The sequence below is a fragment of the Sturnira hondurensis genome, unplaced genomic scaffold (genome assembly GCF_014824575.4).
Source record: "Sturnira hondurensis isolate 20B ecotype Veracruz unplaced genomic scaffold, ASM1482457v3 Scaffold0003090, whole genome shotgun sequence".
Taxonomy (NCBI): Eukaryota; Metazoa; Chordata; class Mammalia; order Chiroptera; family Phyllostomidae; genus Sturnira; species Sturnira hondurensis.
The window spans coordinates 4,074,358-4,362,715 of NW_028075721.1; the positions used below are offsets into that span (position 1 = coordinate 4,074,358).

The 288,358-nt window shown below is 41.9% G+C and overlaps 1 non-coding gene and 1 pseudogene across 1 annotated transcript; one reads left to right on the top strand and one right to left on the bottom strand.

Annotated features, from left to right (window-relative positions):
* Positions 1-103,238: 103,238 nt before the first annotated feature.
* Positions 103,239-104,192, bottom strand: LOC118983785 (40S ribosomal protein S3a-like; annotated as a pseudogene).
* Positions 104,193-287,866: 183,674 nt separating this feature from the next.
* LOC118983981 (U6 spliceosomal RNA) lies at positions 287,867-287,973 on the top strand. Its single transcript, XR_005065835.1, has one exon. It is a non-coding gene; the product is annotated as a U6 spliceosomal RNA (small nuclear RNA).
* The last annotated feature ends 385 nt before the right edge of the window (positions 287,974-288,358 follow it).

Below are 288,358 nucleotides of genomic sequence, written 5' to 3' on the forward strand. Positions count from 1 at the left end.
TGGACCGCTGTTTGTAGTTCAAAGTGAATTCCCTCCTGTCTTCTTTTCCTCCCCTGTGAACAGAGGATCCTGGTTCCAGCAGAATATTATTTGACAATAAAACCTTCGAGATGAACAAATAAAAATCACACACATTTAACCTTCCTTTCGGAAAGCAAGTTTGCAGTCTAGAACACTTATTCTTCGGAGCCATAGACTTTAAAAACTGCTGAATGGGTACCAACAGGTCACTTTCGAAGTAAAAAATCAAAGACAGAGGTAGTGAAAAAGGACAGTCAACCATACGCTAAAGTGAATATAAACTTGAAAGTAACACACCATTATACTTAACAAAAACCACTTCCACCCTGTTACCTTGCTATAGTCTCACATGGCCCTTGCACAGCCTGTCTGCTTAGGAGGAAGCTGAGACTCCGAGGGCATCAGCAACTTGCTTAAGATCACGCAGAGTGAGGTCAGGGCAGGCTTGTGTCTTGGGTGGGGGACAGATTCAAGACAGCGAGGCTTTTGCATTTTGCAGAACAAAAGAGTTTTAATGATGCGCTACTTTGCATTAATCACCAGAGACTCCTTGGTTGTCTGTTACTAACTCATTAGCTAATAACGTCACCAACTCCATAAACTCTGAGTCCCAGCCACGAGCTGGATGCTTCTGCGCCCTTCAGGAGCTCACAGTGAACAGGTATGAACAGAGTCACATCAAGCCAAGATGATGCAGTGGTGAGGAAAAGGGACAGTGTGGTGGCGGGGGAGGGTGCTGAGAGTCGAGGTGATCTCCCCATGCCTGGGGGTTGAAGCAGGGGGGCGGTTTAGGAAGAGGTTATGTTTTCATTACATTCAGGGGGATGAGCTGCCAACCAAGGGGCCGCAGAAGCCATGGACTCCCCCTTATCCCCCCACAGAGACCCAGCCACTTAATAGCCTCGGGAATGGAAAGTTCTATGGAAAGCTATTAATCACCTCCTTTACACGGGGAAGTTTGGGGAAGTTAATGGCATTTCTTTTTCCGAATAAAATATGTGTTTGTTTTGTGGTGGAAAATTTAGAAAACAGACCTGTCCTGATTCCATTTTCTAGTAATAGTCCCTGGGAACATTCTGGTGTTTCTCCCTCTCAGATTGTATTGCATGTGTATCTGTTTACGTGTCTGGATGCACTACCTGGTACCCACTTCGTGCACACTTAGACCTGTTTGCTACCTCACTTCGCCCACACTGTTTTTCCCCACAGATTTCCAATCATTATTATTTAGCTGTTCTCCAAAACCATGCTCTGGGATGTCCTCATCATAATGTTATCGCCATAGTTATTGATTAACATTCCCACTGTGGATTTATCAGGATGCACTTCGTCACCCCCATGAGGGGTGGGGCTGCACTCCAGGGAGGTGAGGACCGCATCCCCTCTGTTCGTGCACCGCCACCTCCCCAGCCCCTCGGCCAGGGTCCTGCCTGGTGCACTCGCCCAGTGAGTCAAGTAACTGACTTTGGCTAGATACGTACATCGTAATCATCGTGTTATTTTGACACACACACACACACACACACACACACACACACACACACACCCTCAGTCTTACAGTGAAACCTTTTCAGCCTACATCTTACATCTGGTTCTTTACTTTTTAAAAGTTAATTTATGAAAAGTGGATTTTTGAAAACCGAAGGCCAAGGTAAACTTGCGACCCTTTGACACGTGTTGCCAAAGCTGCATGGCGCCGAGGCCGTAAACACGCTCCTCCTCTCACCGCCAACGTGTGGCAGAGCCTTTTCTCTGTTCTCCTGCCAACGGTGGGCATTATTTGTTTTGAAATCCTCACTAATTAGAGAGGTAGGAAACGGAATCTCATTTCATTAATGAGTAGAAGGCTGAACATTCGCTGATGAGTTTATAGTCATTTTAGCTCCTCCGTGAATTGTGTGTTTCCTAATTTTAATGTGACTTTGAGTCCTATATTATGAATATTAATGNGCCAAGGTAAACTTGCGACCCTTTGACACGTGTTGCCAAAGCTGCATGGCGCCGAGGCCGTAAACACGCTCCTCCTCTCACCGCCAACGTGTGGCAGAGCCTTTTCTCTGTTCTCCTGCCAACGGTGGGCATTATTTGTTTTGAAATCCTCACTAATTAGAGAGGTAGGAAACGGAATCTCATTTCATTAATGAGTAGAAGGCTGAACATTCGCCGATGAGTTTATAGTCATTTTAGCTCCTCTGTAAATTGTGTGTTTCCTAATTTTAATGTGACTTTGAGTCCTATATTATGAATATTAATGTCAGTAGAACTGTCCATGATATGTAATTGGCTACATGTTTATATATAACCGTATAGTTATATGTGGATGGATATATATATATATATATGTATATATATGTATGTATATGTAGCTATACATTAGTAGATGTATACTAGCTACTGGGAAAAGCCAACTTTGGGAATCATTATGTGTGTGCATAGGTTTTTTCTGCTTTTATATTTTCATTCCATTTTATCTTTTATTCTTATTCAAATGTGTGTGTGGGTTTTAAAGGAGGATACAATGAAATAATGCAAGCGAGAACACTAGTCCTTGAACTTGTTCTTTGCATTTGTGAGAGATAAATAATATACAGGCTGGGAAGCATATAGGATTGCCATTAAGAGCACAGAGTCTGGATAAAGGCTTTCTGAGTTCAAATCCTGGCCTCTCTACTTACTGGTTACTGGGTAAGTAAAATAACTTTAGTAAATCTCAGGTTTTCAGCCTATAAAAGGGGGGAGGTTAATTATGCTACATGCTTCTTGCTGGTGTAACGATGATCAATGTTTTTACTCACTGTGTATACCTAGAAATTGGCCAACACATAATACATTTAATTAACTGTAGCTAGTCGACAAAGTAAGCAAGCAGATTCATTAAGTGCAGCCCATGATAATTACACAGAGGGGGTGCCCAGAGCTGTGTGATAGAAAATGATTGTCAGGGAGGGAGGTGGGGAGAAAGGTGGTGATTCAGAGAAGACGGCCGTGGAAGGTGTCTTTGCGTCAGTGGCTGGATGGGGAGAAAGCCGGGCAAACAGCGGGGAAAGGAAGGTTTGGGCACAGAAACCAACATGCACAAAGGGAAAGAGGGAAAGGAGGTCAGTGCGGCTGAGGGGCAGCAAAGGAGCGGGAAAGTGGGACCACTGTGTGTAGAACAAGTGGGCTGAGGCCTTATGGACCATTAGGGAAGCCCTTTGACCCAACTTAATCTCTACAGGGGATGTCCACCCTTGAAACAAGGAAGTTGAGATTTTAGGGGAAATACATAGGGGATGCTTGAATTCAATTTATGATACACATTTATAGAAAGACCAAAGACTACAGTTTTTAATACCAACACTCACGAATGTCTTTCAAGTCCTAATAGAGCTATAATTTGGTTATGAACTCTCTGCACAGAGAAAAAAATGCCCATTTTTCAAGCAAGATGCAAGTGGGAGGCCCCTGAACCCCTCATCTTCTTGCGGGTGTAATGGTCCCTCCCTCCTCCCAGTGTCCCCCACATTAGAGGTGTCATCGCCCTCCTTCCCGGTGGCACTAAGACACTGACCACATTTTCATACCCTGTCCTAAAACTGGCCCAGCTTATTCTCCTGTCCCTTCTCGTACTTTAGACTTTGGGGTTACATCTATTTTATGGTTGTGGTTTCACATGGTTAGAACCCAAAAGGCAGTGGCAAGAATGCTCACCATGAAGGTTAATAACAATAGAAGATGGACTGAAATATAAACATTGTTTGGTGACAGATGTCTGTATGAGGTGGCTCATCTCAAACCTGCTTCCACTGCTGAACTCCTGTTGCATTAAGCCTGGACGGATGGCTTCTCATTTCTTCTTTAATCTAACGTACCTCACTGGCCTGTTGTTGGAGACTGTTCTGCGTGTCATGGGCCCAGCTCCCACTGGAAGATGCACAGGACCCACGCCCACGGATAGGTTCTTCCATGGGGGATCAGGCCTGCAATGTACCTAAGCCGTTTTGAGTCTTGCTTTTTGCTAAAAACTCCCTCACCCGGATTTGTGGCAAACGTTTACTATAAAATAACTTCCTAAAATCCATGCTAAACCTTCCAAGGATGAGTGTAACCAGTTCAACCACTTTTGCCTTTTCATTTGCAAATATCCCTCTTCTGTGATGTGATTAACAGCATTGGCTCCTTTGTTTTCTGTAAAAGGTAATCACCTAAAGCAACCTGTGCATAGTATATGAGGACCATCATGTAATGTGCCAAGAAACCCAATAAAGGCCGGTCACTGCAAGGGCCCTGGCTTTTGCTCCCCTTGAGAGAAAAGCCATGCTGTCCTTTTTCCTCCACCAGACTCGGTAGTGCGTGTGAATGTCTCATTTCACCCATAATGACACGGACACTGTGGGCCGGTGCCCGCATCAGCCTGTAAGCGGATGATAAAATACTTTCATCTTTATCCCAGGATTTGAGGGAGGTATATTAATCATTGTATTTCTTCTTTAATCCTGGAACATCTGTATAGCAATGATGTTAACAGCCACCCACTGAAAAGTTGCTATTCCAGTAATACGTCCATCAAGGTAATCAAAAAATAATATTGCTAATGCTTTTTTTCTTATTAAAAAAAAAACCATGCTGTTAAATCCAGAGACCAGAGTAACAGCTGTCAGAGGGGTGGAGATTTAAGGGGCTGGTTGAAAAAGGTGAAGGGATTAAGCAGAAACAAAACAAAACTCAGACACAGGCACGGTGATGTGGACGGGAGGGAAAGGAGGAGGGGGTAGGAGAGGATAAAAGGGAGATAAATGGTGATGGGAGGAGACTTGACTTTGGGTGGTGAACACACAGTACAATAGACAGACGATGTGTTATAGAACTGTACACCTGAAGCCTATATAATTTTATTAACCAATGTCACACTAATGAATTCAATAAAAATTTTAAAAAATAAAATTTGTCTCTTATTGCACTGCCTGAATTGAAAAATAAAACCAATTTACCTTCAAAAATAAAACAAAACAAGATCATCAGCTGGCTTGCCCATCTCACTGTGTGTTGTAAGGAATAAATTCAGGATGACTGTACATAAAATACATACAAAATTGTATGTAAAAATGCAATTCCAAGTGTGAAGTGACATGAATTAGGCAAATGGCAGTGATGAATAGCATGGGATTGGTAGAAAGATTAAATTGACTCAATATCAGGATTGCCTCTTATTTCCTATGTTTTCTGAGGAATTTATTAAACTCTGACTTTCAATATCTTTACAAAAGTGTAAAAACAAAACCAGAAAACCTGAGGGGCCTAAGAGATAGGTAGAATACTACCTGAGGGGCCTAAGAGATAGGTAGAATACTTAATTCTCTGACCACACACTGATATCATATGTTAATTTGTTAAGTGGCAATTTATAGTCATCTGTAAAAGTTTAACAAGTCAATACTCCAAGAGCAACAAAAAGCTTTTCACTCAGATCCATGTGGGTCTGAACCCTAGGTTTGCCATTTGCTGGCTAAAAATTCGCATCAATCTCATTTCCTTTTCCTCTCATTCTCCCTCACCAGTCCCTGTACATGATATAAAATGAAGGCATTACCAGTGCCTCATTCTGCTACTGCTCTAAGAATGAAATTATACCGAGCTAATACATTTGAGCGGGAACTGCTTATGCGCTTCTCATTTGAACTTCACAATAATCCCAGGATGCTGGTTTTACAAGACCCATTTTCAAGGCAGGAAACTGGTATCAGATGACTGGCCTAAAAGAACTGGGGTTTTCAACTCAGGCCTCACTAGCTCCAAATTTCATGAACCTTCTCATGCAAAGCCTTGACCTGCTTGTGTAACAGCCCTTTCGTGATGCCTGGAAATTTCCTCTTGCCTTCCTCCTTGACCGAAACCATCTCAAACAGCCGGGAAACCTGGTCCTGAAGAACAGGCATTCACTCTCATGCCCTGCTCTTGAGAGGGTACCACTCAGAGGGCCCTGCTTCTTGCAGTCATAAAAGATGGAGATTGAGCCCAAATTTCACCCGTTTTGTCCAGCGCTGCCCAGCCCTAAGGAACTGCTAGGTCTTGTCACATCTGTCTCTGATGTCATATCTGTAACCGTTTCCCCATTTATGTCTGCCTCAGCTGTTAAATTCATGCTCACATCATTTCCACGATGGGCTATTAACCCCCTCCACTCTCAGTGTGCTCCGCTCAAAACCATCCCTGTCACTATTACCAGGGTGACTTTAGGGCTGGTGTGTCCCTGGTCGTAAAGACTGACTTATTGCACAATGACTCCAAAACCTGGACACTGAGGCCTGACATCCAGTGCTCTGGTCCTTCCCCATCAGGTTTTCCTCCTTCCCCACACTGCCCCCTGCAGGTGCCAGGTGTCACAGCCTCTTGCTCCTCGCCCCACCTGCCAACCCATGTGGATATGTCTGCCCATAACATTCAAACCCTACATGGGCTGAAAGGCATGGCTTGAATTTTTATGGCCTGTCTTTCATAATTTCCCTCAGATAGAAGAATATTAGGGTACCTTTTCTTTTTCCTCATTAAATTTAAGTTACTGATGATGTATGCAAATTTTTCTTTGATATTAAGACTACAAGTTCCCTTTTGAAGAAGTCTTGCCGTTTCTCCAGAGACCTTTCATCTCTCCCTGTGCTCAGCACCCGAACCTGCGCACAGATGGAAAACACACACACACATGCAGAGTAACAGCTGGGTGACTGGCCCATGAATGTGAACCCTTCAAGGTCCAGCGCTCCTGGCGAAGGCCTGGATTTTTGCCACTTAGGATCCCTTGAAGCCTGGTAACTGCATCCTAACATGTCTTTGGGGTGCAGGTGGGATTATGTCCTTGAGTCACTCTCATCTCTTTAGGCAGAGTCCCATCACTCAACATATCATGTGCACAGTGACAGTGATTCTTGTGGTCGGTTCAGAAATGAACAGTCACTCACCCGACATCAGGGATGCCCGGTGAGAGTCAAAGATCCTCCAGCTTTCACCGGGGGTGTAACTGCAACCCTCTGGTAACCATGAGGGGAGCTAATTCCCCAGAGTGGGGTCAACACCAGCAGCTGAGCTGAAACGTAGAGGGAGAGAAACCCCAACCTAGTTATATCATCAGTGCCCACTCAGATCCAAACGGAATCTAGCCAGCTCGCCCCCGCACGCTTGATTTACTTGAAAAAAAATAGTTTCCCCTACTTAAACCCGTCTGAGTCTAGCGTTTCTGTCACCTGCCACCAACCGAGGCTTATGTGTTAAATAGGTACCGGTGAATTTTTTGAAGAGATTCTTAAGGCAGTAAACAAAGCTGCCATTGATGGCCCGAGGAGGAACCCTTAACAAGGAGCCTTTGACATGGGAGAGGGGATTGGAATATTAATACCCGTTCTCCAGGGAGGCCAATGAATCTGGGTTCTGACCTTCGGTGAAAGCTAAACAAACAAGACTCTATCAACTCCTCACAAGCTCCCATCGAACGGCATTAAAGGCAAACACTGCATAGCAATTAGTGTGCGCATCTTTCCCCATGCAGAGCTGCTGAGCAGGGATGTATCTGGGACACCACAGGGTAAAGGCCAGGATGAGGAGTGCAAGGTTAGAGGTCAGGCTGTTCAAATACCACAGTGAAATGATGACTAAGGCCCTATGACAGTGAGGCAATGTTTCTCTTCTCCCTGGTCCTGTGGTCCTCATACTTTTCAATCTTGACTTTACTAGTGTATCTCATCCTTGGCATTCCCGTCTGTGAAATGGTACTGATAAGTAAATATGTGTGAACTTGAAGCAGATGGTCGGGCACTCTGGGCTCCCCAGTCTAAAGAATCTTGGACTTTTTCTCTTTACTACAGCCCATTGTAAGAAACACACAGAATCACTCAACTCAGGCTACATGCACACACACCCACACTTCTAACAGAAGATTCAGAAAACAGTCTTTTCTGACAATGCACAATTCAAAATGGAATATTCTATTACCAAATAAATATTCAAAACAAAATACTCTACTATGACATCTCTATTTTAAGATGGCCATGATCTACTAGAGTGATTGCATGCCCACCAGTGGGTCTTGACCTCCATACTGGAAAACACGACCTTAGACAAACATATGGTGCAAAATGCACTCCAGGTAAATGCCCACGACATCTAGGCAGAGCTTCGTTCCTGGATTTCACCAGAGCCCTCTACCCTAGTGAGTAGGCTGTGTCACAGCTGCCTTTTACGTCCTCCTGTGGTCCCAGGCTTAGACCAAGCGTCAACGGAAGCAGCCTGGTCCACACCCCCGTTTTCTCCCGGACACACCTCTTATTCTCTCACTCTGCTTCCATGCTGTTTCTTCCCACCTACTTGGCTATGGGAGAGGACTCACCTAAAAGGAAGGAACTGCAGGGGACTGAGAGTCTAAGGTTCTCACAGTTTTGTTTGTTTAAGAATCTCTCAGGGAGCCTTAAAACATTCTCAGATGCTCCAACAGAGATCATAATTCACTAGGTTTGGCAGAGCCCTGGAGTCTGAATGTTTACAAAGCACCCAGGGGGGTTTCTGATGAAAGGGAAGGGGCTTAGTAAACTTGGAGAAACACGCCCCTTAATGGAGAACACAAGATGACCCTGAGTTCTGTTTGAGGCTGGAGCTGTGGAATCATGCCATTCGTAGCCAGCAACAAAAGTGTAAAGGTCCCCTTAAAACTGAGGGGTGAGGAAGGAAAGGGAGCAGGAGCAGGTAGCCTCTGGCTTTGGCATAATCCAAGAGTAGAATGGGAAAGACCACACACAGAGCCATTCCCTGTCTGCCCATGACCTTGTTCCCCTCCAGACTCGCTGGCTCACTTTGGTGAGCCAAACAGGTGGCTGTCTTTATTAAATGACAAGGAGATTTAGGATGTGCAGAGGTGGCTGGGACGGGGTCGGTGAAAGCGATATGGCGGTCATCAATCTTGTCATTTTTACATGTGGGTGTTCCATGTGTTAAATCCTGGGGGGGTGGCAGCTCTGCTGCCCCTGGGGGAACTGTGCTTCCTTATTTGCACGAGGGGGCGAGGCCTGATGTTTCTATATTATCTCTCTGAACTCCCCCCCCCCCCCAACGACTCCCTTTTCAAGTGAGAGCCTGTAGAGCATTTGTTAGAGTCAGGTCAAGGAAACCACTGGAATAGTCAGGGCAGGAACGCAGTCACTGGGAAATGGAGAAGGGAGGACCCGGACCCCCCTCTTCATTCTCTGACAGGAACGGCCTCTTGGCTGCAGTTTACTGTGAGATGTCCTTCAGACTAGATTGCTTCCCAAGTTCCCTCCAAGGCTAAAGTGTCTAGAAGTGTGTGAGTTAACGGGGTTACACATGTAATTTAGTTCAAAGCCTTAGGAAGGGGTAGAAGAACAGCCCTGACTGGTGTGGCTCAGGGGGTTGTGCGTCATCCCACTGACCGAAGGGTCGCTGGTTCCATGCCTGGTCAGGGCACAGGCCTGGGCTGTGGGCCAGGTCGCTAGCTGGGGGTGTGCCAGAGGTGACCGATCAATATTTCTCTTGCACACTGATGTTTCTCTTCCTTTCTCCCTCCCTTTTTCTCTCTGGAGATAAATAAATGAAATCTAAAAAAAGAGGTAGAAGAACAAGAGAAATATGTTGGGAATGAAATTGGGCCAGTGAGTCCAAGGGCTCATGTTTCTGTGAATCAGCCCAGAGAATAGCAATAGTTTGAAGAGGAGGGAGGGTGACCAACAAGCTCAGCTTGGAGCCGGGGTTAACTGAGGTAAAAACCAATTCTCTAACCCCTTAGCTCCAGAGAGTCCAGCAAAGCACTACACTTCTCCACGTCAGTTTTATTGTCTGTAAAATGGGGGTAACACAATTAAGTTGAAAGTGCACCTATTCCTTCAGCCATCTGTCTGTTCGCTTATTCACTTATGGAGCAAAATCAAGTGTCTGCGATGGCTGGTTTTTGAAGTCAGTATTATCTGATCAGATGAGGGAAGGTCTGTGTGTTTGGTTCAGCAGAACACACGAGATTATTGGCTGCTGTCCCAATGCCAAGTTTTCTTTCCTCAGTAGCTTTCCTTGTAACGCTCCCTCATACATCCTGCCTGGATCTCTACACGTCCCATAGCAGCCTTAGCAGTACAAATCTATCATGCGGCATTTCTCATCTTATGCTTTTTCTCCTCCTCCTTTTTCTTCTTCCACAAACCCCACCTTTCTTTGAGAAACCATTCTGCCATCAACTGAGGGGGCCCTGGTGCGTCAACCAGTCACAGCATCCAACCGCTCACCACAGAGCTGGGAAAATGACCCGGGCTGTCCAATCAGAGTATTCCATCTTTCCTGGCCACAGAAGTTGGTCCAGGCAGGACATCTGACCCAAACAAAGCCAATAATAGTCTTCTCTAAGACTCACCGTATGAAGTATGCAAGAGGAAGGCTCTCTTTTCTTTTGGACACTGAGCTATAAAGGTTTAGGCTTAAGTACAGCACACAGAAGGATTTAGAACCCAGACACAAAAATGTGAAAGCCCTTAAAACTCTATTTGACCATCTGGATCCAATTGTGTCTGAAGCCAGATCCTAGACATCCCAGTTCTATGAGTCAATATATTCCCTCTTTCGCCTTCACTTAGTCAGAGGTCAGCTTCTCTCACTTGCAAATCAAAGAGCCCTGAATACTCCATCCTTCAAGGTCTGCCTCAGTCTATACTTCCTTGCCTCACCTCCTTTGATCTTCTGTGCCAGAGGTCACCGGCACGGTACATTTCCTTCCCTCGTAGGGAGATTTTTCTCTCTCCACCTGGTCCTCTGGTTAATGGTGTGCATGTCTGTGTAGCCTATGACCCAGTATTCAATCATCTATCTTCAAAGGAAGCTGTCTTAAATATTTATCATTAATTTGTTATAATTAATATTAATTTAATATTATTACCCAAGAGTAACTATTATATGCTAGAACCTATATGTGCTATCTTACTTAATTCTTTAAACACTGCTATGAGGCAAGATTTATTATTTCCTTCTCTGTATTAGACAGGAAGCAGATTCAAATAGACTATGTTACTTGGCCAACTTTTTTTCAGTACGCAGAGAGTGGGGTTAGAATACAAGTCTGTCTTACTCAATGAGTCGTGTTCTCAATCGTGTGTGTGTGTATTTTTGCCAATATTACAGTCATCTATATTCTGCAATGTCATCCTGTACCTCACACCCTCTTTCAGTTTGGACAGCTTGTAGAAATGTCCAACACAATTAAATCACTGTGTGAATGGATCGCGATATACAACTGATAGCCAGAGAGACTAAGTTCACACACAGGGTATCATATGGGCCATTCGTGGCAAAACACAGAGACAAATGTAGATGGCATCATGAACTTCCTAGTCTCATGACAGTGCTTGGCAAAAACCCTATAAGGCTCCAAGATTCTGAAAGATAAGGCCACTTGAGAGAAACTAGCCATGATGGATGTGCAATCCCAGCAAATGCAAGATAAAGGATAGAAACATGGTTATGTGTGATTTTTTAATAACCACAAAAAAATCTCATGTATGGGATTTCTGCAAGTGAAAATTGATAGCATCGCTAATGCTGCTCATCTCCTTCAACAACCAAACTCATCTTTCCCGGTGCTGTTATATCGGTAATAAATTGGCTCCTCAGACAGATTTGCTTGCAAGTTAGAACTGAGATTGAATAGATAATAACTTTGGGGGCAGCAATGTCTGCCATAGCAAATAATAAAGAAATTCATGACCTGCAAAGTGCAGGGTGATTGTCTTCCCAAAATATATGTCACGTGGCCTCAAAGGAGGTTCATTAGGTATCCAGGAAGCTGCAAAAAAGTATTTGGTACATATAGGCAGGTGACTGAAAAAGAATGACCTCAAATGTAGACGAGCCAGTAGTTATGAAAACATGTAGATCAATGAGGAACTTGTTGCTAAATGGGTTACAAAATCAAGACCACAGAGGGAGAGCAGATGACAACTAGTGACAGGAGAGGTTAGGGGGTGGAGGGATTGAGCAGGATGGAGGAAGGATTCCTGGACGTGGACAGCAGGGTGGTGATTGCTGGGGAGGGTGGGGGTGTAAGGGGATTAAAAGGTAATGGAAAAAAATACAATGAAGATTAAATAAAAAGAAGAGACCCAAGGGCTAGGCATTTGGTTGGGGCAGGCCCATCTTTCTCCAGAGACCTCCTATCATGTGCAGCTTTTGCAAACACCACACTGGGTGCAGATCACTTTGATGGGGCTTCAGTTACAGTAGTGGGTTCTCTATTTGGGATTATCATTTCTCTAAGAGAATAATTAGATGTCAACAGGGAACTAAGTCTACCGACACTATCACACCTAATTTAGCTGAACAAAGGAGGTGGTAGACAAGAGACAGAAAGGTGATAATGTGGAGTGCAGGAAAGTTTGCTTTGAGAGCTGAGGTCTGTCTGTATTCAGGGTTTGGGTTTAGCATCATGGGCTGAATGGACAAGACCACACCACGTAGCTGCTCTGGACTTTAGTTATTTATTTTTAACATTGGAATTATACCACCTAGTGTCTCCGAGTCTCTGCAAAATGGCGATGAAGATCTTGCAGGCTGGGCAGGATGGTAAAGTGAGAGAGGTGTGGGGCGCTCCACTACCACATCACGGAATCCACTGAGTTGTATTTTTATTACCAACCAGGCTAATGGCTTTCCCAGGGAATATTAGAGTACTAAGGCAATAGCAGATGTTATATCTATCCAAGACATATTAGATGCCTCCCCAAGGCTGGTCGTCAGTTTTTCCATTGAGTGCCCACTTTGGGACCCACCAGCAAGCCCTGTCCCCTGCCAGTTATTAGAATGTTATTGATCAGGACAGGAGATACAGGAGCAACTTCTATCCCATCTCTAATTGGCTCTTGGCATCCATATTTTTTGTTGCTTTGATTTGTTTCTCCCATGGACCTGAGATAAGCTGAATAATGGTGAGCCCAGGCCACTGTCATGGCTCCCAAGCTGGGGACTCCTGTGCTTATTGTCCATGTCAGGACGGCCATGTGCATCAACGGGTCTTATCCTCTGCCTTTGTTTTGCCGGAACCTGGACCCTTCACCCACTTCCTGTGAGCTCCTCCACCCTAGACTAGACCCTCTTCTTACACAACTTAATCAGAGCTCTCCTTTTCCCAGTTGACCTTGGAAGGCATCCAGGGTATCTGTAATGAGCTTATTGATGAGCCTTCTTCTGTGTTGTGCATCTACTACATATCCGTGACCGTTGCAGTTGGGATGGGATGATGGATGTCTCAGGGGCTCTATCCAGACTCCATTCTTGGGGAGAAGTGGGTCTGCGTCCCCACTCCTGACCCTCAATTTCATATCTCCTCTTGTAAATCCCATCGGCCGTGTTGCTCAGTCATAGAACCGCTCTGGTTTGAGTCTCCTTGATTGTGTACTGGGACATCATTTTAAAAAACGACACTAGAGCGCCTATTTCAACAAAGGAGTTAAAATTCTACTAAGAAACACAAACAAAGAAGACTCTTATGTGACTAGATGTCTATGTGCATGTAGAATTTCATACAAGAAAAAAATTTAAATTGTTATATCCAACGTCTTGTGAAAATGGAAGATTATGGACATAGAGGATCTCTTATTTGCTAACCAAAATATGTTGATATTTTCATCCATAGGAGAATTCCTATACACATCTTCTCTCAACAAACATACACAGTAAGCAACAAAATAGATGTAACACCCTCATTATTTGGAAGAGTTATTAAAAGGTTATTTTAAAAGTACTTTAATATTAAAATGACAGAAGCACCTTATGGGTCTTTGTGCCAAATGGCACAAAAAAGCACCCTGCCATTGGCCTTACTTTGATGAAAAATTTAAAATGTTCAAGCTTTAGGTTTTATTATTTATCCGTGTCCACACTGTTGAAATTAAAAAAATACCATCTCAGCAGACACAGAATTGAGAGTAACTTAATATTCTCTTCGGGTCCCTTATTTGAGCACGCTGAGCTGAGACCTCATCACCAGGAGACCTCACTCTGGGCACATACCGGCAGTGTGGGTGGGGGGCAGGACGGCGCAACGCGCTGGAACCAAACGCCAGGCGGGCTTAGGGTTTGCTTCCTTAAATTGCTTTGAAAATATTTTTGGTGCATTTAATTACAACCATGAAAGAAATAAATTTGTAAGTCATCCCTTTAAACCTTTCCTTACCATTCTAACCCTTTCCCAAGAAGTAACTTCTATTTTCAATCTGATATGTCTTTTCAATCTACTTATATGCATTTTATAAGTAAAAACATATATTTATAAAGTTTTATGTGTGTACTGAAACTTTTGTTTAACAAGCTCAGACATACACACGTACATACACACATCATGTGTGTGAGCTAGGTATTATAGTATTTATATGCATATGAAATAAGATACATACTGAATTGTACTTATGTGCAAATATACACAAAATTAAATGTGTGTATATTATATATTAATACATTATAACATGCATATATTAACACATATACATATAATTCCTATGGTATATGATACACTACAGCAGTAAAAGAAAATATGATAGCTACTATATAGAAAATTCCACAATTCTCTTTACAGCTATATTGTTGACAACAGAAAGTAAATACCAGAATTTGTATGACCAGTCCACTAATGATGGCCAGGTAAGTTGCTTCCAAACAATGTTACAAATAGTTCTGCAATCAGCACATCAGTAGATAATTTACCAGGTTATTTTGCTTATAAGAAACTGAAATCCAGTCAAATGATTAATATGCATGCTGAGGAACCCAGTAATTGCTAAACAGTTAGAATATGTAGGGACTCTTCTACAGGACCATTAATTAGGGAGAAACCTGCTCACAAGACCTGGAAGGGAGCAGGTGCAGACATTTCCCTTTGGCTCCTCCTTCCGCCCAGGCTTTCCTCTCTCCACCCAATCAGTGCCTTCCTTGCTGTCAGGCTCCCCTTTCCAGCCCGCTGCTCTCTGGCCTCACTGTCCACAGCCTGGTCTTTCTCAGTTGGCTCTCGCCAACAACTACTTTCTGTGTTTCTTAGGCTGGATTTTCCCTGGCAGTGGTTGGGTGTCCTGTTGTGTGCGCGTGTGTGTTCCCCCTGAATTTGGCCAGGCCACGTGCCTCTGGCCCAGGCTATCTTTCGGTCAGCTGTTCACCATAAAGGAGAGGAAGGACAGACTAAGGAACATGGCTTCCATAAGGTGGTTCTAACTTAGCAGGCAGTGAGAAGGGGCATTTCCCTGGTGAAAGCAGAAATTCGCCTCTTCAACTACTTCATCCCCAGGGCCTGGGGCAGTGCCTGGCTCTTCGTGGCTCCCCAGGACACTGTCTGTTCACTCGGTCTCCAGAGGCTTGGAGGGTAGAGTAAACCATCTCAACATGGGCTTCTCTGGTGTGAGGATTATTCTGAGAAACTGTAGATTTAAGAGTAGTTCTAAAAACAGAGTAGGAGTTACCCTTCTGTAGGAGAAATTGACATCAGCATGGCGGTGGGGGGGGGGAGCTGCACCAGGAAGAGAGCTATTACCAAAGATAACCTGTTCACCAGAGAGACTCATCTGTTTGGCCGTGCAATCTTTGTTCACCAAACCTTTCCTCTTCTCACATCTCCACGGATTGCCTTGCCCCTTGGAGGGTCCAGACCCTCAGCTCTTTCCTTAACTCAGAAAGGTGTACAGACTTCCGTCACCCGGCTGACTTTTGCGTCTCCTATCTTTGTGGGGCTCCTCTATGTACATATACATGTAATTAAAATGGTTTATTTTCTCCCATTAGCCTGTCTTTTATTATGGGGGATGGGGAAGGAGGGTGGTCCCAGCTAAGAACGCAGAAGGGAAGAAGATGTTTTCTCTCCCCCTACAGGTTCGCAGCACCCTACTCCCCCGTATACACGGTATGGAAGTCACCACTGGTGCCAGCCCACAATTCAGAGACCCGATTCAGTTGTTTGCATGCGCTTCGTACTTTCCATTATAATGTGTAATATGAATCCAATAACACACATTCCACAAGGTGAAGATTAAACGGAATAATGTCTAACGTATTCTTTGTAAACCATAAGGCACTATTTCACCAACATGTGAAGCTAGCTTGAAGAAAAACAAAGTAAATCAATAGCCGGGCGCATCTGCACTGTCTTCAGCCCTATGGTTACAGCAGGTTCCACCAACCATGCCGTTTGACCGTTGTTCTTCTCAGCTGGGCAGGGAGTTCCAGGAGGTGGGTTGAAGAAGCTCAATTTCTGTTTGGCGGCCATCCTGGTTCAGAAGATCCTATCTGGTCATCAATTAAGCATACGCGGCTTTATCCCAGTGATGGCAAATGCCAAGAAGGACACAGTGAGGGTGGCGTAAATGTTCTCTGTCTCAAGTGTGCCACAGCACAGCCCCTTCTCTGCTTGTCCAAGTCTGACCCTTCCTCTGAGACTTAGATTTCAGCTGACCTCATGGGGTACCCGGCCTAATGTCTATTAGGAGGTGAGTGAGGTTAAGAAAAACTTCTTCTTTGTGTCTGACAGCCTTGGAAGGCTGAGGTTCCCTAGAAAAATCTCAGCACCACCTCTATGAAACCTACTGATATTACCTTTATGTCATAGTTTAAGGGGCTTTTGTGTGTTTATTAAGCAATTTAACTTTTGCCAAAAGTTTTACTGTGTGCATTAGATATGCTCAGGAACATCAGGAAATGTGGACAAAGCCATAAATAAATAGCCTCGGAAATTCATTTAATTTTACCCACAGTCCTGATTGCATGATGTCCTCGTAGAAGGATGAAGGATTCGTATTTCCATTTGGTAGCTGTGAAGTTAAGCTTTGGAAAGGCTAAACAACTTACCCAAGGTCACAGAACGAACACTAACTGGTTACCTGTACTCAGGGCCAGGTGTCTCGTCCTGCCCCCATTGCCTCTGCGTAGGTTGGGACCCGTGCCTTGATTAATGATCCCTGCACTAGGTAAGCGGAAATAGTGCAGGCATCAGCTGCTCAGTAGCACCTGAGCTTTTAGAAGCCCTTTCTGTTCACTAAGCAGTGCCATTTATAACCTTCCATTAGAGGGGACCAGGACAGAACTGTTTAAATGGCGTTCCGAAAGCGATACAGGGGCATTCATCTGGCTGAGCCTCCTTTGTAGGCAAAATTAAGAAGTCCATGTCTTAAAAGTGAAGAGCTGAAAATAACCTAAATGTTCACCAATAGGGGATCGAGTATACAAGTCGGGTTGTATCCATGCCATGAAATATCATGTAATCAATGAAAGTGACAAGGTAGACTTCTATCACCTGGCTGAGAAAATTATAGGTGATATTAATTATATGCAAAAGTAGGTCCCCACATACCTTACACAGTATAATCCCATAAGCATAATACAAATGCACATTGAATATTAAATGTTAAGTATGGCTATGCATGGTTGGGTGATAAAGTTATACGTGATTTCTTTGTTTATGAAAATGAACTATTTATATAAAAAAACAAAAATCTTCTGCCTATCCTAAGAACAAAGGAAGATCTAGCAGAGCTTGAACTTAGCGTGTGTACACGTTCTCTTAGGTCTATTAGTTGCATAAAGGATAATTAAGTTTCATAACACCTGTTCACAGAGGAGGCTTGCATGCTTGCTTGTCATGGGTATCACATACTTTTATAATCAACGTTAATTAATACATTTTGTACTTGCCGATCTGCAGACCAAGCATATGGAAGGCTTATCTGATTATCCCCATGCTCCCACCCAGTCTGGTTTAGATGCCTCTGTTCTTATTTCCAACCAGATCTCTATCGCAGTATCACTTTATGCCTCTCCCAACATGGCCTGCTCTAGGAATTGCCATGTATGATTTCCTCTGTCTCCTGACCCCTAGCTTAAGGATTCATCATGCAGGAAGAGCTCAATAAATGCTGTGAAATATAAATTGCTGTAACCTCGTTGGTTCCTGGGACAGAGATGAACAAGGACCCTCTAAAAGCACTGCTGGAAATTAGCCTGGGTGTTTCAGGTCGATGAACGAAGGCGTTCGGTGAAGCTCTGAGACAAGAAGAGGGTGGAGGTGTTGCCTCGAGGGTTTCAGATCGGAGAATCGTGAGGTACGGTCACCCCAGAGAGCTCGCACACCAGAGCAGGATGGATGCCTTAGATCCCGTCATCCTACTTAGCTCTTCATTTCCTCATCCTACAACTGTTGAGCACTGTGAGGCAGAACCCAGAAGCTGGGTCAAAAGCGGGAAGGCATCTCTTGCTTTCATGCAACGGAACAAAAGCTTTTCTACCCAAAGTAGGTCAGGTTTTAACTAATTAATTAATTAAAAACGGGTTAGATTTTTGTCCTTCTCAAGAACTTCATTTAAATGGAATTAGAGGCTATATATAGTCTTTTGTGTCCAACTTCTTCTACTGAGTAGAATACTGGGTTGGCCAAAAAGTTCATTTGGTTTTCTCCTGTACGACGGCTCTAGTAGTGCTTAGTTGTCTTTCACTTCATTCAAAATAATTTTGTTAGACTGTATTGTGACAACTGTCATATCAGCGTGTACTTAAAAATCCGTCAGAAATTGGCCCTGGCTGGAGTAGCTCAGTGGATTGAGCAGTGACCGGAGGGTCACTGGGTCCCAGTCTGGGCACATTCCTGGGTTGTGGGCCAGGTTCCCTGGAGTGGGCAGTGCGAGAGGCAACCAAACATTGATGTTTCTCTCTCTTTCTCCCTCCCTTCCCCTCAGTATAAAAATAGATAAATTATTAAAAAACCCATCAAAATTGGTGAATTTTGGGGTAGCCATTTTAATATTGGAGAGAGAAGAAAATATGCAATGTTTTTGGCATATTATATTTTATTATTTCAAGAAAAGTAAAAATGCAACTGAAATGCAAAAAAAAAAAAAACAAAAAACCAACCCCAAGCAAAACGATTTGTGCTGTATATGGGGAAGGAAGGTGCTGTGACTGATTGAACAAGTCAAAACTGGTTTGTGAAGTTTTGTGCTGGAAATTTCTCGCTGGACAACACTCCACAGTCAGGTCGATCAGTTGAAGTTGATTGTGATAAAATCAAAACATTAATTGAGAACAGTCATTGTTATAACATGGGAGATAGCCTTCATACTCAAAACATCCCAATTAATAAGGTTATTGAGGAAAATGAAAAAAAAATGTGTCTTTTATTTCACACATTAAAAAAACAAACAAACAAAACCCAAACAGACTTTTTGGCCAACCCGATACATTTGACATTTACCCACATTATTCTGTGATGTAATAGTTGCTTTTTAAGGCAATGAGCATACCATTTTTAATATCCCATGGCTTTATTTTATTGACTTATCTGTTGATGGACAACTGGGATGTTTCCAGTTTGGAGTATTATCGATAGAGCTGCTATAAACTTACTTGAACAACTCTCTGTCCAACTCTGTCTTTATTTCCCCTACATAAACACCTAGCATTAGAACTACTGTATACAGGTTGCTTCTAAAAGTAGGTGGGGCACTCACACAGCTCAATAGAGAAAAATAAATGACCCAGTTGAAAAATGGGCAGAGAACTGAGACTGATATTTCCCAAGGAAACATATAAATGGCCAGCAGTACCTGAAAAGGTGCTCACCATCACTAATCATTAGGGAAATAAAAATTGAAACCATCATGTGGTATCACCTCAAGCCTGTGAGGATGGTTATTATCAAAAAGATGAAAGATTAATGTTGGTGAGGATGCAGAGAAAAGGAACGCTTTCACACGGTTGGTGGGAATGTAAACTGATACAGCAACCAAGAAAAACAGTACAGAGGTTACTCGAGAAATTAAAATAGAGAACTACCATATGGTCCAGTAATCCCACTTCTGGGTATATATCCAATGGAAATGAAATCATTATCTCAAAGATATATGCACTCCTATGATCACAGCAGCGTGACTCACAACAGTCAGGGTGTAGAAAAGACCTACGTTTTTAATGGTGGATGAATGGGTAAAGAAAATTGATACACACACACACACACACACACACACAAATGCCACAACTAAATATTATTTGGCTTTAAAAAAGAAGAAATTCTGGCTATTTGTGACAATAGGGATAAACCTGGAAGGCATTATTGAAAGTGAAATAAACCAGAGAAAAGACACATACCATATCATATTACTTATATATAGAATTAAAAAAAAAGAAAAGTCCAATTGGTAGAAAGACTAGACATGGTTGGGGTAAATAGGAAGAGGTTGGTAAAGGGCACAAACTTTTCAGGTATAAGATGGATAAGGTCTGAGGATTTAATGTGTAACATAATGACTATACTGTATCGTATGACTGAAATTTGCTGATAGAGTAGAAGCGTTCTCAAAAATAACAGAAACAGGTAAACATGTAAAGCAATGGATGTGCTAATTAACTTGATGGGGCAAATTCTTTCTCAATGTATCCATCTACCATATCATCACAGCCTACACTTTACATATCTGGCAAACATATCTGTCAATTATACCTCAATAAAACTGAAAACAGTAGTGGCTGGGTATGAAAATGGACTGGGATGGGACTTGAGTTAAGTTTTGGGGGTGATGTAATATTCTGTATTTTAACAGGGGTTGGACTACACAGGTGTACACATTTGTCAAAACTCATGGAATGGATACACTTAAGGTCTGTATACTCCAACATATGTAACTTTTATAAAAATATAAAGAATCATACACTAATATTGAACTTTAGTTAAGGACACTATGCTGAAGTGTTTGGGAAGAATTACACTGATGTCTGAGACAATTTGAAGTACATCAAAAATGAGATTGACAGATAAGTGAACAGACAGATAAGTGCTAAAACAACTGTAGCAAAACAGTTATAGAATCTAAGTGATGGGTACATATGTATTCACTGTAAAATTTATTCAACTTTTCGGTATGATTGACATTTTTTATAGTAAAACGTTGGGAATTGAAAATATTTCTCTCTCCAGCACAAATCCTCCAGGGGCCTCCTGGCACACTGAGAATAAAATCCAAAGTAATTATTTTTGACTCGGAGGCCCTGCACAATAGAGAGTCTGATCCCCTCTCTGACTTCCTGGCTTCCAGTCCGACCCCTCTGGCTTTTCCCCAGGGACAGGGGGTTCCTCGCTGTGCCAAGTTCTCTCCGAGCCCATGGTGGTCTCAGAGCTGCCACGGGCACTGTTGTCTCTGCGCAGGATGCTCTCATCCCACGTGTTGTTTGCGTGGCCACCGACCTCTCTTTATCACCCTTGGATCCCTGGCTGTGCAGTGGCTCCTCCCCCGAGAGGCCTCCCCCGCCCCCTTGTCAATCTCTCACGCCTTCGCTTTGATGCTTTTTTCATAGCACTTAGCACCACGTGATGTGATTTTAAATACATTTACGTTAAACTTGCTTCTCTCCCCGACCACTGTACAAAGTCTTGGAGGGAGGGCGAGGACTCCACTGTGTTTGTTGCTCTATCACCGGCTCCGGCTCCCAGAGCGCTGCGTTCGGCACGCGAGCCACCCAGTACATAGTTGTTGGCTAAATCAACAAATGGGATTTTCCACAATGCTATTAAAAATTAAAGAACGACAGTGACCAGAGGGTACAGGGGAGGGAATTTCAGGGGAAATAAGGGAGGTATTTAGAGGAACCTATATAAAGGATACATGGACAACAACTGAGAAGGGTGGAAATGGGAGGGAGGGGGGAGGATGGGGGGTGGGATGGGATGGGAGTAATAGACAGAAAACTGTACTTGAAAAATAATTAAATAAAAAATTTGGAAAAAAATAAAATAAAATAAAATTAAAGAACCTTTAGACCTGTTTTCAGATTTTCGGAAAAACCGTGAAGATATAGGTAGTTTGTATATATTCCCCAACCAGTCCCCGCTTTTACTAAAATCTTATGTGATGGTATATATGCTAAAACGGAATGAACCGCCATTGACACCGTATTAGCTAACACCCACACTTAGATTTCCTTAGTTTTCATCTCCTGTCCGTTTTCTGCTTCAGGATCCCATCCACCATGCTGCATAACCATAGACTCTTCTTGGCTGTGACAACTTGTCAGACTTTTCTTGTTTTTCACGACCTTGACAATTTTGAGGAATACTGGTTAGGCAGTTTGCAGAATGGCCTTGGTTGGGAGTTGCCCATAATGCAATTTAATAGGACAATGAATTAGCTTGGAAAACTCTGCTCCACCAGGAACCCTGACTTGTACCCAATGATCCCAAATGTTTGTATTACTTTTAGAGCATGTATACAGTTTACAGATCTTGTCATGTCTGGTAAACCCTATGACAAGGAAGGTCTCTCCATGTCCCTCTGACAAATGAGACAACTGAACTTCCGTATGATATCTGGGCAGGAATGCAGAGAGGGCACAGGTACAGCTCACGCAGTCTGACCACACGTCCAGCTCTCTCTCTACTGCCCACATCTGCCTATTGACCTCATCACAACTGGCCTTTACTACCCAAACCTGACACTATGCAAAGGCATGCAGTATTAGCATCCTTTTCTCTGTTGCTTTTGTGCCCCCACCAAAATACTGGCACTAAGCCTAACGATCCTGCTTAGCCAGAAAAATGAGTGTGCTGAGATAATATTTAAGAGAATATACCTCAACAAAATCTCGTGTTCTGGGCTTGCCAGCAGGTAAACGTTTATTTGAGACACTCTCGTTTGGAAAGAACCAGTGGCTGTGAGGCTGCGGCACCTGTACCTGCACTGCACCCTTGCTGTGTGTGGGCTTGACACTGAACACCAAGCACTTCCTCCATCACTGTTCACCTGAAGCACCGGGTGATGGGAGGCCCAGCAGCTCCACCTCTCCGTCCCTCACTCCCCGCTCCGGCACACTCTTTCTGACCCCGTACCACTGTCTGAGTCTCAAAAATCCTGCTTCACTTACAAATATAGACTCTAAATTGATTTGTTTTGTTCCATTATAAAATGCTTCATTCTGCAATTTAAGGGTATTATTATGCTGAGTCCAGAAGAAAGATATGTCAACTTGACTAAATGTTATTTTACTCTTTGGAAAGCCTTCCTTTATTTGGCCATATGGCATCTCCTAGCCTTGGGCTTTGGCTATCACACCATTTATAAGACATTATCATTGCCCATATTCTTTAATTGTCTGACTTAAGGGTGAGGCTGCGTCCATCTTGCTCATCATTGTATCCACAGGGCAGAGTCCTTCGATTGTGCATGGCCAATTAATACATTTAAATCAAATGGATTTATATAAACTCTAGGCATCATTTATAACTGTTATTCTTTGTATACAGCTGAAACATTTCATCATTTCAAACTATTTGAAACAACTTTTAAAAACTCGCTTGGCACACAGGATTAGAAATCACCCATACTGGTGACAAAGAAGCACTTTTGAGGGAATGGATCACTGTTACACTATGAAGAGTAAGGAGTTTGAAGCCTAGACGAAGACAAAGCAACATTCGGGGCCACCTTAGTGGGTCAACAACTTCTCATAAGCCTAACAGATGAATCTGGGGGCGCCTTTCAAATGCTCGCCTTCCATTAGAGAAGAAACAGGATCATGTGCTCTGACTCAGTAACGGGTACCTTTGTCAGCAGCCTCCCCTGCTTCTGAGTAGGAAATAAAGCCAATTTTATGGGACCATAACATGTATGCTCACGGCGAGGCTGGTTGAAGGCCGCAAATCAGGGACTCCGAATCTTTAGATCTTCTTCTTCCTGGGAGAATATCTTCCCTGGATTTGCTTCTAAGGCAGGACCCAGAGGAGCCGCACGGAATCGGCCGAACGGGGGTACTTGCGAAGGTCAAAATGGACAGAAATCGGGGCGGGGCTTGCCTTTCACTGACAGAGGTTGACCTTGTCCTTCATGTGTCCTTTTGGTTATAAGTCCTGTTTCCTTTTCTTGTAAATGACAAACATCATCTCTTGGTTGTTGCATAGTGACAAAAGCACTGAAGATACGACTGAGCTCTTCAGCGTGTGCAGACAAACTCAGAGAAGACCCATTTACAGAGCTGTTTTCCACATCTAATGCACTGGTCGTGCTTTTTCGGAGTTAGGACTTTTTTCTTCTCTGTAGCTACAACTTCCATGGAAACTCACTCGTGTGTAAACTCTCCTGAGTTCAATTTGACTATAACATTCTATCTTGATCTCTATTTTCCTATAGCATCTATACACTGTCTTGTGCAATATCTATCAAATTTCATTTCTACTTTCTTCCTATTTTATACGGCTTGTTGTTTTCTCTGTTTAACTCTTTCTTCCATCTGGATCATAAGCACATTAGAATTTTACTATTCTTGTATGCAATAAATTATACATTAATAGGATAGTTATAGCTTGGGAGAAGAAGTTATTTGTGATTTGCACTTAGAGAGATTTTAATCAAGTTTACCATTCTGAAAAAGTCTGTTTTGCATATAAATAAGGACCCCTAAAAATCGATCTGTTTTTCTCAATTATAAAATGCTTTATTTAGAAGCCTATGGGTAATTTATTATACTGAATAGGGTGGAAAGGAAGATGTATTGCATTATGCTTAATCTTATCAAATGGCTGCTATATTTAATGACAATGTCTGTTTATCATAATTATTATAAGTTGTCTAGGTTAATCAGAAGACCTATGCAGGATTTTCAAATGCTAAATTTATTATTTATGTACTGCCGCAGACACCAGCTGTTCCCGATGGACGTGCAGTCATATCCTGTGTGCTTGATTTTTGCTGAGGCTGCCTGAGAACTTCGTGTCTGTTACACAAAAGCTACAAAATCAGATCCCTTGAAACGTCTACAGTTAAGTATGTGGAAGATAAAACATACAGAAGAGGAAGTAAATAGCTTGTCTATTTTCAGGTATTTGATAAATGTGTGACAAATGTATTTCTTCCATCATTGAAGATGTCATTTCTAGACAAAGCAGATTCAACGGGCACCAAGCAAAATCCTTGCTTTCTCACAGTTTTGTAAGTGAGGGAGTGGGGTATGTGAGGAGGGAGGGTATTACATTAGATATCTCATCCCACCTCTGAAAGGGTCCTGTGACATGTGTAATTTAAACGGAGGCATGGAGAACTCAAGGTCGAACCAGTGGAGGAGCTGTGCTTTAAACTCATCGCTGATTCCAAAGCTGAACCTTTCCCGCAGTGGCTTACGCCATGGTCTGACTATTTGCATCTCCCCAGATTGGTGTCAGGGATCCCAATGCCCAAGATGACCCGTGTTAGAAGGTAGGGTGTTGGGGATGTGATTAGAACATGAGTGTGGAGACCTTGTGAATGAGAAAGTGTTTTTATAAAAGAGACTGTGGAGAGCACCCTTGTCCCTTCCGCCATAGAAACATAGGGTAAGAAGTCAGAAGTCCTTTACCCGACCATGTTGGCACCTTGCTCCGGATTTCCAGCCTCCAGAAGCGTGGGACAGACATGTCTACTGCATGCCTGGCATGCTGTTGTAGCAGCCTGAACGGGCTAAGACAGACCACTGGTCACTACTGCAGAGGTGACGGGGCAGGTGAGCGGAGGTTTTAGGACATGGAATCTGGAACCTGTGGTTTGGTTCTCGGCTTCCCAGCCACGCGATGCTGGACAAGCCAAAGGGCTTTCAAATGCGAATGGATGACGACCCTTCTGTGTGTACCTAATCGGTTTGCGGTTGTGAGGGTGAAAGTTAACAGAATTAACACAACCTCAGAATCAAACCCACGTGTCCCCTAAACTCACTGCTTCTGGAAAACAGTCAATAACGGCATCATCCATAAAAAACGAGAAAAACACAGGCCATTTTTTTTTTTGCAATGTCACGGTGGCAATGACAAGACAACAGGGACCCACCCTGGTTTTTCCTGTACCTGTGCTTTGACGGACATCGATTTAGAGAGGAAAAATTTGTTCACTCTTGGATACTTAAAACTCCCGTCAGAGACAATCTTCTGAGCTGGCAAGCTCCTCGCTCCCTGGAAACAGCACTGGCCTGTGATGAGCGTTTGGCAGCTGACGTTTTGAAAAACGGAGGGATATTAAACCATGCAGCAAATTTCCGTAAGAACTTTACCTGCCATTTCCCCCAGATGTAGATGCACTTTAAAATAGAAAGGAAAAAAAATCAGAGTAGCTTCACTTTTCTTGAACTGTTCTATTTGCCAAAAGGGCTTGGTTATTTGCCATAAAAATACGACTGGTTTGAAAATGGAAGGAAAATTCCATGGTGTGCTGCTTAGGACCTTGGCATCGGGATGATTGCTCAGGGAGGTGACCCGGCCTGGAATACAAAAAAGCAACATCTTACTCCGTCTGTATCTGCTCTGTAGGACTTGTCCAGGGAACCCCTATGAGACTGAGAAGAGAAAGCTAAATGAGCCTAAGGCCCCAGCAGAGACTCCGGGAGCCTGTTACTCTCCTCCTGGTCCCTTGCCCAACACTTTCAATCAGAAATCTCATTCTATAAACCCTACTTTGTTGACATTCCTCTTAGAGTCCATTTTTCTCCATTTCTACTGACACCACCCCAGTCAGCGTTTGCCACCTCTCCGGGACTCTTGCAAAACCCTGCTAACTGCCCTCCCTGCGTTCAGTTTTTCTACTTTAATCCACCCTTGAACCTGGATGCCAGACCATGAACAAATGAGCTCATGAGCAAATGAGCTCATTGTATTTGACTATGAGCAAATACAATGCTGGAATACACCAGTTCTCACACACTGCTAAATACTAGAATCGCCGGGAACGCTTTATAAAATACTGATGACCAGGGCTAGTCTCTCGAAGTTCCAATTCCATTCACTTAAAGGAGGGCCTAGGTGTTGTTGGAGTTGTTACAGCTCACCAGTCGCCCTTGACATTAGGGCTAAGCCCCACTGATGTAACTCCCTGCAAATGATCCTTCAGGATCTGCCCATCACCTTGGCCCGGGCCACAAGAACCTCCAAGACATGGCTCCTGCCTAGTGTTCTCTCATCTTCTTTTTCCTCATAGGTAAGCATCAGTCTTTGCTGCTTGGCCACACGTGTATCTTTATTCTGTGCATTTATTTCTGCAGCTACCGCTTCTGGCACCATTCCTTTCATCTGACATATTAACTTAGAAGGCTCTCGGTACTCAAGTATTTGAAAGTTTCTCTGACCTGCCCCCACCCCTGATGTTACCCTTCACTATCGCCCACTCATTTACTAATACCTCAATGTACTGGTATATAAACACGTGTGTATACTGCCTCATGTGTATTTCCATATAGGAAATAAGGAAATACTCATATAGATGTATTCATATAGGTGTATTTATCTAGGTGTATTTATATAGGTGATATAGCCTTTAAAAACACGTCTCATTTATTTTTCTGTTGGTCTCCTTGGTGTCCAGCAAAGTGCACAATCGGCATTTACAACATTTTGATAAATGAGTCATTAATGAATGATTAATGATAATAGATATTCATAATTGGGTGATTTGGGATAAGTTAATGAACGTCCACTGAGACGAAAGAAACTCTCAATGCACATTTGAAAAGACGTGGTATTTTGAATGCCCCAGAGCACTGCTTGTCTCTTAGGAAGTTGTAGGATTGTGTCCTGGGACCCATTTCAAGAGAAATGCGCCCAGTGTTAGCAACACCAGCCACGCCAGGGCAGTTTAAGGCGTGCTGGATCAGGAAGACTGGGCTCAGTACTGCCTCACCGTCGCAGTGAAATGGTATTTTTGGCATTCACGAGCCAGTTTCTTTTTCCCTGACCTTGCTCCTTGCTCCTCTGAAGCAGCTCTCCATCACTGTCTTCCTCTCAGAATCACTGCAGGAACTTGACTTCAGAAGCCTTTTGCCATCCCATTCTGTAAAAGAGTGTGGTTCTTTCTTCAGGGTACGACTCTCCAAATGTGGCTCCTGCACCGGCAGCACCAGCATCACTAGCCTCAACAGGGGACGTACTAGAAATGCAAATTCTCAGGCCTGAACTCAGACCCACTGAATCGGAAACGCTGACAGCGGGGCCCGGCAATCTGGGTTTTCACAAGCCCTCTGGGTTATTCTGATGCGTGCTCAAATTGAAGAGCCACTGGCCTAGAGCCTTCGGTCAAGGATCTGGTCCTCTGAATTCCAGGTGAAGTAGAGGTGTGTCTACATGAGGAAAATCTGACGAGTCTTAAAAGTACAGGCTCTATATTCACTCATCCAGTGGGTTTGGAATGAGGCTTTGCAATCTGGACGTTAAAATAGGTTCCCCTGGTTGATCTAGCCTGCACTCAAGTACGGCAACAAGGGGGCCAGATGGTTTCTGAGTTTTGGGTTAGTTAAGAAACGTCTTCTTTCAATCCTGACTCTCTTCTCCCCCTAATTTCTGCTGGAGGCAGAAACCTCATAGAAATTCGCAGGGCCCAGTCCTACCCAGAGTAAATAAGTCAGTGTCTGGGACAGGGCCTCAGTGTGAGTGCAACGTACCAGGGAGTCTGCTCTGACTTCCAGCGACCCTATGAAAGAGTGATGTCCACAATGTCCTGTCTTCAGCAATTCTGCTCTGACCCTACAGATTCATGCCTACGGCTTCTTTCGCGGAGTCAACCCATGTCATAATTTCCTGCCTTCCTGCTGCCTTCTGCTTTTCCCGGCACTCTGTCTTTTCCAACGAATCCTTCCTTCTCACGAAGGACCTGGACTAGGGCAGCGACAGCTGTATCACTTTCTGCCTCTGGTGACGTTTCAGGCTTCATTTGCTCAAGGACCCACTTGTTCATCTTCCTGGCAGTCTGGGGCATTCACAGACATTTCCACCAACAGGATCTTTCCAATGATTAATTTTTTCCCATCAGCCTTTCCCCCCTTATATTGGGAATATACGTCTGTGAACGGTCACGGCCTTGGTCTCCCATGGCACATCTCTGCTCTTGGTGACCTCTCCTAATTGTTCCATTGCTGAACCTAAGGATGGGCATTTACAAATTTTTTTCTTTTATATTTTTCACCTTTCCAACAGTACTTATTATTCGTTGGGCCATAACTCAGGATCCTAGAATGGGATGTACCCAGGTTCCCCTTCACCTCGTTGGGAGAAAGATGGACAGAGGACAGGTGGGGTGCAGCCCATTCAGGTCTTCGCAGGAGACGTGCTCTCCGCCTGGTGGTCATCCCAGGCCAACACTCAGAACACGGGCCAAAGGGACTAGTACACACACCAGTGCCATTTGCATGCGGAGACGCCACCCCCTCTCGAGGTCACTGCCTTCTCACAGCGGTGGAAGTCCAGGTAGTCCTGCTGACAGCTCCTGGTCTGGCTCCAGTTGGGGAAGCGGCTGTCAAAAGGAGCGGTCTTACAGTTCTTGACTTTGGTCTTGATGTCTTCTGCCATGTTGCGGACTCCTAAAGGCACCCCCGAAGCCGCACACAGCTCAGCATAAGGACAAGTATTTTTTAAAGGCTCCCCAGGTGATGCTAAGGTCGGCAAAGACAATGCAGGGAGAGAACCAGGCAATGTGGACACTGTGCCAAAGGTGAGCCACAGCTGAGTGAGACTTAAAAGAGCTTGGCCATAGGCCAGGCTCTGCTAACCTTACACTGTAGTTTTTAGAGGAAGGGGTAGATCCCTTGCCAGGCAGGTCAAGCTCGGCCAATCCGATTTTTCCCTGTGGGCATGAGAAACTTAAGCAGAGAGCTGACCCCATACTGCGGGGGTAGCAGAGTGTCCTTGTGGCCGAGTGTTGGAGAGATCTGCCATGTAGCTGTGCAGGTTTCTTCGTCTGAGTTTCTGTTGTTCAGCTTTGCTTTGGTTCCGTGGACTAGTGTCCTCCCAGGGAGTTGTCACCTTTTTTTCTTGAGTAAGTAAAGTGGGTTTCTTCAGCTTGCGGTCCCAAGAACTTTTATTACTACATGGGCCACTAGTTGGCGATGAGACCCTGGGCCAGTCATTTCACATCGTTAGGCTGAAGTGCCGGTAGTGACGCCGACCCTGTTCTTCAAAAACCACGTGTAAAACAAGACTCCTTCTTTAAAAACACGAGTCTTCAAGCACGAGTCTCCTGTAACAGGAGTTACTTGAGTTACTAAAACAGGAGAAAGTAATGAATGGTTTTGCCAGCTTAAGTCTCTACTGTTTGATAAAACTTAATTTTGCTCTGACTAGAGCCTCAGCAAACCTCTGAGGAGAGCGACGTGTCCCTGTGGCACAAAGGACCTGGAAGTGCCATTTTTCTACAGAGTTCGGCGGCTCTTCGTTCAGAGCCTTGAGCCCACGAACAGCTGGGGTTTTCCGTTTCACAGCCGTTCGCTGCCACATGAAAAGGGCATGTAACAGGCATGTAATGATACTTAATGGAACGCCCAAAGCGGTAAATGTCACGCACACTCCAACATAAAACAGCTTCCCCAAGAAGGCCTTTTAAATGATAACTGATTGAATAATCTGTTTTTTAGTTATAGATCCTTCTGTCTAAAAATAGGAATCCTATTATTCTGCAATATTTGGTCGCCTGTCGAGTGTTGTCTCTGAAGATCTCAGGATACAGAGTTAAAGCCCATGAAAAGGTCAAGACAGCTCTCAATTTCCAAATTCAATTGCTTGGAAACACACTTCAGCAGGAAGTTGGGTTTTGGGAGGCCTGCTGTGAAAGCTAGCAAATGAAATGTAAGACGTGTGAAGTTTTCAGTTTTAGAAAAAGTACCACTTTTAAAAGATTGTGGCATTTTTGTTTTACCAAATGAAAGTCTTCGGGTGGACTTAAATATAACTCTTGAATATTCTGAGGATTACGTAAAGAATCTTCAATGTACCATTCCATTAAAATCTGCCCCCTCTGCTAAAAACTTAGAGGTCACAGTCTTGGTTATTTCTAGCAGCCTCCTTGCACTCAGTTCCTGTACGGTGTTCTAGGCACAGGCTCCACTGCCAGGGAAGAATATGCATCAACATAATAATGTTTATGGTGATTCCACCCTAACTATGATGCAAAATGTATGGCGATCACACCGTGGTATAAAAGCTTCTGCTAGGTGTCCTTATAGTCCTCGCCCACGAAAACCCCACAATTCTTCCCCACTCTTGGTGTAGGTGGGAGATGGTTTTCTGAGTCTCCACCTGATGGACCTGAAGTTCCTTTCCTTTTTTTTTAAAGATTTTATTTATATATCTTTAGAGGGGAAGGGAAGGAAAGTGGGAGAGAAACATCAACGTATGGTTGCCTCTCATGAGTCCCCTGCTGGGAACTGGCCTGCAACCCAGGCATGTGCCCTGACTGGGAATCGAACCACGATCTTTTGGTTCACGGGCCCACACTCAATGCACTGAGCTGCACCAGCCAGGGCTGAAGTTCCTTTCTGACAGTGGGCATTTCTGCTGGGTACCGCACTGTGCACTGATGTTGGCCATTACTTCCGCAAACCATCTACCACCGTTGACATCAGTCTGCCTTCCTATTGCCCTCTGTCAATGTGATTTCTCCGTCTCACTATTGCATTACCTCTCCTCGGCCCTTCCTGCAAATGTTGGTACTTTCTACCATTCTCTCTGGGGGCCCCTGCTTTAAACATGCTCTTGCCCCAGCAACATCCCCCCCACCACCGCAAATTTGGGTTAACTCTAGAATATGCCAACCCCCATTCCTCTGAAGTTTCAGAATCCCACATCCAATATTTGGTTGGACATCTCCACCTGGATGAGTATTAGCAACTCAAGCCCAGCAAGCCAAAAGGTGAAGTTCATGAACACAATGGTCTCTGGTACCAGACTCTCTGGCCATGAATCCTCACTCAGCACTTATTATTATAGATACAAATCTTTAGCAAGTTTCTTCACCTCCTTGCATCTCAGTTTCCTTATCTCTAAAAAGGGTTTGAGGATTAAATGGAACAGCATATAAGAAAGAATTTAGCACAGTCAATGGCACATACTAATCCTGAAATAAAACTTAGCTATATTTAACCACATTTCCTTTGAACCTGCTAAATCTTCTATATTACCAATCACTGACTTCTCACTTTTGCTTGCCTCCACAACAATTGGCCATTCAATTCCATTAATTTTAAATTTAAAACAGTTTTCAAGTCTGTTCTCTTTTCTATGTCACTACTAGCATTGCCCCAGTGCATGTCTTTTTATGCTTCCATCTCTCCTATCTGCCATCTCTCTCTCTCTCCCCCTGAATGTGGTTTATCCTCAGAAAATAGGGGGTCAAGGGTGAAGGAAGAAATGGAATAAAGATGGGAGAAAGAGAGAGAGAGAGAAGGAATCACTAACCTGAAAAATCTAGGACATGTTCTTACTCGAGTTTTATGATATTGGGTAAAATGTAGAAAAAGAAAAACCTATTAAGAAGCGCCACTGGACATGGCGCCAGTACTTAAGGAGGTTGACAAGCCAATGCTAATTGAATACACGCATAGAACTATACTGTTGAGATGACTGTTAAAATAACCTTTCCTTCCTCTAGGGCTGTTTAATAAAAACACAGTATTTTTATATACATCCTAAATGCTGCTTTATTGAGGAACTTAAAAGCAAGTTAATAACAGCATTCTTAGGTTTTAGGTGGAAGTCTACAATGGTAGTATATTTGAAAAGAAAAATTACACAGTAAACCCAGTCACACACCGCAGGTGATTTTACAGATCAGATTTGAAATTCTAAGCAATCAAATGCAGACAGCGCTCAAGGTTACACTATCCAGTAAAGATTAATGAACACAAGGAAACATTCAAAGTGGATAATATCTTCAATATTTTAACTAGTACAGGGCTATTGTCTTGTGTTTTCCTAATACATGTACAAATTGAAAATAGATACCTTTTTTTAAAGAGTAAGAAGATTTAAAATTGTACTTTAAAAATGGGTTGAAAAATAAAAGAAAATATACTTATTCTCATATAGGTTGTTTTTTCTAATGAAAATTAGAAACTTTGCTCACATTTTGCAGCTTATTTGCACTTTTTCTTTCTCAAATAACCAATCCAATTAGGATTATGGAAGGTGTTTCTAGATTTCTAACGTAGTATCTTTACCTGAGTTGTATTAGTATAAAATATTGTTGGTAACTTTCAGTAATGCCATGAAGTTGCTCTCTAGGAATACCAGTAAGTGTACCTTAAAAAAGCAAATATCTTGCCCTGGCTGGTGTGGCTCAGTGGATTGAGTATCAGCCTGAGAACCAACAGGTCGCAGGTCCGATTCCCAGCACAGGGCACATGCCTGGGTTGCAGGCCCAGTTCCCAGTAGGGGGCATGTGAGAGGCAACCACACATTGATGTTTCTCCTCCTCTCTTTAACCCTCATTTCCCTTTTCTTTAAAAATAAATAAATAAAATCTTTAAAAACAAGTAAACATCTTGCAACATTTGTCACAATTTTTTAGTACTCACAGGTAGATTTTCTGATCAGTCCCTTTACGGCTATGAGAAATGCAGAATGCAGCTTCCAAACTGTGACTTGCCTATAACAAAATGAGAGTAAATACTAAGCCTAATATGGAACTCACCAGCAATTGACTAAATTTTATCTTATTTTTGCTCCCTTGGAGTTTAAATAATTTCTCTGCCTCACTCTCTCCCTTTTTGTTGCTGTTGTCTAGACTCAGTACTTTTCCCCACCTGTGGAGCACTAAAATTATTTTCCTAATTTTCAGCCAAATTATTCTTTTGTCTAGATGAAGGATACATTAAATCAGAGTTGTTTTAATTGTCTTCCATGTTAATTTACAACTTAATGTAATGTTGCTTTACATTTTAAGGAAGGCAGAATTAAACAGGGTATTATCCTGAAGTAACAATACAGGATATTATCAGATTTTATGTTTTATCCTTCTTCATTTGTTTTTAAAATTTTTATGGAACTTTTTGGCATGACATTGATTAATAAGATCATAGAGGTTTCAGGTGTATGGCACTATAATTTATCATCTGTGTATTGCACTGTGTGTTTGCCACCCAAAGTCAAATCTCTTTCTATCACTTTATCTCACCTTTATCCTCTTCTACTTCCTGTTACCCCTCTTTCCTTCTGGTAGTCACCATACTGTTGTCTGTGTCTATGAGGGTTTTTTGGTTTTTTTTGCTTATTCCCTTTGCCTTTTTCACCCAGACCCCAAACCTCTCCCCTCTGACAGCTGTCAGTCTGTTCTCTATATCTGTGAGTTTGTTTCTATTTTGTTTGTTAGTTAATTTTGTTGCTTGGATTCCACATATAAGTGAGATCACGTGGTACTTGTCTTTCTCTGATTGGCTTATCTTACTTAGCACAATGCTCTCCAGGTCCATTCGTGCTGTCTCAAAAGGTAAGATTTCCTTCTTGTGGAATAAGGAACAGGACTAACGGAAGATTTTAAATAAACTATACAACAATTCTTAAAGCCAAGAATTTATGAAACGAATGGATAAAGAGACATGTGAATACTGTCACATCTGGCATGAATTTTAATTGGGTTAGGAAAGAAACCTACCACAGAGAGCTGTTTCTGAGTGTGTAACAGGTAGGGATACGAAGCAATTTACAACTGACAATGGGCCCTGGAAACATAAGCAATTAATGCAATTTGAAATATTTTCCATGAATGAGTATGATCATCATATACAAAATCATTACAAACAGTTGCAACCTGGTGAAAAACGGGCAGCTTCCTCATTAGGTCAGAAACCAGGCAAGGACGTCCTCTCTCAGTCTTCTTACTGGAAGTCCTCACTAACGCAATTTTTAAAAAGATGTAAGAGGTATACAGATTGGGAAGGAATACGGAAAACTCTTCGTTTACCAGTGGCATAACTGTCTACGTGGCAAATCCAAATGAGTCCACAGCAACAACAACAACAAAACCCTAGAACTGATAAGCCATAAATGGAAGATTGCAGGGCACCAGGTTAATGCACACAAGCCAATTGTCTTCCTGTGCACCAGTGATGAGTGAGTCGAATTTGAAATAAACACACAGTGCTGTTTGTATCAGCACCCTACCAAATGAAATGCTCATGTGTACATTTAACAAAAACCTTTAATATTGATACAAGGAATACTATGAAGTTCTGATAAAAGGAGTCAAAGGGGAACCAAATAAATGGAGAGAGAGTCCATGTGCATGAAAAACATCCCATATTGCCAAGATGTCATTCCTTCCCAATCTGACTCATATAGATTCAATGCCATCTCAACCAAAGTCCCAGCAAGACTGTTTGTTTCTTCATTTGTTTTTGTGGATATTATTAAACTAAAGTTCAAACAAAGTGGTAAAAGGGCCCAAGCAGCTGACACAATACTGATGGAGGACTGACATTACTCAACTTTAAGACTTACTGTAAAGCCACAGAAGGCAAGACAGGATGATACTGGCAAAAGAATATATAATCCAGATCAGCAGAACAGAAGAGAGAATTCAGAAATAGATGCACATGAATATCGTCAGCCGATCTCTGACAAAGGAGCAAAGGCGATGCAATGAAGAAAAAGACAGTCTTTTCAACCAATGGTTCTGGAACAACTAAACGTCCACATCTAGATTCATTCAAAAAGTGAATCTAGAAATAGACCTTGCGACCTGTATCAGTCAGCTGGGGCTGCTGTAACTAAATCATGCACACTAGGTGGCTGCAAGTTCAACATCAAGGTGTTGGCAAATTTAGTCTTTAGACAAAGACTTTGTTCTCTGTTGTCCTACTAAAGAATCAGACCAGGAATACCAGTTCTCAATAACATAAACTGTCACAGAACAGGGTAAACATTCCGAAATGAAAGCTATTCATCAAGATGTCTTCAGTTGCTGAGAAATGAACAGAAGTGTTAGGAAATGGTTATCTACGCTGCAGAAACAAAAATAAACTTAATGTTTTAACAAATTGTGACTGGACGTCAGCAGCTAGCTAAATGACAAGTTGTAAAAATCATTGCATCTCACAACACTTTGCACACTTTTCTCCCTTTAAATTAAATGGTATCTTTGGTGATCATATAGGCAAAGAATGTCGTTTCTTTATCACAAAACTGGTTGTGAAGCATCCCTCCCTTTTCAGATAGAAGTACGTTTAAAAAAAAAAAAGCACCATTCCTGTTTCTCACATAGCAGGAAAACAGACCAAACTCTCTAGGTTCAAACAAAAAGCATGGGTTGAACTTGTGAAGGTAATTTTCTTGCAGTGATTGATTTAGTATTGTCAAGGATAATATGGTTTTTATGGCCACAAGCAGGCTGTAATCTAATTTTGCAGAAATTCTTATCTCACTGGCACTGTGTTATCACTTTTAATCTTAGCTTTTTCATTTGAATTGAGGGCTTCTTCACCGACAGCTCAGCCCTGAGATTGGTCTTCTGCACTAAATTTTCTGGTCCTAACATTGTGTTTTAAATCTTGTTATCATTACTCTCAACAGTCAATTAAGGAGTTATTTTTGCAGACTATTATAGGCTGGAGTGGCTGGGCATAATATCTTGCACACAGTAAAAACTGTTGCTTCTAACAACAGACATTGTAAGCTTAATTAGAACAGTGTGGCTGGTTCTACGATGAACTCCAGTAAGGGACAGTTTTCAAATATCTGGATCTTTGAAAAAGAAGACATGACTTTTCTTGCTCTCTGTTGCATTTGCCACATGGCCAAGCAGGCTCCTATTTATAAACCAATTTCCCCAAATCCTGTGACTGATGAGTCTTAAATTTTGAGGTCTGAAATACCTTTAACACAATGGAAACCAGCAAGAGGCTGCAGGCTGGCTTGTATAGTGATAGCCACAGAGTACGGTCTGGATAATACATCATGCACCCTCTTTCTCTTTCAAAGTCACGGCCAGCTTTTGCCAGTTGCAAACACTTCCACTGGTACGAGAACAGATCTATGGCCATCAGCCCTTTTCATTCTTGATTCCACTCCACCTACTTTTCAGACCAGAACACGTTGGCAGCAGTTTAGAACAGGAAGCGAGGAATCAGGCTGTCTTCTACGAATTCCACTGAATTTTCAGCTACCTGCCTTTTTTCAGTGGGCTCACTCAAGGATTATTTTTCCTCCTGCCTTTGGTGATTCAGATAATGTGCTGCCTACCAGCCCACAGTTCCTGGAATCAACCTGTGAGCACCTGACAGTCGGTTTCCGTGAAACCGTCCTTGGAATCCCTGCTCACTGCACAATTCCAGGAAACTGAAGGACGGTCGGTGCCGATTCTGCACCTTGAGGTCATATTCTTCCTCATACACAGGTGTATACCACTGACAAACTTTAGCCAAGAGAGCATGACACCCCCAACGCTGCTCAAACCAGCCCTGATGAGTGAATTCATTATTTGTGGAAAATGCTGTAAAAAGAAACACTGACTCAACTCTCACCTAATGGGTTGCATTCATATCTCAATAAGGGATGTGACAAGATTATCAGTGCAGAAAATATAGAAATGCGTGCTAATACACGCAGAATGGGAATGCTCTTTCTCCTCCAGGTGAGAGAAGGCCACCTCTATGAAAATGGGTCCATGAGTACAAGAGGGTTTTGCAGATGAGAAGTCAGCTAACTGCCCTTCCCCTGCGTGACTGTAAAGCATATGGTTCATTAGGTCGTGCGCCGGTCTACCCACTGCACACAGGCAACTTCACGAATATTTCCTCATCTGCTCTTCCACTAGTCTGTAGATCTCTGTAGGACAAGGACCAAGGGCAATATGTATTTTTTTTGCTAAAATTGCATCCTGAGCCCATACCTCAGTGTTGAATAAATGAATGAATAAAAAAATGTACCTTCCTGTCATTTATTATTTGGAAGAATTACCATAATCAGAGAATTTCCTGACCCCAAACTTGCACTGAAGACCTTTGGGCAGGTATAATTCTCACTTTTAGTTAATACAATTGAATGTTTTTATTTGTCAGTGTTTTAGGGGCTTGGTTAATGAGAGATAGCCCCCCAGCATCTGATTATATTTGAGAGCACTGCAAAGGTGGGGTTTCACCAAATTCAGAGTGAGAGTTGACCTTGGACTTGCGATGACTTCACCAATACCCCTCCCTGGGGTCCTGTCTTATTAGTAGGCCATCTTATCTCTCAGATGGTTTTTATATCATTCCCTGTTTTAATGGAAACATCATGAATACTGTCAACCTTTCAGAATGAAAGTTAACACTATTCAAATCACATGCATACATCTATAAATATCTCTCCTGGATTTCCCATGGTGAACATAAAATTAAATACACAATACTTCCAATACTTTCCTCTGTAAGTGAGTCAATAGGAATTCTACCCAATGTTCTTACATAATTCAATAAGAAGAAATACTTTCCCACACTTAAAGTGCATACTTCAGTAAATATGTATCTATTATTAAGATATTGCTAGTAAAATAAAGATATTGCAAAGTATAATGCAAAATTTCTCAAGAAACACACACAAGAAAAATGTATTTAGATTTAGCTGGATATAAAGGACACACACCAAAGAGTCTGAGTGTCTCCTTTTTCTTTTTTCCTGCCAAATCCAACTTCAGATTAGATTAACTAACATTTACTCCCAGTCTGCCATGGATTTGGCTCTAAGTGACACAGCTGTACAGCCACCGCACAAGGGTGGTGATCTAGGCCCAGAAACTGACTGTCAAAGGTCAGAACGTAAGTGAAAGAGAGAGGATTTGAAGCCAGGAACTTAACCCAGGTTAGGCAATGCCTTAGTTTCCTTATCTTTAAGTGAATTGGTATTAGTATCTATTCCACTGATACTCCAGAAGGGTTTGAGAGATTAAGTGATAGTTAATAAACGCTTCACAAACGCTTAATAAAGCAGGGAGAACAGTGCCTGACACATAATTCATGTGAAATAACCAGAAGCTATTTATTTATTTATTTATATTATTACAGCCCCCATAAAATAAATGGATTACTTTCCATGTAGAAATTTATAAACTGCTGGGAGAATGTGTGCATGAGGCTTAGTGTAAGCCTGTTCGTCTTCCTTTAATTTTATGGAGCGTTTCAGTCGCATACCCCCAAACCCAAATCCTACTTGGACCAGGTGTGACATTATATTTTCATTTGAGCTTTGCGTTCTTAATCTTATTACTTCCTGTTTTCCTAAAACTGGAGTGAATAAGCTACTTAGGAGAGCATAAGCCGAATCTGTTCAAAGCTGTTTAACTGTATTTACTCTGCTCTCTGGTTGCTCCTGCTTCTCCAGCTCCTCCTCTTGTAAAAATTTCAAGGAATTTACAAAGTCCCAAAACACAGCCCTGATTGAGGCAGGGCTTTGCTGGGCCATCCTACTCACTGTCACTCAACTTGATTTGTCTTCTCTGAATGACAGTCACACACACACACACACACACACACACAGTCATCAGTTTGTTAGTTCAGCTTGGTGCTTTGTCATTATTCTCATTAATACTTGCAAAGAGAGAAAGTGCAACATTGTTGACTCCATTTTAGAGAAAGGATGCCTTAGGCGGAGAGGAATTAAACTATTTGTCCAAAAGCACAGCGCTAGTAAGTGGAAGACACTGGACAGAAGTCAGATCTGGTTGAGGCCAAAGTTCATCTTTTTGGCCAGCAGTCACACTGCTTCCTGCTTCCACAAGCTCATCCTTGCCCATTCACAAGATGCAAGTGCGTGCTATGTGCTTGCAAAGAAAACTTTGGGCTTGGTCCAGGTGGTATCACCTTTGCTAGGCTACCAGGTTCAGGGTGCAGGTTCCAGGGAATCACATAGCCTTGGAGGTGGAGTGTGGTGGGGGCTACGTCCAAGGAACGCTCTCTGTCCTTTCTTTGACAGCTGTCCTGAAGGCGTGGGCATTCCCTGAGGGCTTTCTCAGCTGCCCAACCCCCAATGCCGAGTTCTTTATTGCAAAGGCCTTGAAGCCAATGAACTGCTTTAGAAATTTCTTTTCTAAAGAAACCGCACTAATGTAATCCTCTGTTTTGCAATTGCTCATTCAGCAAGCCATTGTTCATTAGACTCCGGGGAGTTAACAACCCTGGAACAATTGTTTCTCTGCTGATCGGGTCCCATTTGTCATGTTGCAGACAGGCGAGTTTATTTGCTTATAATACAGCCAAAATAATTAGCTGTTTACCTGGCAGGTTGGCCATGATTATGTACGACTAATGACCATAAATGAATAAATTCAGGCTTTGTGGAAAGAGAAGGACTGGCCCATTAGGCATGGCTCTGATCATTGGTTTCCTTCCCTGGGACTGGCAGTCTTAAACTAAGCGTATCTATCTATTGGCCCGATTTCTCAGGTAGTGGCTTGGCAGCATCAGACAGACAAGGATCTGATTCCTCTGCCATTTGTCACTGTGATTTGGGGCAAGTTTCTCAAACTCTCTGGAAGTCAACTTCCTAATGTGCAAAATGGATGTGATGCCCGTTGAATCACGGGTTCTTCTGAGGACCACGTGAAACGATGCCTACAGAATTAACACCCTAGCTTCTCAATAGACATCAAACGCTCTCCATGCCTTCACATTCCAACCAGCAGCGCAGGAAGGTGGGCACTCATTTCCGAGACTCCTTTCTCTGGAGCACGTGAATCATATGCAGCTTACCAGGTTCTCCTGAAGATTAAATAGACACGTTGGCAGTGTCTAACACACAGAAAGTACTTGCTAATTGTCATTTGGGTGGTTTTATATATTTGGGAAGAAATCAATGGGCGATTCCTGCTGATGCTGACAACAATAATAGCAGTGTCGACGATAAAATATTCCCTTAGATTATCCATTAACTTGTCCACCGTCTGTTTCGGGAAACTTTACACAACGTCTCTATCCTCTTCTCCTTATTAAATTATCCCGCTGAAGGGACCACAGGGTGGTGTTCACATTCTCTCCCCTCTCTCCCAGTCTGCTCAAACCCTGACCCAAACCTCCTTCTCACTCTTCCTTTCAGGAGAACTGTGCTGTAATTCATCATCTCTGACTGTGGTTGCAGTCGATTCTTAATATCCATAATTGCCTTGTTTTCTGCTCTACTGCAAACATGGAAATGTTCTGTGCTCACATCCAAATGAGATTTTTTTTTTAAAAAAGGAAAATAGCTTTCGATGGCACCGCTTCATTTCTATTCTCTACAACTGCCTATAATAATCATTATCCTGCTTTAACAACAACAAAAAAGGAGAACATTTATAAAGGTCCTACTATGTGCCAGGCAATTTACTGAGGTGTTTAGGAATATTGCTGCATTATTCTACAACAGGCCTGGGATGTATGTATTATCATCTCTTTCACTTATTATATTTCTATGTCAACTTCTCAGACTGTAAGTTCACTACAGTGATCGCTGTACCCCACTGCCTCTCCGAAGAGGATCTGACAGAGAAAAGACAACTTAATCACGCCTCAGATGTCTGAAAATAACAGAACCACACTTTGTATGCCAGGACACGGACAACTGCCTATTCAACACAGACAGAAGAAAAATTCTACCCAAACCCAGTTAAAAGTTACCTCCCCCTGCCCCACTTTTTTTTATTAAGGGATAGAAAGACAAACCGAAACCTGCAAGTCCAGCGAACACTAAACTGAACCCAGGGTGAAGTCGCAGAAGGGGTGTGCGGATCCTCACACGTTTCATGCTGGGATTTCCAAGCGGGCTCTGACCAGCCCTGAAGCCTGACAACTTGCAGGAGAATCTGAGTCAGTAGAAAATTTAAAGTGTGACTTGCAAGATCTGGGGACCCGAATACGAATTCTGTCTTTGCCTTTTACTCTCTGTGTCCTCTGGAGCTACCCCCTTTCCAAATGTGTGCCCTCACTTCCGCACCTGAAAAAGAGGGACCTTTATATCTACCTCCTCTGGGTAAGGATTTAGGGAACAAAACCCACACATGCTCAGCACGGTGCTCATGTGTGTAAGCATCACACACCTGGTATTACCTCTCAACAGCAGCTGAACAGGCCTGTGCTATTTTTCTGCCTCCTCAGCCCGTTGTAACTGAATGTTCCTTATTCCTCCCTTCCCAATGGCCTTTCTCTTTCTCTTATTAAAACAGAGGCAATGCAAAGGATGGTTCATAACTAGAAATGGTATTATTTCTTTTCTAAAATTTGTGTTGAATTTATGGGGGTGACATTGGTTAATAACATTATACGGGTTTCAGGTGCACAATTCTATAATATTTCTAAATGTCAGTCAGTGATATTTTTCAAGAGAAACAATTTTTCCAAATAGAAATGAATTTTCCAAATACTGCCGATACAATATTATTTGAGAGAAAAAATGAATGAAAAAGTGAATTCAGAGTTCTGAGTTGATATTTCCGAAGATGACATGGGCCCTGTCTCTCTGTATAGCTCTGGGGAGCCTTGAAGCCAGGCAGGCTTTCTTATGAGCAGAGAGCGCTCTCCCTGATAATCGGGGGTGCTCTGGGGTTCACACACTTTCTAATTCTTATCTTTAGGAAGGGGTCTTCTGAGCAGTTATGAAAACATTACAGATATATTTGCAGCATTTTTACATCTTCACTGGAGACAGTTTTTGACGTGGGCTGTACTGTCACTTGTCTCTGGAGGCCCAGAGCTAGGAAGCGTTCACTGAGTGTGGCCAGCGGAGCTGGTGGGGGGTTGGAGGGTGCATGCCTGTTGGGAAGGTCACAGTTCCTCCAAGCACAGGATGAGAAGTTCCCTTCCCCGTGAGGACTCTAAATAGTTACTAAATTAAAAAGTAGCATTTTTTGGTTATTTGGAAGAAGGAAAAACAATGTGCTTATTAACACAGTTTTTGAAATTTTCGGGTCGTAAAATATGACAAGTGTAGAGTAAGAAAGGACAATGTTGAGTGTGACCAATGCTCAGTCCAAATAATTAAATAGAAACTAATGGAAACAAAGTACAATAAAGATTAACTTTTTTAAAGAAAGGAACTACTGAAGGACATTAACAGCAGGTCTAATTTTTTAAAAAAATCTGAAATTGAAACGAGTCTAACTATCATGTGTCAATTTAATATGGTTATATTCTAAGTTGTTAATGAATCGATGGTGCATCTTGTAATAAAAGCTACCTTAGGTTTCAGTCAAATGTCAGTCAAATCAGTACATGTTTATTATTTTGGCTAAAATATAAATACAATCAACTGACTTTTTGTGAAGAGCAGTGATCTGTTAGATGATGAAAACAAAAGTTAGGTCTCCTTTTCAATACTAACAACAAAGTACTTTGACAGTAAACAAACACAAAGTATTCATCATCTGTGTTTGGGAATAAAATATATAACAGGCCTGCGCATACCAGAAACGCTCTATGTTTCTGAATGAGAAAACTGAACAACGCACAGATTGCTTTCCCAGTTTAATTCTGAGATATAAATGTGGCTTACTGAAATGTACTGGTTTATTTCTCAACTCGTAACATGTTTTTGAGTAGGTGCCACAGTCTAGGCTCAGTGCTGGGGATCCAGTGGGAATAATCCAGGTGAGCCCACACCGAGTTCAAAATTTACAATCCTTAGTATGAAATAGATGAAAAAATACATATATATATATAATTTTCAAACATGTATACCTTTAACTAAATACTAACCAAACACTCATGAAGCTTGTTCTTTTGGAAGATTCAACAAGCCTGCTGATCAAATGTGACTTCGATAAAAATCTCCAGTGGAAAGTCTTTGCTGATAGCAATACCCACGGTGCTTCCCCCTCCCGTGAACACTGAGATTCAGGTGACAAGGACAGAAGTCCAAGGAAAGGAGCTGATGGCACACATGGCACCTAACGCTAGGTGGAGGAGGATTCCATCGGAATGGGGAAGAGTATGATCATTTAACCAATGATGCAGGAAAAACTGGTCGGTTATTGAAGAACAAAAATTAATTGCTACAGCACATGTCAAAAAAACAACAATTGGGTTCGTTAGGTATATGTGTGTGCATATGTGTATAGATGCCTATGTATATAATAAAATAAAAAAAACTAGTCAGATGTTATGAAGCACAACTTCCTAAGCTTTCAATCAATAGGAAAAATGAGAAAGGAAGAAAGAAATTCAATATTGTACACATCTGAAATATAGTAAAATAGAAAATTCAAAGCAATAAAAGACTTGGATACCCAACAGAACTGACACGATGACTTTTCTATCTGGTGAGCATCCTCTATCTTACAGAACTTGATAAAAAGATCAAATCCCTCAAATCCCCCACAGAAATAGGAAGGGATAGCAAAATTCACGTGAGAGGAAAGACATTTAGGTTTAACAGGTCTATTCTGTTCAGATACCTATAGAGATGTATAATAAAGCCATTAAATGCATAATCTATATATATTAATAAACAATAAGGACAATGTTACTCTGAAGCATCTATACTTAAAATGTGATGGTTTCAGTGTAATTGAAAAGCCATTTGATAAGACCAGTTAATCATTATCTTGTTTCATCTGACCTGTGGCTTACGTTCTTAAGTGCTGTTAATTCTGCTTCCAAAATACAGCATGGATCTGATCGACTCTCGCCACAGCTACTTCTACCACCTCAGCTGAAGCCACGTCAGCTTTGTGTGAAAGAGCATCGTGACATCGTCTCTCACCACCCCACTTGGACTTCCTTACTCTGTACCCAGAAGACAGTGGGGATCCTTATGACCACAAGCTGCACTGTTACTCTTCTGAGCAATGGGCTCCGCTGGCTTCCTACTGCTATCTGGAATAAATTCTACACTCTCAATCATGGCCCAGTGCTGCGGCCCTCGCTGGTCTTGAACCATCCTTTGTGCCAGGCCACCTCTCTCGGAAGGCCCTGGCCACTCTGTCTTCTTTCTGATGCCTTTCCAGCTTCAAGGCCTCCTCTGAGCATGCCGTTCCCTTTGCCAGCAATGCCATGCCTTCCTTGCTCCCCAGACTGGCTTCTTCTCATCTGGGGGTCTTGGCTACGTGTGCTCCCTTTAGCAAGGACCCTCCAACACCAGGCTTACAGTGAATCATCACTCCCTACTCCTACCCATCACCATTCCTTCTCTTCTTTGCTGTGTCCACAGTTTGTCATCATTCATTTGTTCTTTTCCTTTTCACTCCCTCTAATTAATTCCAAATTTCCTGAGGGTAGACTCTGCTTTGTTCCCTATTCTTAGAGCCATGGACGGCACCATGAACGTAGTTAGTTGGCACACCAGCTTTCCATCCAGAGTTCTGTCTGATTTTAAGCATGTCGGTGGTTGCTTATTGCACTCATGATAAAGTGCAAACCCCTTCACAGGCGTATTAGCCTCCTATGGCTGATGTAACAAAGTACATGGCCAGGCTGAACATATTCATGACATACTGTAGGCCAAAAAAATTAGAATTCCACCCACATTATACAAGTAACTATGCAAAATGTTCATGATACAGAGAAGGGCTCAAATGCGATATGCCGAAGTGAGTAAATTAGGATAATATTGGGGGTGTTCCCCTCCTATTTCTTTTAGTGTTGTCCAAGTGTTATTTGCATAATAGAAGCTTTTGGAGACAAAACCTTCATGAGATGAGGATTCACCAATTTGAATTTTACAAAAATCCGAATAGCAGCTCTTACATGTTTCTTAGCTACTAGAAGTGGACACTCCTGGCTTTGGCTTGGCCATGATGATGACGATGACGATGACGATGATGGCGATGATGACGATGTGTGAGAGAAAAGAGCACAAAGTAATCTAGGTGATCTTAATTTTGAAAGACCTTGTCCAAGTTCATTTACTCAACCATGGCCTTAATTTTATCTTCTTTATGATACAGAGACTTGGAAGAGGAAATTGTTTTTTTAAATTTTCTCCCCACAGAACCCCATATACATATCTATTATTCTATAGATGACTCTTTACTCATCGATTTGTTTACTGTCTTAAGAGCTCCACTGGCAGGTGAATTTCTGTAGAAGTGCTCCTCAACTCTCCACGCATTTTAGCTTTATCTGGAGAACTTTGGAAGCTGCTGATACCCAGCCCCTTCCTACCAGGTTTTCTGATATAATTGACAAGAGCCTGAGACCAGATGCCAATATTTTGAAGTTCCCTGGTGGTCAAGGTGGAGACCCAGCCTCCTGGGAAGGCAGGACCTGCCTTCTGAGCCGCAAGTGACCCCAGCACACTTCTCAAGAGGGAGTGGGTTACGTTCAGGTCTGTCTTTGCTTGGTTGAAAGATGCAAGAGGAATGTTCCTTCCACGGTGGTCAAGAGTCTGCATTTGGGGGGGCACACTCTGAGTCATCTTTCAGGTCTCAGTTATCATTTACTAACTGTAAGATAAATACCCCCGACCATCTCCTCTAAAGTCAACCCCCATTTCCTTCTTTCGCAGCATCCTTCCTGTCGCCCACCCCACAGCGTCCTGTAAGGGGGGCTGCCCACAGAGCTGGAGTCAGCAGCATGAAGACGTTCCAGGGCACTTCCCCCTCGAGCGTGGAAATCAAGCAGGCTGTCCACTCACACTGTCTAAGTGGCCCCGGGGTCACTCAGGAAGGGGCAGATTAGTGTGATACTACAATTTCCACCAAGTTGTTTATTATTTTTTCTCCATCAATTAAAATTTGTAACTAGCAGAGGGGTCTAAGATATTCAAATGACAGATATATAACAGAAACATGTTAGAGATAGGAATGTTGTTTCTAATTAAAGAGAGTTATTTTTCTTTCTTCATAGCTTGTAGGTGTTTTCTCTACTGAGTAAATGTTACTTTAACAAATGGCAGAGTAATGTTAGTAATAATACTATATTTTCCTCCAGAAAAAAATGGGTTGGGTTTAAAAGCAGCTTTGAAGGTTGCCTGAGGGGGGCTTCTGCTCCCACCCTCTCACTCAAGTTCAAAATTCAACATCAGTAATCTAACACTCCTAAATATTTGCACTTTGCAATTTTATTGCTTTCACCCAATAAACTCTGTTTCTATAATTTCTTGGTTCTGCAGAATTTAAAGTGCATCTCTCTCATTTAGCCAAAACCAGGTCAATTTTATTGGCTCTTAAAAATAGGTAGTTAGTTGGTTAGCAAGGCCATGAAAAGGTATCAAATGACTTCAAGTTCATGGAAATCCCTTTAAATAGATTCCAAGTTCATGGGAAGATTGAACCACAACCCTGCTGACTGCAGCAGAAAGTGGAAATGAAGTCTTCCCTGAGGATGGTAGGCTGTTTAATGTAATTTTTAATGATGAAACATCTCTAAAGTAGGAGGACTGTGGCTATTTTGACCACGGAGAGAAATACAAAATGTAAAACCCCTGAAAGAAGGAAGAACGAAACTGAACTGAATAAGGAAAGATGAGAAGCAAAGCAGCATACCAAATCCTAAGATGATAAAAGTCTGTCCCCTGGGAACCCATTTGCAAAAGGGGCCTCCACAGAACCCTCCCCCCAACCCCGAGACAGCACTGGTGTTTGCAAATCGGCCCCCACTGCACGACCTGATGACAGATTCCACCCAGGGTCTGGTGCACCGACCAGACTTGGTGTTCCTTCCTCTGCCTCTTTGCACGTCCAGCAGTGGAGAAAGGGCAGCGTCACAGAACCGCAAACACATTTCTCTCGGGCAGAAAAGTAGGGGAAACACATCTGCACAGTGATGAATGTTACAGGAAGCATCTAGGGGAGGGAGGTGGGCTGCCTCCTTGTCGGGCTCAGGTGACACGGTACTTGACAATGAGGACTGTGCGAGCACATGTCTGTGTGTGTGTTTGGCTTAGTTTCTGCAGTTTCATGGGGATTCGTTTGCATCCCCAAAGCATTATGTGCGTATTATTTGTAGGACACGGTGAAAGGCCGGCATTTGCTTCTATTCTTTCGGATCATATCTGACCTTTCCAGCAACAGATGAAAACACATGCCTTTTACAGAACAGAAAACAGAATCATAAAATTTACAGTCCTTGCTTGTCTGTAGGAAAAAAACAAACTAGAAGTCCAATCTCCTGACGCCTAAATGAGTGCCCTTTCCACTAAACAGTGCTTCTCAGACGTCAACATGCATAGGAATCACGCGGGGCCCGGTTTAAATGCTGATTCTGGGGGTGCAGGACTGCAGTCGGGCCTGTGGTCCCGTGATTTCTAATAAGCCGCAGGGCTGCTGGGCCAAGCGCCTCACGTTGAGAAGCTAAGCATTAAATCACAGTAGCCGAACAGAGCACATTACTTAATCACACTTTGGCTTGAACATGCTGAAGTGAACTAGTTTTTCCCAGGATAATTTTTCTTTTTTCTAGTGAGAGGGTCCCAATTAAGGGAAGGAGAGAACGAGGCAGTGGGAGAAAGTTAAGGTTTCTAAAGTACTTCACAGGTGCCCAGTACGGTGCTAGGTACTGTGGTTTATATCTGTTTATCCACTTTATCATTCAGTTCTCCCTGAAATGATGTATTGCTTTTTCTTTTCTATCCACCAGGAAATGTCCTCAGAGAGATCAGAGAGATCAGACCTTTCCCCAAGGTAATGGGGGCAAAATGACGGGGTCTGAACCAGTTCTTCTGACCTGGAATCCTACCCGAGGTTCATATTACAGGACAGTTACTGTGGCATCTTTGAACTAATTAATGCGCGCCTGTGGGTCCTTGTTTATTTTTTAATGGGTTTTAATGTTTCCGAGGCAGAAGGCATGCAGAGCTCAGAGCAGCTGCTTTACTGGTGGCTGCTCATCTGGACACAGTTGTCAGCTTGCAGGAGGTGCCGGAGTTCGCCATGCTGCCCTGCGATGTAATTTTGGACAGATCCTAAAATAACTTTCCCTTTCATCCCTCCAATGTGGAAGATGAAAATCTTTTAAAAGCTGGAGCCCAGAGAAATGTAAATACAGCTCACTCAGCCCTGACATTTTGAAAGAGGTCACCCCCACCAGCTGCACCAGCCCTGGGCTATTATCAGGTTTTCTGTCACTCATGTTGATTGAGGTTGATAAACAGTGCGAAGCACTTGGGGTAGGTCAGAGGGCACACGAGAGATGTGGGTGACGTGAAAAGCACCATTTCCTGAGAGGAGAAAAGTCCACCCTCCCTCTATACCTCTGTTTCCAAATAGAAAACATCGTTCTCCCAGAGAAAGAGCAAGTGTGTGGCAAAGCTGTGAGAGAATGTCAGCTAGGGGGACGGTTACCCAGCTCTGAGCCTGCTCGGTGGGACAGCAGCCACCAGAATCATCGGTCTCCAAGGTGACCCCCAGTCCATTCTCCCCAACTGGCCTTGGGTGGGCTTTGCAGTTAGTGCAAAAGGCAATGGGATGCATGGAAGCTCCCGTGGGGTAAAGGGACTGTGTTTGCCAGTGATGTCTCACCTCTATTCCTCCCAGTTCCCGGTCATATCCAGGTATGATTCTGACACCAGTTCCAATGTGTGGTGGGTTTTCCCCCCCAACAACAAGCAATTCTGACACCATCTGTGAGTCCCACAATTCAACCCAATCTGACACCCCAGGTGTCAGACATGTTGATAGAGTCTGACCCCCCAGGTTCAGGGCTCTTTCCTACATGACTGAAAATTCCAGCCATCTAATCACGGGGCTGTTGGTTTTACCAGCAACCAGACCCCCTTTATAGGTGGAGTCCAAATGTTACCTCATTATAAGAAAAAACACCCTTTTTGTGTTCATGGATTAGGACATTCCAAGGGTTTTAGGAACCCTTGGAAATGGAGATGAAGATTGAATCTACATTTCTTATAATAAATCAAGCATCATGCCAAGCATTAGAGAGAATGCCCTGCCTGAAAGTGCACTGTGGTAGTTCTGGGCCCAGTGTTCTGTGGCCGCCTTATCCACTATGAGCAAGTATGGCTCACAGCCCAGGCCCCTGGGTGTCCGGGGCTGGTCCTCTCTGCTTCCGACTTTGGTAATCTCCACTCTCTTTCCTTCCTATGTCCCTTTGCAAGCAGGGCATTTTCATTTTAGGATTTAGGATTAAACTCTGGGTTCAAGCAACTGTTTCTTTGTTTTAAAAAATCTCCAAGGTAAGAAACTAAGATAAAAAGGAAAGACAATCAATAGGAAAAATATAGTAAAATGTATATATTAAGAAATTATAAAAGTAGTTCATTTTCCTTTCCTTTACTTGTTTTCCCCTAAGAAGCAACTGTATGTAATGTGGTAAAGGCATTAGACACAAACAGGTTGAGATTCAATGCCCTGAAATGTGATTTTGGGCAAAACTTAGCTAGTGCAAAACAAGGCTAACAATACTTCATTATATTGGCATAAGGGTATATCAAAACTTCTAATACTGTACTTACTGTATAATAGTGCCCAATAAATTGAATCTTCACTGCTTAGGGCATATTTAATCAAACCAGAGGAGTGAAATATTGCAGAGAAATAAGAGTATTTATATCTACCACATTCAGGGAGGTTTGAAAGGAAATTTTATACCAATTTGAAATAATTCCCAAACTATGACACTCTAAAGTGAGATTAACCCTCAGACGAATACCCATCAATTCTAGTGGTTGAGAGAAAGAAAGAGAGAGAGAAAGAAAGATAGAAAATTCTAGTGCAGAATTTACAGTTAAATTAAGTTTTGAGTTTTTTTAATGTCAAAGTTCAACTCTATTACATAAAGTATAGACATCATTTTCCAGTCATTTTTCCATTATGGGAAATAGAGAACATGATCAAGTTTGCACAATACTCTGAATTAAGTGGATGGGGTTTCTTGCAATGACAAGCAATGGACTTGGGGGCCCACAGGGGCCCCCAAGGGCCCCAAAGTCCCATCTGACAGCCCCTAATGCTGACAGACTCAATCTTTTAGCCCACACGCAGCCCTTTCAGGAATGCCAGAGGCCCAAAGTTGGGGAACTCTCAGCCAGGACACAGAAAATGTTTTTCACATAAGTGTGGAATCCGAAGCATGATTAGCTGTATTGGGGGGGTGGAATATTGGAGTGGATAATATATTAGTTAACCAACTTATCCATGAATTCATTTAATCACCAGCCAGAAGCTCTTCCTGATCTACTCATTGGTTCCCATAGGAAGGAGGAAGACCCACTTCCTGCTTGTACAGGTCTCAGGGTCTAGAATAATGGTGTCCAACGGAAGTTACATGCAAGCCTCACATGAGAGCCATATATGTAATTCAAAAATTTCCAGGAAGGTAAAAAGAAACAGACATGAATTCTAATATATTTTAATGAACCAAGTCTACCCAAAATAGTATCACTTCAACACGTAATAATAGGAGTCATCAAGACATTTTGCATTCTGTTTTTTTGTACTAAGTCTAAGAAATCCATTATCCATACCTCAGTTTGGGCTAGCCATAATTCTCACGATCAGTTGCCAGGTGTAGCTAACAGCTACCTTATTAAACAGTTCAGCTCCAGAAGATGAGACAAACCCATAAACACCTAAGAGCAAGGTGCTCAGAGCTGAGGAAATGAAGAAAAAGAGTCAAACTCACCTTTCAAGAGCACTCAGAAGCAAAATACGCATATTTTTATCTTCTGTGATTCTGAATGGGCCCACTTTCCTTATTTGTTTACATATGAAAATATTGAGACAAAGCTTTCTTGTACTTGCCCTAGAAATTATGAAAAAAATCATTCTGAGCATGATGTAACTAAGACCCTATCTTTATTTGCTCTTTTTTTTAAAAAAAAAAATACTTTATTTATTTATTTCTAGAGAGAGGGGAAGGGAGGGAGAAAGAGAGGGAATGAAACATCAATGTGTGGTTGCCTCTTGAGTGCCCCCAACTGGGGACCTGGCCCACAACCCAGGCATGTGCCCTGACTGGGAATCGAACCAGTGACCCTTTGGTTCACAGGCTGGGACTCAATCCACTGAGCCACACCAGTCAGGGCTATTTGTCATTTCTTAGTGCTACTTTTCAGCACTAAATCAGGGCTTTGGGGGTCGTTTATAGATTGTCAAGTGCATTTTACTAAGTCCATGTATATGAAAGATAAAGTGTTTTACACCACGGAGACTTCTGTGCCCCTCACTTTCCCTCCCTCTACTCAATCAGTGGGGCTGTGGCCGCAGCCGTGTGTAACCTTGATCCAATCGTGTCAATCAGGCAACAAAGATACGGGGCCTGGTGAGCAGGGTAAGGAGGGGTTTGGGGAGAGACAAAGAGAAGAAAGAAGGAAGAAATCTACTTTGACAAGACCTTCCATTTTAATAAGTAGAATCATGGTGGCTTTAAAACCACCAAGCCCCAAATTCCACAGTCATTCAACTTTCACATGGTTTGGGGCCATTGCCTAGTCCGGGAAAAAGCATCTCACTCGTGGTCTCTGAGAAAGGGCGCCCTTCAGAACCAGACTCAGCGGTCAGGTGAAGTGTAATTGACTAAGTGGTGCAGAAAAGGTGAGACATAATTCAATAAGCACTAAAGAGATATGCAAAATTCATGGGTTTCTTACGCCTGGCATTTTAGGATAAGACGCCCTTATTTAAAAACTAGACTCTTTAGCAGGATTATTGAATATCAGCAGCATTGAAGTTGACTCTGGAAACGTAATTTAAGGTGTAAATTAAGGTGACCTCAACTAGGATGCAATACCTTTAAAGAAACTGAGGTATAAAATATGAGAGCTATTTTCAGGAAATGGAAAACCACTGGGAGCTATTGACGAAGGGCCAACAAAAGCAAAAAGAAGAAATAAACAGATGACAGGACAAAAGCCCAAGTACGTAGTTTAAAACAAAAATGGTTTTCTATGGGTTAGGATGGGTGATAAACAGAGTCCACTGTGTCACCATAAAATATATATCTTGAACTCAGAAACTATGAGTCTCACTGTCAGCTTAATGAAGTGATTTAGGTTCATAGCCTTTCTCCTTGAAAGAGTTACAAGGCTGAAGTTACCAATCATTCTAAATGAAGTGCACTTGGAAATTATAAACTATGCCCAAGAGGCATTCGTTTTTAATGTAACGTAATCATGAATTTGCCTATTTTAAGTTATTGTTTAGTTATATATTTACTCAAGCAGCTAGAGTGGTGGAGTATTAAAAGCTTTAAAATGTCATTAAACCAACATTAGACTTTTGAGAAAAAAACATAAAACTCAAAAGAAAGTCCAGCTCCAGAATGCTCCCTGCTCTGGCTGCAAGTCAGATTTGTCACAATGCAGTCCTTCAAAAAATTCAATGAGGAGCTAAGAGGGTCTGTTCAGAAATCTCTGATTTGCCCAGAAGACTAATAAGCATAAAAATCATGGGAACTTCTCAGATAAAACTTCTTAAGAAACATTAAAATGACAAATGGCGATGTTGACTCTATTGGCTTATGAAGGCAGAGGAAAGAAAGCAAGAAAAGAAAAGAAAAAGAGAAAGAGAAAGAAAAGGAAGGAAGGGTGAGAGAAGAAGAAGGAAGGGAGGGAGGGAGGGAGGGAAGGAGGGAGGAAAAAAGAAAGCAATAGAAATAAAGAAAACAGGCGGATAAAATGGTTGTTCCCAGTTCTTCCACAGCAAGCCTGCTCCCTGTGTCTGGGCAGCAGAATCTCCAATCCCAAGGTCATCATCTTATAAACACGCTCAGGAAAGAGGAGAACCACAAATCACGGATTGTCAAACAGAGTTAAACAAAGTGCAGGAGCCACAATATTTTAAATGAAGAGCACAACTGAGATCCATCACACTGGAGATGGGGAGCAAATACAAAAATCCATTCTTGTCTCCTGGAGATTTCTCAGGGGAAGACAGAGGGCGTGGAGACCGGGAACCAACACTTTGGAGTGTGTAACATGAGACGTGCAGCCTTGTCATTCAAGCTGCCCTCCTGTGGGCTTGCGGGATCTGCCTCACCTCATTTTTAACAGGGAGCCTGTTAAAAATGCAGAATCACAGGCCCTCCTCCTTCAGATCTCAGCCCTTTCTACTAGAATTCCAGTGACTTTTTGGACAACGATAGATTGACTGAGTAGTAAACCTTCGCATCATTTTTTGCCATTTCACGGTTCTACCAGTTGATACTCTCACTTCGGAGCCAGGAAGAACAGAAGCTCTAAAAAACGTCCATGTTGCCCTGCCTGCCAGACAGGCCAGTTCCAATTGGAATCACTCAAAATCCTCTAAAACGAAGCCAAGTCTTTGCTTTTTTTTGCTTTGAGGTATATGCATATATTTATGTTTATACATATATGTTATAGGTACATAAACATAAATATATAAATATATATACTTTTTATACTCATCAGTAGACTACACCCAACAACAGGAGGTTCTTGGGATTGTGATTCATTTGTTCTCATCTACACAGAGTGCCTAAGAGTCGCTTAATAAAGGGCTGGTAGACAAACAGGGCAGCTGTAGAATATCTGTTCCGTGACTGGTGCTCCACGAAATATAGTCCCATTTCCTAAAGTGATGGACAGACAGATGGCTAACTATCTAAAATCAAAGTGAGACTAACACTTTGAACAGGAGATTGTCTTCAAAACTAGTAAAAGCCAGCAAAATTATATTCTGTTTACACAGATAAGGGGAAAATAGTCATTTTTCCAAAGCAAGCTCTTAGTCTACAAGGGGGAGTGGGTGTGAAGGGGGAAAAATAACTTTGATAAAATCCTGCCTCCACTGAAAGTTTCTAATGTCTGTTTCTGGCCAGGAAATCACTTGCCGACACCCCTAAGGTGCGTGATTGCTGAGAGCTAAGCAAATGCACGATCCCATTGTGGGCTATCAATCACCTTCTCTCTCTGCCCACTGCCCACCTTGCCGGAAATTCTAACACATATCGTAGAAGCTTGTGAGCTGATGGCAGTAACACGGTTTGTAATGGAGCCTGCAGAGAATCCCAATGTGCTGGTGTGGCAGATTAAAGGTGGGTGTAGACACGTTGTTTTTTCTCCCTCTTTGAGGTCAAGTCTTGTTTTTTTCACCTTGAGTTTGAAGTGACCTTAGCTGTTTGCTTGACTAATAGCAAGTGATGTTCTGGAGCTTGGAGTACCCGGTTAAAAGGACCCTTTCAGATGCCAACAGGGCCTTTCGGAACTCTCTGAGAGCAGCCAAGGAAGAAATCTCGGCTGCCTGAGACTGCCTGCTGGACACGCTGTGGTTGACGGTCCCAGCTGAGCCCAGCCTTCTTGTCACCCCTCCTTCCATCCCACCCAAAGCACCAGGGACACAAGTGAAGGTGTACTGGACCCCGCAGTCCATCTGCTAGCTGAATTCCACTCGGTGACCTTTGCCATTCCTAATTCCTGATCCACAAATATATGAAATATTATATAAGCATATAGCTGCCGTTTTAACCCAATTAATCTGGGAGCAGTTTCTATGCAGCAGTAGATAACCAGAACAGGTGGTACAAGCAAGTGGATTCCTGAGAAAGCTTTTATTCTCCATCCAGTTCCATCCTTATGTTCATAGCCAAAAAAAAACCACAAAAAAAAACCCCATCAAATAAATTTATGAAGGAATAGACTTGCTTTGCAAACATCAGGAAATTTCAGAAATGTGTGAATTGATTACTCAGTCAACAACGAGTCAAGAATCCCCACCTGTGTTCATTACCAAAAATGCATTTAAAAGTGACAGATTAGGACTCTCCCTACCCCCAAATGGGGCAAGGAACGGTCCTACCCAAGAAGCTCCAAGTCTCTGCGGATGATTTAAAGGCTTCCAACACTTCCTCGTGCAAAGAGCACCTGGAGTGCTCCAAACCAATTCCTGCAGAGACAACTGCAGAGGAAATGAAGCGGAGTGTTGGATTTATCTTCATGTACCGTTCCCCACGTAGTAAAATGCCGCCCATTTGTCTCTGCTCCTTTGACATTAGATTGATCAGTGAACTAGCTTTTGCAGCAACAGATCACCCAGCTGACAAATGGTTCCCCTTGACTTCACAGCACTGCGAGGCCTTCATTTGGGGCCTAATGATTTTAAATCACCCTTCTGGTTACAACAAAATGCAGGACGCGACTTAATCAAATCTCTAAGCAGTTTGTAAAACATGGTTTGTTTGTGTATGTCAGAGGCGTTAGGGTAACGAATGGATGTGGAGTGGGTGGGGGTCGTAGCGCTGGCTGCACGGACCATGGGTAGAAATCTATTGAATTAAACAGACATCCCTGTTAATGAAGAGACCACGTAAATGGAGCCAGCTATAAATTAAGCAGGCCTCGTTAGCCTGCCTTTCTAGGGAACATGAGTTCTTCTTGTGGACAACAGTGAAATAAGATCTCAAGGGCTCATGTAATAGGAGAGATTGGAACAGTCTAATTGGTAGAAGCAATGCACCCAATGAATCAAATGCGACTTGCCCACCATTTTGGCTCATCTTCAAGGAAGTGAGTACTAATAATCATAATAATACTCTTTGTTTGCAGTGAACTATTAGTAATGTTATTGTGGTTATAATTATTATGATCAGCATCACCAATTACAGCTTCTGTAGTTTAAGGTAGGGTTCTTAAAATAATAGGGAACAGAGACAAACTTGAGAATCTAATAAAGGTTGGGGAATTTTTCCCCAAGAAAAGAATGTTTATGTACCGAAAAACCCTCAGAGTATCAAAGGTTTGTTGCATGGCTCCTGTTCATTTAAGGACCCCTGAAGCTCCTCCAAGGGGGGTTTTGGTTTCTAGGTTAAGAGTCTCAAGATGAGAGCGTAAACTGAACCTTTAGTGCACATCTGTTTCATTAACGAGCTCAACATTTATCACTAACGAGCTCACATGATAAATGGTGCTACACTCATTTTAGTGCTGGAGAAACTGAGTGTCCAGGAGTACATGAAGTAAGGAGCTGGGTTTGCATGCCCTGTGTGTCTTCAAAGGCCTATGGCCGATTAATTTGAGGCAGGCATCTTTCTCTGAATAACTGCATTAGAGAAATTCAAACCCTTCCTAAAGTTGAGACTGAAGAAAGGACAGAGAGGGGCGACGCACCGCCCCCTAATGCCCAGATACTGGAACACAGCCACGCATTTCAAGTTTCAATCAGTAGAATGTATAGGTATATATCTATGTGCAATATATATACACACACACACTCCTATCTTAAACTATTAATACATATATGTCATCTGTAAGCACTTGATAGATTTCTATGAACTATCAATTACTTGTTTGGACTAGCTAAGTTGTTTCCTTTTCTATAGATCTTATTTTTTTATCTATAAAAATGGTGCTAAATATATCAAGCCCTGTGCAGTTGTAAAGCTGCCAGAGTTTTAAGATATAAATTGGGGCATAGCTGTAGGGGTAAGTGAGAAGGAGCAAAGGAGAAGGGGGAAGGAGGAGCAGGGGAAGGAAGGGAGGTGGGAGGAGGGGAGAGAGAGAGAGGGAGGGAGGGAGGGAGGGAGGGAGGGATAGGGAGAGAGAGAGAGGATTCAAAAGAAAGGACTTAAACAGGGAAGACAGTGAGGTTTATCCCAGGTTCCTGCTGTCTCCTTTTGTTGAGACAAAATGCCCATTTTTAGGTGTTTTTAGCATCGTTGCAAGCATCTGTCCTTCACTGACAAGGCTGCGTTCACTTCAAAAAACAGAAAATATAGTTGGTCTTTTTGTAAAAATGTTTTCTCCCTTATGCTATTGTGCCTACTGTCTGGACCAGGGTAAACATACCTTTTTCTTTATTTTTATTACCCCATATAAATCTATATGTCAGTCACTCTCATGATGAATCGGCTCTTTCTACTTTGTACTTTGTTGAAAGTGTGATATGATATAGATCCTTTTGTTGTTTTAGAGTACATTTGATGTGTATAAGCTTTTTTCTAAAACTACTTTTTGTTATTATTAGAATTATAGGTATTTACAGAAAATATTAATTTTTTTTCAGACTGGAAATCAGTTAAATACTAAAAGTCACTCTGTGAATGCCTTGTACTAGTTCCAATTTCCAAAACACCACTATCAAGAGTATCTTGCATGTGTAAGTCCATCAGTCTGTCTATCATTTACACATCTAGCTACAAACAATGTTTTATTATGAGTAAAGATAAAGTAACCATGCATTTTGCAATATTTTAAGTTATATGAGTTCTGTCCAGCAGATGTCTAGCCATGTAATATGAAAAAGAGAGACATTTATTGAAGAAGGTACAAGATACAAGAAACATTGCACATAGGACAATGACACCTTAGTCCCCTTTAAAGTAGGCAGGCACCTTGGGACCTCACGCAGTTCTAATTATCATCAGCTGCCCTGTTGTATTTTCTGAGTCTCATCAACAGTCTGAAATCCCTTCCCTTTCAAAGGTGATTTTAGTTTTGGGAAAAGCCAGAAGTCTTAGGATGCCAATCTGGGCTGGAGGGAGATGGAGTGACCTGGGTAATTTGATGTGTCACCATAAGAGGCGATGCGTGAATGGGCGTGTTGTTGTGATGAAGCTGCCAATCACCAGCTGCCCAGAGCTGCAGCCTTCTGAATCATTGGGATAGTTTTTGTGGAGGAATTTTCAGGCTTAATGCAAAATCTGATGCAGATGTGTTGCTGTACTCGGTCATTTTGAATGTGATGGCCACACAGTACACATGCTCCCTCAATGGTGTCTACTGCCCCCACTGACAAGTACTGTGAAGTCATCATTGTCCATCCATGTGTACGCCAGTCCACTCTGCTTGGCTGCCAGGCTACATCGATGTCTGCACAAACTGTTCTCATCATATTAACAATGGCTGGACGTTTTTCCGGACAGACCTCGTATACTTGATACAATTTCCCATATTTATACACAAAGGGCTGCTTCATTATTTTTTAAAAATATTTTACTTATTTATTTTTAGAGAGAGGGGAAGGGAAGGAGAAAAAGTGGGAGAGAAACACCAATGTGTGGTTGCCTCTCATGTGTCCCCTGCTGGGGACCTGGCCTACAACCCCGGCATGTGCTCTGACTGGGAATCGAACCAGTGACCTTTTGCTTCACAGGCCCGTGCTCAATCCACTGAGCTACACCAGCCAGGGCACCACTTCATTATTTTGACTGTCTGAATATAATTCCATTATACACATTGCCATTATTTATTTGGCTCGCTGTTGATGAATGCCTTAATTTTCCCCCCTAGAATGTTATTATTACAATGAATGCTTCAACAAACATTTTTATATGAATACCTTTGCACACTTAAGTAAATGAATGTAGTGTACAGATTTCTAAACGCAGCTGGGTCAAAAATGTGTACATTTGAAGTGTTGACAGAAATTGCCAAAATGCCCTGCAAACTAGTTGCGCCAACTTTCCTTCCATCGAGCCATGTAGAGTGGTGTGCGCTTCCCCCCTCGGTCGAAATGCAGCCTAGCCAGTGATGACTGCTAATCGCGGCACCTCCTCGACTTCATGTTTCATCACATAAATTATGAATGCACTGGCCATTCTCCTCACCTCTTACTAACAGTCAAATATCTCTGTGTCTATTTTCAAATCATTGTTTTAGGACAATGCCTTCTTCTGGGGCACCCGCTATATTTGCTGATTGTAATTTGCACAGGAAGAATTACCCTTTCGGATCTTACAATTTCCATGTCACTCTCTCTCTCGGCTCCCATTTAGTTATGCTGTCGCTTGCTAATATATTCATTTATATGCCATCCTTTTCCAAGGCTGATTTGAAGTGGCCTATGATAAAATAGCAGGCACATTACAAAAAACAGCATTGAAATGGGAAAAAAATCCTTAAAAAATTAATATTGTGGCTTTAGTGGTAAATCTAGTTCTGGGCTTCCTAGATACGAAGGCCTCTCACAAAAAGGGCAGTCATTGTTTTTTTTATCCAGCCTACAGAGAGCAACACTATATAGTTCACATGGCTGTAAACCTTTTTCCTGATGCTTTTTCATTTAATGAATGTTCAGACAGACATTAACAATAGAACATACTTTGTCCTCAAAAATTATTAGGCACATAAAGCAGAGGTTTCTTCATAGGACTGCTTAAAAGAGAGAGAGATTCACAAAATACTACCCACAAAAGACTTTTCTTATAAGACTGAAGATTGGCTATTACTATGCAGTATTAACTTGAATACCAATTATTTTTATTGTGTTAAATGCATTCCCTAAATGCATAGGCTCATTGTTCTTCTATTAGATTTCAGGCCTAATGAGAACAAAAGTGAAATATGATTAATTATCGGAGCAAAGGAATGAGATGATAATTATGATAAAGGTAATTGTGATTTATCCTCATACAAATTGTAGCTGTCCTTTTTGCCACTTGCATCGAGGATCAATTTATTTTCTTCACAACAGCACTAGAACGTCAGGCAAACCACCTGAGAGAGATCGGGGCGCATAAATAACAGTTCCCAGCATTAACTCAGCCCAGTCCCATCCACCAATCGCAGGACTCCTCAGTCCCTTTCTTTGTGTTGCCTGAGACAGAGCTCATGTCTCTGGACTGTATGGGTCTCCGTGTTTTCTGATGAATGCCCTGTCCCCCCGCCCCAATGTATTTATCCTATGATACTTTTCCACGTGCTGGTGGAAGAGAAGCGTTGTCTTCAGACTCAATGGCAACTGCAGAAAAAACTGGGGGAGAAAGCCCACGTAACTGGAATTCAGCCACGTGACAAACTACCTCCTCTAAAAGCTGTATCGACAGGCACCCATGGTGCCCACCCACCAGAGTACAAAGCCCCTGCATTTATTTATCTTCTGCCCCCGGCACTTCCAACCATGCTGAACGACCTGTCTTCAGAAAACACATGGCAGTCCCTGCCCTCTGGATTTTCCTCCGGCTAGAATTTCCACTGAATAAATTACATATGCCTAAATCCCGTCTCTGCTCAAACCACTCTTTCTACGTTTCACAGTATGCATTCTGCGAAACTCCATGGACTTGACCATGTCTTCCAGTCGGCGAATACGTGTATGTATGGATGTATTTGTTACGGGTTCCTGTGACTAAATAAACCTGTGTTAAAGGATGAACTAATACATTGACATTTCCCAGATAAATAATCAAACCATTTCAGGCACTCAGGAGGTGTCTGTTTTGAACTCTGTCATGCCACAAACGGTGAGGGGCTCTGCAGGTGCATGAAGGCCACGCCCCGCCCCTACCTCCAGAAACCCACCATGCAGCGAGGTTTCTCCACATTTCTGGAACCACACAAGGAAGGTGGGAAGGTTGCAAGAGAGACCCGCTCAGACCTCTCTGAAATCACCCAGGAGGGAACTCCTGTGTTCGTACACGTTTAGGCAGGGTTTCACAGAGAAAGGGACCCTGAAGGGCGATGATGGATGGGCGTCTGACGGCTGCGCACAGACAGAGGTTCACCCCGGACAGAAGTGATGGAGCGCTCCGAAGGAGGCTTCCAGCCCGTTCATGTCTCCACTTCTCATGTACAAAAAAGAGATACACCCATCCTCTTAAGCTATGAGTGGCAGATGTGCACGTTACCACACTGGGCAACTTGTGCAAACATGGGAAACACAACCAGACAATCTGAAATAGAAACATATTAGACCTCGGGTAAACATATTAGACCCCGTGTAACAGTCAGTAATCGGAGACTAAGGTACTAATTTAGTAATTTCCATGTGAACTATTAACTCAAAAACGAGTTGAGAAGGGAGCCAACTGGGAAGGTGGCCAATGTCAAACAAACTCACGAGCCTCCACACTGTATGGAATTAAACACCTTTCTCACTGGAGCGTGAAGTGCTTTCAGAGTCCACCTACTTCTCCTTGCCTTCACCACTGCACATGCAGCCCAAACTCCAGTCACGTCACATCTGGAGAAGCCCAGTAACTTCTGGAAAAATCTGTCTCCCTGCAATATGCAACCCGCAGAAAGTAATCCTTCTAAAAGAGGCCTCCAAAACATTAGCCATGTTCTGTCACCCCTCCTCAGAGCTTCCAGAAGAATAAATTCTGACCATGTTTAACCGCATCTATGTAACAGTAGATAATCTGGCCTCTTGCTACCTTGCTGGTCTCCCCGCCCCTGCCGTGTACCTGATTGCCCACCTAGCTCTACACATACAGGTTTGTTCTGTCTTAAGCCTACACATCATGCTCCCATTTCAAGACTGCTGTTTTGCTCCTTTTTAACCTCCATACAGTGCTCCTTCTTTTCATTTAAGCTTTTGTTTAAATATAAATTTTCAGAGATGTTTTCTCTGACTGCATGCAAGAGCATGCTCCCTAGTGTTTTAGCTCCTTGCCTGTTTTGTCTTTTTTCTTTAAATATCTTTTTAAAAATTTTTATTTATTTATCTTTAGAGGGGAAGGGAAGGAGAGAGGAAGAGAAACATCAATGTATGATTGCCTCTCGTGAGTCCCCTGCCGGGAACTGGCCTGCAACCCAGGTATGTGCCCTGACTGGGAATCGAACCGCGATCATCTGGTTCGCAGGTCCGAGCTCAATCCACTGAGCTACACCAGCCAGGGCCTGTTTTGTCTTTGCAGCACTTATTTACTGTTTGTTTACCCCCAATTAAAATACAGGAGTGGGTAAAAGTATGTTTACACTCGTGAACATGCTGAATAGAGTTTATTCTTATATTATTCTTTATGAACTGTTGTATTGTTTATGATTATCATTATGAACCCACTTTTACCCGCTCCTGTATAAGCTCCATGAGAGCAGGGAACGTTTCATGCATCACTGTCTCCACTGTGCTCACAACAGTGCCTGACACATGGTGGACACTCCATAGACACTCCATAGATAGATAAAGAAATATATGCATCCTCTTATTTACATATGAATCATCTATGGATGTACATATGTCTGTCTGTCCATCTATCTATCACCTATCTAGCCTATTGGTTTTGTTGCTCTAGAAAACCTACATTAGCACAGAAGTAGAGCAGAGGAGAAACACGGCAACATGTAATCTGGACAATGGTCGAATCTACGTTTCTAAGTAAAAACTTTATGTAGATCTGCAACCAGTGAGACATTGGGAATTTTCATAAAAACTCGGGAGCCCACCGCTTCTCTAGCCAGAGAGAANGGCCTGTTTTGTCTTTGCAGCACTTATTTACTGTTTGTTTACCCCCAATTAAAATACAGGAGTGGGTAAAAGTATGTTTACACTCGTGAACATGCTGAATAGAGTTTATTCTTATATTATTCTTTATGAACTGTTGTATTGTTTATGATTATCATTATGAACCCACTTTTACCCGCTCCTGTATAAGCTCCATGAGAGCAGGGAACGTTTCATGCATCACTGTCTCCACTGTGCTCACGACAGTGCCTGACACATGGTGGACACTCCATAGACACTCCATAGATAGATAAAGAAATATATGCATCCTCTTATTTACATATGAATCATCAGAGAAGTTCTTATGAGAGAAGGAAGCCCAGGAAGTGGGAAGGAGGAGGGAGGAGGAGGAAGGAGGAGGAAGGAAGGGAGGAGAATAAAAAGGGAGAAAGAAAGAAGAGAGGGAGGGAAGATCCAGCAAGTGCCAAGAATTTTCTCCTGGCAACTAATGAGCTTACGTCTCCACAAGAACTGGCTAGTCTCAAAATTCTGTGTTCCACTCCCCTTTCCCTCAGGAGACTCAAATAAAACTGCAGGGTTGGGAAGAGAGGTCTGCCACTTGGTTTCCACGGAAACAACTCGGATTCCACCATGGTACCTCTACTGTATCTTAATCAGCATGTTGTTAATAAGATAATTTGATGCTGAATTATAAATACGCGCGACGAGAGAAAAGCCAGGCCTGGTGGTGGCAGAGACGCTCACTCAGCCTCGGAGGGGACCGGCAGCCAGATGGGCCTGCATGGATGGTGCCCCACGCTCATCACTGTCCCGCTGATCTGAGGAGCGCGCTGCCCACGGCGGGGTCTCCAATTGCAACAGATCAGGGTTTGGATCGGGGCGCTGCCAAAAAGACCTGTGACCTTGAGACTTTCCTTGCACTTGCTGGGCCTCATATTTTATTGAAGCTTTGAGATGAGGATAATCACGCCCACCGTTTACAGCGTGCCAGGACTACTAAATGGCCCATGAGTGGCGAGGCGCCTGGCATGTGGACGCAGCAGGATTGATACTCACAACATGTTTATTCATTTCTCCTTTCCTGGGAGAAAGTTTTCTTTCACTTGTTCCATTATTAATTTATTCAACAAATATTTACTGACTGACTTTAGGATGTCAGGCACTGTCATCCTAAGAATGAAAAATAAAATAATGAGAGAGAAACAAAGGCAAAATCTAGTTGTGGACAACACAGTTATTCTTATTCTTGGAGTTACGGTCTCCATTTCTGGAGCTGTTAAGCCCTCGAATGCCCTGAAGTTAGAAGACGGTCATTTCATTTTGATGACAAGAGTTGGCTCCATACCATCAAATCGGTGCTTCTTGCATGTAAAATACCTTCTCCACTGTTGCTTTCTCTAAAGGTTCTCCGGAGTTCTTTTGAAGCCCATTATATGGACCAGTGCATTGAGATTATAGCATAGAACTAAAAAAAGATGGTCTTTGTACAACGCCTATGTACAACCCTGGCCTAGCACCAGTAACTAACACAGGGCCTAGTGAGTAGTGCGTGGTTCTTGAGATAGCTAAAGAATGAATGGGGACCATCCAGGAACTGACAGTGTCCAAGTAACCTCACGTTGCACCATCGTAACACCAGGGCTGAACCTGCAGGTTCACGAAGCTGCAGAGAGATAGAGAAAGGTAGTTGTTTCCAGGCCTGAGCACACTGGCATGACCTGGGGAGCATTGAAAGTTATTGCTTCAATAGCCAGGGGTTTGAGAAACTCACCAGAGGATTCTTAGGGGTGGCCTAAGAGGAGAATGGCTGTGCTAAGGAAGGCGAGTGTTAAGTCACCTCAGTTTTCTCTGGGCTCCTTCGGAACCCAGAGGGCCTGCTCCCATGGGGTAGGCTTTGAATGATGGCCCCTTAGGCCCCACACAGGGGAGTTGAGGCCATTCCACCAGGCAGCAGGGGCTATGAACCTTACCATCCAACATGGGACACTACGGAAAATAATTCAAGTATTGAACACATATTCAAGAATGCACCTAACTATGCGGTTCACTGAATGTCAGGAAACAAGTATACTTATGGCAGCACCAACCCAAAGGCGAAAGAAAACATTGTAACAAGCCAGAATCTCCCTCAGATTCCCTCCCAGGCTCCGTCTCCCTTAAGGGTAAATTCTAGTTGGATTTGTAGCACTGTGAACTGGTTTTGCCTATTTTTATGCTTCTGTCAGTGAAACTACAGAGCATATGCTCATTTGCCTGGCTGCTTTTACTCAGTATTATGTGTGAGATTCATCCACACCATTCTGTTTAGTTGAGGACTGTCCATTACTTTTTCTGTATAATATTTCATTGTTGTGAATAGATACAATTTAATTAGCTCATCCTATTGTTGGGCAGTTAGGCAGGCTCCAGTTTGGGTCTATTATTTATATTACTATGAGAAATTTACTTTTATTTTTTTAAAGATTTTATTTATTTATCTTTAGAGAGGAAGGGAAGGAGAGAAGGAGAGAAACATCAATGTATGGTTGCCTCTCGTGAGTCCCCTGCTGGGAACTGGCCTGCAACCCAGGCATGTGCCCTGACTGGGAATCGAACCACGATCGTGTGGTTCGCAGGCCCGCGCTCAATCCACTGAGCTACATCAGCCAGAGCTTACTTACCATGAGAAATTTAATACATGGATTCAGTGAGCATATGTATGTATTTGTTTGGGGCATATATCTAGGAGTAGAAATATCAATCGTGGATATGCACATGAGGTCTGTCCAGAAGGTATCCAGCCATGTAGTAGGAAAAACAGAGACATTTACTGAAGGAGATACAAGAGACACTGTACATAGGACAATGACGCCTCAGTCCCCTTCAAAGTGAGCACCTTGGGACCTCACACAGTTCTCCCAAACACCATCAGCTGCCCTGTGATACTTTCCTGAATCTCATGGATGGTCTGAAATGTCTTCCCTTCCAAAGGTGATTTTAGTTTTGGGATAAGCCAGAAGTCTCAGGGTGCCAAGTGTGGGTGGCAGCAGGGCGGAGTCCCCTGGGTGATCTGATGTTTCACCAAAAACTCTGCACCAGACTTGACGCCTAGTGAGCGTGCTGTCTTGATGAAGCTGCCAATCACCAGTTGCCCGCAGCTGTGGACTTCCAAGTTATTACAGCAATTTCCACACAGGGATGTTCAAGCTTAATGCAAAATTTGGTGCAGATTCGTTGCTCTGCTTGTTCATTTTGCATGTGACAGCCACACAGGACACACACACACTCAACTGTGTTTACTGCCCCCACTGACTAGTAGAGTGAAGTTGTCACTGTTCACACAAGTGCTCTCCAGTTCACGTTCCTTGGCTGCCAGGTTACACTGATGTCATGCAAACCGTTCTCATTATATTAAAAACAGCCAGACTTTTTCTGGACAGACTTCGTATGTTGAACTTCTGAAGACAACGGCCAGCACATTTATTATAGTGATTTTCTCAATTTACTTCTCCATTAGCAAGACAAGAGGGTTCTGCTTAATCCAAGTCCCACCAATGATGAGTGTCATCAGTCTTTATTATTTTAATCATTGTGACTGGTTCGTACTGATAGCCTATTTCTGTTACAATTTGCATTCCCATGATGATGGCTAAAGTTGAGCACATTTTCACATAATCTGTAGAGTTCAAGTCTTTGGCACCAGCCAGTCACCTTGTCATTTTTCTCAGTGCCTTGGAGTTATTTATATTCCCAGGATACACAAATTATTTGTTGGTTTTATGCATCAAAAATATAGTTTTCCCACTCTGTAGAAGGCCTTTCACAGTTTTAATGGTATCTTTTGATATGACAGAAGTTCTTAATTTTCATAAGATTTCATTTATCTTGTGCTATCCCTATGGTTATCCCGTTTTTGTGTGTGTTTAAGAAACTGTTGCTCACTATAAGCTCAGGACACATTTGAGAGTGAAAGTGGTGTTATAATATTCTGGAACAAAAGAGATACACCACACTATCCCAAGCACACCAACAACGTGCTCACTAAGCGCATTCCAACCACCCCCAGGTGTACCAGACCACCGAGTCTCAACCCTGGTCGTGCACTGAATTCCCTAAGAAGCTTTTAAAAGCCCTTTCTCCCAGGGATACCACCTCAATCTCATGAATCAGGATTTCCAAGCATGTGGTAAGGTGTTGGTGATTTTTACTTTTATTTATGAGCTATCCAGGTGACCCTGTGTGTGTGAAGAACCAACAGTCTAGCCTAGTGCTTCTCAAACTATGAGCACATACATCCTTTGGAGTCTTGTCCAAATACAAATTTTGACGCAGCCTTGGACACGAGGTGAAATACTGTGCTCCTATTTAGCTTCTGGGTGATGCTAATGCTGGTGTTCCAGGGACCACCATGTGAGTAGAAACACGCTAGACCATATTTTTCTACCTGCACAGTATTAACACTTTGAATCAGATGATCCTTTTTTTGGGGGGGGGTCAGGGGTTATCATTGTAAGATGCTTACCAGCATTCCTGGTCTCTACCCACTGGATGCAAACTGCATCCCCCAAAGGGTGACCATCAAAAATGCTTCCAGGAATTCCCAAAAATCACTCGCTGGGGAAATCCATCTTGGTTAACAGCCACCTGTTTAAACCTTTTAGAAACAGCTCCAAATGACTGACGGCCCAGGAGACCATCATGCTGGACCTCAGGTCACATCACTCAATATTCAATTTCAGCAAACATGATACACATATTGCATAGCACTTCCTTGTCTGAATATCCCACCATCTTGCACCAAAAAGCCAAATCAAGTGTGCCACACCTGGACTGGTTGAACTGCTCAGACATTAGTTTATTTTCTCCATGTAAGATGACAACACATGCCACCCGCTCTGTGGGTTCTCCCCACTTGAGCCCAAAGTCCAGGAAGTACCCCTGAGGACTGGGGTGGAGGAAGAAAGGTGAGGGTGAGAACCAACATCCCTTTGCAGAGGCTTCACGAACAAGCCGACACTCCTCACCACCAGAAAAACAAAACCTCTGAGTGACTGTTCAGAAAATACATAATGCCTGTCTTACACGCCTCCCCTGACACATATTCACTGCAAGGTATTAGATCTCGAGGCCACAGAATGCAACGTTACATGTACGTAGTGAAGTCCTGTGATTAAAAACAAAACACGTCACTGTTCCGTTACACGGGGCTATGGGAGGATGTGCGTACACACACTTTGCCTAACACTGAAATTGTGCAATTGGTGGATCATAAAATGACTGTTTTCTTAGTCACTCTTTGTCCTCTGCCTCCCCGTGGCATCGTCGCTGGCTTCTGGTTCAACCCACATGCATGTGAAAAAGGGATTCTCTGGTGCACAGGGGAGTACCAACTCACCCTCCTTGCTCTCCTGTGCTTTAATTCTCTAGGGATCAAAATTCAAGAAAGTTCCAAATAATGCCATACCACGGACATTATAACGGCCACAATTATTATCATTAGATATCCACTGTCTTTTTTTTTCTTACAAGAGCACTTCTTGCTACATTTATTTCGCCTTTTTTTAAAGAAAGAAATAGTGCGGCGGACTAGAAATAATCAGAATTCTGTATGCCAAATGGGATTTAAAATACCTATGAATAATCTCTGCTTAATATGCTCTTTGCTTTGGCTTAGATAAGAGATCCCAGCCATAAAATAGGACGAGAAAATTGATGTAAAGTGATTGTTCAAAATGTAAAGCCTACATCTTTCGCATTTGCAAGCCTTCAATTACCCTTGGCCCGGTGGTTTCCAAAGATACGATCTATTTTTGAAAGGAGGAGAAAAGGTCTAAAGAAAAGTCATTGTAATGAAAGCAACTCTGAAGTTTCAGACACCAAATACACCAAGAACATCACTTTCTTTGAGTTTTCTCTGTGCGTTACTCAGTCCGATTCAACCAAAATTGCTTGGGCACTCATTATATGACATTCGACATACTCAAGGAGCAGAAACAGTAAGATATTCGGAACAGACATCACCTTTTAATGTTCAAAAGAAGACATGCACCTAAACTGTCATGATTATCATCAACACCACCACCATCATATCCTCATCGTTACTATCATCTCCGTAGTAATAATATGCAGTAGCGTGGGTTGTGCTATGAGAAATGGGTATAAGTCTCCATGCTTTATTTTGGTTTGCTTTTATATTGTTATGATTATGATTATGATTTATTGTTCAAATACAGTCGTCTCCATTTTCCCACCACCTCTGTTTTTAAATTTTAGGATTGCATGGAGTACCACATTCAGGGAAAGCCTTTTGAGGAAATGCTATTCTGGAATGACGTGCAGGGATTATAAAGTGCAAAATAAAGGGAGGAAAAACATCTGGCCACTTGGGGAATGGCAAGGAAACCTGGAACTTATTTGTGGGGGTGGCAGTGTAAGGCGGGGAGATGGCGAGAAAGTAGGTGTGGCCAACGCACAGCATTGGATAAGGGCCTGGGAGCTGGAGGTAGGGGTGGGGCAAAAAGATGCTAAAGTAGCTTTGGATGCCAGCACAGATGGAGACCTTTACATAATATTCCCCATGAATGGTGCTGAGTTTGAAGTGTTCAGATGCTCACGGGTATGTGTAGCAAGTGGTTAACTTGAAGCCCCATCCGTCAGTCACTGAGGTTTTCAGAACTGCCGTGGTCTCAGCAGAGCTCCCCCTAATAAGCTCTTGTCAGAAAGCCTCTCTTGCCAATTCTCTGAAAAGCAGTGAATTAGACTCTCACATCTGACAGGCAGGGATGCTGGGGCATAAAAGGACATCAAGCAGGAGAGAGCAGAAGCCTGCCAGGAGCTGAGCGTCCCACTAGCATGTGCAAACTCTTGGGGGTGTCTAGGTGATGCAGGCAGGTGAGCCTAATTGAGAGGGCATTTCCCTTGGAGAAGGTCTTTGGTCCTGCTGGATGGAAGGGAGAACGGTCATCATTTCTGTTCTCTCTTTCCTTCGATTTTGTTTTTCCTTTTCAAACAAACAATGGAAGCCAGAGGCTGTGTTGAGTCCCGTGGCTCCGGGTGAGTGATAAACTGCATTAGTGCCCTGGTGGGGCTGGAGGTGACCGTAAGTGGGAGCCCTGATGGTGTAGCCCCACAGAGCTGGCAGGGGGCGGGAGACGGGCAGCAACACTGCAGCAACAAATAAGACCCGATCAGAAGCCTTGGTGGCCGGAATTTCAAGGGCTTCAGCTAGCAGCCTCTATATGAATGGAGGGAGGGAGCCAAGCTCTAGGGCTGATTCCTTTCAGATTTGGATGCACGTGTTCAAGGGGACAACATGAACTTGAAGTCAATGAACTTCAAGGCAGGAAAGGTCCCAAACGGTGGGCCCATGCAGTCTTGGAGTTGGTGAGCTACTTTGTGAGCTGAACTTGTATATATGAGTCTCAAGAATTTTTAAAATTCTATCTATCTATCTATCTATTTTTTAAATATTTTAACATAAGCTAACAAGTCTGTCTTAAACCTAAATCACATTAACTTCTGGCCCAAGGACATCTCCTTTTCTGCAGTGAGGAATAATGACAACTACTTCGTTCACTAGGTATGCACTGGGGATTCAACATACACACAATATAACTTAGTGACGTGTGTGAGTGTATATGTGTGTGTGTGTGTGTCCAGAAAGTATCCAGCCACGTACTGGGTAAGAATAGAGACATTTATTGAAGCAGATACAACATACACAAATATTGTACATAGGACAATGACACCTCAGACCCCTTCAAAGTAGGTGCCTGGGGACCTCCCCCAGTTCTCTCGGCATCTCTCTCACTGCTCCAAATACTCTGCAAAATCCTTGTTTGGAATCGCTACCGGATTCCCCATTGTACTTTCCTGAATCTCACCAACAGTCTGAAATCTCTTCCCTTTCAAAGGTGATTTCAGTTTGGGGAAACAGCAGAAGTCACAGGGCACCGAATCTGGGCTGCAGGGGAACGGAGTTCAACTGAGCTCAAGCAGGTGCTCTGCTGTGGCAGGCCCCCCAGAACATGGATCACTGTCAACAGATTCTCATCCACCTTTGAAGCGTTTGTACCACACTCCTGTTTGTGCTGCACTTATTGCGTTGTCCCTGAAAGCCTGAATCATCCAAAGAGTTTCCATGGAGGATTGTTCAAGATTAACAGAAAATCTGACGGCAATTCGTTGCTCTACTCACTCAGTCATTTTGAATGCAACGGCCACACAGTGCACATGCTCATTCAACGGCGTCTACCACCCCCACTGACTAGTATAGTGACATCATCATTGTTCACGCCTCTGCTTTCCAGTCCACTCTCCTTGGCTGCCAGGTTACATCGATGTCTGCACAAACTGTTCTCACCATATTAACAGTGGCTGGCCTTTTTCTGAATAGACTTTATAGATTTATACACACACACACACCCATGAATACATATACACACACAGTGGCACCTTGGTACTTGTCGATAATTTGTTCCAATGAGTGGTGAGCAAGTAATAATTGATGAAGCCTTTTCTCTTCCAGGGCGCAGTCGTGACTCATAAAAGTTCTGGCAGGTACAGCTGGCGGCAAGTAAGCGCTGAGTGCTGAGGGATTCTTTCTCTTCCAAATGCAACGAGTACCATGTTTGGCAAGTTCTGAAGCCAATGAGTGCTGAGGTACCACACACACACACACACACACACACACACACACACATGATATAGTTTGATATTTGGTGAAACCCTGGAATGTAGACAATATCCCTAATGTACAGATGAGCGACATGTGACTCCCAGAAATTTCGAGACTTGCCTCAGTACCCACAGCTGATAAGGGAGCAAACTGGAATTTGAACCCAGCTGTGTTTGCCTACACGTGCTGCCCTGCCCACTCACTGCATGCGAGGGGGTCGTCCGTAACAGGGCTGCGGATGTATCGAAGTTCAGAGAGAAGATGGGAGGGGATCCCGCTGAGGAGTCGTGCTTTGGTAAACAAAACGGAGAACAAATCCTTGTAAACGGTTTGCACAAAAGCTGTTAAACGATAAGCACATCGTATTTTTAAAAATGCGCCAGCCCTGAATGAAAGTGGGTTATGGAAAGTGAAAATAGGTGGAATTCGATCAATTAACTCAACAGACATCCACTATACTTAGCTAACAGCCTTCTGGGCACGAGCTCAAGAGGAAGCTCGTGCATCCAGTAGGCCAGTAATTATGGAACAATATGATTCCTTTAATTAGGAAACCAAATTGTTCTACAGAAATTTATACAGGGGAGGAGGGGGAGAGAAGCAGCAGGAACCAAGCCTCTCGCTGGTCAGGGGAGGATTTTTAAACACACAGTTCTAGAGACAGATAACTGCAAACTGGTCCCTGACTTACACTTAATTAGGTTGCGGGCGGGTGTGGGCGGGGGGGAGCCAGTAAAAATTAAGTGGGGCTGGAGTGAGACCCTATGCTTCTTAGAGAAGCATTTGACGCCGAACTCAGGGATGGGTTGTTAGTCAAAGTCTCAGGAGGAAGACCAGATGTCCATCAGAGGGGCAAGAGTGAAATTCAAGAAAGCAGCAGTGCCCACCTTCAGGTGACTCAGCTAAACCCAGCTAAACCTGGCCCAAGCTGGAGGTGGAAAAGGTTTGGGAATAGTTAGAAAGACTGATGTTTTCGGAAGGTGTTTGCAGAGCTCTCCTCCGCCTGAAAGTCTGATGCTCTGTCCTGGGGGGCAGGCTTTCAAATGCTTTCACATCCCTTACATCACTTGGCTTTGTAGCAATTCCCCCAGCTGAAAAACAGTCCTCTAGCCATTACATCCCATGAATAACCGCCCCCCCCCAACATACACACAACATGCACCTCAAATATATTAAAAATTGTCTTCCTATAGATTCCACAGACTGCAGCCAAGGCAACCTTGAGATATAGCACAGACTCATTGTATGCAAATAAACATTTGTGGAAGGAATGCATACATGACAGAGGAAGAAAAAGCCACAGGTCTGCAGCTGTGTGTGTGTGTGTGGGTGGGTGTGTGTGTCTCAGAGAGGAAGAGGAGAGGGAGAGTGAAAGAAAAGAAATAAGGGCTTGTGTGTGCCTTTGCACCTCACTGAACCAATGTCCTAAAACCTACAGAGACCCCTTTAGCTGGATGAATACCTGAAGGCTGAAATAAACAAGCTCACATTTCTTGAAGGAAAAGAAGAAAAATATAAATATTCAAGGAAATCCTCAATTTAAATTAATTCACAGTTATAATGAACCAGTCCCTCTTCTGGAAACAGAACAAAAGTAGTAACCCCACTACCAACACTGAAAGCAGTGATAAAACTGAGTTACTCTGTACCAAGCACTGCGCGATACATTGAATAGAAAATACCTTCTTTGACGCAAAACTACTACAGAGCAGTTACTATTATACTCTTTTCTTACTGACGATGTGGTTAAGGTACAATCAGGTTAAGTGATTCACACAATGTCACCAACTAAGGACGTGAAGCTGGATTTTCAACCCCTTGTCTGATGCCAGAGCCCAAACGAACTGGGGACGAAATAGAACAAATATCAAGGGCATTTTTCTGATTTCTCTATGCAAGAACGAGATAGGCAGGATTTTTTAAGGAAATTCTGCCCTGTGGTTGTCTATTCTCTCTCCATCCTCATATCTGTGGGGCACGTCTGTCTGTTCTCGCTGAACAACACTCCGAGTGTCTTTGGCACATTTGGGTGTGAGCAGACTGTTGAATTACATTAATGCTTATGACCTCGGGATACCCCCATGTCATTTTCGATCGCTGTCCCTACTTCCTTTCTGAGATTTACCTGCATAACCCAAGGTGGAGTTCCACCCATTCCCCAGTGGTAATGAAGTTCGCCTCTGCTTTGTGAAGTAACTTGAAGGCTGTTGAGGGTGTTACGAGTTGAGAATGGAACATTAGGCTTGGACCCTCCCTCCATGGTCCTAATGTGCTTTCCCAATCACATGGAACCCTACAGGGGTGTAGGTGAACCGGGCTGTCTAATTTGTAGAGACCCTGTGAATCCGGTAAAGCAGACCTGGTTTCTGTTCCTGCCACCTTCATCCCGGCATTATGGACCCCTTCTGTTGTTAGTGGGGATGATTGAGAATATTTGGAGCCAATGGGAATAAATTCTAAATGTAGACTGCCGCGGTCATTCCGATCTCTCTTTAGAACTGAGGAGTTAATATCACAGAAATGTCTGAGTATGTGCTGAAATGAAAGCATGTGCCCTGGATGAATTTCAGTTCTAGAAATTTGGACTGCGGCCTTCTTTGGTTGCATGGGGAGGGTTACAGATGCTCCCCAGAAGCAGCCACGAAATAGTGTTCTACTTTGACCCTGAAAATTACAAGGAATTCTTTTGCATTTTATCTTACTAAGGAAGAAAAAATGCCCTCAAGTTTATATTTCTTCCATATCCATCTGCCACAGAGACTCATAAATGCCTGCTAATGAAAATACAGAGAAGTGTGTGCTCAGGCACTGTTAGCCCAGAGCAAAGAAAATAATTAAATTAAAAACTTAATGAGAGGCATTCTTTTTTTTCTCTTTTTTAAAACTTGGCTCTAAAATGTTTAGGTGATGGGAACATTTGGACTATACTGTATCTGCTTAATTTAGGCTGATTTTTTTTGCATGATACTTGCTTAATAAGTACTTGATCGTGATGAAAACCAAATAGTTTTAAATATTTTAACAACAAAATACTTGAGGTACACATTCTATTTTTTTAATTGTTGATGCCCTTGAACATTTATCCCACAAAAATCAGCACCAAATGAGAAAACAATCTCGTCCTTTGTCTTACAAATAGGAAACAATGACTTCTTGGAAACTTTTGGAGCCAGGGTAAATGTGGGGACTATTAAAATCAATTGATATATATTTTCCAGTTGCATCAATGTTTTACTAACATCTCTGTAAACTTGGGAGGAAAACATTTAAGGCTTTTCATGTGAAGTCCTCCACAACCAAATTTCAGTCTTCAGTTCCAATGTCCTCACTATAAGCGATGGCTATTTCACGAGCAGGAGGTGGTTCCATCAATACCCCGCAGTCTGAAGTTGGTGAGAAGTGTTTTGTTCGACCTATTTGGTGTTTGAGAATTGGGGTATTTTCATTAAACAGCTAACATTTTGGCAGCACTGTAAAAAATAAATAGGTCTGAACATAATGAGTTCACGTCCTTGCACAGCAATAATTAGCTAGAACCCCGAGATGTCTGAACTGTGAAGGTGAGGAAGGAATCGTCCAGTTTGCCACCATCCTTACCCCTTCCTATCGTCTTATCACTAGGTCATTTTGTTCAGTTACAATACATACTTGGCCATTTTAGACGTTTGAATTTGTCCACTGTGTTTTTTCCTGGTCTTTATTTATAATACCCCTTTGAGCTTCTTTCCTGATTGTCTCCCTTTTTCCCCCACCTCGGACAGATGCTTTCTCAGCCTTCTTTGAAGCTTATCTCCTTTTTTGCTTTCTTTTTCTGATACACCCTGTGCACAGATTCATTACACCTTCAGCTGTCCTCATTCATCCCACAGACGTCCAGGGCGCACCAGCCACATGCCAAGCTCTCTGTCAAGCCCTGGAACATTAATGGAAGGTGATCGCATTTGACCCACATGTATCTGGGATGAGTTCCCAGCGTCATCTGATCACACTGCCGGGAAAGTGCCCTGATCAGGCTTATAGAATCGGGAACTAATTGATGTGACATGAGAGCTAATTGAAAAGTTTGTGCCGTTTTCTACGAGACATAGAGTATGACAGGTCCCTCCCTCACTGGTGTCAGCTACGGCCGTTTGGTTTACTTTGGGGAATGCAGTGTGAGAGGCACTGATGGGTACCACTTTTCTAGGGGGAAACACTGAAACCTGATGAAGGATATCTCACACTCTCCCTGCACCTCTACCTCAGTGACCGGCAGCGCCGGTGGCTCCTCCCATGGCCTAGGCCCCGGAACAAGATGATGTAGAACAGAGTCATCTGATGACCTGGTGACGGACATGAGCTCTAGAGGAAAAAGAACACTTGTTATTTTAACTTCTTGAGCATTTTAGTTTTCCACAGTATGTCCTAGTCTCTTTCGATTGCCACATTTAGTGCTTCTAAAACTAGAAACCAAAAGATTCAAAGACTAAAAAAAAAGGCGATAACTTAGGATGATACAATTTATTATTTGTTGTGACTATAGCAACTGAAAACAGGTTTATTACACCAAGATTTTATTTTCTTCAATGAAATATCATTTACACTATTTTCTCTGGACAAAACGAGTCCTCGGACTTTTATTTAGATAAACACACACACACATAATACCTAAACTCAAGAAATAGTCTTCTGGGCAAAAAGGTACTCTTTGATAATCTTCCATTTTTGAGGTGAATTTCAATAAAATATAAAATATATGCAGAAAATGGCAGAAATCATAAAGGTCAATGATGTTTTATAAAATGAGCACAACTGAGTTGTTCACACTAAGATCAGCATCTCATTTCCTTAAATGCTCAGCTTTTATCCCATTCCCACCAACACCCTTCTGCCTACAGTCAACACTAACCCTCACCAGGACCTCCAACCCCAGAAGTTAGCTTTGCTCATTTTTGAACTTCTTATAAATGGCATTGTACTGTGTCTGCTCTTTGGTGTTGAAGTACTTTCGCTTAATTTTTGTAAGATGCATTCAACAAGTGTTGTAGAATAGGAATTCCTTCATCCTTGTTTTCACAGTGTAATCCATTACGTGGACATACCACAATTAACTTATCTACTGTACTGCAGATGGGCATTTAGATTATTTTCAGCTTTTTATTATTAAAAGTCATACGGCTCCAAACACTTTTGAAAGTATACATTTTGTACATAACTTTTGGTGAGCATGTGTATGCTCTTACAATACACACATCTGAGCTTGGTGTAGCTCTGTTGGGTGTAAGAAGTTCAGCTTGAGAAACTAGCATCAAGCAATTGGTTGTACCATATTCCATTTCCACCAGAAAGTGTAAGATTTCTAGTTATTCCAAATCCTTGTCAATACTTGAAATTGCCTGCCCGCCCTCCCCCGCATTGTTTTTTCTCCTCCCCCCTTCCCTTCCTTCCTTCTTTCCTTTTTTCCTATTATTTTGGGCATGTTCTGGCATTACGTTGTTTTAATTTGTCTTTCCATGATTACTAGTCAATTCAACTATCTGCTCATATGTTTTTGCCAGTTTAAAAATATCATTTGCTTTTTAAAAATTGATTTGTAGGCCATCTTCATATATTATACACGAGTCTTTTGTTAGATATATGCACTTAAAGCACTAAAGAAAAAAATCTTACTGGGGATTCTACACTCAGATTCCTCAAAATATTAATGTTTTACTACATATACTCATTCCTCCCACCCTCTCTTATCTGGACAGATAGTGTTAAAATAAAATGGAACTGCTCCTGCCAGGGGTGCCATGTGGGCCCACTGAAACTTAGGTAACTGTCATCCCCCGTGAGTGTTCTGCTTGACCAGAAAACACATTGTATTCAGTCGACCAACCTGCAAACACCACGCCAGCTCTGGGCTTTATCACCCCAAAGAAGGTTAACTCTGTGGTCCCAGCCCATCTGATGTTTTATATTTCTCTTCCTGGTTCTTTATTACTCATCCTATAAAAGTTCCTTGCCATCTGCCCCACTTTGCAGCTCCTTGAAAGGAGATGCAGCAGTTCATGAATAATTAAATACAGTTTGTTTATGTCACCTAAATTATATTCTTTAACCTTCTTTTAATGATAGAGATTTTTTATGCATGTGCATTTTTATCTTCAATATAGTCTAGTTCATCTTCTTTTCTTCTTGTTGTCAATATGGTTTTACAGCCTATGTGGTGCTATTTCTAAAAAACTTTGCCCTCAAAGCCACAGACAGTCTCTCTATTTTTCTCCTGATGCTGTTTGAAGGAAGAAGGGTACTGACCTTGCTGTTTAAATCCCTGGGCATTTGTTACGTGACTATGGGATATTAGGGAAATATGTGCATAGAATCATGGGCATATTCATTATTCCCGTAGGTTTTAAACATCTCTCTTTGCTTCTATTCTTTGTCTGTATGCTTTTGTTTTCTTTGATTTTGTTTATACTTTTTGTTCTGGTAGTTCAATATTGGTATTAGTTAGACTTATTAAAGTGGTCAGTTCCAAGAGTGAAATTGGGGTTTAAAGAAAGGTACCAGTTAAAATGTCAAATCATAGCAAAAGAATTCTCCATAACCCAGCGCAGCTTGCTAAGTTTAAGGCCAATGTCAACCATGTGCAAAGTAGCATTTCGCTTGTCTTTGCCCACTTTGTGTCTCTATCTCCCTTTAAACAATGGGGAGGAATTATGTCCCAACAACTATAGGGTTTAGGCCTCCCTAAATCCTGGGGACTATGTACTCCACAACAGCCTCTCACCCTGAAGTCCCCACAAAAATAGATCTTGTTGATGTAATGAGTTTTTGGATAAATAAGGCAAAACTAGTAGGAAGGTAGAAAATTATGATTCGTTTGACTTATTTGGGAATGAACTTTTTAGGGAAACTAGACAGATTTAAACAAAAAAGAGGAAGTAAGAACTCTACCTTTCTGGCATGATTGTTTATTAATAAAACATATGGAAATGCATTGAGTTAGACCAAACAATCTTTTCTTTATAACATATCCCATGAAGAACTCTATTATCTACGCTGGGATAAAGCCTTCCCACAGCATGCCCAAATATTTACTTTCACATTATGAACATTTGAACTCTTTTGACATTTTCTACAAACCTCAGAGCATCCACGTAAACCCAACTGCTCGCTTCTGCCTTTTAATTTCTTCATGCCGTAATTTAACACTGGAGTTACTTTTCTGATGCATTTGGTTTGAATAAATTACATTCGACAAACGTTTGAAACGTTCAATAGGCTCAGACCTGTCGTAATTTATCTCTGAGTACCCTTTAGATAAGAACAAAATGGTCTTCCTTTAAAAAAAAAATCGTACAACTGAAATCTTTAAAAAATGTGCAGTTATGTAAGTGTAGGATTAAGGACTTCTCTAATTGCAAATTTCTTATCCTCATGCTGGGGGATTATACACTCCTATGCTGTTATAAAGTTGCTCTGTATATCAGGGTCTTTATAACCTACTAGAAGACTAAAGGATTTTTTCAAAATTTAAATATCTTTGAATCATGGGAGTCCATTAGGAAAATACAGCTTCACTGGAATTAGGAGAAAAATACCGTTGGTTCAACATTTAATATTGCATTTCGAGTTCACCTATAATTGTTTATACAGTTTCCAGTCTCCCACAGCCCAAATAAAGAAGGTTTTATATACTATAGCTATAAATTTCAAAAGACAACGTCAAAACATTCAGTAGAACAGAACTTTCTTATCGCCCCTGGCAGACTCTCAGCTCCAGTGTGGCGTGGGGAGAACAGGGCTTAATTGCAGCAGTTTCCTATTGCAGTCACCTATTTGCTTACCACATGTTGCAAAGTTAGCAGACATGAAAAATGTGGATCTTATTTCTCTCTCTGTTTATTTTTCTAAGGTGCTAGGGGAGGGGAGTTCCACCAGGGGAGCAGAGTCATTGCCTTTGGGGCACCCCTTAGTGATTACTAACTTGACACTAAAATGAACTATAGTAAGATTTAAACAGTCTCCATCTTGTGTATGCCTGTACTTAGTGGGTTATTCAGTAGATCTCAAGTCTTAGCCTAAATCAAGACAAATGAACCTATGTGTGTGAGGGGCGGGGGGCGGGGGGCGGGCGAAGGGTGGGGGTATTCTGAGCCTGAGCTTAAATGTGATGGTGTAAAGAGGAAGAGTGAAGGAGCAGCTTTCTCTTCTTGCTGACTTAATGGAAGGGGAGCGGTCTGAGAAGAGTAAAAGAAATGTATAACGAGGGCCTGGATATTTGGGCTTGTCTCTGTTCTATAATGTGTAAGAACGAAGGAAAGGAGGGAAGAAGGAAGGGAGGCTGGGAGGGAGGGAAGAAGGAAGGAAGGTAACGGAGAAGAGAGGAGAGGAAAGGAAAAGGAAAAGGAAAAGGAAAAGAAAAAAGAAAAGAAAAGAAAAGAAAAGAAAAGAAAAGAAAAGAAAAGAAAAGAAAAGAAAAGAAAAGAAAAGAGTTCTCTTCCCACAATGGTAAGGGCTCAGATCAAGGATGCCAAAGTCCATAGTATCTCATAAGGTAAAACCTTAGTCAGGCCACTTTTCCAAAACGAAGAGGAGGGATGATGACTTTGTCTCAGAAGTTCCTTCCAGAAGTGTCCCAGGAACTAATGTAAATGTCTACACAAAGCTGGGCCCCTGATAACCAGAGGAGAGGGCTGAACCAGGGTGGCAGACTGAACCATGTCAATAATGTGACCCTGAGAAAGTGGTGGGTGAAAAAAGATGTCACTTGAGCAGGACTCACTGCTAGAGGTAATTTCATTCCCAAAGGTCTGCAAAGGTGTGCCTGGTCCAGGAACCAAAAATGAGAAGATTGACACCTGAGCCCAGGGGAGGGTCAAGATAACCCATGACTGAAGCAGACCCAGAGGCAAGGAGGGCTACTGGTTAAAGGCACTCACTCCCACTCTTAAAGCCATGTTCCCTGTCTAACCTCACCCAGGTGACTGACACCGATCACTGGCAAGCTAACCGCCTTCATCCTCCAGCTGTGCCTTTTTTAAAGCATTGCCAACCATCAAGATAGGCTTCCCCAGACCTTCTGAGATGCAAATCGAGCACCCAGCCACAGAACAATCTGAATTATATTTTCAAATGAAATGTAAAAGAGGAAAGGGGAAGAGAAGAAAGGAGTCTGGAACATTGAAGGGAAAAGCTCTGAACTTGATTTCGGAAGATGTGAATCAAATACCAGCATCCATTCTTTCTCCTACATTTCTGTCTCTTCCCTCCTTTCTTTTGTTTTCCTTCCTCGCATGCTCATGTTTATTCTCCTATTATTGCATCTGCTACTTGTGGGTGGTAGGTCCCATCACAGGCAACGTGAGGACAGGCAGTAAACCTGAGTGACACGTCCTTGCTCCCAGAGAGGTCTGACCCTTTGATGGTGGAGTCAGGAAGTAAAGAAGCCATTAGAAATGATCACATAATAACTAAGATGATAATGATTTGAGAGAGAAGTATGGGTCTTAGAAATCCTCATAATGAGAGGACTAGCCTAGCCGAGGAGCTCAGCAAGGCTTCTCTGAAGCAGCAGCTTTGGAAGGGAGACGCACCGGCTAAGGAGGAGTTAGTATCAGGCTTCCTAGCCCATCGGAATCAGAGACAAAATTTCAACCAGTTTCCCTTCACTTTTCTTCTTCTCATTCACCTGTTTGTGTTTATTTGCGTAGCCAGCACATATGTAACTGGATATTATTATCCCGGAAACATTTCAAACGCTTTGCTTTCTTCTCTCACAGGTGAGGGTTGAGGCTTCTAGCACTCCAACACTCTTAGAGGCTCTGTCCTTTCTTAAATTCATGGCCAAGAGGAAGCTAATAGTATTCTCACTCCATGTGACTGAAAGCGCCCATGTGGGCAGAGCATCCAAAGGTCCACAGTGTTCCCCTTGTGGCTGACTGCTGCGTGGCCCTGTTCTGAGCATTCCAAACACATGATCACCTCTAATGTTTATACACCTACATATGATATTTACCACTGCTTTCCTGTTGTACAGATGATAAAACTAAGTGACAGAGAAATGAATTTGCAACCAGAACATTCTGAAGCTGACATCTGCATATTTAATTTCATTCATTACACGCCTCTTTAGTTTAATCAGCTTTCGCTTTTCTGAAGTCCAAGGAAAAGAAATTGAGTAGCCTAATATAGCAGAAAATACAGCAGAACTTTGTGAGAATAGTGTCCTTATATCACCCGTATCCAGTATGAGGAGAAAAATACCTAACTTAAGGTGAAAATTCCATTTCTCCTCCATTTCCACACCTTTCCTCCCTCCCTCCTTCTTTCTCTCTCTTTTTCTTTCTCTGTCTCTCTCATATCTAGGTAAAGAGATATAGAGATGACAAATAGATCGTTTGCATATATTTATCATTTAAATAGGTCTATATGTAGTTTTAACAATGTCTTATATGAATATTCATTTTTTATTTTGTTATAGTAAAATTATTATTTTTTCCCTTTATAGTTAGAGATTTGATTCCAGGATTGGAATCCAAACTCCAGTCCTTTTCTATCTGTGTGACTCTTGGCAAAGGGTATTAACATCTGTACATTGCATCTTTCCTTCTGAAAACAGAGTTAATTTTATTATGTTGGCTGGTGGTCGATGGAATATATACATATCTCAGGGAGTCCTTAGTGGTTAGCAGACAGTAGGTATGAATAAATGAGAACTTAAGTCATTAACACATAAGGTAGGCTTGAAAGAAAAAAGAGATGACACTCAAGGGCAGTTTGAGGTAGATGTGTGAGTGGAGGGAAGAGAGAGAGGAGTAACATCTTTTAAAAAAATTTTTTTTTAATCAGCTGCTCTGTAATTTTTCACAGCTTCCAAAGATGGACCATTGTATAAGCTCTAGCAAATTATGAACAGATTTCCTTCCAGTTAAGTAGGCTAAAGATGATTGATCGTCTATGGATTCTGTTTGTCCTCTACTCCCAATACTATCTATCCACACTGCGCTTCCAAAATGTATCTCTTCCAATCTTTGTGACTGAGGCCTCTCTCCCATGATAGAACCTGAGTGCCTTAAACACATGGTCAATGTCATCATTCAGCCCCTCATTGCCCTTAGCACCGAAGTTATGTGTTTACATGGACGAATTAACTAATAAATGCCAGCTAAATGAACACAGAGTGATTTCTTCTTTGCCAACTTCACTTTCCCATCTCTGCCTTTGGCTTAGAACCATCACAAACTCTTTTCTTCCAACTTTCTTTGCCTCCAGCTCATCGTGGCTTTGTTTACGGCTGATACATCCAGGTCTCCAGGCACTTGGCTGATCATGATGTGAGATCTGCAATAACCTTCCTTTGGGTTTAGACTTTGGAATCGAACTGCACAGCCTTAGACAAGCCGCCGCCCTCTCTGGATGGACCGCAGCTTTTCCATATGCAAAATAAGACAGCGGGGTTCCTGGTTTTCAATACCCTCAAATGATCTAAACTCCATTTCTTTGGGCAGTTACCCTCATTCCAGAAGTAGGTGAACTCTGAAATAAATTGTCAAATAGAGAGTTCTCCTGTGAGCGGGTGACTGTTGGGAGCTTTATCACCAAGCCTGAGGGTGCGGGGCAGGGTGCCGCCCTGAATCTGTCCCGGTGTCTGGGCATTGTCAGGCTTTGACGTGCACGGTCATCTTTCTCGAAGTGATAACCACGTCAGCTGAGTGCTGCAATGTGCCAAACTCCCTCTTCTCTTTCCTTTCAAAAAATGAAACCACGTTCTCAGATACATTTTAAGGTGTGAAATGTACATGCCATGTAGACATTATTTTCTATGGAAAACAAAAGTTTGGAAGGATAAAAAAATGTCTTTCAGACTGTACTCATTCTATTCTTAAGTCCATATGATATTAGTTTCAACACAGAAAACAATGGTTGATTTAGTTAGGAAAAATAATCTCTTTTCATTGGGAGTTTTGTTATAGTTGGTTCCAGCTCAGTCACTGACTTAATGGTGATGTAAGCTAAAGGTAACAAGTTTTAAACAGCTTGTTTAACTTCCCTTTGCCACCCTGTCCTTATGTAAAATGGGGATAGTGATACTTGTTCCGGAGAAGACTCTTACGCAGGGGCCCTCGATGGGAAGGACCTGACTAGGAATCCTGTCTTTATCGCTTACTAATTACAGCAATACATCACCAACCATACCGGAACAAATCACTTAACTTTCCTAAATCTCCTGAAAATGATGGCCCCTGACTCACAGGATTTTTGCAAGAATCGCAGAATTGGAGCTCAGTTCCTGGCACTCAGTAGGGTGTACAACAAATGATACAGTAGTAGTAAATGCCTTGAGGCAATGCCCAGCTTAACGGTCTCTGTGTTAAGTCCTAGACGCAGAGCAACGTGACTGTGACCACAGAACACAGGGTAGAGGACATGTGGAGGGGCCCAGCTGTTCCTCATTCTGAAGTCTGGAAGAAATCAGACAATAAACACATGTGTCCAGGCTCTAACTGCTTTGTGGCCTTTTGAAAATCACTTTCTGTTCTCTTGACCTCTCTTTTTCTTGCCTGTAATTTAAACATTTTAATTCAGTACTTCTCCATGTTTCTTTGGGCTTTACGGTGTTAGGGGTGAGGGTGAGCTTTGCGTCCTGTTCACGGAGCGGCAGCCAGTTGGTGGGGATCTGACGGTTTCAACATTCAAATCAGTTGTAGCTCTGCCCTGGAGGCAAAATCCAGGTGTGTTCAGTCCATCGTACAGGGAGGGGGCTTAGTTCCAAGGATGGCAGCCAGTGCCCTATTTGTAATTTTAGTAGCTCATGCATTTCCTGGAGAGTGTATTCACCAAGCCTCAGAGATATTTATGCCATTATTTGTTTTACTCAAAGACCAAAAGACTTGGCCTCTCAGAATTACATGCGTATTCTTTTCATACCAAGTCTTGATAAACAACAGGGTATGCTAATAATAAACATTATGAGGATTCTTTATGATAAAAGTACATCTATGCAAAATTCTCTAGGCACCTAAGAACGCCAAAGTGAATATATTGTCTAATAAAAGGGCAGCCCAGCTCTATAAATCTCAAGCATAGTAAAGAAAAATTCCCCATAACCACCACCAACTGCATAATAAATAAAACAACTATTCACCCATGTAAAACAAAAGAAATAAGGAGCCTGAAAAATCACCAGAACTTTGTACTGGGGACTTTCAAATGGAAGTTAAAATCCCAGAAAGGTGTGATATGCTGAAATGGTCTATAAGGCACTTCATGTTAAACCAAGCCTCCTCTAAGGTACTGGGCAAGCCAGCTACCCATTGGCAGCTGCACTGCAGGTGAATTAATCAGCCTAGGATGTGCGTGCTGGAGTCACACACACACTCCCAACATTTCGGTGGCTTTGCCTATCAGGTTTAACTTCATACTCATGTTAAATCCAATGCAGGCTTGAGGTTTGTAGCTCTCAATCATTCCAATTTGGGGATCCAGGTTGTATCTTGGCTACTTTTCTCTCAGCAACTTTGATGTCTTGGTGATTTTCATTCTCATCAGATACAGAACAGAGATAAGACCGCAGGAAAGAGTGACACCTTTTCCTAACTACTTGGACTAAGAACAGTGCATGCGAATCTGCTCATTGTCCACGGCCCAGAACTAGCCATGCAGCCCTGGCTTTCCAGGAGAGGGACAAACAGGGAAGCGGCGTGGTGAGCGCTACTGTTCTGAGACAGCAGACCCCTTTTAGGGTGGATGGTGAGTCCACTTCTTATCTTGCTGCGTGACTGAACAGCCTGCATGCCTCCTTAGTCTATAGCACACTCAAGGGGGAACATTGAAAACTGTACTTCAAGTGGTAGGGTATGTCAAAGGTCAAGTGGCAGAATGATATTGACATAATGGGCCTGCCTCAAAGCAGAATCCAAAGATGAATTTATGAACAGCACTAAAAAAACATGCGTCCAGGGACCACCGTATCTTTGTTCAAATTCTGACACCAATAATTATTTAAACTACTTTTTGGTCAAGTTGCTTAATATTTTTTAAGTTTCAGATTTCCCATTATTTAAATAGAATAATACCTATTTGCCCTAGAACTATCAGATGTGCGTTATGAGGGTTTTTTTTTTGGATGAGAGGTATGGGAGTATGGTGAAAATCATGACATCTTTTGTCGGTGCGCCATGCTGATAGGCTGAGTGGGTAGGTCCGCTTGCAGTCCCATAGGATGTTTTCGGCAGCCAGTGACAGATGACCTGACTTAATACAGGCTTCAACAATGAGGACACTCTTTGTCTTTCACAATGGCAAGTCAGAGGAAGGTTACCGTGACAGGTCTTTAATGACTGAAGTCTGTGTCATGTCTCCACGTTGATATCCCCCATGCTAACTTCATCCCAAGTCCATTTCCAAGGGAACGGTGGCAGTGCCATACCCAGACACAGCGGCTAAGGTCAGGAAGAGGGGTCATTACCCACTGGTAACCTTCCTTCCACCTGAAGAAACATTTACACAAATTCCACCCTTCCCTCCACTCTCTTGTAGAAATTCCCCGAAGCTTATTGCCGGAATTGGGTTACATGACCATTTCTAAATTAATCATTGGCAAAGGGACTAGGATCAATATGACTGGCCAGGACTCATCTTCATGTTGCATGGAATTTAGGATGTTAAGGAATCAACCAGAGTAACACCTAAGTTCTTTCCGATTCCTGGAGCAACGTTTCCTCTCTAATGGAAAGCTTCCTTACTCTGAGAGCATCTGCACAGTGTTCTGGTGGAACCCCGCAGTGACTCTTAGCTCTGCTATTGCTGTCAAGGGACTCATACCGGACACCTGAGCCAGAATCTCAGGTAGACCTAGATCGGGCTAGCCACCTGGACTTGTGATCAAATGAGCACATTTGAGATTTAGATTCAAACCTTGACTCAGCCACTAGCCGTGAACTTGGCAAGATGCTTATGTCTCTTGTGTTTCATTTTCTCTCTATGAAACAGGATATTAAAAGCTAACTCATGAGTCTTTTGAGATGATTGAATTAAATAATGTAGTATTTGTGGCACACAGTAGGCACTTGATAAGAGTTATTACTGGTAATAGTGTTAGTATCAGTATAATGAAGAATTAGAAGAAGAAAACACATTCTCACTATCTTACCCTGTATCTTTTTTCTCCTGCTCATGTTAGGCATTTATTATCCTATTTCCTTTCCAACAAACCCTGTGTAAACATGGATAATTTTCATGTTTTATGCAAATATGCCTTGAAAAATATATTTGTCCACAACGTTAAAAAAAAGGGCATTGTTAGGTAAATTTGGGTAAGACCAAATGATGGAAAGTTAACCAACCATTAAAAACGATGTCTGTGTAGCATTTTTAATAACATGGAAAATGACTTATGTTGCAATATTTAAAATGTGTTTCCAAAGTGTATGTGTGTATGTGTATATAATCTCAACTATATGAAGAAAAGTATTCAGAGGAAAAAAGGTTGAAGGAAAAAGCACCAAATGCAACAAATTTTGGCCCTCACCAGTCAGATGCTGCATGATTTAATTTGTTCTACAATTTCATTTTATCTAAACTTTCTTTCTAGAGCTTATATTATATATTTAAATAAAACCATGTTGGATATAGAGTTAATATACATGCACAGAGAGATTTAGACATGTAGATATTGTCACTTATCAAGCTCTTACCACACATACCTGGTTGTGCATTAAACTCACTATAGAGGCATCACCTCATAAACTTTCTGCCAGAACCTAGGGGAGTAGGTACAATGAATGAGGAAAGTGGATTTTACGGGAGGAGGTAAATTACCAATACCACCCACTTCTATGAGGGGCCTGGTATTGGAAACCCTATGTGTTAGGCCCCCACACTCATGCTTTGGATCACTCCAAACACCTCACCGTCAGAAAGCAGAGGCTCAGAGGTAAGTTACTCACTGGGGGCAGTTACAGAGGCAAGCTAAGTAGAGAGTCTGGTGCTCTCAAGATCCCATTCAATGAAGAGACGCTTTGATTCCATGGATGAGTAAAATGGCAGGCACGTTTTGGATCTGAGAGTGCCCCGCAGAAACTGATGTGCAAAGAGGTAAGAAACACCTGGTCTTAGTAGAGAGGGAATGGGGGAAAGTGGTAGGAATACCATGAGAATCCCAAACTGGCATTTTGATCTTTCTGTTATACTGCTGCAGAGCCACGATAATCGTTGGCCAGTTCTGAGGGAGACTGCTGCACACGCGGCTTCTCAGTCCGTGGCTTCCTTTTCACACAGCCAGGGAGCATCAGTCCACTTGCATTTCCGCCTATGGAACAACACTTGGCAACTACGGATGGAAGCTGCCTTTTCTCGGGATGTAAGACACATGTGATCTGTTGAACAGTCAAAGCATGAAAAATACAAATGAAACTGAAACAGCAAACATGAGACACACAACTGACCAGGGCCAGCTCATGCCAAAATGCAGTGGAGCTGGGGCACCTTTAGTATGTTGGAGACGCCATGAAGGATTGATGACGAGCTAGGTGAGGGGCGGTGCCTGAGTTAAATTATATAGTCAGAGTTAAGTCCAGTCTTCTACAGTTTTATGTGCAGCAGTATGGTGATCGGGCTGTACAAAGTCCTCCTTTGAATTTAAAAAGGCCTTAACCGTGGTGTTGGCAAGAGAGAACTCCCACAAAAATGCCCCATGTCATTTCTGCTAATATCTATAGATTTTTGTGTGCCATGCTGGAGAAATACAAATGTAAGGACTATATTTGTTTAGAGTAGATGCATTTCGGTGACATAAAAAGGACAGAGCTCAGTGACTGTGATGTACATTGTGCAACACATTATTTTTCAATGTCAATCTCAAACAATAGATGCTGCCCGGAGCGAAATGTGACAAGGCAGTGAAGTTGGACGTGACATTGACACACTGAAGTCTCCCAGCTCCTGATATGATGACGGCAGAACCTTGAAGACATTTGGGACTTGGTCACGAGGGAAGTCCTCGGGAATCCTACGGTGAATACTACACAGAATATGTATTGTTTCTACTTGTTATGCACTCAGCTCTCTTTCCACTAGCAAAAATACTCAGATTCTGGAGACACTGCCTTTAGTCTACCTGGGTGTGTTCAAGCCAACTCTGTAGTTAGTGCCAGGAGTTAAGTATTAACCAGGTTTTGTCAACTAGAGTCTCACGTCTCTCAGGCCTCAAGGCTTGATGTGGGGACAGCGAGATGACTCAGACAGGGCCAGTCTAGGTGGTGCCAAGTAATGTTTCTTTTAAAATGGTAAGGGAAGATACAATTTTCTACTAAACTCGGAATTCCAAAGATACAGGCCTAGTTACTGTGGGACGGGGAGATAGTCCCTATGTAAAAATCACTTCTTTCAGGCCCAAAACAGCAAAGGAGCACACAGAAAGTAAAACGATGAAGAAAAGCCTTACTCCAAATACTTGGAGTGAGCTCCTCATTCCAGCCAATTCTGAAATCACAATCTGGATTTACTAATTATATGAATCAATAGTTACTTTTTGTTTATTCCTGTTTATGTTGGGCTCCTTTCATACAAACATAAGAATTTGCATTAGTACCAATGTGTGTATATTGAAGTCTGTCCGAAGGAAGTGCAGCCACTGTTAGTATAACAAGAACAGTTTGTGCGACATCAGTGTGATGTGGCAGCCCAGGAGAGCAGACTGGAATGAGCATGCGTGAACAACGTCGCCTTCACTGTACGAGTCAGTGGGGGTGGTAGGTGCCACCTAGTGAGTTGTGTACTATGGCTATTGTATTCCAAATGAGCAAGTGGAGAACAAATCTGCATCAAATTTTGTAATAAACCTGAATATTCCTCTGTGAAAACTATTTGGATGATTCAGAAGGCCAAAGCCATGGGCAACCGGTGATTGGCAGCTTCATCATGACAATGCGTCCACTCATGCATCACATCTTGTGCAAAGTTTTTTGGGGAAACATCAAGTCACCCAGGTGACTCAGTCTCCTTACAGCCCTCTGCGACTTCTGGCTTTTCCCAAAACTAAAATCACCTTTGAAAAGAAAGATATTCAGACCACCAATGAGATTCAGGAAAATATGACAGGGCAGCTGATGGTGATCGGGAGGACTGCATGAGATCCCTAAGTACCCACTTTGAAGGAGACTGAGGTGTCACTGTCCTATGTACAATATTTCTTGTATCTTCTTCAATATATATCTATTTTTCATATCACATGGCTGGATACCCTCTGGACAGACCTCATATAAAGATGATACGATATGTAATGTATTATATATTATGTTATAATCTCAGAAAACAAATAATCCAGTGAAAATGTAGACAGAAAACCTAAATAGACACTTTTGCAACAAGACATACAGATGGCAAATAGACATGTGAAAAGTTGTTCAGCACCACTAGTCAGAGAAATGCAAATCGAAACCACAATGAGATCCCTTCGCACCTGTCAGAATGGCTTTCATCAACAAATCAACAAAGAGCAAGTGCTGACCAGGATGTGGAGAAAAGGGAACCCTTCTGAGACATAGAAAATAGAGTCTAGAAAGTTGTAATAGCTCTGTATAGGGCCAGGTGGGTAGTATTGGGGAGGACCATCTGTTCAAGTGCATGATTGTTTGGACACTACGCTGTACATCTGAAACTAGCAAAGAAATGTTTTTAATGTAGACTGTAACTGAAAAAATAAATTTCATTTAAATGATCACATATCATACATCTTATATATGATATATCTATTTTTAATCTATATATCTATTTATGTATTAGATCTATATTGATATAGCTCTAAATATATATCTTAAGATATAAACTATATCTAAACTAGTTATCTATAGATAGATAGATATAGGCATACATGTCATACATCATATTTATATAGATATCGACATAGGTATATATCTTACCCCTACTCAGGTGTACGGATGTAGGAGCAGTATGAAGGAGGGCTTTACAACAGTAAAAAATACTAAGCTGGTAAACTGGTAAATGGCAAAACAGTGTTGTAATGTGCACATTAAAGACAAACACAAATATCGCCACAGTTTCATTGTCAAGTAGACCCTTCCACTTTAGAATTAATAAAAGGAGCCAGGATCTCTTGTAACAGGTTCTAGAAGAAACCGAGATTCGCTCCCTAGAAAGTGGGTGGGCATCCAACCTGGTGAGCAAACAGCCGATAACGGCATTCAGCTGTCAGTGTTTTGTACTTTATAAAAGAGACAGTGATCACAGACAAAAGCTCGTGATATGAACCACTGCACTGAAACAGAAAAGACAACGATGTGCTCAAGCTTATCAGAGATTTCTATTAGTAGCATAAAAACAGCGCTGCACGCGGACTGACCTACGCTGAGCGTGTCCCTGCTAAGCTGGGGTAAACTCCAGAATTGTTGGCTAAGGAAGGAGCACCTCGCAGCTTCATCACAGGCTGTATGTTGCACAACCATGAAAGGCTGTAAAACCCATTCATCATAATTAATTCTTTGCTTACTGCCATGAACAGTCAACTTCTGAGAACAGTGTGCTCTCAGTTACCATTGATTCTATTCATTTCTTTTGTTAATAAATTGATAGAGAGCCCTGCTTTTCTCGTCCTTCAGGAAGTGAAGTGACTTCCTTATAGACAATTGATCGTATTTTTTTTCAAATGTGCAAAATGAAAAGAAAATCTGTTTCCTTGTAAGTGAAACAAAAGTTTAGTTGACTTAAAAGTAAGTGTATGTCAGATAAACTTAAGCACTTAAAGGTCCTAAGGACACGTTAGTCAAAACCAAAATGAACACAATGGTTAGAGTGAAGGTGCATCTTTTTATCAGGAAACTCAGTGTGACTCAGAAGACTTGGATGTTTTCATTATTTCACTGCCACTTTTTTAAAAGAAAGAAGAGTTACAGAAAAACAAGGAATGAACTCCTCATGTGAAGTGACAATGCATTTGCAACACCTGGTATTTTCTTTCCATGGATGTTTTCACGCTGGAGATAGCAGTTGGGGGGGGGGACGTAAGTGTGGAACCCTTTGCCAATACTGATGGGGCAGAACAACATACCATGTGTGAGCTTTTACCCTGCTGTGTCCCAAGTACTGGCATCTGGAACAGTGCCTGGCACATAGTAGGAACCCAAAAATATTTTGTGAGAGAAAGGACGGAGGAAGAGCCCACTGATACAACAGAAGAGAATGATACTGAATCCGAGACTGTCTAATAACGCCAAAGTATCATCCTTCCCCACCACCTGCAGAAACAGTGCTGCAGACCACAGTGCCAGACAGAATCATCGTCACTTGGCGCATCAGAGCAAGACCTGGAACCACGTAAATGTGAGTAACGATGTGCATGCGTCTATCTCAACAAGGTTCCTCGTGTTTCCCAAAGTCACAGGCAAAAGTCATAGACAACAGAAAAAAGTTCTAAGAGAAGAAACCTAGCACAAAATAAAATAAAGAATAGATAAGAAGTAGTAAGTTTGACAATGTTTCATACATTATTGGAATTCTCTTGAATATAAAAATATAATGCTCAGTCTTTCCTTGCTTATTCATGATATATCTAAAAATGATAATTAACCCCTCAAGTGGATTTTAGGAAGAGGTGAAGACCTATTTTGAGAGCCAAAGGCAGTGGGGTGTGGGGAAGGCCGTGGCACTGAGGTTATGATGTGGAACAGGGGAGCACCGGGGTCTAAAGTCCTCTGTCAGAAAGTAGAGACCGGCCACTTGCAGGTTATGTCGCACGGTCCTTTCGTGCAACCCCTGACTCTGCAGGAGCACTCCGAAGGAGGTGGCAGACTCTCCATGTAGCCTGTGCTCTGCTCGTCGCCCTCTGCTTCCTGCGGTGCCAAGACCTCAGTAAACCTTGGGCTCTCATTCTCAGGGTTCATTTGGGGCACATCACAGGGGTCTGCGTCTATGAGGAAGCCAGGCAGCTGCCACTGGCTGGGCATCTGCCTCTGAGAGTGAGCCCTCAGAGAGACCTGGAGAGCCCAAAGTCAGGGCAAGGGGAGCGTGCACGTGCAGGGGAAGACAAAGATTCTAAGTATTTGCTAACTCCAACCTCATGAACTGGCCGTAGCCCCACAGAAGAATAAATACAACCCCATCGCCAGAGCTCACAAAAATAAACGATCACTCTTTGACTACTCTTGACTTGATTTCCTCACCCAGGCATAGCTGGAGGAGAAATCCTATGTATACCCAAGCTGTTTCTTCATCCTTCTTGTGGACCATACAAAAGCTCATGCACAGAGGTAGGGCTTGGCTTTGCCCACGGAAACTTCATGCTGGGGCACAGACAAAGGGTACTCTGGACCCCCTGAGTCTCAGCTTCTTCCCTTGTGAGACCTCCGGAGCCACTGGTTTGGCTTCGCTGCGCGAGGATTTAATCTTCTTTCCCACTTCCTTCTGTCATGCTCTGCATTCTCCATGGTTTTCTCTTCTTACCTGCCAACCCGCTCACTTTTAATTGTTCCCTATTAAGCATAATTGATGGCTAGCTCATGGTTGGTCAAACAGTAGCTTTGTGAATGCCGCTGAGAGAAGAATAATGGCCGAAGTGAGGCAGATGAAGTTTCTACCCTAGGACAGGGGCTGTGGCACCCTGGGAGTGTCGGTTTTCACGCCGGGTGCCACACAGAACGAGCTTGAACAAACAGTCGGTGTTCAGAAGGAATCGGCAAGCATGGGGAAGGAAATAAAAATATAGGGCATGGAGGCTGGAGAAGAAAACAAACCAAAGACAGGACGGTAAGACTGAGGTATGTGAAGAAGCAGCCTATGGAAGAAAGATCCTTTTTTTCTCAGTGATTAAAAAAAGTGTAATATATATTTCAACAAATGAAGATTACCTTGTGAAGATCGCATTGACGCCCCCTCGCCAAAATAAAGGGAAAATAAGCTTTATAGGATAAGAGTGAAATCCTACTGATTTGAACATCTAAAGAAATCTTGCAAAGGCCTCTGAATCGCGTGGCGTGGGAGGGAAGGAGGAATGAAGGCCCCTGGGCCAAGTGCAGCCCACTGGCCGGGCCTCGGGACTTCCCTCATCCTTCACGCGCATACTGTCTGTGCTGTAGCTCGGCCAAGCAGGCCTGAGTGGTCCCAACAGGGGCTATACAGCCACCCCCGAAAGCTGCAATATTTATTATCTCTCTATTCAAAGGAAAATTGCGTTCATCTCCTCTGTATAAAAATACCCCAGTGTGCAGACTGAGACCCTCAGAGAGGTTCAATTTTCTGACTTTGTCTTGCTGACTTTTGAAAAGGGAGTGATCTCTATTTGGAAGCAATGGAGAAGAAAATGATTCAATTTCTAAAAATATTTTGTAGAAACACACCCTCATGAATAAGTACGGTAAAGAGAATTATAGCTTGGTGGAGAATTTATGGATTACCTTATTAAAATAATCATGAGTAGGAGGCATTAATATTCCAAGTTTAACCGTTCATAATAGCTACTGCAAAGTCATTTTCATGATCATCAACAAAATATTATTACCTAGTTCTTTTGGCAATACATGGAAGAATTTCAGATTTCATCTCTCTAATGTATGCACACAAAGCACACTGAAGGAGGAAACAAGTCACTGGAAGTTGCAATTTTTAAGAAATAAATGACAGATCTCTATATCATAAAGCACACTCCAATTTTTGTAGAACCTTATTCATAATCTTGGAATATGCTTGAAAGGTTCAGACGTGTTTTTACTGTACCTGAAGCCAAGTAAGCCTTTTAATTGCAAACATTATGTTCATTTCCATATGCTCATAACTTCCAAGATGGTGAAGAACAGACATTTTGCAAGATTTATTGCGGTGTTATTTCCTGTAGGCATTCCTTTGTGGAGTTTTTATGTGATGAATGCATTTCTAATTGGGACTATTTACATAGGCCTCTGGGCCCAGTTAGGGGTGGAAGAGAGGGACAGGGAGTCTTGGGTCCTAGTGGATGTTGCATTTGACTGAACAGTTTCTGCAGCGGCGCAGAGTTCACATCACGTCATTTCTGCCACAGTTTGGGTGTAATGCAGGGAGCCTTTACGGTTCCTGCCAGCTCTTAGCGTTTAAAATTTCACATCGCAACAAAATCCACCTTTAGAACCCCTCAGTGTACGTTAAAGCACAACGACAAAAAATATAAAGAGTTCACAGACCACTAGTTTAGATGGAAGATTTGTTGACTTTGTCCATTAGATCAGAATGAGAAGGCAAGAACAAACCTAAAGAAATGAAATTTTTTTTTCAAAAGCAGATGGTGTGCATCCCAGGGAGGGCCTTCGTAAAATGAAGATTTCAAGGGAAAAAAAGTTCATAAAGAGATTTTTTTCTGGAACCTATTTTTGTACATTTATAATGTGGGCATTCCTTCTCTAAGACAGCCATTATTTTTTGAATGCCCCTGTCAGTTTGGATATCTGTATTGCATAACATAGTCTGGCAATTCAGACTTAACAACAAAATCAAGAATAGCAACACGAAAATGGTCTAAGTCTGCAGTGGGCTGGAGAGTTCTCACTCTGGGGTCTTTATGGGCAAATAGCTCACATAAAAGTCACGGAAACATCGGACAGGAGGGGTGGGGGACAGGCTGGGAAGGGACGAGTGAAGAAGGGAAGGACGGCCTGCAGACACTGGAGCCATCCACCCTGGGGAACGTGCACCCAGCAGAAGTCATGGCTAAGGCAGAAGGTTGTTTCACGATGGCAGAGAGCAAGCACAGGACCGAATGTGGTGAATGTTGTGTGGACCGGCTAAGGAAAGAGGCGTTTCCTCTCACGACTGCATGTTTTAACCCTGAGGCCACCTAGTTTTTCGACGTCCTTGTGCAGTCTATGCTAAAACGCCGTGGAAAGTTACAAGTGCAGGGCCTGCCCTGGAGTCTTCCCCTGTTGTGTGAGATACTGTGTTTTGTTTGGCAATTGTTATGTCACAATAGACAACAACAAAAGTACTGGCTTACAGCCCCAATAATCCATGAATTCTTATGATGCTGAGTTTGGCTGATTGGTTCTTCTCCATGCAGCGCTGGCTGAGGCTACCCATATGGTTCATTTAGCTGGGAGCTTACTGGGCTGGAACATTCTAGATGTCCCTCCAAGGTCTGGGTCCTTGGCTCTGGCGGTTGGCTGGAAAGGCTCAGTCATTCCCCATGGGCCCTCTTGCGGTCTTCCTGGTCCATTCTTACTCAGTAGCCTGGATCCACATTGTTTTATATTAAAGCAAATGTGGACACTGAACACATCCCTTACAAGGCCAGTCCCCGCTCTGGCACGATGCTATTTCTGCCCCATCTGTTCGTTATGCACAGCCGGGGTGAATACACTCAGTCACTTGGCAGGGGGACCTACAACTTTCCGTGGGGTCTGAGCTTTCTTTGGGGATACTCTACTGCATCCTGATTAATGGAAGAATTCAGAAAATAGCAAGTTATAATTATACAAAACTATTTTCCATGTTTATGTTTTACTTGGGGAGTGGGAAACAGATGAGTAGGCGTACTGGTGGAATAAAGAACGGCAATGGGGAAACGAGAAAAGCTCCCTGCACTCACGGGAGTTTGGAACACGCTTGGGTGGACTTCTGCAAACAGCTTTCTTTACTTCTCAGACTTGCAGAATTTCTCAGGACTTTTCAGAGTTTTTAATGTGCTAGTATACATTGTTTTCAAAAGAATAAATACCTTGTGTATGAGGAAGCATTCCTAAATAGATTTGACTATAGATCTCTTTTTTTACATGGAACATTTAAAGGATGCCCAAATTATGAAGCGTTCAATGACACGCATTTGGGGAAATGCTGAAGAAACAGGAGAGACAGCCAGAAAGATGGGACATGTGGCGTGTCCTCTGAAACCTTAGGGAATGAGGAAAGTAAAGGGAAAGACTGCAAAGCACAATGGGACATGGAGGAAAATGCCCCAGATTTGGAGTCAGAACACCTGACTTTCACTTCTAAGCCCTGTTGAGTGTAACTGAGTAACTGACTTCATTTTTCCAATCCCCGGGCCAAAAGAAGTGAAATAACGGTGCTGTTTTTACACCGATGGCTCAAGGGTTCAGCTGGGATAGAAATTACGATTTTGTGTGAGGTATAGTTTCCAAGATTTTCATCGTGAAAGTACTATTTATATTATTTTTCTACTCACTCTATAATCTATGTTTGCTTAAACTTGGTCCACTGTATTTATGCACATACCAGTTAGTTTCATTTTTATTAACATCTTTTAAGACAAATTCCATTTTTGGTCTCCCTGGTGGCAGCATTATTGCAGGATTTTACGATGGGAATTTGGAAGAGGGTAATCAGATCTGTTGACCATTATCTCTTAGCTTTCTTCCCACTGCTTTCCACAAAAGAGCACAATGAGGAAGGGAAGAGAACAGTCACTTCAAGCCACGATGATCATGAGGTCTGCTTTAAAAATGATGTAAAGAAACTTTTAAGAGCTGCAAATTACTGGCACCCAGGCAACTATACCCATCACTAGTTGCCTGTAGTGGTTTTACCTTCCACATTTCCACCAGGATGCATGAATATTTTCTTTCCTTCTTTTCCTCCTTTCCTTCCTCCCTTCCTCATCTCTCCCTCCCTTCTTCCTTTCCCTTCCTATCACACCATTGTTAATCTTTTTTTAAAATTTTCATTGTTCAAGTACAGTTTTCTACCCTTTACACCCACCCCAGCCCACCCCCAGCCCTCCCCACCTCCCCCTGTCTCCACTCCATCTTGTTATTGTCCATGTGTCCCTTATACTAGTTCCTTCAAACCCTTCCCCCTTCCCCTGAAATTCCCTCTAATCAACAAAATAAACAAAAAAGCAAAATATAACCAAAGACACTGAAATTGAGAACAGGTTGACACCTCTGTTAATCTTAAAGAATATAGTCATGCAATTCCACTCCTTAAGACTGAATGCCTTAATGTCTTGAAGTAAGCTGCTTCAAGACTTTGAATAGGGATATTAACATCCTCTGCTATAACAGAATCTGTCAATTTGCTGTTAGTTAATAGTCCCTTCTGTTGGGAAATCGAAAAGTTAATGTCATGTTAAAGCAGGATTCAGATCCTGAGATAGTTCAAACACAGCCTTGTCCAGAAAAAGTCGGCCATCATTAAAATAACAAGAATGGTTTGTGTGACACCCATGTAACCTGGCAACCAAGGAGAGTGGACTGGAATGCACGTGTGTGAACAATGAAGACTTCACTGTACTAGTCAGTGGGGGTGGTAGATGCCATTGAGTGAGCACGTGTCCTGTGTGACCATCACATTCAAAATGACTGAGTGAGTAGAGCCATGAATCTGCATCAAATTTTGTGTTAAGCTTGAACATTCATCCACAGAAACTCTTCGGATGATTCAGAAGGCTTTTGTGGATGACGCAATGAGTATAGCACAAATAAAAGTGGTGCAAATGTTTCAAAGATGGACAAGAATCTGTTAAAAGTAATCCATGTTCTGGAAGGCCTGCAACAAGCAGAACACCTGAGAATGTGCAATCAGCAAAGATCAGGGACTGGCAGTGTGAGAACCAGCAGCTGAACTGGGGGTCCCCAAAACTACTGTGTTCAAGATTTTGATGCAGGATCCTGGCATGAAACATGTGGCAAAATTCATTCTGTGGCTTCTGCTACCAGAGCAGAAGGAACATTGTGCTGCAGTTGCTAATGACTTGATTCAAACCGCTACCAATGAACCAGATTTTCTCAAGAAGGTCATAACAGGAGATGAATCGTGGGTCTATGGCTATGATCCAGAAACAAGGCCCAGTCATCCCCATGGAAGTTGCCTGGTTCTCCACACCTGAAGAAGGTGGGGCAAAGTCGCAGCAAGATCAAGACCATGTTAACTGTGTTTATTGATTGGAAAGGTGTTGTCCATCACAAGTATGCCCGTCCAGACTGAACAATTAATAACAAGTACTATCTCAATGTTATTCATTGGTTGAGAGATGCAATACAACCCAAACAGCTGCTGTTATAGGCAACAAGTGATTGGCAGCTTCATCATGACAACACGCCTGCTCACACATCATGTCTTGTGTAGAGTTTTTTGGCCAAACACCAAATCACCCAGGTGACTGAGCCCTCAACAGCCCAGATTTGGCACTGTATGACTTGTGGCTTTTCCCAAAACTAAAGTCACCTTTGAAAGGGAAGATATTTCAGACTGTCCATGAGATTCAGGAACACGTGATGGGGTATCCGATGGCGATTCCAGCAAAGGATTTTTCAGAGTGTTTTGAACAGTGAACCAGAGGCTGGAAGAACTGTGTGAGGTCCCAAGTGATCTCGTTTTGCTCAGCAAATAAACTGCATTTATTAATAGCTCATTTGTTTTCTTACGATTATTAATTGGATACATGCTTTTAAATCAGAGTATCTTACCAACCTGAGCTAACTAACCACAGTGACTACATGTAATTTCAATGACAACAAACAAGACACTTGTTATTGTTTTACTATTTAAACTGTGAAGTCTAATTAGGAATATACGTATTTTAAACATGAAGTATAGTTCACAAACCCAATTCTTGTTCTTGAAATAGCCAAGCACGAGGAACAGTGGTTCTCCATCTTGCGTGTTGGAATCACTGAGGGCGGCTCAGAAGAGAAAGCGTCAGTACCTATGCCGAGTCCCAAAGCATTTAATTCTGAATCTCTCCAGTATTTTTATAAGGCCCTTCAGGTTATTCTCAGTCGAAATGAAGATTAACACTCTCAGACCCTGGTAACACTGATTATTTAAACCGTATGGATGAGACTCATATTTTCAGAAAGATGGAGTTGCCTGTGTTGAACCAGGAAGTAAAGGCACTGCCTAATAATGGGTCAGATGCTCATTCTGGGTCATCGTTCTCTTTGAAAACAGGGGTTCTTTGGTTTTGTCTCCTCTCTTATGTTGTTTTATAATCTTTGCCATAATTTACACTTTCCCGAAGCAATCATGGGTAATATAAGTGTATATTAAAGTTTAGAATTTGGATAAGAATCCAGAAACAAATTCTTCTTAGCAATATCACTCAGGGCAACTTATTTAACCTCATCTAACATTTAGTTTCTTTATTTACATTCCAATCAAAATACCCACATTATGGGCTTCTGTAAGAATTGAAAAATAAAATAGAAGTCAAAACAGCTAGGACAGTTTTAGGCACATAGTCAGTGTTCAGTAAATGGTAGTTGATACTGAATTACTAATTCCAAAATTGCTTTTTATTTTTAGGATAAATGTCAATGCTAAACTTCACATTGAAGCAGAAAGAAAGTGGAAAGTTGCCCTGGCTGGCATAGCTCAGTGGATTGAGCGCAGGCTGCGAACCAAAGGGTCGCAAGTTCCATTCCCAGTCAGAGCACATGCCTGAGTTGGGAGCCAGGTCCCGAGTAGGGGCCACACGAGAGACAACCACACATTGATGTTCCTCTCTCTCTCTTTCGCCCTCCCTTCCCCTCTCTAAAAGTAAATAAATACAAATATTTTTTAAAGTCTGACTTTATTAGAAAAAAAAAAGAAAGTGGAAAATTAACTTTTAATTAGAATCCTGAAGTTGTGACAATATATTTTGATAAATATGTAACATCTCATTCTACCCTGCCAAATATTATCAGAGAAATTCACTGATTATTTATGTGGGTTTTTTTAATGGAAATTTGCATCATTCAGTCTTAGAAACTAACAGTTGCTTTGATGGCTTCTTGAATTAGTAGGAGTGATATTAATGATCTTCCTCTCTATATTTAGTACAGATTTGAAGGACACAATGTTGACTAAATATATGCAATGTCTAGAAAGGTTAAACAAAAGAGTTCCTTAGTCATGTATTAATTCATGTAGAGCTGTAATTTTTTAATTCAGTTTGGTTTCGACTTAATTTTTATTTTTGCAGTATTTGAAAAATATTCAGCTTTCTGGAGTTAAATCTTTTAATCTTTTCTCATGTCATTTTATTGCTTAGTAAGTAGAAAAGTCCTATTTCTCCATGATTTATTATTTAACTACATTTGCTTCTTACTTAAAATATTTCTTTCTGAATTTTACATTTAATAATTTAATTCAGTTGGAATTAATTTTAACATACGTTCTGATACAAGGGACTATTTTGATTTTTAATATTGGTATTCAGAAATCATCTGACACATGAAAGTAATTTTGAGTTCTTTTCATGGTATTTGTGTCATTTTATTACTGTAATTAAAGTAGGTTAATGGATGTAATAGGAAAAGTCAGCATGGCTCATGAGGTTCTTCAAAATTCAGAGGTAATTCCCTTCTCTGACCTATGACCCTCACCACAGGGACCGCCCCGCTGATCCTTGATTCTGCTACGGCCCTTCATTCACAACTTGCTGCACCTACATCCGCTGATGCCTCCTCCTCAACTGGCAAATTTATAAACAAGAGGAAAGAACAAATAATGTCTCTGGCAATATTCATAATAACTTCTGCATTGTTTTATTCTTGCAATTTTTTTGAGTGGAACTTTCTTCCTAATTTCACACCAGACATTCCAAAGTTCTGAGATACAAAGAATTTGGCCAAAATCACCTAGCAAGTCGCCAAAAGATGCTAATACTGGGATTCTATCATGCAGATCTGTCTTAAGCAAAAGTCTGCTTCCATATAGTCAATATTAGTTTGCTTCTCATCTTAGCAAATTTACTCTGCTTGTGCCAGCTTGGACTTCTCTCTCTATTCATTCACACTTCTATATACACATATCAGTAGGCATCACTTATTTACCATGCATTATACTGTGGGTGCTGATACTCAGGATTTTCTGAGTTTCATCATAAAATGTGCTTTCAGTCATCAACACAGGGCTGGACACACAGTAGATGTGATAACAATGTATGTTGGATGGATGGATGGATGGAAAAGTGAAATTTGACCACACAGTGCTGTCTATTCTATTATTTTACTTTCTATTTTAGTTATATTACACCTATCAGAAAAAAAACCCCATTATAATGTGTTTATAATATATTATCCAAAATAATTTAGAAGGGCTTTTATTTTAATCAAAGTATAGTGTTACAGTTGCGTGATATCATACCTTTGTAAGAGACAAATTCTGTTCTTTTTAGTGTATCCTGAAAAGTTTGCATAGGGGTTGTTTCTAAGCTATAAGATTATTTACTGCTGCAGCAAAGAGGAAACAAAATCAATTTCCCTCCAAGAATTTATGAGTGGTCTAGATAGGGCTTTAAGCTAATATATCTCTCAAGGAGATCTTTCTATAGACCCTTGCTGCTGCTGTATTTCTTTTAAATTACAGTCTACATTTCCTAATCAGCTATATCCAGACATTAAAGTAAAATTTATGATAAAAACAGAAAAGCCTAAAGTCCTTGAATTCCGTTGGTTTGAATAAAACACTTGATGACAAAATTGTCCGACAGTTGATTTTCCCCATTAATCGTGTTATCTCAATATATTTGTTAGTCAGAGAAAGAAAAGGGAATTTTCCACATTTTATCCTGTCCAGTTTAAGGGAAGGAGAGCTTTCTGCAGGACTAGCATCAGAAACATGTTTTTAAACATCTCATTACCAGTAGCCTTCTTTTAAGGTGCACTCCTTTTGGTGTATTTGATATCAGGAAAGAGGAGCAAGAACTTACGTGACCATCACCCATGCTCTAACACGGTGCATTTGGTCTAGATGACACTTTGACACTGACAGGTGAGGTGCAGGAGAGCAAAGTACTCCCGTTTTTTATTGTGAATATGAAAAGTGCACTGAAAGGAGTTTGACTCAGCATCACTATGTTTAACAGTTAAAAATATTCAATGGCATTGCCATTTTGTGCTGGATAAAATCAGCATTTGACTTGAGGGACTTCGCAAAGCAATCTTCCCGCTTTAACCCTTTGAGGGCCAGAGGGGGCAAAAAGTTGGGGGAGCAAGGAAGAACGCGCCTGTCCTCGAGCTACAACATTCATCTCATCTTTCCCGCCCTGACTGCCCTTGGTTCTCAGGCTTTGGGGCTTGGACTGAATTACACCACTGGCTTCCTGGGTCTCACTGGTGGACAGCAAGTTGGGGGCACTTCTCAGCAGCCTCTATAATTATGTGATCCAGCTCCTTACAATACATCTGTGTAATAAATCTGCTATTGTTTCTATTTCTCTAGAGAACTCTGACCCAAACAGGATGCATTCTCATGTGGAAGACCACTGTGCAAACCAGATGAATGCAAAACCGCCCAGACTGAACAAGGGCGGGGGCTGGAGACGTGTCCAATTCCTTCTCTCCCAAATCTGACCCTAGTAGCCCCTCAGCGGCACAGACCACAGTTTAAACCCCATCACGTCCTTCTACAGTGCTGGAGATGGAGACCGGGAGAAGCTAAGGGACCAGCATGAAAGGGGGGGCTTATGTAACAGCCAAATCAAGCTTCTGTAATTGAGTTTCTGTTCTGAGAACTTCGAAAATAAAGTTAAAGTATCTTTTGCAATGGGAAGAAACTGGAAACATGAGAACTGTGTCACTGTGCAGTAACAGAAGAACTTGGGGAAGGGAAAGAGGGGTTGCATTTGTTTTAACCTTCTGGTTCTCGGGACAGAGAGTTCAAAGAGGGGAATAAAGAAAATCTCATGTTTCCTTCCCTGCCACAAAACATAGAATAATTTAATATGCTCTAAGTCATGTGTAAATGTGGCCAAGGGGACAAGAAGTATTATATTTTAAAATTATATGAGTGAGACTAATCCTGCTTCTGTCCATTGCTGGTCTCACTGTAAATGGGTACATAGTATTTGCTTCAGTCAGTTATTTTATGAAGGGAAGGCCTGTTTGTCCTCTCATTGGCTCTTTAGGATAATATTCTAGTTTATTTTTTAAAATCAAAATAAGATATTTTATTTTTCATCATTAAACATCTGAATTTTCAGCAGATTCTTGAACTGGGAGCTCATATCTACCAGCTCATTCAACTTGAGCACCTGTTTCGTCCCCAGTAGCTTTTCACCATGAAGCTCCATGAGTTTTCCCAATTCAAACACGGGCTTCTTCAGCATTTTGACTTTTCTAACAAAGACATTGTGGAGCAGATAAATAGACTGGCAGGCCTTTTTAATGTCTTTTCCCATGTTATCTAGAATCAGTCATTGACCACTGTTTTCAAGTCATTTGCACCTCGTGGGTTGTGATTTCCATCATTTTCTTCTGGAATTCAGGGAACTTGTTGAGGGACTTGTTGCACTGAGCAAAAGAGGCCTTCCTGAATTTTTTTAGTGACATTGACACAGGATAGGTGAAGTCAATAACCATCAGTCTTTACATCAACACGAGCTTCCACTGTGGTCTGCCACTTGACCATGGAGTACATTTTGTCATGGGGAAGTTCCATGCCACAGACATTAGTCAGACCATTTATGCCCTGAACATCCTCAGGAATTAACCTAATTTTTTAAAATGCAACTTCATCATTCTGCAGATCAGTGAGGCTCACTTCAAAAACTCCTCCACCCTTGGGACCATCAGATGCAATTTTGTTCCTTGAGTCCTCGTGACTATTCTTGTTCCAATATTTCTGACATTGAACACAGCCAAGCATTTCCCTTCATACCAATCTTTCTTAGAAAATGGATCCACCACTTTTTTCTTGGCTCCCTCTCTGCTGCCTTTCACAAGGCAATTGTTCTTGCTGACCCCATGGTGCTGCCCAGGGAGCCAAAAGGGCCCGTTTTCTTCATCTATGTGCAGATGGCCCAGAGTGTTTCTCGTTTGGTCGCATTGCTTTTGTTTCTGGTATCTGACAATAAACAGAGTATGTGGATTTATTCTGGCCTTGCCATTCACTTCGGCCTCTCTTTCAAAGTCCATGGGATGCCCCCTGCTGTAAGGCTCAATTTTGCCATAAAAGAAAGGACTGTGTGCGCTCTCAGCCCTGGTTCTCTGATGCTGTGAATGACCAGAGAGGATGAAAATGCACAGCTGGATGAACCCTTGCAAAAGCTCTTTGTCACCAAGACCCCGGCACAACTTTCACCAAGGACTTGTTTCCATCTCCAGGAATACCGTTGCCTGCCATCTTCTTTTGCTTCCTGCCCAATAGTCTTCTTGAAGTTCCACACTTCCTTCAAAAAGGAACATTTCTAGGAGGGAGCAGTATTAAAAGCAGCAGCCTTTGGGATACCCGTCCCCACCTGACACACGATCAAATGGCAAGTTGGCATTCAATGTTAGGGGTGACGTAGGTAACAGCTTGTTAAATATTTAGCACATTACGGAGTATGGACACGTGACATAAGGGCCAGAGAATGGGAGGGTCAATGAGGAATCATGCCACTGTGACCTTTTTACTCTAAGTCTAGTGGTTTTCCGTTTACTGCCTTCAGAACTGGGGCACACAGAAATTCCTCCGAAATTGTGAGAGTAGACAATTATGTCTACTTTTCAGAGATGTGATTTCTCACCTGGGTCAGTGTCTTCACGGGTATTTTGGCAGACAGGTGGGAAGGATGCCACCGAGAACTGCTTTCTGAATGCCCTACTATTAGAACGCCATCGTCACAACTATCTTTTGGTAAAGGATGGGTAGGACAGAAATGTTCTGTGCTCAGCTCCCGAGGATTTTGTTTCCCTTCTACACAAACTGCTTTATGTCAGAACACAAGTTTACACAAAATTAATGTGTTACATATACACCAAGCCTAAATGACCTAATTTTGGATATAGAGACATTTTCAGTGATTAGATATTAGTGTGTAGACATTGACGGGCCTCTCAGGAATGTCAGAGCTCCCAACCCTCCTCCATGTTTTGTCTAAAGCAGGATTTAGAGATTTTTAATAGACTTTAGAAGGTCTAGAAATCTCCATATATACAGCCTCGCCCGACCTGATTTATTAGTGGATTTCCTGTGGAATTTTTATGCGACACTTGATTTCTCCCATGGGGCTTGTTAACTCCTGATTGGGTAAAGTAAATTTCCAGCCAAGATTAAGCACAAACAAAACCAAAATTCATTTATTTTAATAAGGTGAAATGAGGTTCTGAAGGTCTGGTGTTTCTTTTTTTAAATAAACTAGTCTGTCAGGAGATTCTTTGTAAAATATTTGGTGGGAATTAAAGACAAAGTAAATTTAATGCTCTAATTTCTGGGCTATTCATTAAAGGTTTCAAATGAAAACCGGTCCTGTGTGCAAGTATTATGTTTGAGTTTCCCCCTTCCTCCTCTTTTTAATGACTCACAGGGTAAACTGCTAGAAGTATTTCTACTTTTCCTTCGGCCTGTCGACTCACCATCTCAGAAGCTATACTCAGCCTCCATACAGAGATGGCAATTCTGCTGATGTTTAACAGATGAATATACATTCTCTAGCCAGAGAAACACTAATGATATACTTATATTAGAAACTGTGTAAGCTCCTTATACATTTTTTTCATCATTTATTTCACACACACACACACACACACACACACAAAATGCCTGTTCTAATGGAATAAGAGACTTTTCTTAGGGAAGTGACAGCATGTGACAAGGAGGAGAGAACTGCCCAAAGAGACATCTAGGAGACAGACCGGGTGGTGGGAGAAGGTTGTCTGGGAATGGAATAGGAGAAGGAAGAAATTAACAGTCCACTTTCTGGCTTGAGGGAAGTGATGACAGATTTACATGTGGGAAAGACACAACGAAGGGTAGATGCTTGGTTAAAAGGTGAGAAAGTTAATAAACTAATATCTGGATATGTTGAATTCAAGATACCTCTGGGACATCCAAGAGGTTATGTTGACATTTTAAAATATATATCTGGAGTACGACAGACAGCTGAAGATGTACTTATACATCTGGGAAGAGTCTGCATGAAAATGCATTAGAAAGTTTGGATATCAAAGTTGTAATGTATACTTTCTCTAGTTTTCTTTTTATAATCTTGACAGCAGTCACTCAATTGGTATTTTTGAATGACTGAGTGAATATGTAAGTAAATCAGCGAGTGAATTAAAAATATTACTAGAGAGAGGAGTTACACTGCAGTGAATGAAAACGATCAATATTACAAAAAGAAAACAATATTTTTAACGAAGAAATCTTTCACTACTCAATCATTAATTATCTACTTGTAATGTTCTATGCTCACTTATTCGGCAAGTTTCATGCTTTAACAGTTCGGAGTTCTTAACTTTTCCGACAATTCCCCATCAACCAGAAATTGCCACAATGCTGCTTAACAAACCACTCCAAAATTATTGCCTTAAAACGATAATTACTTATTTTTTCTCACACAGCTTCTTTCACATTGGTTGGGGTTCAGGTGGCCTGGTCCCGGGTCACCAGGCTTCGGGCTGCAGACTGGACGCAGCAGGCTGTTCCCCTGTGTCCTTTATCCTCCTTCAGGACAGCAGCTAAGTTTCTCACGGCAGAGGCATGAGTGCAAAGACCTACCCTTCAAGCACATTCCAGAGCTCCTTGCAGCCTGTCTCACATTATCTGAAGACGTCAAATAAAAGGGCTCAAACCTAGGGGGAAAGAAGTTCATTCCCTACACAGAATCACGGAAAAGGGCTGACTAGTTTTCAACAACAGTCCTATTGACCACATTTGCCAGAATCAGTCCCTGGAGTTTATGGTCTTCCCAATATGTCAGGTCAGTCAATTCCCTGCTGGGTATTCTTCCTGGAATGTAATGTCATTTCTAAGGGGCATCACTTCTCATATTCCTGTCAAAGGACTCTCTCTACCTTACAGTTTTCATATAGTACATGAGCTCCGAGACTAGGAAGCAGAAAACTTTATATATTTTCAGAGCAATTAGTCATTAAATATTTCCAAATTTCCCTATGATATTGCTCTTCAGGTTCTCCTTTTGTGCTCCATTCCAGCTGTTCCCTGTGTACTGAGTCTCTCATTCCCAATTCTTGGATTATACACCCAAACTATATTTAGATTCAAGTCATCTCCTACTCAATTAAGACTGCATATCATTCAACTTGCCTACTAATGTCTATTTTCATGATGTCAACCATCTACTTGGACACTGGTTGACTATTCCATTAACGCGGCAAGTACCTACTGAGCCATCCGCAAGGCCACATACATTGGCACCCATGTAAAAGGTGAACCAGGAGAGAAGGACTTTTGGCCTTCATACTAATGAGGTCAGAGAGAAAAGAATCATAAAACTAATCTGAGAAATAGCTAAGAAAAACTTAGATAACAGTGAGTACCATGCAGCAAACTGTAGGGAATGATTTGACAGACCATAAGTGAATGTCCTGTTTTGAATGGAGGCTTGGAAGGGCTATTTGAAGAGGTGACATACAAGTTAATACTTGAATGGCAAAGTGAATACTTGGATACCTAACAAACATGCAAAGATTGCTGAGAAGAACATTCTAGGCAGTGAGCAATAGATGCAGAGATCTTAGGGTGAAAAGAATGCCTTTGGCAAGGCTGAGAAACAAGCAAGACCGTTGTGGCTGGACCATTAAGAGGGAAAAAATGGCTCATTTCATGACATTGGAGAAAAGCAGGGAGAAACCCATTTAAGGGCTTGTGGCCAAGGGAATAAGATTTAGATTCCATTCTAAGAGTTATGGAAAGACACTGGAGACTTCTAAAGATAGGACTTTTTTTTTTTAAAGTACACTTTGGCTATGTTTGGAGAATTGATTGCACAAAAGTTGCTGGGTGTGGAAGAAGAAACCAAAATTAGGAGGCCAAGGTAGCATTGTAAGGGGAAAAAAAGATCAAGTTTTATAGTTTGTGTTGTTTTGTTTACTGAAATCAAGAGTTGTATTTAGACATATTAAGTTAGAATATTCTGGTTAGACATCTGATTGGAGCTGCCAAGTAGGCACATGAATTCAAAGGTCTGGAAATCTGTCAAGAGATGGCTATCGATTCTAGTTTTAGCAATCAGAGAAACACTGTGCTGTGGTTTAACTCCAAGGTACAAGGACACTTGGGATTGAGACCCAGGTTGGTGCTGATGCTGAAAGGACTCCCTAGACAATTAACTTCCAATGAGCACAGAGCTCTTCACTTGCTCTTCTGTGTGCAGAGGAGGTTCGAACATCCATTAAGAAACAACACCCAAAACAAGGCAACGGACAGCGGTCTGCTGAGGTCTAACAGTCCTTGAGTTGGCCCGTACACTACTTAACTAAATGGATTTCCTGCTACTGCTCTACCTGAACTGGCCACTCAAGGCATTCAGACCTCCCTGGGACCGTGGCGTCCTTTCTCATATCCAACTAAATTCTCCTATCCTTTTATTTAAAATCCTATTTCGGTCCTTCTCAGTGTCTTCCAGTTTTACTCATTCTTCAGGGTGTTAAGTATGTTAGTTTACAAACCCTTTTATCTCCCCTGTCCCACATTGAGACCTCACCTTATTTTTTCCTTTACCATAAAATGCAACCCTCTTTTATTGTCTTAGATCTATTTAACTGTCCTTGAGTTCTCGGGTGGTTTTTCCCTTCCAGTCAGACCATATGTGGGTTTCTCATATCCTCTTTATGAAAACATATTAATGAGAAAAATACAAGCTTTGAAATTAGAGAGCTATAAGCTAAGCTTCCAGCTCCATGCTTTATCAGCTTTGGAAGTTGAGCTAATTATTCAGTGTCTCTAAGCCCCCAGTTTCCTTTCATATTGGTTCTACCTCATAAGGATAGAAATGTAATATTCAAAAACCTCTCCTACAATGCTCTGCACATGGAAAGTTCTCAATAAACATGAGATGCCCTTATTTTCTTCTCCTCTACACCTTAGCATCTACCTAAATATTGGGATCACCGTAGGAGTCATCGCCTGCCATGTGAACAAAAGAAGAAAAAACCTAATTGGTTATAAATTTCTATACCCCCAATTGTTTGTGTGTTTGTTTTTCTATCCTTAATACCCCACTGTGACTCACTTGATTTTCTGAAACGCCCTTCTGAATCAAAGGGCTGTGTGGCCTGCAATTTCGCAAATTGAAGTGGATTGAAATTAGTTCTGTCAGAGAATTTCATGACCCCCTCAACCCCCTCCTGGAAATAATTGGAGACGCCCTGGGGTACTGCAGACCAGGGCTCAGGAATCACTGCTCCGTGTGGCCTCACGTGTGCCGTTAGGAGGACTAAACTGGCAGCAGCGGTTCATTAGTGGAGCGTGATTGAATGTGCCTGGCTTGCTGATCAACTTGTAAGCACTTGGAGAACCGCGAAAAATGCTTTCCTCGTCTCCAAAAAGGTTGAGCAGAAAAGGTCAAAGTGCAGGGATGTGTGTGGGGGGCGTTTAATAAAAACTGATTAGAAATAAGATCCTTGAGACATCCAATTCTAATAAGGAATTAGCATCAGGACAGCCATTTAGAAATTGCCTCAGTATTTTTTTTTTTTTTTTGCTGCTTCTTGTACTTACTAAAGGTTAGAAAAAATGATCACACCCCCTACCTCCTCTTTGGTGTCTATAGACGTCACATAATTCAGAGAAGAAAGGAATTTTTTTTTAAAAAGAAGAAGGGGAAGGTGAAGAAAGTACCATGAAGTATTTACTCCCATGAGCTGAGGAGGACGCTCCTCAGTATTAGACTATTGTGCTGGGTCAAAAAAAGGATGTGATTTAGCTCTGACTTGCATCTGCCCACCCCCGGTTTCTGAGGAAGAGCTAGTAAAGCCCAGCGGCACACACAAAGGGTGGAGCCTCACGGTGTTTACTAATGATAGCTGTCTTAGAGTTGCTCATTAGGGTTTGCATTTAGTCCTCTTGCCTGTTCCGGGAGGTGCACTTTGAAATAGGTCATCTCGTTTCTCAGCACATCCAGTCAGGAAAGGCACAGGGCAGGGTTACTCTGCATTCTTTGAGCATTTAAAGGTTATTCTATAGCCGTGGCCATGCTTATTCGCACCCAATCTGCCCACTAATTCCTGAACCCAGAGGGCTCGCAACCAGGAGAGATCTCATTAGGAAGTCCTCTGACATTCCCTTCTTTTCTCCTTTCATCTGTTCACTTCATCCTGAGAAAAGCATGTGCCCCACCCCACTGATCTGCACCCTTTGGCCAGCAGCCTAAACTCCTGGAAGCCAGCCACACAGGAAATGTGGATTCAGGGGAAGAAGCTCCTTTCAAGCCCCAGGGAGCCTTTCAGCACTAATTAGCACAGCCAAGGTCTCAGGCAGGCTGCAAGTCCTGGAGCAGGAATGGCAGGTCAAGGGCCAACGCTGTAGGGGGCCCCCCTCCTGTGCTCCCTGAAATATTTTTGATCTCAATATTTTCTCTCCAGTCTTCCCCATGAGGACTCTCACACAAGTCAGAACATGAGAATAAAATATGCATTGAAAAATTTTAGTTGTAACAAATGCACATACCATAACATCTTATGTAATGTGACTAATAGCAAATATTTATGGATTGCCAAGTCAGAGGAAAGCATTCGTACACTACCTGTACTCTCTAATTTGATTTTTGTGGCAAATCATAGATGCTGTTGGTGCCATTTTAACTTAAGGAAACAGTGGCTCATGATAATAAGTAACTTGTTCAAAGCCAGGGAGTGGTAGAGTCAGGTCTTACATCTCCATCTGTAGTATGTCATAGTCTGTGCCCTTTCTACCATTCTAGGCTGCAGATAGATAGATAGGTATGTAGACAGATAGAGATGTCTATATGTTTAGAAGGACAAGAGCATTACCAAGGTCAGCTTTAAAAGATCCCTGTCACCCAGGGGAAGAGCTCTTATGCGGAGACCCTTCCCAGAAATCAGAACGCGTGACTTTTGGGGGGGGATGTTCTCACCCTGGTCATTCCCACTGCGGATCAGCTCTCCACCTGCCCCTGAGGATAAATCTCATTGATAATGCTGACACCAGCAATGAGCTCTGTATTGATTCCCATCTGCTATGCATCCTTTGATAGTGATTGGTTCCTTCGTTTGCTCTGCTTTCCTTTTAGCAAGCAAAATGTAATTAAATTTGGGAGCACGACTCTAATGACATTCCCCAGTGCCCCAATCTTTCCTTTCCAAATCAATCTAACCACAGAAAACATCCAAATGAAATAGATCTGGGAGGGGGAAAACAAGCATAGGGCCAGAAGGTAGGGTTCTAAGGCTCTGGGTAGTCTTTTGCAACGTCGAAGAGCATATGGTGAGTAAGAGGTTAGGGTGCGGCTACAATAGAATGGACTGAATAAAATCTGAGTGTGTGGCTCTGTCCAAAACAGGAGCGTGGGGAATCAGGCTAAAGAAACCACAGGGCACAGACCGCTCCCAGCCCTACCACTGGAAAAGTCGAAGTGCCTCCCAGGTTCCGGTTCTGTCCTTCAGTGAATATTTACTGGCTATTTTTGGTCAATGTTGCCTTCTCAGTGGCTCCATTCTCCTCCCAAGACACCACGCCAGTCTTGTGACCACAGGTACCCGTGCTCACTCACATGAATTTTAGTGTTTGTGGTGATTCTCTGCCGCCCACTTTTGTTCTAAACGTTATCTATCAACTTTGGTTGTGTGATCTAGTTATTCTCTCTTTATGTGGTATTTGGAGAGTTTGAAACTTACATTCTTTCACCCCGTGATTTCCACGGGGCCTTTAACTGGCGTGGGGCTCCTTGTGTTTCTATTGCTGATCCACATCATTTGCTTTCTTCTCTTCTCTCCTATCCCCTGTTTCTTTAAAACACATAAACCCAGATCATTCTATGCCCTCCCCCCTCATTATCTCTCTGGTCACTTCTCTTTACTCATTAAATATTTTAACCATTCGATCTCTATCTATTATTTACCACTGTTAGATATTATTCTTAGAAAGTGCAACACCCACATTAGCCATTTACTCAACAACCTGGTCTCATGCATCCCTGAACTCATTCTTCTATTAGCCTACTAGTTCCCGCCTCAGGGATGCATTCTAAGTGTCACATCTGAGATGTGAATAATACCTGTCTCATTCGCAAAATCTTTGTTTCAAGTACAGTCTTTTCCTCTACACACTTTCTTTCTACTTCACTATTCTATTATCACTAGCCCCAAAACCCTTTGATCTTATTGAGACTTGCGATTCATTTACAACAATATTATTTTTATAGAACATACCCTTTCAGTTTTCATTCTCATCATTAATTAAATTATATGCCATAGCCCATCATTAGTTGCTCCTTTGAATATTCCACTGCTGGAATATAGTAAGAATTGTATGAAGGTTACATGATCTATTGTCCAGCATTTCTAGAGGGAGTTCCATCCTCAGAGGCCGGAGGTAGAAGAAGGAGGCACTTTTAGGAGAATAAAGAATGTGTTAAAGGCCAAACAGTAGAGAAGAAGGGTTAGGCTGAACAAGTACACAGAAGCCAGGTGACAAAAACTCTTTAAAAGCCATGGCGGTGTTTAGTTTGTGTGCTTCTGTCTTAGGCAACAAGGTACCACTGAAAGCTAGTGACTTGTCTGTGGTATTCCGGTTTTCTTTGCTAGGGCTGCTGTAACGAACTACCATGAACTTGAACGACAGACACCCATTGTCTTACTGTGCTAGAGGCTAGAAGTCTGAGGTGAAGGTGTTGGCAGGACCATACTCCCTCTGGAGCCACTAGGGAAGGATCTGTTCAAAGACTGCCTCCTACTTTCTGGGATTTCCCTAATTTACGGCAGCACAACTTCGATTTTCCACAACATTTTTTTAGTGAGTGTGGCTCTGTGTCCAGATTTCCCCTTTTTATAAGGATACCAGTTATAGCAGATTAGGGGCCTACCCTACTTCATTATGAACTCATCCACACTCAATTAATCACATCTGCAATGATCCTATTTCAATATAAGGACATGTTCTGGGGCCCTGGGGGTGATGACTTCAATCTTTGAATTTGGGGGTATATCATTCAACCCATTACATGGGTGTGCACCAAAAATATTTTTGACGTAAATATGAATTCAAATGCCACCTCACTAGGAAATGTCGGCGTGGAATGGATGAAACAACAAACAAAAAAACCCCAATAACCAGGGGCCCTGTGTAGATTCTCTCTTTCTGCCAATGGCCTGGTTAGGAGAGGGAGCAAGGCTTCCAGCACAGTAGGCAGCCCACAGCCCCTGCGCCCATGGGAGACCCACCTCGCCTGAGAGGAAGATCACACAGGACAGAGGAAGAGGCGGCACCGCCATATTTCCACGGGCGAGACTCACCAGGGCTCCACTTTCCTGTCTGGTAGCACTCACAAAGTTAGGCCAAGGGAAGTCAAAGTAATTTAGATTCAATCTTCTCGCAGAAATGAAATGAACAGAAGTTTTATTAAAAGGAAATGAAGAGGAAATTGAACTTTCATATTTCATTGTGCAATTGCGATGACACGAAACAATATTCGTGAACGGAAGTTTGAAAGATTGTTATTTATATGCCTTTCCTCCCCCAACCCCCTTCCCCTACACATTCTACTTGCTTCTTATCAAAATAGGGTGCAAGGCATTTTTTTTTCACCCTTAAGGGCTGAGTCACAGTAACAGCATGACTGTCCTAAGCTAATGTGCTCTGTGTTATTTAAATGTTTTTACACATTTTGTATAGAACAAATTTAGTGGAAGCTGAAATAAAAGTCATAATTTATTTTTCATATTACTATTAGGTGCAACTTAGATAACAATTTTTTTTTAGCTTTTTTAATCTTTTGGGGGAAGAGTGGGTAAGGCAAGTAAAATCATAAAGGGATTAGAAATGGCTTCAGCACGTTTTCCTATTGAGAAGTCAGAACGTCTATTTTTAGGATTTCATTCCTATTTAGTTGTTTAATTCTACACCAAGATAGTATGGCTGAAATAAGGCTTGTTATGATGGAATTATTTAAGGGAAAGGAAGTGTTGCTCTCCTTATCTGAGCCACTCAGGGCACCAAAATGTTGGCTTGGATGGTCAGGTGGGCCCTCTAGGTGAGGAATCTGTAATGCAATCTTTAGGATTCCTTAATACAGGACGTCATGCATATGCAATGCATCTGTTGAGAACAGCTAAAGGCATATTTACAAATGGGCACTGAAAACTGCTTTTTCTCTATACCTGAAGATCAGTCCCGTTTCTCGCGGTATTTATTTTGTCCAGAGATCCGTCTCCTGCCCCTGGTCACCATGGAGCTGGTGATAATTCTTAACCAGTGGCCGCTGAAGGAAGGATGTATCACCAGGCTGGGCTGTGATAACAAAAACTCAGCCTCGATGGCTTAACACAAACAATATTTCTCATTTGTCCTACCTGCCCCACATGGGTGAGGAGGCGGCTTTGCTGCAGGAAGTGTTTTAGGGACCCAGGTGGACAGACGCGCCTCCGTTCTGCAGCTGGACCTTGTCACAACAGCAAAGGATGAGAGACACTGGAGATTTGTGCCTGGCATTTTGATGTCACAGCTCCCAAACGACACACATCAGTTCTGATTACACGGATGGGCCAGAATTAGTCAAGAAGCTGAGAGATCTGAGGAATGTTTGGTGAATCCTAACAGGGGTCCACGTTTTCTTTGTTATACACAAAGGCCCAGTGCCCATTGCCCTTAATTTCTAGAACCTGCAGTTGGTGAGCTATAACGCTGCTGGGGGCTGTATTTGCTCTTAGTGGTTGGCAATGCTGGGGAGGGGTGAAAAGAGGCCGACCACCACGTAGGGTGAGCTCACCGGTTAGGGGAGAAAAAATGAGGGAGAGCCTGTAGTCTGAAACAGTTAGGATTTGGGAAGGTCATTCAGGAGTCAGATCATCTCCTTGGCTCATTTGATTGTAAATTTGTTACATTTTCATTCCTCTGTCCTCTTTACTGTAATATTTAAATCCATAGGCTCAATAAGAAAATGAGGCTACCAAGGAGGAAAACTGGATTCTTGGAGGGAATTATCAAAGAACTAATGTTGAGAGAGCTCTGACAGGTGACCCCTGTAGTTATTCCTGATAAGTGTGCTGCCCGCAGGAGAAACTCTCCAAAAGTTCGAGGAGGAGCTAGAAAAGAAGAACGAATCTGCATTAAAGCAGAAGAAAGAGACTGACGTCTCCAACAGAGGAGCGTCTGCCTTGAATACCATGGCACATCCTGAAACTCATGAGCAGCAGGAAGATAGGGAGGCATGCGCATTCCTAGAGAGCAAAGGTCCTGAAATTCAGAGCTGGGTCTATGTTCTTACACAGCATCTAGCCCATCTCCTTAATTTTACTGCTGCAACATCAACACCATAAGAATACAATACATTTCATAGCATGCTAATCGGTATTCCTGGAAAATTCCGTTCTGTGGATAATTAGCTTAGGAAATTCTGCTCCAATCAAGTTAAGGAGATGTGTGTGCTGAAGGGCTTCATCCGGTCTTTAATAACACGTCATTACCCTCCAGGAGAAGGGGCGGATTCGGGAACGCTTCCTCAAGATTGACCAGGGTACACGATTTGTGTCAAAATAATCTCTCTGGCAAAATGTAGAAATATCGAAATAAGCAGTCATTTCTTCTGAAGATTTTAAACACCGGCGCTCTTATTAGAAAGGAGATGCCTCGTAGAGTCTTTTCTCCACCTTGACTCATCTGTGTCAGCAGTTCGGATGTCAGGCCCAGAAATCGTTTTCTCAGAGGTAATCTTACCTTTGACACTTATCAGCCCTTTGCTTTCCTGGTCTGTGCGCTCCCCGTGGGAATTTAAATCTTGCTGAAAATGCAACCTCAGCTGAGCCTTTTACTATCATTCTCTGTTGTATCACTGACCCTGGAAGACTTCGCGCCTTCTGCGGCAGGTGGTGGGGTGGAATCCCAGGACCCAGTTTACTGTACTTTCTCCAGATGAAGCCTCTGGCTCTTACACATTCATCTGGTGTTCGAAAATGGCCATGATTCCAAAACCTAAATAAATAAGAAATACTCAGGACTTTGTAAATACAGGACGATGCCTGTCCCACCAGCCCCACTTTTCAACCTCACAACTCCTCACCAGCACGCGCTGACCGGCCCTGACAGAAGAGAGTGCATGGGTACAGGGGTCTGATGTTTTCAAGCTGAGAACTGCAAGACTCAGAATGAGCGCCACAGCCCCCCAGTTGCTTAGTCCCTTGGATCGCTTTGAAAAGCAGAAAACTTCAAGAGAAACTGCTCTTCTGACTTGCTTACTTCGCAAATTCATCTTTGAGCCATGGAAGGAATCAAACGTTTTAGCTAAAATGAAAACTCAGAAAAGGTCAGTTGTCTAGAAATCAGGTGAGTGGATCCCACCAAGCTGAGCGATAGCAGTTAATAATAAAGATTGCCAAGGTAGGGCGAGAAGCAACAAATGACTTCTGTGAACAAAATGGTGAAACTATTTGAAAGAAGGGGGAACAAGGGAAAATGCACATCCTTTGCTAACATAATTAAATATCTTTCTTGCTGGGATCACTGCTAGAGTCATTGTCCAGAGTACTTCCGTTTCTAATGAAGGAGCTTAGCTTTTTTATTCATGGTGAGTTAGATTTTATATCGGCATCAGGGACTTTCAAATATATTTTAATAACGCTTTTTTACAGGAATGAATTCTGAATCTATTTTCAGCCTTGAAATACATCACAGAATATTTTGCACTTATTGGAAAGTAGAAAATCTGGCCGGCATGTGAATGTCAACTGGAATCCATGTGGAACTCTTCGCAGGTCACGACGTCACTTTTCCCATCACTGAAGCAATGGGCCGCAGAAGACGCTTCCGCTCCCCGGTTTTGGTTTTGAATGCAGGCGTGTGAATCAAAAGGTTCATGTATGCATGAACGCATGGACGGCACACTTGCGGTAAAGGTACAACATGATTTCCAGTCTCCTGGAGATTCCCCCGCGGATGTCCTTTTGCCCCAAATCATATACCCTATACTGAAATATAGTGAGGAATTAACAAGTTATATTTTAAGAGTATACATATTTTTGAGAAATTAGAATGTCCTTAAGAATGTTGAGAATAATGACACTAATAATAAGCCTACGTTTTCTCATTGTAAGCCTTATCATGTTTTTTCTAAAGGGAGCATTACCATATATCCTTTCGCAGATTAAAAATATGAGGCATTATTTAAACTTTCTTTGAAAATTCATAAGTATCTGCTAAGGCTTTAAATCTACACCATGGACAAGATTTTTCATTGCTTGGGTGTGTACACAAATAAACACCACACAGAGTCAAGCTGACTCCAGCTTCCTGCTAGACAGAAAATGAATGTTCTGGTTATGTGTGGCGTTCGTGACGATGCAGGTTGGTGCCTACACCCAGCAGAGTGGGGACTGTTTGTTTTCTTGTACATAGTATGCACACAGACATCTCGATGTTGGGGTAAGGTTCAGTTTGCTTTACCAAGGATACGGAAAGCAAGCTGCTGGGCAAACAGGTGCCCCTACCCCAGAGCCAGGGGTGTCCTTCCCTGGCCCCCAGAGCGCCCTGGTGGGGCTGAAGGAACCCAGTTGCTGGTTCACCAGGGCTTTTTGCACTTTAGTCGTCCACACCAGTCCTAGCATTTCTGGGGAGCCAGACTCGAGGTCAGCCCCCCAGGAGAAAGCATGTCCTGGAGAGCCATCTCTGCCTTGCAAGGCAGAGCCCGGGATCCCACTGCCCTGTGTGGGGAGTCCTACACTCAGTCTCATGGGCATTTCTCTACTTCCTCTAGAAGAAAGGTGCCCAAGGCAGGCTTTGCTTTGCCTTTTGTCCTCACTGCTAAATCCCTGGTTCTTAGAGGGCGGTCTGACTAAGTGGGGAGTCAGTGCATTCTCACCTCAATGGGTGACTCTGGCCACGCCCAAGCTCCCTCCACGGGGAGCACGTCTGCATTTACTGGGCCTTCAGGCCCGTTCCATCCTCGTTCCCCTCACCTCGGATTCAGCTCCTTCCTGCACACCAGACAGACGTAGTCCTTTCATCTGACCCAAGTCTGAACTTAAACATTATAGTACTCCCACCAGAATATATGATTTAACTTTTTCTCTGTTCTCAAACTATACTTTTTTCATTTTTCCAATTTGTATCAGTAAGAAAAGCCTGAACAGATTAAATTTCTTTCAAAAGCATTATTGCAATTTTAGCTTGAAACAGTGACTAAAAACAAAACTCGGAAATACATTTCTATATTTTTCATGTCTGTTTTTCTCCTTATAAAAGTAATACATGTGTATTATAGAAATTATAGACAGTAAAAAGATAAACATCCCCCCATAATTATATTTTCCAGAAATTTTTATATGACTGGGTGTAATATCCTTTCCCGCCTTGCCAAAACACATACTACGCACACACACACACACATACATACAAGCCATTCTGTAAGTCCTTTTGTAAACCGTGTTTCTTTCCACCCCTCAAAAATATTTTCCTATATATATTTTCTCCTAGAAGTTCTACATCATGTTATACTAAGAAGAGGCAATATGAACTTGCCTATTCTAAACACAGCGAAACGCTGAACATAATATTATAGAACACGGTCTATGCCAACCAACCAGAGTAGGAAGCCTGTGAGCCGACAGATAGAAGAGGCTGCATGAGGTAGCGGTGGGAGGAGGGTCCAGACTAAAACCACTCTCTTCATGATCTTATCCCTTTTGAGTTACTTGGTGGTCACAAATCTCTTCAGCAGAACTGTATGTGCCATAGAAATACATTATAAATTCAGACTTTGTTTCCTTGTTTGGAAAGGTGAACTCACGAACTATTATGAATCGGTGGGCACAGATGGAATGTTCTTGATCACTTTTTGAAATCTTTCACGTTCATTCTACATGATTTCATGCTAAATGACATCCCCTTTCAGTCCATTTCACACTGATAAAGATTGCCTGAGAGACAGACATTTCCCCCTTCAATTTATCTGAAAACAACTTATATTCTGGGTGCTTTGGTTTGTTTAGGTAAACTCATATGGATATGACCATAATGGATAGTAATGATGAGAGATGAGAGACAGTAGTGATGAGAGAATTAAGGGCTTTACTGATAGAAAGTTGACTAGAAAAGAAAAGTTACGGGCAATTTAAAGCCGAAGTTAAGCCATGGAAAACACTAGTCAGGGACTAGTCACTAGTCAGGAAAACACTAGTCATTCTCTTTGCAACTGGGGGCAAAGAGAATACGGGGTTCAGGCCTTCCTAAGGAGCCCCTTTCTTTCAGGGGGTCAGAGGCAATATTATAAGGTCCTCATCAGCATGGGCAGTGGGATGGGCCAGAAGCGGTGGGATCCCGCCCTGTCACCTAACAGCTGCGTTGGTGCCGGAACAGCGCCTGCTCATAGCGAGCGCACAGTGGGCATCTGATAATGACAACATGCATTTCTGTCTGCCCCTCTCTCAGCTTCAGTCTGGGGTTGTGTCCTTGGCCTCCTGCCGTACATTCAGCCCACTAAGATTCTGGCAAAAGCTTTTGTTTCCCTTGTGGCATCTTTTAAAAAGATTTTATTTAATTTTAGAGAGAGGGGAAGGGAGAGAGAAAGAGAGAGAAAGAAACATCAATGTGCGGTTGTCTCTTGTATGCCCCCTACTGGGGACCTCGCTCATAACCCAGGCATGTACCCTGACCAGGAATCGAACTGGTGAACCTTTGCTCCACAGTCTGGAGCTCAACCCCCTGAGCCACACCAGCCAGGGTCCCTTGTTTCATTTTTATCTGTTTCTTATCTAGCGATTTATTCTTTTATTCACTCACTCATTTATTCATTCATTAACTCATTATTTTTTCATCACAAGTTTACGGATGATCTGTTCTGCTTAGGGTACAGACAGTTCATGTAAACACAAGAGAAATTTCTGCCTTCCTTCTCAAGGCCAGTAGCAACCACATGGTCATATCATAAGGGTTATTAAGATAGTGAACTCTGGGGACACTCTGAGAACACTTAGGAAAGGGAACTCCTCGGGTGCTGACAGTCACAGGATGCTTCTGGAGGAAATGACTTTGAAAGAGAGACCTGAAGGTAAACAGGAGTTGGACAAACAGAAACTGTGTGGAAGAATACAGTGGTGAGAATACCATTAGAAGACAAATGGTGTGTACAGAGACATTGCGTTAGAGTTTCCCAGGGAAACAGAATGAGTCTCCTCTACAGCTCCAAAGGGGAAAAAAAACAGTAGAATTTTGTCCTGTGATGTCCCAGCTGATTAGAAGATCAAATGAGCAAAAATGAGCAAGTCAGAAAGTATTTATTCTACTTTTGTTATGACTATATATTTGTCAAAGTTCAATGTTTTATTAAACAGGTGAGAGCTAGATTCATTCCTTCTAAATATTAAAAACAAGGTACAAGGGCCTCCAGGCGTGCACTTGCCTTCGGCCCCACAAACCTGAAGGGTGAGCCCAGCCCTGACACTGAACTTCCCCATCCCAGTGCCCAGCAGACTGCCTCATGGGTAGTTTATGCTTCTTACTTCCTCTGACTGGACTGCAGGACAATCTATTCTCCCGATGACAGGTCAGTAACTGGCACGTGGTAGACCCTTAACAGATGAGAATTGTGGGAAAGAAAGCATGAAGTACTTCATTAAAAACCCTCTTTTCCTTCCTTAGCGCTTGCAGATATGAAGCGCCGCCATTTATAGGATGGTTATATCATGGATGCTTAATAAATCTTCAAACTCGTATTTTCTCACAACAATCTCATTCTTCCTCTATCAGTCCAGCTAGCACAGGTTAAGCACTTCTCTCTGCATTTTCTACAAACTCTTTTATGAGAACTTGGGAAGGAGGGAGGGAGGGAAGGAGGGAGGGAGGGAGGGAGGGAGGGAAGGAAGGAAGGAGGGAAGGAAGGAAGGAAGGAAGGAAGGAAGGAAGGAAGGAAGGAAGGAAGGGGGAAGGAAGGGAGGGGGAAGGAAGGGAGGGGGGAGGGAGGGAGGAGGAGACACTGTCTCTGCTGGGAGCACACATTCCCTGGGAACTTACCTACCTCTTCTTTTGTGATACAATTTTTAAGTTCAAGTTGGGCTTTGACAGTTTGGAATAGATATTTTTCCTAAATATCTATTTGTAAGAGAGTTCCTTGGTTGGTAGAGGTATATCTCTACTTGTTTGTTAAAGTCTATTCTATTTTTTAGACCTGATGGCTTGGTCACAATATAAGAGACGAGTGCATTAAAATAAACACCTGCTGTTAAAAACCCAGGATTTTTAGAACACTCCTATTTTTTCATACCACTGGTTTCTCAACCACACATAATGCTGCTCTGCATTGCCTATTAACTGAACCTAGAGTGTGAACTGAGAGATGGCCTAATGGGGCAAATAAAACATGGCTGGAATGAATCTGAAATATGATGAGGTCTGTCCAGAAAAAGTCCAGCCATTGCTAATGTCATGAGAAGGGTTTGCATGACATTGACGAAACCTGGCAGCCAAGGACAGAGGACAGGAATGTGCATGTGTGAATAACGACAACTTCACTGTTCTTGTCGGGAGGGGTGGTAGATGCAGCTGAGTGAGCACCTATACTGTGTGGCTGCCGCATTCAAAATAATTGAGCAAGTAAAGCAAAAAATCTGCATCGAATTTTGTGATGAGCTTGAATATTCCTCTGCAGAAACTACCCCAGTGATTCGCAAGGCCACAGCCACGGGCAACTGGTGACTGGCAGCTCCATCACGACAATGTGCCCGCCCATGCATCACGTCTCCTGCAGAGTTTTTCAGCAAAACATTAAATCACCCAGGTGACTCAGCCCCATTACAGCCCAGATTTGTCACCTTGTGACTTACGGCTTTGCCCAAAACTAAAATCACCTTTGAACGGGAAGAGATTTCAGACCATCAATGAGATTAAAAAAATATGATGGGCAGTTAATGGCGATTGGGAGAACTGTGTGAGGTCCCAAGATGCCTATGTTGAAGGGGACTGATATATCATTGCTCTATGTACAGTGTTTCTTGTATCTTGTATCTGCTTCAATAAATGTCTCTATTTTTCCTATTGTATGGCTGGATACTTTCTGGAAAGACCTTGTATAGGGTCAATTGATTCAGGTTTCTACACACAACTCCAACATGACTGGTAAAAAACAAATTGTTCTACCTCTTTCAGTGCATAATCAAATATTTCAAAAATTATGCAAGAAAAAACAGTTATTTGTCAGTTTTAATTCCCATTCTATTTTAAGAATGGTAGACCCTGGCAGGTACAGGTTCTTTCCTCTAATGATTACAACATCATTGCTTTGGGATAATGGCCAATATCACACTTGGAGACTTTTAAGATTGTGGGTGTAAGCAGACAAATTTGGCAAGAGAAATGGTTCCGGTTAATTTATTGTGCATGGGCGAAGGATGAGAGGAGGTACAGAATTTCTGTACAAGGGCCAGGAGGAGTGGGGAAGGATAACTAGGGCTAAACCCTGGAAGATAACATATAAGGGAGATACAGCGGCTTAGAATGAGGGACCTACAGGAAAGGGAGCCACGCCTAAAAGGGTCGTTCAAGTGACATGTACAGGGTGAGATATGAACTTCCTTCTCCATCTCCTTTTGTGTAATCCTTATTGGAAATGATGCCTTGCTCATGGGCGTTTGTGGGGAAAGGGCTTGGATGAGAAGTGGTTGAAGCACAGTAGAAGGTGAAAGGGGGGAGTTCCATAAACAGAAAATAACTGTTTGTGAGTGTATGTGTGTGTGTTTTCCAACCCAGATGTCAAGCGAGTTACCTGACAGTGCACTTGTCTGTCTTGGCGTGGCCCTTAGTAAGTCTACGACTGAATTTGAAGGAAGAATATATTTCACAGTAAGCACTTCCTAAAGGTCGGCTGTGCATTCGACTCAGGCTCACACCATACATTATGTCTTTCTTCTCGAGTTCTAGTCTTTTGTGTCTTCCCCCCAGGATGACTGTGGAGAGTCCTTCTAAAAATACGCGTCTGCACAGGCAGAAACTCACCTCCTGTAGAATAAAAGTGGGACTCTATTATTTTGGAGGCAAATGACTGTTACAGTGAGGAAAATTCTGGATTTGATGTCGTGTTTCAGCAAATAAGTCTATGTATTTCCAAAGTTCAGGAACATAACCTGTAGAAATGTACCAGGTTTATGCTATTTTGAAAAATAAACAAACGATTAGTGGCTGTCTCATTTAATCAACACCAGGATTTTAGTTATCATGCTGTAGTTCAAACATTATTAAATGTTTGAACCTTCTATCAAACATTATTTGTAAGGTCCTGGGGTCTATTAGTCACCTTCACTATGACATCTCAAATTCAATGTGTTTACAACACCCCTTAAAACTTATATACAGTTCTTCAAAAATGGTATTTCCTTTTACTTCTGAGATCTTTGCAATGGACAACTCATCCACAAGGCCGTGGAACGCCCCCCCCCCCCAATTTCCAATTCTCTCCACCTCTGATTGTAGTTTCTGTCATTGCTTCTTCTAGAGGGATTCATTCCTCTAATTTCTTGTTGTAGCTCAGAGCACGAAGAGGTTATAACTCAACTACTCAAAGAGCATCTTGCCTAGTTTTGGCATCTTTAAACTTTTTGTTCAAGTTTACTAGATACAGATTCCAGAAGAGTCCTAAAACACAGATTGGACCCCATCGCTGCCAGCTCCCAAACCATCATTCGTTTCTCTTTTTATCCTGAATACAAGCCTCCAAACTTACCTGTTCTTGTATCCTATCGTGTTTTCATCTGAACCTCACCCTCACTGTAGCCCGCCTCTTTTCTCCATGGCCTTTCTTCTCTCTCATCTTGCCTACTGGAATGTCTTTTAGCTGAAATACTTTTACGATGCCTATTTCTTAACACGGTACTCATTCACACACTGAAAACCCAGAATCTATGGCATAAGTTTTATCACATTAGTCCTTCATTTGTTTCTACTCATTCATGTAACGTTTTTCAAATTCTAAATGTGTATACACTCTGTGCAGGTGTATATTAATTAGCATTCCTTGGGGTTTAGTGAAGAGAAACTCAACCCTTTAGACGATGCATTTATTTAGACCACGTGATGGAAATGATGTGAGGCAGAATTGGGAATTTATACATCTCCATGCTTTTGGCTTATTCGACATCAGGAATGGTTAGAATTTCTTAAAAATGCAAAACATTTTTAAAATAAATCATCTGAGTTTTCTGCAAAGGCACTCAAGTGTCCCACAGAGCCCAATGGCACGATCGCAGTTTAGTTTCAGGAAAACCTGGATCCTAGGATAAAAGCGCTGTCAGGTCTCTCCTCCCATCCCTACCTTCCTGCCTTTCCTGGGGGATCTGTCATTCAACTTACTGAAGCTTTTCCCCCTCTTCCATATGTTAGTACATGACACACGAAGACCCCGAGATTACAGCTCCCCAGCTCAAAATAGTTTGGGCTCACGGGTTTGGTATTCTCACTGATTTCCAACACCCAGGAGAGTACCTGCCATTTGGATTATTTGCTGACCTTTGAGCCAGGGGTTGGGCCTATGTGCACCAGCACAGGAAGAAAGCGTGGCTCTTCCTAGAGAGAGCGGAGCTCCGGGAACCTAGTGTCAGAGGTGCCCACTCCGGAGGTTTAAAGAGATGAAGACGACTGAGTCCTGTCTCAGGCGGCTCAGGATGGGAGGGACAAGATGAGGGGCTGCTCTCCGGCCATATTTAAATCCACTTCCAAAGCCAATAAGACATTTGATGTCATCTTAACTTTTTCATTCTTTTTGTGCATTGATTTGTGATTTCACATTTCAAAATATTAATCCACAATTTTAGCATTTGGGGTGCGTTACCTTTAATATGAATTTCTTCACAGCCATAGTTGTGGAAAAATCTCAAAATCGAATTAGTCTTTAATATGCATTTTCAGGTAATTGAGTCACATTGGCATGGTTTCACTCCTTCCATTTAAATTTCTTCTCTTTGCCATGCTTCTGAACCATTCTCAGTTTAATGGAATTGCTCCAATTAAACTTTCCAAAGCACCGTGAGTGTCACTGTCTAGGTACACAAAAAAGTTTGGAACGGAATTAAAACTCTTCTGGGGAAGCAAAGCCAGCGGCCTTTCCTGCAGTATCTATTTCCCTTCTTCTGTTACACCTGGGCTGCTTTATTTATCTGGCAGAGTCCTTCCCTGCCAAAAATACATTTAGCATATTTACTCCTCTAATTACCATAGCACACTCTTCTCGGAGGAGCGTGGGGGGGGTGGTGGTGGTTCCTACAACTAAAAGCCAAAGGAGGAGAGGAGTGAGCTGTTCCCCAGAGGTTCCAGGAGTAGAATTTATAAGCTGCAGTGGGCAGAGGACCAAGCAAGTGCTGAGGCAGCCAAGGCAAGAGCACTGTGTCAAAAGATCAGGGAACCAGGAGAAACTGTACCAATAATAAGTGGGTGATGTTTTTAGAATCATTTTTAAAAACATTTTCTATGTTTTAGAGAAAGATGAAGTGGTCTAGAGAGCATAACGATTGCAGAATTTACCAAGCACTTCCCGATTTTCTTTTCTAAGTCATTAAATAGTTCAATGATATTCTTTTATAAAAACCATTTACCACTGGTCTTTTTTAGGCAGGCTCACGTGGTGGTAAGTAATCTTTCTTTAAGACCCTTTTCTGTCTTATCTTTTCCTGTGGTCTTATTGATTAGCACTTCCACACAGTATTGCGAATGGTTCTCTCCCAATTAATTCCCAAGTTTCTTAATGTCTTAATATTTCCAGGGAATAAATAAATAGCCTTTTCACAGGGAATAAAATGCAAAAATTTAAATGCTTTAAAAGTATGCTATACTTAAAAAAATTGAGATCTTTGAAAAATGGAAAAATTTTAAATTTCAAGGGTTTATATATGGTTATAATACTTGAGACAGAATCATATAAAGTTTAAAATATATATACATCAAAGAAGTCAGAGTTTTTATAAAAAAAATTAGGTATTGTCTGTTGATCCCTAATTTTTGTTGTTGTTACTGACGAAAAATAGGTTAATTCATAAATTGCCCATGACTTTCTCTTAACTGTCATATTTAAACCTCCCTTTAATTCAGCATTTGTAAGTTTTTCTGATTCACTTTTGGTTTATATTATACACTAGTGTGCATATTGACACACTATTTTGTGACAATTGCATTTTTGTTTCTTATGTCTTCAAAAACTCTTACACAGATAGTATCATTTTAAGAAATACAGAAAAATCCAGAGTTGGCCTCTGTTTTTCATTTGTGACTCAATCTATCATTTTATTTTTCCCTTAGTTTAATTACATACCATGTAAAACTGAAGAACTTTTCTATGAGACCAGTAGGAAGCTTTTCGAGTAGCATGAATATAGAAATCTCAAAGGTACATAAATTGCTCAAAGCAACTTCTCTTAGCTTTGAAGTCTATGGCCCATCCTGAGAGGCCTGACAGTTTCTGTTTTCTTCTGTCACATCGCTTAATATGGGACTGGGAGTGATCTATTTAGAAACTGACTGCCATTTCTGTCTTGCATCATGATATAATTTGGCGAAATGCATTTTAAGTGACAATGCAAAAAAGTAGGTTCAAATGAAACACCAGCCCAGGGGGCACCACGCACATGCGCCGCGCCACCTCTTTCCTTGGTCACGTGGGTGATCACGTAATGAGTTACCGATACACAGCCCCAGGCTTGCTTATCTACCATCGATGGCAACTCCTCAGTCTCGAGGGGTGGCTTCTGATGTCCACGGAAAGATTTATCTTCATTTTAAAGGTAGGAAACATTGGAAACATGTGTCACAATCAAAAAGAAAATTCTGCAAATATGGATTTTCAAAGAAGAAAAAATATAAAATAGATGTATCATTTAATTTCTAACATGAATAAACTGCAGCCAGGTAGACCCCAAAAGCTTGTTAGTTACTAAACATGACACAGCAATTCAGGGGCGGAGCCTGCCATGATAGCTTATTTCACTTGTCATTTGGGTCTTCTATCTACCAGGACTATCTGTTGTGCCAGTATAAGCAAAAGTGCCAATTGAAGAAATGATAAAATAATCCAGAGACAAACTTACAAGGGATTCATCCTCACTGGGCACTTTTTCCCACCTACTCGGAGTGCGGAGTGCACGGGGGTTAGTCTCGGAAGCAAACTGACAAGAATTGCGACGAACTGTGCTAGACAGTCCACCAAGGGAAATGTTAAATTTTGTCAGACCAGTAATTCTAAGAAAAGGAGAAATTGGAATTCTTCTGCGATACACCAGGTTCCAGAAGCTTGAGAAGAAAATGAATTATATTCCATAAAACACTAATTAATCTATACAAGAATAGTTTTAACAATGATCCAGTTCTATTTAACAACTATTTAATTGCCAAACTTTAAACATCTAATTGGTGAAGATGTTCTATTAAAAACAGCCTACCTTACTGGTGGGCAATTTGGCCTACAAAATCAAAATTATCTTGATCCAATGAATTAAATTCTGGGACAGGAGACTAAAAATAATTGCAAAAGAAGTACCCATAATATGCACATTAAATTTTACTTTGCATGACTCATTATAATCATCAAAACAAAATGGAAATGGCTAAAATGCCTGAGTAGAGGATTCCTTAAATAAGTTACTATTTGTCTTCAGAAGAGAAAGTAACATAGCCGTTCACTGTGGTAATTGTGAAGTCAGGAAAAAGATGAACAGTTCTTTTTTGTATACTGGTAAGTCAAAAGGGCAGAATGCAAAATTACCATGGTATAAAACCTGTTTTTATGTTGAGAGGCATGGAAGAAATATTTATAGATGCAAGCACTGACTTTAAGATCTGGGGATCTTCCTCTTACTGTCTCTTTGAATTCCTAATGACGTCAATAAATGCAGCCCAAATTCCCTGACTCATTCCCAGTGGATCATTTCAGCTCACACCTCAGCGACCTCCCTGGTATTCTGGGAAATACCCAGAATGCCACACAAGTCCTCTGCAAAACATGCCCATTTTTCTCCCTCCTTTCTAGATGACCTTGGCTGCCTGCAAAAGAATCAGACAATCCTCCTTGACATTGCTGCGGCTCTCTGTACCTTCCCAAAAGTGCACTGCCTCTCTTAGGAGCTAACGAGGTTCTCCGTCTCCTGGGTCAGTGGGGCCCCCAGAGTTTTGTGCAAACACTGGGAGACCTTTGGAGACGTGGAGAGATCTCTCTCCTCTGGAGTCCTGCATTCTCCCCAGGTCCTAGTCTGTGGAGTGTCCTCCCTGACAGTCTCCTCCGATGTGCTCTTCCGTTCCCCACTACAAACTGCACGAGGAGCAGGAACCAGACCATTTTCATTCGCTGGCTCCCCTGGGTGCCTCTGGGCCACAGTGGAAGAGGAAAACTTGTCTTGGGCCACGCATTAAATACACAAACACTAACGAAAACTGAAGAGGCAGAAAAAGGTTCTAAGTAAATTTGCGATTTTGTGTTGGGCCACATTCACAGAGATCCCAGGCCACATGCGGCCCATGAGCCATGGGTTGGATACCCCTGCTGTAGAGTCTGTGCAAAATCGGGACTCCAATAGAGGCACAACAAACACTTGTTGAATGAATGAATGTTTGAATGAATGAATGAATGAAGCTAGATTAGCCGCCGGCTCACCAGGATGCTGGTACCAACCAGGTTTAACAAATGAGTCAAGGCTCACCAGGGCCAGGGGTGTGCGTTTCAGCCTTGGATGGATGACACTCGCCATGCAAAGTGCATTTAGGGTGTCCACTTAGGCCTATGTTTAATCACACAGGGTGACTCAGTCCACAAGACTCTGAAACACCAAAGGCCCCTGTCTGCTCCTCTTTTAAGAGGTTTGTAGCCCAGTGAAGTGTCCTTGAGATGTCACTGCCACAGGGAAACTCTATCACATCTGTGTTTTGTCACATGCTGCTTATTCCTCATCTAGCACAATTATATTGTGATTTATAATAAGAAATATATATTTCGCCTTCATCCTCACTTTTGGCATGGAGCTTCCAAAATCTTGGAATCTCCTAAATGACAAGAACCACAAAGCTGTCTTTTGTTATAATCATGAGGTGACTTTTAGAAATACCCAAAGGTGGAGACTATTTATCAGAAACCCCAACATGTGACTAGAAAGCTGGAAACTTCAGTTTTAATGTCCCAGCCTCCAAGGAGGGGAGAAGGGCTGGCGTTGAATCAATTTTGCCAATGGCCAGTGACTTCATCAAACACACCAATGCAATAAAGCAATTTACGGTAAAAATACAGTTTTGACGTGCATCTGCACTAAAATCCGAAAGAGCTGCATTTGGAGAACTTCCGGCTTGTTGAACACACGGAGGTGCTGGGAGACTGGCATGCCTGGGGAGGGCACGGAAGTGTTGTCTTTTCGTTACCCTCCCCTGTGCATCTCGTCCACCTGGTCGTTCCTGAGTTATACCTGTTCATAATAAACCAGGGACCTAGTGAGTAAATGGATTCCCTGTGGTCTGTGAGCTGCTCTTGAGGCAGAATAAAGGAGTGGACATCACAGGCTGATAAGCCACTAGGTCCTTTCCCCAGAGCCCCTACCTCCAGGCAGGGCCAAGGGGAAACAGCTGATGCCAGGAGACTCCTGTGGGGGCCAGAGAAGTCAACAACCACAAGGCCTGGCTAAAACCAGGTCAATCCAAGGTGGAGGAAAAACTGACCAGGGACTGACCCCAAAGCTCACTATACCGTCGTTATAATAAGTGACACGGCAGGGAGGAGCGGGGCCAGGAGTGTGAATGCCATGACACTCTAGAATGAAATGTATTAGGAAAAAGAGCCCCCTCCAAACCAGACAGTGGAGTCAGAGTTTGGAGCCACAGAGTTCAGAAACAACTCACCCTTGGAAACACATAAAATCCCAAAGAACTGACTGTCCACACCCACAATCACTATCAAGTTCAACTGTGTCTACTCGGATGTGTACTTTCCCTTCTTTCACAGAGGTGTGTCCTAGCCTCTTTTTCTCTACCTGAATAACACGTGCTTTTGTGCTCACTCAGACTCCTTCTTGAATTCTTTCCTGTGTGAGTGAGGAGCCCGCAAATCCTGGACTGGGCGGGGGCAGGGCCAGCCCACAGTACAGACACAGGCCAGTGACACTCTGGCAAACAAATCAAAGCCATGGAGGGGACCTTGGGAACCTCTGGGGATGGCCAACTGGTCGGAAGTACGTGTGGCTGAAGTGTGTGAGGTGATCTTGCAGGACCGAACACTTCACTTACAGAATCTGACTCCATCCCTGGGTAGGTAGTAATCTGAATGACATTATAGGACACCCGGCCGGTATCCTGAGCACTGCTTGGTAGTGTGTTAGGGGAGGGGATGAGGGGATGAAAACACCACTCACACTACAAATATTGAAACTGGGTCTCAGAACAACAAGTATTTAGTACAGAGTAACTACTTACGCACATTTTTTTAGTATTTCAACTATATATCTCTTGTTTGAGAAAGGAAAAATAAAATTCCACCGTCTCTTTCTTATACTTAGGACATTCTCAAGAAAATAAGACTTCCATTCCTTCTACAAAAAAAACATGCTTTAACAACTAAATTCCTGAGAAAATATAAAGCCACACTCTCCAGTTATCTCCCCTTTATCTTTAGAAAGATGCAAACACTTTTAGAAAACAAATTAATTAAAATGCCTGGTGTAAAACACAACCTGTTTTATCTTGAAATGATCATTTGTATAACTATAGTTCTTCCTTATAGTTCCACATTTTTACATAAAAAAAAACCCTTGAAAAGATGCTATTATATTTGTCTTTTTATTCTTCTTCATTTATTCAGTCACTTAGACAATAATTATTGAGCACTTAATAAATGCTTGGCACTCTATTAGCAGAGGACTCAGAATGGACCAGGAAGATGTGCCCAGGAAGCAGGGGCAAGCGCAGGGGCAGGGCCTCACCGCCTAAAGCTGCGCAGATAAATACGTTATCACAGTTGTCCACAGTTGTCCACATACTACAGAAGAGAGGGCAGGGTCCAGGGAAACACTCATGGGTTCATGCATTCCTACTCTTTGAGATGAAATTTAAATGATGGCAAGGAGCACTTGAGATGAAGAGTCTGGGTACAGCCACCTCTTCAGAAGGAACGAAACATCCAATGCCCCGGAAACAGACGTTCATTTGGGTTGAGAAACAAAGGGAAGGCCAGTGTGGAAGGCATTTTAGTGTCAGACAACAGTGACAGGAAGTGACGCCAGTGGGAAAAGTAGGCACCGGATTATTCAGAGCCACCTGAAATCAGCCATTTTAAGCTTTATTCTAAAAACAAAAATTGGAAGACATCAGTGACTTTCAAGCAATCAAGTGATGTCATCAGATCTGCAATTCGGAAGTGGTTCCTCTGGTTATTGTGTGAAGGGAGGACTGAGGGGAGGGGCAAGAGCATTCGTGGGTGTCCAGTGAGAATGCTGCCACCGAAAACCCTCTGGTAGGCGACAGTGACGTGAAGATGGGGGACAAAGGATGTGTCTGATGTTTATTTTAGAAGCAGGGCACATAAAATCGTGATTTCTGACACTAGCAAACTGAGAATCATTCATCTCATCTCAAAAAAGAAGGAAAGTGGTCCTCAGAAAAATATGCTCCCCAGGCTCATACATCAGAGGGTCCACTATTTGGCAGCCTTTTTGGTTAAAATTCAGTGCACATGCACCAACCTCTGCGAGAGGCAGCTGACTGAGCAGTGCTGTTCACCAAATACCTCTAGCTCTCCCAAGTGAACACTTAGAACCTTTCCCAAATAATGCTCAGTTCAGCTCTGTGCTTTGCTTTGGCCCAGGAAATAGGAGCCTAAAAGCCACCTGTCACTTCTGGGTTGAAGCTTTAAGAGCAAGCACATTATTTAGCCTGTTCTCTTTCCCTTTAATAACTCTAGATGGAGGCTGGCTCACCAGCCTGGCTCTCAGAGTGAAGACAACATGGAGCAGGTTCCCAGCCAACCTCCCACGGACATGGAGAGGGAACAAGTGATTCACATGTTATTCTAAACCACTGAAGGTTTTGAAGTTGTTACTGCAGCAAAACCCATCCTATCCTGACTGTTTCAATATATATCACTATTGTCATCTTATGTTTTAAAAATTGATGGTTCTTGCCCTGGCTGGTGTAGCTCAGTGGATTGAGCGTGGGCCTGCAAACCACACAATCGCTGTTCGATTCCCAGTCAGGGCACATGCCTGGGTTGCAGGCCAGTTCCCAGCAGGGGACTCAGGAGAAGCAACCATACATTGATATTTCTCTCCTTTTCTCCTTCCCTTCCCCTCTAAAGATAAATAAATAATAATTTTAAAAAATTGATGGTTCTGAGAAGGTTCATTAAGTCACAGAGAGGGAAACAGAACCCGTCTATTGGATACAAGATACAATATTTTCCCTACCATAATTATAGGTGCCTTCTCTAAATATTGCAAATATAAAAACCTTGAGATGGACTCCATGGATACATGAAGAAAACTGTATGAGTTGAAGGCAAACAGAACTATTTCAACACTTTGAGGAGTCACTTTATGGATTGTAACTGAGAAGGGAGAGAGGAAATGAAAACACTTTGTAGGAAAAAAGGAATTATAACATCTGTGTTAACACTGGTTCCATTAAAGGATTATTAAAGCTTGGAATGTATTTTAAGGTTGGAGTTAATAAAAGGGTGTCAGTGTGTAAGTATATAAAGTTTGAGATAATAGGAGTTTAAAAAAGGAAGAAAACCACTTTTTATCAAGACAGGCACAGGTAGATACACATAATAATGGGCTCTGGAAATAATAGGCATGGGAGTCACAGAAATTACGCTAACTTGAAAACTTGTCAAAACAACGCCACCAGTTGAGAATGGAATTTTACAGTACGTGCCGGTGTCGGCGGTGTTGGCAGTGAGGGGTCCTTCCCTTGCAAGTGGGGTTCAGGGGCTCCCGCTGCCCTCCTTAGCTCTCCTTTCCTTACGAGCAGTTGTTAGAGGAGATCAACATATGGCGAATCTGGCAGGGAAACATCATTAGTGAAAAACACCCACAACTGCAAAAGTTGAATTTCAAAAATTACAAAAAACAACAAAAAATCCCCAGAAGGGCTGGGGTGGTATGTGGGAACGCTGCTGCCTCTCTCTGGCTGACGGTTACTGGGCTCAGTCGCTCATCAGGATTCATCCTCCAGATGATATGACTGGAGCCACCACAGTGACTGGTTCAGAGCTGGCCTGTGACATTCGACCATCAAATCGGATTTGCTGGCACTCCCCGAAAAGTCTTCCTTCCCTCGGTCTCCACGTGAGGATGGCGGACTGGTGCTTCTCCAGCCATCTCCCCTCAACGAAAGGGGAACAGAGCCAGCTTGAGAACCAGGCAATGGAAAAGGGAGAAATGGGATCTGATGACATTGTAAGAGCCCTCCCACCAGGAAGTGTCCTCCACCTGGGCTTGTCTGTTACTGAAGCAAACAAAAATTCTCTTTCTCTGTAAGCTTGTTGGAGTGAGTCTGCTGTTAGTGCTGTTGGCACGGTGACATTTCAGGGCGGAGAGGGTCACTTGCGCCCGAAAGAGTTGGCATGGATGAAGTACTCTCAACATTAGCTCTCAGAAGAGTATTCTATATTCGACTATTCAAAATTCAAATCATCAATGGAAATACCCTTAATCATGTATCCTATAGACACTCTTAGTGTTAGTTCCTCCTTTCTTACAGGAATGGAGTGGGTGAGAGTTACACAGGGACATAGCTCTCAGGTAACTAACTCCTCATTGATCTGGTAAAGAAAAAGAAACAAATAATTGCAAGGAAAGGCAGTGAGGGCGGAGATGTGGATTCCATGGGAGCAAAGACCTGGGACAACTCACTGAGCCTGTGGACAACGATGATGTCCTGGAGAATGGAAGCCTTATGTCTGTTTCTGGTGCAGGAATCAGCGAGTGTGTGGGAGTGCAACCGAGGACCTGGGCTGGGCCGCCCTTTCCGCACACAGCGCAGCCGCTCTCTGAATTCTCTGCAGGCGATAGTTCTCTGCTAAGTGGGGATCTCAGGTTCCCCGCACTGCTCTTCCTGGCCCCCACGCATTTGAGGGTTCAGTTCGAAGCTCCACCGGAAGCTTGTTATTTCTGGAAACTGCTTCCCCACATCATCCCAGACAATCCTTTCTTCTTGGACAACTCTTGGTCCCAGTACCTCTCCTTTTCCATTTTTACAGGTTTCCTCGAAGACTCTGTTCTTCCTCTGCTCTGAATCATGTGACCATTTCCTTTTTCCTGGGGGGGAGGGGCTTGGGTGTTACTGCCTTACCCAACACTACTGAGGTACTGAGGCTGAACGGGCACCCGGGGGTCCTTCTTGGAGAAGTCGAAGGTCTCTTCAAATAAAGGGGGTACTTTGAACAATAAGTGAGAAAGCCGATGCTTTTAGAAAGAAATTTAAGCTGGGAAAAGGAATTAAAACCAAACGCTTTAAAGTGCTGTTATGAGATTTCTGTTCACGTAAATGTGTTATCTGCTGAAAGCCCACAGGTATACATTACAAAAAGAGAGAGGAAAAGAGGAAAAAGACCTAGGAAAAAAACTTTAATAAATTGTTTCAAAATTCAATAGATTTTAAAATCAACTATTGCTTGATATTTCTTGATAAATAAAACATATTTAAAAGTAATTAAACAGATATGAACACATTTGTCTCACCACAATATCATTAACTGTGAAAGTGGTTTTACAAAGTTACTTATATATTTATCAAAGGAAGCTAATATTTTAGTGAGACCAAAACTTTTATAATATTAATAAATAATAATCTAAAGGCCATGCCATCTTTCATTTATTGCATTTGGAGCATGTTTTATACTATAATTCACTTACATATACCCATATTCTTCATAAATAAAATAAACATATAAGTACTGGTGTTAGCATTTAAATATCTTGTTCAGTGTGTGCTTAAAAGATAAAAGATTAGCACCAACGACAGATTATAAGGAGAGTGAGGCAGAAACCCTTTATGGCTCACTCATGGCTTCACCTGTATAGTTTAGGAACTTGCCTCATGTGCTCTAAGTGCATAGTAAATGTTTTGTAAATTAATGCATGGATAGCAGAAGTCATTTCTCATAGGTAACATTAGACATTAATCTTTTCTAGGTAACATTTGTAGGTTACATTGTGTTACTCGGAAAATGTCATTAGTAGAGAACCACTATTTTTCTAGGTAATCTTTTGATGCTTAGTCCGTGGTATATTGTTGTTTGTGTGCCCTATCACCAACTACACTCTTATCTTCTGGTACTTTTTTAAACACTGAAAACTTGGTTAATGAGTGAATAAATGACCCACACAACGGACACGCGCTAGTGTACTTAGGCTCACCTTTCCGGTGTGTCAGACGGAGCAGGATTTCATAGCAAACACCCCGGCTGCCCACTGCAGACGGCGGGGGTGTGATTTCTCTGCTGCATGTTGGCCGCGCAGAACTGTTTTATTTCCTGATGATTTTTGTATCTGGTGACACGGAGGCACAGATTTGGAAAGCTTGGCAGTTTGAGGGAAACTCATCAATGGAATTTGTTGCAGGGCAGAAGGAGTTTTTTTATCTAGTAAAAAAATCATTTATGATGTGTGCCTCACTGCAGTGCCCCAGAATTTCAATCATGGACTGTGGGGAATAGATGTAGGAAACTCTTCTGGAATCCAGGGGACACGCAGCAAGAATGAGGGGCTGGCTCCCTGTGGTGGTAGACAGTATTTAAGATGCTCAGCACACTTTTAAAAAATTTATTTGCAGTGACTCAGAGGCAAACACACGATTGAAGGCTAGTTTTTAATGTGAAGCATTAAATGAAAGCTTCCCTCAGGGACTTTAAATGGACATCTAAGAGAATTTCAGTAACTGTTGGATCTTTTATGATGATTTTGCTTGCTTTTAAATCATTTTAGATGGGGTGGAAATTTTTACGGCATTGTCTAATCATGACGTGGCTAGAACAAATATTTACTACTGTGGACTGCATTAGTATATTTAAAACACAGTCATAAGGTCCATCCGATCAAGAATTAACAATGTAAATCCCTTTAACACAACTGATTTCCTACCTCAGGATTATTTTTATGTTGAACACAATAAAAAATAAGTTCTTCAATATATGTAAGGGATTTCATATTTGTATCTGTAGGTACTGGGGAATGAGGAATGCTCATCTCCTCTCCTCTAGTATAAAAAAAGATATTCCCTAAGCACTCCCATCCTCTTGTTTCTCTTATTGGTCTCCTCTACGGAGACAGAATCACCTTGTCGGTGGGTACAGTCACTGGCTCACCTCTGTGGGGTGGAAGCAATCAATCCGAATCCCCCGAAGTAGGGCATTTGGTTTACAGCTGTGCTCTTGCCCTCCCTAACAACGGACAATTGGGAAACAGAGATCCCAGGGTTTCTCCTCTGCTTTCCTAACAACCCAAAGCCTGGATCAGTGTGCGTGCACGTGGGGTGTGAAGGGGGCTTGCGCCTCAGGGACAGAAGTGGAAAACATATCAAAAGGCTTAATGTTGTTTGCATTTATCAGTTAACGCTTTCATACATGTATTGGACATAACACGAATAGGTAGGGGTCCATCTGAATGTACTGTTTGCTCATTTTGGCTAATTCAGGGGAAAAACAAAAGGGTCTTATGTATTGGTTGCATTAAACTCCATTGGTTTTCTTTCTCTCTGACAATTTCTGTTCTGCAGAAAACCAGATTACTTGCATTGTCCATGTAACCCCATCTCTCCCAATGTGGTTTCTTTGCCCAGATCGATATACAATTCTCCTTTCTGTTAAACTAGAAAACAATTATTTATCTTTCAGGACTTTATGTATATTTGCTCTAGAACAAGAGTCCAGATGGGATGGTCTAGTTTTTCTTGAAACAGACCGTCCAGCAACCCTGCAACCAAATTTCTCTAAGAAAAAATTCTACTAATCACATCCTACAGGCTGAATCCGACTCATCCCACGACTGCATATAAAGTGTTATTGGAACATAGTCACCACCATTCACTCATGTATTGTTTAAGACTGCATTTACAGTATAATAACAGAGCTGAGTGAGTAGTTAGAACAGAGACCATCTGGCCCACAATGCCTCTAATACTAACGAGCCCTTCACAGGAAATGTTTACCAATCCCTACTTAAGACAACAGTTGTCAGAACTTGGACAGCAAATATCCCCTTTATAAAGAGGCAGTGTTTCGGAGTTCACCACGACCCCTATCAACACCCAGTGTGCTGCACCTTGAGCATGTCATTCATTTACGGTCCCAGCCCGGCTCCTATTGGCGTTGGAATATATGGGATCTTTCCTACGAAGGTTTACCTGATGACCACAGTCAGGATGGACATAGTTCTATAATATTTGTCTAGTTTGTTTTTCACTTACAGGATGGGGCAAAGAGTAGGTTTACCGTGTGCACAGGGGAAGCAATACAATAATTAATAAGTAATAATATAAGAAGAAACCCTGTTCCATGTAGTCACAGCTGTAAACCCACTATTGCCCCCGCCCTGTATATTCCTCTGCAAAGATTTCCTATCTTCTCATTCATTACAGATATGTTTTCCTTTACATTCTCAAGCTTATTTATTATAGTCCCTATAAAATCTGTATCTATAAATTCTAATGTCTGGACCATCTCAGGTTCAGTCTCCATTGATTGCTTTCTTTTCCTATCTCTGTGTGTTGAGTAATTTAGGATCACATCCTAAATATGGTAAATAATATTTTGTAGAGGGCTCCAAAGACCATTGTTTTATATTTTATGGTAGACAATTAACTTGGATCAACTTAAATTTATATTTCCTGCAAGAGAAGTAAAAATTTTAGTTCAGTTATTTAAAACTTACTAAGGGTCATCCAAATATTTGTCCTTGGCTTTGCTATCTAATTTTGGCCACCCAGAAAGTTTCAGACTTACGGATGCTGTCAGTTTTAAAAACTACAGAAATGCAAAACTAATGGGGCACTATTTTTTTTCTCAATGTACAGTTCTCCTCCATTATCTTCCTGCTTTTGTTTATTCTTATGTGAAGGGAGGTTGATTGGAGCCATCTGGATATTACCAGGAATAAAGCCACTAAATAATAGCTTTTGTTTGCTAGTTTTGTCTTACTCTTGGGAGGCCCTGTGCTAGAGTTGTCCACAAATGCCATCTTTGTTAATCTTCCCAGTCACCAGTTCAGTTTTAGTGTGCTCGGTTTTCAGATTAAGAGACTGAAGATCAGAGAGAAAAAGACATTAGCTAAGGTTTCATAGAATGTAAGGTACAGAAACAAAATTAAATTCCAGACCCGTTGACAGTTGTTCTATAATCACGCTGCCCGTAAGGCATAAACTGTCTATTGCTCAAAGGCTCCTGCTACTCCTGGGGTGAACTAAGCTCCGTAGGTAAGGTGCTCTGCTCTGACGTTAGAGCAAACTACTCAGAAACAAGACCAAAAAGAAAGGTAAAATCAAGCTTTCTAATTTCATCCTGTACTGTATTCGTGTTTCAGCTTGCTTAATCTTTAGATCTCTTTTACTTGGTAAGGGGGGTATAAACGATTCCTATTTCCACTGAAATGTTTACCCAATGAGTATCCAACTCTGAGTGTGAAGTGAAGTGTATGGAGTGCCCTAGTTTATTCTTAGGCATTCGATGTCAAGCCTTTCAAAATATGCTGAGAAGGAGGCATCNTTTCATAGAATGTAAGGTACAGAAACAAAATTAAATTCCAGACCCGTTGACAGTTGTTCTATAATCACGCTGCCTGTAAGGCATAAACTGTCTATTGCTCAAAGGCTCCTGCTACTCCTGGGGTGAACTAAGCTCCGTAGGTAAGGTGCTCTGCTCTGACGTTAGAGCAAACTATTCAGAAACAAGAACAAAAAGAAAGGTAAAATCAAGCTTTCTAATTTCATCCTGTACTGTATTCGTGTTTTAGCTTGCTTAATCTTTAGATCTCTTTTACTTGGTAAGGGGGTATAAACGATTCCTATTTCCACTGAAATGTTTACCCAATGAGTATCCAACTCTGAGTGTGAAGTGAAGTGTATGGAGTGTCCTAGTTTATTCTTAGGCATTCGATGTCAAGCCTTTCAAAATATGCTGAGAAGGAGGCATCTATTGGGATGATGTCATTAATGCGCATTTTCCATTAGTAGAGAGTTCAGCGCCTCTCTACCAGCTCCCTTCGGATGGGAACGACGGTGCAGGTAGGTTTCTCCACACACTCCATCCATGTTTTGCTCACCTCTGTACTTGTTCGCCTGCCCTGCTTCCCTTACTTTCCTCTCTGTTAGATTCCCTGCACTGTCCGCAGGAACCACAATGTGATCCGACCTGGGCCAGTTACGTACCCTCGGGAACTCGGAACTGGACTGCAACCTCACAGAGACGGAATGCGGCTGGAGCTGAGCAACTGTGGAGTGGCTGTAGACCCTGGAGAGGGCCATTGCTGTCCTGGCGACTTTTCTTCCTACGTGTTGCGATTACAGCCATACTTGCGATTTTGTAAGTAAATTCAGTTTCTTTACATTATTAAATTTTTCTACTCTGACAAGAATCTCTTTTTGGTTTGTTTGTTACCAAATAACAAACAGAAATAGCATAAAGTGACCTGTAGACAAAGCACTCCCGTTCATAATGAGAGGATATTGTGAATTATTTAGATATAAAATGGGAGTTTGAAATTATTTTTAAAAATTATTTCAATGGACTCAGTTCCTGGGTCAGATTCTGAAGAAGAAAAGATTCAAACAAGTAAAAGTGTTATTAGTTACCAGCTTTTGCAAATAAGAATACAGAATGTCAGTTAGATTTTAATTTCAGATAAATAACAAATGACATCTTAATATATGCAAATATGGATAGTATACACTAATACTGAAACTGTTTATTTCTGTTGTCTAAAATTTGGATTTGACTGGGTTCCTGGATTTTATTGGGAATACTACATTGGCCACAATAGCCCTATCATAGAATTCCTGAAACAACTTCCAAATCACTCAGGTCATAGGCAGCGATGAAATAATAGTCTATCAATACCTACCAGCCTCTCGTGAAACTTTCACTGATCCATTAACACTGTGCCCATCAAACTCCATGGCAGAGGATGGAAGAACACTGAAGAACAGAGGTGAGATGTCACCTAACCACCCTCCCTATGCTCTTTCCTCCCTAAGAGTCGAGAGTGACTTTTAGAAAAGAAATCTCTCTGTAGAATACGATGTTGCAAATAACCGTTCTTACAACACACCCTATTTTTAATTATGGCTGTTCTATGGAGATAAGGTTATCAATCAACCTTTTTAGAGGGAAAAAGAAGAGAAGGAAATCTACAGAAAATAATTCTGTATAGTTTTTATACTTCTCCTACCAGCTCCCCTGAGAAAACACACACACACTTTCAGCGAAGCTTCTCTAAGAAGAATGAGTAAGCGGAGAGAAGGAGGCATGCTCAGTAGTGTCAGGGGGTTACAATGCTAGAGAAATGGATGAAGAACAGGCCAAAATACAAAGGAAAAACAGAAACAGAAAAATAAGAAAGTATAAAAGTTGATGCCGAGATATCAAGAGTGTGATGGGATATAATATGAATACGTTCAAATATTAATTCAAAAGTAGGTTCAATATTGCATTTACACATAATATGGGAGAAAATGAGTATTTTCAATAGAAGAAATTACAACGCTCACTAATAGAGGAAAACAATGGAAGAACATACAACGCTCACTATTCATTACTTCCGTCTTTACAGACATATCTATGGTGCACTGTGTTACATGCTGAAGATTCCTCAGATGTCCCAAGGGACTGGGGCTATCCGTCTTAACCAACAATAAATAGTTCCAACACTCACTGATGATATTTTTCTTGGTTAAGCCTCTTTTTTTCGAACATTATGTGGAGAAGGATTATAAGCGGGGTGCATCCAACTGTCTCAGGGAAAGGATGCTGCTAGCTTCTCAGAGGGAGAAAGCTCAGTGAAGCTTTGTATTTCCAATAAAGTTATCTGATTCCTTCCCGCCAGAAGAAACCCCAGCATGCCCATTATATATCACTGCTGTAAGTTTTCTCCAAGCACAGAAGTACAGGGGCTACATGAACGTTCTTCCCGACTAAACTCAGCATTGTGGTTCCTGCAAAATTGACCATAAGTAAGACGCATGGAGAGTACTTGAAGGCTGTAAAATGGAGGGAGACTTTGCTGAGCAATGGCTGTAGGTATTGCTTATGCAACTGGCCTCTGCTTGAAAAACAGAATAAAGACAAAAGCCGTGGAAAATTATGGAGTCTGAAGTTCATGAGGCAGAGGAACGGAATACGTTGCCCATGTCTGAGCCCCACCCCTAGGAGATTAAAAAGACCTGGGAAGGCATCACCTCTTTGAATCACACATGGCTGAGACAATGGTAAACAAACTGAAAGGCAGTCAAACCATGTTTTTTTTTTTTTTTTAAAGATTTTATTTATTTATTTACCTTTAGAGGGGAAGGAGGGAGGGAGAGAAACATCAATGTATGGTTGCTTTTTGTGCATCCCCTGCTGGGAGTTGGCCTGCAGGGAACTGGTCTGCAACCCAGGCATGTGTCCTGACTGGGAATTGAACCATGATCCTCTGGTTCGCAGGCCTGTGCTCAATCCACTGAGCTACACCAGCCAGGGCTCAAACCATGTTTTAGTTCTTATCTTTCAAAGTGGGGTGCAGAGAAAGGAGTTCAACATTTTTTGCCAAATGGAGCTGTCTTCGGAAATATGATTTCATGCATTTCCCCACAAGTTGCATGCCCAAGAATGTGACTTACTATCTGATCTTCAATGTCCTTCCGTACGGGTGAAAGGGAGAGGAGCCTAGAATTACTATGAGGGTTAGATAAGATGGTGAATGAAAAGTAGGCGATGGGTAAGCAGCATCAGTAAACGTTGTCCTCTTTCATCTACTCAATGTTAGAGCTCGGATATCTTTCCAGATATCAGTCGTGTTCACTGATACGTTAATATACCCACTATACAGATTCTTTACTAATCCCTCTAATGGGCAATGTGATTTTATACACACTTTACAATTCTATGGGAAAATTTAGTAACTTCTGGATGTTTGAAGAGATTACCTGGAAGGATTTTTTATGAGGATTGTTTTCCTGATGTCCGGTCATCGATTGTTAGGTAAACTAGGACACCAGTCCTTTTGGTCACAGTCATTTGTCACGGGAAATTGAACACCATTTGATAAAATCAAAAACTAGCCTTAAAGTTGGCACTGTGGAATGTAATTTTTTTCAATTTGGTAAGTTATTTCATTATTTTCCTTGAAACAAATATTAAAAATCATAAATGATTTGGCTTATTAGTTTCACTTAAGATTTTGCAAACTTAATGATTTCCAACAATCTTTCTTTTACATTTAAATTTTTAAATTTTCTTCACTTTTTAGCCCTGGCTGGCGTAGCTCAGTGGATTGAGCACAGGCCTACAAACCAGAGGATCGCGGTTCGATTCCCAATCAGGGCACATGCCTGGGTTGCAGGCCAGTTCCCTGCAGGCCAACTCCCAGCAGGGGATGCATGAAAGGCAACCATACATTGATGTCTCTCTCCCTCTCTCCTTCCCCTCTAAAGATAAATAAATAAATAAAAATTAAAAAAATTTTTTTCTTCACTTTTTAAAAAAGACTTTATTTATTTCTTTTTAGAGAGGGGAAGGGAAGGAGAAAGAGAGAGAAACATCAGTGTGTGGTTGCTCCTCACACACCCCCTACTGGAGACTTGGTCTGCAATCCACGCATGTGCCCTGGACTAGGAATCGAACCTTTGGCCATTTGGTCCTCGGGCCGTCACTCAATCCACTGAGCCACAATAGCCAGGGATAATTTTTAAACGTTCTAAAGCTAGTTTGATTGTAATTTCTCCCCCTGCTCCCCAACAATTTAATAGATGAAAAACTTGAGTCCAGAGAGGATGACATGATTTCACAATGAACAATATTCCAGCTCAGAGTGCCCCAGGTCACCTGTCACTACACCGAAGACGCTTCTCATTAGAGTGTTGCTATTATTTCCTTTCCTCTCTGCAAACCAGTGTACAATTTCTGTTTTTCCCTCTATCATTATTTTTTTAGTGCACTGATGATTTCAGTGTAAAGGTAGTTTCTATGCTAGTGGTTCCATCAGAGGCCTCCAAGTAACTGTGACCTTGCCCTGATGGGGGTATCTCCATCATCTCCATCATCTCCATCACCTCCACATCACCTATGTCTACATCGTCTATGTCTATGGTATAGATACTACTCATGAGTAATATAGCTATTTTTAAAGTAAAATAATAAGTTTTCCTGTGTATTTTTATTCCATACAACGCTATTCTTTACAAGAGTTACATTTGCAGGGCTTCAACACATTCCCAGAATTTCTGTTTATAATTTTAAGAAGACTTTAGCAGCTTCAGTTTTTACTTACAGTGTTAACACCAATAGCCCATTACTATGTTTGTCACTTATAAGCTAGTTTGGAAGGTTGGTCCAAGTGGATTTCAGTTTAAAGAATTTTGATGATCAGAAAATAGGCCGCTTGAATGAAATAGCAGTTATAATAAAGAGAAAACACCCATTTTAGTATATAGCTTAATTATTTGTTAAGCAGAGAATTTAGTAAATCATTGATCTAATGTTTTACTTCAAGAACAGATCTCATAGTACTTTTGCTTTAAAACATCTACCTTATGAAGCAAGTAGGATATACAATTCTAACTCTGTTGAAAAGGAATCTAGGACTCAGATTAACTGAGCAATTTATCTAAAGGTGCACAGCGAAAGGCTGTGGATGGGGGATTTGATGGGGGAGAGTGTCAGAGATCAAGCCCATCACCCTTCTAGGGTCAGCAGGCCTTTCCGTTACCCTGTTCTTTCTTGTTACTCTGACACTGGGGTGCGGGGCTGGGGAAAGAGCATGGAGAAACCCTTCATTTATAATTCCAAGGATATAGTCAATGACTCAAGCAGAAGTTACAGTAGCCCTCTGACATATGATTCAAAAAAGAAATTTGTTATAGAATTTAAGATAAAGGGCAATTGATTTTGCTGAAAGATGTTTTATGTCAAAGCAGAGGGACATTGTAATTCTGGGACTTCTGACGCCAGTGCTCTGATGGAGGCGACACTACAGGAATCAGATGGAAACAGAACTATAATTGCTTTGCATTAAACACTCAAGAAGACTGAAGACGTGACAAGTTCCTTGCATGGGAGCGTAAGATGCACAAGTTGCTTAGGGAGTGGAAAACTATAGTGATGATATGACCCCAACAGAGCTGACAGGAGCCAGAAATGTGACTGCAGACACGGCAAATTGTAACTTGACTAGGGGACACTGGGAACAAAAGTAGCACTCTGACCCCCCCCCCCAAATAAAAACCTCACCAAAGGAGGCTGGTCGTAGAGTGGGGAGCACCCCCTCTGCAGCCAGAGTGAGGAACTAGACAAACACGACCTCTGAGTCGGGTGGCTCCGTGTCCGTTGTAGCTCCATCCTTTGCTACATCATCACTGAGGCTGGACAATCTCAAGGCTCCACTTCCAAAGGCAATTCTAGCACTAGTTCCACAAGCTGCGTTGGGGCTGCACAACCTGTACCACTATCCAAGTTTCTGCCATCGTGCTCCCGTTGTCGGTCCGCAAAAGCCCGTAATAACTTTTCTTCATTATTATCGTCATCACCACCACCACCGTCACCATCATCGTCGTCTGACACAGGCGAACGCTATGAGGTTCTTTCTTTCAAGGTGAAAAGTTAAATTCAGACATATGCACACGGGTAAGAATGTACTTCTTCACCTCTTCATTAATAAGATTGAAAATCTATTTCATAATGAGTCATGCTTATTAAAGATTTTAAGAGGACCATACTATTCTCATAAAGCATAGGAAAAAAAGGCTTTGTATTTTTCTAAAGTAAAAGATTTTTCATCGGCCATGGTAATTACTCACAATGATTTTCTCCTTCTGACATATTTTGTTTTCTTTTAATACCTAATATTCTGTATGTAAGCTTGAACCAAGTTGTCCTAAGAAGTTATTCAACCTATTTCAAATAAATTTGTTTCTCTTTTTACTTAATTAGATGCCCCCTCTCTCTTCGATGGCCGTCGTTTCCCCCCTCAGCGCACCTGCAGCAGAAATGGTAAGCCCCCAGATGTGTAAGCGCCTTTCTCGGTGCTGTGTGACCGCTGTAACAAAGCCGTGACCCCCGCCACGAACTACTGACAATCTAACAACAGAAACCTCTTGGCAAACACAAGTCTGATAAACGGGAAAACGCTTCGTCACAGACCTACTACGTGTTGCCAGTGCCTCTGGGTGTCTGGCCCGGGAGTAGTTTAGAAAAGCTTAAAAAAACGAGGTGTCCCTGAGTGTCGGGGGCAAGTGGAATTTCACACTAGGGGTTGGTTATTCTTTTGGTCCTTTTGCATTCCTCTTTTCCATTCTGTCTTTAAAAAGTAAGGTACATTTTATTGTCATTACCGAAGTAACAAGGGCAGGGAATTAGAACAACGGGGCACAACGGCTCAGAGAACGAGGCGTGGCGACCACAGCCTCGCTCCCTTTCCCCTTCTCTGCCCGGCTTGTCTGCCTTCTTCAACTTCCTGTCCCACTTTTGCTCTCGTTCTCCTTCTTCCCTTTACTTCTCCCACTCTGTCCTTTTGAATCCCTTGTTTCTCTCTTTTTCTTTCCTTTCTCTGATATACTTGTAGGTTTCTCCACATTTTTGGACTTCTCAGGAGGAGGGTGAGGGGTGGGTGTTCACCATCACCCTTTGGACCTCCGCAGGGTCCTACAGTATGACGCCCTCTTTTTCTTGTAGTGAAGAAACACTGCTTTGAAATGCAGTGGTTGTTCCAGTTTGTTCTCCTTATTGTTCAAGTGAAACTGCATCAGATTCATTTTATTACATTTTTAGCTAAAATGTGATCTCATTAGATTTTACTTACGGTGTCTGTCTGCACACCTATACACTTAAAGAGCTGTCTGAACACGTGCTTCCCTGAATATAAAGATTAGCCATTTTTATTTTTATTTTCAGTTTCATTTTAACATTCTTTCTTTATTATTCTTTCTTTATCCCCCCTTACATTATTATTACTATTATTATTATTATTATTATTTTGCATTTGAGCTTTCAGCAGGTAGATATTAAAATTCAAAATCTGTCTTTCTTGTCTCTTAACTTCCATTTTATTTAGGCCTAGTCATTCTCTTATGAAATTCTTCCCTGGGGACCCCCTTGCCCATCGGTGGGGCGATAAAGTGATTCGTAATTGTGGGATACTTTCCAGTGTTCTGGTTGCTCCTTTAGCATGGTGGCNCCCCTGAATATAAAGATTAGCCATTTTTATTTTTATTTTCAGTTTCATTTTAACATTCTTTATCTTTATTATTCTTTCTTTATCCCCCCTTACATTATTATTACTATTATTATTATTATTATTTTGCATTTGAGCTTTCAGCAGGTAGATATTAAAATTCAAAATCTGTCTTTCTTGTCTCTTAACTTCCATTTTATTTAGGCCTAGTCATTCTCTTATGAAATTCTTCCCTGGGGACCCCCTTGCCCATCGGTGGGGCGATAAAGTGATTCGTAATTGTGGGATACTTTCCAGTGTTCTGGTTGCTCCTTTAGCATGGTGGCCTGGGTTTCCTTTATGAATACACCTGTGCACTAAATCACTCAGTTAACTATTTTTAGGTCTGTGTCCATGTTTCCATCTCCATCCGGGTGGACGTCTCACTTCCGCTGATGCGCAGTGGGATGTGGAGCCCGACAGGCCTTAGCCTGACTGACGACTGTCACTTGCCCTCTGCTCCCGCCGCCATGGGCCACACCCACAGCTGTGCCCATCACTGTCGGCACCTGTGACCAAATGGCGACTTTCCTCTGCTAGCACAGGTCTGCCCTCTTTCGCCCTCCTTCCTGAGTCCCTGCAGACAACAGCCATCCTTTTCCAATGAAATCTCTGTGTTTCTTCAGTGGAGCGGTGGGTTTGCCTTCAGATCTGCTCAGCTTTTCTCTTGCACGAACCTCAGCAGGTCTCCCCCTGGGGCAGGATGCTCACGCTAACTTTTTATTTTTGGTTAAAATTTGTCTGTTCTCACTTACAAAAGGGATCTGTTTCTTGCATTAGATTGGAGATGGATTATAGTTACTAAAATAAAAGAGCAAATAAGAGAAGTATGAATTATAAACTCTGCCTTCCTAAGTAGTGCCTTTGGGGAGGTTTTAACGGATTGATAAAAGACAATTTGACATACTTTCTTGACCACAATGGTAGTATAAAAAATTAATGGGAGGGTACAGCTTTGCTTCATATCATTCAAGTGCATCACACTTTACTTAGTTTACAGAGACAATTCAAAGAGCATTGTATATGAATGATGGCTTTTTCCCCCTAGGAGATACACACACACAAATTTACCTTACAGCATATTGATCAAGGACACGTTGGGTTACCCGCACCAGATAACATGCGAATTGTGAATAAACAAAATAACAAATATATTCTTGAATCAGGAATTCAAGTTCTCATCCCATGACATAGAGATATAGACACAGCACCATCAGGGATCTTATTTCCAAAATGATGACATCCTTTAAATTATGGATAACATACCTGAAAGGAGACCACGAAGAGAAGCTCTAAAACCTGATGCCAGGTTCCCATGGCCACAGTTTCTGATTTTACTGTTCTGGAGTCTAGTGAGAGTGTCAGAATTGGGGAGGTGGCGGAAATCCTCTGACGGGTTAAAGTTGAAAACCACTAGCGAAGGCCAACAGCAACAGGACATCAAAGAGACGAGACTGGCTGGGTGGGGGAAGCTTCGGTGGAGACGGACGCCATGAACTGGAGTTAAAAGGATGACTTTGACATAAGGACAGACAGCAAAAGCAGGGGTTTTTTTGGTTGAGCCCAGCAAACATAAAATATTCTAGCTTTTGGATGGATTCATGTATTAATCTGCTCAGGCTGCCATAACAAAATACCACATACTGGGTGCCTTAAAAAACATAATTTCATTTTCTCAGAGTTCTGGGGGCTAGAAGTTCACAATCAAGGTGCCAGCCAAATGAGTTCCTCATGCGGATTCTCCCTTGGGGTTATAAACGTCTGGCTTACGGTTTTCCCCCCAAGTGTATGTGCGGAGCGGTGGGGCAGTGAGAGAGAAGGGGGAATGGGGAGAGAGAGAGAGTGGGGACTCCTTCTCTAGGGTCTCTTTTTATAAGGCCACTAATCTTACCAGACTAGGGCCCCATTCCTATGACCCCATTTAACCTTAATTGCTTCCCTCTTGGCCCCGTCTCCAAATACAGCCACACTGGGACACTGGCCTTCAACATGCAGATTTCGGAAGCACACAAACTTTCAATCTACAACAATCACCCCCAAACGTGTGAAGGCTTGTGCTGAATCCTTCCCTTCTATATGTTTCTTTTCCTTTCTATTACCTTCACTTCCAAGATTTTTTTTTTTGGTCTTTTCTCTACGTTTCCTTCCTTTCCTCCGAACAATCATTGAACACGTACTCTGGCACAGGTGCTTCTCGAGGCACTAGACACTCTCAGATGAACACGGTGTGACTTCACCGCACTCAAGGCGTTTACTCTGCAGTCATAGAACGCACTGGGGCGCACTCCGGACAGCATAGCCTCTTGGGTCTCCTGGGAGCCTCCCTGGGCATCACACCCATGGAGCAGGGCGACCTCTTTACTTTTTCCTCAACAGCAAAATCCAATGACTACACCACATCTTAGTAGTTCGCTCAGCCATGGGGGCCTTTATCTCCATGGCTGTTACTGGCTCTAAAAACCTCGTCAGGATACTCAGAGGACCATCCTCTGGCTCCACTGAGGCATCTTTTCAGATCTTCAGGTCCCCAGGTCAAGGGACCCTTAGTAATGGGATGGGTGATTCAAAGCAACATTTCACTGGTCAAGGGGATGAATAGTTCCACAGATCCCAAGAATCAGAGCTCGAGAGGGCAAATAACCCCTGCAAGACCACGACATGCAGAGGACTCATTTGAGAGTAACAGTGTGGAGCTAGATACGGGAAAGGACCAATATTAGATTCACCATGCCCACTAAGAATGAAGTCTGGGTATTGAATGGGTAATGAATCTGGGTATTCTGATACTGAGTCCAGAGCTGTTGGACTGCATTCAGAGATTCTGTGATTAAAATTAAACACACACACACAACTGGTGGACTTTTAAAATACAGAGGACAAAAGAAGGGCAACGGAGAATGGTCAGCAGTTACTTGCCTTCTGAGTTGATGAGCTACCTGAAACAGAATATAGTGTCAATCCGGGAAAACCATTTCCAATGCACTTAAATACTTCCCTTGGCTTTTAAAAATATTATATCATGGGGGCAACTGAAAAGATTAAAGCAAATACCAGTTTTGTTTTGTTCTTTTACATCCTGAAGGAAAATTGAGACCCTACAGTGGTAAAGAGAGAAGCACAATTGTTTTCAGAGGTGTTTTAATGTAGTTTCTTAAGACCTTGAGAAGGTGGGTCCTCGTTAGCTCTGTGTGCTCAGGTAATTCCGACAGCTCAATAGGTTTAGCTGTCAACAGCCAGGCTCTCCTATTTCTTTGGTTAATGAGGTGAATCCCCGTATGAGTACTTGGGGTAACAAACCATTCTCTGAGCCTCTGACTATAACCTGGACACCAAGTGATTAGTACAGCCATTCCAACACAAGCCAAGGGTTAAATCTCCCAAAGCAAAGATTTCCTCTCTTATGTAAGTATTTTTTTTTAAGGCAGAATGACTTTTTTTGGCTGAATTATCCACATAATTGCCTCAATTTTTCACATCATGATTGTGAAATATTACCTTGTAATTCTTACATTAACTTGTCTTATTGCTGAACTAACATTCAAATACTTCTTCAAGTATAAGGTAGGCTCTGGCATTAGCAGGTTAAATTAAAATGCAATTAGAAAGAATAATAATTCTTATCCTGTCAGGAGGAGTGTAATAGAGATGGTATCCTATGAGAACGTGAATTTTGAAAGGAATATTTAAAAAAAAATAGACTCCCACTTCCCTGGCAACCCTCGTGCATTAGTCTTTACTGTGTTGCTGAACATCGCCACAGCCTTCCACTTGAACAGCGTGCAGAAACTCTGAGGTCTGACACGAAATAGGCTATTTCATCTGAGATGGTTTAAGCTGGCCCAAGGAGTGACAGGAGAATACAGCAAGCAGTCAGTGCTAATGACAGCATGCCATTTTTAGAGACGAAAGGTCGCGCAATGAATTTCAATTATGGCGTGTCAGGAGGCCCAAATGCAGGTACCTGATAACAAATCAGAAACGCAGTCTCTGCAAGGCTTCTGTAGAATTTCAATAAAGCTCTTAGCCCTCAGCGCGGCCTTTATTTATTTATTTATTTACTTATTTATTTGCCCCCCCCCCCCCGCCAGAAGCTGAGAGATGTAAAGAGATGTAATCTCTTCTGAGCGCCTCCAGCTATAGCACCCTTCAGTTCTCGTATTGCAGTAGCTAAATGAAGCGTGCTTTTCTAACAGATGGGCTTCCCCCGTGGCTCATCTTCCAACGAGTTTGGGGGTGACAGGGAGAGTTGGCAGAGATTTCCATCCGCAACGTGTAAATGATATTTTCAAAAAAAAAGTGTGTTATTAGCTCAGCAATAGCGAAGGCTTCGTGATGACCTGATCGGGCCATTTCCTGCCAAACATTTGACCGGGTTGCAGGGTGGGGAAAGTAATTGTAAGGGACCACACTACTCACTTGAAATTGAGTAAGATTTATGCTCCAAAAGTAGTAAATATCACTGATTCTATTAAGTTCACTTTCTAGATTGCTCGGGGGAAATGGTTAGGAAAGGCAAAATGAGAGCAATCAATGTATTCCATCTTATTACGTTGAAATAAATGATAAATGGGTTGCGTTTCCCATCCATTTCACTGAATACTTTTTATTATAGCATGCCCAAAAGACAACTTTTGATTTCCTTCCTTGAACTTCCTTTACCTGCAGTTTCTTAACTAGGTTGTAGGCAGCTTCTTTCAGATGCTAATGCCAACGGAATTGAATTTTTTCTGGACTCGCCTTCTTCTCTCATACCCCCTAGACTGCCCAGCAAGAAATCCATTTGGCTCTGGCTTCAAAGAGTAGGCAGACCGCCAATTTTCCCCACCTTCACTGCCACCACTGGGGCACCAGGTGCAATAGTCACATTGTAGATTTCCGCAGTAGCTACCGCACAGGCTTCTCGGTTCCTGCTGTGGCTGGCCTCTACCCCGTACCTCTCTTCCACATTGCAAAACCAAACCCATGGTCCTTGAAATGTTGTTCTTTGAACCAAAGATCAACAGATGATCTTTTGAACATTTGCTATATGCACTGAGAGAGAAAGAGAGCAAGGGCGAGAAAGGGGAGACTATGGAATCCCCATTTCCCACTGGTCTCTGGAACTTATTATATTTGCTTTAAAATCCCAGTATATGAATCATCTGCATTCAGTCATTTGATACTGTTTTTTCAATGCCTCGTGAGTTGTTAATGGCATGCCGTATATTTGGAATTAGTAAGTGTATAGACTCCAGAAGGTATTACGTACACCTGAGAACACACTGCCCTCCCTGGTATGAAGACAGAGGGCCACCTGTGCACCTCCCTGCTGTCCTCCAGTCTGCTTCCATTGTCCCCTACTCCGAGGGCTGGTGGGGTCTACCTGGTTCCTGTCACATTTGTAGGATCAAACCTCAGCCTTCCATCTCAGCCACACACGACTGTGGACATTTCTGCCCAGTTTCTCAGTCTCCCCGATGCTGTTTGACTCTGCGTTTCTTGGTCTTGCCTTCTAGTTAAGCGCCTTTGGATTTGGCCAGTTATTCAAGGGAATATGATACACGGGATTTTGGGGGGGGGGGGCCTCACTTCTGTCTAGTTCTCTCCTCTCAAGGATTTCGTCCTTTCATTCCAGTTCATTCAGCAACTCAGGCCCCTGTTCTCCATTCGGTCGGCAAGAGAGAACAGAGAGCAGAGAGCTCTCCCGTGTGGGGTCCCTTTCCGCCCCTGCCGCAAGTTGGCGGAAGGCCTCGGGGAAGAGCTGGGCTCGTGCTGGGCTCGTGTTCCTGGGCCCGTCTTCTCTCGAGCGTTTCAGTTCTGCAAGTCCAGCCTATAGTGGTTATTCTCTACTGTGTCCGGGTAGGTCTGTTTTAACACTGAATTGTATGCGGGGTGCGTAGTTAATTCCAGTGGCAGGTTTAGTCCAATTCAAGCTACTCCTTCACAGCCAGCCCTGGACTGCCAGCTTTGCTTGATTTTACTCTCTTTGGTATTATTCATGGTTTTGCCTACCTCATTGACTTCCACTGCTCACCTCCCTCTCTTCTTCTCCCACCCCAATTTAGAAATGACAACTTACCAAAGAAGTTAGAGACCAAATCTGTTATATAGACTTCCAGTATTTTTGTTCGTTTGTAAATTTCCACCGCCTTATTAACTCCAAGTCCAGACCTCTCCATTGTATTAACAATGCACATCACGTAACAATTGGCAATTTATGATATGTTAAAGAGTGTTAACAATAAGAACATGAACTGTCTTCTAAATTCATTTAAAAAAAAACTAAAACAAACAAACAAACAAAAAAACCACCCACATAAACTAAAAACCCAAAACTGTTCTCAGTGTATCGCATTTTCTCATCTACTGATCTTCCCATCTTATTTGAGGACATGCCAAGGAGAAAATGGAAGGGCAAGAGCTAAAATATAGGCCAGGATATTTTAAACCAAAATATCCACCGGCGTGGATCTTCTGACCCAACACCCCAAACAAACTCTGGGTGAATGTACTTCCCGTTAAGCGTATCTCAATGTCAGTTTATTTTCAGACAGGCAAGTTAAGCTACAACATACAAAAACAAAGCTGAGACTAATCACTTCATCTTAATGTTGTCCTCGCTGCTTTTTTTTTGAAATGCATCTTCTTATAAAATTCTGTCTTCTACTTCATTTTTTCAATGTTATCTGCAGATTTTACTGGAAGTCCAATAGCAAATTACCAGGAATCTCCCATGGCATACTCAACTTGCACGTGTTTCTAATTTCAGCAGAATTTCAATGTTTTGAATCTCACATTTCTTCAGGGTTCCTGTTTCTTAAAAGTAAAGTACATATATGATTGCTAGTAGTTTCGGAAGCTATATATCTGACATATTTCCTATATTATTTTGGCTTTTAAAAACTCAAAGTCTTAGTCTGCATTCAAGCGAAACTTCTACTCTCAGTCTAAATTTTATTTCCCTTTCCTTCCAAATTATTACATAACTCTTCCTTTTTGACACTTATTCAGAATTTGCATGGATAATAAGTTTTAATAAGAATTTAATTCACGATAGCTTTCGTGAGCTAAAGTATATGTAACAATCTCTAAATACAAAAATGGATAACTGAAAACTTTGAAATTCCAAAGTGCTTGAAAATTTTGTTACGGAAGTTTTCAATTTTGTGGGTGGCCAAATACAAATGGCAACTCTCGTGCGCAGCTCTGACCTTGCGCAGAAATGAGATGTCCACCTGGGAATGCTGCACCTGAAGCAATTATTAACTAGTAGCTCTTGCCCTTCTCCCAGCTTCTGCCCAGCTTGGTTATTCGTATTTTCCTTTGCAATTTGCCTTGCTTTATGTCCCCTGGTAACTGATATTTTGTTCCTTTATTTCCATAATTGCAATCTAGCTTGAGCAGTCCGCCAAATGCATGCCTGGAAACTGTGTGTGCCTATCTATTTTGAAACTTCCAGTGTTTTCAATCTCAAATAACTTCAAAGGGACTGTGGGTAACTCTGTTTCTTTCCCTACTTTGTTCATTTTAAATGTTCTCAGGTAAAGGGGTCCTCAGGCCTACACATTTTCCATGAACAGTCCTAGGCATATACACCATTTGTTTGTTTTTAATGTCCTGTAATTCAGATCTGTCAGTTCAGGTGGGTATGTATCCTTTTAAAGGACCCCGGCAAGGCTGAATGAAGCGTTGTAATCTAAATGATCTGATAGTTCTCTTGGAGATTTGACAAGTAAATTGACAATACAACAGACATGGCTGGTGTTGCTTGTATCTTAGATGTGGAAATTTGATTTTTCTTCATCCATGGTATGGCAAAAATAGTGCATAATAGCAGATAATGATTCCCTAGATATTGTGAACATATTTCTGTGCATATGGACCAATATACAAGCCTCCTTATTAATGGGAATTGGTGCGAACATGTTCATCTGAGAAAGGCTGGGGTTTAACTGGAAGAGTCCTTGCTATCTTCGACAACAAATGTAGGATATTGCTGGACATTTTAGTATTTCGCTCAAATGAAGATTTTTTTTTTCTGGTCTGTGGTGACTGAAATTTAAGTGTCTTAACTGTAACTCTTTGGCGAAGATCCTATAGTTAAAATTAGGGAAATTATTAAATCATGTTTCAGTCAGAATATACCCACTATTGGGGGTCATTTCAGGAGGAGCTGGATTGCTTGTCTTTTTTCCCTTTCTTATCATTTCTGGGCTTAGAACCAGGCGACCTGGCTTCAAATCTCTACCAGGGAGAGAAAGAGAGAGAGAGAGAGAGAGAGAGAGAGAGAGAGAGACAGACACAGTAAGCAAATCCTGTGTCTTTGACATGATGGAGTATTATTAAGTAATGAATGGCATAATATAATAAAATATTATCATTCAGGCTATTTAAATGATAGATTAGATAGATAGAAATGATCGTTTACATTTAATCTATCATCTAAATAGATTGAAATGACAAAAGTTTGCATTTACACGTATAATATTACATTATGAATAAAATTTATTGGAGATCGCAGGGTTACAACATGTCTGCATGTGTTATGGTCAGTACTGCCCGGCTGTCTTCTCCTTCCTGCGCCAGACAACCTGGAGCAGGGGCGGGAGGTGCTCCTCACCCCCAAACGGCATCAGTCTGAGGACTCTCCCCCAGGCCTCCTCTGATGCCACTCCAGTGAAAAGAGAGGGGGTCCCCGTCACTGCCATGTCGGTGTGGCAGTCTGGGCTCACCACACAGGCTCTATTGACGCCATGTGGGTGGGGACATCCTTACTGCTGGACAGGGATGAGAATACTGGCGATACTCTCAGGCTTTTCTGCCATCGTCCCAACATATGGGTTTAGCTTTATGTGTGGTGAGAGCTGATGTCCAGGCTGCCCACTTTGGGGTTGGGTGAAGGTACAACCCGTGGGTGTGGGTGTGTGGTATGTGCAACCATAATAGAGCGATTACCTAAAAGTTCTCCATCTTGCTAGCTTGTCCCTTTCCTGGTCCATTGGCTAGAAGGAGTAGGCTCTTTTTTTTTCCTGTGCATTGGCATTTCCAGGTTACTAGCATCGTTAGCTCCATGTCTGGGATATATGAAGCACAAATAAAACTTAGGGAACTCACCACCATGTAATTTCCTAAGTCCTAAAAATCCCTAGCCTGCTTGCCACTTTCTTTTCACCTTTCAAAATGAATTTTCTTAATATTTGTTTGACATATTATATCCAAGGTGTTGGTTATACTTAACGGGAGGAATAGGATAAATACCTTTCTATCTTCTTAGGAGGTCAAGTGTTCTGTTTCTCCATCGGACCAACCAGGTCCTAAGCTATTTCACATGCCCACACTGTCTGTTAACTCTCATCTGATTGTTAGCACAGGTGCCTAGACATTAATAAAGGAAGGGGGCAAAGGGAATTGGACATGGTGAAGCCTAAGAAAGTGAGGGGCTGAACTGGACACTGAGCCTGCTTGCTCCACTAGGAAGCTACAACTTCTCACACACTCCCCACCACCACCCTGCCAGGGGCGCTCTAAGCCCCAAAGAAGGCAGGGAGAATCACTGACTGGTCATTATAGCAGGAAGAACAAAAACAGTGGGGGAATTCCTCTATGGGCCACATGCCCAGTAGAAGTTGGGATGACACAGCGGGAGGTGCTTCTGCAATGAGGCATGCGCAGTAGGAACAAAGCTGGTGACCAGAGAGGCCTGTCTGGCCTGGGAAAAGGATCAAACTGAATGAGGCACATACACCTTGTAAGGTCTAGGAACTATATTGCTATATTGGTTGGGGCAGGGACTGGACCCCTCAGAAGCCTGCAAAAGCTTGGGAAATTTATTGGTTAGTTTGAAAAGGGCACCTGGTCCTTCCCTAGCCCAATACAGTATAATCAACTGAACAAAGCATCCTATTTCTCTCTCTCAGTGACATGTGTTTGCCCCATCCATTCACGCATTCTCTGTCCATGGCAACCATGTAGCCCCAGCAGCAGCCTGGCACCTGCCCTAACCAAGTGCGGGCCTGGGTACAGGCCCACCTGGAACCGATTAAGAGCTGGCCCAATGGGAGGGTGTACTGGACTGAACCAAAGGCACAGAACTTTTTGACCTTGGTCTTCATACTCAGCTTGATGAAGATAAGATTGAACGTTTTCCACAGAGGAACAGGTGGAGATGGAACATCAGGGACCTGGGGGCGGCCTTCTACTTCTACCCAAACAAATCTTACCACGCCACCACCTCCCATATGTGGGTCCCTGGAATGCTTTCCTTTCAACTGTACAAAGAATGTAATTTCCACCAGCAAGTTGATTACTCTTACCCTTGAAAAGTTTTCTGTCTTTGGCAGCCACTCTTAATTGGAAGAGGAAATTGTTTTGTTTTGGTCTCAACCTATTAATAATCCATGTTGTGACTGGACCAGCCCTTGATTGCAATCCATCCTTCAGTAATAACCATCCGAAAACTTTGAGAAAAATATGTGTGTACAACGAGAGAGAGAATACGAATGGGCCTGGGCGGTGCTTTCTTGGGAATCAAGTGGAACAGTCTCAAGTTTCCTGGACACACTCCCTTGGTAAGTTTAAAACCTAAGAGTGAAAACTCACAGCTTAGGGAGGAAACAAAACCCAAGTAGACCAAGAGGGCAGTTACTGAGAACAGCCAGTATCTGTGAGACCAGCTGGGAGGCAGCCTGGCTCCTCACCTGCCCCCCCCCCCCATGTCTGGCCACGTGTTTACATGAGGTTTGCTCTTTGAAGCAGATGCCTCAACAGTTAAAGCGTAAGTCAGGCACTTGCATCACAAACAGCAGCGAAAATGAAATCCTGACTCTCGGGGTGTGCGCTCCAAGAGTATTTTCTAAGTAATTGAAAAACCAGCAATCTTTAACAAGGTATGCTAGGAAGAGGGTGTGACTGGAGGCTCACCTCTCTGTTAGGTTTTTGTTTGTTTGTAAAAAGTGCTCCAGTTGCATCCAGATGAACTTCCTCATGTTCTGGCTCTCAGGATGGTGAACCTGGGTCCATGTGTCACTTTCTAAATGGCAAACGTTTGGTACCATCTAAAGCATTTTGGTTTAAAATAATGCTGAGTAGTAACAAGATTTCTAACTTTTATAATGTACGAAGGCATAGTTTATGTTGAAATTTAAAGGCCTGGTTTAATAAAGTCACTTTACCCGTTTCCAGAATCAGCCAGCAAAGGCACTTATATGGGAGATACCAGCTATTAAGTACAAGCCTTGTTGGTCAAAACAACACGATTCAGTAACTCCACAAGTTATGTTTTATCACATTATCTTTTACTTTCTGGGTGAGATGATTAGGCAGCAAGGACTGCTGGTTAAAAGGAAGATAATGACAGTGAGTGAGAGAGAGACCCAACAATCTCCTGAATAACATTCCCAAAGTATTCTACAGTTGAAAAGAAATATTAGAAACTTTAGGTGTTTTCTTTTTCTATTTGTCAATAGGTTATTTCATGGACTCAAAACTATTTCTGGGAAGTGCCAGTTAAGGTTGACTCTTGCTAGAAGATTGTTAAAATACCTCTTCAACCTTCTCAAAACATATCTGAGCAAATTCTAAGGGGAAAAAAGCCAAAAAACTCTAGAACTTCACATTATATACAAAAATTGAGAGCAACCTATTCCTAACTTTGAGATGATTTTCTACCCAATATAAATACAATGAGGATTAACATTAGAAATATCTTTTCTCCATATTAGGTCAGATTCTTTAATATCCAAGTAACACTAGGAGAGAAATAAAGGAACTTTTAGTGGTTTCTTACTGCTTAAATAATTTGCAATGCTCATGAGTAAAACACTGTAGGCTGAGGTAAATGCAGAAAATACTTAAAATATTTATCTTTTTGGTCTCCTAGTAATTTCTACACTATAAGTTCAGCGGGTCAGCCAGAGTGTAGGGCAGAAGTTTTCTCCCCTGTTTCCAAAAACAGGGGAGAAAATGAAGAATCTGCATCCTGTGTCTACTGGTAAATATTATTCATTTGGATACGTCTCTTCTCATTCAACAGGAATGAACACGGGGACAAAATCCAACAAGCAAAACAGAAGAAGATAAGAAAACAGATACTCAAAAGGCGAACAATCTTTTGTAATGATGGACTGAGAACCAAAAATTTGTCACTTTTTTTTGGAGAATACATAAGAGAACTTTATGAAATTATCATACAACATCATAAAGAAATGACAGCTCAAAACACAACAACAGATCATGTTCTTCTAAATTACAACAAGAAAGAATGAACGATGGCTCGCTGTTGCTCAGCTTCCACGGAAACACACACGTGAAGCAGACGAACACACCCACACCGCACCAGCGCTGGAAGTTAGAAATATCCCCAGTCACTAATCTGCTCCTTGCCAATTTAAATCATGGGGCACTACTAAGAGACAGAAGTGGGCCCTGGGAGAGAAACAAAGTTCTAATTTCAAGGGAGAAAACCATGGTCCCCCTCGTCAAATTTGCTTTCAGTGACAAACAGCCCCGTTTTGGACACACGCCCCTGCTGCTTTCTGAAATGTACAGGAGAAGGTGAAACAGGCCTGAGGCAGGAACTCCCCGAGAATGGCTGGCTCTGGGAGCTGTAGTTTTCTGAGCAATGTCTGGGCAAGAAAAGTATTTCGGGTAGGCTCATACTGTCCCTTGTACGTGCTGTCAATGAATCATGCAAAGGTGAGAGAAGATGCTTCCTTGACCCAGGAAACCCGCATTTTAAACCTGACACATAGAGACCCAGGAGGTGGACGAGGTGCCGTGCGCTCGGAGATGGAGAAAGAGCGTAACAGAGACCTATCTGCTGTGACCTCAGAGAGAGCCAGGCCACTCCATCCGCGCTGTTTACAGGTTCCAGCAGGATAGGACAGGCATCCCCTCCGTCAAAGATGAGTGACAAGGTGTGGGAAGGCAAGAGGGTGTGGGACAGCGTGAGATTTAGGATGGCTTCTGCAGTGGAAACAGAAGCAGTCTTTGAATGCACAAAGGGCACACTTTTGAATTAAATTTACTATGCAAACAGGAATAAGTTGTGGAAAGTAAATCATTACTGTAGAGCATGAAAACAGTATTTTAGTGCTGAAATATTAGTTTTTACGGGAGACTGTTGGAGCATGAATGCCTTGGCTTTATCGGGAAGGAGCACTGAAACCAATTAAATACACTGCCTCTAAATAATTTACTTTCAGGGGAAGCCCCTAGTAAACCAATTCACAAGCAAACACTTTCATTAAGATTTGGCCACATGAAATCGGACCTATGGGATAGATGATATTCACATAATAATATTCATTAACACACATGTATTGATTGTTTCCTGCTAGGTCAGGCAGTGGCAGACACCGATGAATCAACAATGAACAGGCGACAGCCCCTGGGAGAGGCAGAGCGGCTCTGAGGCCCGGGAGGTCGAAGGCTAAGCTTGCCCCCTGGCTCAGCCATCGGCTCTGCCACTGGGACTGGGGAGAAATTAGTTAACATATTGGTTAAATAATTTTATTAGTTCTTCATTAAAATATATGTTAAAGAATTCAGCCTTAGTTATTCATGTTTGAAATAGGGGCAATTTTACTGATAGTAGTTAATTTATGGTATGTTTATTTATATACCTTCCTCTGTTTATATCTATATATGGTTATCCATAAATGTGATTATCACATTACCTCACTGTACATACACATTAAACAGCAGCCAGATATGTGTAATTATATAATCATTTACAAAAGCATTTATATATTAATTCTACATATGCATGTACATAGATACATGTGTACATATACATATATGTGTTTGTGTCCACATAGTTACATGACAGAGAATTTAGAATTGTATTTAGCATGTTTTAAGAGCCATGGAAATAGGTAAAATGCCTTATAATCATTAAAGGTCTTACTAGCTTATAAGATAAATAAAATGCATTTTCTACACATTTTTAATATAAGGACTTTTGCATTTTAATGGGCGCAGTTTATTGTAGGGGATCAGACAGTGTCCCTTTGTTGGCGAAGCATGAGGCAGTACCACGGGACTGGAAATGTTTTTGCTCAGTACTGGTTCTTTAGAATTTTCTAGATGGGAAGGAAGTAAATAATAGGTACAGGCTATTGAGGGCTATAGTCTCCTAGGAATCAGACACCCAGGAGAGAAGTACTGGACATAAGACTATGGTGGGACACTAGCAGCAAACTGTAAATGGTACTACACTCATTTTGAAATAATCTGAGATTTCTCATTCTATGCTGTGGAGTGACTAGAGGGTTTAATCAGTCAAGTATGAGTTCTCAGTGGTTTACATAACGTCAAATTGTTTGGACACCGATTTTCTTACCTGGAAACAAATGCATGCCAAGCTTTAAGAGATATGCCGAACATTTCTGCTTAATCTTAAAATGATGTAGAGCCATAGAAGTTTCTATGTAAAAAGATCTTTAGTGACCAAGTGCTCCCATGGTCTTAAACAATAAATCCTCTATTATAGACAATATATTTAGTTGAATTTTTATTTTTAGCAGTTAAACATGTAATATGCATGTATTAAATATATGTTTCATGAATTGTAGGTATCGGGCACTTGCTGTTTAAAAGTCCTGAACTAATATTTCATGTGGATCATCTCAATAATTCATGAGAGAGAGAGAGAAGTGTTAAAACAGATAATTCTTTGAGGCATCTTCACAGAGCACGTGCTTTTATATACGACCAGCACGTGTGGGATGATAAGTGGGGAATCTAGGACTCTTAAGGAAGAAGTAATTGAATCAAAACTGTCTGGAATATACAAGGCTGGACTGGGATGAATTCTGTCTGACCCAGTCATTTCTCAATAGAAGATCCCTTAATTTTCTATTACCAGTCCTACAGACAAACGTTGTCCTTTTATTTTTTGTTCACATGACATACATTTTCAGGCAAATGGCAGATTTTCAGATTCAACAAAGAAATTTCTTTTTTTTTTTTAATCACTTAATGTTACCACAGCTAACTTTCCATAGTGGTTTTGCCCCTTGTTTAAAGTTAGTGCCAGGTCTTCCAGGTTCCAATGCTGTTGTAGGTGTGCTCTTCCCTTTGCGAGATCATTGGTCAGCAAGAAATGTCCACTTCTGCCTCTAGCAGCTGGGACAGACATCGTGATAAATGTGAGAGGTGGAAGAAGTGTGCTCAGATGACAAAGAGAAACGAATTGGCAGGGGCTTCTTTAAGACCTAGTAGTCTCCATTCATTTCCCAAGCTGACAAAGTGATATTCGAATCGTTATTTTTCTTCCCTCCATCCACTGTCCCTTCCTTGAGCTTACTCTTGCTTGAATCCATCAGACAGCTGTACAACCTCCGCCAAGTTGTCTGAGCTGTATTAGAGAGGATGGGCGATGATGTGTACTATCCATAATGGACTGGGTGGACACGAGGATGAGAATCAATTTCTCTGTAACTATGTAACAAATTTAGCAACAGAGTGGCTTTCACCTTCTTACCTTGAGAAACTGAACTTCTTCCAACATCATCTATCCTAAGGTTGTCTATGAGGCACAACTATTACACCACCCACAGAATTTATCTCTTTGAAACGTCTCTATTTTGCGTAATTATCACTATGATTCTTCCTCATTGTTCTAAAAAATAGAGGCTGTTTTACTGTGACCTTTAGGTCGTCAGTTTATAACAGAACACTGTTGCATTCCTCCTGAATCTTAATGTCCCAGCTTATGTTTTTACTATTCTCTCTGATGAGCAAGGTTGTCCGATGCTCATGGACTGTATTACATTAAGTCAGTGTGTAGTGACGACAGGAAGCAAAACAGAAGACACAGAACATGAAGAACCAGAATCCCTTACGTCTACGTGTGTCCTTGGCAGGTGAGAAAACTTCCCCAGCTCTCTGTTTCTTCATCTGAAACGAGGCTAACTGACATCTCTACCATGGACATCAACTGAGAAAAGCTTGTAAAAGCACAATTCCACTTCACATCCCCCCCCTCTAACATGACCATTGTGATTGCATACAGGTTTAAAACATTATGTTAAAGAAATGAGCAAAGCACTTTGAAACGTATAAAATACTGTACAGCACACATCATGAATTAACATTGTTCTTTACTTAAACATCGTATATAGAGGAGTGTGGAGAACAACTGGTAAATGGCTTCGCTTCTCAGACCTTTCTTTTCAGTTTTGTAAAACAGGCATTAAATCAGTTCAAGGGTAAGAGTTCTATTATGCACTGAGGATTGAAATTCTGGGATCTGATATTCATGCATGGGGGTTTCCACACGAGCCAGGGGCATGGCACCTTCATGCATCAAAATAAGGGAACAATGCCGACAGTAATGAAGACGAATGGCATGATTTTAGGCACTGATAGACTTGTATTTTCAACCGTGAAAATGTAGGTGATCCAAAATGTAAGCCAATGCTGCCTGAAAATTGTTCAATAATTACACATCAAATTATATAGGAAATTACTGTATATTCTTATTAAGGGAGATTAAATGTTTTTAAATGTTTTCCAAGTGAATTGTACATATCGCTATCATTTGGGGGTGTATTAATAATTAACGAAGCAAGAAAAGTGTTGATGTTCACCTTTCATTTCTGATTTGCTTTTTGGACTCTGTGAAAACAAAATCTCTCCATGAACGCCCTGCAGTAGCCAATTGATTCCCGTCATCAAAGACTTGAACCTTAGGAAACACAATCTTATCAACTCCTAACTGTCTAAAGTGGGGAAGGTATTAGCCTGTACCACTCAAAGACAGCTGTTTGACCAACATCACTTCTAGGGGGATTCCAAATGCCCTTTATACTTTCCCTAGCTATGCAGGCTCCTAAACCATTCCCAATATATTGTACATTTACTTACTTTATAAAGGTAATAAAAACTCCACGTCTCAATGCCTAGAAATGCCAAAGATAGAAAAAGGGAAAAAGTCACCATGTAAAAGTCATCTCTATTGGATACCCCCCCGCCCAGGGAACCACCATGGTCCCGGTGACGTGTGCTTCTGGTTCCTTTTCCTCAGGGTGGGTGGGTGTGTGTGAGGGAGCCCTAAAACAGGGGGGTGGACCATATTTCAGGCATCTTGTTAAAAAATATTTAATAAGAATATAACTTGCACATTTTCCATGTCATTATATTGTTCTGATAATATTTCAGTGTTACCATGCTTTATTATTACGTGTCTATGCCTGCATTTTTCACTATTTAAGTTGCTTGCACCTTTTTACGAATATACATAATTGTGGCGAGCCTTCCCATGGGTCTAAGTGTACAGTGAAAAATTTATCATGATTTCCAACACAAGGTGTAATTGGAAGTTAATTCGATACAGAAGGTAATGAAAATGCACTACTTTTTTCTTTCCTTAAGGCATTCTAAACATCTCTGAGATCTGTTCACATCTCTCCTTGAGCAAACTCTTTCTGCACCCAGTCTACGCCACCACCACTCAGGGCCTGGCCTCCCCACCTTACCAACCTCCAATCCGGCTTTCTCGCATTGTCTCAAACCCTTCTCTTTACAAGAGCCAGAACAAATGTTTAAAAAAAAACTAACAAAATGTGGTCAAATCACCCTTTTGGTTAAAATTCTTAACCAGCTGCCTTGAATACTTTTAGGACAGAGATGCAACTCCTCACCAGGGCGCTCGGACTCTCAGATCCGGTCCGGCTCCTGGGTCCAGCTTCATTTCCCATCTATCCATGTCTGCTCTTTTAACTTTTAACTACATCAGCTATCTTTTAGTCCGGTCTTNCCCCCCCCCCCCCCCAGGGAACCACCATGGTCCCGGTGACGTGTGCTTCTGGTTCCTTTTCCTCAGGGTGGGTGGGTGTGTGTGAGGAAGCCCTAAAACGGGGGGGGTGGACCATATTTCAGGCATCTTGTTAAAAAATATTTAATAAGAATATAACTTGCACATTTTCCGTGTCATTATATTGTTCTGATAATATTTCAGTGTTACCATGCTTTATTATTACGTGTCTATGCCTGCATTTTTCACTATTTAAGTTGCTTGCACCTTTTTACGAATATACATAATTGTGGCGAGCCTTCCCATGGGTCTAAGTGTACAGTGAAAAATTTATCATGATTTCCAACACAAGGTGTAATTGGAAGTTAATTCGATACAGAAGGTAATGAAAATGCACTACTTTTTTCTTTCCTTAAGGCATTCTAAACATCTCTGAGATCTGTTCACATCTCTCCTTGAGCAAACTCTTTCTGCACCCAGTCTACGCCACCACCACTCAGGGCCTGGCCTCCCCACCTTACCAACCTCCAATCCAGCTTTCTCGCATTCATTGTCTCAAACCCTTCTCTTTACAAGAGCCAGAACAAATGTTTAAAAAAAAAACTAACAAAATGTGGTCAAATCACCCTTTTGTTTAAAATTCTTAACCAGCTGCCTTGAATACTTTTAGGACAGAGATGCAACTCCTCACCAGGGCGCTCGGACTCTCAGATCCGGTCCGGCTCCTGGGTCCAGCTTCATTTCCCATCTATCCATGTCTGCTCTTTTAACTTTTAACTACATCAGCTATCTTTTAGTCCGGTCTTTATTTTTTCCCAACAAACTCTACTTCGCCTCGCCTCCAGGTCTTCAAGCCTGCTTCATCTCTGCCTCGTTTCTCCTCTGCTACACAACCTGTTTGTCTACGTATTTTCTGCCTGTTTTTCAGAAGCCACTTCCCAATTCTCTCCCAGAAGAAGGCTTGCCTGACCCTCGGGGCAGGTCGCGTCCCTGGTACACTGGTAGCCATAGTTTACTGCATTGTCACCTGTACAACTCACCCTGTGTCACTTCATGTTACTATTTTTCTGTGTTATTTGATTATAAACTATTTTCTCAATGAGAATCTAAATACTACAACATTACAAACTCATTGATTTGGCATCTGTGGTACAAAACATGGGATATGATTAATGAGTGGGATTGTTTTATTTCAACACTATTTCCTACTGAGAGAATGCACAGGTAGGTAGGTAGAGATTTCCCTTGGTTTCTAAAAAGTGTGCTGAAAGTTAGCCATCCATTAGTGTTGAGATTGTCTCAGTAAAGGATAGAAAGGATGCAGGATCGGTTTAATATGTTGAAATTAAAAAAACGAGTGGTCTTAAATTGGTCCAGCATTTGATTTCAGTGAACAAAACACTGAATTTGGGACCAAGGATTGTGTGATTTGGGGGCCAATAACATCTTTGCTCTTGAGAAGGAGGAGGAGGAGGAGAGGAAGCTGGCATTTACTGAGAGTCTCCTGCGTCTGATACATTTGTTTGACAAAGTGCCCTGTATTTGTTAGACTATTTGATTTAAAATCAACCTCGCAGCACCCAGAACAGTAGCATTCTCACTCCATTACCCATAAGAATCTGCGACTCGGTGAGGGCGACCACTATTTCCAAAGTTAGATGAAGTAAAAGTGGTGGAACTGGGTGGAAATTATGTGTTATTTGACCTCAAAGCAGATGCTCCTTTTAACCATAAGCTGTGTCCCTAGTTGGAAATAATAGCATCTTTCTCACACCATTATGTGGGGATTCAAATGTGATTACTGGCATACATGTGACCACAGCAGTGCTTGGCTATCAGCAGACAATTCGTCCATATTTGGTGAAAAAAAAATAAACCCAGAGTGGATGGAATAATCCGTACGCAATGAACACCAACAGCCATGGCCCACTCTCCCCTTGCTCAGGCCTCCTTCGTCACAGGGACCGTCTGCTGAAGCAGATCAGTTTCCTCTCTCTTAATGCTCATAAAACCAATTTACATCTTTCTCTAAATACTTGGCTAAAACTCTGAACCACTGCATGCATGTAGGGTAATTCAGGAAAAAACCCTGCATATCTCAGACACTGTTTCACACAACTAGTAATTAAGACCTAGTAGCTGTTGAGAGGCAGTAACCTTGAAATACATTTTTGGCTCTGTGTATAACAAAAGCAACATTTTATGACCGTTCATAAAAACATGCATGGGCCTAGGAGTTCTGGTTATTAAATGAATAAATAATGCGGCGAGCACATAGAAAAATAACAATTTGAATAATAAACAAGAGTTGTTTGGGAATTCCAGTGATTTATTTGTAATGGTAACAGTTTAAATTAGATATTGGGATATTCATAATCATTGTATAAACTCTAGTTGAGTATTTCAGCTCTATGCACTTAATATACTATACATTTTCCATGTAAGCCAATTTGTCTAATAAAATGATGAAAAAAATCTACCAGTTCAACGAAGCAGCTTTATAACGACTGTAATTTACAGACATTAGAGTATTAAGCAATCATTTCGCGCTGTTTCCTGCCTGCATATTGAACAGTGTACACATAAACCTAATGCTCCTGATGCTGCAGAGCAGGTCCAGACATTTCAAAATCGAACTGAAGATTCTTTCATCTAAACAGAAGACTCCCCAGATACAGTCAGAACAATATAAACGTTTAACTTGAATCTCTCACAACAGATGTGCCTTCAAAGGGAAAATGAACTTGACTGAATTGAACCCAAATGGGTGAGTCTGTTAATACGTTGAGGCTGAGCTTCTTTTAGATTTAAAATTTTCTTAGTATAAAAAAAGGTTTTGTGTTATATATACATATATTTTCATTTTTCAAAAAATTCCAGCTTGCATCTGAGTACAAGAAAGGTAGGTTTGGGGGCTTCTGGAATTAGGCCTTTATTTATTATTAATTATTTGGGCATGTGAGGCCATGGGAAGACACGATTTGAACTTGGAAAGGTAGTTTTCATAAACAGAGGGCTTTTCCCTGAGTATGACTTACCACGTAAAGTAATTTCTATAATCTCACCAAAGGGAATCAAAGAGGAAAAAAATCAGGAAATCAAAGCAAGCCTGTGTGCTCCACTCCTGAAATGACTTATTTCAGGACCTTTGGGTATGAAACAGTTTTACCTCCAAGCTCCTCAAATTAAGTTTTGGTTTTCCTCGTTTTCATGACGTCTCAAGAACACTGAGGAAAGAGCATGGGCAAGGAAACTCAAATAAAATTGGAAGGAATAAAGTAACTGAAAACTCCAGCATGAATCAAATGGACTGTGTTCATTAAAATTCCTACACATAATTACATGCAATGCATTAGCTTAAGAAGCAAATGAATGACCACTTGTAATTATCCTCAGAATCACTTTCACTTAAGGTCTGGGTGTGGGAGACTAGGAACGAGTGTAGGCAGGAGGGTGATGAAATAATATACGTCCGGTCATCAAGGACAGCTCTCTGATTTCATAACTAATGAGTGAGATGCACCCAGTGAAATTTGTAGTCCTCTTCTTCAATATATTTTGATTCAACAAATGTTCATGGGCACCGTATATGCCCTTGGGATACAAACCTTTTAATAAGGTACTTTCTCTTCCCCGACGATGCCTGCAAACTAATGGATGACTCCTAGACAGCCGAAAATCAAATTATCACACACCTTCCATTCAGCCAATGTTCTATTCACTATACCAAGTCACTTCTAGCAAATAAAACTAAGGAAGCCACGGTTGGTTGCAATGCTGAACATAGTTTCAAGAGACTCAAAACAGATGTTTTTCCCAAATACTCTGTGTGAATGTCTTGAATTGTAGTTTTATGTCATAGAGAGTGATCATTTGAAAGGAAATGCCTACGTATGCAAGTACCCAGAATAGATGCGCAAACAAAACGTAAAACATTCCAAGTCCCTAGCAAATAAGAAAAATGGATTGTAGGAGATTAAAACGTGTGAGAAAATGCGGTAGAGTGGAGAAACACAATTTGGTTAGGAGGTACCTAGAGGTATACTTACAAATTTTCATCATGCCTTTCAATAATCCTTAAAACAAATTAATGAATAATCAATCCCATAGGGATCCTTGTTTTCTATGCACTTATTTTTTAATCTTCACTTGAAGATATGCTTATTGACTTTAGAGAGAAAGGAAGGGAGGGAGAGGGAGGGAGAGAGAGGGAGAGAAACATAAATCAGTTGTCTTCTTGTATGTGCCCTGAGAATGAACCCGCAACCTAGGCATGTGCCCTGACTGGCACTGAGACACAACCTTTCAGTTTACAGGACAACATATCAACTGGGCCACACCTGTCAGGGCTCCCATGGGGACCTCTAAACTATCAACCTGATGCCCAGTGCATGATACGCTCTCAAATACTTGTTTAAAGAAAGAACACATGAATAAATAGATAAATGTTTGGATGATGGATAAGGCTACAATGGTCAAGGTAATTAAGATATTTGGGGGAAGCTAGTTTTAGAGCAGGTAAACTGTTCTATTAATATCCTCGTCACTCAAAAATTTATTCTCAGAGAGAGGATTTAGTATTTCCGAAACCCATGTGCAGCAGACAAGAAGGAAGTAGGAATATCACAGGGCCCATGACACCACAAATGAATGGAAGTCATGAACCAACAAAGTCCTAGTTCCCTAAAACCTTGCTTCAGAAGGTAACTCTCAGCTCTCTTGCCCGTTTCCCTTCACCCTGCTCAGGCAGGAAGGTTATCAGAATCTCTCCCATCAGAACTCTTGGACAGATGGCATCGGCAAAGCTCATTTCACTCTGAGGATTTGCATAAAGAATCCATTGGACAGCATTCCCTGTGCCCACCAAGTCTTCAGCTGCACAGAAGAACGTAAAGGCCAGAGTGCTGGAAAACAGTTGTGTAAGTACCGTATTCCCTGTCGGAACTGCTCTCAAAGCCTGAACCCTGAGCAGTAGTTGGCAGAGGAAATGAGACTTCTGCAATTCTTTATGTGCTTAGTTTGCTTCGACTCAGACTCCGGGAAGCCTGCCTTCTATTTTTGAAGACAGAAGTAATACCATCAGGCAGAAAAACTGAATGAGGTCCAGGAAAAAAAGTAAACGGAAGAAGCGGCCATTGAGAATAAACAAGAAAGAAAATACAACGTGAGCAAATTACTCGAGGGCACGGAGTCTTTAGCACTCTTTGCTGTAACCCACAACCCCGAGAACAGAGCCTGACAAAGATTTAAAAATACTGGCTGACTCGCTTACAATGTGCCCCCTGGCAAAGGAAGGCACTGGTATTATCCTAGTTACAAAATACAGGTAGGTAACAGTGATAACTCCCTCTATGTAGAGCTATCTGGCTTTATTTGTAATTGGAATAAACACTTATCCATTTGCTTACTGTGCAGGAAACTAAACACAGTTTACTCTGCAGGGTGTAGCAACTTCTCAACAAATTGTTTTGCTGTCATTAAACATCAAATTAAAGTATTTCACTCACTGAACAGCTACTGAGCATCAAACAATATGCCAGGTATTTCTAGGCACTAGGGGTTAAAAAAATGAATAAAATAACACAGGCTCTTCTCTCAAAGAGACTAAAATCTATTCTCCTTCTTCTTTTTATTACATTTTTAGGGAAGGGATGTCACTGGGGTATTTCTAAAAGCTTTTGAAAAGCATTCTCTTGGTACTTGCAACTGGAAAAGTACAGAGCATCCTCTCGCACACAATGGTGCCTGAACAATTACGTAAACTGTTATTGTTCCGGCACAATACCTGTTACTTTTGTGAACATTAAAAATGACTCATTCAGAGCCGAGGTTGGTGAACTGGGTTTGCTGTCAAGCAGGGTCCCAACCCAGCGTGAATATAAAGTAGTGAGACAAACTTTCCTGTCCTCATACACTGTCTGTGGGAGTAACATTCAGCGACAAGTCCCTAATATATGGAGCCATAGCTGCCGTCTTGAAATATGTGTAAACTTCACCAGGGGACTCCTGTTGGATGATTCCACTCTGCACACACAGATCCTGGCACGAACACGCGTGCCTTTGGGTCCCACGTGTGAAAGAGGGCTTTTCTTCTTGTTCCTGTATTTATCACCAAAGGAACTTAAAATTTATTGTGTATGTCAAAACACTGTAAGAGGAGATCCTCTTACGTGCTCTCTTTGTCCTTTTTATAGTCACAGAAACACCATTTGAGTTTTGCGTCATTTAAGTAAGTCAAAGGTGAGTCAAATTTGACTCACATTTGAGTCATTTAGTTTTCCGTCTTGTACCTATTAGCTCAAATATCATCTCTGGAGGTCTCTCTGAAACATGGGTGGATATGTCCCTCCACTTTTTCGCTTCATGCACTTTACCGGGCACATTTTCTATCTTCACAGCTCCCACATAAATGGCATCACTTTAGTTGAAATAGTGACCTTAGTGCAGCTGTTTACTATCTGGAGTGATTAGAACATTAGCTTCACAAAAACAGAAACTTTGCCTGTCTAAAGAGCCTGCTTTACTCCAGTCCCAAGTCTTGGAGCAGGGACTAGCACCTGGAAGAGGCTTAGTAAATACTTGGTGAATGAATGAATAATTGAGTAAATAAAGTCTTCCTGTACAGCATTCCTCTCTTCCTCATAGCCTACGCTTATTGGGCGTTATTGCAGGGATAACTGTACAATCAAATCAGTGGGTCTCCATGACCTATTTTTCCAGGCTGAGTAAAGCCATTTTCGAAACTAAAGTTGATGCCTAAGTGGGGAAGCACAGGTTATATTTAAAAAGGTATGTTTTCTGAAACACCAACCCCCGACAAAAATAACACCGAAGAAGAAAACCATGGGCAAACATCACTTGTGAAAACCAAACAAAAAGAAACTACTAGCATACTGAATCTGGTAATTGAGTAATAGAGTCATACACCATTTCCAACTGAGGGTCAGTTGAAAATTGTAAGAATACTGTGATATTCGAACACTTATGATACAGTCATCTGAATAGGCATTCAGAGGCATTTAATAAATTGCAAAGGTCAACAGTCTGCTTCATCCTTAACTATGGGAAACATTTCTGTTACAGCTGAAATAGAATGGTGACTGTTTATCATAACCGCCTTGATTCAGCACAATTTTTAACGTACTAGACGATACAATTAGGAAAGACAATAAAATAAGAGCAATACATTTTGAAAAATAGCAGACGGGTTTACAATCATTTTGAAATTTTATATATATATTTATAATTATGGGAAAGTCATTGTAGCAAATAAAAAAGTCTAAATGATAAGAAAATGACATGATTTTCTTGACTATGAGTCATAACTATCAATGACTTTTTTATCACAAAAAATGACTTGTCAAAAATTTTAAAACCTGAAATCCTCACAATGATAAAGATCATTAAATAATTACTGCTTAATCTGTCAAGAATTACACAGGGCTGTTGTGACGTAAAGGACCATCTGAATACATAATCGTTACTTATAAGAACACTCAAGATAAATTGATATGTACATGTAATGAGATTCTCATTGATTTTCTAAAATACATGGAGGAAAAATATTTAAAATATTAACCTAAATTAAAAATTTAATCTAAAAGACTAAGTCTGTGGAATTAGTCAGAAAATAAAAGGATTAAGAGAGTAAAGGAAAAGGGTAATAGCTCTTCTGAATATTTCAATGTATTACAATGTATCAGTTAAAGCTGCATGTTGATGACACAAATAAATCAATAGAAGGTAATAATGCCTGAAATACAATCAGTAGTTTTGGAAAATTAGTATCTGAGAAAATGGCAGTTTAAATATGAGGGAGAAAATGTGGATTATTTATAAATAATGTTGATGTAAGTCTTTGTGGGGAGAGTTGAAACTCTATGCCACTTCACCAAAATAAATTTAGAGGGCATCAGATACTTAAACAAACAAATGGGAAACAGGCTGAGATGACTTTGTTATTTTTCTGTTTCTGTTAATGATGTTTTTCTATGCAAACCACCATGAAACAAAGAAACCGTATAGGTAGAAGTTAAGACTGACAACACTAAAATCATTTTTAAAACATGAGCTACATGTCTTTATATACAATCAAATACAAAAACACTACAGAGGAAGTTTTACTATTTACAAAACAGAGAATACTCCCACAAATCTTAAATAAAACAATAATAAAAATAGAAAAACATAATGCAATCAATGACATGGTGGTATAGTCCAAGGATATTTATATATTTAGTCAAAAATTCCAATTTTGCCCTTCCCCAACTCCACCCTGCACTAAACACATCGTAGCAATATATGGAAATACATAGGAGAAGAATTAAAGGGAGTATGAAGCCCTGAACAACAAAATGAACATCTGCACAGAGCAGACGAACACCGAAAGGCAAGACGGCAAAGCAGAGCTGTGGCCCTCGGGGCCCTCCTGCGGGGAGTGTTGGGCTGATGACCAGCACCAGGGAATAAAGCGACCCGCACGTGGCCCGGTTGGAGTGAGACTTCTGCTTGAGACCAGAGGCCGACTGGCACGTCTCTGAGCCCGAACAGATGCTGACGAAGCCCGAGATTTGCTGCTGCTTTGGCTTATGTGATACAGAGAAGAACAAGAGGGCGGAGGGAGCTCAGAAAGCTTTCTAAGCAGAAGTTGGTCAACCCACAAAAGGCAGAGTGACAGAATGTCACATCCATTGTCCAAGAGGGGTAGGGATGCTGGGATTTCAGGGCAGGGGAGACCTAGATAAACCACTAGGAGATAAGGAAAGACAGAGAGAGAGATACGTGAGAAATTGAGTTATAGTTAAAATAAGCCTGTAGAAAGAAGAACAAATCAAAGCATACCAATGTAAAATATAACAAATATTAACCCCTGGCCAGGTGGCCCAGTTGGTTGGCATGTCATCCCTCATGTCAAAAGGTTGTGGGTTCAATTCAGTCCCTGGTCAGGGCACATAGGGGAGGCCACGGATCCATGTTTCTCTTTCACATCTCTCTCTCTCTCTCTTTCAAAATCTATAAGCACGTCACTGGGTGAAGATTAAAAAAAATCATAACTATGAAGTCAGCAGACAAATCCCTCAAAAATTCAAAGTGACAGGACAATATAAAATAATTTAAAAACAATGGAATTCAAGATCTTCAGAGAAATAAAGGAAGAGGAGTAACACAGTAATTAGAAAATAGAACCATGATTCTTTAGGATTACAAAAGAACAAGTGGGGAGAGGTGTGAAACAGGCCCCCCTCCCTCCCCGCCCCCCGTGAAAGCCTATAAACGCTTAAGAGAGGAACTGCAATGAAAGACAGACCTCAGGCCAGCTTACAGCCAGGGTGGGACTCACAAACTGCAAGGTGGGGAGAAGGAGCCCGGGCGCAGGACTGAATTCAGGGGTACCTGGAGGAGAGGCTGAGGAGTTGCTAAAGAATTCTACTCTTCTGGAAGGAGAGAGGAAATTGAAAGGTGGGAAATTTGAAAAGTTGGTATTTATCATCTTCAGAAAGGAAGGAAACTGACGTGAAATAAAACTTCACTCTGAGTCGAAGGGGGTGGGTACAAGTTGGTGTACATCAAAAAGTTATAGTAATGATACTGTAGATACAAAGGTAAAGTAAAAATATAAAGACATCCAATCCATGAAGCTTAAACTGGGGAATTTCCGGGAAGTTGAAGAGGAAGAAGAGGAGGAGAAAGCAAGCAATGCAGATGTTGTAGGTCACGTTGAGAGAAACAAAAAAAGAAGCTTTCAATAAAATTCAACATCATGCCTATTAAATCTTAGCAAACTGGAAAGAGGTGTGTGTTTCTTTCACATATTAAAATCTAAAAAAAAATCTGCAACAAAGTTCATATGATTGGTAGAACTTTAGAAATATATTCACAAGTGAGAACAACATTTTTCATTGAACTTTGTACATGAAACCAACAAAAAGCCATGGCATAATGTACAGGAAATGAAAAGAAACAAGAAATGAGAAAAATACTCAGTTTCTGCAGATTCTATCATTTCTAAATAGAAGGCAAGATAATCTGCATAGAAATTAGTACAGATCAAAGTAAACCAGAATCATTGTATATAATATCAGTTTTAAAAGACCAGTTGCGGCCCCAGCCTGCTAGCTCAGTTGGTTAGAATGTTGTCCCTGTGTCTCCAAGGCTGCAGGTTTGATCCCCAAAACAGATGTTTCTCTCTCTCTCTCCCTGATGCCTCAAAGCAATAAATAAAAATTTTTTTAAAAAGTACAAAATCACTTGTGTTACTCTATACTGATAGCTAGCCAATTAGAACATAATTTTTTTCTTTGGTAACATAGAACTAAAAAATACTGGTGTATGTAAACTTGAGCAAGATTTTATTGAGAAATTTATAGAATAAAATTTAAAGCAATTAAACAACTAAGTGGATAAACAGCAAGTTCATTAATAGTATAATTCACTTTTGTAATGCACCCCCCAAAAATTAATCTAATAATTGAATGTAATTGAAATTAAAACCTTGACAGGGTTTTTCCTGAAGATGGCAGGTTGTAACTAAAGTGTACACAGAACCACAAAGGGCTAACTGTATGATATAAATTGTTCAAAATAAAGGGTGTTGTGTCTCGTGGGTTCTTGCCCAGGGTTGTGCCAAAATTTATTATGAAGTCATAGTACAGTTTTTGTGCAAAGGTAAAAAAAATAGCACAAAGACAGAATACAGAAGTCTATAGTAGTAAAGTCTAGAGGAGGACCACAGATGTATGAGAAGCCAATATCCAGTGAGCTGGTATTTCAAGTCTGTGGGGAAATATGCATATTTAGTAAATGGCACAGTGAAAAAGTGACTATCTAAATGGAATTAAAATTATAACTAGGTTCTTACCCCATCCATCACCCAAAACCATTTCATAGTAAATTCAACACCTACATTTAAAAATCAACTCCTTAAAAAATCATTTACACACATATATGAGATTATTTATATGACCAAATGGTACAGAGGAAATTTCTTTCATACACATGCCCACACACACTCAAACAACAAACAAAATGTGAATAGATATGTTCATTAAAATAAACTAGATGCCTTTCATTAAAGGAAAGACTCTAAAATCAGAGTAAAATGATTAGCCACACGGAGGAGAAGAATATCTATAATAAATGAAACTGAAAAAAATAATATGTATAGCCAAAGTAATGGCTTTTAGAGTCAGTGAGTTAATGATGACAGACTGGTGGAACATAATCACTGGGTAAAACATAGGTAAATACAGCTTAGTACAACCCATAATAAACATAAAAGGGCAAATACGCAAACTCATAATACTCTTGTATTTAGGACCTATACAACAATGAACTACTACATATAGAGAGAAATGCTCAGTAAGCTACAATGAGATGCAATGCTATGCACATTAGGTTGAGATACTCAGAAACCACCAACTACACACCTGTGTTTGATTACTTCTAGTGTCTGAAAGGGTGACAGAAAATGTTTGCATTTGATAAAGCTCTGTTGACATGCCCAGCCTACCACTTTCTACATGTGTATATGTGCATATGTTTAAGTGGTTTGCGCTTGTTCAATTTCTGATGGTGATTTCTATATAAACATTGTAAATATGTCCATGAAATACTGTTAAATGGAAAACACAGTTGCTAAGAATATGTATCTTCTGTTTTGCTTTGTTCTGTTTTGAAGTCAGCAGGTCACAACAACATTTCTTGAGACAGAGAGAGACAGGAGAAAATTTTTTTAAAAAGAAAGAAAACAGCCAAGACGATGTTTACAAGATCCAGTATATGCGTCAACCCGAGAAGAAGGAAAGACCTAATACAACAGGCCCAATGACTGTGTTCTTTTCCAGAGCTGTGCCCCTTTAACCGCAGTCCACAGTCTTCTCACCTGCACAGCCCACCTTAAAGGCTACCCTGTGCTGAAGTTCTCAAGCAGCCATGTCAGCAGCCCCACATTTCTTTCTCCTTCAAAGTCTCTGGTCTGAGATCCTACATTCATTTTAACTAAGGGTGAATGTCATTTATTTGGGACTGATTACTATTTAACCTCCACTGCACAAAGAGACAATCCATGGAAGATGAAAACTAAATAATAGCATATGTTGATTTCACTAATGATCAGGGGATGCTCATTACAATGAGAAGCAATGTTATGCATATTAGGTTGAGATATTCAGAAACTATCAACAACATATTTTTATTTGATTACTTACAATGTCTGGAAGGGTGACAGAAAATATTTGCATCTGATAAAGCTCTGTTGATACGCAGGGACGCATTCATTCTCTCCCGCTTTCTATATGTGTGTATGTGTGTATGTTTAAGTGGTTTACAATTGTTCAATTTCTGACGGAGATTTACACACAGATATGTCCTCGAAATATTGTTAAATAGAAAATGCAAGTTGCTAAATATATATGATATCCTTATATTCATACAAGCACAAGCAAACATACACCCACTTAAGGAAGGAAGAGAGAGAGGGACAACAGAGCGAGAGGCAGTTTGGTAGATAAGACATAGGCAGAGGGACAGACACACGGGCATCTAGGGGAAATAAGGCAGGGTGACAGGAAAGGACAGACCAGCAGAGAGGGAGGAATGGAAACCCGCACACGATGCCCTAATTGAGGCACAGGGCTTTCCCTGGGAGAGTCAGCGCCTTTCATTTCTGCTTCCTGTTTTCTTCTCCTATTGAATGAGTTTATACTAAATATACTTTGTTTTAGAGCAACATATAAAAAATAGTAAAAACAAAAACAGTGGTTCTACTCATGCTGATGCTACTTTTTAGGATAGATCCTTACATTTCGGAACATTTTCCACCCCACGGGCAGGAAAGAAATAATTTCAGAACACTATTAAGTTTTATAAGAAAAGTAGTAAACACACAACTCATGGATTTAATTACACCAGTATCTCTCTTTAGAATATATTATGAAATCCCTGAATACTTCTCACCTTTTAATAAATAAATTACCTCTTTTCACTTCATATATTTTAGTCTTTATAAGCTAATTTTTTCAATAAAAATAAAGAAATCTATGAAATGACTTTTTTTTTGAACTGTAACTTGATAAACTGTGAAAAATCTCTGGTCTACGGAGCCATTCTAATTAGATGTGTGTGTAGACTAATGTATATTTGTGTTAGAATCAGCTATTTATTCAGCCATTACCTATTCACAATAAACATGAAACCTCTGATGGCCACAGTCTACTGCTTTAGACATAACTACAGACCCTTCTTGTATTTTTCATGAAGTCCAGAGCTTGTGTCATGAAGAACAGACCTTGAGATTTAGCTACTTTATCAGAACCAGGGGTCTTCGGTTGCAGAGGGTAGTTGCAAATTATTATAGAATTGAGCAATAATTGCCAACAATAGGGAACTTTCTCAACAATCTTACATCAGATTAATTTCTGCATACTGCTCCTGACTAATCCTTATTCATGGTGTTCATTTACCCAAAGCATTGAGCCAACTTCCCTGAACTACAAGTCTGTGTTTTAAGGACTAAATACACATCAGGTATACACTTTACGACCTCTGTTTCTTTCCCCAGAAAAGGAGCTTTCTGGATACTGGCTTGTTCTTCTCTTACTAGAGAAGAACATTTCTCTTACTGCTTAACCAATACTGAATGTGGTTTGATAACTAAGAACTCTAACCATGCCCTGCGATAGATTCTTGCGTACCTGTTTTCTGGATGATAAAAGTTCAATGGCATGGCGAGAAACTGAACATCAGTTACAATGACATCCTGTGACCAGGGCCAGGGGGAGCTCTCTGGTTGAGAAAGTGGGAATCAAGGAAACTGACAGTGAGTCTATTGGACGTGCTCCTGCTCTCGGAGATCCCACGCTTGCCCTGAATTTCTGAATTATTTATGAAGAAATACCGGAACAATGCAATCTCACAGTGGGTGCACATAGGTGTTGGAGGGAGGGTCCCCACCCACCATTCTGAAGCTGTCCTCTGTAACAAAGACAGGGGAAACGGCTCACACTGATATTTCCAAAGGTACATAATTCACAAATGTGCAAAGCCAGATACTCTCAGAAATAAGAGACTTACCCACAGGCACAGAAGCAATGATAATTTATATAAAGAACTTCGGAAGAGATAATAAAAAGCATATTAAAAAACTGCATCAAGATTGCTGAGTAATTTACAAAATATTCATAGGAATAAAAAAGTAGCTTTTTTGCAGTTTTCAGATAATTTTAGAAAGATTTTGTTAGAAAGAGGCTGCCTGGGGGAAAGGTTGGACATAGGTCAGGGGTCACACAAAAGCATAAACATAACTCTCTCCCAAAATATATTTAAAGGAAATTAGATAATGTAATTAAAGTGTATACATATTTTACTTTAATGATGTAAATTCATTTACTAAGAAGTTTACACATTTAACATTTTGTGTTTTGGACCCTATTGAAAAGTATATTAAACCAAAGTAAAATATTCTAGGAATCATTTGGCAACAGGAGAGTATTTTAGACACAGCTAATGGAGAGCACAAATCATGCCTTTAAAACTGTTAAGTATATGAAATTGTAAATTAAATCGAGAATGGGTCTGGGCTTTCCTGATCATCATTCTCTAAGGGACAAAGTTAAAGTTGAATGAAGACTCCAGTTTTAAGAGAATCTTTTGAAGCAACCAAAATCATAATTATACTTAATTCTATCAACATTTCATAGATTGGACTATCCTCATGGTAAAATTATTTTGATGCAAACTCAGTGGAAATTAGACAATGCTGGTTATTAGATTTTAAGCATTGGGTTTTTAACAATCAGATTAATTATCCTTTTGGCCTCGTCTCCGATTTGGTAGGGACAAACCGTGCCACATACACACATTTTACGGAGGCCGGCAGTTCATGAAGGGGCCGGAACCTCACCTGCCTGCACATTATGAAGACAGCAAGTTTTTCCTTTTCTATACTCCCCTAAGGACATTTTTTTTTCCATTGCTTTGAGTAAGGGAGAGAGAGAAACATCACTTGGTTGTCTCCTGAATGCACCCAGACCGGGGATCGTTTGCACCTGGACCAGGGATTGAACCCACAACCTAGGTTATGTGCCCTGACTGGGAATCAAACGGACGACCTTTCAGTTACAGGATGATGCTCCAACCAACTGAGCCGCACCAGCCAGGGCTAAGACAGCCAGCTTTGAAACAGGGCCCAGGAGTGTTCTAGAGTTAGACCAATGTCATTGGCAACTCCTCCTACCTTCATGGTAGACAAGGAAAGAAATGCAAAGGCAGGTCCCTCCTGGAAAGGGCTGATGACGGTAATTGGGCTTCTCCATTCGGGGTCTGCTCAGGCTCTGGCATCAGTTTCACCCTTCTCTATTGCTACTCCTTTGTCACTAGCGTGTTGTTAAATGCCTGTATCTTGTTGGTTCTCCCATTTAAATCTTTGTGCCCCACTTCTCCTCCGACTTCCACACTCATATTTCCAACCCCCTACTCTCTTCGCTGCTAGGGATCTCAATAGGGCACAGACAGAACTGTTTGTCCTTCCCCAAATTCCAACCCCTCCAAGCCTCTGCTGCTTCAAAAACTGACATCATCATTCACCCAGTGGCTTAAGACCAAAACTGGCAATTTATTTTTGCATCCTCTATTTCACCCATAATTTATGTATAATTCGTCAGTAAATCCTGGCAGCTCCACTCGCAAATCGTATGTCAAGTCTGGCTGATTTTCCCCACTGTCTCTGCAATTCACCCTCATCTACTGTTAGGACTTCCATATGGTTTTTGTTCCCTGTTCTTGCCTCCTCCGCAGAATGGCCAGAATGATCAGAACCACTCCTTAAAACCCACCAATGCCTTCTCATTGCCAAACAATTACAAATCACGACAAAACAACCCAAAATGTTACCAAGGTCTTACGACATGCTGACCGGCCTCTTTAGAGGAAACCTCCCATTATTTTAATTTTATTTCTTTATTTATATTTTAGAATCAGCAAGTAGCCTCATAAACTATGTTATAATTATTCTTTTAGATTTTTAAAAATTTAACCTGTATTTTTTTCCCACTACCATTTAGTCCCCTTATACCCCGCTCCCCCCAGCAATCACCACACTGTTGTGCATGAGCCCTAAATGTATTTTTAACTTCAGATTGCTCTTGTAAATATATAGAACATGAATAAAAAATGCATCAACACAGGAATGAAATAAAATAAGAACAAAAATGCATGTATATGGATTGACTCGCCATGTATTAATTGCTAGGGTTGCCATAACAAAGTATCAAAATCCAGGGGACTTAAATAAGAAAAAAAATAACATACATAATAATTTCATTCACATTTATCTTTAATGGTAGACATACACTTATTTCAGACACTGTTTTATAGGATAATCTTATATACATATATATTTTAATTAGAAATATCACGTACATAAAAATGTCCCTTAGTCTATGCATGCATGAGCAATAGAATTAAATTAATCTTACAGCTCCTTCTAACCTTCTTATGCCTTTGGGTAAAGAGATACTAACCCGTTACACGTAGTCTGTGGAAACCAGGCTTTGTCACATGCTGTTCAGTGTATGCATCCTTGGAATTACAGAATGGGCTTTAACCTGGTGAAGTATCCCCACCTGTCAATGGCAATGAGCAGTGTTGTTCGACGGGCAAGCCTATAACCATAATTTGCTTCAGGTGGATCACAACATGAGTATAGCTACAGACTTCATTCTTAGGCAATTGCTCTAGATTTATTTTTAAGGGAAGGCTTTTCCTTTCCTTGATTTCCTTCTTAAGTCTGCTCTGACATTCAGGGTAGGTGTGGACGACGCACAACTGCTGGAGTTCACTCAATCAGAAAGTGAAACGCGTGGTCCCTCTAACACAAGACCGAAGGGGAAGAACATTTGAAATCAGAACTGTATCAAGAAATTCTCAATATGTGAACGCCATGGCCATCTCCCATCAGAGTGTAGATTAGACATAGCTCTCAAAGCACTGAAGTAAAACAGAATGCAATGATCTCGGCTAATTCTGTCATCATCGGAAGGCACTTGTGATGTGACCTTCCACCACTCTTGCCAGTGATAAAATGTCGATTATATCTAAATCAGAACCACTCAAAGCAACACAGAAGAAAATGTTATCCCTGAGGGTGAATACAATTTTCTTGAACTGAACTGCCGTGGTTAAAATGTCAGCATAAGGAATTCGGACTTGCATTCAATTTGATGTCTCTTTTTTTTTGACCATTAAGTATGGAAGATTAATTTATTTTTGTTAAATTTTCTCACCCTCCTTATAAGTCCAACCAAAAGCTAATATGTTTCCAGTACACTCTACTGGGGAATATAAAAATTAACGTTAGTGGTTGCATTGCAATTTTTAAAAACTGTACGAAATTCTGTCATTTTTTAAAAGTAAGAGGAAGTTTTCCTCACATCAGAACCACGAATTGAGAACCATGTCAGAACTGGAGTTGTCAAGGGTTTGCGGATACTAACCTCTCAAGTATTTAAATGAACATTCTAACTTTGGGCAGTTGATTGGAAATCATAACTGAATTTGAACTACAGTGTTGGCTAATGGCAAAGTTTATGATTGAGATACATTGTCAACCTTAAAATATTTGCGCTGTAAAAGATCAAGAACATAAAGGCTTGTTTGACAACTGTTCATTCAGAAGCACATGTTTTCAATAGTGTGAACTTTTTGCAGAGAAGTCTATGCTAATCATGTTTATTTATAGACTTTAAAACAGTCCAACAGCATTTTGAAACAAATGCCTTACAAAAGGAGCCTGTTGCTACCATGTCTAAGTTATCTCTATTTTTTAAATAAGTTAAATATCTTGAATAGCCTTTTTCTTCTGAGGAACTATGGCATTTGAGGACATCTTTCTAGACAGCCTTTATGTATAAAATGGAGAAAGTAAGGGGACATACTTCTCGGGTGGCTATGAGGAGTAGATTAACTGATGCAGGTGACACAGTTAGCCTAGAGTACAGTAAGTGCTCAATAAAAATTAACTGCCATTTTGTTAGTGTATTATCTTCTAAGATTAATTTTGCTCCAAGTTTGAGGCAATGAAATTTCTGTAAAGAATAATTTTTGAAAACCTGACCCATAAGACGTGTGTGTGCATGCATGCATGTGTGTGTGTGTTGATATGCAAATGGGAAGAAGCTGCTTCATTAAAGAAAGAGGCTATCTAGGTTCCACACACGCTAGCAGGGATGGAGTCAGAACGGGAGCTTTCTAGCTCAGACATTTACTAGGCTGAAGCAATATGAATTCAACAGAATCACAGGTAGGTTTTAAAGTAGATTCAAGAGACAGTGTCTAAATACAGAAAGATCAGCACTGGGGAATCAAAGAAATGGAAATGCATTCAAAATTGAGGACAAGGGAAATCACATAAAGTAAAAATACATCCCAAACCTATCTCAGTTAGGGTACCCTCCTCCCAAGGAAATGCTGACGCGTCATTTTCAGCAGGAGGTTTATTAGGAGATGTCCTCAGAAGGTACATCTTCCTCTATGGGGAGTGCCACTGGGATTGGAAGAGGGAGCCCTTGGGCTGAGTTGCAACAAAGGCTCCACCACCCACTGCGCATGTTGTCCTTCGCAGCGGGCTGCCTTAGGGCAAGTAGGAAGGGCTATTGTGCCCGGTTCCATGGACGAGTCTCTGGATACAACTTACCCAGGATAAGCCAGTTCTCTTCGACCTAGGGCAACTTTCAGGGGAGAAGACAGCACGAGAGAATAAATCCCCCCTCAGACTTGAGGCGGGAATCCGGTATACACAACAGCATCCACTACCCAAGTAAACCAAATTCTGGAGCTTGGTATCATTGTAGCTTTGAGTAGAGAAGGAGATTACGGCAAGAAGTGAAGAAGAGAGCTGGGGGATCAGGTGACATCATCCTCAAAACACCTTTTTCAGGTTTCTTTAAGAACGTACAAGTGGAACAGATACTCTTGAAATGGCCAGTGTTCAGAAACTCCCATTTTGATTCTAGACTTAGAGTAATATCGGTGTTATGAGTGGAATCTGTCAATGGAGATGTATTAATTAAACTGCTTTGGATCAGATTGCTTGTGCACACAGCTGTTTCCAATTACATGATTATAGCTTACAAAGCCAACAATTGAAACCTCGTTCTTTTTCACTGTGCATGGGAGAGAGCGGCGCGCTGTGTAACAATAAAACAAGAGCTCGCATTGGGCAAGAGCCTGAAAAGCAGAAGGAGCACTAGAAACTCTCACCATTGAGGGAATTCATGCAGAAATGTGCCCTCGGGCGTGACACTTGTTCTGAATGATAGAAGTTGTCTCAGAGCTCCTTTCACTGAGCAGATCTTTAAATTAGCAGCGGGCGGGCTTCAGAAGCATTCAGTCTTGAGACAGTCAACGGAAAAATGTTTCTTCATTGCACTGGCTCACAGCTTGCAAGTCAGGGGTCCCCAAATCACAAGCGATGCTATGTAAAGTGCCGAAGGGCTCCATCACCCTTGCTTTCAGTGATCCCTCTGCTGTTTGTGGACTGAGAGCCCAGGAGACTGACTCATGTGGCCCACGAAGCTGGAAGAGTTCAAGGGTAAACCTAAGGGTTAACCCTTAGGTTCTGGGCTCACACAGATCTGGCTTTGAGCCCAATGTCTCCACATAGTCACTCTGACTTTTAACAGTTTTTTTTTTTGTAAAGGATAATGTGCTTCAAAGAAAGTCACTGGGGTGATGACCTAAGATATTCTAGACAAATTACTTTGGAGAGATGCTGTTTCACTCTATTAACTAATGAATTAATTATAACTCGGCGAATTCCCCCTATGTGACAACAGTTCTGTTTGTATGTATTAATTCATTAAGTCATCAAGTCAGCGTCATACATGGTCACTATTACTACTGAGTTTTATAGATGAAGACTTCAGGCTTAGATTGTGTCAAATGCCCCAGGTGGCTCTGCCGGTCAGTACCGATGATAAACAGAAGTAATGACAAACAGTAAGTGCTGTTTTCACTTTAAATTTCAGATTTTTCATCTATAAATTTGGAAAATATTACATACTTGACTGCTAGTTTTAAAAAATAAACGAAGTAAGTGTTTATAAAGTGTATGACCATGGGACTATAAGGAGTAATTTTCCACCTTTTTCAACTCATAGCACCGAGACTAATTATTAAAATTCTGTGGCACACCAAAAATATATTTTCTGCTGATCTGACTAAAAAAATAGGTACAATTTTGATTCATTAATACTGGACAGCTATAGCTGTATTGACTGTTGTCATTTTTTTTTTTAATTTGACAATCTGAGGGAAAAAGGTCAGGGCCCCTTAGAGAGTCAACTATTGCATGCTTTAAAATTTCTTGCAGCATCCTCATTGAAAATCACTGGCCTATAATAATGTATAGTCAGGGTTCCCCAGAGACATAGAATGGATAAGACATACGAGTAGGTACACAGAGAAAGATTTATTGTAAGGCATTGGGTCATGTGATTATGGAGGCTGACTCGTCCCAAGATCCGCAGTAAGCAAGGAGGAGACTCAGGGAAGCTGATGCTGTGCAGTTTGGTCTGGGTCCCCAGGACTGAGAACCAGGACTGCCAATGGGGTGGAAGTTCCAGTCTGAAGACCAGCAGACTTGAGACCGAATGTTTTAGGTTGAATCAAAAGGTAGGGAAAGGAAGAGCCCATTGCCCAAGTTCAAAGGAAGGCAGGCAGGATTTCCCTCTTGCTCCTGTTAAAGAATCAGTCTTTTTGTTCTGCCCAGGCCTTCAACTGATTGGATGAGACCCATCCCTATTAAGGAGTACAATTTACTTTACTTGGTCCACTGATTCAAATGTTAATTTCACCCAAAGGCAACCTCACAGTCACACCTAGAATGATGCTTGACTAACTAGGTGGGCATCCAGGGGCCCAGTCAAGTTGACACAAATTAAATCATCATTATTAAGTTTCCAATATATGTCATTATAATAATTTTCATATTAACATTATCATATATTGATATGAGTAATATTAGGTTACGAGTATTTTGTTGGACATTTTAATACATAACGTCTTTTGCTAATACCATCACTCCTTCAGATTTTGTATTAATTATTAAACTGCAAATTGCAAAAAGCACTGTCTTAGCATCTCATTACACTTACCTTCAACATAAAAAAAATCACCTAGAACGACCTTACTGTTTAACCCTGTGTCCCTTTGCTGTGCTGCAAAGAACAGAGGCCATAAGAAGTTCTTTGCTGAACCTACCTGGGGAAAATCTAGGGCAGAACTCAGGGGCCTTATTCTGGGAAGCAGAGTCTCTCTGTTATCAGAAAAAAAAGTGCGTACTTATTTTAGCAAGCGCTGTTTGCTTTAATTTTTCTTGTCTCTATCCTCTACAAAGTCCATGGTTTAAGATTTCTTCTTCAAATAGGCAAGGGTCATTACATCAAACTGACCTCTGAATGCAAGAATAGCAACATAGTTAAAAGCCCAACATTTGGACAGTCAGCGCTAATGGAGACTGGAGAAGTAATTTGGCGATTTCTCCCCCATCCCTCAGTAGGTGATGAATGACCGTTTCCTTTATCTTGCGTTTGGAAGTTTTATGGGCTAAGGAGAGTGCAAGATCAGAGTTATTTGTGCCTGAAATGGAGAGGAGTTTTATTCGGTCACACTTAAATAAATGTAGTAAAAGACCTGAACAAAGCATTTCCAAATACCCCAAATTCCACTTTTCAGAGAAAATTTGAGAGTGTTTGCAAATAAATGAGAGACAGAACTATATTTGTGGTTTGAAAGTAATGCCAAGCCTCCTAGCATTGCAAATTACTTCAGAAGTTGGTACTCATTCAGAGCTCTGTTGAATTAAATTAAAGAGTACGCAAAATTAATTACCTAGAGCTCTAATTTGGAGAAATTTCTAGATATTTTCGAAGACTATTGGAAACAATGAGATCACCACTAATGTGGCTAAAACAAATACAAGTTTGATATATGCCAGCTTTCTGACAGGAAAAAAAAACAGAATAGACAATAAAAAGGGGAAGAGATTCTGAGATCTGAGTTCCATTTTTTTCCATAATATTCTAGAATTCTGGACCAATTATTATTCTATAAAGACCCCTTCCATCATTAGACCACATATGCTGAAAACAGATTCTCTCTCTTTTTTTATTGCGATTCTACTACAGTCATCTCAAGTTTTTCCCCTTTGCCCTCTGCTATGAGAGGGCAACCCCCCCCTGCAGATTTACTTCCTTAATAATCTGATTTTAACAATCGCTCCCCTTCATGGTTCCCCAGTCAGTGAAAGGTGACATCTTGATTCTTTTCTCCCTAAATTTGTCTTAAAAACACATGACTGTCTTTTGTGCCATCTGTCATTCTTCCTCCTTTCCAGCTTCTATATTTGACGCATTCTGATTAGTGGTTTTGTCTCCTGAGTTCTCTTGAATCCACACTCTTGACTACACCCTGAACTTTCATCCGAGTCGCCCCTGAACATCGCTTGCATGTTTCTCCCTTTTTCACAGAGCAGCAAAGTGTGTCCTCTCTAGGCTAAGAAATGATCTGCCCCCGTCGTCTCTCTGACTAAAGCCTTCCACGTCTACTCTGTAGCTGGTGGTGTGAGCCCCAAGCCTCTAAGGCTTTCCTGAGGTGACACTGCTCTGCTCTCTGTCACCTCCACTTCTTTGGGTTCCAAGGTACTCTCTAGCCACCCCAGGCTTTTTCCATGTCATGAAAGCAGCTCACGTTTGCTCATAACCAATCACCCAAACTCCAACTCATTCCCTGGCCCCGTTCCCTGAAGCCAATAGTTCTCGGATGCTCTGGGCATTGCCATTTCCTGCTCCGACAGCCCGGGAACTGCTCCCGGGCCTTCTTCGTGTGTCCTCATCATGTACATTGAATGTAACTCCCACATTCCTCTTCCTGTTTCAGCTGTCTTCCCAACTCGTCCACTAGGTCAGACCGTGACCGATCCATCACTGTAAATTAACACTTTATCACAGGCTCTGAACATAGAAGTGTCTCAATAAATACTTGTGGAAGGAAGAAAAAAATACATTTTGCTACGGGGACAATTATAAGGACCAAAACTAAGACCAATTTCTTTTCTACTTCCCTGCTCTCCCTTGCCTCCACCGTGTCACCTGTCCCCTGAGACCTTGCTGAATTCTGTGTTGATTCCTGTCTCCTTTTCCATAGCAGCATGTTTACTGATGAACTATTCCTAACGTGCTCTGGAGATGAAGGTGGGGAAACAGAATAGGATGAAAAGATGGAAGAAAGGAGGACATGGAAAAGTAGGAGCAGCAGATTGAACATCCATGAAACACCTACTAGGAGCCAGACACTCCGCTAAGTTCTCACCAGCATTTGCTGTTATACTCCCTCATCGGCACTTTGTGAGAGATATTCTCATACTATAGAGAAGGAAACTGTGGTGCAGTAAGGGACACACTCACAAAGCGGCCTTATGCCTGTCCAAACCCACCTTTTATGAAACCGAAAGGAAACTTTCCCCCATACACACTCAGGTCATTACACATGTACATAGCGCTTGAGTGAAATCCTTCGATCTCTTCAGACCATAAAGCTAGACTCCAGATTTGGGGATATTCTTCTGGGTGTGCGTATGGAAATGCTAGAATAAATGAAAGCCGATCTCTTTGCCCTCTCCATGCATCCCTGCGCCCTATGCTGGTACTTTCTCAGAGGCGGACTGTCCTTCCTAGCAGCACAGCAGTGCTAAGGAAATGGAAGAAACTTTTGTCCCAGGGGCACATCACGGCATTGCCCCAGACTGGTGCACATGTGAGAAGTGCAAATCTGGGTCCAGGAAGCCTCTTCCAGACCTGAGCTTCCTCCTTGTGGGGTCATCGCCTGGCTGCTTCACTTACCATTTTGTGTTTCCCCCTAATCTCCACATGTTTCCTCCTGTCCTGGTCCATTACACGTCCAGCTGTTGGGGGAGAAAAGCCTCTGTTTGCATTCGGCCTCCTCTCCCAGAGCTGCATTGACTTTAGGTCCTACAAGGCAATTCCTTTGGCAGACGTCATGTGGGGACAGGGCTCACACATTCATGTGTCACTGGTGCTCTCTCCGGTGGCTGAATTTTGCCCTCTGCCCCCTGAGACTAGCACGTGCAAGTGCGGTGCATACGACAGGTGGGTGGCAAACATGAAACATTCCCTGAATGAGCATAAAAATCTATGTAACTTTCTAGGACTCTTTAGGGAGGCAGCCATTGGTTGCCCCCTTCCCGCTTCCTCAAATGGGCCCGCCTCTCTCTTCCTTGCATTGACTTTTCTATTACATGAACGAACTTTCTGCTTCCTTTTGCGTTTACGTGGCCTGAGCTCGTTACTGAAATTTGGCTCCGAACCTCCCCTGTTGTGTGGAACAAGACTAGGTCCACATGTCTCTGGTACATTCTGTAGAGAGGTGCAGAAATCCGATACCTGAGGTCTCCCATCAGGTAAAAAGCCAGAGAGAGAGATTAGTGTCATTGAGCTTGAGCCAAAGCGAATGAATAGGGTGTGTACCATTTGAGAAGGACTGTCATTGACCTGGGCAAACCATGTTGGAATAATATTTTAAGACAGCTTTGAATCTGCTGTTTTCTGTGAAATCTCTTCCTTAAAAGTTGACACACACATATGTATATGCGTGTGCATGTGTGTGTATGTACACACACATATATCTAAACTAAACATATATTGATCAGCAGATCTCCATAATGTCTCAGATAAGGGTTCCCTGGGGAAGATTTATACTGTGGGATTATGGAGGGGGAGGGGGTGAGTGTGGATGGGGGTAATGTCTATCAGGATGCATTTCAAAAGCAATTCTGGCACAGCTGGTAGTATTACTACTCATCACACAGAACCTTGAAACTTGCACCCAAACCCTCTAAAGGGCCTGCTAAAATGCCTGTGCCGAGGCCTCAGCTCAGAGGTTTGGAACCAAAGGAGCTGGAGGGTAATAGCAAGTGAGCATCGCTGTGTAAGGGGTTGCCGACAGCCTTTTCTCCATCCGAGGAAAAGATATTTTGATGCTCTCTTATTCAACGCTATAAAACAATTCTCCTTTTCTGTCTGATGTATAATGTGAGAAATGCCCGTTCTTATGGGAATAATGACAGTCTTTGAAATACTGGGGACCATGAGAGTGGACCTGCTGCTTAGTGCCAATATCACTCATTCGTAAATCAGAGATTTACTCACGGACTTAACAGCTTGGTAAAGTGATCACGGAGCAGGCTGGTACGGAGAGACCTCCTGATTAGTGCATTATTGACCTGGAAGACGATGCTTTCAGCCTTCAGCTCAGGCCACTGCAAGTCTTCAGCGTGCTCACTCCAATAATCTCCACGTTTATTAAAAAAAGAACACATTCCTCTCATTAAAATTAATGGCTGTGATGCTTACTTACAAAAGGGAGGCCCTACCACTCACTGTACAGTAGCGAGGGACATCCTTAGATCATTTGGACTGAATGGATGAAGACATAAGCACTCACGTTCCCATTTATAAAATTAATAAAATGACTAAATGCCAATTTAAAATCCTTTTACTGTCATTCATGGATCTTTCCTGTATTTTTTACCTATTTCACCCTTTCACTCTACTACCAATAAAAATTTCACCACACAGAAAATAACCATACACTCCACTGGACATAAAATATATTTCATAGAATCCTATAGCCCCAGAACCTTAATATTGAGCGACCATGGGCTGGGGTTTCCATTTTCATCAGGTGAAATATTGGGAAGTTCAGCCTCATTTTTGAATCAAAACTGGCCTCAGTGAAAGGCAAGGATAAATGGCATTAAGTATCTCCGTCCAGAATACTCCAACTGAGAAGATGTACACCGGGGCAATGAGGCACATGCTTGTCTGAATCACCTGCTTTGCATATCGACTGAATTGCAGGCAGATCCAAGTCCCACAAGATTACCAAATGCCACAAGATGCCTTTGCAAGATCAAAAGCGCCACAATACGCAGTGTAGAGCAAACTGAGTTCTCTAGTATCAAGGAATCGCTTTGACTCAAATGGTATTGACTTACACAGGGGAAGGTCCATCAAGGAACTTGTATAAAGGACACATGGACAAAGTCAAAGGGAGTAGGTTTGCGGGTAGGAGCTGGGAATGGGCAGGGTGGGGGGCCGTGGTGAGATGAAAATGGAGACAACTATACTTGAAACAATAAAAGAGAAGAAGAAACTAAAAAAAAGAACTTTAAAATAAAAAAATAAAGTAAAATAAAAAGATGTTGAGCCCTGACTGGTGTGGCTCAGGGGAGTGGGCACTGTTTTGCAAACCAAAGGGTTGCTGGTTCAATTCTCATTCAGGCACGTGCCTGGGTTGCACCCGGGTCCTGGCTGGAGGCGTGTGGGAGGCAACTAGTCGATGTTTCTGTGGCACATGGATGTTTCTCTCCTTTCCTCCCTTCCTTCCCCTCTTTCTAAATAAATAAATACATACATATACGTAAAAGTCTTTAAAAGAAGATGTTAAGAAAATGCCTAAATGTACCATAGAGAAAGCATTATTGTTTAACTTAGGGATCGTGCCAGTGGACAAGTCTTCCTGGAAAAGGTCATAGGGAAGGGCTCTTAAGGCTGGGAACCTGAAGGGCATGGAGTGAAAACAATGCACCGTTAGGAAAGAGCATGAAGCTCTAGTTATGTTCTGACCACGATGGCGTGCGTTTCCTTTCCTATGGGGAGCCGAGTCCTAAGGCCAAGAACTGATCTCATGAATGGCACAGGTTCCATGGGAGGAATGGTAAGATAAAGAATGATACCCCAAAAAAGGGCAAAGCCAACTACATCTATTCATTCAATATTAATGGAAGGTTCTGCAAACTGTTCCTTATTGCTCCTGAAGAAAAAAAAATGCAGAAAATATTTGAAATATTTTACCCTGTCATGGGGCTTAACAATAAGCCAGTCATTTAAATAAAATCATAGACAAGAGCCTTATTATGCAAGCATCTTTGGAAGTGCATTAAAGAATTAAAAGTGTGCATAATGAGCAAAGCATTTTAACACATGTTATCTCTTCACATATGAAAGGTTTTATCTTCCTCTCAGATATACGGTTTAGGGTGACTGCATTTTTGACAATGTAGCTCATAAAAATTAAAAGAACAGAAAACAAAACTTGGACTGTTCGTGCTGCATCTGAGGCTTGTGCTAAGAAGCAGGATTACAGAATCAGTGAACGTGCCCCAGATCTTCAAGAAGCCTATTGAAAATGACTGGCCAGGCTGTTCATATTCCCTCGACCTTTGGGTTACTTCTACTGACTTTGACAGAGCTGGACAGCATTTTCTTGTGTTCTCTCTTCAGACAGAATGCTCAACGAGTATGCCAAGGGGTGTTGTGAAAACCTATTTTATATCCCTGTTACCCATTAAATGATCTTGCCTTTCTAGTCCTTCTCATCAGCGTGGGGTTGTAACTTGTGTTTAGTTCATTTGATATTCATTACACTTCACTCGTATTTAAAGAGGACTGCCCATGCATAGAGTGGTAAGTGGACTGAGGACTTTAAATGCAGTCTATTGAATTTGATCCCCAATGCATTAATATTATCTATAAACTACAATTTAAGAAATGGGGCTTACGGGATTTGAGTGCATTGTCTGAGGCCATGCCCGTGTCATGGGATCGGGCTGGGATTCTAACTCAGAGGGTTTGATAACGTGTTATAATCATTAAACTCACTATGAGACTATTCCTGACACACACACCCAAAAAAAAGTTATGTGGTATGACAGTGAAACTGACTATATCTATGGTGGCACTCAGGCCACAATCCAAAATGTATCAAGCCAACAAGGTGTGTAACTCAAATTTACACAGCCAGGAAAGCAAATGAATGCAACATGGCTCATGTTGGGGACCGCTCCACCTGGGTTCAGGGATTGTAACTACCCTCCATGGCTAAGGATGAGCGAGTGACCTCTGGAATTCAAGCCACAGGAGACAAAAGCTTGTCTCTGGTAGCAAACGCTGCCTTGGTTTCCTCTCCCTGCCCCCAAAGCATGGTCAGAAGTCAGAAACGGGTAAGACTCCTCATAGAGAGGGGCAACCTAAGCCAGACTCCATCACTCGGGAGGCCATCATGGAAGGACTCAGGGGGCTGCAACAAAGAGCGAGCAATGGACCCTTGCCCCCCTCAGCTATGTGAAATAGCCCAAGTCCCCATGTTCTCTGGGAGAAGCGCTTCCTGGCTCTAATCCACTTAAGCCTGAAAATCTGATGGGGAGGGGTACAGCTCCTTGGCTGCTAGAGCAGTATCAGGGGAGAAATCTGGTATAAGAAAGAATTCCTAAAAATCCTGTGAAAGAATTCACTGCTTTGCTAAGAGTGCTTTCATTCATATGTTAAGGGTCCGAGCAGAAAAGGAGTGTGTCTCCCAAAGTTTCTGCAAATCCCCTTTCCTGACAGACACTGACTCTGACTAAGCCTTCAGATTTCTTTGAAATGTTATCTACTGTTTGATCCTTGCCACCCTGTATTCCTGTGGATTACAACCCAATAAGAGACCTTGGAGGAAGGGGCTCAAGGCCTTTTTCCTCGGAGAAACTGGCCACCGCTCCTCCCCAAGCAGATCATGTCTTGGCAGTGTTTACTTTCATCCATGGCAGACAGCGGGACTTGAGAGCAAAGTCGCCCCCGCAGGTTCATTCTGCCTTGCTAACTCTAATTAAACCATATACATTGACTGGGTCCTCAGATGTTATATTTAGGAATGAATGAGCTAACTAGGAAAATATTCTGCTTAAGTTTTATTGCCCTTCCTGATGTTCCAATTTAATGAAGGGGAAAAATGAAAGAAAACAGGGTCTAGTGAGCAGGGGAACATCGGTGGTGACTGTTATGTGCTTTCTGGGGACATACGACGTGGAGCAGCACTGTTCACACCAAGGCCCTCGACCAGCATCACGGGCACCACTGGAAAAATGTGAGACTAAGAAACACGGGGCACGGGGCTGGGCAAACGTGAGGCCACGGGTGCAACCCTGCCTAGCTCCCAGGTCCGAGTTAGAGGAGCGGACCACGGCCATCTCGTACGGGCCTTTTTGTCGCCTGGTTTACTTCACACTGTGTGTGGGGGGTGAGAAGGCAAGGCCACTGGCCCTGGTCAGCCCCCTGAAGTGCAGTCTAAGAGGAGGCTCTCGGACCCGGGCCACGTCGGCAGAATGCTCCTGGACATGCCTACTTGTGTATGCAATAGGCACCCAATAAACGCTGTTGACTGATTTGACAGACACCCCGGACTGACAACATGAATCGTTCTGGGAAGTTTATTTTCTGCTAATGGGTTAAAATAACACCCTGTCAGAACGGAAGTGCACCATTTGCACCCTCAGAGTCTAGTAACAGACTGCCGGAGCGCGGCTTGTCTCTTCCCACACAACTGCATGATCTCCCCCCAGCTGCTTTGGGATATTCATGTACAATTAGCTTTTGGTTATTACTGGGTGAGCAGAACCCATGTACTTCTTGTTTTCCTTTATTACCGTGTCGCTTTCTCGCAGAAACAAACAGGAAAACAACCTAAAAGCACAGAAGGCAGCATGTGGATGATATTCTTTGCAGACGGATGGCATGGCTCTTGTGATCGCAGCATGCTCCATTGTGCGGTGCCCGAGTGTCTACGGGGAGTGCGTGCTTTTTATCTACACAAGTGAGGGCTTTTGATTTCCCTGTCATCCCCAAGGAGAAGGTGGTGTACTCACTGTTCAGCAATGCGAGGTCCAGAGGAGAACAATTTGAACAAAACCTCTATCTGACAAGGGCGTCCTTTTCCTCTTTGTTGGTCTTAACAAAACTATCACACCTGGCCAGGATGCAAACCACTTCAGGCTCTATGCAGATCATATGTAGATAGGAGGTGACTTGGCGCCTGCAAGAGCTGCCCCTGAAAGGGAGCCAATTTTCAGGGGCTTTTCAACTGCAGCTCATGGCTGTCGGAAGCATTAACTCATTGGCGTGAAGGCTTTCTGGTGATGGGGAGCATTCAATTTCATTTCGGAGCATCAATATTGCAAATGCACACTCTACATGTAAAACTGGTTAATGCGTGCTTAATCTGTTTGAAAGATACTGCAGACTATTGATTTCTTTTCTCCTTCCAGAACATAAAAGCTGTGTGCCATGTGTCACTGGGCAACAGGCGTACCTTATGCCTCTCTTTGCTCATTGGAATCAAGCACAGGACCAAAAGCTCACCGCATGGTTCGTGTGTTTTGCAGTCACGTGTTGAGTGTATAGTGACGATCAGATCACAAGGGAGGAATGAGGATGGGAAGGGACCAGAAGGGGGCAGGAGGAACGGATGGTTCATGGGCCAGAGGGGAGATACTCAGTGTCGAATGGGTTGACTCTCCAACGAGCACGCTCTTCGGGTAAAAGGTCTGTAGTGCAACAGGAGACTTGGGTGCCACGGTGGGCCAGCCCAGCGGAATAACAAGCGACTCCACCTGAGGGTGTCAGAGAGTCTCAGCGGGAACAGAAACTGAGTTGGTGACAAGGAAAGCACAGGAGTGGGCTCTTTGTGACGAGAGTCTAAACACGTCAAAAGGGCAGAACCATGTCTAAGGAGGGGGCTGTTGCTGGAGTGCGCCCGGCAAAAGGGAGCGTGTCAGCAAACAAGCTTGGGGGATGCATTGCAAGTCACTGCCGTCTTAGCCTCTGGCTTCCCCACCCCGCCTCCCCGTGCAAATGGCTAGAAAGAAATATATCAAAATGTTAACAGCAATTATCTCTGCTTAGTCAGAGTGTAAGTCAATTTTATTTTATACTTCAATGCTATTTGGTATTTTCCCAATTTTCTGTAGAGAGCATGTATCGTTTTCTAACTGGAATAACATGTCATCTGTATTACAACTATCACACGGGGTCATAGGGCAGATGAAATGTGACTTTGGATCCATTAACATAACCAATATTTGCATGCCTACCCTACACAATCCACTCTGGTAATTCTAACACCTGTTCTCTTGAAACCCGTTGTTTTTACAATGGGGATAGAAATACAACCAGACAAAGGGGAGCTTGGGTGGTATGGAAACACTAAAGCATATCTACATTTTCAGGACAGAGCTCATGGGGACAGTTTACTGTTGGAGAGGCCAGCCGACCCAGGCTGGCCATTGACGGGCAGGTGAGAAAGGGCAGGTAAGAAAGAAAAGGTAAGAAAGGGCAGGTCTGGGAGGAGAAGGCAGCCTATGCAGATGCTGAAGACCATGCAGGGGTGAATTTGTAAAGTAGAGAAAAAATGTTTCAAAAAACATTAAAAATAAAATAGGCAGAGGGACATGACATGTCTAAAGTTTTGCTTCAATGACATCCTTAGCCATTCTTTTAATTTGTATATGTATCATATGACATCATGACATTGTATGTGACAAGATTGCAAAGAAGAGAGTAACTTAGCATGTGAGCAGCTACAGTGTGTTGGGTGCCCAACTTTGCCTATTTGGCTCACTTTTATTCAGGATTATCCCATTTTATTCAGGATTATAGAGGTTCTGTATCTAGAGGAGAATTACTCTTAATAGTGCAGTCTTAGCTGAGCTCTTGAGTAATTTTAATATATGTATTGATTCTAGTTATGTAATTCACAAAACCTCTCCAAATCACAGTGATTTCTTATAAAAATGGGACATTATCTCATAGTATTTTTGTGAGGACAGGGTGGGATAAAAATAAATCACTTAGCACAGGGTCTCACACCCACTGAAGACGCTTCAGTAAAAATTAGCTTTCATTACTGTTAATGCAAAGCCATAAGGTTGTAAGGGGAAATCAACATGGTAAAGACAATTCTGTCTTTGTTCATTCTATTACCTAATGAACTGCATCCCTAATGAACTTTAGAGGTGGTTAAGTCCATGTCTAACCTAGAAGTGAACCAAAAGAGGGAAGCAGATACACATATACATTGAATATTCAAATACCTCCTTTTTCACTACAGAGCCAGGACTGTGTTGGGTTTACTGTAACCAAGACCATATCCTCAAACTTGAATCACCAGGATGATCAATTAAAACACAGACCATTGGACTCCACCCCTAAAATTTCTGATTCAACAGGTTGCGCTGGGGCTGGATAATGTGCATTTCTAACAAGTTCTCATGCTCTCATGCGAGGCAAATGTTGTTGGTCCAGGGCACATTGGAGAACCTCTGGTCAAGGGCAATCCAGCCATACCTTCAGGCTCTGCCTGTCGAACAGATGTGAAGTGAGAGACATTCCATGTGCCCTCCTAACATTTGAGCTGCTGTGACTTGTGGCTGAACCACATATAAATTCTCCCTGTTGAGGCTCTGCTGTGCATGGACTCCTGTTCGTGAGTGGGTGTTCCGGGCTAAAATGTAAAATCACCCCACCATCCTGCCCCGGTGGACCTGGCTCTTGTTTAAAGGTGCGCCTACGCCATAAACTCTTATGAAGAGATGTGGTGGACTGTTTTTCTATTTCCTCTAAACAGGCAAGTGGCCAAGAAAAATCAGCTGAGTAAAAGCTACCTACAGTCAATCTTAACTTGCTTATGTAGTAGAGGGACTCACTCCCAATTGGGTGTATTTGCAGAAAAATTAATTTTTGAGCTCTCTCTCAAAAGCAAGCCAGATGTACTTTATTACGTTTGGCTTTCACTGAGCATGGTGCTGTGAGAACTCCAAGTTTTTCCTCTGACACCCAACTGTCGCTCCAGACTGTCCTGTGTTATATACTAACACATCATATACAAGAAAATTTTATATATACTGACTGTCCAAATACCTCATTTTCACTGGCATGTGCTCATTTTTCTCATAATATAACCACTGTCTGGCAGTGATTTTTAAAGAATCTGATGCCATGAGGGAGGAAATCCCTATCTAATGGTAAAAAAAAGATACAGCCATTTAAGACACATTGTTCCCAGACTACAAAGGAGGTGCATTTTTGGTTGTTTTTTTTTTTAATAAAAAATACACGCAGGAGCCATGTAGCCTAATAACCAATTTTAAAGCCAAGAGTTTTTCCAAAGGAAAATTTTTCTGGATTTTCTGAGCAGTTATAAACTTCCTGTTCTATGAATTAACTTCCTGTACTCTTAGAACAAAGATAACGATGGCTGCCCAATGCTGATATATAAATAGAGGGTAAGGATTTACACCATTCTGTTTTATTGAACAAATAGGTATTGCTATTTCTGTCATAGAAAAGAGAAAATGAGAGAAGAAGAGAGAGTTATTACCATATTATTTCTATAAAATATATTTATGTCTGCTTTATTCACCACTGTAGACTCCGGTCTTATCAAAAACCTGAAAAATAGTGGACTGTTAAAAAATACTCATTAAAAAACGAATAAATAAATGACTAGTTTTAGAACTCTAGATGAATAATTCTCTTTAGACCTTTTTTTAAAAAAAATGATAGTGCATGTCTTAGTGTTTTTAGTACTTTTCTCATTACACTCTTGGTTGCGGTATTTACAAGGACTGTCCCTGGCACTGAGGACAGAACAGTGAGCAGAGCACAGGGGCCCTGAACCTCATGGCACTTCCAGCAGAGGGGAAGAGGCAGACACAATGAAGAGGGCAACAGCAATCCATCAAGGAAGGTAAAACAGCACCTACCAAGTTCTAGCGGCAGAGAAAGCATGATCCTTCAAGAATCAATGCAACTTGTCTTTTGAATTTGATATAAAGTCAACTACATTATGATGTCCACTGTTAACACAGAGTAGGGCTTGGTATCTCATGCTTATTAATCATGGGAATCATACAACATGAGGATTTTTTCCATTGCCCTGGCAAAGGGAGAGGATGTACCTCGAGGCTCATGGCTGCACCCGTCCAGCTTTTTCATGGCTCAGAGTTGCTGGCTAAGCTGGTGGAATTGCATATATAGAGAGTATTTGGGAGTCAAAGTCTTAATCTCACACTTCTGCATAGGAAACACTCCATGAAGTCTCATGTAAAACCCCTTCTGTAGGCCATGTGATTTATCTTTCCGGCTATGGAGCTGGGGTGGAAGCGATTGCTAATGAGAGCGCATTGGTGAGGGTCCACACACTGCTCGCCATGGTCAGCACGCAGACCTCCTGGCCACTGCTACTGACCTGATCGAAGCCATGGGTACCACTGGGAGGCTGTGCTCACACTTCCACTCCATAAATTTAGCAGACCAAGAAGTTTATTACTTCCCCAAGACAAGCTGATGATGGAATGGCTGGTTGAGTTAGTGCCTCAGCTCTTCCGATCTATTTCCAATCACTGTTGGAGGAACCGAGACTGTAATGTGTTCATTTTTATTCTGTTCATGTTACTAAGATGATATGATAACGCTCGTAGAAGACAGTGTGTCAGGCTTTTAGCAAAATCTCAAAGGGCTGGTGAGATGGGTCTGGGGGACAGGAGGATGTGGCCGGAACATTAACTCAGGATTCTGTCAGAAAGACGCAAACCAATCATGAGGCTTTGAGAACCTCTTGGTTCTTAAAGGCCATGCCAAAATTTAGATCCTGTTATTGAAGAAATTTTTTAAAAGTACGATTTTAGTATAACACTAAAGTGTCAAGGATCTAGTGATAGCTACCTTCCTTCAAGCCAAAGTCGGGGGGTGGGGAAACAACAGGAGATAGTTTTGTGGATTTGTATGATCAGATCTGATTATATAGCTTAAAGCCCCAGTTGGATTTTTAGCTCATTAACCTTTGTCTCTAAGAAAAGAAGGAAACAACTGGGACTCAGAAGTACAGAAGAGTGGTTAAGACTGCATTTTCTCTCATCGCTCATCAGTGTCTCTATTCAAACGGCGCCACTTACTGACTGGAAAGTTTAAGGATCCCCTGAACCTCAGTTCCTATATGTATAAAATAAAGATAATAACACCGTGTACCTCGAAGCATGGGAATGAGGGCCAAGTCATAGCGTACTGCACATAAAGTGTTTTGCACAATTCCTCGCACAGTTCTGGTGGCCACCAACCCTCATTATGACGAAATAGGATTTGTTCCATTGACACCATGAGCTGGAGCAGCAATTCTCTGCTATGGTTCCACAGTCTACTTGCGTCTGACCAAACAGCGAAGGAGAGGAGGTCAGAATCACCAGGGCACTGGGCATGCCTGGCTCATCCAGGCCACAGAATGTACACCACGTGAGCACCCCACGTGAGCACACCACGTGAGCACCCCATGGTGCAGATCGACCAGCATATGTGTGCTGGATGCCACACACTGGATAAGCAAGGGGTCAAAGGGCAGCGGGGCAATGGCCAGACCTAGTTTTGCACCAAAGAACGGATGGCCTGACTGACACGTGGGCCAGCGTTCTATCCCAGAAGTCGTTATGAAAAGGGAGTCTGATCTGAGGCAATGGCAGTGAGGTAGACGGGAAGGTTGTTTAAAAATATAATTACAAACTCCTAGGCTAACTGGATTTGGGAGCTTTGAGAGAACAATTATTCTGATGTTTTACTTTCAATTTTTATTCTCTCTTTTTTATTCCCTTAATTCTTTATGTTTTAATTTTTTCTACACATCTGGCTTGTTTTGGGGATACCCATGGAGTGTTCTCCCCAAGACGGAGAAATGCTAAAAGAGAGTTACTAGTGATCTGTCAGTGTAATGTTGGGGGAATGTGGGGTGTGTGTGTGTGTGTGAGAGAGACAGAGAGACAGAGAGAGACAAAGACAGAGAGACAGAGAGAGAAGAAGCAGGAAAGAACAGACTAAATGGAAGAGAAGATCCCCTGAGCCCAGGAGATCTGTATGACAGGCTGATGCTCTCATGCTCAGCACATTCCAGCAGGACCCAGGACACTTGAGAGAGGATGGTGGACACTCCCACGAACCCTGGGATTCTGAAAGAACTACAGCATGCCACCTTAGGTGACGACGCCACAAGCATCCTAGAGACCAGTGCTCAGGATGAGAAGGTCAGGCTGTAGGCCACCCAGATGGGCTGAAGCTATCACACTGGACATGATACTGGCATGGTTTGAAACACTGGCACCTTTTCAGACCATAAACTAATTTAGGTGTGAGAGTAACCTATAGGGAAAAAAGGCACCACTCAGTGACTTTATTCAGTCGTCATGTTTCGAACTTCACAATTGTCCGCCTGGGATATCCCCCAATTCCTGCAAGGGTGCAGTTAATCTGCCAGGTACACAAAAGGCCAACATATCAGATACAGGTTACTGAACATACAAGGAAGCCTTCTCTGACATACCCCGCTCTCCCTGATGGAGGTTCTTCCCGTGAAAGATGCCTTGACTGTACTGCTCTCACTGGTGGAGAAATGGAGATCCATTTGTGAGGGCCAGGGGGAGCTGGCCCAGGCATTCGGGGAATGAGAAAATGAAGGCTCCAGTCAGTCAGGGTATCTGTTCTCAGGTGCGGAAGTCAGTGGAGACGGAATAGACTAAAACAAGGCAGAGGCACCGGCGAATGTCTTCCGCTATTTCATGAATGACCTCATTTGACTGCTGCCGACGCATCCTTTCATTTAAAATTACACGTGGTGCAAAGCAAATGGGTCTCTTTAGAGTCACTTAGCAGAAGGGATTAGCACACCAGCCTGCTTGCAAAAGGAAGGGCCCACTGCACAGCAGAGGAGGGCGATTAGTTTCTTACCCTCCATCAGAGGTGAGGGTCATCGGCAACTGGTGAGGAACTGGCGCTCTGTCCCTTCATTCAAGGTAAGAGATTGTACCCCTGTCGCACTGAAATCTCATTCTTCCACCTGAAAACTCATTTCCTCTCAGCGGTTTCCTTCTGGACTCTTCCCCAGGCCAGTCAGAAACTGTGGTCGGCTCCCATGTGCACGGGAAGCCACTGTGTTCTCCCACCCCGCCACGGGCAGCGTTCTCCTCCAGGGCAAACTGCTGGGCGGTGAGAAGCCCGCAAGCTAGAAACACACGTTCTAATAAACCTTCATCTGATCACCGAGTCCCATTCTAATCAAGGGCAGAATGGAGGCACTCTGCTCTCCACCCACGGTCATTCAGGCTCATAAGCTAGTGATGGTGGTCTGGGCGTGGGATGGGAAGGAAAGAGGCAGTGGAGCAAACAGTTTTCACTCTGGTTTGCAAACACTGAATTTTGTCCTATTAAAAGCAGATTTCTAAACCAAACCTCCCTGTTTAATGCCCACGTGAGAAGTTCCATTTTTAAAACCTGTTCTAATTCCCTGTAACCACGGCCTGTCAGGGAGCGGGTACACTAACAGCAAAACCAATCACGTCCCCTGTAATCATTTAGTGGGTCCCAGTGCACCGAGTGACTTGAGGCTGTGATCTCATTTTACCCACCCCTCCCCGACTATCCTGAGTGCTTGGGAGTGTTATCCCCATTTGGCGGATGATGAAACTGAGTCTCAGAAAGGCTAAGCAGCTTATAGCCAAGTCAAAACACAGTAACTCAGGAGCAAGGACTGGAAACAGACTTCCGGGCTTCAGTGTCCTTGGGCCTCATTTGTTTACAGCTTTAGAGTCAATGTCAGGGGCCCTTTCCTATCCTAGAGCTATTGGACCTTCCTGCATCCTAGGCAGTGGGGCAGGAAGTCTCTGGAGGCAAGTCTGTCATGCACCTGAGCAACAGGAAGGCTGTGTGGTACTGGCCTCGGGCCACATCCCCCAGGCCCTTTGAAAGCAGAGTCATGATAGGACCCTCTCTTACTGCTGCTGGCTAACACTGTGAAAATGTCTTTACTCATAAAGAGATGCTGGCATTAGTGGTTTCATATTTGTTTTTGTTTTAAATATTTAATTTATTTATTTTTAAAGAGAAGGAGAGGGAGGAAGAAAGAGAGGGAGAGAAACATCAATGCATGATTGCCTCTTGAGCACTCCCTACTGGGGACCTGGCCCACAACCAATGCTTGTGCCCTGACTGGGAATCGAACCAGCGACCCTTTGGTCCACAGGCCGGTGCTCAATCTGTTGAGCTACTGCAGCCAGGGTGTGCGGCTTCATACTTGTAGCGAGTGCCTAAATACATTTTTCCCCAAGAGACTCACTATTATAGTGAAGTTTTCAATTACATTTTGGTCATGAACACAGATTAATATATTAATTCTGTTCCTCTATGAGAATCGCATGCCAGTCTCTGACGGAATTTTTATGAGGCACTTTCCACATCAGACCCTGCCCGTGCTCCTGAGCACCTAGTTGTGCACGCATAAATGTGATTTCACCCAGGCATGCAGCACTAAGCTAATGGCTCAACCTCCTTTAAACAGTGGCCAAAGAAAAGTCCATTCAGCCCTGCTAAAGGCAGGGAAACCATTACACCTCCAAAAGCAGTAACTCATTAAAAGCGAGATACCGTTACAAAGCCAAGCTTGCTGTCTTTAGTAGAGTCTATACAAGGAAAAGCTGTGTCCATGAAAGAGTACCTGCCTCTTTTGTACTCATCCTATTGAGGATTTGTACACTTAATTTTAAAAAAGAACGGAGCTCAGAATTACGTGGCTAAAATACAGCAGCAAACACACGTCTCCTGAAATTTAATTCCTGTAGGGATCGTCAAACTCCTGCATGGGCAAGAAAGTTCTCTGTACATACCTGTCTACGCTTTCAGAAAACGGAGGATCCTTGGCACAGAAGGACCAGGGACATGGAACAACGAAGGCAAACCCATACATTTACTGCAATGCTGCGGGTGTCTGAGTCCAGCAAGAGCGATAGCTTGGAGCTCTGACTTTGCACAGTGAATGGGCTAAGTATGAGTTTACCAGAAAAACAAAAACCAACAAACGTTACTGTACTTTGCAAGTGAACAGTGGGGTATGCAAGGATGTGCTCAATTGGGGCCTCAATTTTTCACTCCATTATGTGATTGACAGCAACATGTAGTTATTTATCTGGAGGTGAACATGAAGATTAATCAGTAATGACACTAAATTTCTCCGAACTTCTCCCATGACACACATTGCTGAGAAAGGGAGAAAAGTTCTCCACTATTTTTTTCTCTTTTATATCTTTTCACTTTCTAATGTCTTCATCAACGATGGGAGAAAAGTTTTGAAGAGACTCTCTAACACAAGAGATGAATTTTACGAGAAAAAAATAAATTTCACGTGGGATTTTGTTCGGTCACATTCATATATGTTACTTTATGATTCCAGAAGTTGCTATTACTTAAATGAAAGCACAGAGAGTTTGCTTTTGTTTGTTCTTTTATAAAACAAAATCCGTATATATGTTCATGGTAGAAATTTGCAAAATATAGGAAAGGAAAAAGGAAAAAATTACCAATAATTGCACAAATCCTTGAAAATCACTGGTACTGTTTTGGAGATTTCTTTCCAATGATTACATGGAAACCATGTATTTATGTGTATTATTAGGCATATTGAGTTTTAAACAGTTTTATCTTTATGTCTCAGTTTCAATAAATGTAGTAGTTAATGAAACCACCATGTTTTATAGAAAAGTTACCCTAAAGTATTTATGTTGACTATTTCAAAAAAAGTTCTCATATTTATCAATACATTAACTATAATAAACATCCTTTTATAGAGAGATTTTTTAGTTTATTTTGGGTAAATTCTTAGAGGAAAATTACTGATTAAAACAGCCTTCATTTTAGAAGTTCTAATGCACAGACCAAGTGAATTTGGATCCCTCTTTCCCCACTTTCCTCTCTCTTTCATTCCTTTTTTTAAAAAAATCCTCACCCATGGACATGCCTACTGATTTCAGGGAGAGAAGGGAAGGAAGGGAGGGAGGAAGAGGGCAGTAGGAGAGGGAGAGAGAAAGAGAGGAAAAAAAAGAGAGAGAGAGAGAGATCACTTCCTTCTCATATGAGCCCCAACTGGGGCCACACCCGCAACCCAGGCATGCGCCCTGAGTGGGATCAAACCCATAACCCCTCAGTTTATAAGATGATGCTGCAACCCACTGAGCCACACCATCCAGGGCCTTTTTTCCTCTCTATCTTCCTTCCCTTCTTTCCTTCCTTTCATCAGGAGAAACCAGGGTCACGTTTACCCGATGAAATGGCAATGCTATCTCCTCTTCTGGGAGGCCCGCAGCCATTCTGGAAGATGCTACCACCACTAGCTCCTAAGCGTATAACGGAAACATGGCCATGGCCCCATGGAGAACGTTTTTCAGAGGGCCTCTGTCTGGAAGGGCCTTGAAATCCCCTACCAGGGCAATTTCTGGTTTTAGCACAAATTTCATTTAAGAAGTCTACTGGTGTTGTGGCGCTATTTCTTTTCACGACTCTTCAATTTTTAGAGGCGTGGATTAGCAAAATAGAAGTTAAATTTGTTGCATGCTCCATACCGGGCGCTGTGTTCAGGACACGGTGCGCATTGCTTCGTTTAATGTATACCACAGCATTACGTGAAAGATACTAGTATTTTGTTCTCACTTTAAAGATGAGAAAGCAGAAGATCACAATTGTTACTAACTGCCCTGGGTCATGCTTCCATTCCAGTTTGTGGTCCTGTAGGAGCATCTTGTCCCTTGTCCATAATAACAGCCCTCGGCTGGCCGGGCTTGAAAAGTCAAGACGTCTCGGACAGATTGTCTGAGGTCCCTTGTTTAGGGCCTTTGCTCTGGCTGTCCGCTGAGTTCGTTTCTTCCCCACATTGTTTCTACTGGGTCAGATGTGTCCAACATTGCTTCTTCATGGACACACCTGATGTCTGGGCAGGGGTGGCTGTCACAGCCAGGAATGTCCAGGCAGCTCTCGCTCTCTCTTCATGTGGCCTCCCCACCTGGCTGGCTTGGTCTTCCTCACAACACAGCAGTCTCAGAGTGCTCAGCCTTTTTCCACGTGGCTGGCTTCCTCCAGAGTGAAAATTCCAAGAGATTTATGATGTAGCCTCAGAAGTCACATAACCTTATTTTTGCCATATTCTGTTGGTCAAGAGGGAGTCACAGGCACAGTCCAGAAAAAAGGACAGGAGATATAAACTCCCACCTCTTGACTAGAAACATATCAAGTAATTTGTGGATGTTTCAATACAAGATTTATTGGACTCAAAACCCCACACTTCTCAACACCAATCTTCGGTAAAGACATGGTTGACTATTTCTCAATAGAGGATGTTCCAAAACTGCCAACATTCCTTACATGGGGACCATGCACTAAGGGGTGTTCTGCGGAAAATAGGGGAATTTGGGCTAGACCCTAATTGCCCCAGCTCTATTTTCCACATTACATCTCCCAAGAGAGACAAGTGTTAGGATAACACTTTCAGATTCTCTATGGTCCTCAGTTCTCTCTCTCTCATTCTCTCTCTCTCTTTTCCAATTTCTCCCCTTCCCACTAGATGATGGAAAATTGTTTGGTGACAGATCACAAGCAGTTTTAGTCTTGGCTCCTTCAGGACCTGCCTGCCCACTGGTCTAAGAGTTCCCTCCTGTGCCCTGAGGTCAGCCTACGAGCACGGTGAGAGCAGCAGGTGGAGGCTGCGGTCTGTGGGTGGAGGCTGCTCTGACTCTGGTCGGCAAGGAGAGCTGTGTCCAAGGAGGAACTTCCACATGTCTTAGGTACAAGCCAGCACTTCTAATCCGCTGTATACCTGACCTCTGGGTCTCTTTTCAACTGACGTGGAATCTGAAACACAGAGTGATACGAGCAACTGGCGTGCTTGGATGCCAGTAGGAACTGGCCTAAAATTAGCCTCAATCTCTGCTGGGGTGAGAATTCCAAAACTGAAAGCACTGGGTTTACACTAATTTTTTTTGTATTTTACAAATATAATAAAACAAACATGATCTTTTATAAACACTAATACTGTGTCTTTTTAAAGTTAGTTCATTTTCCTTGTTCACTTTCATACTGTATTATTCAAACTTTCCAGAATGGTGCTAAAAAATAATAATCGTACAAACTCCATTTTTTATTCTTGTTCCAAATGTCAGTATCATTTTGCCATTAAAGAGTTAACATGTATATATCCTGTTACATAAACAAAGAACTTATGTGAGACATATGTTCCCCACCTAAGATGGCCCTGGGCCTTTTGGGGGCCTTTTTTCTTCTTGTTTCACCTACAACTAGATGGATATTTAGGTGTACATTTAGAAATTCTGAAGTATTGTTGGTTGGGGCAGTGGCAAACTCCTCTTGTTGCGGATGGAATCATCACATCTGCAAATGAGAAGAGTTTTCACACACTTCCTTCGTAGTCATGTATTTGTTTTCATGAGCGAGATCGTACTATAGTTTCTTTGGGTGCTTCCTGTCTTTGCCAGCTTCCAATATTGTGGTTTTGCTAGCTTCTTAAAACGAACCTGAAAGCTTTCCACTGAAAATAGCTGCTTTGATTAGATTCTTTAAACATATTAAATTGACATGTGGATTCTGGTGACTTTTGTGCTGGTCACAAATTACTTTAGTCAGAAGGTCATTTAGTAGAAAAGTGGAGTCTGTAAAATAAATATATGGCTACTGGGCTGGGGAAGACATGTTTGGAAACAGCCTATAAACATCTCACTGACGAAGGAGACTTTATGCACTTACTGTTGGTTTTGTAAGAGGAAAAAAGAAATCAATGCCATTCCATTCTGAAGGGACTTGGGCCACACAAGCCTCACTTGAAGACAGAGCAAGTTAGACCAAATGCTGACTGAGTACATATACCTAATTTATCGTGTATGTCAGAAATTAACAGCATTTTGACTTTCCATGACAACAGTATAACTGGCTTGCACTTAACGAACTTCAGGAGAGAAGGAGAATTAAATCCAAGCTCAAACTGACTTGCTCAGCAAACATGTAGAGAATGATGGATAATGAGGACAGACACAAAGCTAGGCACTGGGTCACAGGCGGGAGAAAAAAGAAGATGACTCTCATGTTTTTAATAAAATGGTTACTGAGCTCTCAAAAAGGCTACAGTTCATAATGCTTGCTCACCAAGACAATCAGAGCAATGCTTCACCTCATAATATGCATACAAAGGTTTAGAGACAACTATGATCCGATGTATCTCTACCTTCCTTCTCTTCTTCTTGCCCTGTCATTTGAGAGAGAAAGAGAAGGAGAGAGAGAGAGAGAGAACATGGGAAAGTCAAATGTAAGGTGTCACACTACAATATTCTTGTGCGGAACCTTATCAAAAAAAAACAAAAACAAATGAGCAAAATAGAACCAGAGACTTGGAAGTAAAGAAAGAACTGACAGTGACCAGAGGGCAGGGGGTGGGGAGATAATGGGGGAAGGGGAAGGGCCAGCAGAGGAACGTGAATAGAGGACTCATGGCATGGAGAGTGGGGAGGATTGACTGTGCAGAGGCGGGGTAGGGGAGAGCAATGGGGAAAAGGCGAGACAACTGTCACTGAACCACAACCCCCCAAAAAGATTCTTGCGTGCCTGCCATCTTATCTGCCCTTCCATGTAACAACAGATCACATTTAACAAATGAGTGTAGTAACGAAAATCTGATAGAAGACATGTCTACTCGGTAAACTTGACAATCACCATTGTCTGTACTTTGAAATGCCATTCATACTTCAAAATCCAGTTCAAATGTTCACCTCCTTTATGGGGAGTCTGACAAAACAGGGATTCCAGCTACCATTTCTTGGTCATCCTGTACAAGGCCTCTGCTCTGCTAGCTCCTCTACGAATGCCTTCTAATTTGGTCCTGAGAACACTTCCTTATACCAACATTGTCTCTCACTAAATAGTTCAGGAAACATAGGCAAAGAAGGGGAATTGCATTGCTTAGTCATCAACTAGTCAGTAACTGGTTGATTGGAATCTGTGTCTTCTTGACTGAGAAGACATTCCATTCTGAAGGGACTTGGGCCACACAAGCCTCACTTGAGGATAGAGCAAGTTAGACCAAATGCTGACTGAGTACATATACCCAATTTACCATGTATGTCAGAAATTAACAGCGTTTGACTTTCCATGACAACAGTATAACTGGCTTGCACTTAATGAACTTCATTCCAAATACAAGGCAGTATGAACTCGCATACAAGTATTTTGCCTGCCTTAAAATGCTTAACACATGTTACTTTGTCTTATACATTAACACAGGTCTTGGCACTTTGAAAACGCTACTAAGTTTGACTTAGACTTATTTGTATACATCAGTGGGAAACCAGGTAAATGTCACATCCAATAATTTCGAAAGCACACGTAACTGAGCACGTTCACCAATGGTGAGAGAGAATAAGGACGCCTTTGAATTTGTGCCTGTCAGACAGATCAGAGGAATAAATAAAATGTTCCCACTTCAAAAATAGTTCATACCTAAGAGAGTACAACTTTTTCTTGCAATATTTTCTGATGCTTGTCTATCTTTGGAGACCTTCTTTCTCCTTTAAAGCCTTAATTTGAACATTCCCTCAAAGAGGAAGTTACTGTAGGCAAGCCAGCCAGATAGGGTACTTGTCCATGAAAGTGCCACTCACCTTACCGTTACCGACAGTGTGCTTTATTAATCATTAGCCCAGATATTTACTGAAGCATGCGGTTCACATTGGGCAACAAGAGCAATTTAGACCTTTCTTAGATAAAAGAAAAAAGTCCCCATTAGGCCCTGAAAGCAATCCGAGGAGATGACAATGATAAGCTAATAGGGTCATTCATTTTTGTGTTTATATTTTTAACTAAAAGAACTACATTAACTCCTAAGGGACACCTGGACAGAGTATGTAGGAGCTAAAAGAACAGTTTATTCTCTCATCTACAAACCAAGCCACGAGCCACAAAGACTAAGGCATGACCCAGCCATTACTACACGAAGGTCGGAGAGGAGAGTTGCAGGGTGAGAAGCTCTCTAGAAGGAAGGACTCTGAGATGCAGGAGAAAATCGCAAAATAGCTTCCAAGACCAGTTCAGAAACTGACAAATGTTCATTCAGGGCAAGTGCAAGACACTCCGCTAGGCACTAGGGGAGCTACGGATGGAAAGGTAAATCAACCTTCAACTCCAGACTTAAGCTAAGGAGATACTGCGATTCAGTAAGTAGCAACACTCTATACCATAGTCAGTGAGGTGACGTCCACACACACAAAAAACCCATATTTCTTGAATATTAACTGGCAATTTACACATAAATTTTGATGACTCAATGGCAGGAGAAAGAGTGTCCAAATGTATAAACTACTGCTTTAAAAAGAGAAGTGCCACAATCACGTAGACAGTCCTGTGAGAGAGGGAGAAATGTGGGGGATTGGAGAGCAGAAGTCACGAAAATGTGGTAACATGGGCAACACCCAGGACGGGGCAAAAGCAGGTTTGCAGTTGTGAGTACACGAGACAGCTTATTCTTGCCTTCTTATTTATTCGTCATTGTACCATTTTCTATATGAACAAATGGGAACCTACCTTTGCCCCACCCTGAACTTCCCTTACAGGAATCTGGAATGTCCTAAGGGAGTCAGGGATCCCAAAGATAGAAATGCAGAGCTGAGCAGAGGAGTGCAGGAAGCCATGAGATGCATGGTTATATTCATGAAAGTGCGTCTGCTCCAGGGTGGCCGCTTTGTACAGCGGCTTATGGAACACACAACAGAATACTCTCAGGGTGCTGTCGGGCCGCTGAGGACCTGAGCTGAGCAGAATCGCGAGTCCTCTCTGAGCAGAAGCACCATGCTGCCTGTCCCAAGTGTGGGGCAGCAAGTCTGTGCTCGGCCTCTGTTGGAAAATCTTGCACCCCACGGACAACGAGAGTGCTAACGGAGGTGTATGAATACCTGAGGGACTGGTCAGATGAAGATCCCACATTTACACCTGGGATTGAAATGAGTACGAAGACGACACTCCCGGCTCAAAGGGTGGAGCCAGATGCCTCTGTTAACAGCGATACACCAAGTACCTCTTGGGTCACACAGACTTGGTTTTAGGTTCTAATCCTTCCTCCGTTGTGGAGTAGCTGGGTGATTTTGAGAAATCAAAATGGTATATATATATATATATATATATCACATATATACACACATATATATCATATATACACACACATCTATATGATATATACACACATATATATCACATATATGCACACACATATACCACATATATACACATCTATATGATATACACACATATATATAGACAGAGAATATAAATATAAATGTATTGAGAAATACTGAGAATATATGCTCTCTGTACATTTTTAATACATATATAATTTATATATTTATAGAAAACACATATCCAGAGAATGTATAAACAGTGGTCAGAATTGTGTCTAGAAATTATCAAGTACTCAATAAATGTTATTATTTTTGCAACATTTTTTAAGAGAGCAAAACACCTGCATTTGGTCAACTGGCCATATTTTACCCTTTCGCTTGTAATGTTACATAAGCCTAAAATTCTGTTCCACGAACCTTAAATTTTATTTTTGCCCAAAAATACTCTTATGAAAGAGAAGTTTTAAAATTTCTCCTAGGAGATGCCTTTTGTTATTTATATCTAAAACATTACATTCCTTTGATTCTTTAAGGAGTTTGGTCAACAAGAAAGCACAAAAAAGCTCAGTGCATACCTACATATATGTATATATACACACATACTGAAATATCTATATATCTATATCTATAGATATCTCTATATCTATATATATCCGTGTATATATCTATGTATATGTGTATGTGTGAGTGTATATATATACACACGTATATATACATATATATATTTAGATTGAGAAAGAGAGAGACCTATCTGCTTGTCTAGGAAACATTTTGTTTGTTTCTTCCTGGTTCCTGAGGAGACAATGACTGGACACTTAAAATATATATATATATATATATATATATATATATATATAAACATATGACCAGTCCATTGGTGCTAGACAATAAAGCAATTAATGTCATCACTCAGACTATCTGAAGAAGAGGCAGCGATTTGAATCCCTGTTTTGGAAAACTTAGTATNCTGTTGTGGAGTAGCTGGGTGATTTTGAGAAATCAAAATGGTATATATATATATCACATATGCACACACACATATCATATATACACATACAGGTATATGATATATACACACATATATCACATATATACACATACATATATACCATATATATACACACATCTATTTGATATACACACACATATATATATAGAGAGAGAGAGAATATAAATATAAATGTATTGAGAAATACTGAGAATATATGCTCTCTGTACATTTTTAATACATGTATAATTTATATATTTATAGAAAACACATATCCAGAGAATGTATAAACAGTATTCAGAATTGTGTCTAGAAATTATCAAGTACTCAATAAATGTTATTATTTTTGCAACATTTTTTAAGAGAGCAAAACATGTGCATTTGGTCATATTTTACCCTTTCACTTGTAATGTTACATAAGCCTAAAATTCTATTCCACGAACCTTAAATTTTATTTTTCCAAAAAATACTGTTATGAAAGAGAAGTTTTAAAATTTCTCCTAGGAGATGCCTTTTGTTATTTATATCTAAAACATTACATTCCTTTGATTCTTTAAGGAGTTTGGTCAACAAGAAAGCACAAAAAAGCTCAGTGCATACCTACATATATGTATATATACACACATACTGAAATATCTATATATCTATATCTATAGATATCTCTATATCTATATATATCAGTGTATATATCTATGTATATATATGTGTGTGTGAGTGTATATATATACACACATATATATACATATATATGTTTAGATTGAGAAAGAGAGAGATCTATCTGCTTGTCTAGGAAACATTTTGTTTCTTCCTGGTTCCTGAGGAGACAATGACTGGACACTTAAAATATATATATATAAACATATGACCAGTCCATTGGTGCCAGACCATAAAGCAATTAATGCCATCACTCAGACTATCTAAAGAAGAGGCAGCGATTTGAATCCCTGTTTTGGCATACTTAGTATATTCCACGCACTTTGTTGGGGATAGAGGATTCTCCACTCAGCCAAGAAAAAAGTAAAGCCATAAATGTAGAAATACTTGAAATATCCTACAAACTATTATTCCTATCTACTAGAGGTTAATCAAGGGGGAAAAAGAGATGAAGGGGAAAGTGTAGGATTTTATAACAGTTAAATAATAACAGTTAAGTAAAATAATGACAACACAATAAATATTGATCATTATAAACCCTGTTATCTTATTATTATGCTATTTTGCTTTAAATGATCAATTTTCCTTAAAGTAAATTCTGAGACAATAGTATAGTATTTTACACTTACTCACTGTTTTTTTTATAATGCCAAGATAATAAGAGATAAATAGATAAACATTTTAAAGCTTTATTAGAAGAAATTTGAATATTTGACATAGACATATAATGGCATAAAGCCATACGCGTTTGCTATTTGATACAGAGGGAAAAAAAGCTTGATTTAAGAGAAATTTAATTATATTCCTGCTCTCAAAAAACTAACATTACCTGAATTTTATTTTTGTAGATGTACAGAAAAAGAGATTCACCAAAAATGTGGGGAAAAGAAAATATTGAAAAAGGTTTTCAAGGTTACAAATAACACAAAAGCATGAAACTGATTTTAAACCCTTGAAAATATTTTAAAAATCCAGACTACATTTAAGGAGATGAAAAGGAAAAAAAAATGTGGTGATGTTAAGATTACAATAGTAATGACTAATCCATTAAGAGCTTCAGTATGCTGCTTTGTATATTCAGTCATTAACACATATCCTGCCATTTCATCCCTTTAACAACCCTGTAAGGTGGACTTGTTAACACCATTCCAGTGAAAAAGGCTGCAAAAAATAGATCAGTGTTCATTCCAAGTGTGGCCTGCACAGTTGGATCCCAAAACAGCTCTCGTTCGGAAGCCTGCTTGACTAAGACTAAGCTATATTGCCCCCCATTAATAAGCATGTTGAAGGAAGCCAAATCTGTAAATCAAACAGTACTTTTAGAACATAAATAAAATTTGACACATACTTTTACAAAAAATGTAAAGATAACTAGCATCAATAATAAGATCAGGATGTGTCAAGTACCTCCAAACTCATGGAGAGGCAGACAGCAGCCAGGGAGGACACAGAACCAAACATGCTCTATCAGTGAAAGAAGCACAACAGTGAAAGGTAAAACATCACGTGAACAATGAGAATGAATGATAAAGGTATAGTCATTAGAATGTGTGTAAGGAAAGATAAATGAGTTGGACTCTTCTAGAATCCAAGACTCTGAGATATGGTGAAATCATCTAATTTGAAGGTGCTTGTAAGAGACAATAAAAATGTACAGGGCATTAAGAAGTTAGAGGAAATTTTTTAGGCAATTGCAGAGAGAGAAAAATTCTGCAAAAGTATTTTTGCAAAGAAAAGCACCAAAGGAAAAATGATTAAACAAAAACATGAATTTGCAAAATTTATAGAGAGCCAATGACAATATAACATTTATAAAATTTTATTTACCATTATTAAATAGAATTCAGGTAGATTTTAAAATTAAAACTTTTAAATAATAAGATAAATTGATAGAAATAAGTTTCTTAGACATTTTAATGTCTCTATATAGTTTTGACAAATTAATAAATTACAAGAATGATAAAATTATACATATTTAAGTAGAAAAATAAATTTTAATTTTTTAGATATACTTTTATATATAATTTTTCCAAATGAGAAATTCATAGCTTTTATATTGGAAAATTGGAGTGCTAAATATTTTCAGTAAATCAAAAAGAAAATAGAACAAATGAGTGCTGTAATTTAAGGAAGTAGCTATTTCCATAATTATGAATTGTTTATGTTTATCATAGGAAAAATGCAGGTCATTCTAAATAGAATAAAATTCTCTAATCCATCATATTTTTCATTATTAATATAGGAACATGTCCTGCTTCTTTTAAAATAGTGAGACATTAGCTTAAATTTTTAAACATAATCTAATATGAGATAATTGAGGATAAAATTATAATGAAGGCAATCTAAAAGTAGCTGAGGTTATAAATATCATCAGCTCTCTGATATAAAAAAATCACCTTTTCAGTTTTGTCCTTGAGAGAAAGAAAAGTAAGTTTATTGTTTTTGTTGCCTAAGGGAAATGTTAGAATGTATTTGCTCTTTTGTTTTCTACAAGTTAATAGAAATTAAGATCCTTCTTGTGCTCTGTAGGTATTATAAAAAGTTGCAGACTTTAATAAGCAAATATATGCTTTTAAATTTAATTGTCACTTAATGACCTATATAATCTAGGGTGAGAATATTTCACCAATGTTCAGATTTATAACTTTAGGAGAGTCAAAACTTCATATAATTTGTATACAACTTTAATCCTAACCACTACCTAACTTAATATTATTACAAGGAATTTTGACAAGTTTTATACAAGGTTATGTACCAAGTAAAACTCTAGTGATCCAAGGTGATGCTAACTTATTGAGACAAACATGATTTACCGAATCCTCTTCCTCCAGTGGCAACAATCTTTTGCAGATTACAAATTATCTACATTTAACTTCTTGGTCAAAGTCTGGAAACCCACCTTCTTGGCCTTTTCTGGCATTTTACAATAACAAGGTATCTACCGCCACCGCTTTGTCTTAGAAATACTCATGAAGACAGATTGTACGTCTTTGTCTCTTGCATGAGCAATGCAGTTTGTAGCGTTGATGAGAGATCATCTTCACAGATATTTTCCCAGGGCTCACCAAGTACTGTAATAACCTGACTATATATTGCATTAGTCTTTTGGGAATAAAAGTGCGGGGAAGAAACCCACCTGTGACTGCTCCTACAAAGCCGCATGGTTCATACAGAGCAGTGTGAGGGGCACAGAGGCACCTAGAGGAGTATTAGCAATGGGGGTGGTGATGGGTCGTGATTCAGCAGGTCGTGCTGACACGAAGTTGGTTTGCAACAGCTGGGCTGCAAGGTTGTCTCTCGAATTTTTTAGCTTCTCACAGATTCCTATACTTTGCACAGTTCCTTGGCCCCAGACTTCCTCTCTAACAAAAACTAGCTGCTTTACAACGGGAGCACCATCCGAGTGGGTAAGTTCAAGTGCACGTATCTGGACTCGTTCATTTTGAGAATCAGAAAACACAGAGCCTTCGGATTATGATGGAATCGAGTCTTCTTGTGTGAACCATTCTCAAATTATTAAGGATTTGTTTTTATCTGATGTGCTTTCCCCCCTGCCCTGTTCCATTTATCATCTATTTCTCTCACTGACCTCTGTAAACATTTATTGGGCTTTCCATTTATGTTATGGTTTTGAATTCAAATCCATACTAAAGGAAAATCTCATAATGTGTATTCCGTTGTTTGGATGAACTTTTGGCCATGAGGGGAAGGGCATGTTTCACATAAGTTTTAACTCGTGAATGTGTAACTCCTAATCTATAGGAGAAAAGATGTACGTTGGTATAATTCCACCTGAACAGATACAGGAATGCAGGATGCCGTGTACGCTGGTAGGCACTTCAATGGTGGCGGCGGTCACAGCAAATACCTAAGGGTTCATTTTGTGTCAGATTCTGTGGTAAGCACTTACGAGATGTGCATTTACTTTCAAAATAACCCTTTATGGTTACAGATATTTTTAATCATTCTTTCCCAGAATGAGGACATGAAGGCAGAGATTAAGTACGTTTTCCAAGGTGCTAAAACATAGAGCTTGCAAAGATCCAGGTCTGGGGGACTGCAATGCCTGACAGTCCAAACCCTCTGCAAGACCAGTTCTGCCCCCTACTTCCCTATTCAGTACAATGGATGAGAAAAGAGCCTGTGCACAAAACGTCTGCCTCCGACAACGCACCTACGCTGCCTGCTCTGTGCATCTTGGCTGCCTGCAAACACCAACGTGATGATATTGCCACACCCTCCCTTTCCAAAAAGACAAACAGGACCTTCTACTAGTCATCTGTTTTGCCCCCTCTACCTTTCTCCCCTTTCCTGGGTCATCCATCATTCTCCCATGTCATGTGCTCTTATTATTTCCTTCTATGCCCCATCTCCGCATGACAGGACAGGTAGTTTGGCTGCTCTGAACTCCAATCTCACACTCCCCAGTAGAGACCCCGCAACACTTCTCCAACAGTGCACTCACTAACCAGCCCGGTCCCTCCCTCCTTTGGGCCTCTAGACGAGGTCAATAAGGAGCAGGGCCCACGGCTGAATTCAGAGAACAGAAAAACAGCAGCAGTCTCCGTTCCCCTCTTTTCATTTTGAACAAGGTATCTGCAACCCTCATTCCAAAACATCTAAAATATCCCTACGTCCACAGAACACATCCAGCTTGGCTGGCTATGTGGATAAATGAAAGGTGTGTCACACATCTTACAACGACTAGAAAACCTGTCACTGTTGTGACCCCCCGCTTTGCATCTACGGAGCAAACGACCTCTTTAAGTAAGGCTTCAGGTTCCCCAAAGGGAAGGGCTCCCCTGGGGGGCAGCCATCGAATCCCTAGATCTGCGGATGAGACAGGGAGACAAGTGCCTTCGTTACCGAGTAGGCCCTCCCTCCCTAAGGTCTCTGTGAAACCTTAAGAAACCATTCTCTTTAAATTTATTTTGAAATGTGTCATCGCCGCCCATGGTTTCATTATTTTCACATAAGCAGAGGGATGGCTTTTTTCCCCAACTGCATTTATTTGGGTACGATCCTGGCAGTTTTTTCTTTCTTTCTACTTCCCATCACCTTTGCTGCTTGTTTTCTTTGGAGAGAAACAAAACTCGCCAATCATATTGAGAGCCAAGCTTACCTGTTTGTAAGTAGAAAGTGTGGTTATTCCTTATAACTCAGTATCTCTTGTACTCTATAGCACTCACTTCTTGGTACTCTGGGTGAGTCTTTCGTCTCTCTTTCCCCCTCCCATCCTCTGTGGGCTTTCTTTCTCCCTCAGTCTCTTCCACTCTCTTTCCCTATCTCATTTTGTCTTTCTCTATTCAACATATTTATTATGTATATGATCTGGTTCAAAAACTGGAGAGAATATTAGATATACTAGTAATAGCTCATGTAAGACAGATTCTATGCATTTTATATCAACTTATATTTAATTTACAAAACAACCCTAGGAGCTCAGTGTTATTATTATTTCCATTTAAGAGATAAGATATTTGATAAAATCTGGCACCCACTTATGATAAAAACTCTCAGCAAAGTGGGAATAGAGGGAACATACCTAAACACAGTAAGGGCCATATCTGAGAAACTCATGGCCAGCATCGTACTCCATGGGCAAAAACTGAGAACATTCTGTTGAAGATCAAGAACGAGACAGAAATGTCTGCTTTCACCTCACTTATTCAGCATAGTACTGGAAGTCCTAGTCGTAGCAATGAGATAAGTAGAAGATATAAAAGACATCCAAATTGGAAAGGAAGAAGTAAAACTGTCATTATTTGCCAATGACATGACACTATATAGAGAGAACCCTAAAAATTACACTAAGAAACTACTAGAACTGATAAATAAATTCAGTAAAACACCAGAATACAAAATAAATATCCAGAAATCAGTTGCATTTTTATATGCCAATAATGAACTATCTGAAATGGAAATTAAGAAAACAATCCCATTCACAATTGCTCCAAAAAGAATAAAATACCTAGGACTAAATCTAACCAAGGATGTAAAAGACCTATACTCTGAAAATGATGACACTAAAAAATAAATTGAATAAGATACAAATAGCTGGAAGTACATACTGGGTTCATGATAGGAAGAATTCACATCCTTAAAATGTCCACACTACCCAAAGCAATCTATAGAGTCAATGCAATTCCTATCAAGATTCCAATGATGTGTTTCAGAAAACTAGAACAAACATTTCAAAAATTTATACGGAGCCACAAAAGGCCCAGAATAGCAACAGTGATCTTGAGAAAGAAGAACAAAGCTGGAGTCATCAAGCTACCTAATATCAAACTATACTGTAAGGCCATAGTAATCAAATCAGCATGGTGATGGCATAAAAACAGACACATAGATCGATGGAACAGAATGAGCCCAGAAATAAACCCAGACCCTTAGAGTCAATTCATATTTGACAGTGAAAGCAAGCAAACACAATGGGCTTTATTCAATAGTTGATTGAATAAATGAAGGGTTTATTGATAGTTTATTCAATAAGTGGTGTTGAGAAAATTGGACAGATACATGCAGAAAAATAAAACTGGGCCACCTTCTTATGGCAAATGCCACAATAAATTCAAAATTAACTAAAGGACTTAAATATTATACCCCAAACCATGAAAATCTACAAGAAAACACAGGCAATAAGATCTCAGACATTGCTAGCAGCAATATTTTTTCTGATATCTCTCCTCAGACAAGGAGATCAAAAGAAAAATTAAACAGATTGGGTTACATTAAAAAAAAAAGGTTTTATACAGCAAAGAAAACCACTGAATGGGTGGACATATTTGCCAATGATATGTCCGATAAGGGGTTAATATCAAAAACTTATAAAGACCTTAGAAAACTCAATGCCAGAAAAAATCTAATTAAAAAATTGGCAAAGGAACTGAAAAGACAATTAACCAAACAGGAAGTACAAATGGTCAATAAACATATGAAAAGACGCTCCACATCACTAATCATCAGAGAAATGCAAATTAAAACCACAATGAGGTATCACCTCACACCTGTCAGAATGGCCAGCATCAATAAATTAACAAACGGGTGTTGGCGAGGATGTGGAGAAAGGGAGCCCTTTGCATTGTTGATGGGAATGCAGAGTGGTGGAGCCACTGCAGACAGCACTACGGAGCTTGCTCAAAAAGTTAAAAATGGAACTGCCTTATGACCCAGCGATTCGACTTCTGGGAGTTCCCTTGAGAAAACCCGAAACAATAATTCAACAGAATATAAGCACCCCTATGCTCGCTGCAGCATCATTTACAATCGCCGAGATTTGGAAGCAGACCAGGTGCCCATCAGAAGGGGAGCGGGTAAAAAAGCTGTGGGGCATGTACACAATGGAGTGCTATTTGGCCATGAAAAAGAAAACAATTGTACCCTTTGCAACAGCATGATGGACCTGGAGAACATTACACTAAGTGAAAGAAGCCGGTCCGTGGAAGACAAATACCATGTGATTTCACTCTGGTGAACAAACTGAACTAACAAGGGAAATAGAGACAGACTCACAGACAGAGAGCAGGCTGGCCGTCCCGGGAGCGGGTCCGCAGGGGGTGGGTGAATCAGGGGAAACGAAGGAAGGTCCCACGGACCACAGTGTGGTGATGGAGGCGGGCGGGGAGGTAGCAGTACAAGAGGTTATGGGGGGGATAAATGGTAATGGAAAACACAGTAAAAAATAAAGTAAAAAGTAGATAAGGACACTGAAACATTAAGACACCTAATAAACTTCCCATGGCTGGGAAGAAACAGAGTGAGGACCTAACCCCAGGAGGTTTGATGACAGAGCTCTAGTCATAAGCATTATGCTATTTTGCTGTAACAGATGCTCCTTCAGTTATGAAGTGGTTACATTCTGATAAACCCATGGGAGGTGGAAAACACTGTATGTCAAAAAAGGTACTTAATATACCTAACTCACCAAACGTCACAGCTTCACCCAGCCCACCTCACATGTGCTCAGAACACTCACACTAGCCTGCAGCTGGGCCAAATCGTCTAACCCAAAGGCTACCTTGCAACACAGTGGTGAATATCTCATGTAACTTAATGGAAACAGTATCCAAACAGTGTTGGCAGCCTAGCACAGCACAGAGCATCATTTGTCTCCCCTCATGGCATGTGCCTCACTGGGAGCTGTGGTCGCTGCCACCATCCTGCGGCACAGGGGAGCATCATTGCGTCACTAGTGTGGGACAGGACCAAAAGTCAAAATCCAAAGTACGGTTTCTATTGAACACATGTAACTTTCACACAATTGCAAAGCCTAAGAATTTCAAGTAGGACTATAAGGTGGGGGCCATGTGTACATACAAATATCTAAGGAAAGATTAAAAAAACCTGATACCTAACTTTGACAGTTTTCTCAACTTTCACAACTGGGTCTATTAGTTAAAATGTAGGACACTTTGTTGAATTTGAATTTCAGATAAATGATAAAATTTTATAATGTGTGTCCCAAATATTGTGTGGGACATACTTACACTACAATTATTTTCAAAACATACATAAAATACAAGTTTAACAGTGTGTTCATTTTTTTTTATTTTTGGTAAACTCTGACAGCCCTGCTCATGGTAGTTGTGAGAAGCAATTTTAATTTTTATGTTGCATATTTTTATATTATGTACTATTTGTATTGCATGCATCACCTATAAAGAGTGAGGCTTGGCATTTCTGAGGCCATATACCTAGCAAGTAGTAGAGTAAAATTCTTATCTCTACCTGCAATGCACTGTGTCATTGTCATAAATCCAGCTTTGGAGAGACATAATTTGATGGTTCCACCTACAGACACATAACAGCATCTCACACACAGAACCAATGACATTACGCTGCTAAACTGTTGTGAAAATGATCATTGCCATTTTCCAAAACATCTCCAAAGTGCTCTGTTAAAAGGCTTCCGTGATCTCCACCTCCAGAAATTCAAAGATTTCTTCTCGTACGTGAATGAGAGAGAAGAATTTACAGGCACTGAAGTTTACTATTCAAAATGCTGAAATAATAAAAAAAAATCCAGCCTATATTTTGTAAAGGTTGGAATGCTTAGCACCAGGAAGTAAACAAACACACAGGCTCTTACCGCCTTCCCAGTCACTGAAAGTCAAGCTGAACGAGAGGAACAATGTTTGGTGACATAGGCGGCTCACTAGCTCTACGATAAATCTCCTGAATTATTTAAACATGCATATTTTTCAATAACCCCCTATTCTTTTGTCATACTCACAAGTCTAGAAAATAAAATTGAGGGCTTTTGAAAGATTATTTGCCCTGGTATTTGGAGTGGAATTATGGTTCTTAAAGAAGTTTGAGATCCAGGCCCTTGGAAGACATGCTATATCGTTTGGAAGCAGACTATAAGACACAGATTGTTTTCCTTTATTTTCATGCTATGGTGTCATTTCTCATAAGAAGAGATCAGGACATGGGATGGCTACACTTGAACTAATTGGAACCAACAAAAATTTCTTTAGACTCTCTATCAGCACCTAAAAGGATACTGTTTCTAGATAACGTTTACTTGTTTATTTTCTGCTTCTCCAGCAGATGTGTACTCCATGAGAGCAGCTGATTGATTAGCAATATTCATTTCTGGACTCCCAAATTACAGAACAGTAACAGTATGTAAGAGCCCCTTAAAAGCTGAATAAATGAATGAATGATGTGAGAGAATTTTGAGTGCCACAAGAAAGCAGTCATGTGAACCTGACACACCCGAGAAAGGAGAGCACAGACAGGAAACACTCTCCAGCCCAGCACTGCCCAGGAGAGGTGTCTGTGGTGATGGGGCCGGTCTCCAGTTGTACTTTCCAGTAAGGTAATTGCTAGTCATATGCGGTTGTTGACTACTTGAAATGAGAAAAAGTTTTAATGTGTTTCAAATTGATTAAAATTTAATGTAAAAAGCTATGTAAGAATAATGGCTTCCATATTGGACAGCATAGCTTTAGGCTTAAGAATGATCTCTAACGCACCCTACATTACTTCCACACCCATCCCCTCCAAAGGGAAATAGCCTCCTTGTTTTATGAAACCCCATTCGCTAATCTCCATATGTCAGATGACTGTTTCTCCCATTCATCAGTGGTCCTTAGTCTATGGTCCATGTTCTAAGGCCTTCCTGATGATGAGATTTTTGAGAAGCTTTCATAATGCAGCTCAGGGGTACCCCCATTATCTATCTCTACCCAACATCACCGGAATCCTCCACCTGGGCTGTAGTTGCCTTGTCATTCATTTGTCTTTCTCTCTAGACCACAATTCTTTGAGTACAGTGATTACACATTATTTATGGTCTAATAAGTGTCTAATACGAAGCGTGAAGCAGTTGTTCAGTATATGTTGGGTGAACGACTAAATGGAAGAAGGGAGAGCAGAAGAGCCCAAGGTGAGTCCCATCTGTGTCTTCTTCCCCCTGATCGTCACCCATGATTCCGCCTCACCCATAAGACAACCTACTCACCGACTCCAGCCTCCTCAAGAAGCTGGCTCTCCTCCTGTAACTGTTCTTTTTATCGCGAAGAGCTATCTCCTTATAAAGGAGACCATTCCCGTGTGGGACATCCATTTGTTTGAAAAATGCCATCCCCAAACTAGTACATCCCAGGAGTTATGTCCTAGGCTGGGCATGTGTACCTCATAAGATAGACAGTGTCTAGCTCTCAATAAGCTTACTTTCTACTGGGGGAGAAAGATGATTAGCAAATAATTACAGACATTATCAGGAAGTTTCTGATACTGGCAAGTGCTCTGGAGAAACAAAATTGGATGGGGTGAAGCGTAGGGGAAAGAGACTACCAACGAGGATGTAGAGGGTTCTAAGACAGTTGCGACCCTGGGAAACAAATGGCCGGGTGGTGGTGATCCCTGGTCACATGTCCAAGTCCAGGCGGTTCTTGGGAGTGACCCTCCACCCTGTGTTCCTTTTTTAATCCTTCCTGCACCTTCCATAAACATTGTCTCACCCCCCTTCCTTCTGATGGCACGTGTGTCCCTTCTGCACTTTCTGGGTCCCTTAGGCATCCTGCTTACGACGGAGTTTTTAAAAATTCCTTATGATTCTTGTTGTAACACGATGCCCTTGCCTTGCCATACCCTTAAAGCCATCACTCTATGAATAAGGAGGGTTTCTTTTTTCCAGGCTTAAGCTGCTCGATTTTTGACCTGTCAACTACTGCTGGGACAGCTGGGGGTTGTATGTTCTCCCAGGAGCACGCACACACCGTCCCGAAGTCGGGAAAACACTGGATTGAGAACTTCCTCCCTTCCACTCTGCTGGCAGAGGTCCACAAATCTTACTGCAAGCAGACTTGGTTCCCCCTTTCTTTCCCAGTCCACCCTGTTATTTCAACCTTTTATTACATTCCGTAACAGCTGCAGTTAGTCTTATGTCTATGTTTCTTTTATTAAAAGCCTATACTTAACAAAACCTGTTTTTTTTCCTTTTGTAATTAGTACATTGCATACAATTTGGAGGAATGCTGTGGTTAAGGCATGTGTCTTTTATAAAGAAAATGTTTTATATTGTAAACTGCTTATTTTGCTAATTTCCTTCAAGAACTTTAAAAAATGATTTTCACAGCACAGCAGATCAAAAGGAGTTCTCCTCCTCAAAAAAAAAATGAGAGTATGCTAACAGGAGAGAGGGTGCGTGCTAGTCTGCCGATGTCTCCCTTCATTAAGTCTGAACGAATTCTAGGATTGATTTCATCCTCATCTGTCTTGTTTCCTCATGAAAGCAGTCTTTATTCAGCTTGAAGGGCAGGGAACCTCATTCTTAAAGTTATCTTGACAATGATCAGTAGCGTCTTCGGGTGGTTTGTACACACCTCTTTCTCGGATGGTTAAAATGTTGGAAGGGTAGAACCACACTATGACATCCAGGAAAATCTCCCCATTACATCCAGAGACACCCTTAAGTTATTATGAAGAGGCTCTGACGGTAATTCTTTGGGAGCCGAACAAGCATCTGAAAAAAAGGCAAAATAGCAGAGCAGCAAAGAGCTTGGAGTCTGGGTCTGGGCTGCCTAGGTTCAGATCCTGGCTCTGCTGCTTGTCACAGGGCCTGCGGCAAGACGTGTGACCTGGTTGGGTGTGGTTTCCCCATCTATAAAAAGGGAGTTTTCAGAACAGAAATGTAGACGATAGAAACCTCATAAGGTTATCATGAGGATCAAGTTAGTTAAATACAGAAAATACTGAGAACAGTGCCCAACGCTTTGTAAGTGTCAGGTGGGGGCTGTTTCTTTCCAGCCATTCAAACCCCTAGTTAGCACCGTGTCAGCCTCTGTACACGGCAGGTACACAGACTGAAGAGCGAGCTAACGGAGATAACCCTAAATGTTGCACAGAACCAATTTATTCATATACATCTCTAATGAAACCCAGGGCCTTTCCTCATGACTTGGGTGTCCCTGGGGAACCCTGGCACTTTCTGGGTGTCACTTAGGAAGCCAGGAAGCAGTGGAAGTGGGACTGCAATGCTATGTGCACACAGATGTGTCCCTCGCCCTCTCTTCTCATCCCCAGTCCACAGCAGGCATTTTTATTATTATTTTTAAATGTTTCTTTTTTAAAACATTTTATTTATTTACCTTTAGAGGGGAATGGAAGGAGAGAAGGAGAGAAATATCAATGTATGGTTGCCTCTCTTGTGTCCCCTGCCGAGAACTGGGAACTGGCCTGCAACCCAGGCATGTGCCCTGACTGGGAATCAAACCGCGATCCTTTGGTTCGCAGGCCCACACTCAGTCCACTGAGCCACACCAGCCAGGGCCACAGCGGGCATTGTTAATGAGGCAGGCGCCCTCTCTGCAAAGCTGAGATATAGTTTCAAGCTCCTTTTCAAATTTCTGACCTAGTCATGTTGGCAAAATCTCTCTGTAGAACCTGGCCTAAGTCTTTTCTAAGGTTCCTTTCAGCTTCAAAAGTCTAAGTCTTGGGTTATAATTAGGTCTTGGAAACAGAGTTCCAGGTGACCTCACGGAAAATTACGTCACAAGGCCTTACCATGATTGCCCGGCAGACTTGAGTAGGTCGGAACCCGTGAGACTTGCACACAAGGGCACCTCGGCCCCGAAACTCGGCTTCTCCCTTCGCTCTGCCGCATGTAACTTTTCCCCTTCAGATTATGAACAACAAATGTTTAACTTCTGGAATGACTCCACTGATGGAGGCTTCCTGCCTTCTGAAGTGTGACACCACACCTTTGGGTACATCTGTCAAAGCATTCTTTCCTGTGACAGGCCCACTTACTTTATTTGGCTCCTTAATCTGCCTGCCAGATTAACATGAACTGTGCCTGAATTTACTGAGGCTGCGCCTAGTAGTAGGCAGATCTGGTTTTCTGCTCTCATTTTTTGGTCACCAAACTAACCATCCATGAGCCTTTACATATTCACCCAATTACAGATTCTTAAATTCCCCCATCATTTCATTTCAGCTGCCCCACCATGGGTACCATTTAATTTGTTGATTAATGTGTAAAGCCTTCATCTCATACTCTCTCTCTCTTCTCTATACTTGGTAGGAATCATTGTTTATCTTTTTGTCTTCTACTTACATAGATTGCTTTGAGGCAATAATACTGTGCCATCCACCTGCTTTCTTAAAAGAACAATTCAAGCTGGTCTCTGAGAACATTTTCAAAATGTCAGTTTGTCCATGAGAAACATGAGTCCAACTCAGCAGACGCGTCTATTTATAGGGGGCATTGGCTCAGAAGGGCTGCCGGCACCTGTTCCTTCTCAGGAGGCCTTTCTGGGTTCAGGGCTCACTTGCTGTAGTGAAACACTCTGATGGCCCGTGTCGGGGCTCCAGGCCCATCCGCACTCCATTCCTCCCTCCTGTTGGGAACCACCTATGGAACTAGGGTCACTCATCCATGTAAAGAGCGGTGTTGTTTGGCAAACAGTTAATATTGATACCACTACCAGGGCGCTTCTCCTTCTACCGGTACGACTCACCACTACACAGTCCTTCCCCGGTGCCACAGTTTATGTTAAGGGCTTTCCACTGATATTCTTATTTAATTTCTCCTTACTTCTCTGAGGTGAATATCCTTATTCACCTCTACCATAAGGCAAAAAAAAAAAAAACCCTAAAATCCAGAAGTACAACAAATTTAGAATTTAACCCGCACTTATTTGGCAGAATGAATATTTTGGGTAATTTTTTGCTGAAAAGGAGACAATGTTAAAAGTCAGGGCTTTAAAATATTGGCAAGCAACTCAAGTAATACAGTTTGGTCTGACCTCAGAGTCTGAGCTCTAAATAGCTTCTAGCCTCTACAGTATAATTCCTTCTATGTTGCCAGACTTCTTAAAACCACAGAAAGAGAGAAGAGATGAAGAAAGTTCCAGGGCCTCACTGCCTGGGTCACTGGGAGCTCCACAGTGCTTAACTGAGGCAGTGGGCCCAACTGGACTGAGATGTTGCTAACCTTTTCAGAGCTCATTCAGTAAGAGTGCCTGCATCCTTAGAGGGGAGCTAAGTTGCTTCGCTTACTCTTTGTTCCCTGTTTTCCCATTTCACTGTAAGAGATAATTCTCTCTGCGTTGCCACATCGAGATCTGTGCAACTGTGGTTTAGAGCAATCTTCAACGTTTGTGCGTAATCATAGCCCTGGACATTGGTATACGCCTTCTGTGTAATTATACTGACTTTGTGAGAATTCAGGCTTATTCCAGAAATAGAAGAAAATATTCTATGTGCAAAGATACATTTCCCGTGCACTCACATTACAATTTTAATCAGTTTTAAAACAGTTGCACTGTCTAAAAGATTTTCAGCGTGGTCGAACCTGCAACATTTTAAGTGATGCCAGTAATGAAGCCTGCATATCTCTCCCTCCCTCCCGCCCTCCCTGTATTTATATTTGGGGAAGTATCACCTTGTGCACTGTTTGCAGCACTTTCTAAAAAATGTCTTATCTTTCAAAATAAATCATAAGCAGAGACATCCAATGTGCTGATGATTTTGGCCATAACAGTAAGTCTTTCACTCTAACAGGAAAGTCAGTTTTCCAACAACAGAAACCTGAAGACCATTAAGATGTGAGAGATGATTTCCAAGAAGCACTACAAGGTTTCTTAGGCTTACTGGATTCTCCAGGTCAGGACATTTCCTGCGACCTTCAGCACAGTGACCCTAACCATGAGGAAGGCATCAGCATCGTTAACTGACATTGATAATGGGGATTCCAGGAGAGCTTGGTGTTATTGATGAAAGAAACGAGAGACAAGGCACTACAGGGAAACCACTACTGCATCATACCAATAAAGAAACCTCTTTTGTATTACTGCCAAGTCCCCACGTAAGTTTCTTGTTCTGAGATGAGCCCGTACATTGATTTTTTTTCACTGGGGTTTCTCATTAACTTCACCAATAAAACAAAGCCAAGCTTTAATGGTGATTTCATTGACCCAGTCTTGTTTTGTCACCATTAACTGGCATTTACTGAGGCCCCGCATGAAAAAACTTTGCTAGACATTCTGTACGCCGGACAAGTTAAACAGAAAAGAAGTTACGACCTCTGACACCCAGAAAAGCAAGTGTGGAAACACTGAGGTTTGTGAACACAGGTTCAAAGCTCCACTCTGCCATCACTCATTGGTCCAGGCCAGGCTATCTCCGGGCCTCAGCTCGTGCACTTGTCAAATGAGCAAAGTGTTGCCCGTGTCACAGGACAGGATGGCTGCGAAGACTCAGGCCATCTTTTACCATCACCTGTTTTGTTCCGTGCCTGGCAGGTTGTGGGTTCTCAGCAAACGCTCACTCCCCTTCTTTCTTTCTAAAAATGGGTTTACTTTCTACCAATTTAAGAGAGAGAATTGACACACACACACAAAAATGAAGACTAAACAAAATGCTGAAGAACCTTACTTTTAAACATGGAAGCTATAAAATAATGTCTATGTGGAAAGAGAAATGAAATGAAAACATGAGGATTATTCCAATGTATCAGAACCATCAACTTCGGGAACACTGAAGTTATACATAGAAGTATTCAATTGTTAATTTATATTTGACAACCCAATGAATCAAATCATTGACTTGAAGTACAGTTCATAATACTGTGTGCGTGTGTTTAATGCCAGGAATTAATTCCACCGTAAGCAGAGCTGAGACTCGAGAAGGCAGTGACCTTCTGAGCCCATTGTCAGGCTGTCTGTAAACACACTTACTATCCGACACTATGTTGGACCACACAGATTTTGCAATGGTGACAGGGACAATGACCTTTATTTTATTTCATTATTCTTTTCCTTTAGTAATTCTAAGGACTCTGCTTGTTCAGTATACGACTGTTGTCATCTTGACGAACAGAAGGTGAGATATATTTTACCTAATTTTCTGCTCAATTGTTACTTTGAGAACAGAAATAGGCAAAACTCTCAACTTAAAGTCTAATAACTCTACTAGCAATTAGCATTATCCCAAGAGTGGCTGAGTGTGTGCATATATTATGATTTTTACCAGTATCCTTGGACATGTAAGCAATTTGGAAATCAGAACAGGAATATATTGGCCCAGATCACACAGTGAAAATCATCTCATGCCATTTCCATACATTGTCCTGTGTTTGCTCGTTCCAAAGATGATAACCTATTGGGGACATTCATTTTTAGCTCAATTTGTTCCATGACCATTATCTGTGACAGGCATGTGATTTCATGAATCAGATTTATTCAAAAGTAATTGTAATAGCTTAACATATAATGCATTGTTTCAAATTTGGTTGGCACCAACAAGATTAGCATACCAATAAAGTACATATGAGATAATGTTTGAATTTTTCAGGCATCACTAATCTACACAAACTCTAAGAAGTAGCCATAACCAAACACCTTCAGCCTTCAAACTGTGGGCCTTCCTTCCTGTATCCTAACCAACTGGACATAAAACCTGGCCATTGAATACCATTTTTATGCCAATGTCAGTCTCAACATAATGTAACACCAGCCTGTTCACTGGGTTCTTACTCTGTGAACCTAGTATTGGGAACTTTAGTTCTGTTATCTTGAACTTACCAGATGAAGCTAAGAGGGAGAAACCGCAATCTCCTTGTAAATGCCAGATGAGGACATTTAAAGGCTCACAGAAATTAATAACCTCACCAAAGGATGAAGTGTCAAAGGAGAAACACGTCTTAAACTCGTCTCTCTCGACTTCAAAACACACGTATCACCTTTCTTTTACTGCTTCCTGCCACAGAGTAAACACGTCTCTTTTTGGTGATCCTGCCACAATTCCAGACCTGGGTTTCCTGTTGTTTTGACCTGCCATCATCGGAGTGGCCTAGACATTTTCTGTCCCTTTCACCGCCTTTTGGCAGTTGGCACAATGAACAAGCCACAAGTAAGCTTGTGATGCTACTGGGCATCGCTGGTTGTGAGAAATACACCTGATCTCCTCTTAAAATGGCATTAATAAATAAAAACAAACACATCTCAACTTAGGTCAGAGTTGTGTGCATCTGTTTCTCCTAAAAGGGAGTGTGACCAGAGGCTCTCTCTCTCTCTCTTTTTTTTTGGTTCCTAAAGGAAATTTTAAACCTTGCAAATGTACAAAATGTAAGATGTACCAAAAATATTTACTGTGTCTGACAAAATCTTATAGTTGAACCTAAGGTTTATTTGATTTTATTTCATTATCATTCAGGTTACCAGACAATTCCACAGAGATGAGAAAAATATACATAGTGAGAGCTATAGGCAGTTTTTAATACTTATTTAGAGCAAAATCTTCGTGAGGAATACTTTTGCTTTTTGATAGTTGAACTAGCAGTGCAGTTGAATCTCTGTCTAAATAAAAATTTGGGAGTGCTTAGTTCATGCTCGTATAGTCAGATTTTTGGTCCAATTTGTTCGTAATGAGTTAGAGTAACTGATATGCTGATCACTGTTAGTTAATTAAAAGTGGAGTTTCCATTTACCAAACGCATTAAAGTGCAGAGCGCATAGCAAGCCAGATGACCTGACTCGCATATTTGAACTCGTAAAATGAGAAGGAAGTGGTAGCACATCTATCGGATAGGTTTTCAAGAGTGTTGCTACGTCCCTTTGAGCAGCCAACTTGCCTGCTGATCAGAGTAGGCCGGGGTCCTAGTCTTTGTTCTGCTGCTGTTCTGGTGACGCCTGGTTTTGTCTCTCAAATCCTCAAAGACTCATTTTTTTTTTAAGTCAAGGATGAACTGGGGTTAAATAATGCCTTGGCTCATTCTCTCGTGGTTCTATGGTCAAGATTCAAAAGCAATTCCGGGGCCGACTCTCTGTTCAGCCACTTTCTAGCCCTGATCTTCCCTCATTGGGAAGAACATGTAATCTCTGTGATCTTCATGAAGTAGTTAGCATGATATAAGGAAAAGAGTGGTACTCACATGCCAGTGGTCCTCAACTATGGGTCGTGATGAGGATGAAAAAAATGAAGATGATGATGACATGGTGATGATGGGGGGTCCTCACGAGGAGAAGCTGCAGATGAGCTGGAAAAGAGAAAAAGGATGTTCAAAAGGCAAGAAGAAAGAACCGCTAGAGTTTATGTATTTTGCCGACACTACAAAATTATTTTCAACTCCTGAAAATATAAATATATTTTTAAAAATGAATTAGAATCTGTAAACATAGGCAATATAACCTGGTGGACCCTTTCTCAAAATGCCATGTACAGGGTTTCATTAGCCAGCATTAAAGCAAACCCTTGCTGAGTATTTCACCAAGTTTTGGGGAAGACCAATGAAATAAGTGATCTACAGAAGGTAGGGTCTCCCAAAACTTTCAGAACATTAGTGTGTGTGCAACGATTCCTCATGATGACTTCGCAGACCTTTATTTTCAATGTTTCGGGAAGGGGTATAGAGGTATGGGTTGGAGGTTATTTTGGCCCCATGGTCTGTGGAACAAACCTCAGCAAATGTTAATGCTGATGCAAATAGGTAAATGCGTGGATCCTAGAAAGCTCATCAGAATCCCGCTCCTGTCACTTAATTACGCCACTTAACCAAACTAACCCTTCCTCGCAAGGTTGTCTTGAGGATTGGGATCAACACAGGCAAATAATACAGCCATGAGATAGCAATTCACTACGTTAGGGCAATAATATGATAGATCGCAGGCGCACTGGCAAGTCCCCTCCCTCCTACTGTAGCACAAACTAGAGGAAATCCTGCATCTTTGCCCAGTGTCCACTTGACATCCATTTCTTAGGAAACGTCGAAGGCTGAATTGCACACGTGGAACACTGCAACTGCGGAAGCAATGTTTTGTTGATTGCTTCCTTCTTGAACCAATTAGGGGAAAATGGGATGAAAAGCTAAGGGGAGTCTGATGCTCCAAAAGAAGATGTCAGAGATCAGATCGAAGGGCTGGGCAGGATGCACACCCTGAGGGTGAAGCCATTAGGAGCTAACGCATTCTGGAGGGTGGGCAGCATTTGCACTAAAGCTCCTGCCGACCGTTGTAAGACATCCGAGTAGCTGGGTGTGTCCGTGAACCAAACCAGTGAGAAGAGGCCGCTTCCTGCAGGGGCCATGATGAAAACCAGGACCATCTTCACAGATAATCCAATGTATAAATCATGGTAATAAAATGGCCATCATGACAGCAGCTCAGTGACATTTTTTTCACCAGGTCCGCTGTATCCAGGCCACCAAAATGTCTTAACTCAGATGAAAAGAAAGGCAGGCTGGGGGTCCAGGAGTCGGGGAGCAAGATCCCACTGTCCATTCTCTTTTCCCACGAGAGAAGGTTTGGGTTGATGGCCAAAGAAGCTTTATATGACTTTGGTTACTACCATTTGCTTTATTTACATGTCACATTCATTGGATGTCAGGAATTTAAGTATTTCTCAACCCTCTCCTAATTCCAGCAACTGGTAAATGGCGAACTCTGGGGTCCATTATATCCACATCCAATTTTGATCTGTAACTTGCTGTGAGAGACTCAACTGATCAGCAGGAGCTGCAGAGAGAGGAACATATGGCAGAGTTCCAGGTACGCTCTCCTCAGCTGTTTACATGTGTAACTGCAAACCGGCAGTGGCTGTGATATTACTGAGAAGAGGTTCGAATAAGCAACGTGACAGCAACGATCATGTCCTGAGTTAGAGAAGTCTGCCCCTTCCCCGCAGAGGACAGACAAGCATTCCCTTCTAACTCCTTTGGGTTTTTTCTGTGCAATCCATCCTCGCAAACTTCTGACAACTGTGCTGTCATGACTCAGCAGAGACTTAAAACTTTTAAACAAAAATACATTTGTCAAAGCCTTTTTCTTTGCTCTGTGAAAAGCGCTATAGCACAAGATAAATTTGTATCAATCCCATTAAGTGGCCTGCTTTTATGGCAAGGCCAAATACCATGGATTGTTAGGCACAAATTTTAAAATATTTGTGTCTGTGTGTGTACATATTCACACAGGTTTAAATGAGATTCGTCTTCACCATCTGTCAATGGAGAATAATAGCCTTCATCCAGCTAGGTGAGATTAGGGTGAAAGTACAAAGGGCAAAGCAAAGTACTGTGTTCAGGGAAAGTTGTTTTTTTTTGTTTTTTTTTTTACGATTTTTGCCCTGGCTGGTGTAGCTCAGTGGATTGAGCGTGAGCCTGCAAACCACACGATCGTGGTTTGATTCCCAGTCAGGGCACATGCCTGGGTTGCAGACCAGTTCCCAGTTCCCGGCAGGGGACGCACGAGAGGCAACCATACATTGATATTTCTCTCCCTCTCGCCTTCCCTTCCCCTCTAAAGATAAATAAATAAAATCTTAAAAAAAAGATTTTCAATGTGTGGTTGCCTCTTGTGTACCCCCAAGTGGGGACTTGGCCTGCAACCCAGGCACGTGCCCTGACTGGGAATCAAACCGTGATCGTGTGGTCCGCAGGCTCATGCTCAATCCACTGAGCTACGCCAGCCAGGGCGAAAGTTTTTAATATTACTACTGCTGCTATGAGAGATGCTGCCGATGGATCTTGTTACCTTCTCCCACTTTGTAAAACTTTATTGAGGAATAATTGAAAACTGCAATTGTGTATATACTTAAAGTGTACAAAGTGGTTATTTGGCATGTGTTGTATAATGATTGCCAAGGTTAAGATAATTAACACATTCATCACCTCCCACGGATAACTTTCTTGTCTGTATTCTTGTGAGAATGTTTAGGACCTACCATTGTATGTAAATTCCAAGTGTGCCTCCACCAATAATACTAGATCTATGATTTCTGGCGGGAGGCTAGACCTCAGACTGTCAACAGCTACCTTGCCTTAGAACAGGGAGAACTTCAAGTGCCTGGGGGCAGCCATCAACCAGCATGTGACAAATACAGCCAGTTGTCTTGCTGTCTGGGGTAAGTCCAGTTTGTTTCAGGGGGCCAGTTCACCGGCACATCTGAGCCTAATCCATGCTTGGAGCTCACCAGTCGGACTGAGCCCCCTGTTCTCCTCCCCAGGACTTCGTCTGATACTATACCCTTATATGGTCTCTTTTCTTCCCACTTCCTACCCTCCTAGTATGTTTTTCTGAAAAGCCTTCCAGATTATACTGCATCCCCATAAATCCTTTCCTTGGCAGTTTTTCCCCTGAAAGCCCCAGTCTAGTACACCTGGTCAAAGAGATGGAGGCAGTTAGCACCCGAATGGGGATTTGACGCAAGAGAGGCTCCCAAAGACTCGTATGTCACGTATAAGAATCGTCAAGTAGCCAGGAACATGGTCCCGGTGAAAGAATCACACAGGAGATGACTACAGGGTTAAAGACCAAGAGCTGGATCGAAATAACCACATTGATTAAGACATTAATAATTCACAATTGCAATAACAACCAGAATTGATTGAGGCTTTGTGTTAGGTGCTGTCCTAAGAGCTTTAATGCATTTTCCCATCATTCAGTGCACACTGCACTGAGGGAGAAACTGTTATTTTTCCAATTTTACAGATGTAAAAACAGAGGCTTTACAAAGCTTTGTAAGTAAGCTAAGGCCACATAGCTGTGGACTTGGATTTGTGTCTATATGTCTCCAACTCCTGAGATGATAAACTTAAACCCTATATTGTAAGACTTGCTTACCAGGCTCAAGTTATTCCTGAAGAAAGACAAACGCAGATAAGATTAGGGACCGTGGCTGATACGACCAAGCTGCTATGATAACTAGTTGTGCAAATGCCACCTTTCAATGCACATCTCTGTGTCCTTTGCTCATGTCTTCAAGGACAGGGACACAGCAGGAAGGATTAATGTCCATTGTCGCTGAAGAAGACTTTCACTTACTACTCTCAATACATCCACCCTTCCACGTCCCACCACCACACACATCCACCCCGACCCCACTGCTCTACCTCCCAAACCTCAGCTATGTTAACTGGCACACCCAAGGTCATATAGCTAACAAAGACAAGCCTGGCGTCTCACCTGCATCTTCTGACTCCTAGCCCAGGTAGGTCTCTTTCCAACAATATCATGCTCATTTACTTTCTCATACCCAAATCCTGGGTAAAGTCAGAACTGGCTTGGTATTAGACTGTTCTGCAAACACAAGTTTCCAGTGGAGATGCCCAAAACCAATCCTCTATGAACCTCAGCTTTCCAGAGGAATGTTGAGACTCAGCTTCTCTCACCATCTGCCTGCCAAGACTCTGCCCTTCAGATTCAGCTCTATTTTGAAATGCTAACTTACAGTGCTTCAAGTAAATTTTAACCAAAAATTATTAATTTTTCTCAAGTTCAAGTGTGACAGGTCCCATAAAAGATACACAATTGTTTACTTCACATATTTCAATGCGTCTTAAATGAACTATTTGTTTTTCCTGGGTGTTCTGCCAAGTTTATGGCTCTATGTACACTCTGGAGATTAGGACTCGGAAGGAAAGAGGATCTTGACCAACAGACACATCTCTCTCGACGCATCTGCAGACAGGGAGGCATTAGCGTTAATTGTTTAGTAGAACTGAGATCATAAATATGGTTTTTGTCCTCCTGGACTGAGCTCTGACCACATCAGAAGGGTGAAGAGCAACTTGTGCATGAAATGGAAACCTGAGGCATTTGTTTTTTCTCCATTTGTGTGTAATCACTGAGACAACCCTGGTTTCCACCCCGCCGTCTCATTTCCCTGACATGCTGGGTCATTTTACATAGTTCCCACAAAAATTTGCCCAAATGATACCCCTTGCTTACAACCAATTTCCTTTCACCAGTGGGCTGATCACTTGCCTTTTTGCTTTCAGATCTGCTTCCCTCTCTCTACTTGCTCTATTATGACCTTTGCAAACTACATTTACTAAGCCAACTTCTGGTTCTATTTAGGCAATGGGATGCCTTGGCAGAAAGTCGGAAGGTTGGGCAGAGGAAGAGGCCATCCCGTTTCTCTCCTCTCTATATCATGGGAGGCACTGCTGAGGGTAGGGATTTATTTTCCATTATTGCAGCCACTCTCAGACAGGAGCCTCCAGTGGTGAGATTGAAAACTCCCATTAGGTGGTACCATATCCTGGGCACTAGAACCTAACATTTGTCCCTTTTGTTCCGGGGGAGAGTAGCAACTTCCAGTTATTGCTACTATCCCAACGGACTCCTTACCCCACTTTTGGCCTTTTGGCTTTTCTGACACCTTTGTCTATAGTGCCACAATCAAATTCCTCTATTGAATGACCCGTTGTGGGCTCATTTCCCAATTGGTAAAACTGGTTTTAGCTATTTGCCCTTTTATCAGAGGTAGTATGTGTAGTTATCCTTAACCTTGGCATTTCTTTCAAAGGAACATAGCAGAGTCCATCTCCCCAAATGTACCATACTGTTACATTTAGGGTATTTGTGATTTACCTCTAGACACATTTGCAAGGGCCTTTCATCTCTTATGCACGTAAGTGTGACTTAAAGAAGAATTTTCAAAACTTATCAGTGTGACCTCACTTGTCAGATAAGAACCTTCGAGAAGGCAGAGCTGAAGTCTGGGCAGAGGAGAGAAATGTCCCTAAGAGTCTAAGCACATGTTCACGAGGGCACTTCAGGCATGAACCCAGACTCTGCCCTTAGTTCACAGTTTCTGTGAATGTAGGTGCCTGAGTTCACAGTGGAATAAGGAAGAACAGTGGGAATACCAACTGCCACTGGTATACAGAGATATTACTGATTAATTTTTAAATAGTCAAATATTTTTATTTTACATCTTTTTAATTTTTCAGTTATAGTTGATGTACATTATATTAGTCTCAGGTGTGCAACCAGATGATTAAACATTGCATAGTTTACTAAGTGATCATCCCAATAAGTCTAGTACTCATCTGACACCCTACTTATTTATTACAATATTATTGACTGTATTTCCTAAGCTGTACTTTATATCCCCATGACTATTCTGTAACCAATTTGCGCTTCCTATTTTCCTCACCTTTTCACCTGTTCCCCCCAATCCCCTCTGTTCTGGCAACCATCAAAATGTTCCCCACATCTACGAGTTTTTGGTGTTCTGCTTGCTCATTTACTTTGAGGTTGTTTTTAGATTCGGTTATATAATAGATATATATTCATGGCCATTTTATTATTCATATTTTTATCTTTTTTCCTTCTTCTTAAGACTTTTTTTAACAATTTATCTAATTCTGGTTTGGTGGTAAACTCCTTTAGCTTTTCTTGTCTGGGAAGCTCTTTGTCTGTCCTTCATTTGTAAATAGTAGCTTTGCTGGGTAGAGTAATCTTGACTGTAGGTCCTTCCTTTTAATCACTTTTTGTGTATCTTGCCAATCCTTTTGGGCCTGCAAAGTTTCTGTTAAGAAATCAACTGCCAGTCTTATGGGACCTTCCTTATAGGTAACTAGCTGCTTTTCTCTTGCTGCTTTTAAAATTCTCTTTGTCTTTAACTTCTGGAATTTTAATTAATGTATTCTTGTGAGTTCGTCTTGTTGGGGACTCTCTGCACTTTCTGGACTTTTATGTCTATTTCCTTCATCAGATTAGAGAAGTTTTCCATCATTATTTTTTCATGTAAGTTTCCAATTCCTTGCTTTTTCTCTTTTCCTTATGACACCCCCATGATGCAAATGTTGGTACACTTGAAGTTGTTCCAGAGGCTCTTTAGGCTGTCTTCATTTTCTTGGATTCTTTTTTCTTTTTGCTCTTCTGGTTGAGTGTTTTCTGCTTCCTTATCTTCCAAATCTCTTTGATTATCTTCTTCATCTATGCCACTATTGATTTCCTATCATGCATTCTTTATTTCAGTTAATGTATTGTTCATTTCAGACTGGTTTTTCTTTATGGTTTCTATGTCCTTTTTAACACTGCTGATGTTCTCACTGAGTTCCTTAAGCATTATAACCAGTGTTTTGAACTCTGCATCTAGTGGAATTCTTGTTTCCATCTTGTTTAGCTCTTTTTCTAGAGTTTTGTGCTGTGCTTTCATCTGGGACATGTTTCTTTGTCTCTTTATTTTGGCAGTCTCCCTGAGTTTGTTTCTGTGTACTAAGTAGAGCTGCTATTCCTGCCAGGCTTGGTAGAATGGCCTATATGGTAGTGTTCTATAGAGTCCAGTGGCACAGCCTCCCATCACCCAAGTTGGGCGTTCCATGTGTGGAATGTACTCATCCCTTCATGTGGGCTGAGTATATCCTCCTCTTGTAGCTGAACCTTGACTGAATAGATTGTTCATGATGAGAAAACAGTAACTGGAAACAAAACTTTAAAATAATTTTTAATATTTCCAACTAGAACAAGTTACAGCCTTTTGATGTAGAAAAAAACACAACTGCCCATATAAGTGAATCATAATCTAGTACCAGGAGGGGCAAAAAAGACTAGTAGATATATAATGCTAGGAATCACTTCAGGGATTAAAAATGCATTATTTCAATATTGGAGAACTAACAAAACTATTGGTATATATGATCCACACTATTTTACAGTTAAGAAAAGAAGGTCCTTACAGCTAAATGCCTTTGCTGGTATCACATGACTATGACAAGGGAAAGGCCAAGAATGTACAGCATTGTGAGCCTCACTGAAAATCCTTTGGCCTTGCCAATGCTCCTGGCTGGGAAATGTTTGATCATAATTATAAACCTCAGATTATTTTGTTTTCAAAGGAACCGTTGAAACTTTTAAATACTCACATATTAAGAAAATGGTTAAGTATTTAACATATTGTAGAAAAACTCAGTTACCAAAAAGAAAAATAAAATGTTCGGAGAAGTAACTGTAGGAAACTTGACATCGGGCAGAAATGAAGGAGATGTGGGGCAGCTCAGAGGGAGGCTCTGCGACCAAACCTGACTGTGCTCCATGTTGCAGTCCAGTCGCCATCACTTCTTGGTGACCATTTGTAAACCAGTGGTTAAGCCCTGGCTCTCATCCCAGTCCCTCTATGTCTCTAGTAGTATCCACATTGTCTAGGACACCCAGACATAGAGCAGCTTCAGTCATACAAATACCCATCACTTCCTATGCTGATAACTGAAATTTAATAAGACCAAGAAACTAAACCAAACTAAGCCAAACTAGGATGATTTGATGTGCTTACCAAGAAACCTTCATGCAACTATTCTATCATTCAGAATAATAGGATGCCATTTTTACTTCATCTTGGCTCTCCACAGATAACTATACAAGGCTTAGGATCAGTGCTATTGTCAAAAGATGGTCTCACACACTGTGTTTGGATGCACTGCTGTGTCCATGAGACCTAAGAAAGGCACTGGCATGCCTATTCCAAACAGCTCTATGCTAATTTCTTCTTCTGTTGGGAAAACACTGCAGCTTAACGTCCTGCTTTCCTCCTCTTTATCTTCTGATGCCAAGTGAGAGCCTCTACCCTCACTAGGAAGTGTGGTGTTTGTGCATTAAATTCAGCATTTATTGAACATTTATTTCATGATAGTTGTAGTGCTAGTTGCCACAAGGATAATAGGAACCACTCGTAGACACGCCTTTCAAACATTTACAAAAAACATAGGGAGGGTAGGTTTAAGCCAAAATTCTGAAAATATTCTGACTCCTAACTGACCAATCACTGAGCTTTCCCATTTCTGTATAATATTTTTACCTACTTATTTACTCTTATACCTTCTTGTGTGGGTTATAACCAGTCCTCAACTGAACTACTGCCATCATTCTTATGATGTTACTGTTTGTTTTATTAAACTTTTAAATTAAATGATAAAATACACACTGAAAATGCACAGATGGAAATTGTACAACTCAATGAATTACTACAATGTGAACTCCTAGGTGTAACCTTTCTGTCCTGATCAAGAAATGAAATATCACCACTGCTCAGAAACTACCTCTTCAAAAACCATCTCCACTCTCCTGCCCAAAGATAACCAGCAGTCTGAGTTCAAACACTCTAGATCTAGATTCAAAATTTATATAAACGGAATCATACAGTATGAGTTCTTTTATGTCTGGCTTCTTTTGTTTAATGCTTTGTCAGATAGATTCCTCAACATTTTACATAGTGATAATTTGTTTATTCTCCTTGATACAAAATTTCCATTATGTACTTATACAATAATTAATGGCCCACTCTATTCTCAATGAGCATTTGTAACTAAGTACAAATAACGTTGCTATAAATTTCTCGCACATCTCTTTGGGTTCCTGTATGCATTCATTTTTGTGGGGTAATACAGCTACGGGTGGGATGAATGACTAAACTGACAAAATGCATGTTCGGCTTGAGTAGTAGACACAATCAGTGTCTAGTATTTACAATCCCATTAACAGTTTACGAGTGATTTTTAGCATTCACTTTTGCTCCACAAGAAACTCTCTTTCATTTACTTGTGACATGCAAATGTGACCATGTGATAGCTGCTTTTAATAGCTGTTTTGCTTTGGGGATAATGTTCAAAATTCTCTGGTACCCCAAAAGCTACAGAATCTGTTCTCACCTACATCTCCAGACTAGTCTTGTACCCTTTTGCATTTGGTGTCCTCCACTCTTACCACATTAAATCACTTGCTGTTTAAAATGCTAACACCCGCCTCTGAGCTCAAATTCATCATCCCTGAAAGTTTCTTCTAGACCCACCTGTCTCACGTTGCTTCCTCTTTCAGCCTCCTCTCCTGACATTACCTGTCACGTACTTCTAACATAAATTTCCCTCAGGACACACGTCAGTGCCTAAAATGCCATCAGTTTCTCATTTATTTACCTGTCTACTCTCCTTCTTCCTCACTAGAATTTAAGCACCAAAATAACTGAGAATTTCCCAACTTGTTCACTTCTAAGTTCAAAGAATTTAATAGTACTCAACATCAAATGGGCACTCAGTAAATGTTTGCAGCATAAGTGCCTACGTGAGTGAAGAAACACTAGCATATTTACACACTTACCCCTCCCCTCAAAGTGGCTCCCTCTTCTTTAACTGGTAACTTGTATTCATTCATGAAGTCCCATCGTAAATACCATTTCCACAAGGACACTGTCTTTGACTTGACAAGCTAAGTCAGTAAATTCTTGTGCACATTATGATAACCACTCCTGAGCTACCATGTTATAGAACTTGGAATACTCTTAAAAAGTCAATGGATATTTGAAATTTTTTTGCTGTGATCTTTATTCACCCCTATCTTATAAACTCTAAACACTCTAGATATCTTCTTTTTTTTAACCACCAAATCTCTTACGCCCAGCAGAGCTCTGCACGTACATAGTGGACTTGCTAATTCACAAAGGGAATACTCAAACTTCAAACATCCAGTCAACACACACACGCACAACTGTCCAATCTCTCTTGTAAGCTTACAAATCTCGTGTTAGGCATACATAGAGTAGGCGTGGAGTGGAGACACACTTATAAACATGATAGCACACAACCTAAGCTTTGCACACTGTGACAGATGTTGACAGGCACAGGATGCTGCAGGAGAGAGAACAGCTACGGGAAGCCGCGGGAAAGGAAAAGAGATAATATGTATGGGCAATTGTGACCAGGGAAATCTAAGGGCTCTGTCTTGCTTGTTTGGTTTAGTTCTTGTAATCAAATATATTTTCCTTAAAGACAGTCCTTTATCACCATCTTCTCCAGAAGCACCGATTAACAGTATAAAATAATTTTCAAAAAATTTATGAGGCACTCTCTGTGCTGACAGAGCAACAACTTGTGCATTACAAAGCATGTTCCAGAACGGACGATTGCAGTGGTGGGGAATGGCTTAAGCAAAAAGCAAACAATGAAAGGGTACTGGGAAATATGCACACACACAATGTGCACAAATGTGCACAATGGACATTTCTTTTCAGACCTCAAGCTATTTTGTGTGAAAGAATAAACCATAATGCGAGCTGTTATTTATGCAGCATCTACATGTCATCTGCTGTCCTAAAATGATCTACCCATCTACCTACTATCTACATTGGGGGTACGGAATATGGCTTACATGAACACCTGTTCAATTAATCACACCTTAACCTGGAAGAATTTGCATACCTTGGTTCTGATGTGAGTACCATCTTCATCACCACTACACTTACTGAGAATCTAGCACGTATCAACTCCAAGGTAGTCAGAAGGCAAGTGCTGGGGAGACCCATGAGATGGTGTCACCAGATAATCAGGGTGATGACGACGAGAAGGAAAAGGAAGAACTCCTGATTCATGATAGAACTGCAGAAGTAAAAATCTCTGCCAGATGGAGCAAGTGATTATGGCAGAGGAAACAGAAGTTCTCCTTCAAGAAATCACGGAAACCCTGACATTCCTCCTCAAGCAAGAGAGTCCAATCAGACTTGTTTTCTGGGGACTTTGGAATTACAACTGAGGGCCCATCAGTGAGCTTGGCTTTCCTTGCCTAACAGAGACCATTTAAGACATGAAACGTATTCTAAGTAATTTAAGACACATGAAACGACAGAGAAAAACGATTTGTACAAATGAGACCATGGTACAGATTTAGAGATAAACAGAGAAGAGAAGAATAAATTTTAGGGTTACCTAGATTTTGTATGGCTTATCCAATTCTCTTTCAAGAGAGGCCCTGGATACTCATGTTTCTGGAGAAATCCTAATAGCAATCTCCCCCCGCAAAAATCTCATATGGCTTCTCCGTAAAAGATGATACTTTCATTAGGAGACTGCATCTCAACTCTGTCTCTGAATATTCTCTATGATCCCCATGGATCATGGTAGGACATCTGTCAAAATTATTTATTAAATAAATGCACTTATAAAAGAAAGAATGAAGGGAACAGAGGGAGTGGGGTTGGGGGGAGGAAGAGAAGGGGAGAGGGAGGGAGGGAGGGAAGGAAGGAAGGAGGGGAAGGAAGCCTGGGAGAAAGAGGGAAGGAAGGGAGGAAGAAGGGATTGATTTAGGAGAGTGCAACTAACTAGGCCAAGTGCACAGCACAGAGAAGAGTTTAGGAGAGTTCTGTCCAGCCTTGGTACCCAAATGTCAATGCAGATGAGCCAGAGTTTGATAAGTGAAACTGGATGCCCAGGTCCTCCCTGTGAGGAAGCAACTTAATCTTAACGCTCTCACTTGGGTGTCCCCGTGGCCTGCGGGCTGCACGTAGTCCAGGCTGGCTGTGAATGCGGCCCAACACAAAACCGTAAATTTACTTAAAACCTTTTTTTCTGATCATCAGTTTTCATTAGTGTTGGTGTATTTAATGTGTGGCCCAAGACAACTCTTCTTCCAGTGTGGCCCAGGGACACCAAACGTTTGGATAGCCCTGCTCTAGAGTCTATGGACTCACTGAGTGGGTGGGAGTGTACTGAAAGCATCTAACATCTTCCAGCCTTTGTCAGCATTGTCTCGGGGACCACGAGGGTCTGAGCCAGCAAAGACCTACGGACGGCAGAGAAAAACATACCAAGATAGACCTGTGTTTCCGGCTGGGTTCAGGTATTCTCTATTTCTCTATTAGACACAGGACTTTACCAATTCAATAAGGCATTTATTTTGCCCTCTCTCACTTTCACTCAAACAGAGATCAAGAGCCAAAGAAACGTCAAATAAGCCCACAGCAGATGCCCTATATAAATTAGCTCTTCTCTTGGAGAATCGCATCTTTTGTTGTCTGTCAGAATGTAGTGCTCAAGACTGGGTGTACAAATTGGCTGTGGAAGCTCAGTGCGCTCCCTGGAGCTTACCTTTATTTCTGAATGTTTAGTCTAGCATTTCTGACACGCCGTGTCTTGAGAGGGAAACTAGATTTCCTCCTCCGCTGGAAATGAGAAAGAGGAACTATTGATATTATAAACTCCTTTCGAGATGGGCCTAAAAACATGTAATCTCTTTTCTCATGTCTAGCACAAGCCACAATAGACCATTTTATAGAATTCACACAAAGTGTGCTTCAGAACCCAGTGGTATTTTACGGAATTAATGTCTAACATGTGAAAAGAATTCTACCTTATAATATAAAAAGCCAGATATCCATATACAATTTAACAAAGCTACCCTTTTCTGACTGTTCTTCTCATCTATATCTATATCTATATCTATCTATATATTAGCTAATAATAGCAGGTCCACCTCTAATATAATTGACAGAAACCTGAGTATTTGTGTTTATGTGTATTTTGTACAAATTGGTACTCTGTATATGTTTTGTGCTATCTAAAGTCTGAGGAAAAATAAAATCTACTTAAACTGGTGCCTAATCACAACACAAATTTTAATGGAGTGGATTTGACTTTGAGCTACTCATACTCAAAGATGGCTAAAATCACTGATTCAGAAGCCTGTTCAGATAGAGTGATGCTTTTCCTTTGCCACTAACCAGGTATGGTATGTTGGGTAAGATACTCACCTCACTGTACCCAGTTTTCTGATATATTTTATGTGTTAATATATGCAACTACTTAGAATATGTTCTGTCATTCTTTTATTTTGTAAATATTGTAGAATTTTGTATTGTAACAGTTACTACAGGCTAAAAAAACTATATTCATATTTTTTAATCTTTCTCCTATCCCTCAGAAATAAAGAAAAAAGTCCAGCTCTGTAACAAATTTTATTGGAGACATACCAAGCAATGAGACCACTGAACTAGATACTAAAGTTAAAAAGCTCGAAAAAATTCTAGCCTTTGTGGTAAAGTCACATGGGCCCCTAGTGTGACAGGCATTTTAGAGGGGCACTTTTCTTTAAATCCTTACTTGAGGATATGCTTACTGATTTGAGAGAGAGACACATACGTACACACACACACACACACACACACACACACAGCGGGTGGGGGGTGAGGATGAGGAGGAAAGGAGGAGGATGAGGAGGAGGATGAGGAGGAGGAGGAGGAGAAAGAGAGAAAGAGACAGACAGGCAGGCAGGCAGACGGACAGACAGACATAGATGTGAGAGAGAAACTTCCATCAACTGTCCCCCATAGGCACCCAGACCCGGGATCAAACCCACAACCTAGGCATATGCTTTGGCTCAGAATCAAACCTGCAATTTTTTGGTGTAAGGGACTATGTTCCAACCAACTTAGCCACCTGGCCAGGGCAGAGAGACCACCTTAAATGCTTTGCCAGGCTAAGATGACAAGATCTGAATCAGCATTTCCCAAAATGAGGCATCCAAGCCCCTGGTAAGGCACGGAATCAGTTACAGGGTTCAGAAGAGGTTAAAAATAACACCATTTAAGTAACGAGTTTCGCTCTTCATTGCTATTTCTGTCCTCCAGTTTACACCAGGTAGTTCTCCATTTGGTGATGGCCCTTCACACCTCTCCGAAATTTGCTAACCTCCTCTCAGGAGTCAGAGCTCACCTCCAGGCAAGAGTTTCCAACTAGAATTAAACGACCCCCCTGTTTTAAACTTGCACTTTAAGGTTATCTTCATTCCATCCTGAGCTAGTTTTCCATTCGTGATAGGCACCTAACGTTTCTTTTGAAATAAGTGCATTTAAGTCTGTGATTTTAGATGAATTTGCTACACGGGCATAGAAAACATTAAAAAGGTCATAGTCAACAGCCAAAAGCAGGTGTGCACTGGACAGCAGAGACGAACAAGCGTAAGAGACAAAGGTGTAGAAAGTAGAGTGAGCAGGAGTTGGTGATCTGTTTGGAAAGGAAAAGCACAAATGATCAAGTGGTCAAGTGATTCTGAGCCCGAGCCAAACCTACAGCTGCTGGAAGACGTCTGAAAAGTGAACGACAGGATTAACACTGGTATTGCCTGTGGCTGAGAAATGTCTGAAAAAGCTCACCCCTGTTCTCTGTAGGCCAATGCCATCTCTGCACAATTCTGTGTTTTTCTTGGTCAAATTTTAGGGGGGCTTTGTAGAATCAACACCCTTCTCAATGACCCGGTGAATGAATTAACTGTTCTCAATATTCAAAATGATGCCATATTATTCGACGGGGTGCCCTTGGAATGTGGAAGGACTCCAGTGAGTTAGAAAAATAAACACACAAAGCACGTGACACTTCATCCCCTCAAATGCAACTTTCTACTCAACAGAACATGATTATGTTATTTGTGAAGACTTCCTGATAGCTCTCCTCTCTTCTCTCTGTTTCTAGAACAGACTGGTTTATTTCAGGAAGTTATTAGACTTGATAAGTGATGCCACTTTCTAACAGTAGTGACTTGGGGGAATAGGAATATAAATTAACAAGACACAACAAGTTTAAGTTCTGCAGGAAAATATATCTAATCTATATACGACACAGGGTTGTTGGGTATATCTAACAAAATTACACGGGAGAACAGTCCCCAGTAATTTCTGGTGAAGATAAGTGAACAGAAAAGGATTTTCTGTGGCACAGTATTTATTCTACAACATTTCAGGGTCACGAGCACTCATACTGACTTGTGACCAAATCTGCAATCGCCCAACTGAAATGCCCTCTTCTTTGGAAAGATTTTTCTTGCCTCCAAGACAGTGAATCAGATCTCCCTTTGAACTCGTAGCTCCGTATGCACATATCACACGCAGAGATTTTTAACCTGGGCCCTGTTGACATTTCGGCTGGAGAACCTGTGGCTTCGGAGCTGTCCTGTGCCTTGTAGGGTGTTTAGCAGCATCCCTATCCTCCACCTGCTGGATGCTAGTAGCAGTATTCAGAGGTGACAAGTACACATGTCTTGAGGTATTGCTGAATATTTTGCTTGGGAGGGCAAAACAGTCCCTGGTTGGGAGCCACTGCCATAGACTTATGAGGCCTTTCTCTTGGGCTGAATTGTTTGCCTTTATGTCTTTCTTTATCAATACATTCGACGTAATCTATATGGCACTCAGCACTAAGACCTATGCACAATGGATGCCATTTTTTATGGATTCCTAGACAACACACTGTGTGGAGAGGCACCAAGCACTATTCATCTTCTCCTGGCAATGTAAGTGCATACCTAGCGAGGGGTTGGGATATAGAAATCTCAATAACGTTTCCTCCGTGATTACATAATGAATGATCTCTTCAAAGGCAGCACCTAAATAATCTTCAACTCTGCATCTCCAGTATCAAACACAATGGGGGGCATGTAGGGATTCTCAATGAATGTTTTAGAGATGAATCAGTGAATGAATGGGTAGAAGGATGAGTCGAGAGAGGCAGTCTCACATACATACAGCCAGGCAGCCTCATGTGTGTACTTCCCTCATCTACCCCTAGAGTTACTATGACTACAAACATCTGAGCTGCCAACTTTCCACCTGAAACCTGAAACAAGATTCCAGGTGAGGAGGTGTCCTCGGCAGAGACCCGGCAGACCCAGCAGCAGCTCACAGGAGGAAATCAGCACAGACTTAAGTGAAAGTCAGACTCATCCTAGCTTAACTAATCTGTGACTAGAAAAAAAAGCTCACTGCAAGTCACCGCGGTTGAGCAGGAACAGGAAGGACTGAGATCAGACGACTTAATGCCTGACAGTTTCACAGAGGCAGTGTCCAGAATAAGTGTTAACGGAGTCATTGCTTCTATAAAGCCATAGAAGAAAACTCCCTAATGAGTCAGGGGCAGAACATTATAGATCTATCAGAAGGGTATTTAAGACAGAGTATTCCATGTGGACCAGCCCCACGTGTCCTCTTTTCGGTCCTCTCTTACAGGAAAATCTGGTGCTGAACAGGTCTGGGTTCTGCTAGGTTTATCAACCTCAGGAGCTTTGATGGCCCGCATGGAAGACGGAGGCCTAAACCTCCTGGAGAGCAATCTCCCACTACCTTCTGCTCAGCATCGAGTTCACAACTACAGGGGCAATATTATTTGGGATCCCGGGAGTTGCTTTTGTGTCTCTGTTTGAGGAAGTTTTAATGTTGGGACCTCCTTGTTCTCTATTCCATTAAATCATAATCAAACCTTAGGATGTCTTTTAAGCAAAACACTCTAAGAGTCATTTCCTAAACTCATAGCACCTCTTATATTTATCCAAATTCTTTCGCATGATAATTTGTATTTATATTGATTATTTTCATTAGATTTAAATTCCTTAAGAGCAGGAATAGTATCTGAATTGTACTACTACTACTACTAATAATAATAAAGAAGGAATAGAGGAAATTAAAAGATTTGTTGAACATTACTATAGCCTAGGCAATGCCCTAAACTGATTTTTCAGTTTATGAAAAATCATTGCAGTTAATTCTCAACACAGATTTACGAATCAAATCTGACTCTGTACTCTTACAGCTTTGGCATCTTCTGACATTGCATATAGGCTCTGGCATAGTGGCAATCACTGACTACTGTTGCATCAAGTTTATATAAACAGAAGTGGGGAAAGTTGGGTAAAGAATAAGTACAGAAAAAAGAGAATACACAAAGAAGAACCATGGATTGGGGTCCAGCATTTTGGAACTGAAGTATGAAGTCCTCGGATTTGAGCCTCAGTTTTGTATCCTGTTTGGGGATTGATTTAATTATGGGAGTCTCTGTTTTCTTTTGTACTGGTTGTGGGTCACATCTATCAAACAGAACGGCTGAAAGAACGTGAAATTTAGTAAGGGCCCGGTCTTTCCTCTTACTGATTTCACTTTATCAATTTTAAATACCATAAAGAAAGAAAGAAAAAAATACCTAAAGTGAAGGCGGCATCCAGATCACAGCTAGTTACTACTCTCCCTGGCCCTAATCCCAGAGTCTAGTGGGAATAAGACAAATGTATTGCTCTACATCCCTCCCAAAAGACTTATTTTTAAGTTTAGTTTTTCCACAGCATTTTTACATTTCCCAGCCCATTTGCTCAAACCAGGGACCCCCACTTTCTATTCATCACACTTGTAACGATAGCATAAAACTGAGGACTGTTAATTAATGCTCAGGGGGGTCATCTGAAATTCTGACTTTGAAACTCTTTGCTATCTTAGTCCAGAGATAATAATTTGTTTTATTACATGGTGGAGATGAAGGGTCATATTATTCCTTGATTGAATAGTCACAAAGAATATGTATCTCCTTCACTAAACTTCTAAATATAACTTTTAAGCAGACTTGTTTTGATAACTTAGAGAATTGTAACTCTATTTCCTCAATACTTACCATCTTATGAGGTAGTTTGGAAGAGTTTTATTAACTCTCAATTTCTCAAAACTTATTACATATCTGGATAATATATTTACCATCCAGAAACCACCATAATACATTTTAATTTGTTTTCCAACAGTATGGTCCCATGAAGTTCGATGATTTATTTTCTTTCTATAAATTGTTTCCCACAACAATTTGAGAACAATATCTATATCAAGAGAAGAAAACCACTCTGGTTAAAATGTCTTAGATAAGACACATTAACAAAAGATCTGTGGGTGGATAACAGATTTTTTATTTCCAGGTACTGATCCATTTACTTAAAGTGAGTACATTTTTGTCATATCCAATGGATATGTATGGATTCTATATGAATACTCCAATGGATAAATACTACTGTATTTCATTACCATGAAATAATGGCGAAAAAGAATAAAACTTTTAAGTTATAAGATTAGTTATGTTATAACTTATAAAACTTTTTATAGTTCAAAACTTATAAAAATTAGTAACATTCCTCATATGCTTTATATTATAAATAAAATTGCACATAACCTTATCAAATTAAATTACACAGGATAACCCTGTAAGTTCTTGCAATTATAATTTTCTCCTTAGCATACTGGAGTCTCCTAGCACATCAGAATGGGATCAAATTGTGCATTTAAATTGCTCATAACAGGTACATATGAGGTGCTTAATAAATGTCCCCAATTGTCATTAGCATGCTTGTTATCAATTTATTGATTTAAAAATATTGTTGAGGATTTATACTGGAAAAATATTCTTAAAGCTGAAAACACAGTGGCTAATTAAATGAAGCAACACACTTGATCTGTGGAGCTTGCATTGTAATGGAAGAATAATGTTAATAAATGAATAAGCAATGATAAATAGCGTAGTGATAAATACAGTGAATAAAACAAGCAGGTGTGCAGAGGAGAGCGGAGAGGCAGGGGTACTAGGCTAGCCTGGATGGGGCTGTCAGGAATGACTTCCCAAAAAGTAACATTTGGGCAGCTGTGGGTATGGTAACAAGGCTCTCTTCTAGAGAAGATCTGGAGGCAGGACATTCAGGGAAGATGAAAAGACAGTAAGAAATACAGTTTCTGGGCCCTAACTGGTGTAGCTCAGTGGATTGAGCACGGGCCTGCGAACCACACAATCGTGGTTCGATTCCCAGTCAGGGCACATGCCTGGGTTGCAGGCCTGTTCCCGGTTCCCGGCAGGGGATGCATGAGAGGCAACCATACATTGATATTTCTCTCCCTCTCTCCTTCCCTTCCCCTCTAAAGACAAATAAAAATAAATAAAATATTTTAAAAACTAAAAAAAGAAATGCAATTTCTGGGATGGGAGTTAGCTTTCCCCCACATAGGATTAACAAGAATTCCAGGGTATCTTGAATGACCAAGGGAGATTGGGAAAGCCTTGGGAAGATAAACACGGGGTGGACCCCACCAAGTAGGGACTGGCAGGCATTGCCATCTTATGAAACACACATAAAGGATGAAAAGACTTTGATGGTTTTTAAAGAGGGCCCTGGCTGTTGTGGGGAAAAATATAGAGGTGGCATGGAGAGAAGAGTTAAATAGAAACAAATTGAAGGTAATTACAGTGCTTTAGGTGTAAGAAGATTTGAAGGGCCAATGCATTGGAGTTGATTTCCAAGATTATAGTTTTACCAATTTCAATGTAATGGCGTTATTTACCGAAATAGGGGAGACCAACAAAGAAACAGGTTCGGGACCTGGGGACAGATGATAAAAGGTTTGCTTTTGGTCGTGCTGGTGTTCAGGTGTTTATGTAATATCTGAGTGCGGATTTCAAATGCACATTTGAATGAATAAACCTGGATCTCAGCACAGACATTCGGAATGGATGTGCGAAGCTGGAGTCATCGGCCCTGAGATGGTCTGGGAAGTTACCGGCGCTGCAGAGGGAAGCTGTTAATGATAATGATGACAATTCATTGTGGTGACTTAAAAAAACCACAGCCTGCCTTGAAGGACAACACTTCTTGTCACCTCTCACAGTCCCCAGGCACAAACACCATTTTGTGAGGCGGATCCTAGGTTATCACTAGCTGGCTGTAACCTGCTGGGCTATTCACTCTCGACTACCGTTCAATCAAATTCCCGCTTGTCTAAAGCCTTTCAGATGACTTTGGCTATCTGAGGTTGCTTAAACTACTAAACGCCTTGTACCCCAGTGCATTTCCTCTCCCTTCCAAGATTTTTCCACATTCATTCAAAATCTGTTTTAACAACAACAACAACAAAAAACACCCTAATCTTCAAGATAGCAAAATTAAAATACCACATGCTCTTAAAATGCATTATGCCACATTACCAAAATGAACTACTATTGTGTATTCAAAACATACACACACGAAAATGTGAGTAAAGATGATGACTGAGGACCTGCATAGGACTCCCCTTACACAGAAGCCTTTTCCACAAAAATGAGGAGACGCTGTTTCATGCAGTGTGGGAAGGTGCTAATTCATAAGCTATCCTTGACCCCACCTGCAGAGATTCTTATTCAGAACTTCTTTTTTAAAAAATATTCTATTTATTTATCTTTTTAGAGGGGAAGGGAAGGAGAGAGGAAAGAAACATCAATGTACGGTTGCTTCTCATGCATCTCCTGCAGGGAACTGGCCCCTGCCGGAAACTGGCCTGCAACCCAGGCATGTGCCCTGACTGGGAATCGAACCACGATCGTCTGGTTCGCAGGCCCGCGCGCTCAATCCACTGAGCTACACCAGCCAGGGCTTATTCAGAACTTCTGAGAGGAAACATTTTCAATAAGCACCCATTGTGTGGCGTTGCTTTTGGGATCATGTTTTGGGATCACAAACCTTCGTCTCATAGGAAGGTCACCGGACTGGACATTTTCTTATGATTTATTTGCATATAATGAGGTATTAAGACATTTTCCCCTTTGGACAGGACCAGGATCTTACCAAACAGACTGGATCACGTGGTGCACTGTCCAGCTCTCCCTTTAAGACAAAGGGACTTACTCCCCAGGTACAGGTACTGCAGTCAGCTGACAGCCCTCGGCTGTCACGCATCTTGGAGAAGTGCCTGAGACGAAGACAGGTGTCTCGTCAAGATCACATCATCTCCCCAGGGGGCAGCCTGCACAAATGATTTTTTAATGTGGGAGCATGAAAGCTACCTCCCCACAGTTTAAGACAATACTGAAGAAAACACACTAAAAACAGTCCTCCGTAGAGATCTCCACGTCAGTATCTGTTTCTGGAAGCCCAAATTAAGACAGATGCTAACTGACAAATAACCATTGTTCATATTTGATAAAAACAGCTTGCTTTCTCAAATATAAAAAGTACAGAAAGTCAGAGTGAATTCTAACTATTCGCTACAGAAAGTTGAGCATTAGAGACACAGGAGCTGAATTGTACCGTCAATATGCCATGCACAACAGGCCCGCTCTGAGAATGAGAAATATCAGATACAGACATCATATGTGTGTGTGTGTATGCGTATGTATGTGTGTGTGTGTGTGTGTGTATATATATATATATATATATATATATATATATACTATGATCCATATGCAGACAAATTGGGATTCCTTGGAACATGAGTCAATAGAGGGTATGTTGAGAGGACTTGGCACTTCCTCAAGTTTGTGTTGGTCTCTGTCCTGACACTTCATACACAGAACCGTTAGACTTAAGAGCATGAGATCAGGCAGACAAAAGTCGTTGCTGTAAAATTACACAGGGTCCTTGATCTATAAGACGGTCAGAGTAGAAGTACACAGGGTTTACTAGCTCTGAGAACACGTTACTATCAGGGACATGGCTGCATTACTTGAAAGAGTTTATGTCCACTTCTACCCTTAATTCTGAGGCTTGGAGTTCCACTATTTGAAATTTAAGACAGTGAGGAGGAATAAAGGTCTAAAGCTCTTAGATGTTAACTGTAACAAGAAGTAAACCTGTTCTTAGACACGGGAGGGCACATCACAACAAAATCTATGTTTCCTGGTCAACGTGGAGAGAGCTCCAAACCCCAGGGTGGGCCTGAACGCTCACGTTTTGAAAACGCTCTGCTCAAGTCTTGCCTGCCCACTCTGTACCTTTTTGATTTATCACGGGGAACAGACACAATTCCCCTCTTTCAACTTCTCACTTTTTTGTCCAGTAAAAACGTACAACAATGGAAACCAAATAATTACAACAGATGGTAGGAAGTAATAAACACTGCAAAGGCACAATCAAGAATGTTTGCTGAGAAATGATTCTTTCACCTGTGATAAGTCAGTGCAATCTCAATAAAGGTTATGTCATCAACATGGGTTGATAGGAACTCTGGATATTCCTTTAGTTCACCCATCTGTGTTGAACGTTAGGGGCGTAAGAACTCTGTACTGACTTGTCTTTGGATGGGAACTGCTACCAAGCAAGGGCTATAACTTTGGGCAAGGCAAGTGCACCTGGTTTTGGGGCATTTTGGAAAGGGGCTCAGCTCTGAACTGTCAGCAGGTAGTGCTCCCAGCAGATGGAGGAAGGAGCGCCTCAGTTCAGAAGAGGGTACCTGGGCAGCATGCCTCAGCTGCACTACAAGTTTCTAATGCAATTGCTTTCCCTGTTACAAAAAAAAAGTGTTTCAGTTTGTTATCAGAACTTTTCATAAAGTGTGAGTTTGGAAGGAGCGTTTTCTTGCTAATTCATTTCCAATCAGGGAAACTATAGCAGTGTTACGGGTGGCACTGAGTTCCCATCCACACTCACACGCTGAAGTCCTAGTCCCTAAGGGGACTGCATTTGGAATTTAACTGTGGGCCTAAGGGTGGAGCCTGAATCAAATGGAACTGGTATTTTAATGAGAAGAAGAGACGCCAGGGAGGCACAGGCACAGAGACAAAGGCATGTGAGGACACAGCAAGAAGATGGCCACCTGTCAGCCGGAGAGGGAGGCCTCAACAAAAAACAACCCTGCCCACACCTGCATATTGGACTTCCAGCCTCCAGAAACCTTAGAAAAAAAAAGTTCTGTTATTGAGCCACTGAGGGTTCGGTATTTTGTTACGGCAATCCAAGCAGACTAAGATGCGAAGCAAGGAGGTGAACCAAGGGTTTTCATTTATCAACAAGCTGAAGATTCCATCATCCACACAAGGGCTGTTGATCCAGGTCTGGATTTCTGACCTGCTCTCTGGACGACACAGAAATGGAGTGCTTTCTTTGGGTGCATTCAAGTTCATCTAAAAATATCCATGAGCCCTGGCTGGTGTAGCTCAGTGGATTGAGCAAGGGCCTGCGAACCACAGGATCGTGGTTCTATTCCCAGTCAGGGCACATGCCTGGGTTGCAGGCCTGTTCCCAGCAGGGGACTCACAAGAGGCAACCATACATTGATATTTCTCTGCTTCTCCCTTTCCCTTCCCCTCTAAAGATAAATAAATAAAATGTTTTAAAAAAATAAAAAAATAAAAATATCCATGAGATGAAGATTTAAAAGGTTTGATTCTAAAATAAAATGCCATGTTGTGGTTCACACAGTTAGTGTGTCTCAGTGAATGTTTGTATATCTATATAACCAAAATACAGATCTTTTCATTATTAAATAGCATTCAAATACTTGTGTTAGTGTGTGTTTGATTTATAGACAGGTTTTCACATATAAATATATACACAAATGTATATGCCACTATCATACTTTTACATGCCCCTAATATTAATGCTAATTGCCATTCATGTATGTTTCAAACACATTGTGCCTCCTGGTAATGCAAATCTGAACAAAGAACCAACCGTCTGTCCAGATATCAGTGATGTCATTTAAGAGAAAAGAACATAACATTTCCCATATTGAAGATGCTGGAAGCCACCTACTTGGTTGCTTTACAGCTGGTCTTGATTTCCTAAAGGCCAAGTCCTGCTCTGAAGCCAGATGATTCTGCCACAATGCAGAGCTGTTGACGTTACGTCCTTAACCAAGTCTATTCCCATGCTTTCACCAGAATGCCTAAGAATGGTGCACAAGTCCCTTCCTGAGCTATTTTGTGCCTGTGCCTCAAACTCATTTGCATATCTCCATAGCTCTATATGCTCCGCCCCTGCTGAAATACCTGGTGTTCTTACCCAGATACATGCTGCTTCCTCTCTCTTTTCATTGGTGACATCTGACTGTGGCCCACCCTCTCAGAGATGGCCGTGCAGCCATGATTCAGAGGTTCTGTTCTTAGAGGCTCTGCCTTTACACTCTGCTGTCCCACTAATGTCCCCTGGCCCCAGTGCCCTGCAGTGGTGTGGTGTGCTTGTCTGTTCCTTCACGAGTTGGTGAGCACTAGGAAAACCATGCAGAAACCTTTATCTCTCCATCCTCGGGAACTTCACCATACTTTGCACTAAGGAGGTACACAGAACAGGCCCAATGATTAGAGATGAATAGAAAAGCCTGTGTATATAATTTACACATATAGAAAATCTCTCACAGGGAAGATATCAATGTTCGCCATATAATTATATTATGTTCAAAGTATGACTACTGAATTCAAAACAGTTTTGTTCCTTTATGGTAAAGAAAGGGGGCCCTCTTATTCTCTGCATGTTCATCCTTCACACTGCTTTGAGTTTTAGTAACGCTGAGGCAGTTACATAGTCACTAGAGGTCACCCTTACAATTTCGAATCTTGTGAACCTGTGTAGGTTCTTTTCATTAGAACGATTTAATTTTAACTGTGTGTTTCCCTCTGCAACATATCTAAAGGTTTTAATGACGACCCCTGAATTTAGCTAAGTAAATTACCTGAACGCAACGTTTACTTTTCTGGCTATGAAATATTATCTGCTGGTTTTCCTGAAGCTGCCTGTAAGCGAAAACCTAATGTCAAAGCACGTATTCAATTAAAAACAAATTGCTATTTCACCAATTATGTTCTCACTAAAAAATTTCACATGGTTCTAGTTATGGCAATTGTTACAGGTTTGAACAAAGGTTCTTTGCAGACAGCCTTGTTCTGAAAAAGCTGGTGATTTTCTCCTGGATCCACCGCTAAATTACCTGTGGAGATGCAGATACCAACCTTGGCTCTTCATACCAAGTGTCAGCAGGGCTCTCAATCACAAGCCGGCTGAATGGAAACGAACAGACATTTGCAAATGACGGGTGGGCAGCAAAAAGAGAAACAAATCTCTTTTTAACTGATCTGTGATAATCTCTCTTCTCTCTTCTCGCGCACTCACTCCCAAACCTTCCCAGTAATTAATTAGTGCATGGCAATCAATCACGGCTTCAGTCAGGCGCCTACTCAGGTGTCTTTTGTTTGATTTCCTTTCTCCCTGAGGCAGGAATTCAAGGGGTTAGGAAAGGACTAGGAAGGGCAGGGCAAACAGACAGAAGGTAAATTACTCCCTCTCCTGGCATCTGCAGTCTGCTGACCAGGGGCCGAGGGCATATTCTCAGTGGGAGTGAGCTGAGGTGAGGAAAAAATTGTATTTAAAAGTAAGTGTGAGGATGTAGGAAAATTGATAATGATGACTGTAGGCTTTAAAGCCAGACTGCAAGGTTAGAATCTCATTTCAGCTACTGAGAAGCAGCGGACCTTGGGAAAGTTGGGGGCATCAGTGTTCCCAATTTGTAAGGGGAACATAAGGACAAAATTCGACTTTATATAGATATAGGTAGAGATAGAGAGTTATGTCTGCATTCATACATGCACATATATACATATATAAGCACATATACATGCACATACACACAGAGGCACACACACACACACACCCCCTCTGCAATTCCAAATGCCGGGCCGAAATCAGTGTTCAAAAAGGCCCCCTTCTGTATTTTACTGGCTAAGGAAAGTGTATCTCCTTAATCAAAAATCCTGAAACATCGACCTAATATACAATTGGGGGACCAAGAGAGAATATTTGAAATTGTATCTGAAAACCCAGGATATTTAGTCACCATCATAACATGGCTTATCTGGATTTCTGCTCATTCAACCTCTTTGAAAGGCATCATAACCACTTATTGATTTCTCCAAATGAAGAAATAAGGAAAAAGGTGCGGCAATGGAATATGAAGTCAGCCCATGCAATCGCAGTTACAAACTTAGGCAACAGGCCTGCCAGACCCTGTCCGTGGACTCTGCTGTATTGAACTAAACAGAGACACCCACAAGGTAGGGGCCCCTTACCTCCAGGGCAAGGGGAGAGCTGGAGAGCAGTGGTCAGTGAGGCCACACCAGAGATGGCCATTACAGGTCCTGATGCTGAGCCCTTCTGACTCTGCCTGCCTCGTGCTAGGGCTAACCTATCTGCAGCCGTGTGTCCCACAGCCTCGGCCTACAGGACACCGGAGAGCCATGGTCAGTGGAAGCTGCGAAACACAGGCAGGGCTATTTAGAGAGTTTAGTGGCCACCACAGAGAACAGACCTCCACGAGCTGCTTCCGAGAGGGAAATGCAAGGATATCTACTGATTTGCTCCTCTAAGGCACTTGCTTAAGAAGTGAGAAAAAAACACAATGGCTGTCAATATTTAAGATTCAAAGAAACAATCTACCTGGAAAGTTTATCATTTATGAGTCTTTCTGTGACCTCGAGAAGTGTAGACAAAGCATGCTAGCATTTTGGAAACACCCATCATGGTGCTTCTGAGGCAGGGAGGAGCCACTCAGCTCTAGGGCGCTGAGGTCTAGCATTGATTACATTCCCTAACTTGTGACAACTTTCCTATGGCCTAAAATGGAACAATAGCACCTACTCATCACAAGTTTGGCAAAGACAAAAAATGAACCAAAATGAGAGTACACTTGAAGTAGTTAGCACAGTGCCTGACAAGTGCCTGATAAATAGTAACTGCTTGAATAATTAGCAACACCATCATCAATATCACAAAAGAAAAAGAAAGAAAGAAAGAGAGAAAATGTTCCTGCCATTTTTCGTTTCTTTCATGAGGAGTTGCAGAGATCGATCTTTCTATTCTGTTTACGATTCTAATGGCTTCCACAGGCAGGAGGACAAGGTGGCACCAACCTGTTCTTATTGTCTTTTGTACTATTTAAGAGTTTTTGCACAAGGAAGAGCTACTGTAAACCACAGTTGTTCAGTCAACAAGGATGACATACACATGGTACCTACTGCTCTATGTTTTAGGAAAGCTATGGTCACTAGAGGCAGGGGCAGTGGGCAGGGGCGAGGGGGCCTCTAAATTCCTTAGAAAGGGGAGGACCTAACTTCCCAGCCATTCTGGTTTTCTCAAAGTATGCTTACTCTGCAGGGGAACCACTCCACTGAGTGGATGAAGTACGTTGACGCTGCTTCTGAAACAGGAGGTGTCCCCCCATAAAACCATAGCAAAAAGCAGAGATAGAGTGCCTTTACTTTAAAGGCACTGATGTCTTGTATCTTAATTTTTTACTCTGAAATTGATGCAGAGCTGACCTCGTAAACAAACTGAGTTGAATATTCATCGTTTGGAGAGCATTAGAAATCATCTGCACTTCCCCCAAATTTCTCTCCCATCTGTCAGCATCCACATGTGTCCACATATGGCCTATAAACCCTGGTGAAAATAAAAACTCTTCGAAGAGAAGATCAGGATAAAATATTTTTTGTTGAAAATAGGGCAGAAGGTTTTGAAAGAAAATGTGAGCACCAAGGACAGATTTTTCCAATTTATTAACATGTTTGACTATCCATCTATGTTTTTCACTGATTATTTTAAAGGATCCATTATTTGCCTTGATAGAAGCTAGATAATAGGTGTTGGGAATACACCGTGGATAAAAAGTAGTTTCTGAATTCAAGGGATTCTACTTCAGAGGAGGAGATACACTTGTGGTCAAGCAGTTGCTTTCATAACTTTATGATGGACAACTCACGAGATGCCTGCAGTCAGTATAGCAGGGGGACCGAAAATGTGAGTAACCCTTCTCTCGCTGTGACTGGGAAGGCACAGCATAGGCGGCATTTTGGGTGAATCTTAAAGAATGAATAGTTGTTCACCAGAAGGACAATTTTGCACTGGGCTGAGGCTGACTGGAGTTTTATTAAACAGTTACATTATCAGAACCATAAAATGTACCTTCATTGATTTTTCACATTGTGGTTTTTGTCTTTTTACTATTCTGCTAAATTTGGAAATAAATCAGAATGGTATAATCCTATAAATAGAAGGCATGATATTCTTAAAGCTGAAAAACAATCACTAACATTATGCAGGACTTACTATGTGCTGCACTGCATCGAATGTTCTACATGCATTTTCTCCTTCCAGCTGGATGGGGGCAATATGAAGAAGCAATAGAATTCGCATTGTACAGATGAGGCAAGTAGGGTTCACTGAGGAGACGCAAATCTCCCAAATGCAGGTCAGATTTAAACTCACAGTCACAGTTGGTTGACTGATTCTGGAATCTGTGTTCCTGGTGATTATGAACTACTTCCACGTTTCCATATTATCCAGTGATTACTATGGAGAAGACAGACCACTGACTGGCATTATCAGAAACCACCTGAGAACATGTTAGAAACGAGGATCTGTTCCAGATTTCCGGACTAAGAATCAGCATTTAACCAGGATCTCAGGTGATTCATAATAATGCTTGGAAGACACTGGCTCAGTCCAGTCCCTTCGGCCATCCATCTCCTGAATGCTACTTTCCATCTCCTTCAGAGAGGGCCAGGGAACTACTGCACCTGGCAGTTTCCCTTGTTCATTGCCAGTGAAATCTGCCACCCTTTTACGCAGCAACAGTATGTCCTCCCCATAAAGGATGCTGCTCCCTTCTGAAAAAATGGGACATGCATCCCCTTGCTCTTTCATGTGCCCATTTGTCACAGGCGTGGGTCTAAATCTGGATATAAGGAAATGCTCTTCTTCTTCACTTTTGTCAAATTATTTCCATTTGTTTAACTATTACATTAATGATGTCATTCATGTCTACCTTCCCGCTCTCCCACCTTAACTTCTGGTCTCACACTTGAGACTGTCCCTCTTAAAATCAAATCCTATGAAATGGAGCAATGAATGCAGACGTGTTCTTCCTGAGAGAGAACACAGTCAGACAATCACCCTCTGTGTTCTGAATATGCTGGGCTGTTTTTAACTGAACGGCACCAAACATTTATGGCATATTGAACAAGTCATCAGTTCAGAGGCCAGATGCTATTCTCAGATACCAAAACAGGTATCTCTCATATACAGAGACGCCCATTCTCTCTCGTCATGGCCAGATATGGGAAGCAGGCCTCATGCATACACCTTCACACCTGTCCAGAGCACAGGAAATCCCATATCTATAACACCCTTTCCTCCTAAAAAGGAATCAGTGATTTTCTTCCCTGGAACTTCTAAATATTTCGAACATTTACTGAGAAATCAGAAACCTTCATTTTGGATTATTTAGGCAGTATTCATGAAAAAAAAAAAACAGGAGAAACTTACTCTTCACTTTAAAATTAAAGAATAAAATTGTTCAATGAGTGTCTAGGCTGGGGCAGCAAAGGCAGGTTAGAGTCCTTGCTTTAGAAGAGGTCAGACTCAAGAAAGACAGGAAAGCAAAAGTATAATCACAGTAGGCAACAGGAGTGCAGTTCTATGGGAGACAGAGAGTAATAACAGTAACTGCCTCAGGGAGAAGAGAGCGCACATACAGAAAGCGCATGCGCACTGCCTTACAAGGATGACTGCTGGACCAGTCGTCATTCCAGGCAGCAGAGCGGGCTGTGAACCGTCAGTGACACGAGCACCTTGCAATGGAGCATTCCGAGAATACTGAAGGGTTTAGTAAGTTGGATTCAGGAGAAGGGAGGGGAGAAGCAAAATACCAGTTCCAACTTGTATTTTGAGAAGACCTTGTATGATGGACCGTAACGTGAGAGTTTAATCCCCCGAGCACTGATGAATGAGGCAAGATTCTTCTTCAATAGAAGATATCGTAGTCCGATGCAAGCTGGACAACAGGTTTGGCGGGGAGAGAAGCTGGAGCCCCAAAGACCTCTAGGAGGCAGTGCCGCACTGCAGATTTCTGTTGTTGAGAGTTCTTTCTGGCTAATGTCAGTAAACCATGTCACCCAGATGTCACAGGCCAAAGCACTTCAACAACAATAAAGCTTTGCCAACACAGCTGATTGACTGCTAAACAAAACAAGTCCTTAAAGCTCTTAGAAACTGTAGGGGAATTAATTTCAGTTCCCTCATGGTAAGAGGAACAATACTTTTTTCTTTTAATATATTTTATTGATTATACCATTACAGTTGTTCTATTCCCCCCTTCATTCCCCTCCACCCACACACTCCCTCCCCCCTCATTCTCCCCCCCCCGTAGTTTATAACCACGTGTCTCAAGTTCTTTTTTTTTTAATTTTATTTATTTATTTATCTTTAGAGGGGAAGGAGAGAGGGAGAGAGATATCAATGCATGGTTGCCTTTTGTGCGTCCCCTGCTGGGAGTTGGCCTGCAGGGAACTGGCCTACAACCCAGGCATGTGCCCTGACTGGGAATCGAACTGTGATCCTCTGGTTTGCAGGCCTGTGCTCAATCCACTGAGCTACACCAGCCAGGGATTCAAGTTCTTTAGATTCTATATTTCCCCCATTATTCTTGCCCTCCCCCTTATCTATTTTCTACCTACCATCTATGCTATTTTCTGTACCTTCTCCCCCCTTCTCCTCCTCCCACTCCTCTGTTGCTAACCCTCCATGTGTTCTTCATTTCTATGGTTCCACTCCTGATCTAGCTGTCCTCTAGGTTTGCTTTTGTTTTAGGTGTGGCTGTTAATAACTGTGAGATTGCTGTCCTTTCACTGCTAATATTTTTCATCTTCTTTTTCTTATATAAGTCCCTTTAGCATTTCATCTAATAAGGGCTTGGTGATGATGAACTCCTTGAACTTGACCTTATCTGAGAAGCACTTTATCTGTCCTTCCATTCTAAATGAAAGTTTTGCTGGATAAAGCAATCTTGGCTGTAGGTCTTTGGATTTCATGACTTGGAATACTTCTTTCCAGCCTCTTCTTGCCTGTAAGGTCTCTTTTGAGAAATCCGCTGACAGTCTGATGGGTACTCCTTTGTAGGTGACTGTCCCCTTATCCCTTGCTGCTTCTAGGATTCTCTCCTTCATTTTGGTCTTGGCTAATGTAATTATGATGTGCCTTGGTGTGTTCCTTCTTGGGTCCAACTTCTTTGGCACTCTCTGAGCTTCCTGGATTTCCTGGAAGTCTATTTCCTTTGCCAGACTGGGGAAGTTCTCCTTTATTATTTGTTCAAATAAGTTTTCCACTCGTGGCTGTTTCTTTCCCCCTTCTGGTACCCCTATAATCCGGATGTTGGAACGTTTAAAGATGTCCTGGAGGTTCCTAAGCCTCTCCTCATTTTTTTGAATTCTCATTTCTTCATTCCTTTCTGGTTGGATGTTTCGTTCTTCCTTCTGGTCCATTCCATTGATTTGAGTCCCAGTTTCCTTTCCATCGCTATTGGTTTCCTGGACATCTCCCTTCATTTCAATTAGTTTAGCCTTCATATGTTCCTCTAATTTGTGACTATAATCAACCAGTTCTGTGAGCATCCTGATAAACAGTGTCTTGAACTGTGCTTCTGAGAGGCTGGCAATCTGTTGGTCACTTAGAGTTATCGGCTCTGGGGCTCTGAGTTCTTCTTGCGCCGTCTTTTAGACTGTTCGTGCCTGTTACGTATCAGGATCGGAGCCCTAGGTGTTCACTAGAGCAGGGCAACTCAGTCTCTGGGTAGTGACACTGTATGTGAGGGCGGGGTCAAAGAGGAACAATGGCGTCCCGTCTGTCATCTCCCACCATGGCCCCCACAGGTGCGGCAGCTGCCACTGTCACCGGGCCCACGCGTTTCGTCCCACTGCACACGAATGTGCCACCAACATCAGCCCTCGCCTCCTGGGGCCTGCGTGGTCCATCTCACTGTGTGCGAATGTGCGACCGCGGTCAGTCTGCCCCGCACCCTGACTGGGTCCGGGCCACTTGTGTGCCTGGGTCTGGGGATCTTTCCTGCCCGACCCTGCTCCGCTGCTGGCTCCACCCCTCTTACCGTGCCCGTACAATTCAATTTTCTGTTTTTTGGCTGTGTCTTTGTTCTCCAAACCTTTGTTGTATTCAAACTTGGTTGTGGGAGAAGGCACAGAGTTTCCACCTATGCCTCCACCTTGGTGGAAGTTCGAGGAATAATCTTTAAGCACATTTTTTACTGAGCATTTTGCTGGATGAACAAACCAGAAAGCCTGAGAATACATATTGTTAATGAAATGTATAAATATCCTACCCATTCAGAAGAAATCTGTACAGTAAATCCAAGGAATGAGGGAAATGGCTTTGAGAATAAACTTAATGAAAGAAAAGTCAGGTCACATCCTGAAGGAAATAAAAACATGTGAACCTCTGTGTATTCTAACCAAGAAATCATTTAAGCAATAGGGAGTGAACGGTTATAAACCCTACCGCCTTGCTCAGGATGCTAATGAATCCAAATCGCTTCAGCTTTTTCCAAGTCTGTTCCCACCCAGTGTCCCATTCATACCACATCATGCCTCTAACAGGTCCTGTTATTGCCCACATTTAACTGGATAAGAACAATTTATATTTTAAGAGTTGAATAATTTAATTCTGAAGACTCATTGTGTTACAGCAAAGGCTGAAGCAAACGTTTCTTACCATGAGCCACATAAATTGCCATTTTTTCCATCCCCCTGGAAAAAATAAGAACCTGCCATTTTTTTAGGTTAAAATGTTTAAATATTGGCAACCACGTATGGTTCAACAGAATAGATCCCAAGTACAGCGCACTAAAATTTCCAATCAATGACATGTTATCTTATACAGGTTCCCTGGTTGCAAAAGCAAATTAATTCAAAATGTCAAGTGAAATGTCAAGGAAAATGGTTCTGTATCTTCGTTCGGCCGGGCACCAAACTGACCCATGTTAGCCGGTGAAATGAATTTTAAACTAGAGGAAGAGCTATTTGAAGGCCATCCCTCCTGTCATTTTTGTAAGAATCACCATACTCATTTTATTTGTATTTTGTCTCTCTAAAATATTATAAATCATGATACTGTATGGAAGACGTAATACAGTATAGGTATCATACACACAAACACATACACAACTGTTCTTTTTGTTCTAGTTCAAAGTAACCTTTTTATTAAAATGTAGCATTTCAGGAGCTATATTTTACCTCCAGGTTTCATGGAGGGGGAAGAAAGATGTCTGTCAATGTCATTGTAAAGATGAGGTTGCCCTGTGAATCATGGTGGTTGGTGGGAAAAATGATAGAAGGTCCCTTGCCAGGAGGATCCAAGAGAGAAGTCTTTGAGTCACGTCCTTCTGGTTACAAGGTGAAGGCCACAGATTTTTAAGAACCTGCACTTTGTTCTTTGCTTCTAATTGAAAGAATGTGTCTACAGTGAGCATGAAGAATTCTCATTATCTGAACGTCCATCTCCGCCCCTGAGGAAGGAAGGCTGTTCCACTAGTGACCTTCACTGGCTTCCTTTCATCAGCACACTTTCTAGGGGCTGACTGTGATGACCAAAGCTACCCACAAGGGCACAGAGTCTTTGCAAGTGACTTAAATAGACCTACCAAAGTACCATTGGGTATTTGCGCTCATGTCCCCAAACCGCAATCAGTCAGAAGCAATCGCCAAACCTTCCCATCTTGGGACACCTCCAAACATTCAGAGGTACTTTTTTTTAATGTTGGACTGAAGTGTGTCTTCAATAACTAATAGATCTTTTAGTGTCTAGAAATCACAAATAAACCTTTTTTTCTCTCTTACACATGGCATCAGATGTCCAACATCAGTCTCAGTTTTTTCATCTGTTTCCCAGATGATGTGATATGGGATTCTCTCAACAATGCGATCAATTCTCTCTGACATCCATGCCTTCTTCCCCACCTAAATGAAAGCCAAGGCATGTTGTTCTCCTTCTTAAAAACCAGAAGTGTTTTTTTGTTGTTGGTGGTGGTGGTGGTGGCTTTAACTGTCCAGATAAAAGATCAGCTCTGACTCTGTCACAAAGTTGTCCACGATGAGACAGCCAGTCTCACCGACTCACGTAGGTCATGCCCTGCTACTGCAGCCCTGCAGACAAACTTTGCTTTCTTTCCTCCCCAGGCCTCTGCACAGGCTGTGCTCAGCAGTTTCGTGTGGAGAAGCACTCTTAAGATTCAGCTCCAGATTTTCTTCTCAAACGAAGTCTTGAGTGAGGGTGATTGGGGATTGTTCCATTGTGTTCCCAGAGAGCTGTGACTCTCTCTGTATCTGGCATTTATCCCACAGGCACGCATCGGGAAGTTTCTCCTGTTTCTCTCCAAACATGCACAGCTGGACCGTGGCATCTTCCAGGGAAGAAGACACTGTCCCTTTGTCATGTATCATTCCTGATAGAGTAGAAGCCTAAGTTAAATGAGCAACTTAAATGAACAATCAAAGCAGTGAAGGACTGGCCAAGGCTACACATACAGAGCAGACTCCTATGGATTAATGTCTGTGTGAACACTTAGACCTTGACATGATTCTCCTGTTAAATGACAATCACAATTTACTAGCTCAGCTCATCAATAGGTTGAACATGGGAGACTCTCTTCAAGGAAGTGCTCAAGTCACCCAAAAAAGGTCACTTTTTTTAAAAAAGATTTTATTTATTTATGTTTAGAGGGGAAGGAGAGAGGGAGAGAAACATCAATGTATGGTTGCCTTTTGTGCATCCCCTGCTGGGAGTCGGCCTGCAAGGAACTGGCCTGCAACCCAGGCATGTGCCCTGACTGGGAATCGAACCGCGATCCTCTGGTTCACAGGCCCGCGCTCAATCCACTGAGCTACACCAGCCAGGGCCAAAAGGTCACTCTTATTAGCAGTGTTTGCTTGGAGAGAGGACAAGAAATGACTCAGCTGACTGGAGAGTCAAGCCAACCTCCATCTTTGAGCTCACTCCCCTTCCTGGCCCTCAGTCCCATGAGAAAATATGAAAGAGCATGCCTAAAACCGGAAGAATGAAAGCTATATGGCATTGAGTTTTGCTTTTTTCTTTTTATCTGACAATGTCAGGGTGATATTAATCAGATTTAAAAGTTCAAAATAGACTTCTTGAATACCTACCCAATCAGATGAAAAGAGAAATCTAGGGTCAGGAGGGAAATGAGCACCCTTTAAATAGGGCTGCAGGGGCTGACAGTGAGAGGCAGTGATCCACATGCGAACGGCCAAGTCAGGGGGAGAGTGTTTACACCAACTTTCGGCTATGGCAGACACTGGAGGTTTCTCTATTCTGACCCAGGAGGACAACGTAAGACAGCCCAAAGGGAGAAAGGTGGAGTCTCCAGCCAGAATATGAGGGGGACCTCAGAAACTGGAATGTGTTTATGAAAATGGTGTATTTATTCTAGCACGTTTAAACTTCAGTCACCTTCAAAGTACTCTCCATTTGATGCAATATGCCTATTGAGATGTTTCTTTCCGCTGCCCAAAGCAGTTTTCGAACTTGTCGCCTCTGATACATTTTAGTTTCTGCCATTTTTCGTTTTACCTCCTCCATATTGGCAAAAATGGCAAAAAGTTTTTCTGTGAGGGCTTTTTCCATCTGGGGAAACAAACAAACAAAAATGTCGCCTGGGGTGAGACAGCGTGAAGAGGGAGGGTGGGGCACGGGGTCATGACGCTTTTGGTCAAAAACCGTGGGACACTCAGTGCAGTGTGGGCATGTGTGCTTGTAGATCACCCACCAGGAAATGGGCAAGTGCGATGAAAGAGTCTTTGAACAAACTCCCTAAAGCTAACCACAGCCTCTCACAACACTACCAGCTGGTACACGGATACAGATGGGTTCCAAACACTCACCTCGTGGGGGAAGCCTGTACCACAAGGACCTGCCCTCCAGAAGATAACTTCATTTTGGGGGAGGTCTCCCTTTCATATTTTCTAGTCCAATCCCCCTCCTAAATAACGTCTTGGAACTCAAAACAACTTCATAAACTTGGCCCATTCCTAACTCCAAATAGGCCTGTGTTGGAGCGCATTAAAAGTGTAAGATACCCATATGCAATTGGCCTCAAATGAGGACTGGCCATGGGTATGTTTTGAAGCTCCCAGGTGATTCTAGCATTGAGAAGTTACAATTCTGGTCTGAGCCCAAATCTATCTTGCGAGTCCCATAAAGAACAGCATTTTTCATGTCGCATTATGGACATGTGAGCTTTACTTTTGTTACACTGTTGGCTTGAATGTGATTGATCCTTATGCCTGTTGATCGGTAGGTACTAGGTCTGCTCTTTATTCCTGCTTACAGTCACTGGGCATAATAATAATGAATAATAAGAAGAAGGAGAACCAATATTTATTGAGGTGCTTTTCTAAGTACTGTCTAAGTAATAATTCATTTTGTCCTTGAAACAAACTTGTGACTTAGGTTTACATTTTACAGATGAGGAAACCGAGGCTCAGGAAAGTTGGGTGACTTGTCTCTGGTCAGAGAGTTAATAAAAGAGGGGACCGTGTGCCATGGAAACCTGTTCAGAAGGACCTGATAATCATTCACTGTAGTGGAAGATGGAAGGGAGGGTTTAAAATACGGACCTCGGGGCTAACACACCCGATTCAATCGGGCCCTGCTGCTTGCGGGCTGTGTGGCCTTATATAAAATAAAACACCAAAACTCCTTGACCTTCAGTGTGTTTACATGGATATTTTAATAGTTTCAACCTCACGGCAAGCATAGTGAGCCCCAGAACAGTTAAATAACTCACAGAGTTGACTGGCAGACGAAGTAAAACCTAGGTATCTCGATTTATAGATTCATTTCCATTTTAACATGATGGCTTTTATCCAGAAGCCGAATCTGAAAGACCTTAAACACTCAGCTGAGGAAGTGACATTTTCTAATCATGTGAGCTGTGATCCAGTACACAGAACACACCAGCTCTCTGTAGGGGCTCAGCCCAGGTGTTTAAGATAGCTAATGAGTTAACTGAAAACTCGGTGGGGACCCTCATTTGTTAGTACATTTTTCTGAAAGTACATGGAGTCTGAGAGTGATGTATCAATCTTCAGAGCCACCATGGGCAACTGCGGGTTGGGAGGCCAGGAACACTCCAAGGGCCGCACAGATGCTTCTTCCTGCCCCACGCTGCATGCTGCTCCGTGGGAGATGACGTGTCACCAGCACCACGAGGACACCCTGCACCCTTATCTCTGCACTTTCCACCTGACCTGCTTTCTGCATAGTAAGCCCTCAGTCTTCATTACGATCTGGAAAGTAATGAGCTGCACGCGGCACAAGGAGGCCTACGGTTTATCTGTGACCCCACACAGGGCTCCATTCACCTGCAGGGCAGCATTGCTTTGAAACTGTGGTTTGCAAATAGTCATCCAATAGACAGGCAAACCCCGATGATCTCATTGGACGAAGCACGTGTCGTGACATTTCCCATTGGTCTGATGGAGATAATTTGACGGGGTGGTCACAGAACTCGGTCTCACTGAAAATAAACTGAAATTCCATCTCTGGGTCTGACTCCAAAGGTGCTGTTCTTCATCAAGGCAATGTACCGTTGTTTTTCGAACAATGTTTTCTATGCGTACAATTCACAATCTCAAAATTAAAATACTCCCCTCACAAATAACCCACATATCTGTAACCCACAGCTCATACAATGGGCTCGGGAGCATATTTCCAGTACATGTGACTTCGATTGTCCTAACAACTCTGTGAATAGCACTATCATTTCCATTTTCCGATAAATTAACTAGCAGGAGAGTAATTTGCCTAAGGTCGCACAGCTAAGAAAATTCCGTTAACCATTAGACTTACACTAGCCTTCACACATTTGCCTTGCTGTGTGAAGTACGGACTATTTCTTTATCATTTGTTTTATTGGATGGACATTGCCAATAGAAGGGGCATGATTTCCTTGGATTTTCTGAGATGTTAAACAGTCTGGCGATGCTCAGAAGTAACTTGCATAAGGGTTTGACTAGAAGAGGCCAACTTCTTTAGAATTGACCATTAAGGAAGCGAGGAGGCCAGGATTCTTACACCTCTGTTCAGGTCTTCTCTGTTCAGGAAACAGGCTATTGCTGGGAGAGCCTGGCTTAAACCCAGTGTTCTTTCTGTATTAAATAAAGGTAATACTCCCTGCCATCCATATCTCCAAAGGTACGATGATGTCTAGTTGAAATGTTTACTGTTTTTTCAACATATGGTCTGCGGGGTCCTGGGGTTTCCAGTGAGAACTGAGGGTGCCCAGTGCCCAGCCCACGGCCGCCCTGTTTCCACACAGCAGAGCTACTCTCCTATTTCTTGTACGTTATGGTGTCTGAAGGCTTGAAAAGAAAAGGCACTTTATAAAAAGAAGAAAAGTATTGAAACAATTGAGATGATGCATTCAAAAATCACACTGTATGGTGCACCATAAGGGATGTTTATTACTTCCCAGGTGTTATCATAAAAACAACAAGTCATATTTACCTTCATGGGGAAGCAGGAAGTGACAGAAAAACACTTGCTTTGTGGGTAGAAAGGCCAGGACCGGACTCCCCCTGTACTCAGGGTGCTGCAGAGAAACAGAACCCACAGGATGGGGCGATCGGGAGCTGGATCTCGATCCGGATCTACTTCTCATTAGAAAGAATTGGCTTCACTGATTGCGGAGGCTGGGAAGTCTGGGGACCTGCAGTCGTGACTCTGGAGACCAGAAGAGCCGCCGAAGGTGCAGTTTCAGCTCAAGTCAGAGACAGGAAGGAACCAGTGTCCCAGCTCCAAGCAGTCAGGCGCGAGGAGGCGCTTTTTACTTCTCCTTGTTTAAAAACAGGAGGCGGTATTGTTTCCGTCACCGTCTAACCACCCTTACACTCCCCCTCCCCACTGTAATCACCGTGCTGCTGTCTGTGTCTACGAGCCCTTTTCCCTTTGTGTTTGATCCTCCTACCCCCCAACTCCCCCTGCCCCCCAACAGCGATCATCCTGCTCTCTGCTTTTCCTCCTAGGACGGTCAGCTTTCTTATTCCGTCCAGGCCCTCCCCTGCCTAGATAAGGCTCCCCCATATTAGGGAACTCTGTCTACTTTACTCAGTCTATTCAATGTTACACGGATGCAGAAACACGCTCGCAGACACACCCAAAATAACGCGTGGCCATGGCGCCCATGGACGAGTCAGGTTGGCATGAAATCCAACACCATGGCTCCCCTTTCTGCCAGGTACTGAGAGTGGCTGGGTAAATCAGTGCGCAATCATCATAAAAGCGGGGGAACCACCCCACGAAGGGCTGTGTTGAAGATGAATTGTGCCATTGTCTATGAAGTGCCATTACTGCATGAATTATATGTGTTTATTCTGCATCCATATAAATGCTCCCTCATCTACACAATGGGAACCACCTTTGCCATATCTATATACTCTGAGAGAGCCCTGGCTGGTGTAGCTCAGTGGACTGAGCACGGGCCTGTGAACCAAAGGATCGCGGTTCGATTCCCAGTCAGGGCACATGCCTGGGTTGCAGGCCGGTTCCCAGCAGGGGACGCACGAGAGGCAACCATACACTGATATATACTACGAGAGAGAATAAGTATAAAAGAATCATGAATGACACAGAAAGACTTACAGCACAGGGTAGTCTATTCATACTTTGTACATTCCTATAAGGTAAGTATTAGTATGTCTATTTAGCAGGCATAGAAATGGAAACTCAAAAGGTTTACTATCAGGTTGGTCAAAAAGTCTGTTACGTTTTTTTTTTCATATGATGGCTCTAGTAGTGCTTAGTTATCCTTAATGTCATCCAAAACAATTTTATTAGATTGTATTTTGACAGCTGTCATATCAGTGTGCATTAAAAAAACTTAGCAAAAAGGGTGAATTTCTGTGCAGCCATTTTAACATTGAAGATGGAAGGTTTTTGGCATATTATGCTTTATTATTTCAAGAAAGGTAAAAAGGTAAGTGAAACACACACAAAAAATGCAGTGTGTGGAGAAGGTGCTGCGACGGATCAAACACGTCAAAAGTGGTTTGTGAAGTTTCTTGGTTCTACTGACACTTTGGCCAAAATAATTCTTTCCCGTGGGGCTGTCTTAGGCACTGGGAGATGCTTAATAGCATCCTGGCCTCTACCCACTGGAAGCTGGTAGTGAGAGACAGCTGACCTGCTCAAAATATCCAAATCAATAAACCTATTGGTGAAAATGAAAAGATAGCTTTTATTTTACGAAAAAAAATGTAATGGTCTTTTTTGCCAATCCAGTAGTTTGCCCAAGTTTGTACTAATAATTCTGATATCAAAGTCCATGCTCATAACCATTTTCTCACTGGTTCTGCATCCTCTGGTTTTAAGAATCAACCACTTCCTTTGCTCTTTAGACAACTCTCTAACTTCCACCAAGTCTTGTCTTTTTGTCAGGATGAAGTACCCTAAGTTCCTTCACTAATTTATTATCTGACATATCCTATATGAGCTCTGTACTATGCATTTTATTAAAAATATAGGGGAGTTTAAAACTACTGCTTTATCATTTTTTCTCCAGAAACAGGGGTAGATGTACAGGCTTGTTAGAATAATTGAAAGGGTGTACTGAAGACCTCAGGAACGCTGAGGTCCGGCCTCGGCTCTGTCACTCACAGGCTGCGTAATTCTGGGCAAGCCAATTTACTTCTCTGGGCCTCAGTTTCCTCATTCATCAGACAAGGGGATTCAATTAATGAAATATGGTTTAAATCCTTTGAGAAAAGAAGTAAGACATATGCTTCCTGAACACTTCACATTAGCTTACTTGTGGAGGTGGCTCGTGAGGACCTAATTGGGGAAGACGCTCACTTTTTTGCTGTGCTGGAATCAATTGCACCAGAAGGAAGAGGGCATGTAAACAAGGGCCTACGCGCTTATTTTCCTAACAAAATATCCCAAAGTGTGAGAATTCACAGGCTTGTGCTCTGTTGGCAATCAATAAAACATGAATGCATCTCTCCGAAGGCATTTGCCTCATCCCCTTCAGGTTCCCTGTAATGAGGAGATAATGAGCTATAGACATAGCCCCGGGTGCCTGGGAGCTTCTGCTAACATCCACTTTGTTAGAAGAACTTCTGCAGCTAAAAGGCAAAACCTTTCCAAGGGATATGCTGACAGCTGTGTCACACCCTGCGCTCACTGTCCTGGTATCTTCTCAGGAATGTGAGGGTACCTACAGGGGTCCCTCTAATGGGCACTACTCCATTCTTGCTGGGCAAAATAGGTTTTGTCTTTGCTTCACTGACTGTTTATTTTTTTTAAATCAAATCATGAGAAAACAGTTTTACCGGAGAAGTGCAGGACTCAACTTTATAAAGTAATGCCCCCTGGTGTTACTATTTTAGCTCAGGTATGTTTCTGATACTATTTATTTTCCTTGTCTCTTTCACTGGCTTTTGGGCACAGTTTTTCTTCCATTTCCTTAGTATTTCCAACCACTGTATCTTGGGCATCTTACATGCCCAGGCTGTGGTTGAGGAATGTTCCCCGTTCCATGGGTGGTAAAAGATTTCCTGTCTTTCCTTAACACTAATCGACTACGGCTATCTTAGAGGAAAACTATTATGAAACAATGCCACAACAATCTTGGTGTACCGTGTCCATGGACAGGAAAAATTAACGTCACGCTACCCAAAGCAATCTATAGATCCAACACAATTCTCATCAAGACGCCAAGGGCGTATTTCACAAGGCTAGAACAAACACTCCACACATTTATACAGAACCACAAGACCCCAGAGAGCTGCAAGCAGTCTTGAGAAAGAACGAAGTTGAAGGAATCACACTACCTGGCATCAAACTATATTACAAGGCCACAATAATCAGAACAGCATGGTACTGGCATAAAAACAGACATATAGATCAACAGAACAGAACGGAGAGCCCAGAAATAAGCTCACACCTTTATGATCATCTAATATCTGACTAAGGAGGCAAGAACATACAATGGAGTAAAGATAGTCTATTCAATAGATGGTGTTGGGAAAATTGGACAGATATGTGCCAAAAAAAAAGAAACTAGACCCCCCTTCTTAGATATAGTAAAAAATACACTCAAAATATACTGAAGACTTAAATGTCAGGCTTGAAACCATAAAAATACTAGAAGAAAACACAGGCAGTAAAATATGAGACATTTCTTGTAGAAATATTTTTTCTGATATATCTCCTCAGGCAAGGGAAACAAAAGAAAAAAAATAAACAAATGGGACTACATTAAACTAAAAATCTTTTGCACAGCAAATGAAACCATAGACAAAATAAAAAGATAACATGCTGAGTAGGGGAACATCTTCACCAATAATATACCTGATAAGGGGTTAATATCAAAAATTTATAAAAACTTAGAAAATTCAAAACAAAAAAAAATCAAACAATCCAATTAAAAACAGGCAAATGACCTGAATAAACACTTCTTCAAAGAAGACACACAGGTGGCCAGTAAGCATATGAAAAGATGCTCGGTGTCACTAATCATCAGAGAAATGCACATTAAAACCACAAAGAGATATCACCTCACACCTGTCAGAATGGCTATCATCAATAAATCAACAAACGACAAGTGCTGGTGAGGATGTGGAGAAAGGGGAGCCCTTTTGCATGACTGGTACAGATTGGCACAACCGCTGTGGAAAAGAGTATGGAGTTATGTCAAAAGAATTAAAAATGGAACTGCCTTATGAGCCAGCAATTCCACTTGTGGGAACACAGCCAAAGAAACCTGAAACACTAATTCGAAAGAACACCCCGATGTTCACTGCAGTGTTATTTACAACAGCCAAGCTCTGGAAGCAGCCCCAGTGCCCATCCGTAGATGAGTGGGTATAAAGGGCTATGAGTGGGCTATGGTACATTTACACCACGGATCACTACTGGGGCTTAACAAAGAGGGAGATCTTACCTTTTGCAACAACACGGATGGACCTGGAAAGTATTATGCTATGTGAAATACGCCAGGCAAAACAGACAAATACCATGTGATTTCACTTATATATGGAATCTAATGAACAAAGTAAACTAACAAACAGAACAGAAACAGACTCTTATATAGAAAGAACAAACTGACCGTTGTCAGAGCAGGGAGGGTTGGGGGTCAGGGTGCAAAGGGTAAAGGGATTGAGGAAGAAAACTCATAGAGACGCAATAGTCTTGTGATTACCGATTACCGGAGGGGAAGGGGGATGGGGACAGGTGGAAAAGGGTAAAGGGGATAAATGGTGATGGAAGGAGACTTGACTTGGGATGGTGAACACGTGATATAATACACAGATGCTATATTATGCAATTGTGCACTTGAAACCCAAACATTATTAACCAATGATACCCAAATAAATTCAATAATTATTTTAAAAATGCCAAAGCAGTCATGGATTTTAGGCAGAAATGGGACGGTGTTTAGCTAGGAATGATTTCTGTTGTTCTGAGAGGAACAGCTCTTGTGTTCAATATGTGTTATTGGTGTTAATTAAAAGAACTTTCCTGAGAATAATATGGCAAGAGAATGGGGATACTGGTGGGGGATATCAAAACAATACATACGGGGAAGAAACAGAAGGTAAAGCCGAGTTAAATAACAGATCTGTTATGTCTCCTGCAGGGGCAGACGGACCCCCATGTAAAATTTAGTTTGGGGGTCAAGATAGATCAATAGCATCACACACACGCATGCGCACACACACACTCCTAGAGGGTATAAAAAGGCTTGTAATTACATAATTGATTTGACTAGACATTGCAGACAGGTGCAAAGTGCCCTGAGATGGCAAGGAGAGGAGGCTGGTTCCAGTTTCCACTGCTGTTCGGTGATGAGGCTGCACGGAAGGTTGCAGGAAGGCAGGGACTTGCAAGGGGTGAATTCGGCACCAACTTCAAAATATCAAGAGTCAGAGTCCTCATGACAATATTCCCACGTCGGAGAATGCAATTTTGAATTGAGATCGAAAGAATCCAGTCTCAGAGGTCAGATGGCATGGGTTCCCATCTTGGCTTAGCCAAAACAGGCTTGTGACCTAATGCACGGCACTTAACTGCCCCAAAGCTGACTTTGTCCCTTTGTAAATGGGGACAGCATTGGGACCCATCCAGGAGGGCCTGTGATTCGTGGGATGGGGTACACGAGGGTTCAGCACTGGAATGTAGATGGTAACGCAACGTGTCATCGTGCCATTACTGTACTTTGTAAATTCTACGGGTTTGCTGCGGCCATTGGTCCCATTCCCATTCTAACCGATTTTCTCAATGGAATAAGGTTCCAGATTGATGTCTTTTCCGTGTATTTGTCTTTACAATCGCAGTTCAGGTTGCTCAAATGGGCCAGTGCTCTTCTCTCGTTGACTCTGCTGCCCTCAGGCCTCTCCGCTCTGGGGGACTCCGACTTGCTGCCACCCACCCCCTTCCTTCCCTCACAGTAGGGGAGCCTGCTGTGCTCCTGGGCTCTGGTCGCCCACGATGGAGATTCGAACAAAACAAACTCTGTTTTCTCACAGAACCCACATGTCTCAAATTTCATGATATTTTAGCAGATGGAGGAACTTGGTTTTCCAACTGCACACCCTAGAAGAAATTCGCCTGAGCATAAGAACTTCCCTGTACAAACTCAATCCTCCTATCTTGGTTCGGAGTTATTTCTGATCATTTAACCTCACTTGTCTTATTTTTAACTGTAACATCTGTCACTTTCCCCAACACTCTCCAAGTCACAGAATAAGACCTTCACTGAGGAAGACTCCCCCTTCTTTGAGTTTCCCGAAGCATCTTTATCGACACTGCTTCTCAAGACCAGGGTCTGCCGTGGGCTCTACTTGTATGTGTTTGCACGGCAGGTAATTCAAGCTTTCTAAATGATGACTACCATCATTTGGTGACCTGTGAAAGCTTTTAGCCCGTGGAGTTTCTGATTCAGCGGGTTTTGGGTCGGGGCTTGGGAGACAATAGTTTAACAGTCACTCAAGGGTATTCATGAAACACTGGTCTGTTTCCCTGTGGATTTTAGATTGTCTGTGGTATATGTCTTCACCACCAGAATCAGCAAGGTATTTTGTCCACAGGGAAACGGCAGGGTTCACTCAGTGCATTCTTAGGCTCATTCAGATGTTTTCGAGTAAAATAATAACCACCACAAAAATAGTTACGATGCATCACATACTTACCCTATACTCCACTCCTTCAAATTAAAAAAACATATTGAATTTATTGTATTGCATTCTTACACTAAAATCTTATACATCACTAAATCTGACGACAATACACTAAATCAGAATGTAGATCTCCAGGTTACAGGTGAAAATGAGCTCAAATTGTGGGTTGTAAATGCTTCAGTATGCACTTTAGAAGTAACCAAATCCATCTTTATACCCGGTCTGCCTGACAGCCCAGCCCCTGTGACTTGTGAAGGGGAGTGGGCATATTTATCTAACCGCTGTGCTGGCCCTGGTTAACATTCCCCTTGAATGACCTACAAGGTCCTTAACTTCTCACCGGCATAAATGTCTCTGATGCTCCCAGTTTAAAAATTGCAAAACACACATAAATAATTCAAGCAAACAACTCGCTGTAGTGGAGTGCATTAGGGCTCAAACGACCCTCCCCTTTTCGACTAGTTTAGAAAACCATCATCATTTTCTAGAAATGCTCTCTGGGCTTCACGTGGTGCATGGTCCATTGGACTTGTTAGCATTTTCCAAGCTCTGCCATTCAAAAGAAAAAAAAAATTCACTCTGGAATTGCTGCAAAATCAGCGTAAATGTAGATTTAATTGGCTTTGCCTCACAGATAACCTTGTTCATGCCAGCTTTATTGCGATGGGTGGAAAACAGCCCATCTCTCTCATCAGTACGCTGGTTGTTTCTGTTAACAACATTCCCAGTCAGACTGTAAGAGGTATTTACTGATAGGCTAAGGCCTGGCTGGGTTGTCTTTAAAACTGAACCGTTTCACCTGCCCAAGGCTTCTCTCGATAGATGAATGGGTGGACAGACGGAGAGAACACTCTGCTTTTATCTCTAACACCCTCTCATCACACTCCCCTCTCTTGGATCATTCTCTCCCATGACACTCCCATCTCTGAGGACTTCAAGCATCCCAAGCTCTTTCTGGCCTCTGGCCTTTGCACACACATCGGCCGTTTGAGGATACACCTGTCCCTTCGTGTTCATGTGGGTGACTTCTTCTGATCCTTTATACCTTGCTGAGTGTCACCTACTCTGAGGATTCTATCTGGGATGGCCCTCTCTGCCTTGTTTTCAGTCTGTTCACATTTGTTTCACTTGCTGCAAACAGGGTTTGATCATTCTGTTTTCTGTAAAAGGCCAGAGAATAAATTGATGGGACACTGGCAGGATTCAGCGGGCAGGTACACTGGGCTGATCCTCCTGCTTCCTGGTCCTCATGACGATTTGCAGTTGGGACATTCATTTTGGCTTATACTGGTTCTTACTCAGGATACCCAGTAGAATAAAAGCTTCGCGAGGACAGCAGTCGTAGTTGAGTTGTTCTGCACTGTACAGGCATGGAACATAGAAGAGGCTCAATAGGTATTTATTGAAAGAATGAACTTAATTCAAAGTTTAGCCTGGTTTAAATATCTAGATTTAACAATTCTCTATATCCTGCAAGATAGGTCATAAAACCTTATTACACTCTCCCATGAGCCCCTGACCTGATAAAATCTTTCGTTTCAACCTTCATTACCACCTTTACTGTCCCAGAACAAGAGTTAGAGTGCAGTCATCCATTTACTCCTGCATTTAGTATCCCGTGCACAACAAATAATACGCGAGACACTGTGCTAGGTACCAGGCCACTCCCTTACGGAGCAGGAAATCTCATGTTGTCTCAAGGTGCATGGACGTTTACTGTTCTGCGTTTCCCATACTGTGGAATATGAACTTCTTTTTCCTTTAGGTTCCTTTTACCAGATTCACTGAGTAATCTTCCCCTGGCGCACCCCTGAGGCTCTCTCAACTCGTCCCCCAACTCCCTGTGTCATTTCACGTCTTCACCACACACTCATCTCATTGGGTCGTAGTAAATTCCCTAATGGCCTGTCTCTTCCACTGGACAATGATGTTTGGTGAGCCAAAGGAGCAAGCCTGACATTTGTCTTTGTAATGCCAGAGCCAAGTACAATGCCAAGATTACAGAAAGCACCGAATAAATGTTCGATGGATGAGTCAGTTCTGACATCTTACCTGGAGACTTATGTTAGTGCTTAGTATTTGTAGACTGAATTCAGAAGAATTTGATTACAAAACTAAAGAAAAAAATACTGTTTGGAAGATTATCAAATATGCTTTTCTAAAAGTCAAATATTTGTGAGTTAAAATCCCAATATGTTAATTGATTTTCACTACATTATTATCTTTTAGTTATTTAAACAATTAAAATGTTTATCTTTTGGATAATTGTTTTAAATAATCAATTATCCCTTAATTGTTATTGAAACAATTAAAATGAAATGGTATTGAAATCCAGTGGCTTGACTGGAGAAAAAAGGGAAGACTTGGCCAGTGTGGTGAGTTCAAGGACAAACTTCCATGGGGACTTCCTCCAATGGATTAGTGAATGCATCTGGTGCCTTGTTCTCTGGTACACAAATGAGCTAGGTTGCTTTTACTTTAAAAACATATTCTAGAGCTATCTGCATAGGATAAAATATATCAGTGTCTTTTAACATGCTTGTTTGAAGATTTTAGTTCTAACCATATAAACCTATAAAACATTTCAAAGTCAAAATGATGCTTTAGAAAGTCATAAGGCAACAGACACATGTAGTGGCTTCCAACTATCTGTGTTGGAAAGGTGCAACTTTTGGACAAAAGCACCTCGGACCCATGCAAATCATCTCAGCCGTAGAATGTCAAAGACTTTTGCAAGTGAAATGACAGGGTTTCTGGGAAAGCACGGGTTGGTTTATAAAACAAGTGACAGAGGGGTCACAAGTCCTGGAAGCGCCTTCTCAGACGAGGGATCCTCGTGCCCACGCCCTGAATCTGTAGAGAAGCACTCCAAAAGGACAAGTGTGGTCGAGCCTGCAAAGCAAGTGGCAGGGCTGAAATTTTGCTAACTTTCCATGATCTCTTTTCACTCTTCCCAGAACATATGTTTCACAATCACTTTATTAGCAAGTGGAGAAGTGCCACTGTCCAAAATCTGTGGTGTGATTAGCGTTCTTGAATGGCAGGTTTTGTGTTACTCATGTTTATTTTATGCCTTCCCAAACCATCTGCTTCCTGGTGCTATGTCTTATTCAGATAATAAGAAACAGTGGCAGCAGAGGTATGTGAGGCCACTGCAGTCCTAATAGCTCCTGCAGTTTGGGGCTTGGGTTTCTGTTTAGGACATGAAGCTCAGAAATAATTCATTCATCTGACTCCCATTTACTGAGTGTTTGCTCTGAGCTGGGCATTGGACATGAACCTGTGGTTGCTGAGATGTGTAATACGTTATCTCTATCCACAGGGGTCTGGTCGGGGAGACAGGTAAGCAATGCGGGGTGATAAGGGATGAGGTAGAGTTAGGAGAGAAGTGTGATGGCACCAGGAAGGTGGAAGTCTTTAGTTCTAAGAATGCCCTGGAGTCTTGAAGCACTTAACTGCAAGCATAAGAACAAAAAAGCTGTGGGAGGACTGCAAAGCCCAACAGCCCTACTGACCATGGTGTCCCAGAAAATGGGAAAGGGTCAGCTTTTGAGAAATTTTACTCTGGTTGGCTGAAACACAGGGCATGCATGCTGCAATCGGCAGGAATGAGATGGTGTAACTTGCTGACAACTGTTAGTCCGTCCACATTGAGACCATGGTTTGTGCCATACCCTGTACACTCTTTTTTAATGTGCTCCTTCCAACGACTCATGAGACTGAAACCACTTGACTGTTTTCCTCATTTCACAGATTAGAAAGTTCAATTTCAGAGCGTATGTGGCATATTGACTGAGTGGCCCCATAGGACACTCAGCCTGGGTCACTGCAGAGCTATCGGGGCCGTGAACAAAGGTGTCGGCGTGGCTTCCACCCACGGTTCTCACAGTGCTGTCCTAGCCCCGCCTTACAGCATCGCTAAAGAAATTTGTTGGAAATGCAGATTCTCAGGCTGTGTCCCAGAGCGACGGAATCCAGGACTCTGGGGACTGGGCTCAGCAACCTCCATGCTGACAAGGCCTCCCGGTGGCTGTGATGCAGGCTGAAGTTTGAGAGCCACGGGGGGAGGGGGCGATGGATGGGGCAGGGCTATGTGGCTGGTAACCCTGGGGAGATGCCCCGGCACCCTGAGGTCTGAAAGAGGAGAGGGCACCAGTCAGAGTGACTGAAATGCCCTCTTGCTTGAAAATTTTACCAGCTGTGGTGTCCAGGACATAACTGTTTCCGTGTTCATTCTTGAAAATAAACAAAAGGTTTCATGGATTCACTAAACAAAACCCAGGGGCTGATTTCCTGTTGGCAAGTCACCAGCTATGTAACCTCAGACAATCTCCTTATATATACTGAAACCTATTTTTTCATGTTAAATGAGTTTAACATTAGTGTCTACTTATAGTATTTTCATAAAATTTAAATGATTTATTATTTGGAAAAAGTTTAGAACTGCCTGTACTAAATATGTTAAATATTAGCCGTTATTAATGGTATTTTAGTGCTACTTTTGTTATTATCATTATTACGCTTCTTTTTTGTTTTACCCAGCGCTCTCCTTCCTTTCTTGACATTTTACTTGAATTTGATTTTCCCTTTGGTTGATTCTTGACTTTTCATTTTATACATGTATCTTAGTTTACCTTTAACTAGTATCCATTTCATGGTAACTTTCAACCTGTATCTTGAGCTCCACCTATCTTTTAAATCATGAACTTTTCTATATAACAGCCCACAAGATAGCTGACATAGCTCATAACACGCAGAGAATCAAAACAAACATAAAATCACACGTGTAAACAAAAACAATGAGAATTACTGTTCATGTACCTGCCCCTGTGACAGAAATCCAGGAAGCTCCCCAGACTCTCCCCTGTGCCTACGACTAACCTGTCTGCAGGTCTTAACACATGAGGCCCTTCCGCCATCTTTACTCCTGGAGCCTGAGTTCTTATCTCACCTGCACTGGCACAAACGTTTTAAATGCCTTCTGTTTGAAAGACATCTCCGATTCCTACCTTTCTCCACCTCCCTCCCTGCTTAGTGGAGTGCTTTTTCTCAACCCCAAACAGGCTACGAACAATAAATACACAAATGAAAAAGGCTGTATAACTTCCCTACCTAGAACTCTTTGGAGCCTTGTTATTGGGTTAGCTAAAAAGTGCATTTTTTTCCCCTGTAAGATGGCTCTTGGGGTGCTTAGTTGTCTTGAACTCTATTCAAAATAATTTTGTTAGATTGTATTGCGACAGCTGTCATATCAGTGTGCATTTTAAGAAAATCGAAATTGGTGAGTTTTTGTGTACTCATTTTTAAATATTGAAGATGGCAGAAAGTATGTAACATTTTTGGCATATCATGCTTTATTATTTCAAGGATGATAAAAATGCAACAGAAACTCAAATAAAGTTCTTTACAGTGTGTGGAGAAGGTGATGTGACTGATTAAACATGTCCAATGTGATTTGTGAAGTATCGTGCCTGATATTCCTTCATGGACGGTGCTCCATGGCTGGGCAGACCAGTTAAACAGTGATACTGATCAACTCAAGATATTAATTGAGAACAATCGACATTCTACCACTTGGAAGATAGTTGACATACTCAAAATATCCAAATCGATAAAGTATTGGTACAAATGAAAAAGGTGTCCTTTATTTTATCAGAAAAACTAAACGGACTTTTTGGCTAGCCCACTACTTGGAGGGCATAGTCTCCACTCGGAGGGCTGTTCCGGATCCCTGTCGACTCCTACATAGAGGTTGCATGGCACAACGCTGGAAAGTAGGGCTCCAAAGTCACCTTGTCTGGGCTCAAAATGTGCCTCCCCCATACTTGGTTATCGCCCCGGGCATGTGTGAGAGAATCTTCTGTTTATTGCTCCGATCTACACCTAATCCTTTCCTTGCTCTGGGCCAGGGAGGCTGATGTGCCTGAACCTCATCAGTTAGCTCTCCTGCCCTCTGGAACCTCCTGGATTGGCCACTGAAAGCCACCACCAAGGACTCTTTTAGGACAGCAAGAGAGGGTCCATTTCCTGTGGGACAGTCAAAGGTGGACAGCGCCTGTCTATGGAAGGCCATATGGACCTCTCAGGGTTGTGTCTTTTGAGCTTTGGTAACTGCCTTGTCTTCTTTTGGGCCTAAAGTGACAGCATTTTCCTCTGTATTGTCAGTCCCCCTTTAGTCTGAGTAACTGGGATCTGGCTCACGCCTCGACTCTGCCGAACGACTTGGCCTGTGCCTTAGAATAATGCCTATACCCACTTCCTCCAACTGGATGATCTCTTTTGCTTTTGCAATATGTCTCAGGCACTACACTTCTTATTCTGAGCCCTAGATTCTACAACTCATCACTGGCCTTGACCTCAGCCATGAGGCTCCCACGACAGCCAGTTCAATCAACGGTGTAATAATGACCCCTTGCCTTCTTGGCCTTGTACCTGTTCCTTCCTCTGAGATACATGGGAAACAGTTTGGTGTCAAGGTCCCCGCTGCTGGATGCCTAAAGTATTCAAATGGCAACACAGTCAACTTCTAGCAGTACGAAATCTTCATTTCTGGATTACTCTCTTTCTTTTAATCAATCACCATAATTTTGTTATTTTTAAAGATGATTCTAACTATACACAGCTATCTTTCCCTTGAACTCATCTTAAGAAAGTTAATTTTTTTGGCAGCTTCTCTTTCTTTTCCAATCAATGTCTCCGTCACCTTCCTCAGAGAATTCTGGAATTCACCCTGCTGCGCCTTGAAGAAGAGCCTGTTCTATTTTCTGCAGGTACGTCCCCAGGCTCTTTCCATATGCATTGTATCACTTAATCTCAGAAAAAGTCCCCGTGACCCTGCCATCACTAGTATCCCCATTTTCAAATGATAACGGTGACACTCAGGGATCTCAGGAACTTTTCCCCTGGTCACAGAATCAGCCAATGGCAGACAGCATTCTGCCTTTTCTCTGCTAAAGGCCAAAGGCAGGTAAAAAATGATCACGGCGCTTCTGTTTAAAAGTATGATTGTTTAATATGAGTACAAGCTAAAATATCTCAAGCTAAAAAGTAGCTTTACATTTCACAGACAAAACCCTAAACTATCTGGCTCAAACATCGTGTATATTAAACAGTGAAACCTCCTTGTGTTTAAAACACCAAGCTCTGTGCTCAGTTACAGAGAGTTTAGAGCTCTCGTGCCCAATGTGGCGCTTCTTACAACTCAGATTTGAAGGTCTGATGTTGCTTTTTTTTTTCCCTAACTCCACATTTTTTGTGGTCAGCCTGGGGCAGGCACCCATCAGGAAGACGTCTTTGGTGCTCTTCCCGCAATAAGAAACAGCGAAATGGTGGCTATTTTTAAGGTATCAGGACTCATCTCTAACAGGCTTGGCCCACTCCAGAGGCCTGGGGTTCTGTTTCTCTTCCCGCCCAGGTACCAATTCTTCTTTCAAAGTAGAGATCCATCCTGAAACGCCCCCAGTGAGATTCTGTGGCCCCGAGTATTTTCCCCATCTGTGCAAATCACCCCATCACAGGCATAGATGCTTCCTGCCATGAGCCAGGCTTTGCTCTGAAGGGTTGATGTTAGCACCATGGGGCTTCACCATGTAAGTGACTCTGTGAATGATTCCACATCAGGGTGGTTCCGCACGCAGTCTTGAAGACCTGGAGCCAGCAGGGTTGGGGGGTGGGGGAGAGGGGAATTACCTACCCTGAACAACACCCAGCCTTTCCCAGAAACACTTTCCTTTCCCAGATGTGCCCCAGACAGATCCAGAGTGAATCTACCCGACGAACCAGTAACTCCCACTTTCTTTATCATCTGTGGGTATGTTGGTTGTCTCATTTTTCTCTATTTATCCATCCAATCTCTTAATTTTTGCTTCCTCTGAACCTAAAACATACTTGTTTCTTCCACTTTAGAAAGAACATATTCACAAAATAAGTATTTTCTTTTAACCCCGAATCCTAGTTGCTTCTGCCTCATCTCTTCGCTTTGTGTACTGCCTACTTCTTAAAAGCACGGTCGAGAACAGGACCCCTCCACTTCCTTGGATGCCAGTCATCCTCCCCATAGCTTGTGTCTTTCGATTCCCTCCCCGAACCCCTCTGAACCTGTTCCTCAGTGCGGACCCTGCTCGCCCAGAGCTCCTCGGATTTCTAGTCTGTAGTAAGACTAATTCTGTATGTGAGAGTCACATCGCTCTAGGAAGGGCAATGAGAATGTCATTGTCATCTGAACCGAGTGGGATTATCTAGAGGGATCTGGACTTTGTGATGACAATATTTTGAGTCCTGCCTTTTGGGCTGCGTTACATTTCTGACAACGTAAGCTCTCATCGAGAAAATCAGGAGAATTTAGGCTTTATGGATTTGAGCTACATGGATCCTACCATCCCCACTCACTTCCTATTGACGTGTACACTGGCCTGCAGTGCCCACGGCATCATGGATAAGACATGAGACAGATTCACATGGACTTCCGAGTCCTGTGGAGGAAAAGGGACTGCACGGCTACTCTCTCAAGAGGGGAGCACCTCAGAGCAGCGTGGCCACCCTCTCAAGGGGAGAGTGCGCTGACCCTTGCCTAGGCAGGCTTTTATTGGGTTTACTTTGAGCAGATATACAGGTACAGCCCATGAATCATTGTCAGGAAGTAAGGATCAAACAGTAGATAGCATACAAAGAACTATTAGGGCTTCTTCGGAGTCATGGTCTATCAGCTAAAAGGCTACAAAACTTTGGGAAACAAATTCATTTCCTGCTTGGGCCTTTATCATTTAACTAAGAGCATTCTTAGCAAAGCAGGCTTCATGGGATTTTACATATCCTTTTTCTGGCCTAATCACTGGGGAACCCGCCCTTTCCAGCACAGGGCTGCACCACCCTCTGTCATTGTTTCAGGCTTAAGTCAGGCAGAGGAGGCAGATAGCCAAGGAATTAGAAGGAATGAGGACTCAGGCCTTGTCAAAGCTGAAGAGCGAGCGTCCATCACCCCCTTTTGCTGTAGTCCCCCAAGTCCTTTCCTGGGGCCTCCAAATGATCATGCCTGTCTTAGGTCATTCCCCCCTTGGGGAATCTTACCCATCATTGGCTAACTGATCAAGCACTGGGGGCCAGTTATGGAAAAGGGAGCAGAAGCAGTGCTCCTGCCAAGGAGACAAGCTTTGTCTCCTTAGTGGCTTGTGGTCCAAAGGTCGCTCACTCAGCCTTAGCCATGGGGGGTTTACAGCTCCTGAAACCAGGCAGGGTGGTTCCCAACATCCTATATCTTGTATTTGTCACATGGGGCGTGTTCCTGGAACACAAGCTATTCTTTTTCACATTAACTGTGACATTACATCTTAACTAATAAAGAGAGCCCAAAATAAAACCAGGACACTAAAAATAAATTACCCTAATGACAAACTACACCTAAACATGAAAACACCTAAGAAAAAATAATGACCCTATTCCTTTCTGTGATGAAGACATACAAAACATTATTTATTTTGTTTGGCTTCTAAGAAGACCGGGGACAAAGAAGAGGAAAGTGGCCACAGTGTCATCCCTTCTGGCTAGAACACTTGGTTTCACTTCTCAGGATTCTGAATTTCTATTCTCCATGATACTTCCCCAAGTCCTATCTTCTTACTCTCATTTTTAATGATTTTATTGTATGCCTTTTGTTATAGCTTACCTTGAGTCTTTGGGGGATGTAAGACAGTGCATACTATGTGCATAATACTAAAGAAGAAACATTGATGGCTTTATTCTTGGAGATTATAAGATGGATGGTGACTTATTGCAGCGTCCCCCGGTTAAGGGGGTCAGGCAGTCATCGGAGGGGCGTTTGTGTGAGGAGATGTCCCCAGGGTGGAGGTGGTGCTTGCAGCCCAAGAATAGTAAGGACACAGAATAAAAATAGTCATGAGGTTGAGGTATTTACAGCCATATGTTTAACAGGGCAGCTCTGATGTTAAAACTAAGCATAATGTGAGGAAAAATCAATAATTTTTCTTGCAATAATTTGTTTTCATTTATTTTCCTGTCGGGCTGTAAGAGGAGGACTATTTTTAGTGTTTTTAAGTCACACTGAGGGGCCTTCAACCCCAGCCCCCCAAAGGGGCAGTGCTGTGGAAATACCTTAGGGTGCTGCTGCCCTTCCGGGAGCTCCAGGGGCCTCTCCTCCTGGCAGGAAAAACACCAGTCTGATGTCCGAGGCAGACCTTGAATTGAAATGTTAAACCCATTTCACACTCTATTCCACGCCTGTCTTTGAAGAGGCCTGCAGATGTCCACAAAAGTCAGCATCCAACGGAACTCTGGAGTTAAAAATGTGTACAGTTGCCTGGCACGGTGATTAATCTGAAATCATTACTTATCCTGAGCTGCCTGAGCACGCATTCGATTACTCAGAAACTTAGAAAGAGGGATGCTATTAGCACCATAAATGTTTCTCACAAGTTCTATTGGCTGAACCTGAACGTTTCATTTGAACTGGAATGTTTCCACAGGAAACAGCCCATCATCTGAATAAGAAAGTTCATGAAGAATGAGCAAGGGGATTTTGCAATTTCAAATAGAAAAGAGAGGATTGAAGTTCTCATTAGCATCACAAAATCAGCAAAAACAGGAGGAGGTGCTCTGGGGAGGCGTTGCTTGTGATGGCAAAACTAGAAACAGATCCTAGAACTACAAGAAGGAGACAGGTTTCGAACGAATGGAAGAGAACGAAGTCTGTGCAATGCGATGGGCTGACACCGAAGTCCCCTCCCTGGCGGGTGACCTGTTGCATTCACCAACCGCGAGAACAAATGTCGGAGACTTTTGGGGTTCCAAAGATGTTACTTTATTGGCCAAGTTTAACCTGCGCAGGGGCGAACTCTCCAAAGTGTCCGGAGACACAGTGCCCGCAAGGGCTGCAAATGAGAGTCTCGCCAAACGCTTACAGGCTTAGGGTTTTAAGGAGGCGCGCAAGCAAGCTGGATACAGAAGCAGATGTGGCGGTTAGCGGTTGGCTCTGGGGCACAATAGGGTTACTGATTATTGGTGAGTTAACTCGTGCACTGGCTCGTGCTCCTTTACCTGATTGGTCAGTTGAGCTTGTGCACTGGGGCAAAATTTCCCTCCCTAGTGACTGTCCAGATGGCTATCTGCCTGACTAACCTTTGCTCTTAAACCACATCCTGGAACACACCCTGCTCGTGTCCCGGAGCCTCTTTGCGTTAGTTAGTAAAACACCTTTTGCTTCCTTACAGCTATGTTCTGGCTAGTTACCCTTGCTCTCAACATGACCCAAATCCAGGATCCAGGAGAATACCTGCAGACGCCAGTGAAAGTGGGCTGGGGGGCAGCCCTGCTCATGATGCCATTCTCCCCTTGGCTGCCTTGGAGATCAGAATTATCTAATAACCGGGGAGGTTAAATATCACGTTTATCATTCACTCAGAGAGAGAACAGGAGAGGTCATAGAGAAGACAGTTTCCCTTGTCTGGGCAGTACTCCTTCTAGCTGGGTTTTGACTGACTCCATGACATAAACTGAAACTATCTTGCAGTCTAATGCCAGTTGTGCTCATTAAAGAATTATCCGAAGTTTGGCAGAAATTTCAGCTTATTCAATGGACAAATGGACAACAAACAGAAAGGCGTGGCTCTGGAAGGAGGGGAATGTGCGCGTCTGCTGTGCTTTTTGGCCATGTCAGAAAAACGCCTCCACCCATCTTACAATTAACTGTACTCTTACAACATATTCTAGACATTGTGATCCATTGGGTGCCATTCTACACGTTTAATTTAGAGACGATAGCATCCTGTCCTTTTCCTTAGCAACTTAATACACCCGAGGGAGAGTCCTCCTCCCCGCACACACCAACTTTCTGCAAAAAATGGTAAGTGCTGAAATTTTAAAGTGTAGAACAGGCAGTGCCTTTTTCTCACTGTATCTCAGTTATCCCTTCTGAAAATTGAGAGTGCTGGTCCTTTAAGAACCCTTTCCAGGTCTGAAGTATGACTAGTACCTAATCATCAGTGATCTGGAGCTACCACTGGCCCTCTCACAGGAAGGTGGGCTTCCAAAGACATCAACCGAATCCCAGGGCAGCCTCGGGCACCTGCCAGAGTGACAGATCTCCACTGGTGTCGCTAACTTCCGTGTGTTTACAATGGTAAACATCTCACCCCAACAGTTGACTTATGCCTGCTTTTTAAACAATTGCAACAGATGGCTGACACTTGAACAGAATATATAATTAGCGATGCAATCTAACACTTCATTCTTATTTGTTCTTTCCTAAAGGGGAGAAGCTGTGCCTTATGCCATTGGGTCGAATCTGTTCATCAGAATCAGTGCTATAAACGTTCTCGAGAGAGACGGGCTGTGGGAGGATTCCTAATCCCAGACTTTTGGGAACATTAAAAAAAAAAAAAGCCAGGAGGGGGTGGAAAGAGAAATTTCAGCGCTTGTTAAAAACTCATGCCTTGTGCTTGCTTCGGCAGCTTATATACTCAAACTGAAACTACGCAGAGAAGACTAGCATGGCCACTCAGCGAGGATACCACGCAAACTCATGACGTGTTTCATAATGCCTGCTCGTTGCAGCATTATTTACAACAGCCAACATCTGGAAACAGCCAAGTGCCCATCAGGAGATGAGTCCGGACTCTGTGTAAAGAGGCTATGGTACATTTACACAATGGAGTACTATGTTGCCCTACAGCAGGAGGAGCTCTTACCTTTTGTACAGCGGGGATGAGCCCGGAGGTTATTACGCTAAGTGAAATAAACCAGTCAGAGAAAGACATGTATCATATGATTTTACTTTTATGTGGAGTCTAATGAACAAAATAACCCAGTGAACAACACAGGAACACAAACATGGATACACGGAACAGATGGACAGCTGACAGAGAGGGGAGAGTTTGGGGGGCTGGATGAAAGAAGGTGGAGGGATTATACGCACACATACACGCAC